At 28.7% G+C, this 288,358-nt stretch overlaps 20 protein-coding genes and 1 long non-coding RNA gene across 36 annotated transcripts in view; 10 read left to right on the forward strand and 11 right to left on the reverse strand.

Annotated features, from left to right (window-relative positions):
- Window positions 1-28,942: 28,942 nt before the first annotated feature.
- On the forward strand, window positions 28,943-45,009 carry LOC132946987 (homeobox protein koza-like). 2 transcript variants are annotated; one of them, XM_061017145.1, is made up of 4 exons: window positions 28,943-29,412; window positions 29,499-29,565; window positions 38,627-38,939; window positions 41,587-45,009. In XM_061017145.1, exons 3-4 carry the CDS (start codon window positions 38,629-38,631, stop codon window positions 41,975-41,977), a joined length of 702 nt encoding a protein of 233 aa, XP_060873128.1. In that variant the 5' UTR covers window positions 28,943-29,412; window positions 29,499-29,565; window positions 38,627-38,628; the 3' UTR covers window positions 41,978-45,009. The 2 variants fall into 2 exon arrangements, with proteins under 2 accessions (XP_060873128.1, XP_060873127.1); XM_061017144.1 differs by having other exon boundaries at window positions 28,943-29,565.
- Window positions 45,010-45,047: 38 nt separating this feature from the next.
- Window positions 45,048-47,664, reverse strand: LOC132946986 (THO complex subunit 6). The gene is made up of 6 exons (XM_061017143.1): window positions 47,373-47,664; window positions 47,021-47,275; window positions 46,643-46,810; window positions 46,408-46,570; window positions 46,108-46,347; window positions 45,048-45,342 (listed from the first exon to the last, which is right to left on the reverse strand). Exons 1-6 carry the CDS (start codon window positions 47,474-47,476, stop codon window positions 45,262-45,264), a joined length of 1,011 nt encoding a protein of 336 aa, XP_060873126.1. The 5' UTR covers window positions 47,477-47,664; the 3' UTR covers window positions 45,048-45,261.
- Window positions 47,665-52,054: 4,390 nt separating this feature from the next.
- Window positions 52,055-57,059, reverse strand: LOC132947300 (nucleolar complex protein 2 homolog). The gene is made up of 13 exons (XM_061017553.1): window positions 56,547-57,059; window positions 56,221-56,483; window positions 56,009-56,118; window positions 55,804-55,919; window positions 55,578-55,741; window positions 55,174-55,401; window positions 54,931-55,119; window positions 54,737-54,856; window positions 54,534-54,665; window positions 54,245-54,460; window positions 53,908-54,165; window positions 53,734-53,843; window positions 52,055-52,267 (listed from the first exon to the last, which is right to left on the reverse strand). Exons 1-13 carry the CDS (start codon window positions 56,695-56,697, stop codon window positions 52,189-52,191), a joined length of 2,136 nt encoding a protein of 711 aa, XP_060873536.1. The 5' UTR covers window positions 56,698-57,059; the 3' UTR covers window positions 52,055-52,188.
- Window positions 57,060-57,840: 781 nt separating this feature from the next.
- On the forward strand, window positions 57,841-66,260 carry LOC132947299 (chromatin-remodeling complex ATPase chain Iswi). Its single transcript, XM_061017552.1, has 21 exons — window positions 57,841-58,109; window positions 58,188-58,344; window positions 59,171-59,242; window positions 59,314-59,492; window positions 61,046-61,285; window positions 61,376-61,517; window positions 61,800-62,087; window positions 62,149-62,217; window positions 62,294-62,403; window positions 62,481-62,646; window positions 62,715-62,855; window positions 62,992-63,186; window positions 63,243-63,524; window positions 63,766-63,878; window positions 63,952-64,078; window positions 64,190-64,303; window positions 64,498-64,623; window positions 64,681-64,780; window positions 64,867-65,018; window positions 65,089-65,249; window positions 65,757-66,260. The coding sequence occupies exons 2-21, from the start codon at window positions 58,237-58,239 to the stop codon at window positions 66,016-66,018; spliced, it is 3,147 nt and encodes a 1,048-aa protein (XP_060873535.1). The 5' UTR covers window positions 57,841-58,109; window positions 58,188-58,236; the 3' UTR covers window positions 66,019-66,260.
- A 435-nt stretch (window positions 66,261-66,695) lies between these two features.
- On the reverse strand, window positions 66,696-70,880 carry LOC132947303 (DNA replication complex GINS protein SLD5). Its single transcript, XM_061017559.1, has 2 exons — window positions 70,743-70,880; window positions 66,696-67,668 (listed from the first exon to the last, which is right to left on the reverse strand). The coding sequence occupies exon 2, from the start codon at window positions 67,659-67,661 to the stop codon at window positions 67,002-67,004; it is 660 nt and encodes a 219-aa protein (XP_060873542.1). The 5' UTR covers window positions 67,662-67,668; window positions 70,743-70,880; the 3' UTR covers window positions 66,696-67,001.
- Window positions 67,745-70,882, reverse strand: LOC132947302 (eukaryotic translation initiation factor 6). The gene is made up of 2 exons (XM_061017558.1): window positions 70,743-70,882; window positions 67,745-68,645 (listed from the first exon to the last, which is right to left on the reverse strand). The coding sequence occupies exon 2, from the start codon at window positions 68,613-68,615 to the stop codon at window positions 67,875-67,877; it is 741 nt and encodes a 246-aa protein (XP_060873541.1). The 5' UTR covers window positions 68,616-68,645; window positions 70,743-70,882; the 3' UTR covers window positions 67,745-67,874.
- A 229-nt stretch (window positions 70,883-71,111) lies between these two features.
- Window positions 71,112-73,880, forward strand: LOC132947301 (solute carrier family 35 member E2A-like). 4 transcript variants are annotated; one of them, XR_009664886.1, is made up of 9 exons: window positions 71,128-71,534; window positions 71,604-71,742; window positions 71,810-71,925; window positions 72,231-72,363; window positions 72,434-72,487; window positions 72,547-72,750; window positions 72,823-72,985; window positions 73,075-73,163; window positions 73,493-73,635. XR_009664886.1 is itself a non-coding variant. In XM_061017556.1 (8 exons), the coding sequence occupies exons 1-7, from the start codon at window positions 71,366-71,368 to the stop codon at window positions 73,148-73,150; spliced, it is 1,143 nt and encodes a 380-aa protein (XP_060873539.1). In that variant the 5' UTR covers window positions 71,112-71,365; the 3' UTR covers window positions 73,151-73,163; window positions 73,493-73,880. The 4 variants fall into 4 exon arrangements, 3 of the variants coding, with proteins under 3 accessions (XP_060873539.1, XP_060873538.1, XP_060873540.1); XM_061017556.1 differs by having other exon boundaries at window positions 71,112-71,534; window positions 72,823-73,163; window positions 73,493-73,880; XM_061017557.1 differs by lacking the exon at window positions 73,075-73,163 and having other exon boundaries at window positions 73,493-73,880.
- Window positions 73,881-80,885: 7,005 nt separating this feature from the next.
- Window positions 80,886-108,231, forward strand: LOC132946134 (eukaryotic translation initiation factor 4 gamma 3-like). Of its 3 annotated transcripts, none has more exons than XM_061015974.1 (31): window positions 80,886-81,430; window positions 89,641-89,775; window positions 89,847-89,893; window positions 91,734-91,796; window positions 92,669-92,743; window positions 93,007-93,061; window positions 93,896-94,206; window positions 94,353-94,454; window positions 94,693-95,092; window positions 98,907-99,046; window positions 100,206-100,413; window positions 100,477-100,637; window positions 100,716-100,820; window positions 100,895-101,095; window positions 101,814-101,951; window positions 102,947-103,150; window positions 103,218-103,294; window positions 103,359-103,503; window positions 103,637-103,931; window positions 104,222-104,316; window positions 104,389-104,522; window positions 104,585-104,652; window positions 104,716-104,897; window positions 104,987-105,171; window positions 105,232-105,311; window positions 105,381-105,529; window positions 107,159-107,266; window positions 107,330-107,425; window positions 107,528-107,606; window positions 107,677-107,838; window positions 107,899-108,231. In XM_061015974.1, exons 1-31 carry the CDS (start codon window positions 81,373-81,375, stop codon window positions 108,099-108,101), a joined length of 4,461 nt encoding a protein of 1,486 aa, XP_060871957.1. In that variant the 5' UTR covers window positions 80,886-81,372; the 3' UTR covers window positions 108,102-108,231. The 3 variants fall into 3 exon arrangements, with proteins under 3 accessions (XP_060871957.1, XP_060871959.1, XP_060871958.1); XM_061015975.1 differs by lacking the exon at window positions 80,886-81,430 and adding an exon at window positions 89,268-89,289; XM_061015976.1 differs by lacking the exon at window positions 91,734-91,796 and having other exon boundaries at window positions 80,887-81,430.
- Window positions 108,232-116,443: 8,212 nt separating this feature from the next.
- On the reverse strand, window positions 116,444-119,856 carry LOC132946847 (uncharacterized). Its single transcript, XM_061016945.1, has 6 exons — window positions 119,710-119,856; window positions 119,407-119,636; window positions 119,039-119,224; window positions 118,796-118,932; window positions 118,450-118,659; window positions 116,444-118,048 (listed from the first exon to the last, which is right to left on the reverse strand). The coding sequence occupies exons 2-6, from the start codon at window positions 119,546-119,548 to the stop codon at window positions 118,007-118,009; spliced, it is 717 nt and encodes a 238-aa protein (XP_060872928.1). The 5' UTR covers window positions 119,549-119,636; window positions 119,710-119,856; the 3' UTR covers window positions 116,444-118,006.
- Window positions 119,857-121,822: 1,966 nt separating this feature from the next.
- On the forward strand, window positions 121,823-132,194 carry LOC132946418 (eukaryotic translation initiation factor 4 gamma 3-like). Its single transcript, XM_061016412.1, has 18 exons — window positions 121,823-122,030; window positions 123,835-124,064; window positions 126,046-126,186; window positions 126,552-126,755; window positions 126,823-126,899; window positions 126,962-127,106; window positions 127,633-127,872; window positions 127,945-128,078; window positions 128,141-128,208; window positions 128,272-128,453; window positions 128,543-128,727; window positions 128,787-128,866; window positions 128,936-129,084; window positions 131,080-131,187; window positions 131,268-131,363; window positions 131,460-131,538; window positions 131,609-131,770; window positions 131,832-132,194. Exons 2-18 carry the CDS (start codon window positions 123,915-123,917, stop codon window positions 131,933-131,935), a joined length of 2,304 nt encoding a protein of 767 aa, XP_060872395.1. The 5' UTR covers window positions 121,823-122,030; window positions 123,835-123,914; the 3' UTR covers window positions 131,936-132,194.
- A 7,657-nt stretch (window positions 132,195-139,851) lies between these two features.
- Window positions 139,852-148,464, forward strand: LOC132946727 (uncharacterized). The gene is made up of 2 exons (XM_061016787.1): window positions 139,852-139,934; window positions 143,734-148,464. Exon 2 carries the CDS (start codon window positions 143,749-143,751, stop codon window positions 145,918-145,920), a length of 2,172 nt encoding a protein of 723 aa, XP_060872770.1. The 5' UTR covers window positions 139,852-139,934; window positions 143,734-143,748; the 3' UTR covers window positions 145,921-148,464.
- A 1,532-nt stretch (window positions 148,465-149,996) lies between these two features.
- LOC132947016 (tax1-binding protein 3 homolog) lies at window positions 149,997-151,439 on the forward strand. Its single transcript, XM_061017194.1, has 4 exons — window positions 149,997-150,437; window positions 150,545-150,673; window positions 150,747-150,824; window positions 150,901-151,439. Exons 1-4 carry the CDS (start codon window positions 150,381-150,383, stop codon window positions 151,009-151,011), a joined length of 375 nt encoding a protein of 124 aa, XP_060873177.1. The 5' UTR covers window positions 149,997-150,380; the 3' UTR covers window positions 151,012-151,439.
- A 436-nt stretch (window positions 151,440-151,875) lies between these two features.
- LOC132946598 (mutS protein homolog 5-like) lies at window positions 151,876-165,942 on the reverse strand. The gene is made up of 16 exons (XM_061016646.1): window positions 165,923-165,942; window positions 164,764-164,890; window positions 164,616-164,687; window positions 164,430-164,509; window positions 164,128-164,282; window positions 160,998-161,521; window positions 160,711-160,773; window positions 160,538-160,609; window positions 160,270-160,399; window positions 159,992-160,188; window positions 159,810-159,855; window positions 158,471-158,612; window positions 158,125-158,347; window positions 157,890-158,039; window positions 157,547-157,777; window positions 151,876-157,457 (listed from the first exon to the last, which is right to left on the reverse strand). The coding sequence occupies exons 1-16, from the start codon at window positions 165,940-165,942 to the stop codon at window positions 157,302-157,304; spliced, it is 2,388 nt and encodes a 795-aa protein (XP_060872629.1). The 3' UTR covers window positions 151,876-157,301.
- A 4,575-nt stretch (window positions 165,943-170,517) lies between these two features.
- On the forward strand, window positions 170,518-179,637 carry LOC132947268 (zinc finger protein 254-like). Of its 3 annotated transcripts, none has more exons than XM_061017527.1 (3): window positions 170,518-171,032; window positions 175,955-176,105; window positions 178,467-179,637. In XM_061017527.1, the coding sequence occupies exons 2-3, from the start codon at window positions 175,984-175,986 to the stop codon at window positions 179,404-179,406; spliced, it is 1,062 nt and encodes a 353-aa protein (XP_060873510.1). In that variant the 5' UTR covers window positions 170,518-171,032; window positions 175,955-175,983; the 3' UTR covers window positions 179,407-179,637. The 3 variants fall into 3 exon arrangements, with proteins under 3 accessions (XP_060873510.1, XP_060873508.1, XP_060873509.1); XM_061017525.1 differs by lacking the exon at window positions 170,518-171,032 and adding an exon at window positions 171,457-172,812; XM_061017526.1 differs by lacking the exon at window positions 170,518-171,032 and adding an exon at window positions 173,063-173,587.
- A 6,880-nt stretch (window positions 179,638-186,517) lies between these two features.
- On the reverse strand, window positions 186,518-188,580 carry LOC132947017 (zinc finger protein 706-like). The gene is made up of 3 exons (XM_061017195.1): window positions 188,159-188,580; window positions 187,905-188,054; window positions 186,518-186,791 (listed from the first exon to the last, which is right to left on the reverse strand). The coding sequence occupies exons 2-3, from the start codon at window positions 188,046-188,048 to the stop codon at window positions 186,699-186,701; spliced, it is 237 nt and encodes a 78-aa protein (XP_060873178.1). The 5' UTR covers window positions 188,049-188,054; window positions 188,159-188,580; the 3' UTR covers window positions 186,518-186,698.
- Window positions 188,581-190,566: 1,986 nt separating this feature from the next.
- LOC132947018 (uncharacterized) lies at window positions 190,567-193,481 on the forward strand. Its single transcript, XR_009664813.1, has 3 exons — window positions 190,567-190,967; window positions 192,901-193,120; window positions 193,214-193,481. It is a non-coding gene; the product is annotated as an uncharacterized LOC132947018 (long non-coding RNA).
- Window positions 193,482-195,109: 1,628 nt separating this feature from the next.
- Window positions 195,110-215,967, reverse strand: LOC132947015 (phospholipid-transporting ATPase ABCA3-like). Of its 3 annotated transcripts, XM_061017191.1 has the most exons (23): window positions 215,487-215,967; window positions 210,201-211,843; window positions 209,952-210,106; window positions 209,725-209,880; window positions 209,568-209,639; window positions 207,961-208,099; window positions 207,646-207,895; window positions 206,517-206,831; window positions 206,378-206,437; window positions 205,939-206,003; window positions 204,516-204,628; window positions 202,013-202,247; window positions 201,374-201,597; window positions 201,035-201,317; window positions 200,382-200,507; window positions 200,088-200,303; window positions 199,751-200,017; window positions 199,447-199,688; window positions 199,240-199,387; window positions 197,588-197,798; window positions 197,299-197,515; window positions 195,770-195,955; window positions 195,110-195,689 (listed from the first exon to the last, which is right to left on the reverse strand). In XM_061017191.1, exons 2-22 carry the CDS (start codon window positions 211,828-211,830, stop codon window positions 195,776-195,778), a joined length of 5,304 nt encoding a protein of 1,767 aa, XP_060873174.1. In that variant the 5' UTR covers window positions 211,831-211,843; window positions 215,487-215,967; the 3' UTR covers window positions 195,110-195,689; window positions 195,770-195,775. The 3 variants fall into 3 exon arrangements, with proteins under 3 accessions (XP_060873174.1, XP_060873173.1, XP_060873175.1); XM_061017190.1 differs by having other exon boundaries at window positions 195,111-195,955; XM_061017192.1 differs by lacking the exon at window positions 206,378-206,437 and having other exon boundaries at window positions 195,112-195,955; window positions 215,487-215,966.
- Window positions 215,968-227,355: 11,388 nt separating this feature from the next.
- Window positions 227,356-236,726, reverse strand: LOC132946902 (sterol regulatory element-binding protein cleavage-activating protein). Of its 3 annotated transcripts, none has more exons than XM_061017018.1 (22): window positions 236,411-236,726; window positions 235,853-236,044; window positions 235,617-235,776; window positions 235,173-235,296; window positions 234,957-235,081; window positions 234,730-234,895; window positions 234,522-234,667; window positions 234,121-234,328; window positions 233,944-234,054; window positions 233,672-233,875; window positions 233,044-233,610; window positions 232,677-232,965; window positions 232,357-232,604; window positions 232,133-232,287; window positions 230,417-230,560; window positions 230,097-230,352; window positions 229,865-230,036; window positions 229,592-229,761; window positions 228,140-228,287; window positions 227,887-228,032; window positions 227,760-227,822; window positions 227,356-227,690 (listed from the first exon to the last, which is right to left on the reverse strand). In XM_061017018.1, exons 3-22 carry the CDS (start codon window positions 235,760-235,762, stop codon window positions 227,514-227,516), a joined length of 3,765 nt encoding a protein of 1,254 aa, XP_060873001.1. In that variant the 5' UTR covers window positions 235,763-235,776; window positions 235,853-236,044; window positions 236,411-236,726; the 3' UTR covers window positions 227,356-227,513. The 3 variants fall into 3 exon arrangements, with proteins under 3 accessions (XP_060873001.1, XP_060873000.1, XP_060873002.1); XM_061017017.1 differs by lacking the exon at window positions 236,411-236,726 and adding an exon at window positions 236,267-236,404; XM_061017019.1 differs by lacking the exons at window positions 235,853-236,044; window positions 236,411-236,726 and having other exon boundaries at window positions 235,190-235,296; window positions 235,617-235,756.
- Window positions 236,727-239,527: 2,801 nt separating this feature from the next.
- Window positions 239,528-244,141, forward strand: LOC132946304 (rho GDP-dissociation inhibitor 1). Its single transcript, XM_061016226.1, has 5 exons — window positions 239,528-239,804; window positions 239,906-240,103; window positions 241,098-241,207; window positions 241,296-241,410; window positions 243,362-244,141. The coding sequence occupies exons 2-5, from the start codon at window positions 239,908-239,910 to the stop codon at window positions 243,562-243,564; spliced, it is 624 nt and encodes a 207-aa protein (XP_060872209.1). The 5' UTR covers window positions 239,528-239,804; window positions 239,906-239,907; the 3' UTR covers window positions 243,565-244,141.
- On the reverse strand, window positions 244,125-250,290 carry LOC132946303 (putative RNA-binding protein Luc7-like 1). 4 transcript variants are annotated; one of them, XM_061016223.1, is made up of 8 exons: window positions 249,985-250,017; window positions 249,818-249,912; window positions 245,802-245,890; window positions 245,351-245,449; window positions 245,051-245,269; window positions 244,777-244,989; window positions 244,587-244,711; window positions 244,125-244,524 (listed from the first exon to the last, which is right to left on the reverse strand). In XM_061016223.1, exons 3-8 carry the CDS (start codon window positions 245,835-245,837, stop codon window positions 244,428-244,430), a joined length of 789 nt encoding a protein of 262 aa, XP_060872206.1. In that variant the 5' UTR covers window positions 245,838-245,890; window positions 249,818-249,912; window positions 249,985-250,017; the 3' UTR covers window positions 244,125-244,427. The 4 variants fall into 4 exon arrangements, with proteins under 4 accessions (XP_060872206.1, XP_060872208.1, XP_060872205.1 ...); XM_061016225.1 differs by having other exon boundaries at window positions 245,773-245,890; window positions 249,985-250,016; XM_061016222.1 differs by lacking the exon at window positions 245,802-245,890 and having other exon boundaries at window positions 249,985-250,290.
- Window positions 250,291-257,743: 7,453 nt separating this feature from the next.
- Window positions 257,744-288,358, reverse strand: part of LOC132946223 (putative mediator of RNA polymerase II transcription subunit 26) — a 51,323-nt gene continuing 20,708 nt past the window's right edge. Inside the window, exons 2-18 of the mRNA XM_061016105.1 lie at window positions 268,096-268,246; window positions 266,559-266,919; window positions 266,404-266,459; window positions 266,239-266,295; window positions 264,722-266,077; window positions 264,308-264,468; window positions 264,011-264,210; window positions 263,727-263,776; window positions 262,510-263,178; window positions 260,892-260,966; window positions 260,707-260,793; window positions 260,533-260,639; window positions 260,106-260,461; window positions 259,867-260,029; window positions 259,656-259,800; window positions 258,907-259,105; window positions 257,744-258,397 (exon numbers count right to left, since the gene is read on the reverse strand). Of these exons, the coding sequence (XP_060872088.1) occupies window positions 258,242-258,397; window positions 258,907-259,105; window positions 259,656-259,800; window positions 259,867-260,029; window positions 260,106-260,461; window positions 260,533-260,639; window positions 260,707-260,793; window positions 260,892-260,966; window positions 262,510-263,178; window positions 263,727-263,776; window positions 264,011-264,210; window positions 264,308-264,468; window positions 264,722-266,077; window positions 266,239-266,295; window positions 266,404-266,459; window positions 266,559-266,919; window positions 268,096-268,246 (4,349 nt within the window). The 3' untranslated portion in view covers window positions 257,744-258,241. The remainder of the gene's footprint in view (window positions 258,398-258,906; window positions 259,106-259,655; window positions 259,801-259,866; window positions 260,030-260,105; window positions 260,462-260,532; window positions 260,640-260,706; window positions 260,794-260,891; window positions 260,967-262,509; window positions 263,179-263,726; window positions 263,777-264,010; window positions 264,211-264,307; window positions 264,469-264,721; window positions 266,078-266,238; window positions 266,296-266,403; window positions 266,460-266,558; window positions 266,920-268,095; window positions 268,247-288,358) is intronic.

Below are 288,358 nucleotides of genomic sequence, written 5' to 3' on the forward strand. Positions count from 1 at the left end.
TAAATGTATAATAACAACAGTCAAAGTAATTTAATATAATAATTAATAATACCTATAGTTTAAATGAAATATTCATAATTTATTGATAAATGTAAAATATAGTTTATATCAAATTGTGTTTGATCGTCAAAATAATTAAAAATAGTTCTAATAATATATGAATACGATGTGTTTTTTAAATTTTTTTGTCATCACCGTCAGGGGCAGTAATATTGCTTCGATTTTCTTTAACAGTATCTTGTTCGATGGGAAAGTGAATCTAGTTGGTGCATTTGGGAGGTCAACATTTAAAGCGCAGGGAAATATAAAACAAAAATTAAGGAAAAATATTAATTTTTACTCAAAATCGGTTTTCAGCAAAATCGATTTTGGGTTTTGGTGTAATTCTATAACAAATAAGCGTAGATACATGCAATTTTCACTTTAGATTGCAGGACGCAATTCATCATTCATGTGGAGCCCAGAGACAGGGGATGATCTATTTTTTAAATTATGGCTGCGTAGGAAAAATACCTATATTTTTAGATACGTTTACCTAGAAGTTCATTACGGGCAAGGATTATATGGATGACAGAATATAACACCATAATATTCCACAATAGAACGAAACAAAGATTAGAAAAAGATTGCTGGAGCGGGAAGAGAAATTGAAGGTTTTACGACCAAGGAATCCAAGGTCTAAACACGATAAATTGAATATAATTTATGACCGTATTATTAGGCACGTAATATTATCTATATTGCAGTGTACGAGTTTTATCTGATTTTTATATTTTTGTTTTTTCCTCGTGTCAACACTCGAACGGGAACTGCGGAGCTATACGGAGCGGCAGGAATATACGCGATGTAATCCGATGTATAGTGTATTATATACGTTAAAGTCGCGGCTCGTTAACGCTAAATTGAAACGGAAAAAGAGGCGGTGGTAAAAGGGATGGATATATTATAATCGGGCACTATATATGTGTATAATATTTGCAGCCGGGAATGTGCGTACAGGAAATATGTTTATATACATGCTGCGATTTGCGGTTGAATGCCGGCGGCGGGGTGTAAATGAAAAGCGAAATTAGCCAGACAAACGATCTTTGATTGGCGGGACGTTACTACTAGGATTGTACAGTATAAGTATATATCTATATAAAGATACAGAATACGTATTATTATATTATGTATATACGAATGCCATATTATTATATATATGACTATATAGTACATCTGCACGAATTGAGTTTCGAACAAGCCCTCTCAACCGACCACCGTCGACTATATTAATATATTATCTATATATATATACACACACACACACACACACGCTATACAGGGTGATTCGCCTGCTCAGTAATCAACCCCATTTTTTTCCTTTAATATAAGTAATGAACTAATTCAAATTCCAAATTGATCAGTTTTTGAGTATTCCGCTTACTTCAAACACTTAGATTTTTATACTATATACAGTTTAAGTAGTGCCTTGCAACTTCGTTTTTTAAAATCATACTTTTTGCAATAATAGTTAGTACGTAGATATATATGGTTTTTTGAAAATGTTTGTGTATCTAAATCGAAATTTGAACGAGCAGATTTTGAGTTGGCTATTTAACTTTGTGTGCTAAGTTCTAACGGATAAGGATATTTTTGGAAGATATAAAGGCAATGGTGATTTGAAAATTATAGTTATTAATATTAAAGTATATCAATATTTTATAATTTGTATCTAAAAATTGTCGAAGTATATATTTTAAATATATTATATTCTATTATTTTGTAATAATATTTTTGATGCCTATTATCATTACTATATTAATTAGTATATATACATTTTGATTACTCAGGAACTAACTGATCAAATTTTGACTTAGATACATGAACGTTTTCAAAAATTTATTTGTTTAACAATTTACAATAAAAAAGGTTGCTACTCATTTGAAAAAAAGAAGTGAAATAATATCAAAAAATATATTTCTTATTTATATGTAATTTGTATACTACCTTCCTATATATGTATGTAGACATATACACATTACACATACGGATTTTATATTATAATAAATTATCTCACCCTAATTCAACAGTAGACTTGTATGTTATAATATTTTATGAATGAAGGAAGAAGAGTTAATAGGTTTGATGTTGATTTATTTATAACTTAATATAAGACACAACACATATAATATAAATTCCAAACAGAATATATTTATATTATTTAAAACTATGATACATTTTAGAATTATAAGTATATAAGACGTAAGTATAGTCATCTACAGTCATAGATGCAGGGAAACTGCTGGTGACAACATAATATGTACAATAAATATTATGATAATAGTCGCTCTTATAGTCTTGATAGTTGTTAGTCATAAATAATTATAAAGATTTAAGAGGGACTATAACTATAACTATCATTATAGAAGTTCATATCATTACTATAGTCATTCCTTATATATATATATGGTATAAAACAATCTAAATAATTGAAAATATTATATTAGGTATACCTACTTATAATTCAAAAAAAACATATTTAAATAAATCCATTATTAGGTAAATTAAAAAAAGAGGTAAACATGCTTGGCGAGTCCCTCTGTATATAATATTGTATATTATATATAACGTGCTTGAGGTGGCGGATCGCAGTACGCCGTCCTGCCAACTTCATTATATTTTCCTCTCTCCTATGTATAACATGCCCTCGTAATATAATATAATTATGTGAGTAAACTATTAAGATATAAACCTAATTATTATAGTAGCTATTGCATATTGCTATATAATATAATATTATGATGAAATACAGTCAGCTTTCTGGAATATTACTTTAAACAACTGCAAGTGATATTTTCGCCATGTGCCTATACTACAATAAGATATTTAGTATTTTTTTTTCAATTTATTTATCACACATATTATTATATTACCTAGTATTTACCTATGTAAATTATTTTATTGAAACGTATATACTATTTACCATGCATTACAATAATAGTTATTAAGTCATAATTCAAAAAATATTAATAATCCTTGATAATTGTACCGATTTTTCTGTTATTATAAGCTTATTTTAAATTATAAAATAATACAACTGTGGAAAAATATGTATTTTAATTTATTACTTTATTATTTTCTCGTTCAAAATTAAATTAATTTTCGTAAAATATGTAATGATATAGTAATGTTACTATAGTTCTATTTTTAAATGTATAAATATGTAGGCATAATGATTCTTTAGGTGACTTTTTATAATAGATAAAACATACTGATGCTTTTATATTATCGAGAATATCTCATAATTCTACCATACTTAATACTTATAGGTAGGCATAGTGAGAATTAAGTGAAATTAAGTGAGAACTATTCGTTCTTAACGTTATTCTAAGTACCTTGCAAATTTTTTTATTAACAATTTAAGACCCTTTTATATTAATGCAAATTATTGAAAATATGGTTTTATTTTGGTTCATTATTCATTCTTAATTTTTTTTCTTATTTACATATACAAACAAATATACAAAATAGGTACTTTTATGCGGTCCATCTAATTTTAAAATGAATATTGTATCAATAATTTAATTTTGTTGGATTCATTTTCAACATAAATTTAAATAAACCCTTCAATGGGCTGATTCTTAAGTTCGAGTAAATGAGGGACTTTATAGTTTATGCGCTCAATTACTATGTAAATTGAATACTCTGCATGATATTTGTGATTGCCACGACTTATGAAAATGAGGCATTTTGCCATGAACAATAAAGGCTGTATAAATTATTCAGATTTCAACACCATGTATCTAAGTGTATGCGAAATGCCCGCTGTTCAATTTAATGAACAATTTACATTTTTATAAACCACCACAGCCAGATCGAATATTATAAGGTGTTTGAAAATTAACCAGGCGGCAAAAGAAAACTTAATAGCCAAACAATCAAGTAAATAAATCCTTCCAAAGTTATGATAATGTTTTTATTATTTGTATACATTATTTGAAGGTACTCGTTGTTTTGTTGAGTACCTTTACGTATATTAAGGCAACATATATAAATCAACGAAAAATATAATCACCCGCGACTGTTTGATATAGGTATATACCATTCAACTGTTGTTTATTAAGTTTTTATTAATATTGAAGATTTATTAAATAATAGGTATATGCATATAAAGTAAGTAGTATAAGTTATCGTTTACAAGAAAGTAAGAAATAGTCTATAGTAATTTTAGTAAAGTAATAATTTAATAAGTAATAACAGTAAAAAATAAAAATATATTATTATTAATTAGTATATGTACATCAGTGTGTGGTACTTACTCTTTAGTTTTTATTAAGTGATAATAATTAATAATAATTATATTCGTATTTTGTACACTCATATTTATAATATATCATCAGACATCCTTTTGCTTATACTAATTGGGTTTGATATTTACAAGTGTACCTAACATAAAATTATTGAAACGTTTGTTTATAAAGGCTAATTGTGGGTAGGTACTTTTATTTATAATTAATTTACTTCATTTCCTATAAATAATACATCAATAGTGGTTTAAATTTGAGCTGTGTATACACTCGAATAAATTTGGTTCGTTTCATATTTGTGTCAATTAAAATTTAAAAGTATAAAATGTTTTACTAGTATTGTACTATACCCATAATAGTTTAATGTAGGTATACAATTTAATATTTACGTTCTTGTGTATTATTTTTTTTAACCCTTATTATCTTTTACCCGGATAAGTTTAGATTGGCACATTAGATAACATTATTTATGAAATGTTTGCTTTTTGCAAACACAAATGAACTATAGAACTCGTACAAATGTATTAACAATAGCATGTGAGTTTTAATTACATAATATCAAACCAGAGTACCAGACTAAAGGATGGATGGTGGTGTGGAGGTGCAGGATGGATCCACAAATTATTAAATAATAAAACTCATTGGGCTGAGAAATATTACCATCGCAATGAATGAGAAAAGTTCAAAAGTGTAATTAGATTCATATATATACTGATTTGTAATTCTATATTATTATTATAACAACTAACAAGTATAGATATAGTAAAGTTTTTAATAAATTGGTCAAAATAACGTATAAATGTGCTTAACGAGACTTTATATTATGCTGATCTAAAATTAGTGTTGATTAATCTCTATGTACATAATTTTATAATATCAGGTATAGCTTTTTTTATATGAGTTAATAGGGCATGAAACTTTTGTATAGACTATAATATATTATAGTGATTAATTAAAATCAACATTAAATAAGTTTATTATACTTATAATTACACTCAGTTAAAAAAAAAAAAACGTTGGAAAAAACCCTCAGTGATCTCTGCAGGATGATATTATTACCGCTAAACAAGAAACACCTACCCGGCTACCCCCATGTATAGTACTCCTGTAAAATACGTTATTTAGTAGAGATACACACTTCCATATATGAAACTCAACTGGCGGAGGGGATTAATTTTTTAGTACGACTCTTGATACGGATAGGCACCCCCAACCCCCGCACTACATTAATTAACTTCTTGAATATTATTTTAAACAGCAATATTCACATTTTATTTTATTTGATGCTAATTACTGACGATTTTGAAAAAAGAAGCAGATTTGGGGGGGGGGGGGTGATTCACACGCCACTGATATATATATATTAATATATTATGTATACTGTGAGTGAAATAAGACCACATCATTCTATCGTGATAAATAGTAATCGTATAATACATATATAATATATATATATATACACATTATATACTATGCAGTTAAGTGATTAGGCCATAATAGGCCTACAAGTGGCGACGGACGGCGGCCCGCGCGGTTCATTCATCGGCAACAGTTTCGTATACATACAATTTGGCTACTATTATATTCAGCGGTGTGCGCGTGGCTTTGTGGCTCGGTTGATTTTCCGGGGTATACGCGCGTGTGTGGTTATTATATTGTATATATACACCGGAATTAATCATGTGCATAAAGTGTCCCGGGCGGAAGAATACCCGGTAATATTGTATGTATGTATGTATGCGTGTATGTGCGTGTGTGGGTGGGTGTGGGTGGGTGCGCGTACGTGTACAGTTGATGTCCCTGTTGAAGGGGCTTATTATTGTGTGCGCTACACAATAACACTCTTAATAGCCGCTCGCCCACTGACCGCGTAGGTACTTATATACATTATACATACTATATATATGTATACTGCAATATATAGTATTTATATGTGGTAGTTCCGCCCCCGGTGTGGCATCAGGATTATGTGAACCATTACATATAATACATGTGTTATTGATGCGTGTTGTGTGTGTATGAAAAAAAAATGCACAATATATGCATGATAATATTATATAACTATAGCTGTCCTGACCGACGTTGTCCGGGCCAAAGATTTGTATTTTTAATAAATATATTTGTAAAAAATGTATATAACATATTTCTTTTAATTTATTATGATATAGCTGAATAATGAACCACTCAAACACACACAAAAAATGTCATCAAAATCGGTTCAGCCGTTTAGGAATGCATAAAAGACATACAGACAAATATTCATTTTTATATATAATATATAGATATTATTTTATTATTTTTGACCACCAAATTAATTTTTCCAAAACAAATTATACATTAAAACCTTTCCCGTGACACGACCGATCTATTAATGAAAACCGTATTAGTTTGTATCTGTTGAGTACTTTTCGAGATATGCGCGTACATACAAAAAAAGGGCTGATTGATAGGTACATACAAAAAAGGGACATTATTGAACTTTTAGTAAGGATCCCTAATTTTTTAAGTTATAAATAAACCTATGTTACTCAGGGATAATGTAGCATTCTAAATTCTAATGGTGAAAAAATTTTTGAAATCAGTCCAGTAATTTTTGAGTTAATTTGTTACAAACATACAAATCTTTCCTCTTTGTAATATTAGTATAGATATATACTATAAGACATTTCCTAGTCATTAAATCCGTCGAGAATTACAGCCGACCCAACTACCCATAAGTACCTACCTATATAATATATACCTATGTACCTATGTAAAATATCATAAACTCAATATTAAATATAATATGCTAACATTGTACTATATAGGCTATAGGTATTTCATTATAAATCATTTTATTTTATTTTCAATAATAAAAAAAACAACCTCTCATCGAGTTTATCTAATATAATAATCAAATCAAGCATGCAGTAATCGGAACCCATCAAATTGCAAGTCACACCCCCGGACGTTATGGCATAATCACAAACGACTAATAAACCGACTACTTATTATTCATATGATTTATAAATCTATAATATATAATACTATCAAGATTCAAGGATGCAGCGCAGGAAGCTACAGTAGTTGGAATGTTGGGACTTTTTGATTCTCGAGATTAGGTTATTTTAATTTTTAATAAATATTATGTAATTAAAGTAAAAGTTATATAACATGTATTTTTTATTAATCACAAACGACTAATAAACCGACTACTTATTATTCATTTGATTTATAAATCTATAATATATACTATCAAGATTCAAGGATACAGCGCAGGAAGCTACAGTAGTTGGAATGTTGGTACTTTTTGATTCTCGAGATAAGGTTATTTTAATTTTTAATAAATATTATATAATCAAAGTAAAAGTTATGTAACATGTATTTTTTATAACTTGTATCTATATTACAGTGGCTAATATTTGAGTTTTTTATAATAGGGGTGTCAAATTTTAAGCAGGCTAATTTATTTACGTCGTCAGACCATTTTTTCTTCAATAATTTTTTCTATCAGCATCTATATTATATACTGATGAAAATTTCATTAAAAGTCTCCTGGACAGTATGTTTTTTATGTAAATACTAGATTCGATTCTTGGTATTTTTTAAAACGTAGGTACCTATAATTTACCTCTACTCGAAATGTTTTAACTTTTTATATCTTGCGATATATTATATACTCGAAGGACGGTGGTTCCCGGTGTCAAATTTCCGAACGATAGAAATAATAGTTAATAACATTATAGTCATTATGTAGACGCGTAGGACGTGCAATATGCCTTACACATTTTATATCCGATTTTACGTCCCCATATAGTGCATATTATCGAATGTTATTGGATAAAATTATAAACCGTGATCACGCGACAACTGACAAGGAGACATTTTGATCTTTTAACTTACATAAAATTACATAATATTTACTGTGAATCCGGTTGGTATACATATATTATTTTTATATTGTATAATATACAAACAAGAAATAATATTTTATCTTTTTCTACCTATAAGAGACTAGCTTTGGCCTTTTTTAAAATAAAGGGCGGGGCTACTGGATAAAATCATACCCCCCTACTCCAAGATAAAAACCTAAATATACCACTGCGCCACAGTGATGGAACGGACCAGGTAACCACGGCGAAACACCGATCGTTATGGAATAGGACAAAGAAATTAGCCCGGCGTATGATTTGCTGCGCTTAATATAGTCCGTAACATAAAATATATAGACTATAGAGTTTATAAAGTTAGAACCATGAGTTTAAATAAAAAAGTTAAACCTTTAAATAATGTAAGATAGTTACTGCAAATCCTACTGGTTTACACAAATAAACGGGTATTTAAAGTTATTTAATTGGTTTTTATTTAATTAATATTAATTAAAATTATTTATAAATTAATCTATACGCTAGTAAATTTAATTTATGCGGCTTGTAAAAATCATGACTATATTGCAGTAGAGGTACTATTTCGGTTGTTGTGTATAACCAGTGTAAAAAAATCACGAGGAACCATGTATTGAATTGTTAAGCTTTTTAACCCAGGAACAAAAAATGTTATCAACATAATTACATCGAAAAAAACTAAAAATACTGCTATATAAATATAAAATATAATATAATATGTAACATAGATCTCCGTGGATTAGGTTTCATACTTCGTAATTGCTCAGAGTTTGATATTCATAATCTACAAATGCGTTCGATATGAAAACTGTTAAATTTCAATCCGTAAAATTGTTAGGTCAACTAATTATACGTCAGCTATATGCCTATATAGATATATATTATATATTTATATAACAACCATAAGATCGTGTCCGATCAATGATGTCATTATAATATTGTTATTTGTAAGATAATTTAAAACCACGGTCGTACAGGTCCTCGGGATCGATTTTAGCAAGTCTAATACAGCTTCAATCATCAATCTTTCAATAAACATTTCTATATTTTCTTATTAATGTGTCACAGAAACGAACATTGTATATATTGCCGTTTATTGTCATGTTTTGTTTACGCATAAAAAAATATTATTGTTTGGTGTTCCGTGATCTTAAACAGTTTAAGAAACACTGGGTTATAGTGCATACTAGCATACTAATAAAATAATGTAAACTACATATTTCCATACATGTATACTCGCATTATGGTTTTCATAATATATTTTAACCTTTATTCTGTTGGCTGTTGGAGCATTTGTATACTTGATAGCACACAAATAAGACGCCGCACAAACAATCATTATTATATAGAAAATATGTTATCGTGTACCAATATACATATACATGGCCACACGGGGTTCAAACCTCCCAGGAAATGTTTTCAAACAGTATTATTTTTCGACATGCTGCAGCTAAATGTAAAATACTAAAATATAACTTTGAATTTCTTTTAAATATTATTTTGTATAAACTATATTCAACAATTCGATTATATTGACGTTCGCACGTTCTATACAATACATATTATTATTTAATATTTACCATCCTTGCACAATGTACAGTTTGTATTGTACCTATCCTAGCCATATCCTGCACCGGTGTTATTTTATGATTTATTAATTATGTAACAGTTTCCGTCGTGTATAGTGTTTGAAGGCTTAAACACAGACTATATGAAAATAGTGAATAAATATGATTTCATATAGTCTGCAGTTTAAATATTTCTTGGAACATAATATAAATATAGGTACCTATAATATTCGTTTAACGTTTATCTGCATGTCTATAGTCTTTGTTCATTATACTCGACTTCATTATAAACGACCAACGAGTCTTTTGTTAAAAATATATGTTTTAACGATTTTTTTTCGTTAAATCTGTAAAAATTGATTTATACACTGAACAATATAAAAATAATAGCAAACAATAATTTTTTGTGCTCACAAAAATATTTATAATTAAACATTATTATAATATAATAGCATTATTAAAATTAAACAAAAACAAATCAAAACAATTTTGAAAATAAAGGAAGAATTAATATTCTAACGAAAAAAAGGGGGGGGGGGGGAGACAAAGAATTTAGTATACAAAATAACAAAGTAACATTTTGTGAAAAATTTAACAGTTAAAAATATAAAGTAAAAAAAAATACGACGGACAGGAGACAAAATAAGCTAGGATGGGAGGATACGAGATGGCGAATAGGGGCGACACGTCGTCGTCTAGGTGATTTTTGAATTTATCGGCGTCTGTGTTGAAGATTTAGCTCATTAACAAATCTCAATTCAACCGACGTTATACATATTTCCACAGAAATATTTCCTCATCAAAATAATGGCTGTTACCAGTATTAACAACAACCCCGACGAATTGAATGCCATATTGTTCGAGAATCTAGAAGGAATAGTGGCGAGCGTCATAAACGGCGATTATGCATATTATGAGGATGGCGACGATCGTGTTATTACAATACTCGTGGAACCACTAGTATTTGTCTTGGCCAAGATTACATCATCATTGTTTAGCGGCGAACCGCTGACCATCACAGAGATATAACCGCGAAGACCATACAATGTGTGTTTTAGTTTATTGTTGTGACTGTGTACACGATAAGTAGTCGAAATAATGCTTCGATTTTTAACTTCAGTATCTTGATCAAAAAAGTCAAAATTAAAAATTCTCAGTAGTTTTCAAAAGCGCCGGGAAAAACAAAGAAAAATTAAGGAAAAACGGAAATTCTTACGCTCGTTTTTCGTGTACAATGATTTTATATTATTTAATTCCAATTTAACACATCCATTATACAGTGAAACGCACTATACCAAATGACTAATGTACATTAGAGCGGTACCCATGGGTATTCATTCAGGCGTATTCTCCACACGGTAAAATACCAACTTAAAAATAACCTCCACCCTATGGACTAATATGTTGCCACGGGTTAATGAATAAAAAAAAATTCACCTTAAAACCTTTACTTAGTAGTTGGTGTTAAGAGTTAAGAACGTTGACCACGAAAAAGCATATTCGGTATGCACTATAATATATATGCGTATTGAGTTTTTTCAAGATAATTTGAACATTATATTCTATGCGTTTAACACATCTGTCTACACACATTATATAGCATGTAGTATGTACTTCTACTTCAAGTATATGATAACGGCTTCATATATTTTACATTTAAAGAAGAATATTATATCGTTTGCACCGAACTCCTCATAAATTAGATTTATCGTGATACATATTAATATGCGTACGATAATACTAATTACTAAACATAATAAATCATAATAATATGACCTATAAACTAATGGACAGCGCATTCCACGCCACCCTGCCCTCAATGCACGGGAATCATATAAGAGAAAGAAAGAAGAAAGAACGAAGAGAGAAAAGATAGAGAAAGAACATAAAGTGGAGTAATCATAGACCTATGAAACTAATACTGTATTTCCCCCACGTTCTCTTTTCTTTTTTACTCTATATTTCATCCCTGACCTCTCTCTCTAAGCGCTGTCCGTTAGTTTATAGGTCTATGAATATGACCATCATTGGTCATTTATGTTAATTCAATGATGTTGCATTTCATCTGAATTCAAAATAAGTAAGACACAAATTTGATTCAACACATTGAAAAAATACGAAATTATTTGCATATATTTTTAGACGTTAATGCATAGTTGTTTTTCTTCATAATTTTTATTGCATGTTTAGCGAAATAAATATGGGTTTATTGTAACTTGTTTCATATAGGTACTAATATTATAACGATTATATTGTATTTAAAATTGTATTCGATCAAACAATTTTTTTTATTATATAGATAGATGGTAGGTATATGAATGTAGGTTAGGAATGTATACCAATATATTTTTGATATTATTTTACACATATTATTTATTATAATTATTATATAAAAATAGTTGAACATAATCGTGAATTTATTTTGCGTATTGTGTTCGCATATCTTGGAATGTTTGGTGCATAATTTTTATTTTTGAGTTCATTAAATTCACAGTCCCGTGGAAAATCGCCATTTAAACCTTCGCTTGCGTCCAACTTATACTATTGCAGTTAAATAGAGGCAATCAAACTCATTAATAGTGGTAATTACTTTTGATATACAATTATAATTGTCTTACATTGGTCTGCGGGACTAGCATAATCAAAATGGTAAGCAGAATGTCTATCAATATGATATTGGGACAACTTTTGCTTGTTTCCGTCAACAAAACTATTGAACTTAATATTTAAAACGTTCGAGTTTCGACGTTTGCGTATCATTCTCTCAACCGTAGATTCAGTTTGCCGGTCGCGGGGCAGCACCTTCGCGTATATTGAAGACAATCACACTTTAGTGTTGGGCATGCGAGAGTTGGCGCCCTATGGCCCTATGGCGAATCTGCTATGTCTGACTTCAAACGAAGCTCACGAGGCTTTGAACAAGATGCCGACTTCGTCTGCGAAAAAAGATCGTTCCGTGGGTTCCAAAAATTCACTGTTCACCTTTCCCGCCCAGTCCAACTTTGCTGGTACGAAATATCCTTTGGAATGGATCGAAACGTCCCAGGGAGGCGCGCTCGACCAATACACTGGCAATCATGTTAAGTCCAGGTAACCAAAATTGGTATAAATATAATATTATAAATATATTAATACCTATGTTTCTTCTATTATTTTGTATTGGTGTATTACCATTTACCGGTGGATATAAGTCGACATAGTAAAAATTAAAATATATCATTAATTGTGACGGTTTACTCAAATACTATAATATTATGCATGCGTATTATTATTATTATATTATACATAAATATTATTTGGTTGAAAACATTTTATTTCTTCCTTTCACTTAATACCAACATTATTCTCCATAAAAAGCAATTATAGTCTATGACTGTACATAATTTATTATAATATCAAATAATCACTTAAACACTTAAACATAGGTACTATATAATATAATTAAGATATAAAAGTGAAAAAACGTATAGGAAATTAAACATGTTTTCACTAGTTGCTGAGCATATGCACAAGCCAGTGAAAGTTCAAAGCCTCCAGTACATCATTAAGACATTAACCTAATCTATCGCTAAAAATACTCAAAACTCTGCCTTTAGGACCATCACCATTTATTGTTGCCTTAAAATATGGTACCTATAACTTGAATTAATATTAAGCACCTTGACGTGTTATTTGTAATGTATATTATATGTGTAGGTATAATAAGTAATGACTTAACTTTATGTTAACACATTTCGTAAAATTACAGTATCACACCCAATGGCTGTGCCGTATTATAATATTATAATTGATGTGTAAAAATAAAAATAAATTAACTTTAGAATTTTAATTGGGAATTCAGTGGTTAAAAAAGAGCATTATTGGGATATTAAAATTCTAAATACTAAGATGTATAATAAGTAGTGTGATAAATATATACCATACCTTTGTTCATATTTTTAAAGTTTTGTTCAATTATCATTTTTGTTATAATAGCCACTGGAAAAATAATTATGTGTTATTATTTCATTTAAATATCAGGACTTAGTATATAGCGGATTACTTTTCAAAATGTTTAACAGGTTTAATTCAAATAATTATTTATGATAAAGAAAAATAATTTTTAAAAAGTTTATCGAAATATATCTAAGAACTAAGATATCTATGTTGTTTTTATTCTATGCCTGTTAATTATTCAACTCATTAACAATGACTTAATTCTTATAAATTATAATCTTACTATATATCTACTTTAAAAAAACCTTTTTATTATTTATCATTTATTAAATTTAAAGTAGAGAACTTGAAATTTCAGAATAAGAACAATGAACTTGGTTTTTAATTATTACTTATTAGCTTACAATATCGTTTTTACATTTATACCTAATTAATTGTTTAATATTTTGAACTTCGAAGAACATTTTGTGTATAATAACAATAATATACCTAATTGTTTTACAGTCAAGTACGAGCTTAAAGTATTTTTGCCGATTATCAATTGTGTACAATGCATATTTGAATTAAAAAATATCTACTTCCGGAAATTATGATTAAATTGTTTAAAGAAAATGTTATCACTAAGTATTTGTCATAATATATCCCCACTAATAGGTACATAATGAAGTATGAAAACTTTTTTTTCTTAGGTTCAGTGTTTCTAAATTAAATTTGAAGAACTCAGAAAATGACGTTATAATAATAATATGTGTATATATATATATAATTATATACCTATCCTACTAGAATATAGTTTATCTTTTATTATTATACGAATACCTATATTTAATAAACTCACCTTATGAATTTAAATTGAAAACATTATTTGATCTTAATATTATATTTTTTCCATCAAATTATTGAAGATGAATATATTTTAATGTTCTAAGATTTATGGAAATTTTGTTAGTTGTTATATAATGTTTCATGACTTGCAACTTGAATTTGATTTTCTAGTTATTTTAAAAAACAAAATATAGTAAAAACGAAAATTGTTACATATATTTTTATTTCTTAATACAATAATACCGAACAATTACCTAGCAGCTAGCTATGACCTATGGATATCGCATACCTAATTCAAAAATTCTCAATATTATATTTAAAAAGTACATTATAGACATTTTGTTGACTACGCGTTTTATCTTCCTAGTCATGTATGATATTACATTATTACCTATGTATGCGATTTTTATATTTTAAACAACTCAACGGGATAACGTCATAGTTATACGTCCTTTGACCGTCTAATATTTTTTTTTAAATTTTAGACGTAGGTATAATGATTAATTCCCGTTAAAATAATGGGATTTTCGCTGCCACAAATATAGGTACTGAGCATATTATATTATTATAAACTCTTCGGTGTTTTTTTTTTATCATTTTATTGTTAACGTCTACAAAAGCGCGTTTACAGACTCATACAGATACACATAGTCATAACATTATACAGAAATGAAACGTGGTGTATACCTACTGTATACATGTAAAAATGTATTATATATAAATTCGAATAGGTATAAATTATATACACGTAAAGTGGTTTTGTTGCAAACGGCGATGGCGGTGGTGGCGATAATAACCATATAACAAATTACACAAACACACACACACACACACACACACCCAACGAAGAATATAATAATAATGATATAAGCGGCAGCGATTCGCACAACACAAAGCGGCCTGGAGTGGTCATTATTTTATTTGCCGGTTCCAAAACGGGATCCCCGTGGCGGCGAGTGGCGTACCGTTGCCCCTCGGCATCGCGCGTTTTGTACATAATACACACATTATTTTTACGTATACATGTATTTTAATAATTACGTGATACAACAATAATATAAAGACAAACCCCCAGCGGAGACGTCATCCCCGTCACCGCCCTCCCCACCGTGGTCAGCATCCACTTGTCGACGAAAACTCTGCACCCTCAATGATATTATATACATATATATAGTATATAATATACGTATTATATACACGTTCCCGCGCGCTTTTTATTTTTATTTTCCCCTTTTTACTACCCCCGTTGTGTTGCTTAACTTTTCACTGATGCCGGTTTCGAAAATAAAAAAGTCAAGTGACTCGTATACATTATAAATGTACACATTGCACTCGTACATAATATGACGTCCGGTAATGTATTCATACAGTGTCACCGTTAAAAGTACATGGCGGATAATATATGATAATAATAATGGATGTATATATAATAAATATATATACTTAAGCGTGTAGTGCTTGGCAACAAAATAGCGTGTAATGCGCAATGTCCAATTAACGAATAAAGATTATATGTTATAATAATATTATGGTATAAACACCAAATGTTAATATCTTTACAGTAATTATAAATTATTCCTCTAATATAGTAAAATAAATTAGTAATAACTAATAAGTAATAAGTATACATATATAACTATATTATACATCTTAAGAATAAAAAATAAATGCTCCTATAATAAGAGGAAGCACGGCCAAGCCATTACAATTCATATTTTTTTGTACATAGCCCAACTACATTTCTTGTAAATATTTATCTATCAAAGAGCCGAATGTCGTTAATTCCTAAAATATATAAAATAAACAAATAACAGTCTTGGTAATGTATATTGTATGTACAAAATCACAAATACTGTATAATCATTATTTTTATTTTATATTCATTATAAACAATAATTACTGTTAAATAAAATAAAATATACATACAACTATGTTTCAAATAATAGAGAGTTTCAAGTATTTAATTAAAAATAATTAATATCAATTTGGTTTCCATGGGGATGAAAATTATATTTTCTGGAAGATCAAATCTTTATTATATACATATTACATATATAATATATAAAACAAGAAGTTTTGACTGATTCATAATCAATACAAAGCCTAAACTATATGATAGCTATAGTGACTTGAAATTTGAAATAGTGGTTCCTCTAAAACTCTAGATGCGCAATAAGACAGGATTTTCCAAAATTCACATTTTAAAGTGATGCTCAAACAGTAATTTTAAGATTCACAATGGAAATTTAAACTTTTTATTTTGTTTATAAATGGTTGCCATTGGTGGCAGATTATGATACCTAGTAATAGAAGAAATTAGTATTATTTTTAAAATATTTCGTATTATCTAAAACTATATTTGATTTATATATAAATAAACAAATGTAATTTGTTAGATGGGATACAAGAGTCTAATAAAGCGGAAGTGAACCCTACGACTTAAGTTAAAATTTAATGATTATGGCCCGGAACGACAATTATGTTAGTTTATTACGTAATATTATCACCAGAATATTATAATATTATTATAATTATAATATATAATTATTATAAATTATAATATCGCCGACCGATCCACGTGGTTCCACCTCACGACCCAGATATCTCATATGCTATTTGAATTGTGAATTATTTTTGTATACAATTTTGTGTGTGTTAATTATTATATATTTTTATTTAAGCAATCGATCGCAAACCCGTGTGATTCGATCAAAATTTTAGTAGGCGCTAATCGCCGAGTTCCTTTCTTTTATAGTATAATATTTATTTATTCGTGTGGCGCCCATCGCCGCGGTGTTTTTATTATTATCTTGTATATGATTCGTGTGCACCTGTTTCCCTTGTGTTTTATATTATATAATTTACTGTCACATCTCGTATAGCCACATTGGTGTTGTACAATTAATAATTATTATATTTTTGTGAACGCCAATCGCCGTAATATCATTTGTAATAGTCATTATAATATATTTGTGGTATATTTACTATTATATTACATTGAGTAATTATATACATATATGCGCTAATCGCAACTGTTTTTCCAATATTATATATTATCTACAATTATGAATTGTATATTATATATGCCGCATTATAATTTAAATCTATTGTGAATACTTACTTATTATCATATTAATTATTATTTGTTGAGCCAGTAGGGCTACCCCAACCTATTACTATTATTTGTACATTTTTTTTTTTTTATTGATCTTAAATACATCGACATCTGGGTCATTAGTACAAAGGTGTTAAGTTAGGTGATATTTACATTATGTTACATTTTTTTTTAAAATTATATTATACAATTCTGATTTTTTTAGGAATAAAATTAAGTTGTTTGTGTCCTGTGAGTTTGGTCCCAAGGCTTGGCAGATTTGTTCGGAGATATGGAATTGATCGCGGTACTGGTTGTATTTGTAGCATTCAGTGATTATGTGTTTTACCGATAGAAGGACGCTGCATGTGTCGCATAATGGAGGTTCGTCATTACTCATCAAGTAGCTGTGCGTTAGGTTTGTATGTCCTATTCGAAGTCGGTTGATTATGGTTTCTTCTTTTCTATTAGTCGAGGGTTTTTCCATAGGTTGGTATTGTTTTTAATTTGGTTGAGTTTAGTGTTTAGTTTTCGCCAGTGGGAGTGGCATTTATTATTTATGTAGGCGTTAATTTCGATCTTAGCGTCAGCGAATGTGATGGAATTTATATTTGTGGTTGATGCTGAGTCGATAGCGTTGTGAGCTTCTTGATCAGCTATTTCGTTTCCCGGTATGCCAATATGCTTAGGGATCCATACAAATTGAATTCGTTTCCCTTTTTTTCATTTTTATGTCAATAATAAACATAAAGTGACGACTCGTATTTAATTGCCATTAATACTGAAATTGCCCTTGTCAAATAGCTATAAGTCCTTACCTACACAATAGCATTCATAGAATTTTCTCGGCGAACCTGGCCACCTAGTGCTGAATGTTAGAACATAATATTATTATTATATACCTACACACAATCTACACAAGTAGGTCGATATGTGATATTATTTTGGTGACTGGGTCCGCACAATATGATTTACGCTTAAAAAGGCATTGCATCCACAGCAAGTTACGCCTAAAAGGAGATGAGAATCACAATTTTTCTCGGGCACCGGCGTGACCGGTATATTATTATATAGATAGTACCTATACTATAAAACTTTATTTTAATAAAACTGAGATATTATATTAATATAATAATATACAATAAGGAAGTTTGAATAATATTTAATAGATACTACTAAACAAGTTGGGTACTAAAATAGATAGTAAATACATTCTACACTATACTTCTATTTTCTATATAGCTATATAGACTATACTCTGTGTAGAGAAAAATGTAAATACCTACATGGCTACAAAAAACATCGTTCAGCATATTATGTCTATACATAATATTATTATATATAACTAAAAATGTTTGTATTAATAATTAATAGGTAAATTACCCATATACCTACTGATATACAATAAGCACTAGGCACTAGGTAGTAAGTACCAATTATATTTTATAATGTTCAATATTCATTTAAATATAGATTCGTATAATACACATAGCTTATCTTTATACACTATCTATATAGGTATATATAAGTATATTTTAATATAATGTTTTGACGTATTGTTATTCAAAAAGATGCACAAAATACGATGACAATAATTACTATAATAAAATCCATTGATAAACGTAATATAATATTATTAGATTACGAGTAGGTATATAAGATATATTATCATCATGTATAATTACAAACTACAATAATTTAATAATACAAACGGTTTTCATGTTTAAAAAATGTTATTTTATTTGTACTTTTATATGTTTATGTATTAGGTAGTTACATATAATTATATGTATGAATGTTTTATTTAAGACTGTACCTAACTATTATTGTTATATATAAGTTATGTTTATTATTTTTTGATGTACCTATTGTAATGGGAGGCTTCTTCAGTCTGTGAATCATGTATTTTTGTCTCTGTTATTATATTATCATCTCATTTACTTACCTTTTGTTCGATATAATATTATTGTGCAATAAAACAATTAAAAATTTAAAACTAAATATTCTATTTTTTTTTTATATGTATAGTTATATAATTATATTATTATAACTTTCATCATGTGTTAATCAATTGTACTGATTTTTTATCTGTTAAAACAAATTTAAAAAAAATGGTTTTAACTTCTCCCATACTTACATTTTCTCTATAGTTAATGCCATTTTATTCTTCATATTGGTTTTATAATTGAAAAATATATGCGTTAAACTTTACCAATCTGAAATCTTTTTTTTAATGGTTGAAATATACCTATAGTGATTTTTGTTAGCATTTCTTCAAAAAAAAAAATACTATAACGTTATGTATTTACGAATATACCACTTCCAACATTGCATTGGTAGACGGTATTCGTACATTTTGAAAATACTAAGTATTTTAATTCTGACTTCCAATTAAATTTTGTTTAAATATATTTTTTTCTCACAACCATATAAGTATAGAGTAAGCATGAATACTGTTTCATTTATATATACCTTAATATTAACAAAAATTATTTAAAATTTAATAAACTGATATTTTGTAGTGAATGATAAAAGCACCGAGATTTCCCAAGCGTATAAAGCACTTGGCAAAAGAATTGCGCGTTTGCTGAATGATCTTTGGATTGAGTGAATAACGCCGTAAAAAATAACGAGCATCAAAATAATATTTCACCGGATGAATCGCATTATATAATAGCACCGATTTTATGAAAATACAAAAAAATGAAAAAAATAAAAACCCTGCGGTAAATCTTGACTCTACGGATACTTTATATTATTTGCATCCCCTTCTCATTTATTTATACCTCTTTTTCCTTTCATTTTTTTTTTGTATACTCTGACCTATAATTTATTTTTCCATACAAGTTATAGCATTTTGCCAGATGATCAAATATAACGAGCTGTCTACTTTTGTGTTCAATTTCGTTAATTAAATTTCAATTAATGTCAGCTTTTCTCTGTGATTTATTATCAACAATTATAAAAATGTATTTTTAATGTAAATTGAAAATTAAATACGTACATATATGATCCATATTATATAGGTGGTATATTTGTATAATATACAAAACAATTTCTGGTAAAAAAATTAATATCAGCTATAAACATATTCATTTTTTTAAATTAAAACAATTTTGTACCTAGTTTAAAATAATAGCAAATCAATTAATATATTAATATTAACTAAAATTAAACTGTTGAAAATGCAATATATTTTGTTGCCAAAGTTAAATCGTCTATATAGCATGAACAACCTTCGTTAGCAACTACGTTAATATTATATACAAACGTCAAAATATAATAATAGCTAACGGTAACAAATGAATAATATAATAAAACTGTAGATTAAACCAAAAAGAATTATATTTAATTGTTTAGTAGTTAATTCATATTCTTTACACCTAACCAATGCGTTAGATTTTTGTAACTGCAGAAAAAATAAAAATAAGCCTAATATTTACCTCCTGTAAATTATAATAGACAATGAATAATTATAAATAGTATATAACGATTATGACGTAGTATAACATTTTTTTATAATTAAGTATTAAATAGTAATAACTATTACTGTATATATATATATATATATATATATATGTGTTCAATGTTTATAATTACATTCATACAATTTTTAAAAAATGTCTGTAATATTTATAATTATAATGAAAATGGTCCACGAAGATGAATATAAAATGAACATTTATAGTTTAAAATAATGAAAAAGATTAATTAATTTGGTAATATTTCTTACTACTTATTCCATTTTACATTTCGTTACAATTCATTTATATTTTATTCGTCCTGAAACATAACCAATGTAGGAAAACCACTTGCAGATAAACGTAAATAAAATAAATTTATTATCTGAACAATTTTTTAAACTTACCTATATTATAGTTATTATTAATTATTATTTCAATTTGTCATATTATAATAATATATAATAACAGTTTAAGTTAAAACTTAAAACTTACCCTAAGTTAGAGGGTATCCACACTGGTGGGCCTCCCTCCTCACGCCATTTCATGTTGTGTACTTTATATTAGTTATCAAATTTACTTATTGTATTGTATTTAAATATTACAGATTGTAAATACTCTATTTTTTGTATAATAAAAAAAAAAAGTTAAAACTATGATTGAACTATTGCATAAATCTAATTATTTCAAACTCTAAGCTCATATAGGTATTGTGGTATATTGTATTTGGTATAGCGTAATAAATATATAAATATATCTCGCCATCTCGGAAATATATGCAATATGTATATGTATATTATAGGTACATAAAGTGCATTTACCTATCTGAATGTTGTTGATATAAAAATTTAATATATGTAGAATGGTATACATATTAAACATTTTAACAAGTTAAGTATTTTGTATTTTATTCGTATACTCGTGGAATTTACATATTTGTTCGGAAATTTTATTCAATTCAAATTGGTTCAGAAACGTCTAGATTTAAAATTTAAAAATGTTTACTGTATATCTTAGGTTTTTTTCTTTAAATGTATATATTATAATATTTTAAATATTTTAAATGACTTATAAACAAAAATTAAATGCTTAAACAAAATTAAACAAACTAACAATATATTCTATATTTTAATATAAAAATCAAAATGAGGTTCAATAATTTTCAACATTATTACATTTTTTTAAATGTAAAAGTATATTTAATTAAAGAATACGGCTGCATCCGAATTGGTTTCCATAGCTGAAAATCGACATCCTAATTGGTTCCCGACAATCCAGGCAACACACATCCGAATAGGTTCCCGGTATTCTAGATAGGCGGTATACATCGGAATTGGTTCCTAATAAACACTTTCGAAAAAGTCAAAATACAATCTCATAATATTATTTAACATATTTCCCATCTTTATAAGTACGGCTATATAAAATGGACTAAATTGTCATTTAGATAGAAACTGTGATAAAACTGATGTTATATTATTGATATGGACGGATATCGACTCGTTATACTTGTTAGTCGGTATCAACGGCATTCAGTAATCCACCGCAATAACCGCAGAGTATACGTGTAGTGATTGTATTTTCGTTTTTATTTGTGTTAATATTTTATTGTTATATTACATTTTATATTTTGAATTGAAAAAAATCATTATTTTTATTATTATAATATTATTCATTTTTCTACCATGACTATTTAAAAATTAAAAGATATTTGATCAAAAATAAAAGTAACTTTATTACAAAAAGCATAATTTTTAACCATACCTGCATAATATTAATATGTGGACAGTCCCAAGTCTGTATAAAATTGGAAGGAAAATTAAAAATGGTCTAACCCTATGGAACTTGGAACCAACTCGTATATACGACCCTTAGTAACAACCCGGGAACCAATTCGGATACACCTTTTGTAACAAACCGGGAACCAATTCGGACGTTTCGGAACCAATTCGGATACACCGAAGAATACAAGTACCATTATAAGGAGCTAGGTAAATTGGGTCCGCGATAATTTGAGTTCGTTTTGAAAGCGGTAAGTTGAGTCCCGGGTATAAAAAGGTAATAGGTAAGTTGGGTCCCGGCTATAAATCATTAGCGCAATTAGGTCTAAAATATTAAAAACTTAAAACTTAAATATTTCATACTTATGTAATTTATCATTTAGCGTATTAACATTTTTTTCCGGTACACAATTTTTAATTATTTATACCATATTATATTGTAAAATTTTACGTACTATAATATTATTTAGCGTATTGAAATTTTTTTCCCGGTACACAATTTTTTAATCATTTATACCATACATTATTTATTTAGAACATAATATTATAAAAACCACATATATTTTAATTTATATATTTTTTTCCGGGACTCAACTTACGTACAACCTTATTTTATCCGGGACTCAACTTACCTACTACCTTTTTTTTCCGGGACCCAATTTACCGAGATAAGATCATATGGGACCCAATTTACCAATCCCGCATTATAGTACATAGGTACCTATTTCTTTAAATGTTGACAAAAAAAAATGTTTATTGCTTATATCTACTTAACTAGAAAATATTTTAGTAGCTATACACAACTGTAACATTCATAGACGCGGATAAAGATTTGTTATGACTGTCGCCTACTCGCCTATATGACATAATATTACGACCAATACAAAATTGCAAATGCTATTAACATTTTGTAGATGCTAATATTAAATTCGGGGGTTGCACAATCACCACTAAATTGAGTATATACCTACTCAAGTCTCAAGATATAGACAATAATATATATAGATATATAGATGGATCGCCGATCTTATCGTCACTTTAAGCTGGGTCCAAACGGTAATTTAATAAAAACCGATATAGGAATAGGTATGTGCTGAAAAAGTAATAAACGAATGGGCGAAAAAGAAAAAATTGGGTTCAATAATTTGGTTATTCAGGTATAACCATTTTGAAATTAACTCTGTTAAATATTATGTATGCGTGGATTCCATGTGGATTTTATTACAATTTAAATAGGTAAATGGTACTGGTATATGTATAGTGTATATAATATATATAATATATATTATACATAACTTCATTAACTTAGTCGTAAATTATTTATTTATGAGCATTACATATAACTTATATTTTGTTCATATAGATATAGGTTCAGCTTAGGTATGTTTCTCTGGTCATGACAATACAGTACAAAAATACTTAAACGACACAGGCGTAAGGCGTTACTAATAAGCCTTTAAGTTAGGGAATGGGCACTTAACTCCTGACATTTTTTTCATAGCAAAATAAGGGGAAGCGTATGGATTGCAGAGTCGCAGACTTCCTCAGTTATAACTAATAATAGCTTATAAATTATAATACCATTAATTTATTTTAATTACCTCAATTAAAACATAACGAGAAAAGTTTTAACATTTTTAAATTTGTTCAATGCGTAATACGTACTATACCTGCATATAAAAAATACATATGGTCTATAACCTAAATTGTATCAATAATTAATATTCAATATTAAAAAAGATAGCCAAGTGGGTGTCGCTCTACTGTGCAAGTGGGTTACTGCAATGGATAGTGTTAAATTTGAATTCAATGATACCTATTATATATATCATTATATACGAAAAACGATTCTGAGCGAAGACTGTCAAGTGTCAGTCATCAGCAGGGCCGTATTTAAGAGAGGCAATGGGGACATTTGCCCTGGGCGGCCAATTTTTGACACATTTAGGGGCGGCCATGCGCTGGTGCATATTATATAAATAACATTTTTTTAAGAATTTGGGTGGTGGATGGTCGTACAAATATTGTTGACCCAGGGTGCCCTGGTCATCAGCCTATGATATTACTGAGTAGGTATATTTGATAATATTATTTTGAATAAAGTAATTTATTTACCTATTATTTACATTTTCAATCCTTAGCTACAAAAGTTGAACGTTTTATACATTTTAACTACCTTTACAGAATCATTTTTATATTTTTAATTTGATGAATTTTGTTAAAATTCAAACTTTAATAAATACTTATAAACAAAAATTGTAACTGTGTTTTCAAAATCGTTCAACTGCCATTATAACAATATATTAGGAGCCTAATTGTATTACAATTTCAAGCTTTTGACCCAAAGAATAAAATTTTATTATCATTCATAGAAAAAACATAAAAAGGTGGGTGAAGAGTGTACATTGTATAGAGGTGAGATCTGTTTACTTCCTTGTACAAAATGTAATGCGTGTTCCCACATCCCACAATTACACGTGTAATTGCCAAGACCATTCAATAAAAAATAATATATGCATTGTGCAAGCATATTCACGCCGTTGCAATGAACCTCCTTAGCCAAAAAACCGACAGCAAATATAGACAAACAACAAAACCAAAAAGCACACACCGACGACAGACGTAGTATACAGACAAATATAACATGTAAAGATGATGAACCGATGGAAATAACACTTAAAGACGAGGAAAATCAATTACACCATGCGATGATGGTAATAATAAGAAAGAATGGAAAGAAATTAAAGGTGGGTAAGTGGATGTTGATCTGCAGTACAGTAGATTACAAGTGGGTCACAATGGATGGTGTTAAATTTGAATTCAATGATATAATATCATTGTATAAGAAAAACGATTATGAGCGAAAACAGTCAGTCAGCCTATGATATTACCAAGTATATTTGTTGATATTATTGTGAATAAAGTAATTTATATATAACCTGTTTACGTGGAGCCTTGTTTTAAATTTTCAATCCTTATCTATAAAAGTTGAATATTTTATAAATTTTTAACTACAAAATAATTATTAAATTTTAAATTTGATACATTTTGTCAAAATTTGAACTTTAAAAGCTTATAAAAAAAATTGTGCCCATATATTTTTAATACTTTTCAACTGTTATTGTAGCAATATATCAGGAGCCTTGCATTAAATTGTCACGCTTTTTTAGCCAACAAATAAAATTTTATTGATATTTATAGAAAAAAAAAAAGAAAAAATTGAAAACTGACAATGTCCGTAAACAGCTTAAAAAGAGTCAAATTATTTTATACATTTTATCGTGTATAGAAAATATTAATGTAAACATTCAGTGAAATTTTCAAGTATCTACAGTCATACATTTTTTAATTAAAACAAAATAAGAAAATCGTTACATGAGAAATCGAGTGAATATCAAATGTTGAAAAAATATGAATTTCAAACGCTCATAAAAATTTAATTTGACTTTCTTCATTCTTGTAGACATTTTTTTTTGATAAAGGTATACAAACTTATGGATAATCTTATTGTATTACATTTTAAAATCTTAGATTGAAAAAAAAAAATTTTTATGAATTCTCAACTCAAAATAATTTGCTAATTTTCGTGATTTTTTCGTATTTTGTCAAGATTTGAACTTTAAATGCTTATAAATAAAAACTGTGACTAAAGATTTTTAATATTTTTCAAATATAATTGTAACAATATAGTAGGAGCCTTGTATTAAATGTTCAAGATTTTTTACCCTATACAAATAAAGTTTTATTGACATCCATAGAAAAAAAATACTAATAAAATTGGAAACTGAAAATATCCGTAAACAGATCAAAATATTTGGAAAATGTTATGGTATATAGAAAATTCTAATATAAACATTCAGTCAAAATTTCATGTACCTACGGTAATTTGTTTTAGAGTTTCATCAATTTTGTGTAATACCCGTTTTACCTTAATTTTTTTTTGTTTTCCCCGTGCTTTTGAAAACTATTAGGAGTTTGTACCTCCCTATAATGCACCAACTAGATTCATTTTCCCATTAAACAAGATACTGAAGTTGAAAATTGAAGCATTACTTCTACTACTTATCGTGTCCACAGACACAAATGATAAATAACACACATCATTGTATAATCAATTTATTCATCGCTCCGCTCAGAATCTAAAATATTATACAAAAATCAAACCTAAATCATAAACTAACCTATAGACTAAGTTATATGGACATAAATAATCAAATCAAGACACATATCATAATACTATATAATATATTCAAATGGCAAACCAAGTACCAACTGCAGGCATCAAAATAAATCAAAACTAAGCAAAAATCAAAACACAGCATACGTCTGAAAAAAAAACTTAATTAAAAAGAAAACTTAAAGAATACTTAATTATATACTAAGAACTGGTAAGAAGTCGTCATAACAGAATAACACATGTAGAAGGAAAATTCGCCTACATGCGAAATCTATACGGAGTGCGGAGTCACACTAACGGTTATTATACTGATGGAATGTCATAAATAATAAATATAAACAAGATCTCTTGAATATTATAGAATACCCAATTATGAAAAATATCCAAACATATACCATTAAACTTAAGAAAAATTAAACTACACAGTGCAATAAAAATAATAAAACTAGTTTTAGTTAGGTAAAAAAAGTGTATATAACAAATGGCATATGCAGCCAACGTTTTAAATATTAAGTGCATCAGCAATCTGCCTACAAAGTCTAATAGGTAATATAGGTATAATTACCTATTAGACTACATATAAGTATATATGATATATAATGAATAAAAAACTGTAGTTAAAACACTAACTATATTTATATTTTAATTAGAAATATAATTTAAAATAAGTTACATTTATTAAACAGGATTCTTTAAATAGTTTTAAATGTATAGTTCTAAAGTATAATTAAAAATTCCAAAAATCAGAATTTAATGAAATTTAATATTAAAGGAAAAATTGGTGGTGAACGCATGCTTCGTGCGAATCACTATGTAAATATTTCAAAAAACAATCAGTAGGTATATTATTGTGCTCTAATGATCTATGCAACTAATGTCATAAGTGATCTACCAACCGTATTTGCTGTGGTATATATAGGTAAAAAATGTTTGCTGTGAATAATCAAAATGTTATCGTGTCCTATACCTATTCCAATCTATATAAAGTTCAAATTTTAGTTGATTTCACCATAAATCTCATAAATCTTGTGAAAATTAATTTTTGTATAAAATAATTAATACATTTTCAGAAGATGCAGTACAGTATAGGTAACCTCATAGACCTATAAACTAATGGACAATGCTTAGAGAGAGAAGTCAGGGGTACAATATAGAGTGAGCGAGAAAAGAAACAAAGGAGTAAGATGTTTACAGTTCCTTATGCGGGCTTTATGCGGTCCTCCTTCACTACTTTATGTTCTTTCTCTCTCAGTTATACGGTTATATTATGATCGCCTAGCATTGAAGGCATGTCGAAGTGGAATGGAATGCGCTCGTCATTAGTTTTAGGTCTATTGTATACCTACATAATAATAGATTATAATTTATAGAGTTCATAATTGTTCAGAGGGATACTAAATGTACCAATAACTTTCAATTATCCTAGTAACGATATGGTTTTTTGTTCTCCTGAAAAATTGGGAAAGCTGCGGAGATTGGCAGTGCTGCAGATATTATAGCTCTTATAGGCGACGAAATTATTATTATAATACGGTCGATTAAGAAGAGCGCCGCCGCTCGTATTTGCGTTTTTAACGGGGACGGCGGTCCGACGGAGGGCCGGGCTCCGGAAAACGCGGACCGGCCAACCGCAGGCGCGCGTAAACGACTACCCCTCCCCCTCCCCTATGGCGCGCCGGTGTACCACTTGATGGCGTGGTGAGAGGGTGGACCGCCGGCCTTTGCGCAAATTATGCTTCACAGCGTAGTAATACGCGCACACTCGCGCACAATATATCGACGTGTGCGTGTGTATAGTGTATACCATAGTATACATATAATTTTATAATAATATAAACATGAGCGGGAAAATACTCTCGTCCGGCGGCGGCGTTTTTCTATACATATATACATACACTGACGTATACATTTATCACGTAGGTGCGTGTGCGCGTGTACGTGCGTGAACCGCGCGATGTGTCACCCCGACAGGCTCCTCCTGACGAATCCTCGCCGTGAATGCGTTTAATCAACCGCGCACGGGCCGAGCGCCTCCACACCGCCAACAGCTTTTCGTCGAACGTTTCCAAGGACGCTGCAGTCGACGACGACGCGCAGTACATACCGGTACATTATTATATCATAATATATTGTACGCAGCACAACACTATTACCTACCCTTATAAATCTCATCACAATTTTACAATATCGCATTACTATACCTATACAGCACGTTATATCGCGGTAAAAACCACGAATACATGCCTGGTGCAGAACGATCATCTACCGCGGCAAAGCCTACAATATTGCATCATATAATTAATACGTCCCGCGAGTACAATATTATTCTTGAACCCTGCTGCGTCCTTTCTGCAAGCGATATCAATTATAATATTCGCGTATGCGCTTTAAATATAGGTAATTCTATACACTTAAATATATATTTATGATAAACGAAACTATATCATAAATACACCTGCCCAATATACACTGCTATCATGGAGTGCCCGAAACCTTCGTTTCTCATCAGGGACTTGATCGGAGACGTCTTACAAACTTCAAAATCTTCAGGTAAGCTAGTTTTTATTATTGTTATTATTCTCACGTGTCACGTGATGCGTCATGCCTATAATATAATTATAATATATAACAATGTATTTAATAAGTTATGAAAATCAGTGAAATTCTTCTTCTTGATACAGCCTACACGTTGATAAAAAATTATAAATCCCGTCCAAGATGCATTGAATTGGGAGTTTACAGTTAAGTCCCTGCTGCAGATATGGAATTATATTTATAGCTGAATTTCGTCCAATAATGCGTTTAATTTACTCCTTTAAAACATCTACAGAGTACAGACTTGATATTGGATTTTCCTACTGTTGTAATATTATCTACGTAATTATTATCACTAACGAGTAACGACATGAAATAAGTACAACGTGTCAACGTAGGATTATATGACTATTTTCATACAAATATAAATCTATGGTATAGTCGATTGTCGGTACTTGGTAAAGATATTTGTTAATTATAATAATAACAATAAACTATAGGCAGGTAGACTATGGCAAATATTGAAATATCCCACCCTGAGAACAACGTCAATTAATTATTTATACGCTAAAAATATAGTTGGTAGGTACGGAACTACGGAATATAAGAACAGACATAATATTTTTTAATGTAAGTAACTTAAACTCTCATCAAAATATAAAACATGAAATTGCAAAGTTCGAAAAAGTTGTCCAACCAATTGGAATACATTTTGACCTACGCGTGACCAAATCTATTATTTGAAAAAATAAATACACCTCCGTGGGAATCAAACTTCATATGTAAGAACCTACTAAAAACAATATGGATTCCAGTTTTAGGGTAGTCTGAAAAAGTCGAATATTAATAAAATTCAAACCTTAATATTTCCCACAAAAATTTAACAAATGCCCCTTCTCTACGCGTTAAACTATACACCTACACTATTTTAAGTATTTAAAAATAAAACCAATTATCAATGGAGCTAAATGCTTTTATAAAATATTTCACAAAATCACAACCGTGAAATCACAAACAAATTCTTTTATCCAAAATCTGACCGCTGGTGACTGACAAAATACCAGTTGCAGGTCATCCCCCATATGATAGGTACTTGAAGTGCAATGGAATCTCAAGAGGATATCTGATCGTTCGCTACTTTTACAAATAGGTATTACAAAACAAGTTTTCCATGTTTTTGATAAATTCCTGAGTTGAGTGAGGATTTAAACAATACAAAATCGGATAAACTATATAACGAATAACGGCAATTTTTCCAAAAAATAGCAGCGGATATCTAATCCGGACCTACAAAGCTAAGTCAACTCCGATCTGGCGATCTGTCTCATATACATAAAAAATATCTACCAATGAAAAATTAGTCCAAGAAATAAAATTATCATTATTGGGAACCATATTATTACTATTACTAATCTGGTAATAAAGTGATACGAATAAAGTATTAACCGAAGTCAAATATTTATTATATAAATTATCAATTATTGATAATGAATCATTGGTAATTTTCAAGATTCATTGAAAAAGTCAATTCATTATACATTTTTTGGCTTTTAATAAACGTAGCACTTGAATGAGTTCTAAGTGATTTTTGTAGCAAGCTCTGGTTTCCCTTTTGCATTGAGCTCTTAAATTATAACACAATAATATTATTGGCGATCTGGCTATGTGAGCTAAATTTGTGTTTCTAATCATCTTACATAATTTCGCATTAAACCAAGTACGATAGCGAAAATTCTCTATTCTACATTTTAGATTCTAAGCGAAGCGATGTTGATTTTACAATGATGTGTGTTTTTATTTTTATTTTTGTACATGAATATTGATAATATTATTAACATTTTCATAGAAACTATTTACAGCGTTATCAATATATTTGTGTTAAAACAAGTGATTCCAATCAATTGTACATTTAATGATCTACAATTTACAAATTAAATCATATAATTATTTTTTTTTAAATTTTTAAAAACACTTTCCTTCTTATCATATTATGTAGATATACTACAGACTACAGAGCCTTTTAATACACTTGAAATATTTAATACTGAACGGGTAATCATCCATGGGCACTAGACTTGTTGTACCTATTTAAATTATTTAAAATAATTTTATTTTTAACTATAATTAGAAAAAACTAAATCCAGTTGAGAGCCATATATACATATGTATTATAGTATATCATATTAGGTATGTTGGTATAAAGCGAAAAACGAAAAGAAGTTTAATGACACATCGTCACATCATGATGCACCTTGGTCGGAGTCTGAGTGAATACCACCGTATACAAGACCATGATTATCATATTTATTATACTAGAAATAAAAACATTCAGGAGATTTTAGGTAATCACGTAATAATATTAAACGAGTGTAACCAAACGTTATCGATAGCATGTGCATTGTGCATAGTGCATGCCCTTCATAGATACCTACTCGTGGAGAGGATAGTGGTACCTATATTAATCACATATGTCGCTGTTACAAACTCATCAGTCGTCAATCACATTTATTTTCACTCGATAAAATATCTATTCAATGGAGTCCATAGGTAAAATTATACTCGATAAATAATATAAAAAAATATTATCTTTGTACACATAGTTACACTATCACTATTTTTATATAGACTATTGTTTTCGAGTTTCTATCAAGTCGATATACATTAAAGTTGTAGGGTCTCAGTTAATTATCATTTACATAAGTAACCATAAAATAATCGTAATCCAAATCATGTATATTATACGGTTATTCTTTAGAGTACTTAATGTTGATCCAAGTCCGTTAACATTTTGGTAATAAACTAATTAATATTAACAACATTGTTTAAGTTATGGTTTTTACTTTTTATTAAATTTATGATATTTTAAGTTTTTTACAACCAACATATTTAAATAACTTATAAGAGGACGCTACACGGATATTTGATGTATCCGTATTACAAAGTGCGTAACATTGCAAATTTACACTCAGCAGATCACGTTAAACTCCGTTTAACTCCGTTAGTTTAAAAATTAGGGTGAATCGACCAATTATGAAACTTGATGGTAAGAATATAATCTGTGTTTGTATGTGGGTGTTTTTACGACGATTCAATTTTTAGGTGAGTTATAACTTTATGAGCATTTTTAATTTACGCTATATTATAATATATTAGCTATATATTATCGTAGAAAACCCAAAACTCATAAACACAGATAATCTTCTTACCATCAAGTTTCATAATATATCGATTCACTCTAATTTTTAAGCCAACGGAGCTAAACGCCTAAACGTGATATTATTCTGAGCGTATAAATTTGCACGTTATATGAACTTAGTTGTAAGACGGGTTGTCTAGATGTGTAGCGTCCTCTTAAAGACAACAGTTACTAATTAAAAAAAAATTTTATGATTATTCGAGTTTCGTGGAGCTAGTTTTTTGGAACAATATTTGGAATACCTTTAATATAGCTTATTATTAAATTTGACGCTCCATGTAGCTGCACGTTTTTGGTTTAGTACTTTCCGTAAACCTTTCATGGTTTGCGTTGATTGTAAGTTAAGTCGGAATTAACACAGGCATTCTTCCATTTGTCAACTTGGTGCGAAGTTTTGATTTACCTAGGTCCTAGATGGCTAGATATCAATATTGTAAGAACATCATGAAAATGTTCAAGTTAAATTAGTAGTAGTATTAATAGTAACTAGTTGCAGACTTACCGCGGTTTACCGTGTCTTACCAATACGTAAGGAATTTTTGTTGATTAGATAAAATAAAACAATAGGTATAGACATGTATTTTTTTTCATTATGTTAGCTAATTAAAATTAAATTAATAAATTATTAATGGATAAAAATTGTTTGTATGCTCAATATATTATATGCAGTGGCATCATTTGGGTCATAACTCATATTTAATCAAAATATTATTGATTATTATATTTTAAATACTATTTTAATTCATAGGCATAAATAACTTATTTTTTTGAGAGACAGCAATGACTAAATAAATACATATGTAGAGGGATACCTAAATTACCTATACTAATTATTAGCTATACTATATTATGGTCTATATGAAGACTTATTTTGAGGGGAATTTTACCTCAATTTATGTCCTATTTCCGCCAAATATGTATGGAGAGTATAAATGTCATAAATCATGTTTGTGGCCGTGTGGCCCAAAACTAGCCCCCCCCCCACCTTGCCATAAGCGTACCACTGCCGGCCCATGGGCTAGTTTTGGGCCACACGGCCACAAACATTATTCATGGCATTTACACTCTATATACATATTTGGCGGAAATAGGAAATAAATTAAGTTAAATTTTCCCTCAAAATAAGTCTTCATATAGTAGCTAATATAGATAATATAATATTTAGGTATCCCTCTACATAAATATTGATTTAGTCATTGTTGTCTCTCAAAAAAATGGGTTATTTATGCCTATGAATTCAAATAGAATTTAAAATATAATCAATAATATTTTGATTAAATATTTTATTTAAATACATAATATTATATTCTATATTCCTATAGGCTATATTGTATATGTTTATGTTCAGCAGATTTAATAACTTATGCTGATACTAAATAATAAATACTATATTATAAACTTTAACTAAATTATTAAACTATATAATGATAGTACCTATAGTAAAATTCTATGATAATCTTCACATTTTATCTTTGATTGTGAATAATAGTTCTTAATTTTTAAATACTGATATTAATTTACCCTTTTTTATATACTTAAACGAAGAAATGTTTAATGTAAAATGTATAACATAAATATAGATATTATTGTGTTAGAAAACTATATATGCCATCATAAAAAATTTACACACTTTATTCATCTCTTATATTTTTATAGAACCCTATACAAAATATTTTTGTACTATTTCACATTAATATTATACGCCATCCGTATATGTACATTCAAATTATAAACAGTTACCACTTTAGTCTATACTCTATAGGTACTATATCGCAGATATCTATAATTTTACTTTCCCTTCTGCCATATTTTAGTAGATACACAAGTCTGGTTTTCAATTTAATAGTCACAATCCTTTTAAAATGTATATTAATTGTGATGTTATTTTATTTATTATTATTATTTATTTAAGGTGATGTATAGTAATTCTGTATTTCTGTATTAATTTTGTAAATTAGTTTGTTTTTAATAAAAACAACTAAAAAAAATATATACATGTATATATATATATATCAAATTGTGTTCTCAGTACTTAAAATACTATATACTTTACTTTTAAAAGGTAAAATAAGCTTTTAATAATTTAATATAAAAGCTATAGCTTTAAGTGTACTTGAGACTTAACGACAGAATCTGCATAATCTGAATATTTTATTGATTTCTTGACATTAAAGTAAAGTAGAACTGTAGAAGCTCGTACCTACTTATAACCATTACATATATTACCTACATATTATATTATATATATATATATATTACTCAAGATAAAGGAGCTATAAATAATAACAAGTATTTCTAGTACCTATACTTAAGATTTAAAATATTAATATTTCTCAACAGTTAAATGTTCAGTAGTTCATCCATTGTTAATATACCTGCGACCTACATGTATATTACCTACTTGGCTACTCCATTGAAACATAAAGACAATTTAAATAACACCTACCTGGCCACCTATATCTATACTAATAAAAATAAAGGTATAAAATATAAACATATAAAGAATCTTGTATTACATTTTAAAATCTGAAATTTAAAAAGAAAAATTTTTAGGAATTTCTAACTCAAAATAATTTGCACATTTTCGTGATTTTTTACGCTGTTCGTCAATATTTGAAATTTAAATGCTCATTAAAAAAATTGTGGCTATTTTTAATTTTTTTCATCTGTCATTGGAAAAATATATTAGGAGCCTTGTATTAATTTTTCAAACATTTTGCCTCAACGGGCAACGAATAAAATGTTATTTATGTTTATGGAAAAAAAATTGGAAACTGAATATGTCCCGCAACAGCTCAAAACAAGTCAAAATATTTTGAAAATGTATTGGTCCATTATAGAAAATGTTAATATAAACATTCAGTGACAATTTCATGTATTTACGGACATTTGTTTTAGAGTTACACCAAAACGGCAAAATCGATTTTGTCAAAAGCCAATTTTACGTAAAAATTCCCGTTTTCCTTCATTTTTTTTTTATTTTCAATCGCTTTTGAAAACTACTGGGAATTTTAAATTTTGACTTCCCGAATGCCCCAAACGGTGATGACAGACATCAACAATTTAAATTAAAAAATTTTTTAAAAAAAACTCATCATTGTAAAATCAATACATTTATTGCTCCTCACAATTAACTAAACATAATTCTCAGAATTTATTACAAACTAGGAATTCGGAATTTCTTATAAAATGAATCGAGCATTATATTGCCTATAAGTATATCGTAATATAATTTAAATATACTTTAAATATTAAATTTATTCAGTTTGAGCAATTTGATTACACAATTAATTGTCACTAAAAAATATAATGACATTTTTATTACTTTTGTAATGGACAATTGTTAGTGTTTTATTCAAACAAGTATAATTAAGCTACATTATATTATATAAGTTTACGGTATAAAGAAGTTATATTTAGTAAAAGTTCATCGTTTTAAAAATTACGTTAACTTTGAATGTAAACAAATGGTCAACAATTCTCAATTATAAAAATAATATAAGTTTCGAACCAAGTTTATAACTTGATATACTTTTTTTTTAATTGGGCTCTAAATATAACGCTTAGGGTACTATACAACATATAGGTACTATACGGTTGTTAGATTAAAATTGTCTGGTGGTCGTGTTAGAGAAAGTCTGATATACACCCGTACACCCCCGTGTAAGTATACGAGTGGTTTTGGAGAATCGGACGTGCTCAAGAGGGTCGCCACATGCGACGGACCATTGAATTATCGCGACAGTAATTGCGTCCTTTTATCTGCGAATACCTCATGCTGGGCAGTATGAAAAGACTTAAAACAACTCCCCTGCACGTTTGATTTGGTCGTGTTTTTTTTCTCATTGATAATAATTTGAAATGCGTTTCACTAAATAGGACAAGGGTACTACGTATAAATATTCGCAATTATACATAAATAGAAGTTTACCCCAAAAATCATGACAAATACGATAATAGACTTAAACTACTGGTCCACATATATGTATAGAGGGATATAGGGTAGCCTGGTTAACATTTATTTGTTTTTAAGTATACGATTGCCAATGTTTTTCTAATCCTACAAAAATACAAAATTAGTTGCTAATACGTAGGGTCATAGGTCTCTTTAGTATATTACTATACCTACTTTATTATAATTTTATATAATTGAACAGTCGTCAGTCAGACACTTATTGTATTTTGTAACATTTACTTATAGAATTAACATATATTACGACATAATACGTTATTGACTACAGTCTACTCTATTATAGACTATAATCTATTATACCACTGTAATGTGTACAGTGTACTATATAAAATATTGCTACATAATATACTATAATTAATTTTTCCATCAGAATAAATATTAGTAAAATAAAAATGATTTAACTTTCTATTTTGGCTGAAAACTAATTAACTTGAATTAAATATCTATTATTACTATACCGTGAGTTATAGATTTATAAATTTTCTTTTTTTCGGTGTATTTAATCGTTTCAAAATATTTAAATATAATAATAGATATTTATTAAATAAATAAATAAATATAGAAAACCACAATTTATAACTCCTACAACAGCTAATGGCCATAGTCACCGGGGTTAAGTTAAATTAAAAATAATATATAACATCCCATAAAGAGTAAGAGTACGAGTACAGTAAGTGAAAAACAAAATTATCGTTAAAATAACATTTAAAGAGAATAACTGAATACGTCATATCGAATACAAATTATACATCAAATATTTAAATTTTAACTACAAGTTTTTAGCTTAGAACAGGAGTAGAAAAAAAATAAAATTATCAATTTGATCACACAATATTGATGGTGGACATACCGGACTTTCTATTAAGTAATTATTTTTAGAGTGATGTTAACAAAATGTGAATTATTTTTGGAGTTAAAAGAGCGTACTTATTAAGGCCAATTTTTCGTAACAATTCAGGGCAGTCAATAACACCATTCAAGATTTAATACATAAAAGTTACATCATATATTATACTAACCATTTAGATTTTAGTGACTTTAAACCCACAAAGTTAGAAATGTCCTCAATATTATGATAAGGATATTTAGTTTTATAAGCATAAAAACGTAAAAATATTTGTTGGATATTCTCTAATTTTTTTAATAACCCTGATTTATTAGGATTCCATAATACCGTATACCATATTCATGATCTTATTAGAAAATTGATCCAAATCATGTTGCAGGGAAGTCATATCGTTGGTAGAATGGATTGGCATGAATATTTTTACATCGCAAATAGTTTTAAAACATTTATTTAGGTCGCATTTATAAACAAAATAAAAAGTAATGGGGATAAACTATGGCATTGCGGAACACTTGCCACGACCTTGATAGTATTGGAAAATGAATTATTGAATGGTTTAGAACGATGACTTAAATATGAAGAAAACCATGATAATAATGGATCCCTTACACCTAATTATTAATTCCATTAAAATTTGTCACCATTTGGGCAGGCGTGGAACGTGGGACGCGGGACGCCAATGGCTCTTATTATAAGGTGTAAAAAAAAATATTTAAAATTTCTAGAATAATATTCATCATACAGTATAGGTATAGTTGTATAAACACATATAATAATATTATATCTTAATAAATAATAGGTACAATGATTTTTATACAATATGATAAATAATATAATTGTGTAAATGCACTAAAAATTAAAAATATGTCTCTTATATAGGTATAATAATATGTTTAATGATTATTCAGCTAAAGGCGACCTACCAAATTTCCATGTTCCTGTTTAGTCGTTAAACACTTAGACCACCAGGCATCAAAACGTACCTACCTAGTACCTTAGTAATAAATTATATTGCCAAAAACACCTAAGTATAAAAAAGCATTTTGTTGCCTATTGTAAGATATGTCCAGCGACGAGGGCACCACCGACATGGATGACCGTACACTGGCGGTCAGCAATTTTTCCGCGCTCCCATTGTTGGTGCCAAAACACCACCACCATCATCACTACCAACAACACCAAGACATGATCACCGGGAAGTCATGCGGCCGGAAGGTCAGACGCAGGAGGACAGCGTTCACGCACGCTCAACTGGCTTATCTCGAACGCAAGTTTCGTTCCCAGAAGTATTTGTCTGTAGCCGATCGGAGCGACGTGGCCGAGGCGTTGAACTTGTCGGAAACTCAAGTCAAAACGTGGTACCAAAATAGAAGGTTTGTAAATCGTTAAATATAATATTATGTTTATACACAGTCTCTTGTCTCTATATCAGGGGTAGCCAACCTTTTTCTATATTGTGCCAAATAATAAATACAAAATTGAGAATGTGCTTTAAAAAATATTTATTTTTTCCCATAAGATATAAATTTAAATTTATAGATTTTTTTCATAGGTACTATTTTTATGACGGTTAAATGTTGAATTTGTTTGATGAATATTATCTCTTCGTAATTTGGTTGAAGTTTAGTTTAAGATATAAGCATTACATTTTTTAAATGAGAATTTATTGTTAGTTTGGTTCTGCACTTATTTTTGATAAAAGTCATCCGAGAAAAACTTTTTTCACATATTTATGTAGAGCCGAATCTACAAACCAATTTCAATGCTAGACTATGTAGTTCTGGAAAATCTTCCTCTGATACGCATTTTCAAAATTCTATAACCTCAGACAGCTCTTTATATTTGCATTTTAAAACTGCTGAACTTTGAAGTTTAATAATTTCCAAATGCATGTTGGGATTATAATTTTGGAGATCGTGTGTCGATACGATAAATGGATTAATAAATAAGTTATTTAAATCTTCCTAAATCTACTGAATCTTTCTTGAAAACTATCATATAGTGATGAAATATGATTTTTAAAAATCGTCAAAGGAATATCTGTCGGTAGATAAATAGATTTTAATTGAACAAAATGATCTAAATTTCCCATTCCTAAATTACTTTCGAACTTTTTTTTAATGATTTTGCCATCAGAATAAGGTTTTCCGCACTTAGCTAGCAAAAATGCTATATAATATATAGAGTCTATGTATCATATTGACGCAATTTGAACGTTATGTAATTTTTACACACTTGTAAATTGAATGATCAACAGAGGCCTTTACGGCTATAGGTACCTACCCTGCAATGGCGCATTTGGCGTGTATGGTATACAAGTTGTTTCCCCGGGGGTTGGGTTATATTTTTAACACTTTTCTTAAGTTTGGTTTCACGTCTGTCTGTGATCAAATCTTGCGCGCTCGATTTGAGGCACTTTTTGAAGATGAAAAATTCTGAAAATTGGTATAGACCTTGGTCTTGGATGACAATACAATAATCCGTTGTCATTTTGGGACATGGACCAAAAAAAAAAAAAAGGATTGTCCCCACGACGTCGCCGTAATATCTCTCGCAGATATTGAACTTTCTCTCTTCCCCAAAAAAAAACCGCAACCTCTTACGAAGCAAGTATAGGCGTGTCCTATCCATTATTATAATATCTATGGTAACAACGGTAATTATTACCAAATAACATTATACCGGTATTCTGATATAGGTACCGAAAACACCGGATACCGATATTCTTTAAACACTACAGTCAGCAGTGAAAATAAGAGCAACAGACTGTTCGTAACTTCATGTTCTTAATTATTTACTTTCAACTAAAAAGTAGAAAATAAAAAATAAAAAAAAAAATTTTAAAAACACACTTTTCCATAAAAACATTTAAAAAAAAATTTTAAAAATTGCACTAAAAAGACAAAAATAATTCTCTGTACTTAAAAATAATGAAAAATTTATTGATGAAAAATTTAAAAGTGTGTGGTGCATCATACAAAACATTAAAAGCCGAGCTAAGTCTCACATACACTTCTTTGTTCAATCCTGTTTATAAGATAGTGACTGGCAGTATATGTCAAGTATAAGAGCAAAATAATGAAAAATTTACTGATGAAAAATTTAAAAGCCAAGGAAAGTCTCACATACACTTCTTTGTTCAATCATGTTTATAAGATAGTGACTGGGAATATATGTCAAGTGTATGAGCACCACACACTTTTAAATTTTTCATCAATAAATTTTTCATTATTTTTAAGTACAGAGAATTATTTTTGTCTTTTTAGTGCAATTTTTAAAATTTTTTTTAAATGTTTTTATGGAAAAGTGTGTTTTTAAAATTTTTTTTTTTATTTATAACTCATGAATGTAAAATCGCTCAAAACTTAAGAATCTATATTTATAAGTTATAATTAGTAATTACAATGAAATGGTAATATTGTAGCTAACATATTATTATCAATATATAATATATATTCGAAAATTCGAGACTATATTTCCACAGGTTTAGGTTTCCACAGACCCAAGGCCCGGTGAAATAAAATAAAAATGACAAAAAAAATAAACATTTTGTGCACAAAATGATTTTTATAAAAAGATGTATTATCTATGTAGTGTAAGAACAGTAATAAATAAATAAATAATAGGTACGGCGGTACCTAATAAACTAATAAATAATAATACCTATTTTTATATTAACATCATCATTTTATTAGGTTTTATCGTAAATCGTATTATAATAAATTAGTAGAATAGGTATAGGTATATATTTATTTTAGATTCTGAGGGCTACTCCTCGCGTTATTTAATTGATATTACGCGATTTACAAGAGATTTCATAGTAGGTACGCCCCCCCCCAAAAAAAAAAAAAAAATTCCTGCTATTTGCGCATAATTTGACAGGGTAAAAGCCTGCAGTTTGCGCATATGGCACATACAACTGCACGCGTAACCCACCTTTATTCACCTAAAATAACAATTTTTAACATATTTTATACGACGTCGTGTTCTGTCGGACCCGTCGTGTGTGTGTTGGTATAGAACGAAGTGGAAGCGTCAGAACCAGTTGCGCCTCGATCAGCTGCGCCAACAGTCGGTTGAGCCGCAGTCGGAAACGTCCGCAGGCGCCGCCGAGTACGGACAGCACCACAAACAACAGCACCAGCATCACAGGCTGCACTCGGCGGAACCGCACCACGGCCGACAGACCGAGCACAGAGTGTACGTACCGTCGTCGGCGGACTCGGACATGCAGGCGGCCGCCGAGGCGTCGGCCGCCGCACCGTTGACGTCGTCGACGGCAGCAGCGGCTGCAGCAGCGTTCATCGGCGCGCCGTACCCGGGGGTGGCCAACGGTGCGCGGTGGAACTTTCTGACCACGGCCGCGGCCATCGTGCGAAACGTGTCGTATGTGCATGGGTGTCACATGTGAGCAATAAAATAATAATCATTATACAGTATAATGACATAATGTTATTACTTATTGTAATACGATTCAGTTCATTTATTTTGTCATTCGCATCGGCACGGATTGTATACAGGGTGGTCGTACGAACGATATTATAATATTATATACTATAGCAAAGCTTTAAATAGGTAAATATATTATAATATAATTATTTTCAGACAATAAATCTACACGCACAATATATGAGACCTGCTAGTTCCACAAAGCTTTTTAAAATTACGTCTAAATAGTACATGTTTTAACATCCGTCTCTAGATCAATTTTTTTTTTTGGGGGGGGGAAGTACAAAAAGGCTAAACACAGGGAAACTACGGTGATTGTGAGGGGAATGTTACCTTTGCCCCTCCCCTGGACCCGCCACTGTTTAACTTTTTAAAGAGGACATATTATATATTATAATACTAACAACATTTAAAAAAAGCTATATAGGTATGTACTAAGGTACCTATTCCTTCCTGCGGCCTGCCTCTTTGAAGATAGGTACCACTTTAGGGAGTCGAGTATATTCACCGACTTCCCACTAGGTATCAGTGGAAACTTGCTTCACCCATAAATTCAATTTGAATATCACCATGGTCATGAACTATTAAATTGAAAATATAAAAATTACCTAGTAGATAAAATTTTAGTTGCACTCTATTCAGTATATCACTATTGATCGCAAAGAAGGGAATATAAGTATAGAAATATAGACACTTGGTATTTAATTGTGTCACAAAATTAAAAATCAGGACAATTAATAATTTAGGGGGCATCGATCCATAAGTTCCCGCCTAATGTGCTCTTAGTAGTTGGTGTAGAGGAAAGAGATAATGGTAAACAAGTTTGATTGGATTCCACTGCCATGAAAGTCTGGTCACGCCTAAATTTAGAATATTATTATGATACTGAGTCGGTACTTGGTTAAAATCATTTCAAAACATTAGGCAAATACAATAATAGCGGTTTCCTTTCAATTTATTAATTTACATACTTTATCTGTATATTTAGTTTCTATAATTACATCCTTGTGGAATTTCATAAGGATTATAAGGACACAAGAAACATCATAAGAACATTATTAATCAGATGTTTATTTGCATAAAGTAATACCTGCTTAGTAAGTAAATAAAGTAATACCAACATACCACAGATTATAACAATACCTATGATCATAGGCGCAATTTGGGTTAAATTTGTGTCGACTAAAGTGATCAGTGGTGAAGCTTTGCCCCCAACACCCCCCTCCATTCATACACATTAGTTATATACACCTTGCATTAATATTAATATAAACAATTACCTTTAAGGGTCCCGGTGCCAGCTTTTCAAATTTTCCACAATTCTATAAAATTTGAAATTTTAGTTGCCACCTCAATATTGTAAGACTTTTCTACTAATCTACTACCCGATACTTGTTTAGGGAGGGTTAATAGTGTGTATTAAATCGAAAAAATGACTTTACGGGAATAACTCCCAAGCTTTGTAGAATCGTTGGATTTTGATGACTATTTTTTTATCTGAAAGAAGACTTCCTACAGCCCGCATTGATCTCTGATTTTGTATTTTATTTCAAATAATTGTATTAAAAAATTTGTAAAAAAAATGCTTTTTATCTTGTATTTTTTTAGGCATATTATAAAGCTTGAAAATAAAATATTGAAAAACAGAGATCGATGCCGGTTGTAAAATATTTTCTTTTAGCAATTAAAAAAAAAATTATAAAATTTGGTTGATTATACAAGGCGGTATTGTTATTTTGAGGACAAAATGGCATTGGCACCAGGCGTCTTAACAATAAATAACAGAGGTAATACCAAGGTGGATTTATAAATCCACCTTAGGTAATACATATTATTATCTATATTATTATTCTGATAGGAACCTATGTATTATTATTATGAAAATGATAACGTCTCAGAAATAAATGTATCCAAATACTTATGGCATAATATTATAGTCAATCAAAATTCGATGATGCTATCAACAATTTGGGGGTGCTAATTACCCCCAAGTACCCCCTAAAATGTGCCTATGACTATGATACTGGTAATTGCACAATACCTATGATTTTTTGAAAAACATTACATAATATACATTTTTAATCATTATTATTATCTAATGAATTACTCATCATTGTCATTTGTCCTGTCCATTGAATAGCAAATAATGTAAATTAATTAAATATTAACAAAAACCTACATTTTAAATATTGTAAATATTAGTTTTTGAAAGAATTGCATTTTATTTTTTAATATTTACAGTATAGAATACATATGTTAATGTAGTATGTAATTAGACAAATAAGATTAGGATAAGCTATTTATAATACAATTTGTTTAAATATAATCCAAGCCTCTAAACTCTAAACTTTAGAACAAATGTGCCGCAGTTTGGCCACCCCTGCTTTAAAGCATCAATAATATTCTAATATTATGTAAAAATTATGAAAGTAATTAAGTTATATGGATTTTTATCAATTATAATGTGATGAATTAAACATTTTTATCTTAATTAGGTCTCTTTTTTACTATAAGTCCAAAGATATCATTATTTTTGGATTAAGTTAAAATATGATCACAAATTGTTCTGCTTTATCATTATTGTCTTTTAGAATATTTGAATTTTTATGATATTTAATATTGTTATATTGTATCATTGAATATTTTTATAATTTTAAGTAATGCGATTATGTATATAACTAATATGTATAAAATAAAATATATAAAATGTACTTAACACATTTCAAATTAAATAGTTTAAAATAATTAGTAACTCATTTGGTAATTGGTAATATAGGGTTTAGGTATCTATTTCGTTTGTATATCATAAATGTTTAATCAGAATTTTTTAATTTATGTGCAATATTTAGTAGAGGAATATAATATAATATAATAATTATGTAAAAATATTATATTACCTATACACAATTTATAATTAATTACCTATCTAATACTGTTACAATAAATACATTAAATTAATTGTTGATTTTTTTGATGAAAAAAGTAATATTGAAATAATAAAACAAATACATTCTTATGTACTATGGCATACATATTATATACAAATTAATATATTCACAAAAATGGACATATACCAAGGATATTATATATTTTATCCATTTTTACTTAAATATATTGAATAAGTAGATACACACAAATGTGCAAACAGTAAGTACCTACTAACTATTATAATTGTTAAAATTTTGAAAAAAATCTTTAAATATTTTTCCAGAATTTAGTAGTTCAGAAATAAACATAATTTTTAACCTAGATTCCAAGTGTAGTCATTTTGTAATTTAAATTGGTACAAATGTCTATTTTATAGCTTGAACCTGCAAGACATGTTACCTGAAACAATAAACAAAAATACAAGTTTTAATATAAAAGTAGATTAATAATAAAACATGAATACATTTAGGAATGTTAGTACATTTTTAGAATTTAATTAGTACCTATAGTATTATATATTTTTTAAAGTATAAATTGAATATTTATCTATAGTGTATTGAATTTTACATTTGGTTTGAATATGCAACATCTTTAACTCCGATAGTTTGATATAAAAATAATATTTGTTAAATGATTTATTTATTATCAATAACAGCATAACATTTCATAATTTCAATATGTATGAACTTCTTAACATTTGACTTTTGGTTAGGTTATTATTCTTGTTATTTTTCTTCTTTAAAATATTATACTAAATAATGATAGATCTATAAATGTACTAAAATATTAACTTGTAAGTTGTAGCAATAACTATAAATACTAGTATTTAGTATTCTATACTCCAGTCCACAAGAGGACATTACCGTTTCGAGCACGTAGACTGACGGCAGTGACAGGTCCGAGGTACAATTTCCCCCACTTTGTGCCTTGATGGTATATTTTATATATATATATAAATTAGAGCATTGAGTGTTGCCAAACGTATCAAATATTAATGAACCATTGTTGTTGATTGGGGGATGCGCGGAATCAGATGTGTTTTGGTCGGGACATGGTAATGTTCTCTTGTGGGCTGGAGTATAGTATTTATAATCCGTAGTTGTAGGCGCTCTCAATTGTATTGTTTTAAGTCATAACAAAATAATAATCATTTAAAAAACTCACTTTGAACGGATTTTCTTGGTTAACACAACTGAAAACAGTGACTGGACTAGTTTCAATTTTACACAAAATTTCATCAGTAAATGATAACTGATAAAAATATTTTGAGCATCCTCCGGCATATAATGTTTCATCCATAAGTTTAGTAACATGTATTCCGGAATCTTCAACACAATTGTACACTGTCATGGGAGCAGCCATAGAACGATTCCATAATGACAGTTTTGTTCCACCACCACATAACTAATTAAATACAAATAAAGTTATAATAAAATAAAAAATATATAAATATTGATATTTTACCATCCAATCTTTAGTGATTGTAACAGATCCAACCCAATTTCCAAAATTGGGTCGTTTGATTTCTGGATTACTGCTGGGAATGATTTTTGATGAATAATCTTTAGAACGAACATCCCAAAACAATACAGATCCATCTTCACTAGCTGAGACAATTGTATCATCTCTAGAGTTATAGATTATAAATATATATTACATACATAAAATAAAATAATAATAATATGATCATTTGTATTACAATTTATCAATGGAATGAATAAAATCACTATGTCCTTCAAATTTCTGCACAACATCACCACATTCTAAATTAAAGGCATAAACAGTATTGTCGCCACAACCTGCATATAAGACATTATCCTCTTTGTTTAATATTAAACAATTTACATCTATAGTTAACATTGAATCCCTAAAAGTTTACAAACAATAATTCAATTTAATATATTTAAAAAGTGAAATTTAAAGCTAATGTATGGTGGGATACTAGTATTTATAATCAATGTAGATACCAAAATAGTTAGAACAGTTCTAAAATGTTTATAGCATAAGCTACAACATAGAACACATTCTATGGCTATGATCTAAAAAGAACTAAATCTTATTTATCTGTTATCTTTACTTGGGTGATGGAATATTAATACTCCAACTAATACTGATGGGTTCGACTTTTGAGTTTTCGCTAAAATTATTGTCAATAATGGTATCCCAATCGACTCCTACAATGAGTCCAACACCACCAATTATTAAAAATTTTTCGCCAGATTCCATGCTGTTTATTTGCATTTTACGTATCATCTCGAATTCATAAGATCGACCGTCAACTGACTTATTTTGATCTTTGAAGTCGTTTCCAGACTGCAATTCATTTTTTAGACTAAAAGTGTAAAATAAAAATATTAATAAAAACCAGTTTTGACATTTAATTCAGAAGTGTTATTTTTTATCATTTAGTAATTAGTTGTATAACTTACTTGTAGACTGTTAAAATTCCATAATTATTACCGGTAATCAAATAGTTCCCACAAGGAGAAAACGTTTGAGATAAAATCGTAGTATAATATTTGATATCAACCATTTTTTTAAATTGTATTACAATTATGTTAATTTATATGAATTGTTATATAGTTTAGAGAATATTTTGTTTTGGAACATAAAGTATAAGAACTTTATATTAAACTTATAAGTTATAACTTTATCTTATTAGCCAGTTTACCAGTACAACACTATATGCACAGAATAAAACTATATGTCAACATTATCAAATCTACGTTATCCACCGGTATCCGTCGTATCAGCACAGAATTTTATTTACTATATTCTGTGGGGATACCAACTGTTACACCAACAAGTAACTTGGTTAAAAGCACAGATTATATAAAATCTTTTGAAAAATACCGGGAAGTTTTTACTTTTGACCTCCCAAAGTACCAACTAGATTCACTTTCAGAAAAGATAATTTTGAACAAAATGTAAGCACTTTTACTGTGCTAAAAGGTGATGACACACAAAAAAAAAAACATCATTGTAAAATCAATACATTCATCGCTCCGCTCAGAATCTAAAAACTGTGTGAACAAGGGCGGACGCACATAGGCGTGCGCGGACTTTTGGTTCCGGAGGTGCACACTAAAAATTAGGGCCCACAATAATTTTGAGAACAATTATAGATACAGACAAATGTTTTAAAGATATCGAATGCACTAAAAATATTTATTTTATTTTATTATTCATTCTAATAAATATAAAATATTACATTACAATATATATGTAGATATACAATCTTATAATGATAATCGACGTTTAGAAGTAACAACATTTTTGAATTCGTCAATATTTTCATTAATTTAATTTACACTTAATTAATAATTGGGGCCCTTGTCGTTTTTGGTGAAGGCACCCCACGTGCTCACGCCTATGCGTCCGCAAGGGGGGCGGGAGTAGGGGCAGTTGCCCCTCCCTTTGCTTTTTCTGGATTGATTATCATATGTTGCTATTGATGATTTTAATGTTCTAAAAAACTAAAAAATGCTCTAACAATTCTAAATAGTGCACTAAATTATTTTTATTTTTAATATTAAAGATATAAATTCTAATATAGATACATTTTAAACTTTTAAATCATTGTAGAAGCGTTTTACAGACAGAACTTATCATTTAGACTACTTATTTAATCTGAAAATTAACTATTTTTTTTTTCTGTACCTATAGGTATAGACCTAAGATCATATATTTGTTATAAAAATCATATAAAAACATGTGCAAATTTAAAAATAAAATATTAAATTTAAATTTAGAAAAAACTGGCTCTAAAAATCTTTAAATGCAAAAAATGACCTTAAATTTAAAATCGTCAAAAAATTCAATGTAGGTATATGTTATAAAACAATAGTATCACGTAGAAAAAAATGTGCATTATATAATCCCAACCTCAATCATTACCGTTGTAATATAAAATATCGCAAAATAAACTTTTTTAAATTAAAAATAAAAACATTTTCTTTTTGTTACGGAGTGATTTTTTTTACACTCGATTATGAACGTCAGAACTTAGAACGTTGCTTTTATAGATTATGAGATGTAGTGGTGGGACCAAATTAGTGCAATACTGCGATGTCAACCGAGTTTTTACTTTTTTGGTAAAAAAATTAAATGTTCATACACGGCATACCTACAATATAGCTACAACTTTTTAAGTTTTTTGTATCAATGACTGAATAAGCTAGAAATATTAAATTGTATAAATTACCAAAAAATTATAAAACCAACGGTAACATTTTATCTATTAAAAATAATGTATTTAATAGTTTAAAATTACATAATAAATTAATTAAAATTAATGCTGTAAGATTAAGTTTTAACTAACTATATGTACGTGTAATTCATAAATATTTTTACATTCCTTGTCTATATGAAAGAACATATATTTTTACAAAATCTGTTTTCGAGAAAATCGATTTTGGTTTTTGGTGCAACATTTAAACAAATTACTGTAGGTACATGAAATGTTGACTGAATGTTTATATTAGCATTTTCTATACACCATAACATTCTCAAAATATTACGACTTATTTTCTGCTGTTTACGGAAATATCAATAAAATTTTGTTTGTTGGTTATAAAAGCTTGGAAATTTAATAGAAGACTCCTATTATACATATAGTTTCAAAGGCAGATGATAAAAATGAAAAATCCAGTCACAATTTTTTTTTATAAACATTCAAAGTTTAATAATTATTTTGTAGTTAAAAATGTATAAAATGTTCAACTTTTATAGCTAAGGATTGAAAATGTAAAACAAGGTTCTATGTAAATAGGTAAATATATAAATTACTTTATTCACAATAATATCATCAATTAATATACTTACTTTTTTTGTAGTAACAGGAACTACTACACAGTAGTTCGTTCTTAGTAATATGATAATATCATAGGCTGACTGACCATTTTCGCTTAGAATCGTTTTCTTATACAATATTATATCATTGAAATATTGAATTCAAATTTAACACCATCCATTACAGTGACCCACTTGTAACCTACTGTACAGCAGAGCGACGCACACCTGCCCACCTTTTTTTATTTTATTTGAGTTAAGTATACCAAAAAAATTACCAATTATAGCTGATTGATTTTCCTATCAGCAAAAAGATGCTGTAGTAAAAAATTGGATACCTACATTGTTTTGCTCCGCTCAGAATCTAAAAAAATAACCTTAATAAGAAAACAATCTAGAAAGTAGAAGCTATTAATGAATATGCGTCATTAACATCAAACGTTTTATATTTGTATAAATAATTAGTGTTAAGTAAATAATAAACATAATTTAATTTAATCTAATTTTTATATGTTTCATAAAATATTGGGTGGGTGGGTAGACTAAAATTTTTGCTCCTTATTGTGTAAAAACTGAAAATAGTCCGCCACGTCACTGCGGCTACAAGTATAGGTTATATCCAGTGTTTGGAAAGAACGTCGTTCGCGTTCATTTTTAGTGAACGTCACTAATTTTTTTCAAATAGAACGTGAACGTGAACGACGTTTATATATTTAATCAATTTGAACGATTTTTTAGACGTTTAAATTTATTTATTATCTAATAAATATTGATTGATAATATATATTTCGAATTATAAAAATAAAATACATGAAATTCCAGTGGGCACGCCTGGATATACAACAACAATAATATTATGATTTCCACGATTTTGTAATCGTATTTAAATAAAATAAATTAAATTAAATGAACACATTCATAGTTTCAAAAAACGTGAACGTGTTTAATTGAAAAAAATATGAATTTGAACGTGAATTAATTTCTTTTTTAAGCCATGAACGTGAACAAATTAATTTTTTTAGTGAACGTTCGGAACACTGGTTATATCTACTAGTAGCCAAGTAGGTTATAGCTATAAGTATATTCCTATTAACTTATTTCGATTTTAATCGAAACTATAAAAATGTATCTTTTTTTTCTATATTATAATATTAATATGCACTATAATATGAAGTAAGCAATTTAAATCGTAAAATACTCTTAAAAAAAAAAAAAAACGAGTTAATGTCAAAATATGCAATATATAAAACATATACTATAAAATGTTGAATCGTTATGTTAAAACCAATTTGGACTGTCAAAAAAACTTTTAAAATTCACCAATAAAAATAATATTGATTTGAAAATTTTGAAAACCAATTTGCAATTATTCGCAAAATATTGGTATAATACATTTTCAAATCGATCGGACAAAGTCAAGGGGCTGCGTGAAATTAGCTCCCCGTAATGATTTTTAGACTATAATATTTTAATGAGTTATTTGCAAATTCTGAAAATCAATTTGCATATTGAATTCCAATCTTTAAAAATAACATTTCGAATATAAAAATTAAGAATTACTAATTAATATTAAATAGCAAAAGAACAATTTGTGTTTATTGTTATGCACTACATTGTGTCTGAAGTTACACAAAAAACTCTGCTTTTTAACTTATCAATATTACTTCCTGAATTTTTTTCAATTAACTAGTATTTTATACTCATTGATAGTGTACAAAATTACAATTTCATTGGAAAAACTACACTTCAATAACATTAAAACAAATTGTTTGACTGACTATTATCAGTTTTGAATTAAATAAAAAAATAAATAGTTTTTGAATATAAATTGTTTACTTTGATAGTATCAATTCAGAGGCAGATAAATCAATCAATGTAGTTTTTTTCGTTTAAAATATCTACTTATAATATTTTCAACAATGTTCTCAATTTTTTTATTAGAAGGATCCAATATACATAAAAAATTATTTTGTCCGAATTCACCACAGGGGTCCAGAGTTACCCCATTTTACAGTAATGATGTTCAATAGTGTATGGATCTTAGTCAATTTTAAGCTTTAAAATCTTGTCAATCTGATAAAATTATGTACAGATTATTATTATAGTCTTGCATACATTTTTTATTGAAATTACTATACCAAATTATTGTCCCTAGTTGTGCCTTGGCGATGTCTTCAACACTCCTTGTAAAAATGTCGAATTTGAAGGGGTTGGGAAAAGGTAATTTCTTAAGGTCTTTTTTTAAAAAAAAAAAACTTATTGACATTAATCATTATTATTGAATTATAAAACAAAATATTTTAAAAGAAGAGTAAACTAATTAAAATATGTAACTGAAAGGTTTTTTTTTTTATATTACGAATAATAAAGGACAACATTTAAATTACTAGATAATTAACTTTAAAAGCACAATACAAATAAAAAGTAAATCGTCCAATGTATAAAAATTATCAATTAATTGTCGTCATCGTCTTCATCCTCATCTTCATCTTCATCTTCTACATCATCATCATCTTTTTCATCCTCTGAAGACCTAGATCCAGATAATAACATTATTTATTTTAGAATCTAAATTTATGTATAGATTCCCTACTGGTAGGTATAGCAATTTGACATACAATAATAATGGTTGTATAGAATGTTTTAAAAAAATTTTTAAAGTACTAAACCTTTTTATTAATAATTATTTTTATTTTTAAAATATGAACATTTTAACTAATAATGTAAACTTTTTTTTTTTTTTTTATTTTTACAAGATATTTACAATCTATTCATAGAATAAGCAAATTCGATAAGAGTAATAAAAAAACATGAGTAATATGACGGAAGAAGCCACCCATTGATGACACTACCTATTTTGTTTAGTTTATTAGGGGAAATTTGATCTAGGAATCAAGCATTTAGCAGGTCACACCAATTACGTTTGAGACGTCTGAAGGGGTTACCCGGGATCGAAGAGACTGCTAGATTTTTTATAAGAGGGTTAGGATGATTCAGTAACCTACTGTGAAACCGCTTATAGTAGAGTTTTGCTTCATCTTTGACGGAGTTCATCCTGAGATCTTGCTGAATGGAAAGGTTGGAGACATAAGGAGGAGCATTAAGTAGTTTCCTTAGCGCGTAAATAAACTAATAATAAAGTTAGTGTTTATTATAGAAAAATTACTTTGTTCAAAATTCATTAATGAATAGCTATAATATTTAAAGGACAGTACATAATCTTTTTTTTTTAAATTTTAGGTTTATTTGTGTATTATTGTAGTCAAAATTATGAACAACTTTTGGGTAAAAATCCGAAGTTAAAAAAATGATTATTGAAAATGAGATGATGAGAATTGATAAATAGCCTCGGGACGTTAATGAGCCGACAAATCAGCAGCCACCCATGTTTTATGTGTAAAAGTGGTTTGATTTACGCAATAATTGTAAACAAACGATAGTATTTCAAAATATTTTTTTTATAATCAAGTATATTTATGTGCTTAACATAATAGTATGATTTAAAATGTAATATATCTTGTTACTGTATACATATTATAAATTATAATTATGTAAAATTATTGAGTTTGCAACTTGCGTTGTATTGCCGTATAAGGCATATTTTAAGAATTTACTGTAATAGTTAGACTTGAAAGTATATCAAAATTATAATCACAATAAATACTTAAGGTTACATAAAAAAAATTATCTTTTTTAACGATTGATACTGTTATACTAATCTAGACTCTTTTACACGTATAATATACGATACCATTCCGACTTCGGCTCTATGACGTCACATGCATATTTTCAAACACATTCATTAAATATTTAGTGTTAAAGTGTTAGACCCATACCGTATTTCCTAAATAATGACATACTTTAAATCCAAGCAAACTTGGTTTTAGTGTTGTGATGTCCTTTAAGAAGGTTTTTCATCATTATAGTTCAATCTTATTTTTCATTTTGACGGGTATGATATAAAGGTTAATATGAATTTATCTACTAAGAATGTCTTACCCAAATTTAGGCTCATATTCTTCATCGTCAGAGGGAAATAGTTCAGCTGGTCCACCATCATTTTCTTTTGGCTTATGTTTCTTTAAGGTAGGAATATTGAATTCTCCAAGCTAATAAATGCAAAATTATAAAGTCAATCACAAATAATTTTGTATCATGAATCAATTAACTTACTGCAATGTTGTTTGTTATTTTTCTAGCAACTTGTTGCTGATTTATTTTAAACCAACTATCATAATATTGGGACATAGGAGTACCAGCTAATTTAATATCAGATTCCCATGCCTCAATACCTTTTAAGTCATGAAGTAAAAGACCACTTTTTCCACGTTTTTCACTTAAAATAGTTGACGTTTCTTTCACTTTGTCTAGCAAAGTACGTAACTTCCGAGTATAATTAATATTTTTACAATTTTTAAGAAACTCTTTCATCTAAATAAATAAGTGATATTATTAGAATACTGTAGGTTTAAACCAAACCATATATTTAAGAAGTACAAATAAAACATACTTTGATGATAAATGGTACTACTACATCAGGAAAACTGATTGTATGTGCTTCAATTACTATATATTCCATAAAAGCACTATGTACATTTTCAATAACTGCGTCTTTAAATACATTTTCCTGTAATTGTGATTTTGACAGACGCAATATACAAGTAAAGTCCATTGGTCTCATTGATGTTTTTGAATGTTTCTTTTGAAAATCTACTATAGTAAGTACCTTAAAAAAAATATTTTTTTTTATACAAGTACAAAAAAACCCCTGTGGGTTTTAAAACCAAATCTATAAATACCTCTAAAATATGTGGTAAAATAGGTATAAATTTCCCAGTTTCCTTACTCAGCTTAGTTAACATTGAAATACAATGAAATCTCAATGGCAGATATTGTACTGTTGGTATAAGTTTAGCACACCCAACAATAATCTAAAATGTATAATAATTGTTATTTTATATTCAATTAACATTTTTTTTTTATCTAAGTGTAATGAACCTACTTGAATAAGAGGGTAAACCAAAGTTTGCAATTGTTTTTTATTTAATGTAGCACACAAAACATCTGTCCATAATTTAAGTGAATATATGTACTGCCAATTGTAAACCGATTGTATATTTTCCTTAAAAATTAAAAAAAAAATGATTTTATAACAATACAATTTTTATAAATTAAAAAAATTATTTAGGTCACTACCTTTTTTTTTAAAGTTACAGCTGATCGAAGATGAATGGCTAATTGTCTGATATATAAAAATGCATGATTATAAGATACTGATTCACTTATAGTAAACATTTCTGACAATGATTGTCTCATGAAGTTAATCCCAGGTAAGGCATTTGGAGTAACAAATTTGCTATTAGAAATATATCCCACATACATAGCCTAAAAACAACATTATTTAATACAAAAATATTTGCAGGTAAATAATTTAATTACCTTAAGAATCATTTCTAGATAAGATGATAGGTCACTATTGGCTAACTTTAAAATACACAAGAAAGATACAACTTTAACTGTTTCACTTGCATTAGCACTCCATAGTGCTACAAACCTTTTCAAAACTGGTTTTACAATTGTTGGAAGACATGATAAAAATGGTATCATTTGGTGATAATGTTTTAATAGTACACAAGTAATGTCTTCACTAGAAACAGTTGACAACAGCTGCAAATATTTAAATTTAATTCTTTGTAATTATGGACAAATTGGAAATTAATTTTACTTTTTTTTTAAAAAATTAAGATCAGTAATATGTTAAGTACATAATATATAGATATCAATGAAGATATTATATCAAATTTTCCAATTACTAAAACATTAAAAACAAAAATTGTAATTACTCTAGTTAGATCTGTTAAATATGAACGCAGGGTCATTTTCACTTTCTTCCAATGCTTTGATTTTGAAATCATGTTTTTTGATGATGTACCAGGGGGAAGTTTCAAAAATTTCAAAAGGGCAGGTTGTAAATCAAACATACACATTTGAAGTACTGCATTAAATACTGAAAATACATGACATATTTAAAATAAACTTATTCAATTTAAATCAAATATGTATAACTACCTGAACTTCCTTCAACTTTATAACATGTAGGTTTATTGATTTCATTTGCTGTTATACGTTGAAGTGCTGCTGTCATTGCCTTAGATACTGTAGTGATGTATTTGAGTTTTTGTTTTCTAAAATTATAATTTATTTTTAGTTTTTTATATACATATTTAATTGCAATATTATCAAATAGTTTTTTTTTATATATCAATTGACTTACGAATTTTGAAGTTTTTGTCTCCATGTCTCTATCATTGACAATGTAATAACAGTTAAATCTCCACCAGTATTACTTGGTTCATCATCAAAGTCACTTTCATCGCTACCAATCTAAAATATTCACAATTCCAATTTATTATTAGTTTAATAATGGTTTTTTTTTATTAAATTTTATTTACTTCAACATTTACAAATTATACATTAAGTACTTACTTCTAAATTAGTAGGAGGTTTATGTAATTTTTCAGATTTTATTCCTTCAACATCATCTTCATCATAATCATCATCATCATCATTAAAACTTTCATCACCATTTTGTTCAGGCAAACTGGCAAGTTTTTTGTCACATTCCTTTAAATATTTATAGAATTCTGGGTCAGAGGTTTTCAGTTTTTCTAAATCTTCGTCCAAATCATCGCTGTCATAAACATTACCATCATCATCCTCACTTAAACTTGCATCGTGATCAGATTCACCTGAAACAAGAGGGGCAATAACAACTATTTAAGACAATGCTATCAAACAAATAATTTACTCACTGTTAAATTCAATTGCATCTAACGATCCATCATCGGAATCATCGTTACCATCGCTCATCACTTCGACTTGTTTAGAAACCACTTTTGAAGCTTTTTTTGTAGGCTTCTTGTTTTTCATTAGTTTTTTCTTCATGATACTTTTCGGAGCCATATTAAATGATGAATCGATGCCTATGATGGCGCTTTCTTGAATAAAATATTGGACGACAGTCTACACTAGTGAAAACTCAAAACACACGTGTTTGGGTTTCAGGCATGACAAAATCAAGAGCGTGATGCATTATCATGCGTGCGGCGTGCCGCGTCTACGCATTATCAATTATCATCGGTCGAGTGTTGATAACAGTAAAAAAAAAACAGTGGTAATCACGACATAAAGTTAGTAAAGATATATAGGTTGCCAATCGGCATCTGATAAGGCGTGAATGAGATGACTAAAAAAATTAACCAGTAGTGTTCCAAGCGGCAGTATTACAATCACAGACTGCTATACCATGAATTAAGATATAATTAAGATATTATATATGATGGACTGGAAACGTCATGGTCGGCGGAGATCGGGGTCGGCCACGAAAAGGTGTCACATAGCTGATAAGAACACTGTTCTTGAAGTTTTCAGCGCTACCGGTGGTTTTATTTGGCTACACATTTTGTATCTTAGTCCGTGTCAAATGCAGAGGGCGCTGTGAACTCCAGGAGGCAGGAACACATAGTGACCCCCCGCACTTTGTCTCTTGAACATACATTCGTGGCCGTGATGAGCTCGTTTCCAGTCCATTATATCTTAGTCCGTGTACACTATATAGAAATCTGTGATTACAACTAACCATATATAGAAGATATTAATGACTTGGGTGTAAAATTAGTTCTAAATGTCGACATCAAGCGCCGGGTCCACTTTTGACCGTGTGGTTACAATTATGTGCGGAAAAGTGATAAAATAATATAATCATGAACAGATTGGATGGTGTCCTCTAATGTTCATGAATATAATATTATGTTAACACTAGCTACAATATTCATATCATTGATATTGCATTTTGGTATAAGCTTAGTCCGTGGTATAAACATAAAAATACGAAACCACACGACACGACGAGGACGTGTGAAACTGTGAAGGTGAACCCATCTTCAGCCTCATAGAAATGAACTGCAGCTGCTGCTACCGCCTACTACTATAATTGTTCTATGCTACCATCCAAGTGATGGCAACACTGCAATGGAACGTTGATTGTTGATGGAGGGGCTAAGTTTATTGTATTACCATAGTACTACATACTTGACTACCGCGGTCTACGGTAGTTATCGACTTACTCGTGTCACGACTGTTACGACTTTACGAATAATTATTATGCTTTGCCGTTGGTGTGTAGCAGTGACTACTTTTTCTTTTTTTTGTCTCACCTCCATTTTCGCGGTTTAATTCTGTGGTGTAAGACTGTGTACAAGTACTTTTTTACAAATAGTGTTGTTTGTTGTTACTTGTTGGTGGTTTTTCTGTTGTCAATAATCTTTATTGATATATTTTAATAAATAATACATATTAGTTGTATACCGAATAGGGTAAGTAATTTAATACTGTATACGAATTTGTTTAAACTATTTAAACGATCGTAATTCTAATGGTAAATTGGTGTGTAGTGTGATTGTAGCATTACACCGGTAACAAAGTGTCTACCTACTAATTGAAATGGACAGCCCTGACATGGAAATTGATGATGATAACTACGAGCCATCTAAAAACTCAAAATCACCTGCAAAAAAAGATAACTTGGATAACTCAAAAACGGATAATACTGTTAGTATTAAACCATATTTTATTTTATATGTACCTATAGGTACAATTATTGATTTCATGAGATACAACATTTTGCATAATGAAATATCATATCATAAGAAACTATTTTTTCTATATTATGTCTCACACATATAAAGAACCAAATTTCTTAGGTATGTGCTTTTAACTTTTATTATTTTTTAATTGAAGTAAATTGATCGGTTATTAAACTTCAAAACATAAGTATTGACTTTAATATCTCTGATTTTTTATTTTATATTTAAATTTTAAATTGAGTTGTATTTTAAATATATAAAATTTAATTATCTACAGTAGAAATTGCTTTCAACGAGTTTTTCTTACTGTATGCAGTTATACACATTCATATATAAACAATAAAAGATAATGGCTTGCTCATAGTAAACCGTATTAGATCTAAATATGTAGCAGATATCTTACACTAACTAATAACTATCCTTAATTGTGTATTTTAATTTTGAATTTACAATTTTATGGATTTGTGCCAGGGCAATTTTGTTTGTTCTAACTGATGCTCGATCTAGTGGTTTTTAATGTATATATTAAGGAAGTAGAACATTTAATTAACATTTTATACTTTTGAACATCTGAGGTCTCTTTTATGAAAACATGAGAAAATGAAAAATTAACTTTTTTAAATATTACATATTTGTTTAACATACTTAACTTATAAAAATTGCATCATTGCAAACTCAATATAAACTAAATACTCTACTTCGGCCAAGTTCTTGTTAGACCAATAGCTAGAAATTACATTCACTGATCTCATTGTAATTTAAATGTAATTAACTTAAAATCATTTTTTTAGAATAATTCTGGATCTGAAGATGAGGCATCTCCATCCAAAGAAAAAGAAGGAAAAGTTTTTGGTCACAAAGTTGTAATGATAATTTTTTATTAATAAATAAATAAATAAAAATTTTTATTGACAACATTTTATTTATTCTGTAGGAAACTGACCGAGGAAAGAGGTTTGATTATCTTCTCAAACAAACAGAAATCTTTGCTCATTTTATGACAGCTAATCAAAAAAAAGATGGATCAAGCACTGCTAGTGCTACTGGAAACACACCAAAAAAAGCTAAGGGTAGACCTCGTAAACCTAAAGCTGAAACTGGAGATTCTGCCGAGTAAGTATTTTTAGATTATTTTTTTTTAGATATAATGGAATATTTTACTTAGCAAATAGTACTTTTAATTATTTTAACTAGGTAAAGGTATTTGTAAAGTATACAAAAAGTAAATTGATTGGTAGTAACGAGTAGCGCATCCAGAATTATTTTTATCAGGGTTTAACCGCACATATGTTTAATAATTGATGGTAGGGAAAAAGTCAAGGTTTTGTTGAGAGGACATTACACCCGCATGTGCTGTCTCCGTCTTACACATGTATGATATAGACCAAACGCGTTTATGCAGTCTGAGTAGAGCTTGCTCAATTTTGGTGTTGGAATAAAAACACTTATTACAAAATTAAAAGCTGACAATATTTTAGAGAGAAAGACGTTGATTTTATTTTAAATAAAATTAAATATTTGCTATTTGATATAATGAACGTTTTATTGGGTATAATAGAAAAAACTCAATGACTTGCCCTCAGAAATATTGTCACAATTCAATTGTATAATAGGTATTTTTACTCTAGAACCAAAATTGAGCTATTTATACTCAGACTGCGTAAACGCGTTTTGTCTTTATTGTACGTGTGTAAGACGGAGATAACACATGCGGGTGTGACGTCTTCTTAATAAAAAGGCCTATAGATGAGAAAAAAGTTAATTAATGTTGTTATCAGTTATCACAGTATAAAATATTGTTATCATCCAATTAAAATGTAGTTAAAAATAGCTAATAATAAATAGCAATAAAAATATGTTCTATGGTATTTATTTTATGTATATTATATAATAATTAATAATTATTGTTTGTAGTTGTATCAAAATATTTCTAAATGCCTAAAGCTTTTAAAAACTCTTCAAGTTCTATTTTCTTTTCTCTAAAAAGGTATCATAAGGCATTTCATTGAGTTTTTACCTTTTATTGATTGTTCACCCATTTTATTTATGCTAATTTTGGGCAGTCTGCAGCTATTACATTCTCTATCTTAGGTCAAGTTTCCAAAGTGTGGGATTATTTTGTATTACTATTAAATTACATGTAATAGTTGTTTTATGATAGTTAGACAGTTGTATACGTTTTAATGTTTATTTATTTTAAATGTTCCAATTTATAGACTTTTTCTCCAAAATTATATATTTGAGACTTTTAGTTCCCCGTAATAATTGTGATTATACAAATTATTTTATATTTATATTTATATTTCTATTAGATCTAGTCAAATTAATAAATATAAATATGAAAATGTATAAGATAACAATTATTAATTATCAACTAATATTGATAACTAATAAATTTTGGGTAAAGAAAGATGTCATATCTCCAAAACATGCATTGAGATTTACCAAATAATTTTTTTGTCTATATTTACTTCTATGTAAATATTATTACTTATTTTTAGTGGGGACGGTGTTGACCGCTAGATACTGATTTTATTTGAACAGAGTATAGTCTTCCTTATGGTTTAAACTATTGAAATAATGAAATGTATTATGTCAAATATTTAACGTTGTCTCTTAAGTTTAAAGTAAATATCATTAATAATACATTTTATGGTCTCATATAGTCTTCGTCATCGCCAGACTGAACAAGAAGAAGATGAAGAGCTATTAAAAGAGTCATTGGCAGCAGATAAGTTTATCACACAGTTTGATGAATCTCCGTATTATATACAGAATGGTGAATTACGTGATTACCAAGTACGTGGTTTGAATTGGATGATATCATTATACGAAAATGGAATTAATGGTATTCTGGCTGATGAAATGGGTCTTGGTAAAACTTTACAAACAATATCACTTTTAGGGTAAGTGATTACATTTGAGTCTGTATTTCAACCACATTTTTCAATTTTACAACTTTTTTTCATAATATATATATATGTATCTGTATTCAGATATATGAAGCATTACAGAAATATACCTGGACCTCACATGGTTATTGTTCCTAAATCAACATTACAAAATTGGGTTAATGAATTTAAAAAATGGTGTCCCACAATTCGAACAGTTTGCATGATTGGAGATAGAGACACGCGGGTGAGTTTATGTCAATAACTTGTGATGGGCGCTAATGAATATACAATACCATAAACATTAAAATATTGTCCATCTTAATTGTATAATATTTTATAATAATCAAATAATTAATTTGAATGTTCCAAATAGTATCGAATAGTTTGAATGTGTCTGACTGTCTGAAATAATTCTATATTACTATTGATATAATAATTATGTTTTATTCTATGTTATTATAACCCAACAAACTTTAAAAAAATAAGAACCTTAAATTTAATCTGTAGTGTGCATATTATATTTTAGGTCAAATTTATACGCGAGACGTTTATTCCTGGAGACTGGGATGTTTGTATTACATCTTACGAAATGATTATTCGCGAAAGAGCTGTATTACGTAAAATTCAATGGAGATATTTAGTAATTGATGAAGCTCATAGAATAAAAAATGAAAAAAGTAAACTTTCTGAAATAATTAGGGAGTTTGAAACTACTAATCGATTATTGTTAACTGGTACACCATTGCAAAATAATTTGCATGAATTGTGGGCACTGTTGAACTTTTTACTGCCAGATGTATTCAATTCATCAGATGTAAGTCATGACTTGATTGAAAATATTTTATTTAAACAATAATTTCACTTTTTATTAACAGGATTTTGATCAGTGGTTCAATACAAACAATTGCTTTGGGGATAATGCCTTAATTGAGCGACTTCATGCTGTAAGTTTTTTTTAATACAACTATTTTAAACTAGACAAAATATAATTTGTTTAAATATGTTTTAATGTTTGTGTAGGTATTAAGACCATTTCTTTTAAGAAGATTAAAAGCTGAAGTGGAAAAACGTCTAAAACCCAAAAAAGAAGTCAAAGTTTATGTTGGCCTTAGTAAATTACAAAGAGAATGGTAGATGTATAAAATATATATGGATATAATACTATAACTGTGTTGAACAACTTGTGTTAACAGTTTGTCTATTAAAGGTATACCAAAGTTTTAATGAAAGATATAGATGTAGTCAATGGTGCTGGAAAAGTAGAGAAAATGAGACTCCAAAATATTCTTATGCAGCTGCGAAAGTGCAGTAATCATCCATATCTTTTTGATGGTGCAGAACCAGGTCCTCCTTATACTACCGATGAACATATTGTATACATAATTTTATAACTAATCAAATAAAAAATAACTATTGATGATTTAACAATACGATGTTTTAGGTTTTTAACTGTGGAAAAATGGTTGTATTTGATAAGTTATTAAAAGCTTTAAAAGAACAGGATTCTCGTGTACTAGTGTTTAGTCAAATGACACGTATGATGGATATTTTAGAAGATTACATGCACTGGAAAGGATATAATGTATGTTTTTAATATAATTTACTCTATTAAGGTTAATTTGATATTCTTCACTTTTAAAATTATTGGATATGTCATAAAATGTTTAATATTTAGTATTTAAATGAAATTTGTTCATATTTCTGAAAACTGTTTATAGTATTGTCGTTTGGATGGTCAAACCCCTCATGAAGATCGCCAACGCCAAATTAATGAGTACAACGAACCGAATAGTAAAAAGTTTGTTTTTATACTTTCTACGCGAGCCGGTGGTTTAGGTATTAACTTAGCTACTGCAGATGTTGTTATTATATATGACTCTGATTGGAATCCTCAAATGGATTTACAAGCAATGGTTGGTGTATTTATTCTTTTAAAACTAAACAAACAATTAATTATATTTTTTAACAGGACCGAGCTCATAGAATTGGACAAAAAAAACAAGTTAGAGTATTTCGTCTTATTACTGAAAATACTGTTGAAGAAAAAATTGTTGAAAGAGCTGAAGTTAAACTTAGGTTGGATAAATTAGTTATTCAACAAGGCCGATTGATGGATAATCAGAAAAATACTCTTAATAAAGATGAAATGTTGAACATGATCAGACATGGTGCAAATCATGTTTTCCAATCTAAAGATTCTGAAATTACTGATGAAGATATTGATACTATTTTACGGAAAGGCGAAGAAAAGGTATTGAATTTAACAATTATTTTAATATTTTAAGTTATGAAGATATATTTTTGAAACAAACATGTGATGTTAAGTTTAATTTGAAAAACAACCCATCAGATTTTATGATGAATGATGATGAAAGTAAAATAAAATTTTTGTTACGATGCATTTTTTAGAATTTTAAAGTTTTTATAGGGATTTGATTGTGATATAACTTATTAGTAACTATAGTTTAAAGTATGAATTTATGTTTATTAAGACAGAAGAAATGAAGCAAAAGTTAGAGTCTCTAGGAGAATCATCTTTGAGAAATTTTACATTAGATGCTCAAACAGAATCATCCTTGTACACGTTTGAAGGAGAAGACTATAGGTATATTATAATGATAATTTTGTGACACAAGTGTTACATACATCTATGATTTAATTTGACTTATTATATACAGAGAAAAACAAAAGTTAACTGGTCTTGGAAATTGGATAGAACCACCTAAACGTGAACGCAAAGCTAATTACGCTGTAGATGCCTACTTCCGTGAAGCTCTCAGAACATCTGAACCCAAACAACCTAAGGTAATAAATAATAGCAATATAATATATTTATACATGAGTTATATAAGGTGATTTCATTTATGTGTACAACTTTTTATTAACTATAAAATGTATATTTAAAAATGTTTGTAGGCACCTCGACCACCCAAACAACCATTGGTTCAAGATTTCCAGTTTTTCCCTACTCGTTTATTTGATTTACTTGATCAAGAAATTTATTATTACAGACAAACTGTTGGATACAAAGTAAGTTAAGATTTATAATTATATTAAAGAGAAATGGGATTAACTAAATATCTTAAACATTGAATATATATATTAACATATAATAATCATTGTGTGTCTATTTTATTTAAGTTGGTAATGTCATATGTATAACATATAAAACTAGGTTAATAATGAACTGAAACTAAATACAAGATTTGGTTTGATTTAAACAGGTACCAAAAAATTCAGAATTAGGTGCTGATGCAACTAAAATACAGAAAGAAGAACAAAAAAAAATTGATGAATCTCAACCACTTTCTGAAGAAGAACAAGCAGAAAAAGAAATTTTATTAACAAAAGTAAATAATATTCTGTTTTTAATGTTTATATAATTTTGACTAACTTTCTTGCTTTAGGGTTTTACAAATTGGAATAAACGTGATTTTAATCAATTTATTAAAGCTAATGAAAAATATGGCAGAGATGATATTGATAACATATCAAAAGAAGTAGAAGGTATTTATGAGTTAATTGTTCAAGTTCTATTGATGCTGATTCTTCAGTGATCCTGTAGCTAAAAAAAATATGTACATATTTTTTAGGTAAAACTGCAGAAGAAGTAAGAGAATACAGTGCTGTATTTTGGGAAAGATGCAATGAGTTCCAAGATATTGATAGAATTATGGGACAAATCGAAAGAGGAGAATCCAAAATACAACGCCGAGCTAGCATTAAAAGAGCTTTGGATGCTAAAGTAATGTATTTTTATATATTCATTAAAAAGATTTGTATAGTATATTTTTCAATGTATAATGTTCAAATAGATGACAAGGTATAGGGCCCCATTTCATCAATTGCGTATTTCATATGGCGCAAACAAGGGCAAAAATTATACTGAAGAAGAAGATAGATTTTTGGTTTGCATGCTCCACAAACTTGGATTTGATAAAGAAAATGTGTATGAAGAATTGAGGGCGGCTATAAGGTAAAGTTAGGGATATAGAAAATAAGAGAAGTTACTAAACTCCTTTTCAAAAGAGAATATACAGCTTTCGCGCATGTCAAATGATTTTAGTGGTGCGTCAAAAACCACGTGATCACGCTAACAATGGGAAATTGGTGGGGAATGTGCGCCGTCAGACATAAATTGGTCGCCAACCGGTATATTCTCTTTTGAAAAGAAGTATAGTACCACTGATGTTGTCAATATTGTTAAATATTAAATATTATCAGTAGCATGTCAGAAAATATTATAAAAATTCAAAAACATTTAATGTTTTTGATGATTATTTGTTCTCCGTTTCCTAAAAAAAAGTAGTTCAAGTCTTTCAACATGGAATTCCAGTTAAATTATTAATAAATATTCAAAATTATTACAAAACCATAACTATCAGCTATTTTTAAGAAATATTGTTAGTAAGGAAAGTTTAACATTGAAGAAGAATTATATACATTTTGTATATTGGTTATTAATATTTGATATCTGTTTTAGGTGTGCTCCTCAATTTAGATTTGATTGGTTTATTAAAAGCCGTACTGCAAATGAATTGCAAAGGCGGTGTAACACTTTAATTACGCTAATAGAGAGAGAAAATCAAGAGTTAGAAGAAAAAGAAAGGGAACAGAAAAAACTGCTTAAAAAGAATTTGAAGCCAGCGCCATCACCTGCGCCGGTTAAAAAAAAAGCTGACAAGGTTGATAAAGCTGATGCTGGAGATCCCAAATCACCAGTTCCAAAAAAAAAGAAGAAGTAAAAGACCTACATGTTTTTTAGTTTAGACATGATTGTATTTTTCTTTTATAAACATTTTATGAACATTTTGCATACTATGTATTTAAATTTAAAAAAAAGTTCAACTATATTATTTTGTGTATATATAGTAACATTTGACATTTCTTTTGTTGTAATATAATTTGTATTCTTATTCCATATTTATTTTCATCACTTTTATATAAATATTATTTTAAAATTATAAATGTATACTTTTTATATACATTGTGCTGGTTTTCACTTCAACAAGTATTTCTTATTAGAATATTTTCACTTTATTTTAAGTATGGTAGCTGTAATATAATATTATACTAAATTACTTCATAATAAACACTTATCATTATTATAAATTGAATATTGCACAACTATATTGAAATAATGCAGTTTAGCATATTACATTATACAGATAACCAAATTTTTTTTTGGCGAGTTGTGTGTAATTGTTTCAATCCCCACACAAACATGGCCAAATTATGCCACTGGTTTACAGTATGTTTTATTTAAAAATAAAAATGTCAAATATATTCGCCAGGTTTATATGAAAGTTTTTAGAATTAACTTTTATTGTACCTTAGAAAGTAGAAATAATATATAATTGTTTATCTTTAAAATTTTTTTTTTGTGCTAATTATCAGTCGTATTCAGAAAAAACAACGAATATATAGTAAAAGCTTAGAATAAATATTTTTATTAGACCAAAAATTTACTTGTAAGGAATAATTTAATTTGATATATATCGCATACAACTATAGAGAAATATATCTTAATACTGAATGGAATAATAGAATATTATACTTTTGAATGTTTTGATATCTGTTTATTTCAAGCGTATATTACATTTACATAATTTTAATATATCAAATCATTATGGGTGGCATATTCAATGTATTTTTGAATTGATAATTTAACATGAATTATTAGTATTAAATAGGATGAAGAGTGAATGTTTAATTTTTATCAAATAGTTTAGATCAATTGAACAGTACCCTTTTTCACAAATTCAGCAACTGAACTATAAGGCATCAAATGCTGAGAACCATCTTCTAATACAATTTCTTCTTCCTGGCCTTCTAATGTGTTTTTTATAATAACACTATCTATGTGCTTGTTACATTTTAAAAACACAAAACTATTTAAATTGGGCTCGATAATTTTTTTATTTCTATCCAATTTGTTGTATAGATGAGGCATATGCCGGAGTATGGTGTCAAAATGATTGTCGGCATTCAGAGCAAATTCTTTAGCAAATTTAAGCTCCGCAGGTGATAAATACGCATCCTCTTCAGAACGAGTGGCCTCTTCTTCAAGCACACTCACACAAAAACTTTCTATTTTCTTCAACCTAGTTCGCAAGTAGCTAGTTATAACAAATTTAATGCGTTCTAGTTCAAGTTTGTGCAAGTCCACTTTTGGATCAGTTTTAGATAATTTGGCAAGATTTCCTTCCATTCCCTTGATTTGTTCTAGCAAACAATCAACATAATCTGTCTGATGTGGCAGTATTTCTGGACTAAATTTTTCATTAAGCCAAGCCCGTTCAACAATTTGTAATACCTTCTGGGCAGTCATTTCTTCTTGATTATCATCATCTTCTTCGTCTATCAAATCACGGATATCAATGTCCATAATAGTTCTAAAATAAAAATGGATATAGATCACTGGGTGAAAAACACTTAATGAATATAAACAAGTAATAACTAATAATAATATGCTGTTTAATATTTTGTGTATTTATTATAGTAGATTAAAACAAAGACAACATTTTTTTTTTATAATTATTAAAGTACATTGACAATATAAATAGTATAAACATAGAGTGTATTTTATAATTATTAATAATTATGAAGCTTTGATACTATCGATAAGTGGACCTTTAAGTTTTTTCATTTTGTGTACACCGTCTGGATCTAATTTAAATATACTATCAATGACAGAAATTTCTGTTGATGTAGTATCTGTACCACAAACAGCACACCAATCATTCACAACCATACCAGCTCCCACGACGTCTGAACCACGGTTTACTGTTCCAGCTACAAGTGGAACTTGAATCAGACCAGACAATTCGTCAAGGTCTTCCACCGTGGTTTTAGGATGTACTAATCCTCCTTGATTAGATATAGCACAGTATGAACCTACTAGGCAGTTGGACGCCACGGTTTGTCTGTATACTTCAACATTTAAAGTATCTGAAAGTATCTCTTCTGTATCCTTATCTAAATCAGGATGAACTAGTGCTACATAATCATTGCACACCATTACATTTCCAAGAGCAGATAAACGTTCTTCCACACGCTGTACCTTGACATTGTCGGGCAACGAATTGCGTATGTGTTGCAATTCAGTGTCTGTAGTAGAATTGGGTAATAGTAACCCATTTTTGTTGCCTACCGTCATACGGCCAACAATGCGACATCCAGCAACAGATGCATGGATAACAGGTATGATATCAGATAATTCTGATTCAAATACACTGTAAAATGTTTCCGAAGCACCAATTCCAACCAAACAATAGGAATTTGTCAGCTTGCTGAATACCCCTATTTCGTTGTTGTTTTCAAACTGTGCTCGGACTGCCATTATTGTATTATAATATATTCCCAACTAATCCTGTATACAAAAATTGGAATGTATCACAAATAGGAACAAACATAATAATATTTTTTCACATGTAAGTATCAATATAGATAATAATATTATGTAACATTTTCTTTTTAACACGTGAAGTGCCATGCAGCCTCCGGTTGTTACACGATTATGCATCATCTGTACGCCAAGTATATTTTTCAGTGTCATTCCAAATTTGTATAGTAAACTATTTATTTAAAAAGTTTAAAAATATAAAAAAATTGGACCTTTTCCGTTAATTCACTACCACTGTTTTTTTTTTTGGTTTTTCCGTAGTGAATAATAATCGGTAGGTAGGTATCCCACTGTTTATTATTCCATGATTTTATTTTGCTCCAAGATCTCTCAATGGTATTATTAAAGTTATGGAAGTTCAAAGTTGCTGCCGTGATTACACGTGTATCGGCACTCGTCGCTCCGCTCTGCAAATCGAAAATATCCCCCGACTTGCTGTGCAGCTCCACCTCAAGTTGGTCACAGGGTAACCGTCGTATATCCACTCTTAATACGTATTATACATATACCACTATTTAAATTGAATAGTCGTTGTAAAATGAAGGTATAGTTATTAAGAGTGGATATACGGTGGTCAACCTGTGACCAACTTGAGGTGGTGTTGCATAGCAAGTCGGGGGATATTTTCGATTTGCGGAGCGGAGCGACGAGTGCCGATACACGCGTAATCACTGCAACTTTGAGAAACCGAAAAAAGTGGTGGTAGTGAATTAACGGAAAAGCTCCAAAATTTTTTTAAAAATATATTTATTACATTAAAATAAATTTTAATGATTCGCGCTACGCCACGGCGCTTTTTTGATGCATTATTGTAGCACCATAGAAAAGTTAATAATATAAAACCATATTCATTTACGGCCACCGATGGTCATGTGACGTGGTAGTAATGATCAATTGTGGCTGCCAACGGTCACAAAAGCAAAAAATTTGAGATTTACAAATGACCGCCGGCGGCCGCATGGCATTTAACGTGTTAATCCTATCATATGGCTTACAGAATTTTTTCATGTGAATCTGACATAATTTTGATAAAATTGCATTATTACATAATTGATAAACATTTAGATTTTAGACTAATTCACATGAAAAACATTACTCTGTTTAAGTATTACATAAAAATCTATGATAATTCAAATTATATGATACCTAATCACCTTTAGTTACAGTTTATACTTAAAAACTACTTTAATTTAACATACAATCACAAAATATGTACCTAACATTTTATGGCATTTTACTAAAGATTAACAAATTCATTTATCACATAATTTTTATATTACATAAAATAATACATGGCAATTATACATAATATTGATTGTTGTAATGAGATAATAATCTTGAAAAATATAAATATACCACAATAAATCAAATAAGTCATTAACTGTATCAAGAACTAAATTATGATTAACTTATTGTACATTTTAGTCAAGACTTTATAACAATTTTAAATACTTAAAATTTAATATGTTCACCATTTATCATTAAGAAATTAGGATACAATAGTTAGTCTTAGAATAGTCAATACAATATTAAATAAATATTTTAATCTGAAAGTTAATAAATTAGAGGGGAAATTGTATAAAAAAAAAAACTATAAACACATTATTAACTAAGGGCTGTTCTTACAATTTACGGTTAAAGTTAACTGACACTTAACTGGTCAAATTCTACCGGTAATAAAATCTGTTATCGGTCGGTTAGCGTTAACCAACACTATACTGGACATTGTAAGAATGGCCCTTAGAGTGTCAATGAAAATTGTTTGTATTCGACTATTCAGTGGTATTAACATTTACATAAACTTTACACTGACTCGCCAAAATTAGGGAAGCGAGAACTTGCTGTCAATAATTGGCGTCATCTCCGGCTTTTTATTATAAACTAGTTTAAATTTATTCTTAAAACCATATTCAATGAGCATAACCGCTTGTCACATGCATTTGCGTTTACATGAACTCATCACAACTTACTCTAGTGCAAACAGCACGGTAGCACACGTATTTCAAGATATCAAAAAAGTAACTTTACAATATATTATATACTTAAATAGTTAAATATACTTACTTGTTTACTTATACTTTTTTCAAAAACAAATGAATTTGTTGCCTGTTAGCCTGCCTGTAACTTGGCTTTGAACTCGCTAGTCGCTACTTTGTTCTACTTGTTACTTGTTAGTTGTTGTTTTGTAGAGTTCCTACTTACTTTTAACCTAAAAACCACGGTTATGTATAAATTGTTTACATTCCAATTGATACTAACCACGATGTAGAGAAGATAAACCTCTGATACTAACGCATATACCATGGTTTAACATGTTTTACTGTTGAAGCATATAACAAGATATACCATCATTAATCCGTGGCGCATACATAACTCTTGGTCCGGTACCTATTTAGTATTTACGGTTCTATGTTCTGATTTGTATACAAAACGATATGGTATCGTTAGGAATGATAAGATAAGATTCAAAGAGATGAGCTAAAAACATTTTTTGAAATAGGTATCGTTTATTTGTGACGTGTCTAATATACGATAAAAAAAAAACTTCTTGAATACATTTTACTCATTGACATTTTCCTTACCAACTAATAGTTACCGACATATTTTCTTACCATGTAGTTACTAGTTTTAGATAGTTTGTTTTAATTTTATTGTTGTTGTATTAATGTGATACAAAACTGACATTTATGACTCAGCTGCCCAAATCTGTCACCGTTGCTGAAAAACGAATGGAAGATGGTTTACACTCGTTCAGGGCCATCGCATTCTTGGTCTTGTGGTATTTCTTCAGTGGATGTACATTATTTTTGAACAAGTACATCCTTTCCTATCTAAATGGAGATCCTACAGTACTGGGTAAATATAATTATCATGCACGACATTGAGTGTAATAAATGTTCAATTTTTGATTTTTATGTGATTCAGGAGCATCTCAAATGATCATGACAACTATATGTGGCTTTGTTCAACTGTATTTACCATGTGGAATGTACAAACAACCAACACATCGATCCAAAAGACCACCAAACTTTTACATCCATATGTGCTTAGTTGGTTGTACACGGTAATTTTATTTGTACATATGTAAATATATTTCCATGAATCATAACGGTTGATTTTTTTTCTTACAGATTTATTACAGTACTTTTAGGACTTATTTCATTAAATTATGTAGCAGTAAGTTTTACAGAAACAATTAAAAGTTCAGCTCCAATATTTACTGTATTTATTTCAAAATTATTATTAGGTAAGGTGAAAATGGTATTAATATACATAGTATAATGTTAAGGAAAGTGCAAAACAGTATCAATTATCTTTGTTTTACATGTTATATAGATATAGTGTTTATTTATAAATATTAAATGTAACAAGCATTTTATCTGGTACTTAGAAATAATAAGTCACCAATAAAATAATTAAAAATTGTACGATGAGTAAAAAAATATATAATCCTCATAGTAAAAATTATACAAAAAAATACTCTTAAAAATTAGAACGTTTTTTTTAGCTACAAATATGATTGATTAAATTGATAAATTATTTTTATTTTAGGAGAACAAACTAGTATTTTGGTAAGTCTATCTTTAGTTCCTATAATGGTTGGCCTGGCATTATGTTCTTCAAATGAAATTTCATTTAACCTACCAGGGTTTATAGCTGCTCTTGCAACCAACTTTACTGAGTGGTAATGATATTTTTAATGTTTTTTTTTTATTCAAATATTCTTAATACTATATGATTACATTTTTCTTTAGCTTACAAAATGTTTACTCAAAAATGTTGATTAGTGGTGATAAATTCAAATATACGTAAGTATAAAATAATTTAAAATTCAAATACATTATAATTAAATGTTTTTATATTTAAGACCGGCTGAATTACAATATTATACAAGTTTAGCTTCAATTATTATTCAAATTCCTGTGTCATTAGTATTGGTTGACATCAAATATGCAGTTTCTAATACTAGTTTATATCTTTTACTGATGTTTATATTAAATGGAGTGTTTTTCCATTTTCAAAGTATTACAGCATATGTTCTTATGGATTATATAAGTCCAGTAACTTATAGGTAATAAGTAATTTAATTTTCAGTCTTATATTTTAGATTCAAAATTTAAATTTCATATTTAATACAATTTAGTGTGGCCAATACTGTCAAACGGGCATTTCTCATATGGATGTCAATTATTTTATTTGGAAATTCTATTACCCTTTTGAGTGGGCTTGGTACTGCCATAGTTATTGCAGGAGTTGTAATATATAATAAAGTAAAACAGTATGATATTATTCGCCAGTCAAACATTGTGAGTAATAAACAATATTTATTACATATTACTTATTATGAATTGACAATTAGATTATTACCATCATTTTTTTTCCTTTTATTATTAAGAGTACGTGATATCCGCATGCGTTGTCTCCATCTTACAAATGTACAACATAGCAAAAAACTGTTTTGCGCGGGATAGAACCACTCCCTCGGTATTTATAGTAGAATTACCAAAATTCCACAACGCATAGGGAACCACTTTATCTGTGTCGTAGCGTTTTTATTATTTGGATAACATAAATAAAATTAAAGTTATCAGTCTCAGAAGATTAGGATTCTTTTTGATTTAATTATTAAAAGCTTTTGGTATATGATATAAAAAAAAATAAAATTGCTTCTACACAGATAAAGTTGTTATTTATCTTCTATTATGAATTAAAATAAATGTATTGATTAAACTTTTTAATTTTGTAGACTTGTATGTGATTAGTTAATTTGTATATTATATTTGTATTTATTTTAATACCATTTTCATTTTCAGGAATTTGATAAAACACTATTAACCTCTCCATTCAAAATTCGTACAATTTAGTATAAACAATATTATTATACTATAACATTTCTATATTATATATTTTATATTGTTATTAAGATAAATATAGCAAAGTTTTCTATAATATCAAACATATTTATTCATTTGTTTTACTCAAACCAAAAAATTATTTTATCTTAAGGTATGGCCTAATCATGTCAAACACAGGAAATAATACAAAAATTATAATACAAAAACAAAAAATATGTTGAATATGCCATCTGCCAAGGAAATCATACCTTAAAAAAACATATTTTAAAAAAGGTATATAATTATTATTTGTGGTATATTTAATATTTTAAAATGACTTAATAAACAAACCCATTTAAAATTTAAATTGTATTTTTTTTAACAATTATTAAGATATGGTAATTAGTGAATAACAGTTGTGAATTCAGAGTGGCCCTTAATGTATTATAGTATATTCATATGTGCCTTCCTCCCCTTTGAAATTTCTAGATATATGCCAATGGTGAATAAATATTTTAGATTCCGAGCGAAGTATATTAATTTTGCAATGTTCTTGTGTGTTATTTAATATTTTGTGTGTATACACGAAAAGTAATCAAAAGTTGCTTTGATTTTCTAATTTGAGGATGGTTTCTGATAGAAAATTTAACCTAGTTGGTACTTTTAAGTTGTTAAAATTTAAAATTCCAAATAGATTTTAAAATAGGTAATCGGGAAAAACAAAAAAAAATTAAACAAAAACTGGAATTACTACGCAAAACCAGGTAGTACACGCTTACGAACTAGTATACGACACAACTGGTCTGAGTTACGTGGAATAGTACTATATAAATTTAGGTATGTTTTTAATATATAAAAATAGATTTTCCTTGGTTTTACTTGACAATAATTTGGACTTTAGCAGGTGTGACGTGGCAAAGTAGCATCCATTTGACATTTCCTAATTTCAAGTGGAGCTTAATTTCGTTATGCATGCAGTTCCTGTTTTTATATTGAGCCCATTACCCCGAGGTATTTAAAAACCTGTACTTGTTGAAAATATATTCAATCAACTCCTATAAGTCTGACTCATCCTCATAATTTAGTATGTTTCTAGTAATATTCATATATACTTCATTTTTTCCTCGTTTATCGACAATCCTAATCAAAGTGGGACTCAGCAGCAACCCCCAAGCCCATATTGTCAAAAAATGTATTGTTAAAAACAAAATTACAAAAAAAAACTTATTATAATATCAGTAGTTTACTGAAAATTATAACTTAGACCCGGGCACCAACCATGTCTCTGGAGCCGCTCCTGATCCCACATATCTGCCTACTCTCATTAATGTAGACATACTATCTATAATAAAGTATGACTTCCGTTTACTACCATTATCCGTTGTTAAATTAAAAAGAACAGGCGATAAAGTATCATCCTGCAGTCTTAGTCCTTTATTAGTTTCAGAAGAATTTGAATGCTCATAACCCTTCCAAGAGCATCCGCAGGAATTTGTCAAGGGGAGGGCAAAATATTTTCCTTTTTATATTTTTTGTCTCACTATCCTATTATAAATTATAGTTATAAAGTATTTTTGTGACATGTTTTCTTTCATATAGACAAGGAATGTAAAAATATTTATGAATTACCTATATAGCTATACGTAGATAGTTTGTTAAAACTTAGTTAATTTGAATTAATTGTTATGTAATTTTATATTATCAAATACATTTTTTTTTTAATAAATAAACCGATGAATTTATAATTTTAGGTAATTTATAAAATTAAATATTTCTAACTTATTCAGTCATTGAATAACATACAAACTTTAAAATTTGAACCTATTGTAGGTACCTATGCCATCAATGAACATTTAATTTTTTTATCAAAAAAGTAAAAACTTGATTGACATTCCCACCATTACATCTCATAATCTATAAAAGCAATGTTCTTAGTTCTGACGTTCATAATCGAGTGTAATAAAAATCACTATAAAAAAAAGGTGGATAAGTGGATGTCGCTCTGCTGTACAGTAGGTTACAAGTGGGTCACTGTAATGGGTGGTGTTAAATTTGAATTCAATGATATAATATCATTGTATAAGAAAAACGATTCTGAGCGAAAACGGTCAGTCAGCCTATGATTTTACCAAGTATATTTGATGATATTATTGTGAATAAAGTAATTTATATATAACATATTTACTCGGAGCCTTATTTTAAATTTTCAATCTTTAGCCAAAAAGTTAAACATTATATACATTTTTAACCACAAAATAATTAATAAATTATAAATTTGATAAATGTTGTCAAAATTTGAACTTTAAATGCTTATAAAAAAAAATTGTGCCTATGTATTTTTAATATTTTTCAACTGCTATTAGAACGATATATCAGGAGCCTTATATTAAATTTTCACGATTTTTTACCCAACAAATAAAAATTTATTGATATTTATAGAAAAAAAAACTAAAAAAATTGAAAACTGACAATGTCCGTAAACAGCTCAAAAAGAGTCAAAATATTTTCAACATTTTATGGTGTATAGAAAATGCTAATATAAACATTCAGTGAAATTTTCAAGTATCTACAGTCATTCGTTTTTTAATTACAATAAAATAAGAAAATTGTTACATGAGAAATCGAGTAAATATCAAATGTTGTAAAAAAATAAATTTCAGACGCTCATAAAAATTTAATTTAAGTTTCATCTAGACATTTCTTTTTTTGATAAAGGTAGCCAAACTTATGAGTAATCTTATATTACATTTTCAAATCTTAGATTTAAAAAGAAAAATTTTTATGAATTCTCAACTCAAAATAATTTGCTATTTTTCGTGATTTTTCCGTATTTTGTCAAAATTTGAACTTTAAATGCTTATAATTAAAAACTGACTAAGGATTTTTAATTTTTTTCATCTGCCTTTGATACAATAACCTAGGAGCCTTCTATTAAATTTTCAAGCTTTTTTAATCAACAGATAAAATTTTATTGATATTTATAGAAACAAAAAACTAAAAAAATTGAAAACTGACAATGGCCGTAAACAGCTCAAAATAAGTCAAAATAAAGTAAATATTTTCAAAATTTTATGGTGTATAGAAAATGCTAATATAAACATTCAGTCAAAATTTCATGTCCCTACGGTCATTTAAAACAAATGTTTTAGAGTTACACCAAAAACCAAAATCGATTTTCTCGAAAACAGATTTTGCGTAAAAATTCCCGTTTTTCCTTAATTTTTCTTTTGTTTTTCACGTCGCTTGTGAAAACTACTGTGACTGAAATTTTTACTTTTGACCCCCCAAAGTACCAACTAGATTCACTTTCCTATCAGAAAAGTTACTATTGAAGAAAATCCAAGCACTTTTACTGTCCTAAAAGGTGATGACAGACACAAAAATAAAAAAAAAAATAAAAAAAATAAAAAAACAAAAAAAAACACACATCATTGTAGAATCAATACATTCATCGCTTCGCTCAGAATCTAAAAGTTTATTTTGAAATATTTTATATTAGATCAGTAATGATTGAGCTTGGGAAAACTATATTCATTTTGCATTGTTTTCCAAATCTAGCTACGTGGTGATACCTATTTTATAACATACCTACATTGAATTTTTTGATGATTTTAAATTTTAATGTTTTTTTTTTGCATTTTTAAGTTTTTTCTAAATTTAAATTTTAAAATTTGCACATGTATGTACATCATTTTTATAATAAATATATGATCTAAAGTCAAAAGCCTTTAGGGATAGAAAAAATTGTTAATTTTCACATTAAATAAGTTGTCCAAATGAAAAGTTCTGTCTGTAAAACAGACAGACTATTTTGAGTTGAGAATTCATAAAAATTTTTCTTTTTAAATCTAAGATTTAAATCAAAATTTTATGGTGTATAGAAAATGCTAATATAAACATTCAGTCAAAATTTCATGTCCCTACGGTCATTTAAAACAAATGTTTTAGAGTTACACCAAAAACCAAAATCGATTTTCTCGAAAACAGATTTTGCGTAAAAATTCCCGTTTTTCCTTAATTTTTCTTTTGTTTTTCACGTCGCTTGTGAAAACTACTGTGACTGAAATTTTTACTTTTGACCCCCCAAAGTACCAACTAGATTCACTTTCCTATCAGAAAAGTTACTATTGAAGAAAATCCAAGCACTTTTACTGTCCTAAAAGGTGATGACAGACACAAAAATAAAAAAAAAAATAAAAAAAATAAAAAAACAAAAAAAAACACACATCATTGTAGAATCAATACATTCATCGCTTCGCTCAGAATCTAAAAGTTTATTTTGAAATATTTTATATTAGATCAGTAATGATTGAGCTTGGGAAAACTATATTCATTTTGCATTGTTTTCCAAATCTAGCTACGTGGTGATACCTATTTTATAACATACCTACATTGAATTTTTTGATGATTTTAAATTTTAATGTTTTTTTTTGCATTTTTAAGTTTTTTCTAAATTTAAATTTTAAAATTTGCACATGTATGTACATCATTTTTATAATAAATATATGATCTAAAGTCAAAAGCCTTTAGGGATAGAAAAAATTGTTAATTTTCACATTAAATAAGTTGTCCAAATGAAAAGTTCTGTCTGTAAAACAGACAGACTATTTTGAGTTGAGAATTCATAAAAATTTTTCTTTTTAAATCTAAGATTTGAAAATGTAATATAAGATTACTCATAAGTTTGGCTACCTTTATCAAAAAAAGAAATGTCTAGATGAAACTTAAATTAAATTTTTATGAGCGTCTGAAATTTATTTTTTTACAACATTTGATATTTACTCGATTTCTCATGTAACAATTTTCTTATTTTATTGTAATTAAAAAACGAATGACTGTAGATACTTGAAAATTTCACTGAATGTTTATATTAGCATTTTCTATACACCATAAAATGTTGAAAATATTTTGACTCTTTTTGAGCTGTTTACGGACATTGTCAGTTTTCAATTTTTTTAGTTTTTTTTTCTATAAATATCAATAAATTTTTATTTGTTGGGTAAAAAATCGTGAAAATTTAATATAAGGCTCCTGATATATCGTTCTAATAGCAGTTGAAAAATATTAAATTACATAGGCACAATTTTTTTTTATAAGCATTTGAAGTTCAAATTTTGACAACATTTATCAAGTTTATAATTTATTAATTATTTTGTGGTTAAAAATGTATAAAATGTTTAACTTTTATGGCTAAAGATTGAAAATTTAAAACAAGGCTCCGAGTAAATAGGTTATATTTAAATTACTTTATTCACAATAATATCATCAAATATACTTGGTAAAATCATAGGCTGACTGACCGTTTTCGCTCAGAATCGTTTTTCTTATACAATGATATTATATCATTGAATTCAAATTTAACACCATCCATTACAGTGACCCACTTGTAACCTACTGTACAGCAGAGCGACATCCACTTATCCACCTTTTAAAATTTATATCTTTAATATTAAAAATAAAAATAATTTAGTGCACTATTTAGAATTGTTGGGGAATTTTTAAGTTTTTTTAGAACATTCAAATTATCAATAATAGTTATGATAATCAATCCAATAAAAGCCAATGGGTGGGGGGGGGGGGGGGGCAACTGGGAATATAATACTAAATGGTAATAACTAATGGTATTTGATTCTTGTTATAATAATATTGGAAATAAAATTAGGCATACTTACTATAACATACCTATATTGAGATTGACTATTTATTTAAATATCTTGCAAATAGTTTATTTTAAATCACGATTGTTAAATAATTCTTAAAGAATTTAAACTGCTAACTTCATACTTTGCATGCGATACCTACTAATATAGGTTACTTATGGTTTAAATTTCAAGTTACTAAAGTTAGTTATAAGAAAAAATTATTTAGCTCTTGTAAATTAAACCTGGCACGACTGCGTACTTAAAAATTTTGAAACTGTTATAAAAAATTGCCTGTTAAAAATAAAGAAACAAGTCTTTTTTCGTTTTAACGAAATTCTGTCATCGATCCATAATTGTTAAAAACCCCCGCGTACAATGACATAAGATACACATTGTATAAATTGTGCGTGTATCCTGAGCCATTCTTCCAATTTCACTCCGATTGTCATACTTTAAATAGGTACCTATATTAATTTTAATTTGCTAGTTTCTCGAAATACCATTTTAAATTGTTATGCATCGTAATACTCAAACACAAGGCCTAAAATTAAGATATTTTGCTATTGCACACCTAATTCCATACCAAAATATTTTAAAATAATGAACATAGAGACCTAGTAGTGCACATGCCACACATAACTTCCTTGCATAATTTATTGATTTTGCTATTTATAAATACAATCTAAGACAATCTTCTATACAATTCCTGATATCTATATGGCTATATCACTATATGAACTATAATCTATATGACTATAGGTATTTTAAAATTAAAAAACTATACCTATCTAACGATAAAAAATGTAAAAACATTTTTAACGAAAACAAATATTTTCAAAACCATTAATAGTTAACATTAACATGTTTTTTTTCATTATCGTTTAAGAAAAAACAATTGTCTTACGTTAAATCGACGACTTGTGTAATTGTAAATTTGTATAATTGTATGTATACAAATATTTAATACAAAATTATACAAAAAAAAACGTTTGGGATTTACAATAAATTGTAATCATTAACAACCTACTGGCTAATATAGTTTGTACTCGGATTTAGAAAAAATACAAATAATAATAAACAATGTTTTCGTTGTTAGTACAACAAAATATATTATAATATAAATAATAATATGTACCTATGTTATTTTTGTATTTCCATATTTATCTATCTTGTATTTTTTACTAATTTAACTAGTTTCTGACATTACTGTTCAGCAGCCGATTTAAAGTAAAGTAAATTAAAGATAATATAGAGAGATCTTAAATCGTTGTTTAATATATTAATATTATATATTATTCAATAATCATCGATCCGGATAATCCGGGTCCACACTCCACCGAGTCCTGTGGATAGTGACTGCGCGTGTACGTGACGCTATCACTTATCAGTCATTTTCAAAGTTCCACAAACATAGCAGTTTTCAGTGGTTCTCAACTACATGTCTACATGTTCGGCGTGTGAAGTCGAGAAATAATCGAAAAGAAATAATCGGGTAAATAAATCTACTCATAATTTTTTTGTTTTCGATAATCATTCATTATCAATACATTTTAGTCTTATGCATTTTTAATTTTAACTCGACGACAATAAAATTTCGATACAAACGATACATTTTTATACGAATTCGAAAACATCAAATTTAATCGAGTTAGTCGATAGTTACCACTTTACCACCATAGAGGTTGGCCGGTCTGGTGGCACCGATTTTCCCCCCGTTCACATGACAAACAAGCTTGCAGTGGCCAGTGACTGCATCGTGCGTATTGTTAAAAATTTCGTATGCAATATGGCTGTGTAAAACGTCAAATATTATAACCCATTTTATATCAATTTTTTTTATTAAAAACACGAATTGTTTCTTTTTTTATTATTACCAACGTTGTGTGTTATCGTCTGTATAGTTTTAGTATTAGTTCTCGTCGTGTTTTTCAAAGTAGTTAATTTTTTACAGCAATTTCGTATATTTTATATACATAATTCGTGCCCAACCCAATTTGGCACTGGCTGCCAACCGTATATTATATTCATTTTTTGATTTTTTATCCATCCTGATCGCGTTCCGTGCGCTTCGTGTATATTTGTGATGATTATTTTCCGATCGGTTCGTCCATCGACGAATCACGACTGATACGATATGTTAGCCAGGTTAATATCGTCAACTACCGGAATACCGAGGTTCGGCGCTAACGTAGCATCTCACAAACGATCGCAGTGAGCATGAACAATCGAGGCCAAAACCAGAGTCATCAAAGAAAATTCGAAGGGATGTTTCCAAGTTAGTAATGTTTATCTTCGATTATTAGTTTTCCGATGTCCTCGACCTATAATAATAACGCCAAGTAATAACTTATTGAGCTCGAATTAAATTGTAGATATTAAAATTTATGAAGTGAAGGTAGGACCCAACTTTAATGTTATCACAATATCAATCTTCCACATTAAATAAATATGTTCATATGGATTGACTTCAAGTGTTGTTATATTGTGAAAACATTGATTTATTGGTAAATTAATTTACTTACCATGTTATATTAGTAGGTATAGATTAAATTCCAGTAAAATACATTTAATTTAAAATTTTCTGCAACGGTAGAATGCCAGATCAAGTTGTTAGCATTTTTGTACATTGTTAATTAGGTGCCAAAGGTTATCTTAGAACTCCACGGATAGTGTTAATGATAGTACATACCTATCGAGCATTTAAATGTATCTCAATTGGCTCCCCCGATCTATTGTGATGCAGTTTTAATCAATGTTTTCTAGTGAACAGTGATTATCATTTAATAGTTTTAACCATAGAAACCATACTTTAACTTACCTTATCTTATTAAAATTGCATACCTAGGTAGGTGGGAACCTACTTTTTTATTCATGAATAATGGAATGCAAATTATTGGATTTTAAAATGAAATGGGTACTTAAATGATGATTCATATTTTCAATAGCAGATTTTAAAATGTATTACCAAGTTATTGTTATATACATTTTTCAAGAGTACAACATAATTACTTAGATATTATAAGTGAGGTATTAGCTGTTCATCTGTCTGTTAGTATTATGCTATATTTCAGTACTAACTTAATTATAAGTAGGTAGGTAATTTGAAAATACTCTGTATTTGTTGTAATTTAACATTGAATTTCTAATAGCTTGGATTTATTTTATGTAAGGATAGATGCCTAATAGTTAAATCTTAATATTTAGGTAGTTCGGTAGTTCTTATTATGTATGATATTAACCACTCCCTATACAATATAAAATTATATTATTATGGTAAATAGAACGATTACGTTTAACCATTTGGGTTGACCCATTACCACAATATACTGAATAGTTTAAAATATTCAACTACTTCATCTTGTGTTTGATGGTTATTTAAATGTGATTTGACTAGTGAAATAATTTTACCTTAACAGTATTTTTTAATTTGGTTAATAACAAGAAAATTCTGAACACAGACCACACAGTTATTCGGAATTTGATGACAATATAATAATACCTTCATGGCCATTTGCAAGGTGGGGGAGAGGTTGGGTTTAATATGGAAAGTATGTAACATTTAAAACTATTCCTATTTTAAAGTTTCTTTTATTTTTAATACAGTGAATATTGAAGTTTAAGAATATTAAATTCCTGTCTTTGAGTCAGTACCTTCATAGCATTATTAGGTTAATATTGTTATCAATGCTTAGGTAAATAATTGTTAATACATTTCAAATACCTATAGGCAATAAACCTATTAAATTAGGGTTTTTAATTAGAAAGTACTTCGGAAAGTACTGAATCTAGAATTAAATAAAAAAAAATGATTTTGCAAAGGTACATAATTTTATTTCTACAATAGTTAATAGTTAAGTGCAAATAAAAATTATTTCCTAGTTTATGTTATAAGGTCATTAAGAACAATGTTATTTTTATTGTGATTCTAGTTCCACTAAGTAAATTTACATCTCATTAAAAAGAATCTTATTTTATTATTTTGGCTATTAGTATCAATGTAATTAATACTATAATTAAAATAAATAAATATATACAGTACTGTTCACTATTTAAGATCATTCATGGTAACCAACCAAGTAGTTAATTTAAGTAAGTATTGTGTGTAATACGCCCATTGTATCGAATATACACTTGATATTTAAATGAATATAATTTTTACTGCGTATTTTAGTGGAAAGGGTTCAACATTTGTAAGTGTATTCCATCCAACATAATCCACCTGAGAAATTGAGTGTTCCCAAATCAGTGAACACGATATAGTTTAACAAAATATGACTTAATTAGTACAATTATTGGAAGACATATTCTGTATAAATATATGATACATAAATAATATAATAAAACAAATACTCGTATAGATAGGGTAATGTAAATAACTTATGAAACTACCAAAATAACAATGACAATAGCTATAATCATGTAAGGTAATTGCGAGGTAATTGCCAATCTAGTACTTTTTTCCCACCCTTATGTCTTCTTCTATTCCTCCACCAAAAGTTAGTTAATGTTTATTATTTCATCCCTCTTATATGTATTACATCTTCTGTTATGCTTGTATTATTTTGTATCAACCACGTAGGAGTAGATGTCTGGATTTCTTTATTTTGTTTGGTGCATTATATAGTTAAATTATCATAAATATGTAAGACTGGGCGAATTATTGTTTTTCTGAATCATTTGTACTATTGATGTGGACCATCTATGGACTTCTGGTGTGGCAATGTTCATAAGTACAGGAAGTCACTGTAAAGAGATAATATGAACTCGAAACGACATAGTTGGTAGGTGTTGGAGGTCCGGTCTGATTTTCGTACATATCTTGTGTTAAAGAGGAAATTGACAGATCGACCTGAACCACTGGGTGAATCATTCACCCAGGTGTATATTCTTAAAATTATATAACATCATTTTAATAGATTAAATAGGTATAATATATATTATATATAACTGAATTAGGTGTCAGGATGAAAAAAGTTACCTAGATGGCACTGTAGCCTCAAAATTTCCCCTTTTACAGAATCTCCATATTATCTTAGTATTGTAATACAATGATTATGATTAAAATTAAATTATTATACATCACGATTTAAGAAAGTATCTTAAATCGTATTATACATTTATAAAAATATATGTCAACATTTTTATGATAACAGTATGTATCTAATACAGTAATACCAAAATACATATACAAATGCATTACTGAAATACTATACATCCCACAAAAGCTAAAATAATACACATTTTTATGTTAAAATTGTAACCTTATGGGCCAATAAATATTCCTCAGTAAAACGCTGGTCTGGTGACCTACAAAGCCATGCCAGGTGATGTCTGCAAGGACAAATCTATAGAACTTGCAGCTTTGGTTTATATAATACTATAAAAAAAAATTGCTGTATAAGTTAAAAAAAGTGAAAAAATATTGTTTTAATAATATTAAAACTTTACATTTTAAGTGTCAAAATTTGGTTATGTTTTAAACTAATAAAATGTTATTAATATGACAATACCTATTTAACACATGTTAAGTAAGCTACAGATACTGCGACTGCAGTGCAGCTTGTGAAATTAAGTCATCCTAAATATTTAGGGGCGAGTCACTGTATGTGCTTGATATCCTTGTTCTAATCTCCGCGCTATTGTAATTAAATTTGTCAATAATAAAAAAACCAAAATTATAATTAGATGAAAAACAAAGCCCACGTTTACCATACATGAGGTAGTTGATGCAAGATTTAATACCCCGTTTAATATTTAAGCTATAATATGCATTTTTTAATGGACTAAACCCTTTCAAGTTCCATCCAAATAGTGCCTAGAGTTAATATCTTAATATGTTTTTACTTTATTTTTTTTATATTATTAAGATAAGAAACAATATTTAAGTGGTAGGAGTATTGATTATTTAGATTAATAACAATATAAAATAATCACGCCATATGGTCTCTTTTTATCTGTAGCCTATCATTTTTTAATACCTATTGCTGCTATATTAATTTGTAAACTGTTCATTAATGTTAAGTAAAGTTTCTTTCCTCCTACATTTTGTGAATAATTTTCAACATTGGTCAGGCGTTTAGTGAGTAAAACAAACATAATAATAAGTATATAAATATACTATAGTATAGTATAGCATATAAATATTTTTATGTCTACAACAAATCGATTTTTTAATAGGTAATTTTTGTAGTTTATTATGTAGGTACCCAAAGCCTGGAATTAAAATATTAGAAGTATTTGTTATAGTTAAATTTATAATTAAATTTCCATATTTCATTTAAAAAAAAATACCTCCCATTTTTCATGATTATGCATTTATGGTTAATAATAACAGTATGATAGTGAGTAGGTATATCCTTATTTTCTGCTATTCATTTTTATAAGTCATTCCCTCGGTTATTCCTAGTCTGGGCCTATAGAGATACATTTGAAAATAATATAGTAGATATTTGTAGTTGTGGCAATTATTGTTTTTATTTTTATCTTTTATAAAGATTTAAGATATCCTATTATTTTTCTTACAATGATTTGTTACTCTTACACAACTTAAATAATAATATAGATAAAAACTAGGAATAACGCTCAGAAAAACGCGTTTAGCTCCGTTAGTTTTAAAATTAGAGTGAGTCGACCTTTTATGAAACTTGATGGTAAGTACATTATCTGTGTTCATAAATCATAATACTTCATATGTGAGTTTTTTACAATAGTTCAATTTTTTAGTAAATTAAAAATGTTCATAACTCACTTCAAAACTGAATTATCGTAAAAAAAATAAAATTCAAACACAGATAATGTTTTTACCATCAAGTTTCATAATAGGCCGATTCACTTTTAATTTTTAAACTAACTGAGATTAACGCGATCTGCTGAGCGTAAATTTTCAATGTTATGCACTTGTAAGATGGAGACAACAAATATTTTTTTTTTCTTTTTTCCCCGTGTTATCAAGAACCGGGGGAGGGACTGGTTTTGGCATTGCTTCTCCCCCGGTCACCATCGTTTATTGTGCAAAAAAAAAAAACAAAAGTTATTTCACAGCAATAGACATTCTGGGATGCACCCCGCTCCGCTACCAGTGTGTCCGCCTGGGTGAGGTGGGCTTACAATTAAACTATATATATATATGGCTTAGGGCATTGCCCTATGCAATTGGTTTCGCGGGCCGACCGGAGTCCACCACCCTGGAATCTCGTGTTGTCGTCCTTCGCGTTCTTCTTCAGTCCGCGGATTGTAGTATTGACCTGGTGGGGAGGGAGAGTGGTCTCGGGAGTTCCTTTCACCTACTCTCGGCAGCTTGTCACCTCATCCTCCTTAATCGTCATTAAGTCCTCGACCATCTTATAAAGAGTTACAAAGGTCACCTCGGCGACCCGTAGAATTGTTTCCCAGTGCTCCGGGTCGACGGGAAGATTCTTAAATGCCGGTTCGCAGACTATGTCCGGCAGATCCGCGAAACTCGGGCGGCGGCCAAGGCGGACCTCTAGATCCTCCCTGTGTCCAGACCAGTGCGGGTACTCAAACAGGGTATGATTGACCGTGTCGGACTCTCCATCGCATTGGTAGCAGCGTGGGCTGACGGCCCTGCCCATGCAGTACAGATAGTGCTGGAAGCAACGGAGGCCCGTAAATGCCTGGGTCATATGGTATGTCAGGCACTTTTGGCACGGTCCTCCCAAGCCACCTGCCTACGTCCGGGATTACAAGTCGCGTCCACGACGCCTTGGATGAGGCGTACTATCTTCCTTGCCACAGGGTGATTGTAACTTTTCGCTCCTCGGTTTTCACCTGGTTTTTAGAAGGGAGTGGTGCCCTCTAAGGGAGATATTCCTGTTGGCCAGTCGGGCCCTAATCAAGCCAAGTTCTATTTTTTTTTTTAAAGTTACCTACTATTAAATGCCATAAGTCAAACTAAATAATGCCAAATATATTTCAGATATAATCTAGAAAAAAAATATTTCTAATATTTCAAATGTCTATCAATAAGAGCCAACATATTTTGAAATTAAAAAAAAAAAAAAAAACATATTTTGAAATTATATTTAGTTAAGAGGACGCCACACCCGCATGTGTTGTCACCGTTTTACAAACGCGTAACATACCAAATTTACGCTCAGAAATTCAAGTCTTATGCCATTAGCTTAAAAATTACAGTGATTCGACCTATTATGAAACTTGATGGTAAGAACTTTATCTGAGTTTTGTTAGAAATTTTTTTACGATAATTTAGTTTTTAAGTGAGTTATAGCGTGTACAATAAATGTAAATTAAAAATGCTCATAAAACTTGAATTTCTGAGCGCGAATTTGGTATGTTACGCGTTTGTAAGACGGAGACAACACATGCGGGTGTTGCGTCCTCTTAATGTTCATCGTGTTTGAATTACACCAAACACATAAAATCGATTTTGATAAAACTGGTGTTTTGTAAATACTACTTTTTTCAATTTTTCCCGATTATTTTGAACAGTACTAGGAAGGTGCATATTCATTATAAACAGATAATACTATTGGCCACGGTTTAAGACCTTGTTTAAGATATACCTTTAAGTATATCTTAAACCGTGCAATTGGCGATTGAAAGCTTATCAATTATCAGTCCAGCGGGGGTGGTTCTGTAACGGGGAACATGAAAAATAACATATAAATGATACACAGCGTCCCCGTTACATCTTATCAATTTCAATCGCCAATAGGTAATTATGATTTATATTGCATTATTACATTTATATTTTATAATAATAGGTAAAGTGTACCTAAACACACATTATTCTATTTTTGGCCAAGTATAGATCCAATTTGCAACAGAATGCAAACTATGGAGCTATGCAACTATGGAGACCCCCTTCAATGTTGAAGATAAAGCATTATTAGTTATTACCAAAGGTGATATCAGACATAATAAATCTTATTCTTAAACCAATACATTCATCCGTCATGCTCTGTGTTCTGATTTTAAAATTTAACTTTCATAGCCTTCAAATGAAATATTTTTAATGTAAAAAAATTTGTCACCTATCATTAAATTTGAAAATTTTAACGATTCATTTTAAGCTTTACCTATATTATAATTATTATAAATAATATAACTACGATCTATAAATAAATATTATGTCTCTAATTAGGTATATAATGTATATTTTTCTGTTTCTGATTAGGTACAACATTTTATTTAGGTATATTGTTTTGTCTGGAGTACCAACAATTTATTTATTTATTAATATTTGTCTTCTCATTCGGTTAGTTCTGGAAAAACCTAACCTGAAAATAGAAATTAATATTTTACGTATTTTAAAGTTTTCTGTCATGTTGTTTGTAGTCATTCAAAATTTAAAAATAAAAATTAATACATACCTAATAATCTAAAATCTAACTAACATATTAGTTATAGAGTATTTTTTTTAAACCATTGTATATTTCCTGGGTTGTAAACTATTAAACTAAGTAACTATCTAAAATATTTTATCAATCAAAATAATTTTCTAGTTATAAACTATCAATACAAATAGCACATAATAAGGTAATAAAGTTGTAACAATAGCAAGAATAATCGTGACTAAATCGGTAATTTACAAAATTCGAATGATTCTATTAACCAACATATAATTTGTATTACATAAATGTGGTTACACTGCTATAATTATACTATAATATTATTAAACAAATCAATTAAAAACATTATGTCACACAATCATATAGATTAATAGATAAAATAAGTACGTGTTTTTTTTAATTTTACATACCACCTACCTACTATTAAGATAATTTAAATAAAATATTTTAATTTTAATAGTAAATAATAATCTTTATACAATAATAATTAAAAGTTTTATAATATCATGGTTTAAGAAGCCCTGTTCCGCTGTCGTAATACTATAAAGAGGGGGGGAACAGCTGTTGCTTCATGTGCATAGGTAGTGTCTGAAGGTAGTAGTGGTTATGCCAGCCTGGCTGCCACGTTTGTTTAGCTATTTTAAACAATTAGACGTGAAATATTTCTAACTTGTTTTATATACCATAATAATTATTAATTTAATTATTTGTACATCCGATCTCGATCTTCTATGGTATACCATAACATATTTACATATGTACATGTTTTTTTAGTTTTTATTAATACATTATATCATGAATGGTACGATAGTATTTATTTTAAGAAATACTTATATTATATATTTATTTGATACACTGTATAACAATGAATCTATTTAATTGTATAAAATATTAATGTGGTGTATTTTATTATTATAAAATATCAAAATATTAATTATCAATACTTATTAAATTGTATTACTATGTATGATAATTATTGATTTAATTTAAATGCTGCTAACTTCTGATAAACTGACAAATCTTTGTCAAAATACATTTTATGTACCTAATATATTTTTCAAATATCTTTTTGGTTTTTTCTATGAACAAATTTTAAATTTAAAATACAAATTGCTATAATAAATCTTTAATTTTATATGTATATTTTTTTCAGACCCTAATCAGTTTCCTCAGGTCCAAAATCCGGGGTATATAATTAGTGGACCGCGTAATCCAAGACATTATGTAAATACAGGTGCACATAACGTTAGTGATATGAAAAATAATCATATGACTAATATGGCACACAGTAAGTAAAATATAATATATTTAAACAATCAAAAATAGTATTATTAAATTTAAATTTAACAATTATTTTAGGTCAAATCCAAATGGTGCCTGCACATATTTCTCAAAGACAGCAAACTGTAAGTATATTTATGCAATTAAATATATAGTACTTTTTAAACAATTTTATTAAATAATAATTATAGGTTTTGCATTATTGTATTAGTAAATTAATAGTTTTTATTTTATAAATTTACATTTATAATTATAATCATGAAACAATGTCTACAAAATGGGATATAGGTAGTTGAACAATATTAAATTACAGAAAGTAATTAAATATCATGAAAAAGTTATACATGAATAATGTAATAAAATAATAAAATATATGTTACTTATGAGGAAATCACACCAGCATGAGTTGCCTTAGTCTTACAAACATACAATAAAAGAAAATTTGTCTTCAGCAGAACAAACTATGTGTTGTTTGCTTTAATATTATAATGCATTTATTATCAAACTGAATGATAAAAACTTTATCTCTGTGTGTGTTTAAATCTGTTTTTGGATTCTAAGCGGAGTAATAAATGTATTAGTTTTGTGATGATGCATTTTTTTGCTTTTTTAAGACTAAATAAATGCTTCTATCATCAACTTCTAGCCAAGCTTCAGGTAGCAAATTGTAATAGTTCTTTCCGGTGCAAGGGGGAGAAAAATCAGACATTTCACAGTAATTTTAATGATAAAACATGTATTAAAAATTGAATTTCTATCGCCTTTATTACTAATATGATTTATCTTTAGTAGAAATATAATTATGTGATGCTGGCAGACATTTTTGCGATTTGAAAATAATAAATCGCTTGATAAATTATATTATAATAATTATTATGTTATTTCACATAATATTACTAGTTGTTATTTAACTTATATAAGTCAATTCCAATGTATCTTAAAATGTTGTGAATAGGTTTTGTAATATTAATACCTTTCAATTCAGTTTTTTGAAAATTTAATTTTGTATATTAAATAATAATAATGTAGATACATAAAGTATTATAAAGATATTTAAGTTGGAGAAAAAATATATTTTTACTGCTCAAGACTGTGATGATTGACAAAAAAAAACATGATTGTAAAATTAATACATTCAATTCTACGCTCAAATTCTAAAACTGGTTCAACTGAATGAAAATACTGTTGTATGTTTTAAGACACAGAAACATAGAAACGTCTCTTAATAATAAATGAAAAGAGATTTTGATGTGTAACTTTTAATTATTTAAATCTTTAAGTGCATGAAATAATACAAGTTTTTAATTAAAAATATATATTTAAGTTTTATTGACAGTAAGTAACTAGCAGAAGAGTATTTTTTCTTTATTGTTCAATTAACATGACTGGGAATATGATGTGTTTGAATATGGAATATTCCTGTTTAACATTGGTGTTATGCTAAATAGCTTTTTTGTGGTATTTTATGGTGTTAGAAAATTCACTGACCTAACAGCCTGTTCCCTTTAAATATCCATCATTCAAACAATAATTAAGCCCTTTGCACTATTTCTTAATAATTTATTTACCCATCAAAAAATTTAGTTATGTGCTTCAATAATATAAATTAAATGTATCATATGATTGCATTACATTTATTTTTATCTGAGTGTATCAATTATAATTTTTATAATATTAATAAATTGGGCTAGTAATTGTCTGAATATGGTAATTAATAGTAATGAGATAATTAAAGTATTTGTTTTACCTTGTATTAACAATTTTTCACTCAAATTATTTGTATTCTAATTAAATTTATACAAATAAATTCTAATTTCATTGATATTTAAAAAAAAAAAATAATTGATCTCATTACTATTTTTGCAGAAGTTAATACAAAACATTATTTGTGTTAGTGTATATGATGTCTAACTTTTTCCAAACTAATTTTTGTTATGTATATTAATGCTTGCTTTTTGTGCTCAGCTACCCCACCATATAAGATCAAATGCACCACGTAATATACCAAGAGGACCCTTCCAGTATCAGGTAATTTTCGATGTAAATTACTGATTTGGTAAAAAAAAGTTATTTTTAATCTTAATATTTTCCTTTTATTTAGTAAAATTGTTTGACTTACATAAGTCCTTAGCTTAAACAGTTCGATAAACCATTTATATTATGTATAATATATTTTTTAATATCTTACGATAGAAAATAGTTAAATAAATATGTATTTAAAAGGTATTATATAATACATTCCATCAACTAAAATATCTAAATATATATATTGGAAAATAATAAATCCACTTTAATTAACTCTACTGTGTTTAATTTGATTTTAAGTCTCAAATCTGAGTTTGGAGGCATAAGTATTTGGTGCTACCAATAGTACATTTTATGTTTTTTGTTTGAACACAAATTAAATTAAATGTTTTTGAAACAAATAAGGTACTTAATGAATTTATGATAAAATCCAGATTTTGTATTTAATTTAATGTTTAATATTTTATTGTGATTAATGTTATTCCCTAGCTTTATAGCTATTAACGTTTAAAATAATTTTACTTAACATGCTTTATTAATAATTTAGTTGTATTATACTTGATAATGATACTGATAGTTTATTATACTAACATAAATTAAAAAAAGGTATTATTTTTGTAGTTGTTTTGAACTAAATTTGCATTTATCTTGGTGTTGGAATTAAATAATATATATTTATTAATCCCTGTTAAATATTGATTATAATGTTAGACAATAATAATAAAAATAATAATCATAATTTAGTTTGTATACAATTATTTTTTGGTCAGAATTATGTTCAAGCAATACATCAGTTGGAATTATTAACTTAATAATTAGGATGACTCAAAATTTGGTTGAATGTAAATAATATTAATTTTGAGACATTTTTATAGGTATATTTGCCTGGCAATATGGCTTACCAAGGAACCAGTAACCACCCAGGTTATTATCCATTTAGTCCACCGCAGGTATTTATTTTCCAGTGTAAATCGTGTAAAAATTAATTATTTTGTCATATATTTTTTTTATAGTCTATTAAAATCTGCTAATATTATTAATAAATACAAACTATTTGGTTATTGTTGTATTCAATAAAATGTATTTACAATATTTAATATTGACAAATTTATGGATCACAAAAAGCATGATTTCTTTTGTTGATATTAATGATTCAATTATATTTTACTATATGTTTGTTATGATATTAAAATATTATTTTCTTTTCTTTTAGGCTTCACAGACAGCTGTATTAATGCCATATGTAAACTACTCTACCAATCAACAAGGTAGTTACAATCTAGTTATTCTATTTCCAATTACTTAGATATTATTTTAATACTTATAATATTATTTCTATTAAAATATTTATTTAATTGGTTTAGATAAAATTAGTTTACTAATTATTATAACTTTAATATTGTTGGAAGTATTCCTAAAAAAATATAGTGTTTTATTCGTGAAATAATTCAAGCAACTTATTGTTGCATACATATTTTTTTTATTAATCAAACATTTTGATCTTTTTACTATTAGTTGCATGTGATATGAATTGTATTTTAACTTAAGTCAGAAATATTAAGTCAGCAGTCTGCTGTATAGTAGGTTTCTAATGTACCTCTAGTAACTATAATAGATACATTGAATTTGAAGCTTAGCTTATAATATAAACAGTTCTGAGTGGAGACTGTCTGTCATTCTATATTCCCAAGGATATTTATTTTATATTTATGTTACTATTAGCAATGATTATGAATACTAGTTCACTCACTATTGTATGAAATACGCTTCTCTAAATTTACTAGGGATATTTGTGTTATTATTCAGAGCTGACTGGGTGGCCTGGTATAATATACATACCCCAGTCAATTATGGATAAGTACATCAGGATATTAGTAAATTTAGTATAGCGTATTTTGTACCGCAGAGAGCAATCTATAGTATTCATAATCAATGTTTATAGTAATTAAAGGTTGACATGCTGTCCCTATTTGTACGGATATTTATGAATCAACCAATATATTCATAGCTGCACTCAGACTCTAAAATACAAATACTAATTGTAGTTGTGATACTGTTAAATTTTGAATTTCTATAATTTTATTTGGTGTCTCGACTTTCAGGCATGTTTTATTCCCAGTCTACAAGACCAATACAGATGACTAATCTACCACAGGGGCCACAGAATCCTCCTGTAGCTAATATGAGTAATGCTCAAAATTCCCATGGACAATCTCTCATTGTGCAGTCTCAACCAATGGATATGGCCCCTAATACACAACCTTTGCAACAAGTATCACAGCAACCATCAACTACTCCGATGCAAATCACTGAAGCTTCTTCTCGACCTGTTCGGAAAAAAGTTCTTATTAAAATAATTGATCCTAATACAGGCCGTGAAATTGACTTGAATAATTCATTACAAGGACCACCAGTAAGATAATTATTCGTCTTAAATATAATTTTAAATGTATAAATTGTTAACATTTTTTTAAAAATACACATCTACAATTAGATATTTCTAGTAGATGAATAAACATTTTTAATTTCATTAAATGTGTATACTTGGTTTATTATTAGAGTGCTGATGAATTGGAAAAGATGAAAGTTCAAAGCCAATTCCAAAGTCAAGTACAAAGTGCTGTCAAAAAAGATGACACTAAATTATCTGATAATAGTCCGGTAATCTTTTTAATGTATATTATCAACAATTTGAGTTGCTTGGTCTTGTTATTTTTTTTTTACCTTTTGGTTCATGGTTTAATGTTTGGTTATGTGTCCCATGATTATTCATTTTAATTTCTTCTTGCCTTGTTGGTTAATTTATTGATGTTTTTCTAATCTAACAACATAATTATTGACACAAATAAATTTAAATAGTATATTTCGTATTTACAAACATTTTATATATTTATTTCAGAATAATGAAGGAGGAGAAAAAGTTCGAAATGAATTCCAAACACAAGTCAAAAAATTGGCAAGTGAAAGCACTTTACCCCCAAAAGCCATAGAAGTTGACACTCAGGTTTCTGAAGAAGTTATTAGTGAAATTGAAGAAATAAGTATTGATTCTACTAACATAGAAGATGTGTCTGTTGCAATAAGTGATCCAATTGATATTGATATTGGTGGGTTGACTATTAACACTGAAGATACCAGTTTAGATGTTAATGAGGTTGAGATAGAAACGATACCTACAAATATATTACCAAGTTCTACTACACCTCCTGAAGTAGAGATACAAAATGCTGATGTCACCAATATTTCAGAGGATCCTATTCCTTTAAAAAAGAATACAGATGAAGAATCTGTTAAATCAGGTAATAAATTAATATTTGTTCATTAAAACTTTGTTGGTAGACCTAAGGAATTACAACTCATTTACTTACAACTTAAATAGCTATAATTTTGAAACTTAAGTTTGACCTCCAAATTTAACCAACATTTTTGGTCCCCTCAAAAAATGACGAAAAAAAAGTGTTCCAGAGAAAAGAAAAGTTCTAGCCTAGGATTGACATCACTTATTTGTCTTTGTACTCCAAGCTCGGGAGGTTGTTCTTTTGTTTTAAATCTATGTGGCTTCCAACTTCTTTTAATCATTAGATATTTTTACCTTGTAAATTATGTTTATTGTTATTATTATGTCATACTTATTTGGGTTGAAAATGTCATGTACACTTTTAAATAATACATGCTAACCAAATTTCTATAATATTAATAATAATGGTAATTCAAATAGTTAAATAAAACGGGCCAAAGCCCAGTGGTACATCGTGGTTAAAATTACACTACCACTAATGTATAGTAAAATAATAATTTATACCTATATATAAAAATGGAGCGTGAAAAATATACGTTACCTCATCAATCAAGAACGTCTGGTCCGATTTGGCTCAAATTTTTTTTTAAGATGTACGTAATTGTTAGGAGAAGATTTTTACGAAAGAGAATTTTAGGAAAAGAAGGAAATCTGGATGTAAAAAGTAAAACAGTGGCGCACCAGTGTATATATTGGTTGCTATAGGTTAATCAGCATGTTTGTTGATTTGTATTATTATGTTTTGTCTATATATATATAAAAATGAATGTTTTTGTGTAGATTAGACCTCTGGTAAGAAGACGGCCTAATTTAAAAATGGTTAAATTTGGTGTTTTTTTATTTATCTGATATTTTGTTCTGTTAGGTTAGGTTAGGGTTTTGTATTAATTGATTTTATTAATCCACCAGAACTTTGTGTCTCGTACATGTTAAATGTTGTGTTTTTACATGATTAAGAAAAACAAATTTTATCATAAGATACGAAGGATTTTGTAAATTTCAAAGCCTCGGTTATCAACATTTTCAATTAATATCGTGATTTTTTTTTGTTATGAGTATTGTACCGAAAATGGTTCAAAAATACCGAGATTATTTTTTAATTCAAATATTTTGTAGTTTTGAACATTGCCATTATCTACTAGAGAAATCTTTTTCAACCTTAAAATTCTCAAACCTTTAGGAAATATTTTTATAAAAGTTTTAAGTTATAACATAACTATATTAGATTCTGAGTGGAGCGATGAAGCTAGTGGTTTTGTGTTTATTTTATTTATTTTTTATCCTGTGTACAAAATGTTTACCTGAAGAAGTGCTTTGATTTCAATACAATTGATTCTCTTAGCAAATTGGATCAAGATGGTACTTTAGGGATTTTTTGATTTTCTCAATAGTTTTTTAATGCCACGGGAAAATCCACCTAAAAATGGGATTTTAATTTCTAACGCTTAGTTTATCACCAAAGAAATTAATAAAAAAAAAAATAATATTTCTATATTAATTCAACTCACAGATTATAATAATAACAATATAAAATATGCAGACTGACAAACCGTCTCCGCTCAGAATCGTTTTTTCTCATTCAATAATATTATATCATTGAATTCAAGTTTAATACAATTCATTATACATTGACCTATTTGTAACCTACTGTACATCAGAGCAACATCCACTTACCCGCTTTTTTTTAATTTGTTTTGTACATATTATTTAATAATTAAAAACTCAAACATTTTATATTGTCTTATAAATATGTGGTATATTTATTTAATAAAGAGTAATTGGGTGGTATGGTGGGATTTGCCCCCGTGGCTCTGTTTTCTGAAAATTATTTGGATTCTCCCCATGACATTCCTAAATATGCCACTGCTTTGAACGTGTTTCTTACAAACACTGCATTTATTAATATTGGTTCTTTTAAAATTTTCAATATTTCCTTTTTTAATAATGTAACTTTTAAGGAATTCAAATTGAGTTCTTTCGAAATAGATTATGTATTAAATATTAATTATCACTCGTATAGTGGTATCCAGCCAAACCTCAATATGAGCTGGTAACTACACTTACATAATATTGATAAGTACGTCAAACGATTACTAAATTGTCCTGTACTAATATTGCCTAATTGGAAATCTCGATTCTTAAATGATCAGCAATTATAGAATGTATGTATGACTATATAATGTAAATTATTATGTATAGTAGTTTGTCTACGCTGAAGTGGTTAGATGTATTTATACATTCTTACAACGTTTTTCGTAATAATTTGACAAAAGATAGGTTTATAGATTTAATATTACCAATTTTATTATTATAATAATACAAGATATACTAATTAATTTTACATAATAGTTGAATATAGTTCATTTTTATATTTATTAAATTCGATACGATATTATTTATTTTACAATGGCTACACTGATGTATCATACGTTTAATTTTTTTTTACGAATTGTAAGCAGTTGGTATTACTGATCGGTATCAACTGTTTGCGAATGCAGAGGTCGTTTGTTGCCTTTCAAAATGTTATATTATTTTTCATACCACTCAATGCGCACGTGTTTTTATTTTCTTAAAACTTCATTTTTATAAAAGGGTTTATATACTTCAGAATATTAATATCAATTGGAAGAATGTCATATTAGGAATTAATATGAAGGGACCTATTAGTGAGTACTTATCGATTTTTATTTCAAAAATCTTGATTGTTTCCCAAAAATCAAGTATACATTATTATATTAATTTTTAATAATTGTCTATATTTTAAAATCGAATTTAAATACAAATCGTTGATTTAAATATTATTATTTAAGTTAAAATCTTGACATTTCTTTTTCATAGTCTAGAAAATGTCATCTAAAAGTTTGAATTCAATTTTCAATATCCCATTGTTTTTAATTTGTGTGTATTATATACAGTAATTTTTTTAATTAACTTCCTTATTATTTACAAAATATGTCATGAACTTGGACAATTTGTTATATATGATTGGAGATTCGTTAACTTGTTAGCCCTTAAATATATAGTCAATATACTTATATGAATTATAAATATATCCAATGTGCCAAATATAAGTGTTTGCAGTTAATTAAACCTACCTATACCCTATGGATATTATATTATTTAACTATCTTGTCTTCTATTTATAAAATATGTATATGAAAAGATAAAGTATTATATCCATCATTCAATTAATTGTATGTAAAATAAAAATATTTGCTAAAGCCTTATTTTTTTACATCAAAATTCAAGACAATTTATGTATTGAATGATAAATTAATATTATTGGCTTAGCTGGACAAATTGTAATTTTTGGGACATAATCAGGGACTCCCAGTTTTTTTTTTTTTTTTTGAAACATTTGAAATGATCTACATTTGGTAAGTTGATTTACAAAAAGTATGAGTGATCGTTATAGAACTATACAAAAAAGGATATTTCAAAGAAACCCATCAATTTTTCTCTTAAATTAGTCCTTACCAGTCTTTTATTTATTTAAATAAATAATGTTGTATTATTTTGAAAGCTGATTTATGTGTAGTATGGTATATATTTTTGATCTAAGACTATAATTTATTTCAAATTTTTGATAATAAAATATTTGTAGAGGCTGACACATGATCCAGTCATAAATAAATGTATACCTTGTTACCTATTTTTAGTATTTGCATCATTGGGCTATTTCAGACTATTCTGGCAGCCTGTATAGTTTGTGGGCAAAACATCTGCTATGATGTTATTTAAAATGTTATCATCATATTACCTTCTTAAAAATAAATTATTAACTTTATGTAATTGATTTTAATTATATTTTATAGCTAAACCAAAAAAGACTAAAATCAAGAAGAAGAATAATCAGCAGAAGAATTTGGTTAAATTAGATGCCAATGATGGAATAAAAGTAGATACTACAATTGAAACTACTACTATTGAGCCTGTTATTGAATCAAAAACTACTGTGAGTGTAAAACTGAATTTTTTAAAATACCTGCTTTACCGGTCTGTTATAACCCTGTCATGGGTTGTTAAAACTTACTCACCTAGCCAAGTAGAAACCATAATATAGTAAAATAATGTGATCATTAAATACACTATTTAGTAATCATACTTTTTTATTGAATTAAAAATTTAATATAATATTTGATATAAAAAAAAAATTATCATTAAACTTATTTATTGAAGTTTTACACTCCGCTATAACTGTTAAAATGTAATATATAATACGTTTTAATTTTCAAAATCAAGTATTATAAATAAGTATTAGTACTTGTTTTGTGATTGTTAGAGAAATATCCATGTTTGGCAAGTTCCTTATGATAAGGAATTCCTTCCTTTGGAAAATTAATAAGTTCCTTTTTTAGTTCCAAATAAAATAAAAATTCTTATTTAATCATTCATGTTTTTTTCATATGCAAACTTCTTTAATTTTTAATTATAATATATAACTTCAAGTAGGTACATATTTTATAATTCTATTTTGAAATATTCATCAAAATTAAATTTTTAACCAACGTATGTCGACTGTCTTATGTCGATACTTAATAACGATCACTAATTAGCAATAAACATTATACACATTAAAAAAAAAAAATCTTAATTTCAAATTATTGAAACTAGAAAGGGACGAATAATTTTGTTATTTTTCCTTGAAAAAAGAACTAGTTCATTTTCTTGTTCTTTTTTTATAAAAAGGAATTCGTTTATCGTGCCGATCTTTAACACGTTCACTGCGGATCATATTTTTGTATACTTGTTGTGACGCTGAAAAATTCTAGTTTTAAAAAAAAATTAAAATATCAGTGTACGGTTTGCACTTGATTATGAAACAATGCTTATAGAATACGCTGACAAAAAACGGAAAGTTTAATCGTAACGCTGACCAAATTATAGTCCATTAAATAACAAGGTACATGACGCCAATTAGCGTCATTTGCAGTGAACGTGTTAAAAAGCAATCCATTCCGTCCGAACACTGAGAAATACTAACTTTAAGTCCTGTGGCTGATAGAATACAGTTCAGCACCCTTAATATACATGTTAATTAACCCTTCACAAACTTGAAGTCTTTGTAATTCTTACTCTGATATAATAAATATAAAACGTAACATATATGATAGGATATTTTAAAACAACAAGAAAACAAGGAGAATGAGAATAATAATCATAACTCTAAAAATGAAGAAGAAGAGAGTATTGTTCCAAAACCGGAAGAGTTATTACAACAACCGGAAGAAACCCAAAACAATGGAATTCAACACAAAACCGTTGTTGAAGATGCAGCTCCAAAGATGCCTAGTTATTTAGATAATTTACCCTATGCTGAAGGTTGGTTTTTTTTATTTTGTCATGTTTACACAAGTACCATGGTTTTATTTGATATTTATGTAGGACAATGGAGTGTTATAAACCCAACTGGAAAAAAAATGTATTCTAAATTATTTTTGATGCAACTTGGTAGTGAAGCCGTCTGTCAAAAGAAACCTGATGTATTAAGAAACTGGAGTAATTTAACAAAATTATCTAGTACACCACAATATAATTCCTTAGGTGTAAGTTGTTAAATAAATATTCATGCTTTAAATATTTAAACTAATTGATTGTGTATTTTATAATTTAAAATTTGTTAGGGGATATCTAATTTACCAAGGTCTCAAAGTGCTAGTGCAACTGGATTTATGCCTTCCTATTTTAAAGCTGGTAATAGTCAACGAGGTAGTGGTATGCCTATTACGGTAAGCAAATAGTTTAATAGAATTAATAAATTCTTTAAAAACCAATTTAAAAATGTTGTGTTTATGATTATTAGCAACCAGGTGCCAAACGCAATAGTAGTCAAGGAAAAACTGCAAGTAAAACGGCAAAACCTAACACTATTCATATGTCTCTTTCTTTAAGAGAAGAAGTTAAATTAAATCAGACTGAAAACGCTTGGGTCCCAACTGCTGCTAAAAAAGCTACCAAGTCTGAAGTTGTTAAAACAAAAAATGAAGAGGAACAAAAAAATGACGTAGGAATCAAAATTAAATTACACTTTTCAATATTTACAAACTATGTATATATATATGCTTTTTCAATGATATCAATATTGGTGTTGCAAATTATTTTTTGGAAATTAGATATTGATATTTGTAATATATCGTGCAATATTGAATATATTGCAATCTAAATTAATTTTTAATTACTGGCACCCAGCCATTGGTTAATAAGGTTACCTGAAACTGACTGATTTTAATATTAAAGAACTTGTATAATATATTTTAAAAATAATTTCTTCGAGTTATCGATGCTTAATTTTTATTTTCAATATCGCCCAAAACAATATTGATATTCTATAATATATTGTTGAAGAAACCTGTATATCATTCATTAATTAAACTTAGGACTATAATTTATCGTAAATATACTCTAAATTATGGTGTGATGTAGTCATTATAGTCTGGTACACAAGCTGGCTGCTGATTTTAGAGCCCCAGTGGTAGGTTTTTTTTTTGTTATTGTAGTTAGATAACATACCAATAAAAATGCCATAGCAGCCAGTTTTTGTGTCCAAGACTGGTTTTTCTATGTAAGTCCAAACATTATAATAAATGTTATCATACAATGATAAATAATAGTAAGAAACAAATATTTTTTAGTTGATAATAATTTATGTTTTTAACATTCATTAAGTGCATACAATTTCAATATTATTGTTAATTTAATCTGTATTAATGGAAATTTTACAGGAAGTAAACAAAAGCGTTCGATCAATTTTGAATAAAATAACTCCTGATAACATGCCTTCACTAACTGAGCGATTTAAGGCATTGCCTATTGACACTATTGAACGTCTTGAGAAAACTATTGATTTAGTTTTTGAAAAGGTAAATAAATATAAATTATATATATACTTCCATCTTATTGGGAGTGTAATACAATTGTTTTATAACTAGAGCCCAGATTTATATGCATTTAAAAAGTGTCGAATATGATGCAAATATGCAAGGAAAATGTGGCTAAGTGTGCAATTACTTAATATGCATAATGTTTAACTTTATAAAATGTGATTTTTACACGAAGGAAAGTAGTTACTAGATATTCTATCAGAAACAAAAAGAAAAATTATTTGATTTATTAAAATGTTAATACTTAAAAAATCAAAATGCAATATTTTATAATCTTAATTTGTAATCTGTAAATATTATAGATATAAAGTTGTAAAATTGAGTTTCTTCCTTATACGTTCCGCACATCGAAGTAACCACATAGTATGCCGTAATGCGGGTGTATGTGGTTTATTATTATGAATATCTTATCTATACATGCTCCAATCTCATTAAGTATTGAAATATGACAGTATTTTAACAATATTTTTCTATAGACACTGACGAGTTTTGTCTCCTTTAAAATTACTAAAATGTGTTTATCTTAAATTAAAATAGTTAATTCAATAAAAACCCAATGAATATGCATTTATGAAGAAATATGCAATATAAAATGTGGTGTTTCATACGGTGAAATATGAACCGTGGACATTTTCAAACCCCCTAGACAAGCATACACATAGTACAAACATGGAAATGCATACAATTCCAGGCTCTACTTATAAGTTATAACTACTTTATTCAATTGGTAGATCATTTATTTTATAATGTATACTTTATATTATGACTTTTTTTAAACAATAATTGAAACTGTTTAAAATTTTCATGTTGATTTTATTTTTGTAATCCTGATGTATATTTTGGTGAATAGTTTTTTTAAATTTGAGTATTACTAATACAATTACGCTCCCAAAAACTATTTAGTTAATCTTCACTAGTATTGAATTTCAAGTTAATCAAATTAATGAACGTAAATCTTTTTTTTTTAATTTCAGGCAATAGAAGAACAATCTTTTGCACCTCTTTATTCATCTTTATGTTCGGCTATGCAATCTGTACAAGTTAATTCTAAAGATGGTAAAACAGCATCTTTTAAGAAATTAATAATAAGTAAATGCCAAAGCTTATTCGAACTAGACAAAGCCCAAGAAATGGATTCTGCTAAGAAACTCACTGAAATCAATTCTTGCAAAGATCCAGTAATTTTGATGACTTACATTCAAGGTAGTGGAATGGTTGTTAATTTATTATGATTATAATTTTTAGGAAAAGAAGAAAGAACTTCAACTTGAATTTGAAGAAAATGAAAGAAGATTACGCAAACGTTCTGTAGGAAATTGCCGGTAATTAAAAAATAAACATTAAATAAAGGTCAAGTTTCTATATATTTTTATTGTATGTTATTAGATTTATTGGTGAATTATTTAAACAAAAAATTCTTACCCCAAATATTATGTTGTATTGCATCGTGAATTTAGTCACTAAACATGTCGAAGAACCACTTGAGTGTTTATGCAATTTATTAAAGACTGTTGGCAAAGAATTGGAACAAGTAAATTTACACCTTATTATAAGATTAAGCTTGATAATATGTCTTTAAATTTAATTGATTGTAAATAATCAAGTTACATAAAAACGGTTCTTACTACTTAGATTAACTAACAATATATATTTTATTGTTCCAGTCGTATGATTTAAATGATACTTTTGATAAACTGAAAGCATTAACATCCAGAGATATGAAATCGAAGATTCCATCTAGAATAAAGTTCATGATACAGGATGTCATTGATTTACGTAGGGATAAATGGATACCTAGGCGTACTGATAGTAAACCCAAGATGATAAACGAAATAGAAAACGATGTCAAAAATGAAGCATTTGAACAACAATCAATAACTCAGGCTTATAATCGACCTGAAAAACGAGATCATCATCGTGGTGATGACAAGTTCAGGGGTGGTGAAAATAAAAATCGCCGTAAGTACCTAAAAATTTTTTTAAATAAATAACCAGAATTTTATTATACTAATATATTTAAAAATTAATGTTAATTTTTAGTGTTTTTTTTTTTTTTTTACGTGTTTTTAAATGATTATTTTGTCTAATCTTCTCACTGAAAATATAAAATGTTGATAAATTACTCTATGATAAAAACACACTTCATACACAAATCATGCAAATTTTGTTTTTAATATCTTTTAACTTGTGATATTTAATTACATTATTGGCGAAAATAATAGTTAACCTTGAATTAATATTCTTTTTAGGTCAAAATGACAATGAGTGGAATGTTGTTCAAAATAATACAAAGTATAGGCAACCAAATTACCAAATTGACCAGTCCAAACTACAAGGTTTTAAGGTAATATAAATATTATATTAAATACTTAGGTTACAACTTGGCGTTGATATTAAATACAATTAATTTCCTCAGGACAACCCATCTGTTTTAACATTAGGCCCACCTAAATGGTCATTTACCACGGGTAAAAACATGACATTTACTAGCAATAACACATACGCAGTTCTTAATGATGATAAAAAGTCATCAAATTCTCCACAGATTATGTAAATATATAAATTTTTTAAGTTTATAATTTTTTATTATTGATTTCCTAAATTTTTTTTAGGTCAAATAAGAACACATCGAGGAAGCCTGTTATATCAGAAAGTGAAGAAAGACAAAGAATGATGTCTGGTATGGCATTTAGTAAACTGACCTATTTTTAAAAAATAATGTTTATTTATTTTATTTTATCAGGTGTAGCGAGTATGATGCCTCAATTTGCTCAATCCACGCCTTCAATAAATTCTTCTAATTCATCACAGCCAAAAGAAACAGTTGAAGAACCAGTGTCGGAATTGGACTCAAATATAGCAAATAAAATTAATATGAAATGTAAAAACATTCTTCTTGAATATGAGCAAATGCAAAATTTTGATGTATGTATTTAAGATAATAATATTTATCATACGCAATTAAAGTATATAATTTGAATTATAATCATAAATGTTATTTTTCTATCTTATAGGATATAATTTATTCATTATCGGAAGATGAAACTTCGGTGATCCGCACAAGGCATGAAGAATTTGTAACATCAATGTCACTTATAACTTTAGATAGTAGTCCAATTACCCGAACAACGGTAACAGGAAAAATTTTTGCAGAACTTTTATCTAAGAAAATTCTTTCTATGGATGCCATAACTCGAGGGTAATTATTTATTCATAGTACTTAACATTCTAATTCGTATGTTTTTTTTTTTTTTTTAAGAATTGATGCTGTCCTTAAAGATTGGAATGATTATTTGATGGACTACCCTCAATTTTTCTCCTATATTGCTGCCATAATTGGTAAAACTTATATTTATGCAAGTATTTGAAATATACAAACATACTTACTTTATATGTTTTTTTTTATAGCTCCATTATTATTATCACAGGATGCTTCCTTTGATTTTAATAATTTAAAAGATTCTTGTACATCAATACGACCTGACAATTCTAGTAAATTTTTCACAGAAGTATTAAATAAAATTCTTAGTTCCAAGGAAACACAAAACATTAAAGAAGTAAGCTATAGTATTTTGTTTTATTAGATTGATTTTGAGGGGATTACAATTATATGATTATTTTATAATTTTATATTATTTTGTGAGCTGTAAAAATGTTTCAATATTTAAATTTATATGTTGTTTTTTGGTAGAATATCTTATTTAGTTTTTTTGTGGGTTATGAAATTTTAAATTTATCAGAAAAAAATAAAAGATTGTACTAATTATGTATCCCTGTATAAAAGAAAATTCTGGTATTCATTAAATTATAGTTTTTACGGTATGCAATTTGCAAGAAATATTTATCATACAATTTTCTTGATATGAATTCAAAATATTTTGAGTTTTTCAGAGCTATATATAAAAAAAATTGTATGCATCATGTGATATTTGTTTTTAAAAACCTTGCACATTCATTTCAATGGTCTCCATAGACCACTTATAGGATTCTTAACCTATTAATAAAATTTACAGTTAAATGAAAAATAACTATTTTAATAATATCATATATTAAAATCTATAGATGTTCCTGCTAATGCAATCGTTTATTGCTCATTATTTAACTTTGATTTGACTAACTACAGATTTGCGTCATTTTTGTCAAGAGGTGGGGGGAAAGTAAGCATCTACTTGTCTCCTTTTGTCATGCATACTTATGAGACAAGTTTAAACAAAAATAAAGAGCAATAACTTATTGCATTGGCATTACTATGTCTTATCATGTTTTGTAATATATGCTAATATGAATTAATTACACCATTATCAAACACTCATCATTTCATATAACACCTGTTATGTAATCTATTGATATTAAACTATATAATAATTAAATAATGTATTATTCCCAGAACCTATTTAAATTATCATTGTTGAACAATTAATTTACCAAAAAGGTTACTTAATTTTTTTTTTTCTTAATTCTTAATATTCTACATTCTATTAAATGACATAATATTAATAATCTTAGTATATTTTTTATTGGATATTTTCTTGATGTTATTAAATTTGATATATGGTTCGGCTTTTATTTAATTACATTAAATATAGGGAACAATGCAATAATTTATTGCTATGTATTTTAATTTAGATTTGACTCAGTGGCACATGGTGGCAGATAACGAGTAGATACTTATTCCCACCTCTTGTCAATGATGTGCAACTTCTGAGTTAAATCTCAATTAATATAGTAAGCATTAAATGATGGCATTGATGTTACTTATTTGTAGTAGTATTTAATCAATGATATTGGGTAACATATATTTGTTAGTTATTTAGGTCATTTAATCCATTCACAGACTAAGATATAATGGACTGGAAACGAGCAGCTTTTATCTGTGGCATCGAAAGTATGTACAAGAGGCAAATGCGGGGGGGGGTTCGCAATCATAATTGAAAGTTTACAGCGCCATCTGTATAAGACATGACTGATATACAAAATGTGACGCTAAATTTAACTGGTAGTGCTGAAAACATTCAATAATGAGTGTTGATGATAACAGAGGAACCTTTTGCGGGCTGTCACCCGCCCACCTTGTCGTTCCCAGTCCATTATATCTTAGTCCGTGATTCCATTATACCTTGGAAGCTTATAAATGTTATGGTGCCCGGTTTGCCTGATCTGTACTATAACTATTTTCGTTATTTCAGAAACTAGGTGGTATATTGTGGATTTACAACAAGTGGAGGACGTCAGAATATGTTCCTCTTGATATATTTATGCCTAATAACCAAATAAATAAATATTTTAAAAATGATGTAAGTTTTTAAACTTTTTGTAAGTATTTTTTATTCAATTGTATTTAATATATTTAATTTTAGCGAATTGGAGTATTCCTTTTATCTATTGCCATGTATGATAAAATGAAGATGACTGATAGTAAACCTCTGTACGATGTATTGCACAGTTGGATAAGCGTGAGTAAAATAATTAACCAGCCTATTTAAATTATCACATTGCATTATGTATTAAGCATGTTGATAATAATCATCAATGTTAAATCATATTTTTCTTTTTAGACTAATATCAGTGCTGAAATAATAAAATGCCCTCAGTTTGTGCGAGCATTAACTATAGCTATTGTCATTGTATGCTCTAGTAAGTCACTTCTTTTGCATTTATAGTAAAATAATTACTCAATTATTAAATATTAATTTTTAACCTATAGAACCGAATCATTCATATGAAGATTTCTTTGATCATGTTCATGTGAAATTGTTGACCTGTTATATTCGGTCTGAACCACTTCCGGAACCTGAAATCCAAGCAAGGGAAGTACAATGTCTATATGGCATTCAAATTATGTCTGCTGCACTTGAACATCCTGGAGGTTAGTTACCAGCTATTTAATTTTTAGATTTATTATTAATATAATTTTTTTTCTCAAAAGGAATGGTATTAAGACTGTTCCATAAGCTCTATCAGGATAGTGTTATAAGTAAAGAATCGTTTGAAATGTGGAAAAAAGAAGACGAATTCAAAGCTGGATTTGATGAAGACCTAGAAACAAAAACTATGGCTCTTGTAGTTTTAAATTCATTCTTCCTTTCACTTGCAGCAAATGATTCTGATGAGGAAGAAACAGCTGAGTAGTGTTACAGCACTAACTATGGCTGCGTGTATTCAATATTCATCAATCGACACAAATTCTTCTATTTTTTTTATTTTATTGTAGATACCATGTTATAAAAAAATTATATAAATAAGAAAAAAATTCTAAATATTTAGCCATTTTCATTTATTTCCTTTGGAATTCAATTATTTATAAATTTGCAAATATTTGTATACAGTGTTTTTTTTGTTAAGGGTTTTATTTTAATTTATTTATCTTTTGTACATCTGGTTTTACTTTATACTAAAGCTAGTCTCCTTAACAAAATAAAAATAAATGACCCAAAACGTTGCCCCCTTCTCTTTTTGACAATGGGATTATGACAAATTAATTTTGTTAGTATATTAATATGAATTATAATATATAATTGATAATTGTGTGTTTATTAACTACATTAGTTTTTTAAACACGTTTCAGTAAATATGGAGACTATGCTATTTCAAAATTAAATTTCATTTATGAAATTGTAATGTGTCTTGATAAAACAAGTTATTATAAAAAATTCGAATTTACAAAATAATAATTGTTATGAAGATGATTCATTGGAGAAAATAACTATATTTTTCTATATACGTTGATACCATTGTCGGACTATTGTGTACAGTTATATATAAATTAATAATGTGTAAAGTTGCGGTTAATGTTATTTCTAAAATATTAAAAATAAAAAAACTAAAAATTGTAAAAAATTGGCTTCAAATATTTTATTTTTAAACATGCTCTTCTTAACATCTGTATATATATCAACATATATTAAGGGAACAGTCCCCCTGAAAAATCAACGCGCTACCATACCACTGGATGGATTTTGCTAAAGTGTTTAGGATGGATTAATATTATTTCACCTTGCCATGATTACTATATTGGTTGTAGGAGAAATAATTAGTAGAAATTAATATTTATTTATTATTGGTTAATCGAGCAAATCAGGTACAAGCTTACACCAAATCAAATTTTCAAACATTCCCTATCAAGGTAGCCTAGTTGAAGAATCATTTATTTTTTAAGATTTGTTATTTCTTACGGGCAATGAAGTGTGCTGGATCAACTAGTCTGTTTATATTTTGAATATAAATGTATACCCCACCATAAAATAATTAATAGTTATTAACATATTTTTTATGGCTATCTATATAGCGGCTGTTTTTTTTCATTAAATCATATAATAAATGGTTCGTGGAAATAATTCATTATAATAATTTAGGAAAAATGGTTTACATTAATATTCAAAATTAAACTGGTAAACAATATAAAAATAATTTTGTACCGTCACATTTTCTATTGTATGTGTATTTATAATATCAGACATATTAACCATAACAAGTAAAAATTACGTTTTAATATACACGTATAAGGTATAACAACATAAATATGTTGAGAACAAAATGCTTATGATTAAACGATAAATAGTCGAAATTCAATTATTAATTTCTGACTTCAGTATCTTGTTTGATGGAAAAGTGAATCTCTCTGATGCATCGGGAAAGTCTAAATTTAAAATTCCTATTAGTTTTCAAAAGCGCCGGGGTAAAAATAAAATTAATATTTAATTTCCAAATATTTTGAGCAGTTCACGAACATTTTTAGTTTCCATTTTTTTAGTTTTTTTGTTTATAAAATTGTATTTGTTGGTTAAAAAAGCTTGAACATTTAGTAGAAGGCTCCTATGTTATTGTTTCAAAGGCAGATGAAGAAAAATTAAAAATCCTTAGTCACAGTTTTTATTTATAAGCATTTAAAGTTCAAATCTTGACAAAATACCGAAAAATCACGAAAATTAGCAATTTTTTAGATTCTGAGCGAAGCGATGAATGTATTGATTTTACAATGATGTGTGTTTTCTTTTTAATTTTTAATTATTATTTTTATTTTTGTGTCTGTCATCACCTTTTAGGACAGTAAAAGTGTTTGGATTTTCTTCAACAGTAACTTTTCTGATAGGAAAGTGAATCTAGTTGGTACTTTGGGGGGTTAAAAGTAAAAATTTCCCAGTAGTTTTCAAAAGCGATGTGAAAAACAAAAGAAAAATTAAGGAAAAAACGGAAATTTTTACGCAAAATCTGTTTTTGAGAAAATTGATTTTGGTTTTTGGTGTAACTCTAAAAATGACCAAATGTAGGAACATGAAATTTTGACTGAATGTTTATAATTGCATTTCCTATACACCATAACATTTTCCAAATATTTTGACTTATTTTGAACTGTTTACGGACATTGTCAATTTCCATTTTTTTTAGTTTTTTTTGCTATAAATATCAATACATTTTTATCTGTTGAGTAAAAAAGCTTGAAAATTTAATAGAAGGCTCCTAGGTTATTTTTTCAAAGGCAGATGAAAAAAATTAAAAATCCTTAGTTACAGTTTTTATTTATAAGCATTTAAAGTTCAAATCTTGACAAAATACGTAAAAATCACGAAAACTAGCAAATGATTTTGAGTTGAGAATTCATAAAAATTTTTCTTTTTAAATCTAAGATTTGAAAATGTAATATAAAATTACTCATAAGTTTGTCTACCTTTATCAAAAAAAAAAATGTCTTACTTAAAATAAACTTAAATTAAATTTTTATGAGCGTCTGAAATTCATATTTTTACAACATTTGATATTCACTCGATTTCTCGTTTAATGATTTTCTTATTTTATTGTAATTATAAAATGAATTACTGTAGATACTTAAAAATTTCACTGATTGTTTATATTAGCATTTTCTATACACCTTAACATTTTCCAAATATTTTGACTTATTTTGAGCTGTTTACGGACATTGTCAATTTCCATTTTTTTTATTTTTTTTCTATAAATATCAATAATATTTTATTTGTTGGATAAAAAAGCGTAAAAATTTAATGCAAGGCTCTTGATATATTGTTTCAATAGCAGTTGAAAAATATTAAAAATACATAGGCACAAATTTTTTTATAAGCATTTAAAGCTCAAATTTTGACAAAATTTATCAAATTTATAATTTAATAATTATTTTATAGTTAAAAATTTATAAAATGTTCAACTTTTGTAGCTAAGGATTGAAAATTTATAACAAGGTTCCACATAAACAGGTTAGGTTATATATAAATTACTTTATTCACAATAATATCATCAAATATACTTGGTAATATCATACGCTGACTTACCGTTTTCGCTCAGAATCGTTTTTCTTATACTATGATATTATATCATTGAATTCAAATTTAATACCATCCATGACAGTGACGCACTTGTAACCTACTGTACAGCAGAGCGACATCCACTTATCCACCTTTCTTGAGTTGAGAATTCATAAAAAATTTTCTTTTTAAATCTAGGATTTGAAAATGTAATTCAAGTTTATCTACCTTTATCAAAAAAAAAAGTGGATGTCGCTCTGCTGTACAGTAGGTTACAAGTGGGTCACTGTAATGGATGGTGTTAAATTTGAATTCAATGATATAATATCATTGTATAAGAAAAACGATTCTGAGCGAAAACGGTCAGTCAGCCTATGATTTTACCAAGTATATTTGATGATATTATTGTGAATAAAGTAATTTATATATAACCTATTTACTCGGAGCCTTGTTTTAAATTTTCAATCTTTAGCCATAAAAGTTAAACATTTTATACATTTTTAACCAGAAAATAATTAATAAATTATAAATTTGATAAATGTTGTCAAAATTTGAACTTTAAATGCTTATAAAAAAAAATTGTGCATATGTATTTTTAATATTTTTAAACTGCTATTAGAACGATATATCAGGAGCCTTATATTAAATTTTCACGCTTTTTTACCCAACAAATAAAAATTTATTGATATTTATAGAAAAAAAAACTAAAAAAATTGAAAACTGACAATGTCCGTAGACAGCTCAAAAAGAGTCAAAATATTTTCAACATTTTATGGTGTATAGAAAATGCTAATATAAACATTCAGTGAAATTTTCAAGTATCTACAGTCATTCGTTTTTTAATTACAATAAAATAAGAAAATTGTTACATGAGAAATCGAGTAAATATCAAATGTTGTAAAAATATAAATTTCAGACGCTCATAAAAATTTAAATTAAGTTTCTTCTAGACATTTTTTTTTTGATAAAGGTAGACAAACTTATGAGTAATCTTATATTACATTTTCAAATCTTAGATTTAAAAAGAAAAATTTTTATGAATTCTCATCAAAATAATTTGCTATTTTTTGTGATTTTTCCGTATTTTGTCAAAATTTGAACTTTAAACATGTATAAAAAAAAACTGTGACTAAGGATTTTTAATTTTTTTCATCTGCCTTTGAAACAATAACCTAGGAGCCTTCTATTAAATTTTCAAGCTTTTTTACCCAACAAATAAAATTTTATTGATATTTATAGAAAAAAAATTTAAAAAAACTGAAAACTGACAATGTCCGTAAACAGTTCAAAAAAAGTCAAATTATTTTCAAAATTGTATTGTGTATAGAAAATGCAAATATAAACAACCAGTGAAAATTTCATGCATCTACGGTCATTTGTTTTAGAGTTACACCAATAACCAAAATCGATTTTGCGTAAAAATTCCCGTTTTTCCTTAATTTTTCTTTTGTTTTTCACATCGCTTTTGAAAACTACTGGGAAATTAAAATTTTGACCTCCCCAATGCACCAACGATATTCACTTTCCCATCGAACAAGATACTGAAGTCGAAAATCGAAGCATTATTTCGACTACTTATCGTGTACACAGACACAAAAATAAAAAAATAAAAAAAAAATAAAAAAAAAAATAAAAAAAAATAAAAAAAAAAACACACATCATTGTAAAATCAATACATTCATCGTTTCACTCAGAATCTAAAATGTCTACAAGAAAGTCAAATTAAATTTTTATGAGCGTTTGAAACTCATATTTTTACATTTGATATTCACTCGATTTCTCATGTAACGATTTTGCTATTTTGTTGTTATTCAAAAACGAATAACTGTAAATACATGAACATTTTACTGAATGTTTGTATTTTCATTTTCTATACACCATACAATTTTGAAAATATTTCGACTCTTTTTGAGCTGTTTACGGACGGACATAGTCAATTTTTTTTTTTTAGTTTTTTTTTGTATAAATATCAATGCAATTTTATTTGTTGGATAAAAGAGCGTGAAAATTTAATCCAAGGCTCCTGATATATTGTTACAATAGCAGTTGAAAAGTATTAAAAATACATTGGCACAATTTTTTTTTATAAGCATTTATAGTTCAAATGTTGACAAAATTTATCAAATTTAAAATTTAATAATTATTTTGTAGTTAAAAATGTATAAAATTCAACTTTTATAGCTAAGGATTGAAAATTTAAAACAAGGCCCCACGTAAATAGGTTATATATAAATTACTTCATTCACAATAATATCATAGGCTGATTTACCGTTTTCGCGTTTTTCTCATACAATGATAAATAATATTAATTAAAATAACTTGTAGAAATATAAAGATGCCAGGGAATTTAAGTAAGTATGCGTGTAACGTGCGATGTAGGAATTAAGTACCTACAAATAGGTACGTAGGAATGTGATTAGTTAACATGCGTTTAGTTTAGTGGGGCGGGCCGGTGATATTGAATTGAGTCCATGCTACTTTTATGTGTTTGAATTGAGTCCAGGGTATTATCTTAATATCTTTGAATTGAGTCCGTATAGATAAAATGTCATAACTACTTGTTGACCATGTGATGACGAAAAAATTGATAGTTTTACAGATTACATTTTAAATAACTACGTTGACAATGATGTTGCACAGTTTCCCCCCAAAGTTTGGAGTGATTTTTCAGCAACCACTAATCGGACCACTAACAGTTGTGAAAGTTTTCATGCAAAATTAAATGCCTTTTTTCATTCGGGACATCCAAATATTTTTATTCTTGTGGACACTCTTCTGGGAATACAGTCCGATACATATATAAAACTAAGAAGCAAAGCAAAAAGACCATGTAAAAAAACATTAGAAAAAGAAAATTTTTTACGAGAGCAGACAAACAAATACATAAATATGCAAATTGGCAGATTTGACTTTTTAAAATCTGTATCATTTAAATTTTTACCAGCAACTATTTAATTATAAACATTATTACATTACACATAAATATTATTATTTTTAATTGACTCATTATACCTACTTATTATTATTTATTATATGATTAAAAAAAACAGTGTACCTATGCAATCATACATAATAATTATTATTTTTAATATTTTTTAATTAATTAACTCTATACTTATTATTATTATGATTAAAAAATACAAAAATCACACACATTTTTTGGGAGACTACTCAGCCAACCTCAACGTGGTGTCTCCTGGGTAACGCTAATAGGCTGAAGGGACTCAACTCGAACAACCTAAAAATATTGGTCGGACTCAACTCCGATAACCCAAAAGTATTTGCGGGACTCAATTCAATATTTGGGACTCAATTCAATGTTATCCGGGCGGGCGTCACTGTTTTCGCCTTTCGACCAAAATGTACCCTTCCCTTTTCGGCCAAAACATACTGTTCCTTTTACAATTATAACAACTGAACTTAACAATTTTTATATTTAATTAAATATGGTTGTATCTAAAAATGTGATTTTTTGATAACCATTTTTACCTACAACTGAGTGACAAAATAATAAAATTAAACAATTGGCAATAAAATGGTCTAACATATTATTAGCTTATAGTCAAATAAACTAACAATTAATTTTTGTTTGAAAAATTAAACTATTTTTATTATATACCTTTACTCTTCAATGTATGTTTAAATTCGTTCAAAGTTGGTTATATTTTACTATCATAATTATTATTATATACCTTCTTATACCTTCTATATTACCTATATGTATATGACTATATTAATTTTTATTCGATTAATGTAAGTAATAACATTGATTATAAATACTAATATAATATAATCAGTTTTAATAATAATATGTTATAACAATTTATTGCCAATTGTTTTATTTTTTCAGTTTTTTTTACAGTTGTAGGTAACAATGTTTAAAAAAAATCACATTTTTGGAAATAATCATATTTAATTAAATATAAAAATTGTTAAGTTCAATTGTTATAATTGTAAATTTTAAAGAAAACTGTAGGTGCTGGCCGAAAAGGGGGCCGCCTAGTGGAACAGTGGGGCGGGTGTCTATGTATTTGAAAGCAATGATAAATTATTAGGCGTATTGCATTCGAAAAACGATTTTGAGAAGATCTGTTAACTGTTAGCACGATCATGAATTATCGATGTCTGATTACAAACTACAAGCATTTATTTTAATTTCATTTTTGTTCGCATTTTTCTGTAGGTAAAATAGGTGGGTCGGTAGGTACCTATAGGTACTTGAATTACCTAGGTACTTCAAAGAGGAATTACCCGTTAGCGCCAAAAAAAATTAATTCGTTTTGGGTACAGTCTATTTGTGTCAAAATAAAAAAGGTATGTTTTTCGAAACAGCCTATTTGTGCCAAATTTACCTGTATAAACATTTTACATTAACGACTTGGTTTTATTATTATATTTTAAAGACACATTATAACACTTGTAAGTTGTAACTCATAATAAAGTTATTTGTATAAGCCTATAGATTTAAAAGTTTTGTATAATAATATGTCTCAATGAATGATTATACTTAATATCACACAATCATACTATTATTATTATTATTATTGACACTTCGCGTAGACGCTATATTCATATTATTATCATGTATTTATGTTATATACGTGCTACAGAAATTTATTACATTTTCCACTATCGATAAAGGTCGAACCACCCATTTTTTTTAGTTATGCCTATAATATTATATATTATTGTACAACTGTCAAAAAGTGATTTCCTTGTACAATTTGTACAAAAGATAGGTACCAAGTTTTGTTCGGATTAGGATATTATAACTCGAGTCAATAATTATGTAGAAAATATGGTATCGGTAGGTACATGCGCGTATACACGGGGATTTAATTGTTCAAATCTAAACTGAAACGTTTTCAAACAATATTATTTTTCGACATGCAACCATAATATCATATGAAAATTATATTATTATTTTACGTATGTAAAATACAATTTTGAATTTTTTTTAAATATTATTTTGTATTAACTATTCGACTATATTGACGTTCGCACGTTCTACACAATGCATATTACCTATATTATTATCATTTACAATTCTTGTATGGTTAATATATAACTGTCTATATATATGTTTATACTGCAGGTCTACTCTGTATAATTGACTAACGAGTTTTTTTTATTTAAAATATATATTTTAACGATTTTTTATTCGTTAAATCTGTAACAATTGATTATACACTGGACAAAATAAAAAAAAAGAAACAATATTTTTTTGTTCACATCAAAATATGTTTATTAATTATAAACCAAAAATAATACGAAAATGTATAAACAATAATTTTCAAAAAAATTAGCACATTGGCTATAAATATAATATTTTACATAATAATTATGTTCATGATAATAAAAGAAAAAAAAATCGAAATTTACAATAATATGTGAACTATTTAACAATTTGAGATAATTTAATGAAATTTAAAGAAAAAAATATATACCTACGACGGACAAGAGACACAATAAACAAGGGGGGAGGATGCGAGATGGCGAATTGGTGCGGAAATGCAATGTTGCTGGCCACTGGTCACCTCTGCACATTCTCCGACCTGTCCCGCGGTTTGACAAGTGTCACTGGCGCGTTTGCTCGGACGCTTGACGACCTTGCCCAGCTGGCGAGGCCAGACCGAGACGGCCACGGAAGCGACCACGGTTGACGGCGACGGACGGCGGCTAGTGCGCGTCGACTGTCGACGACGCGACGACTCGGCTGACAGACGGCGAAGACCAAGACGCGGAGCGAGCGAAGTGAGATTTTGTGCTGCAGAACCGGTGGGGACGAGCGAAGAGACCGATGTGGGATTACCGCTGGGCGAAAAGGCGAGAGTCAGCGGACCACAGCGCGATCCTTGACCCTCGGTAATTTTCGCCCTGGCGTTGTCCCTTCGGCCGCATCTTCGTTCCGCCGCCGCGGTGAAGTCTCACCCTGTGAAACAGTTAAGTTTCCGCGAGTCCGGCATCGCTGACGTCCCCGTGTTCCTGCACGCAAATCTCCATACCACTCACCCCGTGCCGAAGTCTCCACCGCTGCCGTCGTACCGAGTCGCCATCGCCGTTGTACCGTCGGGGCGGAATCGTTGCCCACGCCGGTACCTCTACTTTATAGCCGCCGTGTCGTCGCCGTTTTCCGTCACCGCCCTCCGCGTGACCGTAACTGCAGCCGGGCGCTCGCCGAGCCGCCAGAGGGTCTCGCGCGTCAACTGCAACGACCGAGCGCGCTACGTCAGCGGAACCCGTCGCGCCACGGGTGGTCGGAGAACGTGCACGGGTGACTTACCGCCGCGCACCGTCCGTGCTCTTTCTCGTATCCTCCCCTCCATTCCGTCGTTCTCATCCAAAATTCGTCGAGCGGTCCACCCTCGGGAGTCGGAGTGGAATCGACAGGCCCCGACTCCCGAGGACGGCGCGTCCCCACACGACGACGTACAACTGGTCGCCAGCAAAACGGAATGGTCCTCTTCTGCTTCCGAAATGTTCGAATTGTCGTCTTCCTGGACCGTGTTGTTGTTGCCGAGCGGTGCTGTCTCTGGGATCGGAGTAAGCTCCGACTCTGCTACAGATGACAGCGCATCGCCGCTCGGCAATCCATCACTGTACAAGGAGACAGACTCCTCGACATTTTCGTTTAACTCTTTTCTATCTGCGCCTCCAAGAATCGGATTTTGTCCTTCAGGTTCCGACTCCGGGGTCTGATCGTCACCACTTGCAGTAGTTGCGCCCGTATCAATGGTAGACAGAAGAGTAACTAGACGCACGAGGTATTCGTCGTTCTCGTCAGCGTAAGTGCTTTCCAATTTGTTGACTACAATGCAGAGGCTAAAATATATATTTTTTCGTACTACACACTTTATATTAAACTTCAAGCTACCGTGGGGGCTCTGCCCCCCCCCACACCCCCCAAAAGTGTATCTAATCCATACACATAGATGATAAATCCAACATAGGGTAGTCAATTCTATTTTTATTTATGTACAGAAATACAAAATACAGATTACATCACATCATTTATAAATTTAAAAGTGTATGAGTTTTGAGTTGATTATAGTTTCATCAACCGTTGAAATAGTAGATTTTCCTGATGCCTCTGGAAAAACTCCCCCAAACCATTTTTGTTTGGTTGCATAAGTATGAACCAGAAAATTGTAATAAATAAAATTGATATTTTTTGATTTTTTTACTTATATTTTATTTCATCAGTGATATTATTATATAGGTACCTTATTATGCCTTTTTTTTGCCTTTAGCCATTCTAGTACTGCATTATGAGGGTTGAATTCACTCAATGTTGGCATATTTAATTTAATGTAGAGACTATCTTTTATTGTGTCTGGAGATAATTGTGACCGGTCTACAGTTTTAATAATATTATAATAACTGATTAAGCGCTCAACATCTGCACTGTGAGGTTTCATTGAAAGAACACGGGTCTAAAAATTACAATAACCCAAATTAAAACTAAAAATAAAAATTAAGTAAATTCTTACTATAATATATTAATCTTAATATACAGTCTTATATTGACTAATCTTATATATTATTTTGTAATTTTCTTATGGTACATACTATTGAAACAGTTAATGATTCCCAACTAGCACAATTTATCAATATCTTGAGAAGGCTAGTTGAAATGAGCTTATCTTTAATCTGAGAATGTCCAGAAGCTTCTTTATATGAAGTCACAAAATCAACTAAAGTAAAATCTGGACATATTAATGAATGACATTAAATTTAAATTGATATTATTGTTATTATAATCCTTAAATACAATTTGCAATAAATGACTTTCATAGTATATTAATTTCTTACCTTTGGTATGAGCAACTTTTTCAAAACAAGCATTATTTATCATATTACTCTCAACATCAGGCTCTTCAGGCATATCAGAATTATTTAACAAATCGTTTACAGAATTTAATTTATTTGCCACATAAGAAGCTCCATTTTCATCACCATTGTTTTCATTATTACTTATAATTTTTAAATTAACATCATCTAAACAATATAACGCATCTAATCAAATTCAAGATACATTACCTACTAATACTGAATTAATAATAAATTATTTTAAAAAATTAAGTAATGAAAATATCAACTATTTAAATTGATATTATTATTATTATAATCCTTAAATACAATTTGCAATAAATGACTTTCATAGTATATTAATTTCTTACCTTTAGTCTGAGTAACTTTTTCAAAACAAACATTAACACCAGGCTCTTCAGGCATATCATTATTAGTATGCTCATTTTGAGCTGTAATGGTAGATATAGCAGGGTCGATTGTTTTCTCTTTTTTTATCAGCCACTTATGCATTATTAATATTAAAAAATTTAATACTTAAATAGTTAAATTTTCAAACCAACATTGAATAAAGTAGATTAAATAATAACTAAAATAAAACCTGGAATCATAGATCGTAGTTGATTGATTGATATTAATATTTAATCTTATCATAGATTAGAAGTATATTACACTATACATAAAACTGTAGGTACTGTAAAATATGTCTTAAATCTTAATCAATGGTTTTATAATATAATAATAATTCTAAATATAGCAATAGCCATAGCTGATAATATCACAGAATAGATTAAATAGTATTTATAATCAATGGTATTATAATCGCCCGCCTCAACCGTCGCCGCATGCTTGGATCATAATTCATAATATACAATGGATATACTATGGATGTAGCTAAAGCGTATGATTTTGTTGCCTATACAGCGACGAGTCACTGAATTAGGTGATCGATTTGCGCAAGCGCAATACTACTCCTCACATAATTATCCATAGGTATCTGTAGATAACCGTGCCTACTTGTAACCTACTGTACACGAAAGCGACATCCACTTACCCACTTTTTCAATTTTAGATTCCCAGCGAAGCGATGCATGTATTAATTTTACAATGATCTGTTTTTTTATTTTTTTTATTTGTGTGTGTAGTGTGTACACAATAAGTAGTCAAAATATTGCTTAGGTTTTCAACTTAAGTAGCTTGTTTGATGGGAAAGTGAATCTTGTTGGTGCATTTAGGTAGGTCAACATTTAAAATTCCCAGTAATTTTCAAAAGCGCCGGGAAAAACATTAAAATATTTTGATTTGTTCATGGGCGTAGTTTGGTATAATTATTTGTGGGGGCTATATGGGGCAGGAAAATTATAAAAACATTTAAAACTATAATTTCGGATAAAATTTAAAAATGAAAGTAAACACCATGATGGGGGTAGAAAAGTTTCCGTGGGGGCTGTAGCCCCTATCCCCCATGCATACTACACCCATGGATTTGTTTTATAAAGTTTTAAAGCTAAATAAGTTAAATAATAATACAAGAATCAATCACAGTAATGTAATGTTCTCGACAGCTTGGTACCTACTATCGTAGTTCTAATAGTAGATAAGTGGCTGCCGAGATATTATAGTTGCGGGTCGCAGACAATTTGTTTGATGTTGTAGTCGTGGTTGATAATAAATAAAAGACAGTTGTTGTTTTATTGTGAATTTTATTATATTGTTGATAATTTTTCTAAGTCCAAAATATGCTCGTACAGAGTGGCGTGAAGGTGCTTGCACTAATGGGTGGTAGTACACGTCTGAAAACAGGCCGATTCGGGCTCCCTTATATATGAAGTTCCCCGTACCCCCTGCCTATAGATACTGTATCTCGGCTCACGGATGTGATGTGTGTGACCAGCGTTCCGGCCCACGCATTTTATGACTTCCTTATATTTCTACGTATTGCTAAAAATGCTAATCTATGATTCAATTGAATAATCATTCTACTCTTTTATATTTCTATATTGAACTTCGTCACGTACCGCGTTGTAATTAAATTAACCATTATTTTATATTTTTATATTTGAATATTGTCGTACACAGGACTCCCCGAGTAATTATATTATTCAGTGAGCCTGTCTTCTCATACTAAACAGTAGGAAATCCTATTTCCGTTTCTAATATCCGATTTATGCCGAATTACAGTATAGCTAATCTATAGTATAGTATAATATTACTATTATATTACAATGGTGTTGTTAAGTAGTAACTGGCTTACTACAGTAACATCAACTAATATAATAAACAATTTATAATATGATCTAAGAACATCAATAACTAGAACACGATCTTATCTTAAATCTTATCTTCTATTTCCGTGAACTAGAATCTCTAATTTTCGTGGAAACGATACAGACTGTTACGCTAACGTGAAAATGATAAGTGATAACATATGATATTGATACTGCAGCAGTGCAGCCTATAACAAATTAATTTGTCAATTCTCAATAATTGTCATGCTGCAGGGCAAATAATGAGTTTAAATAAATGTTTTAATAAACTTTTTTTATCAAATTGATGACACTAAAATTCAATATGACGTGTCATCCACACAGATGATTTCTATACTATAATATATTTATATTTCAATAAATTACATTATTCCTACTTACTATATAGTACCACAGAATATATGAAATAAGTAAGAGGTAAATTTAAGATTTTTTTTAAGGCAACACCGACGTATGCATTCAATATCGGCGCCCGGCGGACCTTCTTATCAGCTTCCCATAAGAATAATGTAATTTTTTGAGATGTGTCCATTCTGATTTTCATATAATCTGTGCTAGTACTAACTGTCGCGTAATATAGAAGTCTGTGATCGACAATAATAAACAAATTACTTCATATCCCGGTTGTTGTTATAGCTCACATAATATATCTAAAACCGTGCTCAATACTTATGACCTGTCGCAATTCAGTGAATTCACCTGCCAGTTGCAACTCAACCCATATTACGGTACACATACACATTGTATTTTTATTTTTTAACACTTTTCTTAAGTTCGCTTTCACGTCCGTCTGTAATCAAATCTTGCGCGCTCGATTTGAGGCACTTTTTGAAGATGAAAAATTCTGAAAATTGGTATAGACCTTGGTCTTGGATGACAATACAATAATCCGTTGTCATTTTGGGACATGGACCTCCAGGTTGGCATCTCCGTGGAAGTAAAGGTACGAAGGGTTTCCCTGGGCCAAGGCGGGTTAACCTAACCATTACTCGCCGAAAAAAAAATCAGCGTTGCAGAGGAACTCCCGGCATCCCCCTACACGGATTCTGCAGTGGTACAGCAGAATAGGAATGTACAGCTCAAGCTGCAGATCCCCGTATAGCAAAGGATTGTCCCCACGACGTCGCCGTAAAAACCCCGTTTCCACTCTGTGCTTCTGCAGTGATACAGCTTACGACTGTATTGTTGAAGCCAAAGAACCTCACACAGTAGCGAACGGTCGTCCGCATTTACGCCGCCGAGTATCATCGCCGGTGCCCGGTACGCACAGTATTATGCTACCAAATCGCCGCTGATCGTCAAGTTCGCTGCCATCGCCGCCGTTGTCCGCGCTCCCGTCGCGAAACCTCCCGCCGCACGATATCAATATATTAATAATTATCGCACGCCGGGCACGTAGTATATCTCGTCACATAACTTTTTGTTTTTTTTAAGCAATTGTAAATGACGGACAATAAATTATAAGTACTGTCAAATAACAAAATATGTAATACACATAATGGTCTCATAATGAAATTGTTATTATAAAAAAATTTCAATTGGTTGTGGCAAACAAAATAAATGTCTTGTCATTTCACGACCACATAAACTTATTTATTTATAAATAAATCATAATCACCAGTAGTTTGATTCTTTTTGTTTCACCAACATATTTCTTAAACGTTTAATAAAAATATTTACTTTCAACTAAAAAGTAGAAAATAAAAAATAAAAAAAAAATTTTAAAAACACACTTCCATAAAAACATTTAAAAAAAAATATTTTAAAAATTGCACTAAAAAGACAAAAATAATTTTCTGTACTTAAAAATAATGAAAAATTTATTGATGAAAAATTTAAGTGTGTGGTGCATCATACAAAACATTAAAAGCCGAGCTAAGTCTCACATACACTTCTTTGTTCAATCCTGTTTATAAGATAGTGACTGGCAGTATATGTCAAGTGTAAGGGCAAAATAATGAAAAATTTAAAAGCCAAGGAAAGTCTCACATACACTTCTTTGTTCAATCATGTTTATAAGATAGTGACTGGGAATATATGTCAAGTGTAAGAGCACCACACACTTAAATTTTTCATTATTTTTAAGTACAGAAAAATATTTTTGTCTTTTTAGTGCAATTTTTAAAATATTTTTTTTAAAATGTTTTTATGGAAAAGTGTGTTTTTTTTATTTTTTTTAGTTATGTACTTAGTCATTGAGACGGTTACTGTAATAGATGCATTGAACAAGACACTGTCTGTCAGCCGCTATATTTCCAAGGATATTTAAATATTTTATTACATATTTATATTTCAATAAGTAATTAGAGGCTGCCTCTATTATTTAGGATATTTTATTAATTAACAAATATATTCATGGTTTCAGTTAGACTCTAAAATACAAATACAATCTTAAGTAGGTACCTATTAAATTGTTTAAATAATTTTATTTTTAATATTACAATTATTTACTTGTTTTTGCCAATTGTAATATTATTGTGATATTGTTGAATTTTCAATTTCTATAATTTTGTTTGGTATCTCAACTTTCAGGTATGTTTTATACCCAACCTACAAGACTAATACAAAAGACTAATCTACCACAAGGGCCATAGAATCCTCCTGTAACTATTATGAGTAATACTCACAATTCCTATGGGCAATCTCCCATCATGCAGTCTCAACCATTGGATATTGCCCCTAATACACAACGTTTCCAACAAGTATCCCAGCAACCATCAACTACTCCAATGAAAATCACTGAAGCATCACAAGGGCCACCAGTAAGATAAATATTTATCTAGGTTATAATTTTGAATTTATTATTGAATACATTTTATTAAAATACACATATAAACTTGTATTAATAATATCTTATATTTCCATAACAATTTATAATTATACCAAGATGAGTGTATATAATTGTATAATCAGAGATACGTCATGTTAGGTTTACCATATATATTATAATTTGTAATTAATTGTATTATTATAATATTATAATAATTTATTAATAAATATATTGTAATTAATGTTATTCCCTAGCTTTATAGCTATTAACGTATAAGAGGATGTACACAGTATTAGTTTTCTCTCAGACCATCGCACAACATGGATAAAACACTTTCACATTAAAATTGTTTTTTGCAATTTACTATACTATACTTAGGGTACAACTTGACTAAAATATTAAATACAATCAATTTCCTCAGGAAAACGCACCTGTTGCGACCTAGGCCCACCTAATTGAGTGTCAATAAAATTGTATTTGTTGGGTTAAAAAACGTGAAAATTTAATACAAGGCTCCTGATATATTGTTACAGTAGTAGTTGAAAAATATTAAAAATACATAGGCATAATTTTTTTTATAGTTATTTTATGTTTAAATTTGGACGTAATTACATATTAAATAACCAAAAATAACAATTTTAGTTATTTTGTTGTAATTGTATAATATTAATTATAATATTACTGGCTTCCGTATTAATAATAACTAATAAGTAATTACAATATAAATAATAAATACAATATATAAGATATCCACACTGACATACTGTCTCCGCTCAGAATCTTTTTTTCATATACAATGCTATATATCATTGATTTCAAATTTAATATCACCACTTGCCACCTTTTTTTTTTTAATACCATTAAAAGAAATATTGTATTAGGTTTTCATACCTAAGATAGGTATGTTGAAAAATTTTAATTTTATGAATTTAATTTTATTGATTTTTAATTAAGTAAGTATGATAAATGAAAAAAAAAAGTCTGAATTTTGAAAACTTCAAGAATTTGTGTTAAATAGGAATGAAATAAATGAAATATAAATGTAACTCAGTAATGATGAGTAGGAGGGTAATTTAGCTAGCTTTAATATAGAATATTGATGAGAGAGATTTGATATCACACCCAAGCGGTATAACCACTTGAATCCATAAAAACGTCGGTGTCAACAGTCCCAAAATTTATATTTTTTAACTTTTCTCCTAAATTATGGTAGCTAGAAAGTTGATAACTCATTAAAAAAAGATAATCAAGTAGATACTAAATATGGAATTAAAATTTTTTTAAAAAATTATTTAATTTTTTTCAGATAAAAAATATTATTTTTTGCTAGATTTTCATTTAGTGAGGTAGATTTCTGAAACTGGAGAACGGATTTTGTTATTTCGGTTTTGTTAGATTCACATTGGCTAGGAGAAGTGCAGTGAAGATTTTCAGAAATTTATCTCCAATCATTAATTCACTACAAAGCTGTAAAGCTGAGAAACATCAAAAAAAGCCCAATAAAATTGGTTTTATTTTTTTTTTAATGTTCTGTAATGAATTAACTATTAAAGATAAAGTTCTGAAAATATTGACTGCACTTCTCCTAACCAATGTGAATCTTAAAAAAACCCCAAAGAACAAAATCTGCTCTCCGGTTACGGATATCTATCTCACTAAATGAAAATGATAATGATTTTTTGTGGGGCTGTTCCCACCGACATTTTTCTGGATTCAAATTATTATACCGCTTAGGTGTGATATCAGTTAATAAATTTCTAAAAATTAAAAATCAAGAAAGTTTAGGTGCCGATCCCTGACTTGGCAAGCGTTTTTATTACAAAATATGTTTTCAACATTTTTTTTATGTTGAACTGTGCCTATAACCATAAGACTTTATCCATACAAATTTAACAACAATGATGACATTTTTTTAACTAAAACAATATCGTCATTTGTTCTGTATACATGTAAATTATTTTATTTTTTTACAGGATTTAATCATATTAAAAGTTCAATCTATTTTGAATGAAATAACTCCTGATAATATACCTTCAATAACTGAGCGTTTTAAGGCATTGCCAATTGACACTATAGAGCGTCTAGAGAAAACTATTGATTTAGTTTTTGAAAAGGTAATACAAACATTTTACACTTCTTTGGTTGTATGGTTCTATTTCATTGGAAGTATAATACAATCGTCTTATAACTATATTCAATTAATGGATAATTTATTTTATTCCAAAAATAACTTTTTTCTATAAAAATACCAAAACTATGTTAAATGTTTGTTCATTGAATTAATTTTTGTAACAATGATTGATCTATGTTCTATATATTGGTATTTTAGTTTTTTAAATTTCTTTAGTATTAAATACATAATTACAGTCTCAAAGAATATTTTCGTTCATAGATCATTATTATTATTATGTTTTTCATAAGTATTACATTTTTAAGTTAGTCACATTAATAAATATAATTATTTTTTATTAAATTTCAGGCAATAGAAGAACAATCTTTTGCACCTCTTTATTCATCTTTATGTTTGGCTATGCAATATGTACAAGTTAGTTCTAAAGATGGTAAAACAGCATCTTTTAAGAAATTAATAATAAGTAAATGCCAAAGCTTATTCGAACTAGACAAAGCCCAAAAAATGGATTCTGCTAAGAAACTCACTGAAATCAATTCTTGCGAAGACCCAGTAATTTTGATGACTTACATTCAAGGTAATGGAATGGTTGTTAATTTGTTATGATTATAATATTTAGGAAAAGAAAAAAGAACTTAAACTAAAATTTGAAGAAAATAAAAGAAGAATACACAAACGTTCTATAGGCAATTGCCGGTAATTAATAATAAACAGTAAATGAAGATCAAGTATCTATATTTTTTATTTTATTTTATCAGATTTATGGGTGAACTATTTAAACGAAAAATTCTTACTCCAAATGTTATGTTGTATTGCATCGTGAATTTAAACACTAAATATGATGAAGAAGCACTAGAGTGTTTATGCATTTTATTAAAGACAGTTGGAAAAGAATTAGAACAAGTAAATTTACAGTTTATTTGTTTAACTAAGTTAATTAGAAATTAAAGTTTTAATTTTTTTTTTTTTCATTTAATCTATATTATTTATCAATAATAATATAAAATAAATGTAAACCAAAAACATTTCTAAAAATGCATTTATTAGGTTGATTATCCATTCAAGATCATTTAATATTGTTACATTTTGATTAAGCCTAACAATAAAGAATACTTTTAATATTTAAATTTATCACTTGCATTGATAGTAATTTCAAGAAACAAAACTTTTAAAGTAGAAGCATAATGGGAGTTTGGTCTTCATGATGTCCAGGCAACCAATATTAAGTTAGCTTTAATATTAGAATTATTTCCCCATTGCAAAATATGAAGGTAAAAACCTCATATTGGTTTTTTATACTATTTTAATGTTTAAGCAAGTTGAGAATATAGAGTATTATAATTTGAAAACTAAATTATTGTAAATAACCAAATTACATAAATGTTCTTGCTTCTAAGATTAACTTACTATATATATTTTATTATTTCAGTCTTACGATTTAAATGATACTTTTGACAAACTAACGGCATTAACATTCAGCGACAGGAAATCCAAGATTTCATCTAGAATACAATTCATGATACACAATGTCATCGATTTACATAGGCACAAATGGATAAATAAAAAACAAAATCGTCAAAATGACAATGAGTGGAATGTTGTTCAAAATAATACAAAGTATAGGCAACCAAATTACCAAATTGACCAGTCCAAACTACAAGGTTTTAAGGTAATATAAATATTATATTAAATACTTAGGTTACAACTTGGCGTTGATATTAAATACAATTAATTTCCTCAGGACAACCCATCTGTTTTAACATTAGGCCCACCTAAATGGTCATTTACCACGGGTAAAAACATGACATTTACTAGCAATAACACATACGCAGTTCTTAATGATGATAAAAAGTCATCAAATTCTCCACAGATTATGTAAATATATAAATTTTTTAAGTTTATAATTTTTTATTATTGATTTCCTAAATTTTTTTTAGGTCAAATAAGAACACATCGAGGAAGCCTGTTATATCAGAAAGTGAAGAAAGACAAAGAATGATGTCTGGTATGGCATTTAGTAAACTGACCTATTTTTAAAAAATAATGTTTATTTATTTTATTTTATCAGGTGTAGCGAGTATGATGCCTCAATTTGCTCAATCCACGCCTTCAATAAATTCTTCTAATTCATCACAGCCAAAAGAAACAGTTGAAGAACCAGTGTCGGAATTGGACTCAAATATAGCAAATAAAATTAATATGAAATGTAAAAACATTCTTCTTGAATATGAGCAAATGCAAAATTTTGATGTATGTATTTAAGATAATAATATTTATCATACGCAATTAAAGTATATAATTTGAATTATAATCATAAATGTTATTTTTCTATCTTATAGGATATAATTTATTCATTATCGGAAGATGAAACTTCGGTGATCCGCACAAGGCATGAAGAATTTGTAACATCAATGTCACTTATAACTTTAGATAGTAGTCCAATTACCCGAACAACGGTAACAGGAAAAATTTTTGCAGAACTTTTATCTAAGAAAATTCTTTCTATGGATGCCATAACTCGAGGGTAATTATTTATTCATAGTACTTAACATTCTAATTCGTATGTTTTTTTTTTTTTTTAAGAATTGATGCTGTCCTTAAAGATTGGAATGATTATTTGATGGACTACCCTCAATTTTTCTCCTATATTGCTGCCATAATTGGTAAAACTTATATTTATGCAAGTATTTGAAATATACAAACATACTTACTTTATATGTTTTTTTTTATAGCTCCATTATTATTATCACAGGATGCTTCCTTTGATTTTAATAATTTAAAAGATTCTTGTACATCAATACGACCTGACAATTCTAGTAAATTTTTCACAGAAGTATTAAATAAAATTCTTAGTTCCAAGGAAACACAAAACATTAAAGAAGTAAGTTATAGTATTTATTAAAGTAATTTGTTCTATTAGATTTTGAGTGGATTTCAACTATATGATTTTTTTATAATTTTATATTATTTTGTGAGCTGTGAAAATGTTTCAATATAAATTTATGTGTTGGTTTTTGGTAGCAAATCTTATTTAGTTATTTTGTGGATGGTGATATTTTAAATTTATCAGAAAAAACTATAAGATAGTACTGATTTCTAAATAGCAGTTAAAAAAGAAAATGCTGTTATTCATTAACGCTTATAATTTTATTTTTTCTTGATTAACCCGCGGCAACTTAGGCTATTGGGTGGTTTTTCAACTGTGTGGGATGGTACAGTAGGTTTGGTAAACACGTGTGGTTTTTTTTCGGTTTTTGGCTAAATTTTGAGTGGGCATCCGTATGTTTCTGCTATTCTCGGTTGGAGGCTGGCGGCCTCTTTCTAGACAGGTGTCTACCCCGAGAGAAGTGTCCTGCCCGTGACCAAGATTTGAACCGGCCACGGTGCGCGTAGCAACCCACGCCTTTGTCCGCTCAGCCACTCCGTCCTCATATAATTTATTTGGTATGAAATTTGTAAGAAACATTTATTGCACAATTTTCTTGATATGAATCCAAAATATTTTGGGTTTTTTAGAGCTATTCATAAATAAAAAGTGGGTAAGTGTTTGTCGCTCTGCTGTACAGTAGGTTCTAAGTGAGTCAATGTATAATGGATTGTATTAAACTTGAATTCAATGATATAATATCATTGTATATGAATAACGATTCTGAGCGGAGACGGTTTATCAGTCTTATTATATCAGTTTTAATATTATTATAGCCTTTAAGTTAAATTAATATTATAATATTATAATTTTTTATTCATTGCTACGGTGATAAACAGTTGAGTTAGAAATTAAAATCCCATTTTAAGTGGTTTATCGTAATTTGTCAGTAGTTTTTCCCATGGCATTAAAATATTAAATAACAATTGAGAAAATCGAAAAATTACCTCTCTAAAGTACCATCTTGATCCAATTTGCTAAAAGATAAGGTATTATATGTTTAAATCAAAGCACTCCTTCTGGTAAAAATTTTGTATACAGAATATAAAAAAAAAATAAAACTACTAGGTTCCTCGCTCCGCTCAGAATCTAAAATGTAGGCTATATGTGATATTCGTTTTTGAAAACCTTGAACATTCATTGCAAAGGTCTCCATAGACCTCTTATAGGATTCTAAAACTATTATTAAATAGTGATAATGTAGTTATTTATTTAATTTTCCTATTATTTATAAATATTTAAAAAAAAGGGTAAGTGAATGTCGCTCTGCTGTACAGTAGGTTACAAGTGAATCACTGTAGATGGTATTAAATTTGAATTTAATGATATACAATATCATTGTATACGAAAAACGATTCTGAGCGGAGACAGTTTGTCAGTGTGGATATTTTATATTATATTAATTATATTGTTATTACTTATTATTTATACAATAGCCGATAAGTTGAATCAATATTATAAAAACACAACAAAATAACTAAAATTGTTACAATTTTAAAATTTTGACAAATTACGTAGTTTCATGATGACGGACACATAAAAAAATTTTTAAAAAAACATATTTTAAAATTAATACGTTCATCTCACCCCTCAGAAATCATTTTTTTTATCTAATTGTAGCTTTTCACTGTAGCTTAAACCAATCTTTTATTTTTCCTGCTAATTTTGGTATAGATTTTTTCTTCTTGTTACTTTAATTTAATTGAGATATATTACTATGCTTTACATGGAGAGTACACATTTTATTCTTCAGAAACCATTGGAATTCACTAATGTTATGGGTGTTACAATAATGTCACCTTTTAAAGAATTTTTAGAGTACCGCTATTGCAGATATAGGTATTCAAAAATGTTAAATGTTGATCGATGAACAAGGTTATTGGTTTAACAGTAAAATTGGCTTGACTCTCCACAGACGTGTTAGTAATTTTATTATTTTTGTAATTTTAGCAACTAGGTGGTATATTGTGGATTTACAATAAGTGGAATGCGTCAGAAAATGTTACTCTTGACGTATTTATGCCTAATAACCATATAAATAAATATTTAAACAAAGACGTAAGTATGTTTTTAACCATAATAAATTCATGTATTTTTTTAAAATTAAATTTATAATATAATATTCATAAAATTTTTAGCAAATCGGAATATTGATTTTATCTATTGCCATTTATGATAAAATGAAGCTGACTAATAATAAACTACTGTACAATATATTGCAAAGCTGGATATGTGTAAGTAAAATAATTAAGCAATTAACTTAATTTATTGCATTGAATTTTTTATCATATATGTTGATAATAAATATTGTTAAATATTTTTAAATTTAGACTAATATCAGTGAAGAAATAATAGAAAACCCTTTTTTTGTGAAATTATTAACTATAGCTATTCTTATTGTATGTTTGAGTAAGTTACCACTTCTAAACCTATAATAAAATAGTTAGTCAATTATTTAACATTAATTTTTAATTTATAGAGTTAAATCATTCATATGAGGATTTCTTTGATCCTGTTCACGTGAAATTGTTGAGCCATTTTATTGAATTTGAACCACTCCCAGTACATGATATCCAGGCACGAGAAGTACAATGTATGTACGGCATTCAAATAATGTCTGCTACTCTTAAACATCCTGGAGGTCAGTTGTTAACTATTTCATTTTTAGTTTCATTAATAATGTGATATTGTCTTTCCATTAGGAATGGTATTAAAACTGTTCAATAAGCTCTATCATCATAGAGTTATAAGTAAAGAATCATTTGAACTATTCATACAAGAATATGAAGAAATAACTGAAAAATAGACTGTGGATTTTCATCAATCAATAAAAAATAACTGTTTTCTAAATTACATTTTTTTATTAATGAATTTTTATTTTGTATTGTTGGTTTTATTTAATAGTTTATATTAAAGCTGTCTCCATAATAAGAAAATAATATGATCTACATTTTATATTTGTTGGCCTTCTACTATTTTTAATGACACAATTGTTACTAATTAATTATGGTTTATGATATTATAATATGGTATAAATATAGAAATTATGTTATTTCAAAATTAAATTTTGGCTGTGAAATCATTATGTGACCCAACAAAACAAATGTATTCAAAATTATATTTTTATTTAACACCCAAATCAACTCCCCCCTGTATGTACCTGTATGTAACACTACCATCTAAATATTAGGAACTTTATTGTTTTAATTTTCAACCAGCTTTTTAAAATTATAAATTATAAAATTGTAAAACAAAAGTACATTTTTTATGAGCAGACTGAAATTCAAATTTTGATGACTGGATATTCCGACGTTAATAACAATTTCTGATATTTTGTTGTAATTTTAATAATAATAGTTTTTGTTGAAATTTGAAACATTCTAACATTATCTCGTTGTTTTGTCGCTGTCTTCTAATATTCTTGTATTTGACTGTGCACACAATATCGGCTATTCGGATACATCATACTATTCATACATGTATTATTCATGGCTACATGGCTACACGGGAAGAGTTAAAATTATTATTTATGAGATATGACAAATTTTTATTACACTGCAGTAATGTACCTGTTTTGCCTATACAATACGCCGTGCAACACTTAGTTTTTGTTGACAGGAATTTATATTACTCATTAGGTATATACCTCATTTTTATCAGTACTTACGACAAATATTAACGTAGTCTATACCAGGGGTAGCTCCAGAGACATGGTTAGAGGGAGGGGAACTGGGAAAGTCATAATTTTCTGGCAATTTCGATGATATTTTTTGTAATTTTGTTTTTAACAGTATACAATTTGTTTAGAAATACAGCTTGGGGGGGGGGGGGCTAGGACCCCCGCGTCTATACTCTATAACCTAGATAGATATTACAGTTTTATATGTTTGATTATATTTTAATATAATTTGTTTCTTTATAGTCGATCACCTAATTGTTTGATTCAATTTTTTTATCGAACCTCTTATATTACTAACCAAAATATATTTTTAGTACTTTTCGGTACGTTTCCTTTTACGGAATTATGGTAGAATGAGTTTGGTAGGATCTCTCCGCGTTCTTCGCGTATCACAGTAAGTATAATATATATAATATACCTATAATAGGTACATAATAATAATATAAATATTATTATAATACATTTTAAAATTCACAACGTTATAAATTATACCTTATAATAATATAAAACTTTAATTTAAAAAGCATATATTTCAAAAAATTAAACCTTTAACGTTTAACCTGACTTTTTATAATATAAACTAACAATTGAGATTCGGGCAATAATATATGTATTTACGCTATTTCTGTGAACCTAATATCAATAATATAATATGTTTATACAATAACCATTATTTACTAATGTGTTTCTTCGTTATTATATAATCTCAACTCACATGTCCAGTCCTCGCTAACTTTCCGAAACCAGTAATAAATCAATGGAATTCTTTTAATATCAATAATAAATAATAAACATCGTAAGCGTAATATTGGTTTATTATATTATTAACTGTCGTTTGATTACAATATCGTACATATGAACAATCATATCGCGGATAATGTTTTTTTTTTTATTAAAATCGAGTGTCTACTGCATAAAAGTATTTCAATTTTATTTCTATTTTAATCGAGCATTATTAAACCATAGTCCATAATATTAACCAACACAATATTTATTGAGTCGGTAGATGGTTTACGGTAAGTACCTAATACCTATATGGCTGCGCAGCGTGTTTATAGCATATATTATATTATATAACTGTTCATAAGTTCGTATGGTGCTGCCGGGCTTAAGGTGCTGCCGGGTGACGGATGATGCGCGGCGTAGATCACTCGAGCTTGTTGAGGAACGGTGCCACGGAATCGATGTTCTCGCAGTCCGGTATCATCTTGCCCTTGAACTTGACGCATGCGTCAGCGCACAGTGGCCCCTCGAAGTAGGCGCCCAACATCTTCTTGCATTGCGCGCAGTTCCTGATGCACATGCCCACGTCCTCCATGTCCGCCACCGCTTGACCGACAATCGCGATCAATACCACCACCGCGGTGACCAGGAGGACGATTTTCTTGGGTGTGCTGCAGGTGTTCATCTTTTAAGTTTTCCTGTAAATTGCACCAAGGACTTAATATGTATAGAATAATATCATCGACAACACTAAACGTATAGGATATCTGAAACCAGTTCATAGGTAAATCTCATAACATACTTTTGCGGTAGCTGTACAACTTCTTCCTGTCGTGGACCCTTTGGACGATCGGTCGACACAATACGCACTGGCCAAAACGTCAACGGTCTCGTTGGTTTTATGTACCGATGCTAATAAAAAATTAATCGACTTTGTCGTATACAATATAGTCATCGACGGCGTATCCATTATATTAAACTAAATTATAATAGGTATCTACGCGTTATATTGGCGCAGCGGGCGCAAACTTCCCACCGACACGGGTACGTGGTTATATAATATAATTTTATATTCGTCGTCGTTCGGCATGCGAGCAGAGATACAGAGTGTATATACGAAACAATTGTAGATTTTATCGAAAAACAATAATGTAGAAAACAAATTTGGTTATAGTGATAATCACATTATAATTATATAGATAAACATAATATACTAGATGTTCCGCCAGACGTTACCGCCGCGTTCCCAAAGTTTTGTTTTTTTTTATAAATATATTTTTAAAAAAATGTATATGCCATAGTTGATATTTCTACTAATTATTATAATAGTAATAATATAATATGTAAACAATAGTATCTATTTAAATAAACAAAAAAATAATATTCTTTTGTCGTGAGCTGAAAAAAAATGTCATGTGTGAGTAACCCTTTAGCTACCAATAGGGGTTAAAAAATAAGCTGTAAGCACCCTCCTAGTCTCAAGAAATCTATTGTTATAACTTTTATTAAAAAAGGTTCAAACTATAGGTACTCTCTATAAACTTTACTCTAAACTACTCTAAAAAAAACTACTTACAGTTATTTTTTTAACAAGTCCAGCAAATTAAATCCAAAATTCTCGACCTATATAATATATATATATATATTATGTTATTATATTATCCTTAGATCATATACTATGGGGTTTCATAGATGGACCTATGTGCCAATAATTTAAGCACATATCGCTAACAAGTCTCTGTATTAGACGAATAAACTGCGCACGCTCGAAAAGAAATGTCGCATATTTGAATTGATACATCTAATATAATGACTCGTCAGTCGTCGCGTATATGTGGCAATGTGCATAAAATTGTTTACATGGTTTGAATGGGCTAAACTATCCATAGTGTTATATGATCTAAAGGTCTGGAGTTTCTACAAGTTCTCAGTACAATTATTAATATTTTAATAAAAAAAGCATATTTTTTGCGTATTTTATTAAATACGTTTTTATATGAGAGAAAATTGGAAGAATATTTTCAACTTTTTAAGAGAATATTAGCATCTTATTTTGGCTATTTTAAAAGAATATAATTCCGGCCCCTACCTATAACCATTAGCAACCATTTATAAACAAACATTTCCATCATAAAACTCAAAATCCTTATTTGAGCACCTCCCCGGGCTCCTATTGGTCGCAGCGAGCCCGGATTAAGGATCAATTGGGCCCCGGGACACCATACACTTAGTGGGCCTCCTTTCAATGTTAACTTTAAAATAATTGTATCATTACATATTGATGACTTTATATTATTGTATAATTTTGAACATAATATGTCGTTGTACACGGAGTTTTTAACAGTTATGGATCGATGATATGGAATTTCGTTAAAACAAAAAAAGACGTGTTTCTTTATTTCTTTATTAAAAAAAAGTATAATTTTTATAATAATTATACCTATAAATATCTAGATATTATCTTTGTGGTTACTCATTAATGGTTAGATACATATTTATATTGTAATTTACATGCAACACAATCCTGCCATTCTGGTATATGCTTCGATAACAGGACAATTAAAATAGTCGTCAATACATATTTTGTTATACTTATAACTTATAAGTTATAATATATTTAATATTTATAATAGGTAGTCACTACTCACTAGCCACCTATAGCCTATAGGTATCTAAACTATAATACTTTTATCTATTACTCATGCTAATCCAAGGTGAAATTTTTTTTGAAATGTTGTTAAGTTTATTTATTTGTATGGCCAAAGTATTTTTAGTTTACACACACATATAATGACGTAATGGTACCTACATAATTGTATTAGTTTTAGATTCTGAGCGAAGCGATGAATGTATTGATTTTATAATGATGTGTGTTTTTTTTAAATTTTTTTTTTTGTGTCTGTCATCACCTTTTAGGACAGTAAAAATGCTTGGATTTTCTTCAACAGTAACTTTTCTGATAGGAAAGTGAATCTAGTTGGTGCTCTGGAGGGTCAAAAGTAAACATTTCCCAGAAGTTTTCAAAAGCGACGTGAAAAACAAAAGAAAAATTAAGGAAAACGGGAATTTTTACGCAAAATCTGTTGTCTGAGAAAATCGCTTTTGGTTTTTGGTGCAACTCTAAAACAAATGACCGCAGGTACATAAAATTTTGACTAAATGTTTATATTAGCATTTTCTATACACCATAACATTTTCCAAATATTTTGAGGTGTTTACGGATATTTTCAGTTTCCATTTTTTTTAGTTTTTTTTTTCTTTATCAATAAAATTTTATTTGTTGGTTAAAAAAGCTTGAAAATTTAATAGAAGGCTCCTAGGTTATTGTTTCAAAGGCAGATGAAAAGAATTAAAAATCTTTAGTCACAATTTTTTTTTTATAATCATTTAAAGTTCAAATATTGACAAAATACGTAAATATGACGAAAATTTTCAAATTATTTTAAGTTTGAAATTCATAAAAATTTTTCTTTTTAAATTTAAGATTTGAATATGTAATTCAAGATTCTTTATAAATTTGTCTACCTTTATCAAAAAAAAATGTCTACAAGAAAATCAAATTAAATTTTTATGAGCGTTTGAAATTCATATTTTTACAACATTTGATATTCACTCGATTTCTCATGTATTGATTTTCTTATTTTGTTGTAATTAAAAAACGAATGACTGTAGATACTTGGAAATTTCACTGAATGTGTATATTAACATTTTCTATACACAATAAAATTTATAAAATAATTTGACTCTTTTTGAGCTGTTACGGACACACTAGTAAGTTTCAATTATTTTAGTTTTTTTTTCTATAAATATCAATAAAATGTTATTTATTGGGTAAAAAAGCGTGAAAATTTTTGTGTATAATATCATAATATTATTAGGAACATAATATGTAAGAGGACTATCGGAGCACTTAAAATCGAGCGCTTAAAAATACGGTCAATGAGGGGGTGCTCCCCCTATGAGTACGCCCATGTGTGTAGTATTAATGCATTGTTTTATTCTAGTTTATTATCAATATACCTTAAGAATCTGGTTAGTGGATTTATGGATGTATTGTCTGTTGAATAGCTCTTCGTAGTTGTATTATGTATAGCTACATATATTATATAGGATACATATCATACCTATCGCATAGTGTCATTAGGTAGGTACCCATAAGACATAACTAAACATAATTAATCGATTATATTATATTGTTGTAAATAGTTATTACTCACTTTCAAGTCTGTAGTGCTTCAGCGAAATAGATGAAAACATCTAATTTTTAAATTATATTGTCCAAATGAGTTTCAGACATTTTTCGGAAAAATAGTTACAAACTGATCTTAATCTATTATCTATTACAGGTACGTTATTAATTATTATGCAATAATTTATTAAAATATGTATCAAATTAAATTTTTTATTTTCGAAATATGGACGTCAATCATAGATATAATTGTAAATGTATACAAGAGTTGTGTGGATAGTGGATAGTGGATACGGTGATCATCTCCAGTGGCGGATAGGCCCACCGGGAATTCGGTATTTTCCTGGTAGGCCCTATCCTGGGTTGATGTATGGGGGCCCTAGGACCATTTATCAAGTACTGGACCTTGTGTGATGAAGATTGAAAATAATTTTAATAAAGATGCAAATTGACTAATTTAATATTTTTAACCACTCTACAAGAAAAATACCATAATCATTTAGCTATAAACAATATTTATTTTTGTTCCACGTATCGGCCGTATCATTGGGAATATTGAGATTTATTTTTAGATTAGAGTTATAGAAAATCGTATTTAATATCGGTAGATTATAGCTGTACTATTATATTATATATATAATGTACCAATGCGGTGGTTATACGCTTTTATAGTTTTTAAATTTTTTTTATCAAAATATGTGGTTTTTAACGTTGATTTCGAAAGTGTTTGAATTTTTTTGCGGAAAACATTATTTTGGAAGTTATAGTCATCCAAAGTTTGCGATTTTACGTTTATACGCATGTGCGCAACACTACTTTAATGCTGTGCGGAGGAACTTGTGTTTAGTGTTTTTTCGATTTTTTTGTCCGAGCGCAGCGCAGTTAGCTAGTGGCAACGTTAGCCGATTATATTCTTTTTAACAGACATGTTTAATTCCGAGGCCTACCCAGGGTGGTTTTACACAGCAAATCGGGGGATATTTTCGATTTTTTGTCCGAACGATATTCAATCCTAAGTATATTTTTTTTTTAAATGCGCGTTACGAACAAATTTTAGTTTTTGAAGTTTTTCATCAATAACTTCAAAACGAAGTTTGTCCGGGCTTATTTTTTACATTCTTAAAAAGTGCCCTTAAATATACATTTTGAAAAAAAAAAATTTTTAAAATCGAAAAGTTGCTAAACCAGTTGCTAATCGTTCCCAAATCTGTACTAATGAGTACCTATATTACTTATTATTTAGTTTTGTATTGTATCAGTGGCGTAGCCAGGGGGGCTAAGGGGGCTATATCGAGTATAACCCCCTCCCAATTGACTGTGTTGACCTTAGAATTTTATCAAGATTAATAAAAAATAAAAACTGTAAATAAAAGACATATTGTATTTGTATACTTAGCCCCCCCCCCCCATACAAAATTCCTGGCTACGCCACTGTATTGTAGTATTGTTATATCAAATTAAAATTTCGCTCGCGTCTTATTTTTTGGGGGGCCTTATTCAAATTATTTCCCGGTACAAAAATATAAGCCTATCCGCCACTGCTGACTATTATTATACCACAAAAGGGGACGAGGTGGCCGAGCGGTCTAACGCGACGGATTCGGCACAGCCGGTCCGAGTTCGATCCTCGACCACCGGGTGGCATTTTTCTCCGTGCAAGTCGCGGTGTCCGGAGAACAAGTGCCGCCATCCCCCACCCGGGCATGGCAGATACCTACGGGTGCCCAATCAAAAATTCTGCCAAACCAAACACATACGTGTTCCTCCCCCTACCAACTTAGCATTAAAGTAGTGTTGCACACATGCGTATAAACGTAAAATCGCAAACTTTGGACACATATTCGCAAACATTAAATAATTACGGATATTGTATTCTTTTCAAATTGCCATATCGCAAAAAATATTTAAAAAATATATACCAAACAATTCAAATTATACATTTATACATTATATCATATTATAAGTAGTTATGTACACAGTATAATAATTTACTTAATAATAGGTTCATATACAAATTTTCATAACAGTTCTATTGAATTTTAATCAAGAATTTAAAAAAAACAATATTGATTCCTAAAAAGAACTGTAATTGTTTCTTTTTAAAGGTTCACAACACGCATTTAAAACAACATGGCAGGTTATAGAAGTTCAAGAAAAAATGAATATAATTGGGACTCTTTTTCAACTAAAGACATTTTACTTGTAATTGCAATAGTAAGTATAAATATATTATGTATTTTTAATTATTTTTTATTCTTCTAGAAGATTTATGGGGTATAGGCCCCACTGAACATATTCCTGTGGGGGCCCATATCACCCGTAAGCAAATGACATTCATTTATCTAATTACATTTGTTATACTTATTATTATTAATATAATATATATATATATAGAATAATAATTTATAAATATTTGTTATACATTTTTTTAAGCGCGATCTATTTTCAAATGTGTACATTTTACTATTTTAGTTTTGAGCAGAGCGATAATAAGAGTTAAATGTAATAGAAACAATAATTCGTTAACGAAAATTGATTTTCGTTATTTCTTTGTCTACCTTCTAAAAACGGGACATTTCAGTGTCCCGAAGATTCTTCTGGGGACAATGGGACTCTCCCGTATGATCATTGATCACCTTAAATCCGTAAATGAATAGTAATATCGGTGGAGGCCGGTGGCTGTGATAATTGCCTTAGATAAATGATAAACCTAGCAGTCTATTATAGTATCACGTAGAATAAGCTAATGAGCCCTCCCGTCGTGCTTTTCAAATATGACTATATTAAAGTTTATAACTTATGCTTACTACACAAAATATGTACACAATTTATAATAATAGGTAGGTCGTAGGTAATAGTTATTGTATAGTTTATTATGTTACTGTTGTTTAACAAATTATGGTGACAGGGAGACAGCAATGTGAATCCATATTTCCCTCCTTGCATACAATTCCAAACTGAAAAAAAAAGGTAATAATAAAAAACATACATGTTGTGTATTTGTGTCGTTATAAATCGGTAAAAAATTTTAACAAAATAAAATACACAGTTATAATATATTATAAATCAATCAATAAATAACTATAACTCCTAAAAGTGAATAATTATTTTTAAAAATCATAAAGGATAGGTATGTGAAATTTTATTTATGGAAAAAAAAATTTTCAATTACAAGAATATTGTGTAATGACAGTTTGTGGTAAATAAATATTATGTATTAAATAAATCTAAATTTTTAATTGAATTACCTGCAGACATAAGTATATTTGAAGAGGTATATAGTATATAGTTTGAAGAGGTAAAGGAAAGATAAAAAGTAGAATTATTTCTAGAATTAGATTGGTTTACTCTAAAATTTAAACGTTCAATTATTTCGGGACAATCTATAATTTTATGTAATAATTTGTATACAAATTTACAGTTTAAGATATTAAATCTCTTATTTAGGGGCATTATTCTAAAGATATTACAAATAGTATCATACCCAGAATGAGAAGTTCTTTTATAATGATATTTATGATATGATAGGTATCTTAAGAAGTTATTCTGCAGGACAGTAGATAGACTATGGTTTTGGATAATATTATTAGTACGCCAAATTAAAGAGGCATAGTCAAAGTAAGAGCGAACTAGCGGAAAGTACAGTATAAGTACAAAATGACGATTTCTTTGGGTTAATTTTAACTGAGTTTTGAGTGTTATTAATATATAATTTATAATCACGATATCTGATATTTTTACATTGAATTCAAAGATTAGAAAAATTGATGTACGAATCGGGTAAGTTTAAAGTTTTATAAGCAAAATGAGCAATTTGTTTTTGTTTGATTAAGATTTTTAATTCTTTACTAAACCATATAGGATAAAGTAATTTATGCCTACGTTGTTTTTGGATAAAATGATTAATCGCAGTATTAATATGTAAATATAAAAAGGAAATATCATCACTAATATTTGAATTAGAATTAAAACAATTAAACCAATTTATAGAGCCTAGATAATTTATGATACCTAAGTAATTGCCTCAATTCCAATTAAAAACATAATCAATAAATTGTAAGTCAGAAGAAAATAAATAATTATAAGTTATAGTTATTGGAGGATTGAGGGGATCAACAGGAATAAAAGGAAAATTATTTTTTTCAACATTTATGAACAATGAATTAGATATTAACATAATCAAGTATTACATTTTAGATTCTGAGTGAAACGATGAATGTATTGATTTTACAATGATGTGTGTTTTTTTTTTTATTTTTTTTTTATTTTTTTATTTTTGTGTCTGTGTACACGATAAGTAGTCGAAATAATGCTTCGATTTTTGACTTCAGTATCTTGTTCGATGGGAAAGTGAATATCGTTGGTGCATTGGGGAGGTCAAAATTTTAATTTCCCAGTAGTTTTCAAAAGCGATGTGAAAAACAAAAGAAAAATTAAGGAAAAACGGGAATTTTTACGCAAAATCGATTTTTAACAAAATCGATTTTGGTTATTGGTGTAACTCTAAAACAAATGACCGTAGATGCATGAAATTTTCACTGGTTGTTTATATTTGCATTTTCTATACACAATACAATTTTGAAAATAATTTGACTTTTTTTGAACTGTTTACGGACATTGTCAGTTTTCAGTTTTTTTAAATTTTTTTTCTATAAATATCAATAAAATTTTATTTGTTGGGTAAAAAAGCTTGAAAATTTAATAGAAGGCTCCTAGGTTATTGTTTCAAAGGCAGATGAAAAAAATTAAAAATCCTTAGTCACAGTTTTTTTTTATACACGTTTAAAGTTCAAATCTTGAAAAAATACGGAAAAATCACGAAAATTTGCAAATTATTTTGAGTTAGAAATTCATAAAAAGTTTTCTTTTTAAATCTAAGATTTTAAAATCTAATACAAGATTCCTCATAAGTTTGTCTAACTTTATCAAAAAAAAAATTTCTACAAGAAAGTCAAATTAAATTTTTATGAGCGTTTTAAATTCATATTTTTACAACATTAGATATTCACTCGATTTCTCATGTACCGATTTCCTTATTTTCTTGTAATTCAAAAACGAATAACTGTAGATACATGAAAATTTCACTGAATGTTTATATTAACATTTCCTATACACCATACAATTTTGAAAATATTTTGACACTTTTTGAGCTGTTTACGGGCATTTTCAGTTTTCAATTTTTTTAGTTTTTTTTTCTATAAATATCAATAAAGTTTTATCTGTTGGGCCAAAAAGTGTAAAAATTTAATACAAGACTCCTGATATATTTTTACAATAGCAGTTGAAAAATATTGAAAATACATAGGCACAGTTTTTTTTTATAAGCATTTAAAGATCAAATTTGGACAGAATTTATCAAAATCTCGAAAATTATCAACCATTGTAATTAATAAATTATAAAATGTTCAGTTTTTATAGCTAAGGATTGAAAATTTAAAACAAGATTCCATGTAAATAGATAATTCGGTTACCAAAAAATCTAAAAAATACACAAGCACAGTTTATTTGTATAGTCATTTTAAGTTCAAATTTGGACGAAATTACATAAAAACCTAGAATAACTATTTTAGTTATTTTGTTGTGATTGTATAATATTATTCGTGGGCACTTGAAACTTCTAATTTGTAATATTTTCATCGATATATTATGATGATAGTATCACGGTTTGTTGTTGATGTATAACGCGTTATATGTACCTAATGGATATTGTGATATGATTAATTTGGAATTTATTATAGGTCAATTTTTTTTTTAATACCATAGATAAGTGTATAATATGTCTTATACCTAGACTGACATATCGTCTCCACTCAGAATCGTTTTTCTTATACAATGATATATCATTGAATTCAAATTTAATACCATCCATTATACAGTGACCCACTTGTAACCTACAGTACAGCAGAGCGACATCCACTTACCCATTTTTATTTATTTATAAAAATATTATTTAAATATTATAGAAAGGTCGTAAGTAATTTAATAACCGTTCTTATTTTTGATGCATTTGCAGGTATTTACGTTCATTATGTTGCACTCAAATTCATTAGTAGTCGATTCCATCACTGAAATCGATTGCTCGGAATCCAATACATGCATGAAATGTATGAACAAATCTTTGTGCAGCTGGTCCATCGAACTGCAGTCATGCTTTAACACAAAACTGCTGCAAGCACCGCGTGGAAATCTAACAGTCCATAACGAAAAGCACTGTCCACGGTTCACGGTGGTCAACAAATCGTCCGTAGTCGGCGTGTCTTTTAAATACACGATCAGGATATCGAACGACGTGAAGGGTGCGGTCACGTCATTCCTCAACAGCAGTATGATCACATGTTGTATCGAGTCTTGCGATTTCCGGGGATTGGTGGTCGACGACTCAATCGTGTGTGCGGCGATACGCACACCATGGTCGTACTTTGCAGACGGCTCAAGAGCCATGATCTCATACATCTACGTCATGTTCGGCGACAAAAAACTGCAATTCGACAATGACGCCGACCACTATTACACCATTTACGACCGCGACTGCGCGGCGTCTGCGGCCACTGCTGCTGACGACTGTGCGACGTGTCTCTGGAATGACAGATTCTACAAGCATTACTTGAAATGGTGTCCGACTGGCAACCCGTGTACGGGGTCGTATCAGATCTACGATAAGCGGGACTTGGACGGTGACAAGAAATTTCTGTTCACCGACGACGACGTGGTGCGCGTACGCTGCGCCGAAATCAGCATCTTGTCGGTGCGGCCGCTGTACGCGCCGCGGATAGGCGGTGGCACCACCACAATGACGATAACCGTCCGGAACCACCGGATGTTGGCAGAGAACAGAACTGTGACGGTGGCTGTGGCCGGACGACGCTGCGAAGACCCGGTGACATACGATAACCAGACAATAACTTGCTCCTTGCTGCTGCAGTCGTCGGTCTCCAGCGCTGCAGCCGCCGCCGGTCCGGTCGAAGTTGTGTATGCGTCTTCGTTGTCTTCGGCCCAGCCGTCGCAGAATAAGAGGTTCACGCTCACATCGTTGGAAACGGTCGGTTTCGTCGATCCAGAGACGACGAGCGTTCGTCCGACCTGTGGGTCCATTTCTGGCGGCATCGCGTTGACAGTGCATGGCCGTTTCCTGGACACCGGTAACGCCGTACGCGTGTCAGTCGTAGCAAACATCAGTAAAACAGAAGTCGGAGAAACGGTCCTCATGACATGTAACACTGTGTCACGCGACCGGCACACAATCGTCTGCCGGACCACCGCGGCCGTCCGCCACGACAATTATAACGCGACCGTCGCATCGTCGGCCCGGGTGAAAGTTCAGTTCGACGGTGGTCCGATCAAGTACGTCCAGAATCCCGCCTCGTGGTCGTTGTGTGCGATCGGCGAATCGGCGTTGGACGCGGGACAGACGTTCGGTGGCACCGTTTCGGGCGGCACTTCGGTGCCGGTCCGCGGTGTCCGTTTTTCTTGTGTTTCGGACGCCCAGTTTTACGTGAACGATAGGGACGGTGTCAGATACCAGCACGCTACCGGTTGCCGGATAGTGAACGACACGTACATGGAGTGCCGGTCACCAGACATGCGGCGCGCGTCGTCTGCCGTCAACGTAGCCACAGCCGCAGTGTTTCCGGATTTCGGTGTCCGGGCGCGGGATTGTGGTGAGGGTCGTGTGTCCGACTTGCCGGTGCTGCAGTCACATCAGCAACGGTTGTCCGCAACCGCCGTCCGCAGTCCGTTTTCCGTGTATGCCGATCCCGTTTACGTTGATTTCGAAATCCGCGACGGTGCCGTCATCATTAGCAGCGACCATCCGTCCTCGTTGGGCCAGGGCTACGTGGCCGGCGACGTGGCCGTCCGGTTCCAAAACTCAACGGGTGGTTGCCACGTCACTTCCTTGTCATGGAACGAGATCATATGCGTGCCAAACTCCACTACCACGCCCACCGTTCTCGATCAGCTTCGACGTATCGTGGTGACCGTGGGTGGCGACGGCGGGTATGAGTGTGATGTGCAGAAAAAGTCAATCAACGCCTGGGACGACGGTAACCGCGGTAGTCGGTCGCTGCTATTCACTAGCGTCACTTTCTCCTGTTGCAGTGGAGTTGCTATCGTTTCGGGAGCGGTGTTACTATTCGCTGTTGGTGTCCTATTATTCCGTGTCATTACAAAAAATCGGTACGTAATAAGCGCGGACACCTGATAAGATGATTATGATCAAATTTATCTTATAGATCTAGTTATTATTTACACTATATAATTGTATAAGATTCTGAGCGGAGCTATCGGCTATGTGTGTTTTTTTTTAAAAATGTACCTATTCAAGTCTGACTCTTTTTCACCCTTTGAAGCAATAAATAATATGATCGAGGGGTAGTATTTTGTAGAAAATTGGATCTAGTGGGTACATTAAGCAAGATTCAAAAGTAAAGAATTACCTGCAGTACTTTTAAAAATAAACAGAAAAAAACAAAAAACATTTAGACAAAACTGGAATTTTCACTGAAAACCAGTAATGGTATATAGACAGTGGCGGATCTAGGATTATTTTATGGGGGGTGCTTAAGTTAAGGTCTCGTATTCAGGTATTCCAGAATGAGATATACTGATGGCGAGACTTTTTTTAGTCCTTAAAATGAATATGCCTAATATTTCAACTTTAAAAACAATACTATTTAATATGGCATAAATTCACTTTAGCTACGCCCTACATTTTTTTTTTTTTGAAACATACGTATTTTAACGAGTTAAGAGCGATAGTGCAAAAATAAATTGTGGAAATCATTATTTTGGAAGTTATATTCTTCCAAAGTTTGGGATTTTACGTATTTACTCGCATACGCACAACGCCATACTTTACTGTCGCGCCCAGCGCCTAAAAAAGAATTTTGAATTTTTTTTACGTATTTTAACAAGTTAAAAATGATGGTGAAATCAGTAGTATATTTATATGTTTTACCGAACATCCTTTTTTCAATTTGTTTGATTTAACATATGTATTTGGGCATTCTTAAAACGATAGTGAAGTCAGAATTTTTCGGTCAAACTTAGTTCTGAAATTTTAGCTATTTTAAGTCATTCATGGTGGTCTCACATAATAGGTCGAGGGATATTTTCGATTTTAATTATCCGAGTGACCACAGCGAGCGAGTAACCACGCCAGGTGTATATGAAAATACTATACATTTAAATTAAGTATAACTAAGTCTGACCGCCAAATTCTGACTTCACCATCGTTTTCGCATGCTTAACGACGAGGGTCATTTTGGCGGAAAACGGAAACCCCCGTAAATATGTAATTTTAATTATTAATTGTATGTATTATTACCTAACCTGTACCAAAAAAAAATGTCGGCTAATAACCTTTGAAGTTGAAGCCTGTAAACTTTTAAATAAAAAAAAAAAACTCTAGCAGGTCTAACGAAACAACATTTTTTGAAGCGTAAAGGTGTACAATGGCTTGAATGGTGAACACTGAACAGTGCTTACTGAACACGCAGTATATTATTATAATATTATGTACATTGAATAGTGTATTATACAGTATATAGTACATACTACATACCTTACATTAGTTCATTCTCGCCAGAATATTTACAAGTTTATTATGAACTTTTCTTATTACAAAACAACTTTTTTTTATCACGCATTCACCGAAAGTATGGTTTTCGATAGCGGTTGAAGCGTTGGAAAGCGTCCACTTTCCGTCCAGCGGGCGGTAAAGTGGGAATCCCTAATAGTGCCGGGCGGCAAAATGGAAATCCCCAAAAATGCTGCGCACACATTTCACGCGCGTATGACACATGAATTCTATAACGCGGTCCTTAAATAACAAACTTTTGGTTACATCAGACATATTCTAATCATATTGTACCCTCCATGCGTGCAGACAGTTAAAATAAATAAAACCAAATCGTTTCTTTCATGAAATATTGTTGTTGTAGAAAATTATAGTCTATAGTCTAGATACTCTGTCCCACACTCTCCCACGAGAGAACATGCCGGTTCTGCGCAGCCTCCTACGTCACCCTGCTGTCGAAACTGGTTCCCCTAATACAGGGTGTGACGTGAGGGAACCAGTTTTGGTCGGTGTGCAGCATAATCTCTCGTGGGACAGAGTATAGTAACTTTTTTTTTTAGTTTTAACTCTTTTTTAAAATTATTGTCGGTAAAATTTTTTTTCATTCTGTAAAAAACCTTGAAAATTTAATGCAAGAATCCTCATAAGTTGTTTTGATAAATGATAGCAGTTCAAAAATGTTGAAGATCATATAGGTAGAATAGTATTTATACGCATTTAAAGTAAAAATTCACTAAAATCCCAAACATTTTCAATTTATTTCTCAGTTATAATTTCGTAAAAATGTCGATTTTCATGCATAGCTAATTCCACATACATTTTTCTATCTTTAACAAAAAAAAAATTTCCTGGGTATAACGCTGCTATTATAACGCTATTTATAGCCACGAGATCTTTTCGATTTTTAATAATTTTTTTTTTTTATTATTTATACAAGTAACACTTCATCTCCGCTCAGAATCATTTTTCGTATGGTAATGATTAACCATTGAATTCAAATCCAACACATCCATTATAATTACATACTTACTACCAACTCACTTGAATACCTTTTTTATTTATATTTATTTTTATTATTATTACACTTCTTAATGTAGGTATTATATTTTAACTATATAGCTTAAGTTATAAATTGTTTAATACCTATTTTGTAAATTAATTAATGTAAAAAAGACCATTATTATTATATAATTTAACTATAACATTTCTATTAAAAAAATACTTGGTTAATGTTAAACTTAATGATACGATTTCGTATGATCAACTTTTAGTTTTATTAAACAAGCTATTTAATTTTATTTATTTAAACACATTTTAAATTACATATTAGTCAATAGTTTATTTTCTTTCATTAATTTATGAAATCTTTTTTTTAAAATTAATACAGCGTTAGAAATTTTCATTCGAATTATTATAAAATATTTAATTTTATTTAATGAATAAAATGAATGAGCACTAATACATATCTATAGCTTGGGTTTTTTATCCTGCATTTCGCCGTAAGCAAATTCATCAACGATCTCATATTTTCTAATTTCTCTTAATAGGTAGTTCTGACTCTATTAATGACAGTGCTAGAGATGATCATTTTCCTCGACTGATAATATAGACCTTTGCCAATTTTTAATTCTTTTTAACACAGAAAATGACCGTTTACCTTCTCAAGAAGATCCAAATATCGCTTAATAAATATTACTTTATATGGATTTAGGTTAATCACAAACATTCAACAATTTGTATATTAAGAGGACGTGATACCCGTATGTGTAAATGTGTTGTCTCCGTCTTACAAGTGCGCAACATGACAAAATTTACCCTCAGCGGAACACGTGAGCTCCGTTAATTTAAAAATGAATCTGAATTGACCTCTTTTGAAATTTAAAGGCAAGATTATTATCTAGGCAACCTCATGGGCTTTTTATTATATTTTAATTTTAAAGCGAGTTATGACAAATTACAATTTTAAAATACTCATAACTCGCTTTAAAATTAAAATATAATAAAAAGCCCATGAGGTTGCCTAGAAAATAATCTTACCTTTGGATTTTATAAGAGGCAAATTCACTCTAATTTTTAAACTAACCGAGCTACACGTGTTTTGCTGAGCGTGAAATTTGGTATTTTATGCATTTATGAGACAACACACGTGAATATCACGTTCTCTTAACATAAAAATTCGAAAATGGAGTTGTTGAAACAAAAATTGTACACCGTGAACTGGGCAGGGTTGGCAAAAACCCGGACTTTATAGAAAAAACCTAACCCGGTTTACGTTTACAGTATACTACTCCAACCATTCTTTTAGGTTCGGTTCCAGTCCCTGAACTTTAAATGCCATTGCTCATTTTATTAAAAAATAGTGTAATCTGCGACTTACGTAGGTAATTGTATTATTTAACATTTTAACTTATATTTTATATTATATTATTTGACTATAACGAAAATACGAAATTGTATAATGTTTGTAGTCGTTATTTTATAAAAACGTTTTTAAAATTTGGATATTATGACCGATTACACCACAGATATAATATTATAATTTATAATATCATTAGTGTTCTACAGCAGTTCAGCTGCCTGATGCAGCAGCCGACGGCCTTGTCCAAACTATCCAAAATATAATAATATAATGTTATTATCAATGAATTTAACAAACGTTTGATTAGTGATAAGATTTAGCAATCAAATGACGTCACCGTGATATATTGAACAATAACATCATAGTCACAATGACACACCGTTGTGAGAAGCTGAATAGCTGATAGTCTATTACTCTATTTTTTTATATAATAGTACATTCTACAATCTTCACTTTACAGTAAAATTAATAATAAATATAATATAGAGGATTTGATAGTTTGATACTACATTACTACCACACAGATTTCTATTTTCTATAATTCTAATTTCTATTCAGCATTCAATATTGAATATGTTACTTAATAACTAACGTCTTAATCACTTATATTGTATTATTGTGACAACTGACAACGATATTTGTGTTTGAAGTTATAACTCAGATATCTGAAAAGTTTTGTCCCTCTGTTTTCCCATCGAGCACTGTTAATCAAAAACTATACACAATGTGTGCTAAAATGGCATTCACTCATCAACCTGGCACCGCCATGGAATGCCTTAGTGTAAGTACCTATAATATGATACATTTATTACAGTGAAATAGCTTTAAAGTATACACAACAATTTAGTGTAATAAACTTTTAAGTATACTTATTACCTATCATTTTAGATACCTATTACTTTAACGAAAGAATCTGCAATTGATACTGATGGTCGTGAATTATTAAAATGTGGGTTCAAAATTGGTGGAGGCATTGATCAAGATTTTAGGAAAAGTCCTCAAGGATATACAGATAATGTGAGAACTGAGATTTTTTGAGTATTTAATATAATATATATAGTTTAACCATATTGCAATTTTAACTTTTAAGGGTATTTATGTAACAGAAGTACATGATGGAAGTCCCGCATCTAGGTCTGGATTACGAATACATGATAAAATATTACAAGTACCTGCATATAGTATAGAACAATAATAGTTTAGTATTAATAATTTAATTTTATTTTTCTGAAATTTTCTTTTAGTGTAATGGATATGATTTTACAATGGTAACCCATAAAAAAGCTGTGGATTATATTAAGAAGCATAAAATACTAAATTTATTAGTTGCTCGAAGAGGTGTTACATCGACATAAAATATTGAAAACTTGAAAAAAGTCATCTGTTATTACTACATACAACCAAAGGTTTATTAATTAATTAAATTATTTATCCTATTTACCATAAACGGTAATACGTTTTTTTTTTACTAGGTACCTATTTTAAAATAAATAATTGTATTTATAAATGTAGTGTATTTCTATTTGAATGAAGTAATGTTATTATTATTTTTTTAACATGGTCATGTTTAAACCAAAAACTCTTAATGTGCATTTACCCCAATGGGATCAATTTTTACTATTATTTTCCAAATTTATCATATATCAACACTTATTAGTTATTATTATACATTTTTTTTCTTTCGTTTGAGATTGGATATTTTAAAATAATGAGTGATCTTTAATTTATACCTATTTATTTTAATTATTAAGATAAAGTGTACTACGTCTTTAATTATAATTGAAAAAGTTAAAAATTACTTATACACTTTTATTTAACTATAATAAAATATATGCAATGTATAAAGTTCCAATTTTAAATCAATTTTTCGTTTGAAATCAAAAATCTTCTTTTAGTTAATACTTATCTGTATTATATAAATTCTAGAATTATTCCAAATGTCCAATTATTCCAAGTTTATTTGTTGTTATAACTTATAATATTAATTTTACATTAATCTTCAGATGTTTCAGTATATTACAATATACATATATTACAGTTTATTTATTAAGTATAAATATAATCATCTTTCTATATTTTGATAAGTTACCCAGTATACATTTTAATGAAAATAATTGATATACTTATATTTTTCTTTGTAGTATAAACAATTTTTTATTAAATGTATGAATACAAGTTTATAACTTAAAATTATTAGTACCCAATATTTAAATATTATGTTAAGATATATTAAACTAGTAAAAAAATCTTATACTATTAACATTCCCGTCCAATGTTCTATGTAATAAATATAATATATAGTTACTAAAAATTAGAATAGATATAAGCTTGAATTATAATGCATATGTTAATATTCCAATTGTTTTTACATTTTATAATGATATAATTTACGTTGTTAAAGTTTGAATGAAGAAAATATAACAAAATGATTAAGCTTAATTTTATTATTTTTACGGATACCTTATATTTTCCATGTCATCTACTAAGTCTTTAAAAATACCTTCTGTAATATTGTCTTGCATTAGATCGAGTACTTTTTCAATAAAATGTTTCCTCCTAATTAAACAGAAAAAGTTGCTAATTTAAATTTATATTGGATTAAGTCAGTAATAAATTGTCTCAAAACTAAATTAAGTCTCCACCTCATTCACATATTATCTAGAAATTCTGTTTGTAGACATTTATCATAAATGTGCTTTAGTGAAACCCTTATCATCCTAAATTTAACCTAATAATGTTTACTCTTGTATGTATGATGGTAATGGATCCTGGTAAAATGTTAAACCAGTGACACTGCTTACAATTATTGGTCATAACACTCATAACTCATAAGTTATGACTAGGGATAGAATAGTATAGGATTTTGCATTTATTTGTATGACATACAGGATATTGCTTTTCCAAGCATGTGTTTTGTTCATCTATGAGTTCAAATAAATGGTTTTTTATTTTGCATTTTTTGCACTTTTTTTCCTTTTTAGAATTTTGGGTCATTTTATTTACTTTATTGAAATCTATGTAATATTTATATTTATTTTCATTTAAATTCATAACAGAAATAATATTGTAATTCAATATCGTCATTTTTATATAAATTCTATCGATGCTATCTATAATAAAACTAATTATATAGGTAATATATATAATAACAATAATCTTTGATGCTGTGAGTTATTTTAATCATTAAATTAGATGATACTTGTGATTACATGAACTTTTTTGACGCAGCCAATGTATTCTGCGTTTGGAAATTCTAATTTTAATCTTGATTTGTGCAGAGCATTTCTAAATTCAAATATACCATTAAATAAATTAATTCATCCGATTTTAGGAATTTTTTTTGAAAATTATACAAAAAAAACGATTCCGGACTCGTCTACATTAAGAAAAAATTACGTTAATAAATGTTACGATGAAACTATGAATAAAATAAGAACAAATGTTTCGGAAAAAAAAAAATTGGAATTCAATAGATGAAATTTCAGATGCAGCTGGTCGATATGTTTCTAATGCAATAATTGGGACATTGGAAATTGATAATCCACATAAAACCCGACATACCCTTACGGCCTTACCGCCTAACTCTGTGGTTACTATGTGGGGAACATGGATAAACGCGTCTCTATATTATTGAGAATACTTGAGTTTAATCAAAAATGTTTTAATAAAATAATGTTTGAATAGAGAAGAAACAACTGCCACAGCTAAAATCAAAAATGTAATTAAATTTACATAAACTTAATTTTAGGTCACTGCCTGAGATTCAAGCGTTTAAAAAAAATAGTGGTAGTTTTACAACAGAAAATTCAACAGTCAAAAAGTGAAACTAATAAACCTATATCTATAAAACAAATTAAAAATGTTGTTGGAGAAAAATACTGGATTTGAAATGTTAAAATATAAAATATCAACAAGTGGGGTGTAGCCTATGATATATTGATATTACTAAGTACCTATATTTAATGATATTATTATGAATAAAGTAATTTATATATAACATATTTACGGGGAACCATGTTTAAAATTTTCAATCCTTAGATATAAAAGTTGAACATTTTATAAATTTAACTACAAAATCATTTTTTAATTTTAAATTTGATAAATTTTGTCAAAATTCGAACTTCAAATGTTTATAAAAAAAAATTGTGCTTATGCATTTTTTAATATTTTGCAACTGCTACTGTAACAATATATCAGGAGCCTTGTATTAAATGTTCACGCATTTTTACCTAACAAATAAAATATCGATAAATATAGAAAAAAACTAAAAAAATTGAAAACTGACAATGTCCGTAAAAAGCTAAAAATATTTTCAAAATTGTTTGGTGTAAAAAAAATGAAAATATAAACATTCAGTGAAATATTAAATTATCTACATTTATTCATTTTTGAATTACAACAAAATAACAAAATCGCTGAATGAGAAATCGTGTGAATATCCACTATGGTGTAAAAATTTAACTTAAAACGCTCGAAGTTCTATCAAAATTCGAACTCTAAAACTAAAAAATGTTGGTTAGTGGTTGTCGCTCTGCTGCACAGTATTTTACGAATGGATCACTGTATAATGGTTGATATTAAATTTGAATTCAATGATATACTATCATTGTCTACAAAAACGATTCTGAGCGGAGACGGTTTGTGAGTGTGGTGTTTCACATTTCAATTTATATTCATATTTTTATTATTTATTAGTCATTATTAGGGTTCGGATTTAAAGGCAATATAATCAATAAAAAAAGGCAAATAAAGGCATTTAATTTATATAAAAAGGCAATTCATAAATATACTACAAAATAAAAAAAGTGAACATTTTTTAAACACTTTCAATTGCACACATTTTGAGAAAAATACAAATTAAAAATTAAAACTGCATGCAAAATAAACTAGTTGGTATTAAAAAAAAAATTGACTACCATGTACTTTGATAGGCTGTCTTCAGTAAATACCAAATACTCGATAAGACGATATCGATAAATATTGCGAATAATAAAACCCATTTGTAGCGATATACGCAAGCTGTGTAAAAAATTATAAATCAACTGAAAAATTAAACACAAAATAGGCATTTATAAGTACAAAAGGTAAAAAAAAGGCAAAAAGGCATTTATAAGTAAAAAGGCAAAAAAAAAAAGGTTCCATCGTCTAATAAATTAAATGAAACACATTTTTGTATAAAAATTATTTTTCTATTATGATTAATAAAAGAAAGGCATTTGCCTTCAAATCCGAACCCTAGTCATTATTAATACGGTACCTAGTCGGTAAATTGAATAAATATTATAAAATTACAACAAAATGACTATAAAAAAGGTGGACAAGTGGGTGTTGCTCTGCTGTACAGAAGGTTACAAGTGAGTCTCTGTAATAGATGGTGTTAAATTTGAATTCAATGATATAATATCATTGTATGAGAAAAACGATTCTGAGCGAAAACGGTTTGATGATGTTATTGTGAATAAAGTAATTTATATACAACCTATTCACGTGGAACCTTGTTTTAATTTTTAATCCTTCGCTATAAAAGTTAAACATTTTATACATTTTTGCGTAAAACTTCCCGTTTTTCCTTTATTTTTAATTTTCGTTTTCTCCGGCGCTTTTGAAAACTATTAAGAATTTTAATCTCCCCAATGACTAGATTCACTTTTCAACGAACAAGATACTGAAGTTGAAAATTGAAGCTTTTTTACTGCCCAAAAAGTAGATTACAGACACAAAAAAAAAAGGTGGGTAAGTGGATGTCGCTCTGCTGTACAGTATGTTACAAGTGGGTCACTGTAATGGATGGTGTTAAATTTGAATTCAATGATATGATATCATTGTATAAGAAAAACGATTCTGAGCGAAAACGGTCAGTCAGCCTATGATATTACCAAGTATATTTGATGATATTATTGTGAATAAAGTCATTTATATATAACCTATTTACGTGGAAACTTGTTTTAAATTTTTAATCCTTAGCTACAAAAGTTGAACATTTTATAAATTTTTAACTAGGTACAAAATAATTATTACATTTTAAATTTGATAAATTTTGTCAAAATTTGAACTTTAAATACTTATAAAAAAAAACTGTGCCTATATTTTCAATATTTTTCAACTGCTATTGTAACAATATATCAGGAGCCTTGCATTAAATTGTCACGCTTTTCTACCCAACAAATAAAATTTTAATGATATTTATAGAAAAAAAAACTAAAAAAATGTAAAACAGACAATGTCCGTTAACAGCTCAAAAAGTTTCAAATTATTTTCAAAATGTTATCGTGTATAGAAAATGCTAATACAAACATTGTCCATAAAGAGCTCAAAATAAGTCAAAATATTTGGATACATTTTGTCAAAATTTGAACTTTAAAAAAATTGTGCCTCTATATTTTCAATATTTTCAACTGCTATTGTAACAATATATCAGGAGCCTTTCATTAAATTTTCACGCTTTTCTACCCAACAAATACAATTTTAATGATATTTATAGAAAAAAAAAACTAAAATATTGAAAACAGACAATGTCCGTAAACAGCTCAAAATAAGTCAAAATATTTGGAAAATGTTATGGTGTATAGGAAATGCAATTATAAACATTCAGTCAAAATTTCATGTCCCTACGGTCATTTGTTTTAGAGTTACACCAAAAACCAAAATCGATTTTCTCAAAAACAGATTTTGCGTAAAAATTCTCGTTTTTCCCTAAAAAGTGATGACAGGCACAAAAATAAAATTTAAAAAAAAACACACACATCATTGTAAAATCAATACATTCATCGCTTCGCTCAGATTTAAAAATTAAAAAAAAACAAGTTCAAAACAAGTCAAATTATTTTGAATATTTCATGGTGTATAGCGAATGCTAATATAAAGTTCAGTAAAAATTGCATGTATCATGAAAAACCATCAAAAATTCCCATTTTTCTTAATTTTTTTTTTGTTTTACTCGGCGATTTTAAAACTGTTTTAATTTTTGACTTGTGTAACAATCACATTTAAAGGCAATTTCTTGAATAAATAGAAATCTTTTTATTTTATTAATTTCAGACCATCTCAAACATTCAACAGCAGTTACCTATTAAAATCATAAAAATCCTTCATTTAAATATATTTAAATTTTTTGATTATTTCATAATATTATAATTTAAATAATTCAGTACAAAATAGTAATTAATATTAACTATACATTTTTTATAATATTTTAAGCTCATTTTAATTTTTTTAGATAATTTTTATGTTATTTTAGGGTCATTTTTTAGGTTAATTTAAGGTCAGTTTTTTTTTAGATTTTTTAGGTCATTAAAATCCTAGCCCTAGTTAGTATTACTTAGTATTACAAAAATAAAATTGGAAAAAAACCTGTCCATTTTACATATTAATACATTTTATAAAGTTTTTAATATATAATATATTAAATAATATATTTTATAAACAGGTAAAATAGGTAAAATAGGTATTTAAATACTTATTATTTAACTAAAAATTATTTAGAATAAAACTAATTTTATAACAATACCTAGAAAATAATTTATATCTGAGATTTTCTATCATTGGGCTGACACATTCATCGAGTTGAATTGATTGAAGAACCTTATAAATAGTTTAATTTATATTTCAATAATTAATAATAATTTATCAGTTCATAAACGTTATTTTATACTTTAGTAGCTCTTTCAACGATACATGTTGGTAAACCATTTTGTGCTGCTATACTGTGAGCCATACTCATATTTTGGTTTTTTATATTATCTACTACTCTATATAAGCATACTATTTTTGAGTGTTGTATTGTGTGGCTCATGCTTAGGTACTAGATAGAAGACATTTATTTAAGAAACTAGTTATAATAATTCCTATTATTTATGATATTTTTCAAACAGTAACCCATATTGTACTTACTTTTATATTGGCATTTAAAATATCTTTATTTATTATCTGTTGAAGAAGATTTGGTAAAGAATGAAAATGAGTTGAAACAATGATGTGAGGCAATAAATGTAATGGTCTATGCACAAAATGGCTGATACTTGCTAGTAGTAAAGCTAATCCATTTATTTCAGATGTACCTTTTCCAAATTCATCTAATATTACGAGAGAGTTACATGTTGATTCATTTAACGCAACTGACATCTATTTATTATAAATAAATCAAATTAATAAATAATTTTCTTTTTTGATTATATGAACCGAGGTTTGTAGGTATTTATTGTTCATACATAATGTTTAAAATGCAGGTACTAACTTGTTTTAGATCGACCATAAAAGCTGACATTAAAGAACTTACAGATTCAGTTGATTGAATTCTAGTATGAATATGATCTAATATACTTATTTCTGTGTACTCGGCTGGTACATAACATCCAATATGGCATAGATATGATATTAATGCTACCTATTAATATTTACAAATATGAAATAACCAGCTGATTAGGAAAAAATAAATTCATAAAATTACAAAAATTACAAAAATGTTGGACCTGCTTTAAGTAAATACTTTTTCCGCTTGAATTAAATCCTGTAATAATATTAATATGTTGATTTATTTTTGAAGAATGATAACTGTTAGGTACAAATTTATCCACATATTTTTCTTGTAAAATATGGCGACCATTAATTATGTTTATTATACAGTGTTCTTTAGGAAGTATGTTTGGTTTTATTAATTTTAAATCTTTAGCAACATCAGCAAAACCTATTAAACTAATAATTATTTGACTGTTAAATAAAATATTATTATAAAGTGTATTATAAAAAAAAGCTTAAATCTATGCAGATATAATATCATTTGAGTATTAGACTCTATAGTATTTGTATCAAACATACCAATCTAATTCAGCAATTAATTTTAAAATTAAATGTAGATCGCTTATCCAGTGCTGTATAATAAACTCTGACAGTTTTGTCATAATTTGAATTTCTTCTTGAATAATACTTGATTCAACTTCACCAAAATATTTATCAAGTTCTAAAAACATTATTGATATAAAATTGGATAAGTTTACTATATAATAATTAATTACAAATTTTAAAATATAATCTTAGAAGTATAGACTTTATTTGAGACACGTGCCTCAGCTTAAAGGGTGGGGGGTGTCTTGGAGACTAGGGGCATTTCACATATAGTAAATAATTTATTAAATACACACTAAGACTAAGCCAATCATTCTCAGTTACCATTTAAGTAAATACGTAATTATTTATATATAACTATATAAGTATTTATAATTACTAATATAAATTATTGTGCCTCATAAGTTAATGAAGTTCGTCATGCCACTGTAATCAAGCTATGTAGTAGGTATGTAATAATTGCCCGTTTACATAACTATGAGAGGAGCCAAGTATCCACCAGGATCCCCTGTAAACACTTGCTTCCCATAAATACAATATGAATATTTCCATATTTATAAATTATTAAATTTAATCTAGTAAAAATACTTGAAAATAATTAGTACATAAAACGTGTGCTTGTACTCTATATTATCATGTGTCCACAGAAACAAGGAACACGGTATGCTTTATAACTCAGTACGACAGTACCTACATATTTTTAAATTTTGTTTGGAAACTAGACTATTGGTTATTGAAGCATAAATACCTATGCAAATATACCAATGCACTATACATTTTGGTTATTTAATCAACATTCAAGATCGTTGTGAATTGTATTTTGTACTTGGGTACTTAGCATACAGTTATACAATATGAGATTAACCAGAAATAATATGCAAATGCATGTAGGTACAAGTCTTTATATATTATAGTTATTACTCATCAGTCATCACTAATCACAGTATCACACATTCACACATATACACTGTATACTAAAGTATTTTGTCACAAAATATGTATAATGATTGTTGCTTATGGGTTATCGATTAACTAAATTGACTTATACCAAATTGCATATGACTGTACAGCATACTTGAATCTTTAGGTATATTACATTTATTTATAACAAAATTAGTGCTAAAATCAGGAAATTAATAATTTTAGGTGCATGGATTCATCAGTCCCCTATTGTGCTTGTGATAGGGAAAAAGGAAAAGGGATAAGAAAATGTTGATTGGCTTTACCTGCCATAGTCACGCCTGTATACTTTAGGTATATAAGCTATATAAGTACTATTAAACTAAACTAACACATCATGCAGTATACTAACCATAACACCTGGACGATTTGTAATATACATTATCTGTCAGATGAAACTAAAATCAATACAAAGATATTCTGTATTTTAAACAATTCACTGAAGTAGGTAATAAATAATAATATATTAGGTACTTCATTTATTTTATAAAGTTACTGTACCTACATTTTAAATTAAACAAATAATAAATATACCTTAAATTCCAAATTTGGAATTTTATAATCATTTTCAGTCATCACATTAGAAGGTTTCCACAATGGAAGACACAATAAAAATCCAATTTCTGGCATTTTACGTATTGAACACTCATTAATGTATGAAGGTAATTCCTGTAGTTCTTTTAATGTTATTTCATCTAATAGTTCAGACATGTTTTCAATCTTCAATTTTTCTATAAAATAATTAGTCTATCAATAAACAATGCCTAACCAATTTTTACATTATACAGGTTATTATAAAAATGTTACTGTACTATTATCAAGTTCTGGTATGAATCCAGGTTTCACTACAAATCTGTCTAGTATAGTTGATTTTTCAAAGTCAATTATACAGGACATAGAATTAACCATAGTATAAAGACTATCTTTTAATGTTTCTTTAATCTATAATTATATTATACTCTGCTACAGTTTTAAGTATGAAATACCTTATTACAATATTTAGGTAAGTAGGTACACTGTACAATATTTAAATAATAATGATTAAGTACCTAATTTATGGCTGCCTATGTAAAAACATACCTTTGTAAAAAACATAATTTGTTCTGAATATCTTTCACAAATTTCTCCAATTGTTACAGCATTTATAACTGTCTGAAATTTAATTAGATTGGTTTGGTTGGTAAAAAAAGGTATAAATTATATTTATTTATTATATAAGATTTAGTTTAAATGTTAACAGTATACATATTTACTTGATATAATAATTTCCATTGGTACATTGAAGCATTACCACCATTAATTTTTACTACAGTAGACTAAAATTATTATATTAAAAACATAAAATGTCATTTTATTTATGTTTGATATAATCTTAATTTTAAAATAATACTTGTATTTAAATTTAATGTATTATAATTATAATATACAATATTTTAAACTTGTTCTATTTTATACTTTATACATTATACACTAAATTGTATAACCGGTACAATTATATCCAAGCAATAAATTTAAAATATTAAAGAAATTAAGTACTTACTAACACACAACGGCAATGTTTGATACAGTTAATCAATGAGAGTATTACACTTGCATTGCAAGGTTTTATACAAAACTCTATAAATTCATGTCTATAATTTATAACATCAATGTTTTTGGTAGGTTGGGCTAAAATATTTTTTAAAAACTTTGAACCTAAAACTGAGTTACACCGATTCAATAAACTAAAAACACTTGGGCCTTCTTTAATTGAATTTTTGGTCCAATTGTATGCAGATGGGTGTTCATGTACAGAAAATATTTGTAATGACTCATATGTACTAATACCGAGCCAAACTAGATTATCCATGTTAAGAATCCTTAATGACATTATTGAGAAGTTGGTTGGTAAATTTAATTTTACCAATGGAGTATCCAAAAAATGTAGTAATGCACCTAATGCACATACAGCTAACTCTTGAGTAAAATCTACTAAACTACGTATATAAATTTGACGAGACTTTTCATTTTTTGGAGCAGACGCCAATGACATGGATAAAATTAACTGCTCACATGTTTTAAAATCTAAAAAAAAATGGTGTACTTCGTTAATACATATATTAGTTAGTTACCTATACAAAATAAATTCTATCTTTAATAGATACCTCTTATAGACGATATCTTTATATATAATATTATGTACAGTTATTTTATTAATTATAATACAATAAATACCTATGCCTTACTATAGCTAGGCCGCCCGCAGGGGGGGGGGGTCACGGCCCCCCGCTTATTTAGATAATACCTCATTTGTATAGCATTTTATTGCATTTATTTGCATTTTATATAGCAGATTTTTTTTACGATGTGATACAAAAAACAGAATTTATGGTAAGTGAGTACTGAGTAGTATACATTTGTATGTTCACAGTACGTTTTCTTTTTCACCGCGGTAATTTCATAACATTCAAGGGAGGATATCCCGCTTGAACACAGTGATCTTACCATAACAAAAATCATGGGGAGACTTCAAGCTCGTTGTCCACCTATTTGCCTCTCACACAAAAATATTTACAGTATAACATTTTACAGGAAGATTTGACATTTTTTGTCCACGAATTCTCCACTTATTTTTCGTCTATAAACCTTTACGAAGACTCAGAAATAGCTTTATGTTTGCAGACATTTAATTCATTCCTGAATATCAACAAAGATAATAATAAATTTGCTATACAAGTAATTGACCATAATAATAATAATAATAATAATAATCGTATATGGTACCACACGTGTTATACTAAACTGCAAGAGGGATGTTATGAAATTAAAGATATTAAGCATTGAGTTATGGAACAAATAAATATCTATAATAAAAATTCAAAACCCGGTTAACATTTGACATTTTGGTTGATCTTAACGATTTCAGATCGTATATAAAATGTAATGGAATACTACACTTTGAAATTTTACATAGCATCCCTCTTGGCAATAAAAAAAATCTATTATTTCGTAATTTGTGTTCTGTACTTGAAATAATTATTTCAGTTTTATAATAAGATTTGTTGGGGAAAAAAAATTTGGTGTGTGCACAGTAAATATTTTTGAGTAAGGGACAAAACCAATTTTGTGCAAACTCCCTGTAATTTTAAAATACGGTAAATATTTTGTGTAAGTTGAGAATTCTTGGACAACGAGTGTGAAATCTCCCTGTGATTTTTGTTACGGTAAAATCATTGTGTTCAAGGGGGACATCCTCACTTGAACGTTGTGAAATTACTGCGGTGAAAAAAAAACGTACTGTGAACATACAAATGTATACTACTTAAGTGTATTATTTTTTTGATGCCCCCCCCCCCCCACCGAGAAAAATTTCTGCGGGCGTCCTTGTACTATAGTATTTAATTTGCGGAAAAACTTTAAAAATTTTTTTTTTTTTTTTATTGGGTAACCCGCGGCCACAGGCCATTGGGTGTGGGGAGGGCACTGTAGGTTTTTTTATATTGTATATTGGGTAGGTTGGTACACGTATGTGTTGTGTTTGGCAGAATTTCTAATGGGGCACCCGTAGGTTTCTGCCGTGCCCCGGGGTGGGGGGATGGCGGCACTTGTTCTCCGGACACCGTGACTTGCACGGAGAAAAATGCCGCCCAGTGGTCGAGGATCGAACTCGGACCGGCTGTGCCGAATCCGTCGCGTTAGACCGCTCAGCCACCTCGTCCCCCCTTTAAAAACTTTAAAAATATATTTATGTGTAAAAATGTAATAAATCTATTACAAAGATTGGCTAATAGTTGATTTAGTTGTAGATAACTATATTGTATACCTATAATATTAACCTACTATATTATAGCTGTTTCATTCAACTTTGGCAAGGTAGCTAAATGGTTTTTATAAAAATATGTTGTGGAATTATGTTTCACCTTTCATAATTAGAATTAATGCATAGTAAATGTTTATAATTTTCATATAAGTTCAATGTAATTATTTTTAATTTAATTCATTTAACATATCATTTTTATGTATTATGCTAGTATCCAAATATCACTAATATAAAAAATTACCTCATATGGATTTAGGTTAATCACAAACATTCAACAATTTGTATATTAAGAGGACGTGATACCCACATGTGTTATCTCCATCTTACAAGTGCGTAACATAACAAATTTTACGCTCAGCGTAACACGTGTAGCTCCGTTAATTAAAAAATTAATGTGAATTGACCACTTTTGAAATTTAAAGGCAAGATTATTATCTAGGCACCCTCATGGCTCATGGGCTTTTTATTATATTTTAATTTTAAAGCGAGTTATGAGGTTTTTGATATTTATAAATTATAATAAAATATTTTAGGGGGACAGAGTGGCCGAGCGGACTAGGGCGTCGGTTGTGACCACACCGACTTTGGTTCAAACCTCGGTTCAAATTCGGGTGGCATTTTTCTTCGGGCAAGTCACGGTGTCCGGAGAGAAGTGCCGCCATCCCCCACCCGGGCATGGCAGATACGCACGGGTGCCCACTAAAAAATCTGCCAAAACTACACACACGTGTTACACTTACAGTTCCCTCCCCTACAAACAAAAACAAACAGCTAATGGCCATAGTTGCTGGGCTTCACGACCAATAAAAAAAAAATAAAAAAATATTTTATGTTGTATTTTACAAAAGTAATAAATTATATAAATACTTACTGAAACGTTGTTTGGGTAATATATGCACTTTCTCATCCGATTTATAATCATCAGTATTAGTTGGACTAGAATACATATTTATTTTGCCATTATGTGCTAATTGCTTAATAGTTTTTAAAAAATGTCCATCTTGTAAACTACATACTACAATATTTCTATAATATAAATATTAAAATTAAAATTGTGTTGGTATAGGCACTTTTAATAATAATAATATTGTTTATTACGAAAAAAAATTCTAATTACATTTTAAGTATAATAATATATTACTTTAAAAAATTAATAAAGAAATTCTAACTTACGCAGGTCTAACTTGCATAAATAAAGCATTCAACATTTTAAAGTCTAAATTACTTTCTATGACGTCGTGCAAAATTTGTATCTACATACAGTTTTCAAATATATATATATATATTAGTTATCTAGGTGCCTATTATAAATACTAAATATAGCTATGGATAACAAATATATTATTTATTTTTCATTACTTCAGATATTTGGCTATTATAAGATGCAGCTCCCAACATACCATTTTTCCAATAGATCGAGAGAAATATATCCTAATATTCAAAAATTTAAATTTAACTAAGAATAAGTTTATTAACTCTATTAAATATCAACTTTAAATAATATTACCGTGTCATCAACGTTTAATGTAATATCATTATCAGATTTGTTAATATTACTTGCGTCATTATAGTTTGAATAATCAACTGACGAAAAATCAATAAAACTTGAACAGGTTGCACTTCTACTTAGATCCCTAATAATATGAAATAGTAAATTATTTTATAAAATTTAAGATATACCTACCTAGTAGCTGGAGTTAAGTGAACCAAACCACTGAAGCAGGTATTTTTAAATTTTAAAACAACAATTTTAAGCACTTACTGCACTAAAACTTTGGTATAATTTCAGTTTGGTGCCTAACTCCAGGTCAGCAGAGTATAAATAATGCATATGAACTTAATAAAATTCTACCAGAAAATTAACGTCTATGATTGTAAGTTTTAACATTTTTATCAAAGATCAGTTATTTTTTCTTCTAATTCAACACAGTGCCGTATTATTCAATACAGTGCTGTAGACAGGAATTTAATATGATGGGGATTTATCACAATAATTAATTAATTCATATAATAAATATATTTATATACTTTCTATGTTGTACAGGGGGGGGGGGGTTAACCCCGTGTTTACGGTCCTGTTCAAATATATTTAGGTTAAATCGACGTACTATTTTGTCCCCGTCGAATAATTGAGTTAACAGACATTTTGTCTCCGGCAAATATTAATATAGAACAGATTTTGATGGGAGATATTATAGCCATAGCCCATAGGACGTTTGGTATTCAGTTTAAATCATTATTTTTATTAATTTCTTAAAAATAATAATATAAAATGTGGAAAAAATGCATTTTGGAAAATAGGTACCATTCTGCTGTACAGTATAGGGCGGTGTCGAGTGGATCACTGTAATAGACATGTTAAATTTGAATTCAATGAGTTGAATTCAATTATAATTCAGAGCGGTGATGGTCTGTCAGCCTATGGAAATACGTTAAGTATTGGTATCTACCTATTTCATGATATTATGTTTTTTGATATTACCTCTATGCCATTAAACTCAATTAAAGTAACTTATTTATAGGTATCGATATTACGAAAGGTTGATTTAATTTTTGCCAAAAGTACCTACCTATTACATTTATTATATTAATTAATATTTAATTATTTTAATGGTCCATAATATTTAATGAGCGTCATTCATTTGGGTGAATAACCCAAAATTTACCTGAGTAAAGCATATATCATTTTGGCGAGAAATTAACCGATCGTTTAGGCGAATTTATATAAATTATTGAATAATAGGGAAGTAACATACATATACGTAGGTTTACAATTTTATCATCCACGTCCTAATATTTATCAAGTAATTAATTTTTTAAAAGAAATTCAAACAGAAACCTTACTAAGAAATTAATTCTATCATCAAACAAAAAATCAATATATTACGTTAAAATACTAAAGAAAAACAAGAATATACATTAAAATCATGGGAAGAATATCAAACTATACATGCCACTATAACATAACCATGCTAATGAAAAAAAATTAGTTGAGATAATAAATATAATATAATAAGTATATGACAATATAAATATATAATACATTTTTAACCATACCAGTTAGAGTCAACTAAGAGTCCTAAGTCTCTAAAAATAGGAAGGAAAGCGTAAGTACTAGGTATTAGTCTATATAAATTTAGATAAATATATATTTATAGCTCTCCCAAACGACGTATTAGATAAATTAGGGGTCCGTGTAAATTTGCCCAAATGATATGTATAAATTCGCTCAAACGATGTGTTATTTTGGGTCATTCGCCCAAATGAAAGCCCCCTATTTAATATTTCTAATATATTATATATTTATATTACGCAATGTATACGTATTTTTGAGTCACTACTATACCTTACCGTACAGTTTCAACAGTGTGAATAAGTTTAAATCGTTTATGGTATAAATCGGTAATATCTTAAAATTAATCTTAATATTTTGAAAATGTCATTACATGTAGTAATATTTATAATTTTGTAAATCGCCACAGATAATGTGTTTGAATTACAACAAAATAACTAACATAATAATCTTCTTCGAAATATCTAATTTTGTCGAAATTTTAACTTAGAATGTCTATATAACTACAACATAATTTGCAAATTGTTGTGATTTTGATGAATTTTGTCAAAATGAACTTTAAATGCTTATAAAAAAAAATTGCGCATATTTTTCTTTAATATTTTTGAACTGAAATTATAAAAACTTAGAAGGAACTTAGTATCGAATTTTAAAGGTTTTTGACCCAGTGAAAAATGTTTATCAATATTTATAGAGAAAAAAAATTAAAATGGAAAATTATGTCGATAAATGGCTAAAAAAAAAAGTCAAAATATTTTTTTTAATTATACCATGTATACATCATAATAATAAATAAACTAAAATGTTATAGAATAATAAATAACGACCAGACTGTCGTTCGTAGAAATCGGCCATCCCGGATCCCCAATAAAACCATTGTCACCGACAAAAAAGTACAATATGTATTATACGATCACGAAATCGGTACGTACTGTTACGACCGTATAGAGCGTAGGTCGTGCGGCTTTCTTATATGCTGTTAGAGAAAAGGAATGGTATGGTATAGCCGTATAGGAAAGAAATGGTACTAAAATATCTTTGCACCAAAGAGAAATCTAGTTCCAGGATGCACAAAAACCTTTGATAAAACCACCTACCACTAGTCCCTGGTCAGCATATCCGTGTCGTACTGTCGTCCTTTAAATCAGTGCATGAGCACCAGCCACCTGAGTAAAAACCTTCCAATAGTCAATACCTAATCCTACGAGCGACAACTGGACTCCTTGTGACGAGCAATAATCAGTGTGTTCATTATTACGATTTGTATATTTTGAAGTATTACTTTGTATCATTTAAGACTGCTACAGCCTACTGCCTACAGCATAACCCACAGACAGCTGCGAGTAGGGTAATATAACAGGCATTTAATATAACATTATATATCGATTGCGGATATTACCTATTTATACCTAGACCGCACATTTTTACTAGAATACCTTTGGTAGGTATATATGTTTTAATATTTATTAGATTAAGTAATATTGAATTATTATACTTACATTTTAAATTTAAATGAAGATGGTTACAATTTTACATTAATATATTTTTTTTTTAAACATGAAATAACTTAGTAGTTCGTATGAGCAGATTGTAAGTCTGACTATCTGAGTAGCTATATGGTAACAGCTGGTAGCCACTTACAGACTACAGTAGGTTAAAGGTATAAACCACGGAGCGCACAATAAAAGAAAAAATGTATTAGTCTACTTGTCTATATATCACTTTCTCTGACTTTGTGTAACGTTCCCTGGACCCTGAATACAACACTGATCATAGGGTTTTATTTTATTTTGACGACTACCAATATTATAATATTCATGTATAAAATCTTCAAACATATATCAGTGCCTGCTATTTTAAGCACAAAAAATATCTTGAAAACTTTACCATGATATTTAAAAAAATATCAAGTAAATTTTATCATTACAACTTTAGTACTACTGAAGTACCGAATATAGAATAAATTAAGATCAAAATATATAAAAATACATAATATATTATTATTAGTTATTACTTATTCGTTAATTGATTTAGTTGAGAGATTAGGGTATTAATTTTTACAATGATATTATGCAGCGTTTGTCATTACTTTTTGGTCGATATTTGTATAGATTTCTTAATTTGTTGTATAGGTACTTAATTCTAAACGAATAATACTGGATAAATGAAACTTTCTCCAAATTTGTATATATTTTTTTGTTTTTTTTTTCAAATGTTTTGTGGCTATATTATTTAAACGACCCAAAGGTCTTTATAAATATGTTTAACAATTATATATATTTTACATATTAGATATAAATTATATATACCTATTAAATTTTAGATTCTGAGTGGAACGATGAATGTATTGATTTTACAATGTGTGTTTTTTCGTCACCTTGTAGGACAGTAAAAATGCTTGGATTTTCTTCAACAGTATCTTATCTGATAGGAAAGTGAATCTAGTTGGTACTTTGGGGGGTCAAAAGTAAGAATTTCTCAGTAGTTTTCAAAAGCGCCGTGAAAAACAAAAGAAAAATTAAGGAAAAACGGGAATTTTTACGCAAAATCTGTTTTTGAGAAAATCGGTTTTGGTTTTTGGTGTAACTCTAAAACAAATGAACGTATATACATAAAATTTTCATTGGTTGTTTATATTTGCATTTTCTATACACAATAAAATTTTAAAAATATTTTGGTTTGTTTTGAACTGTTTAGGAACATTTTCAATTTCCAGTTTTATTAGTATTTTTTCTATGGATGTCGATAAAACTTTATTTGTTGGGTAACAAAGTTTGGAAATTTAATACAAGGCTCCCACTATATTGTTACAATGATATTTGAAAAATATTAAAAATCCTTAGTCACAGTATTTATTTATAAGCATTTAAAGTTCAAATCTTGACAAAATACGGAAAAATCATGAAAATTAGCAAATTATTTTAAGTTGAGAAATCATAAAATTTTTTCTTTTTAAATCTAAGATTATGTACTAGATTATCCATAAGTTTTTTTTATGAGCGTTTGAAATTCATATTTTTACAACATTTGATATTCGCTCGATTTCTCATGTAACGATTTTCTTATTTTGTTGTAATTAAAAACGTATGGCAGTAGATACTTGAAAATTTCACTGAATGTTTATATTGTTTTTATATTTTTTATTAGCATTTTCTATACATGATAAAATTTAACTATTTTAGTTTTGTGTTGTAATTCAAAAATATGTAGGTATTATTCGTGGGTTACTCGAAACTTCTAAAGAAGGCAGTGGCGAAGCTTAGGTTCGGGATTAGGGTAGACAAATTTAAAATAATATTTTTTAGAAAGAAACTTTTAAAATTTCACTAATTATATCTGAACACTCCATATTAATAAATCCGATGTCGCGGCGACGTCGATAATAATTAATAAGTATTGACTATTGAGGTAATTACGAACGGCGAGACGCGTCTCATAGCGTACATAGTAAACACTAAACTCTGATTAACATTCCTCCTGTACCCGCGCGCCAATATTTGGAATGACCCGTATCGCCAGCTCGTACGCACGGCCGTATCTCGCGCTTCTAATCTATTTCACGAATTCTATAATAATATTGTACAACACTAGGTACAACGAAAAACCGATTCTAACAAATACAGTAAAATACTGAAACATACATCATATTATATATTTTATAATATAAAAAAAAATTCACATTTTTAAATATCTTATAAAACAAAATAATAATTATTTATTTGTCCCGTGTTCTAATTTCTAAGTGGGGAGACGTTGTCTCTTTGTCTCCTATGACGCTTCGCCACTGAAAGAAGGTATATTAATTTTTTTCCGAATATCGTTTGGACCATATCATTTAAATGGTTCATTATCCATTAATCCCGGTGCAGGATTATGTGGGATGAATTTTAACCGGTCTAGTTTGGCAAATTTCTAGTAATTTTCAACAAATTCGCTGGGCTAAACCGGTGTGAAAAATAATGCACCGGGATGTTTGATATCATTTACATTGTTCATTTTCCCGGTGTGGGAATTGTGGGATAATGTGGGATAATTGATAATTTTTAACCGGTCTATAATCCGAGTCCAGAGAACACTACTTGGGCACTCGGCCGAGCATGGCACAGCCAAAATATCCAAATGAACGCGCCTCGCCGCCTCTGACGCTCCACCGTCTCGAGGTATAATTTGTCGCGCCAAACCCCCGTGAACCATCGCACATCGTCGTAACTTCGTAAGCCATTTGTAATGATATGCTCACACACCATTATAATAAACTAAAATTTTACAGAATAATAAACAATAACGGCCAGACTGTCGCTTGTAGAAATCGGTCGCATCAAATAAAACCATTAACAACGACAACTATAAGATATCGACACGCACTCATAACAATATTACGTAGGATGTGTGTGACCTTATTTTATGCTGACGCCAAAAAATAATCTAGTTCCCAGGCCCACGATAATTTAGTGACAAAGCCACCCACCACTCACTGGTCAGCATCCTCGCGTCCGTCCCTTAAATCAGTGCATGAGCACCAACCACCAGAGTAACAACCTCTCAAGTACTAAAGAAACCGATTTCAACGAGCGACAACTGGACTTCTTATGCAAGCAATAATCAGTGCGTTCGTTAATTCAATTTGTGTATTTGAAGTATTACTTTGTTTTATCTAAAACCTAAAACTCCTACAATATTGTCTACAAACAACTGCGAATCAGGTAAGGTATATAATATAATATTTTATGTTGATTGCAGTTAATACATTCTATGTGCTTTTTTCCATAAAATTATATTGTACGGACGGTGTATTTGATCTAATTCTCGAATACACGATCTCGAGAGCCCTCCGAACACCTGGAGGAAGGTAATAGCGTAATAATTTTACTACTCTAACTTTTACTATTTTAATATAACTATCGACAGGAGTCGTATTTATATTTAGATTTTATTTTATCTTAATTTTACGTTATTACACATCGCTTGATGAGTGGACCATATCTTAGTATTCTGTCCGTGGTTTAGGTGAATCCCTAGATTAGATCATATACAATGATCTAAGATCCCTATAGGTTGTTAATTGATAATATTTGATAAAGATAAACCATAAACGTGTGCACACAGCACAGTGCACATTAGACACAGTATAGTAGACAATTATTATAATAATTTATAGTTAGTACTGTAATGATATCTACATCATTGCGCCTACACATCTTATTATCTTAATGATTCAATATCATCATAATAATATAAAATATGTCATTACCAGAAAACCACAATAAATATCTGTATTCTGTACCCATGTACCCATTATATTACCCAAAATTGTACACAACAACAACAGTCATACTCATTATAAAATCAAATTACAAAACAATATCTAATAAACACTATCAAAACATAGTAAATATCTATACCCATGTACCCTGATATTAATCAAAATGTACAAAAAACTATTAATAAGTAATAACCATATATATATATTTATACATGTACAAATGTCACTAATCTTACAAAAACATATTTTGATTATACCCATGTACCTATGCAAAATAAACAACAACTATTTAATATGGAACAACAAAGTATCAAAAGGTCAATACTATAGTATAAGTAGAACCCCCATTTCGATATTCAGATCAGTCTGTTCACATTATCCAATACTGTCTCATACAGTTTCATACGCACTGTTTTATTTCGCTACCATGAAGACTAGAATAAGGATACCAAACTCGTACAGCCGTCTGCATTAAAAGACGTACGACACGTACCGAAATGAGTCGAACGTTTAAATGGCAACAAGCCACAATCCGTTCACTAGGGTTGCTACTTTAACCCGTCTAGTATAGGAATTATTAATGTTTTTGCGTTTTTTGGAAATTATATGCATTATTTTGAATCATGACCCTTTTTAGATTTTATAGCTTGTACGATTACGCATTTATACATGTTCATATGTGTATAGGTATTTCATAAATATTTTTTTATTATTGTGTAAATAATTAAATTATAAAATAGTGAGCCCGATACTATTTGATACCTAGTACCTACATCATACACAAATGTCTTTTTTCGAACGATCGTTTTATAGTTTATACCGATATATGTATAATGTATCGTTGCACTAAAATTTGTTTTTTCAAGAATGTCGAATGTTTATGAAATATACACATATACACATCCGCACATGTATAAATGCGTAATCGTACAAGCTATAATATCAATAAATGGTCGTGGTTCAAAAAAATTCATATATTTTCCAAAAAACGTGAACCCCTTATGTACGCAGCGTAACCTGTGGCTGTGTGGCCGTTTAATCGTGCGACTCATTTCGGATCTGGGGACATTTTTGTCATGCGGTTAATGCGTTATCACTTATGACTTATTAGAAGCCATTGAACTATATTATGATATATATAATATGTTATCATTGTTATCATATAGTTCAATGTCAGAAGCGGACTACGGAGTTCGGACTTCAGGTTTAATCGTTTAATGGTTAGTACATAACAATTTAGTAGTTATAGTAGGTACTTAAATCAAGTACACATCATATTATCATAATACGTCATAGTACTTATGCTTATTGACAATTGTACTCATAGACAAATTAAATTAAGAGGACGTGATACCCGCATGTGTTGTCTCTGTCTTACAAGTGCGTAACATAGCAAATTTACATATACAATGTTATGCACTTGTAAGACGGAGACAACACATGTGGGTATCACGTCCTCTTAATACTTAGATATTACTATTTTTATCATTGTTAATATTAAAACATCTTTCTTTCTGACTTCTGACCATGATTCAAGATACTCTCCTAAACTGTGGTTCTGACTCATGACTACGCTGTGACCTGAGACATTATTATTAATTTATTATATATATGACATTATTCTGACTTTTATTGTAGGTAGTCTTAATGAGGTCTGATACTTTGATAGTTGTTTTTGTAAGTTACCAAATTGTGTACATTATGAACAATAGTAGAAGGATAGCATTAGTGTGCAGGCTAATGCTAATGGTCAGAGATACCTACTGTAAAAGGAGAACTAATTGTTTGCTTAAAACTCTGTGCAATTTTGTGATTATCAATAACATAGGTTATTAAGCCACTGAATCAATTATATGCATACCTACCTTATTGGATCTTTCTAAAATATTATACCTACAAACTAACTAACTACCTATTGCTATTGATGAAAACTGATTTAAACTTTTTAAAATTCTTCCATCTACCGAAGTACCAGGCGCAGAGTTTCAGATTAAGGTTTGTAAAGTTTTCATGCTAAGTTTTACAAAAAAAGAATTTGAATTAGAATATTGAATGTCTTGAATTAGTTTTATTACTTGAATTATATAAATTTTCCACCATACTATATACAAATATATAAACATATTTTATGCTTGATCAGTTCTTGTCAGTTGTCTCAACTCACAATAGTTCTAGTTCTATTGTGTTGGTCTTTTCTTTTCTTTTTTATATTTTGAAGAAAATAGGTAGTATTAAAATAAAATTGATAATAATATGTAATTTGAATATACCTAATACAAGTTTTTTTTCCCTAATAGTTGAAATTATATGTTATTTTTATTTACTGTTAAATTCATGTTGAATAACATTTTTAATCGATTAGAAACTTGGGCATGTTATGATATTAGTTCTTGCATTTGAATTGCATGTATCTTGCTATTATTAATTTTTCAAATGTCATAAAAGAATTAAACATTAAAAGAAAATATTAAGATGACTATGGGATTAGCTCTAATATTTATCAGTATGTATATTGTATTTATAGAAAAAAAGTATGTAAATTAAGAATGCCAATCCGTGTGATTGTATCAAGTTTGTTGATTATAGAATTTAAAAAAAAAAGTCTGCTAGTAGGTGTCGCTCTGCTGTACAGTAGGTTACAAGAAGGTCACTGTTATGGGTGGTGTTAAATTTGAACTCAATGATATAATATCATTGTATAAGAAAAACGATTCTGAGCGAAAACGGTCAGTCAGCCTATGATATTACTAAGCATATTTGATGATATTATTGTGAATAATATAATTTATAAATAACCTATTTACCTAGAACCATGTTTTAAATTTTCATTCCTTAGCGATAAAAGTTGAACATTTTATAACTTTTTAATTACAAAATTATTATTAAATTTTAAATTTGATAAATTTTGTTAAAATTCAAACTTTTAATGCTTATAAAAAAAAATTGTGATTATGGATTTTTATTTTTTTTCATCTGCCTTTGAAACAATATACTAAAAGTGTTCTATTCAATTTTCAAGCTTTTTTAACCAACAAATAAAATTTTATTGATAGATATTTTTTTAAATTTTTATAAGAAAATTTACAATCTGTACAATTTGCACAATAAGTAAATATGATACAAGAAGATTATTTATAACAGTGAAGAATTTGAGGAGAGCAGCCACCCATTAGTGACTTTCATTTTGAAGTAGAATTAATTGATATATTATAAAGAAACAAAAAATGGAAACTTAAAATGTCTGTATAAACAGCTCAAAATATTTGGAAAATGTTATGGTGTATAGAAAATGCTAATATAAACATTCAGTCAAAATTTCATGTACATTCGCTCATTTGTTTTAGAGTTGCACCAAAAACCAATATCGATTTTCTCAAAAACAGATTTTGCGTAAAAATTCCTGTTTTTCCTTAATTTTTCTTTTGTTTTTCACGGTGCTTTTAAAACTACTGAGAAAAGATTCTATTAAAGAAATTCTAAGCATTTTTACTTTCCTAAAAGGCGATGACACAAAAAAAAAAAAAATTGAAAAAAAAAAAACACTATTGTTAAATCAATTCATTCATCGCTCTGCTCCTGCAGAGCGATGAATGAATTGATAGACGTGTGGCGTCCGTGTCCTGCATGTGCTCTCTCTGTCTTATGATCATACCACATGTCAAATTTGTGTTTAGCAGTACCAATTTTGTGCAATAACATTTAATAATAGAGATATTTATATTTATAATTGACCTATTGTTAAACTTTAAAATGTGAGCATTATCTTATCTCATTCTCTTAAAACGTTTAAGCAAGTTTTAAGAATATAAATTATTATAATCTAAAAATGCTCATAACTTGCTTAAAAATGTAAATATTATAAAAAACCCACAACAAAAGAGCACATAATGTTTTTATCTTTAAGTTTAATAATAATTAATTTCACTCTATTACTACACAAAGTAACCCACTAACCACAAAATTGGAACTACTGAACACAAATTTGGTACATTGTGCGTTTTTTAGACAGTAACAACACTACCGGGTTATAGTTCTGTTAGGTTAGTGGGTTACTAAATTTAATTTTAATGAAAAAATGGATTTTTATTAAATTTTATGAAAATAGCTATGTACATAGGTATTGACTACTTTACATCTTATTATTATCCTCCTCATAAAAAAATTATAATTTTACTGATTTTTCTAAATTTCTGTCAAATATTTTCTTTATATGCTGATCCAGCCACATCACTCTGGCATCAAAACATTCAACCATATTACACACCAAAGTTTATCAAAGCTACTTATTTACATAAACATTTTTATTATATACTTCTATCTCCCAATGTTGTTGTTAATGTGTATTTTTATATTTTTGTTTAGATTTGTTCAAATAGTTTAAAAGGTCTAAAATGTTTAGCAAAATGTCAGCTATCAAATGTGAGCCACAAAATATATACATTAAACAAGAAGATAATATTGATGAATCAACTGAATATAATGATAGCAATGATGGTGAATTCACTTTTCAATGGTAAGTATTTTATTACAACATTATGGAGGATCTTACAATAGACATATAATAGAATTCTATTATATGTCTATGGATCTTACACTTCTACCTGATAGTCTTGTATTTGTCAATTGCTATTTTATATTAATTTTGTGTATTCAATATTTAATAGCATATTTTTTTAATCTCATTAGCTACAACAATATTGTGCTTTCTAATTGCATACATTAAACTATTTACATGTTTTTGCGAAAAAATTGCATTTATTTTTCAAATAAAAAAGGAATGCCATAAATACAACAAGATAAGATACCACTTGTGTAATAAAATATTATATGCTCAAAAGTTAGGTAAAAAGGTGGGCAAGTGGGTGTTGCTCTGCTGTTCAGTAGGTTACAAATGGGTCACTGTAATGGATTGTGTTAAATTTTAATTCAATGATATAGGTAAAATCATTGTATAAGAAATATGATTCTGAGCGAAGATGGTCAGTCAGCCTATGATATGACTAAGTATATTCGATAATATTATTGTAAATAAAGTAATTAATATATTATAACATATTTACATGAGACACTGTTTTAAATTTTTGAATCCTTAGCTATTAAAGTTGAACATTTTATAAATGTTTTAATTAGTGAATAATTAGTGAATTTTCAATATGATAAATTTTGTCAAAACTTTAAACGTTCATAAAAATTTAATTTGACTTTCTCGTAGACATTTTTTTTTTAAGGTAGACAAAATTATGACGAATCTTGTATTACATAATTTTTTATGAATTTCAAACTGAAAATATTTTGCCAATTTTCGTGATTTTTACGTATTTTGTCAAGATTTAAACTTAAATTTTTAAATATTGTTGTTACAATATATTAGGAGCTTTGTATTTTCAAGCTTATTCACTAAGAAAATACATTTTTTTTTGACATTCATAGACATTCAAATCTAGTTCCCATATTCCCATTAGTGTTCAAAAGCGCAGAGAAAAAAACCAGGAATTTGTACGCTAAATCTGATATCAACAAAATCGATTTTGGTTTTTGGTGCAACACTAAAACAAATGACTGAAGATACTTGAAATTTTCACCGGTAGTTTATATAGCATTTTCTATAAGCGATACAATTTTCAAAAAACATTGTTTTGTTTAGAACTGTTTACGGACATTTTCAGTTTCAAAGTTTTTTTTTCTATGAATGTCAATAAATATTTATTTCTTTGGTGAAAAAGCTTGAAAATTTAATACAAGGCTCCTAATGTATTGTTACAATGACATTTGATAAATATTAAAATCCATTCACAATTTTTTTATTAGCTTCTAAAGTTCAAATGTTGACAAAACACGTAAAAATCACGAAAATGTGCAAATTATTTTGAGTTGGAAATTCGTAAATAAATTTTTTTTTAAATCTAAAATTTGATAATGTTACACAATATTCCAAATAATTTTGTCTACCTTTATCAAAAATAAAAAAATGTCTACAAGAATGTCAAATTAAATTATTATGTAGCGTTTGAAGTTCATATTTTTATAACATTGGATATTCACTTAATTTCTCATGTAGCGATTTCTTTATTTTGTTGTTATTCAAAAACGAATAACCGTAGATACATAAAAATTTCACTGAACGTTTATATTCTATACATATATTTTCTATACACCATAAAAGCTGTGCAGGCCACCCACCAATTTCTATTTTCTTCAACAGACGACACTGGCTCTTCCTGGCCCGTGTCGCATCTGTTTAGTCCTCGGCCCTAGCTCTCCCTTTTTTACTTCCCAAGGAGAAACACCAAGATTATAGATTTTGTTAAATTTATTACTGTTTTTTATCAACTTTGGATGAGTTACAATCAACCCTGGTGTTGTCCGTGGGAAGAATAATAATGTGGGGGACCTACAATTCTCTGGTGGCTTAATAATAATATTATATTGTATAATACAATGTATGTATTGTTATGTAATTATAATTTTTTAATTGGCCGATACTAAACACACAAATTTTTGTTATTATATTATCCGGTAACTGCCTAGGAGATTATTTTGTAAGAGTTAACGTTAAGATTAACTAGAGTATATTGATACAAAGTTTATATAACTTAATGTAATTTAGCGTTACCTACTTCACACATTTAGATTCTGGGGAGCAGAGATTTATTTATATGAATGTATGATTTTACAACAATGTTTTTTTTGTCTGTTGTCACCTTTTAAAGTGACTCTCTAGACACCTAATGTACAACAGAGCGTTACCCACTTACCCTGTTTTTTTTATTATTCATATACTACACATTTTAATCATCTTAACTTAAATTGTTCGTTTTTAATGTCATATTTTAAATTTAAATTATATAATTCAAAGAAATATTTTAAATTATAGTTACAGGTCGGTGCAAGATTCTAAATATACTACAGAAAATGTTGAAGCACAAATAAAAACTGAAGTGGATATAATTGACGACCTTATATATGAAAGTTTTTTTAAGAAAGAGAATTACAATTATGATCCATCAATCAGTATGTGCTATACGCCTACAACATATTACATAAAAAGCAAGTCTACAAATTGCAATCTGAATACTAAAGCCTCAACCATAAATTTAACACCTAAACACAAGACGGCATTATATAAAAAAAAACAATACTTTTCTCAAATTGAAATCAAATCCGAAAAACCATATAAATGTGGTATTTGTAATAAATCATTTTCACTGAAAGGAACCTTAAAAACTCACATTTGGATTCATAAAAAAAATAAACCTTACAAATGTTTTATTTGCAACAAATCTTTTTCTCAGGCATCAACTTTAATTACTCACAAAGTAATTCATAATGCTGAGAAACCATTTAATTGTGATATTTGCAGAAAGTCGTTCGCACAGAAAGTAAATATGAAAACTCACATGATGCTTCATATGGGTGAAAAATCTAATAATAAAACTTGTTATAAAACAATTTCACTAAAAGAATTTTATACGAAAACTATTACTGATGAAAATCCTTACAAATCTGTCATCTGTAATAAATTATTGTCTCAAGGAACAACTTCAAGTATTAAACAACAATTTAAATGCCATATTTGTAGTAAATTATTTTCATATAAAGGAACCTTGAAAACTCACTTAATAATTCATACTAAAGAAAAACCATATAAATGCCATATTTGTAGTAAATCATATTCTTATAAAGGAACCTTGAAAACTCACTTAATAATTCATACTAAAGAAAAACCATATAAATGCCATATTTGTAGTAAATCATATTCACAGAAAGGATACATGAAAATTCACACAAGAATTCATACGAGAGAAAACCCATAATATAAATGAAATATTTGAAGAAAAAAAACATTTTCTCAGACCTCAACTTTAAATATAAACCACATTATTCATAAGGTCCATTAAATAGTTAACTGTGCTCTCTGTAAACTATTTTGCTCAAAAAGTACTTATAATTAAGTCACTTAAAAATGCATAAAATATACTAGCTGCCCTGCCCAATGTTGTCTATCACTAGATTTGTATTTTTAATAAATATTTTATACAAAGTTATATACCATATTTATTCTATTTATAATATTGATATAATATGTGACCAATTGCAACCATTTAAACAAAAAATGTGTTCTTTTTTCTTAAGCTAAAAAAAATTATGTGCGAGCTACCATTTATCTATCTGTAGCCTGACGCGATACTGCGTTTTACTGTGAGAGGAGTTTGGGTGACCGTAGTACAAATCAGAGGTTTGTATATTATATCAAAAACGTCACGATTAATATATTACTAATTAACTAGTTTATTAACAACGTTACACAATGTATATGAATATATGATATATGAGGAAAAGAGTTCGATACTCTATGACGCGAACTCGAAAACCTCCGTCCGATCGCAGGTCGCGATACAGGTCGTAGCCGGTGTCTCCGCCTGCGGTCCGACTGGCCTCTACTCGGGTACACGACTTGACGACTTAGCGACCGGCCGATCAGAGAGCGCGTCGCGGTCACGAACGTCTGATAGGTAATGACCGTGACAAGCCTATAGGAGTTGAAAAATCAAGATATAAATACTCTCCAAATTTCAAGTAATCTATTGATATAACTTTTATTGAAAACGACGGTCTTAGAAGATAATATCTAAGATATCTAATATCTTTTAAGACCGTGTTGAAAACGGTCCAGTCGTTTTTTGGGGCTATTGCAGACTTCAGATAAACCAAAATCAATTTTAGTTATATAAACCAATATCGCCCGTGAAAAAATACAAAATGTAGATATAAGTCCTAAGTGTATCTTGGTTTTGGTGTATCTCCATACCTCAGTTCAAAGGAAAATTTGAGTAGCTATTTGAGAACTAAATCGACCACATTGGACAATTAATATATGGTGGATTGTATATGGCACTTGGTATTAATCGAACATGGTTCAAACAACTCTTTAAACTATCCTGATATCTCAAAGATAAATTTTAAATTTTCACAAAATTGGTTAAGTAGTTTTTGAGAACCTAAATTTTAATAGCTACAATTATACATTAAACTCTCATATTTGTTCCCGGTGCCAGTTTTTAAATTGCCCACGATTCTATGAAATTGGAAAATTAAATTTTATATTTTAGTTGGCACTACTTGATAACTATTTAGGGAGGGTTGATAGGGTGTATTATATCGAAAAAAAAATGACTACGGGAATAACTCTGAAGCTTTGTAGAATCGTCGGATTTTGATGACTATTTTTTTATCTGGAAGAAGAAGACTTCTTACAGCCCGCATTCATCTCTGATTTTGTATTGTATTTCAAATAATTGTATTAAAACATTTGTAAAAAAATGCTTTTTATCTTGTATTTTTTTAGACATATTATAAAGTTTGAAAATAAAATATTGAAAAACAGAGATCGATGCTGGCTGTAGAATATTTCTCTCTAGCAATTAAAAAAAAAATATGAAATTTGGTTGATTCTACAAGGCGGTATCGTTATTCCCGCTGGGTGTATTTTTGAGGACAAAATGGCACCGGCACCTTAAGATATAATTTCGAAACCATAAACTTGACGATTTGAGTAAATAATATAACAATTAAAACTGTATGTTGTCTATAGTTGTAACTTTTAAGGTAAGTAATACATAAATTACTGAGAGTAGTATTGTTGGTCATTCATACTCGTTGCTTATTATCAACTTATATATAAATATAAAATGTTCAATAAATATTTATATTAGAATTTTCTTAGGGATCGTAGTTTTCAAAATTGTTTGGGTCTTTTTAAGCTTTTTATATATGCATGCCCAATTACAAACATTGCTCTGTGGTGTCATTTACCCTTGAGGGCTATATTATATATTTTATGCAATTGGCTCTACAGTCAAGTTTGGGCTAGGTACTCAGTAGTTCAAAAATATTAATATAACACAAGTCCTAAGATGCAATATTATAAATCTCCAAACACATACAGTGTTCAGAATTCAGCTACAACAATATCATTATAGCTGATTAAGAAGATCAAGATTAATTTAAGATTCTGAGCGGAGCGATGAATGTATTACTTTACAATGTGTTTTTTTTTTCTGTCTGTCATCACTTTTTAGGACAGTAAATGTGCTTTAATTTTCTTCAACAGTCTTCTGATAGGAAAGTGAAACTAGTTAGTACTATGGGGCCTGTTTAGGGGGCCAAAGTAAAAATTTTTCAGTAGTTTTCAAAAGCGCTGTAAAAAACAAAAGAAAAATTAAGGAAAAACGGAAATATTTACTCAAAATTGATTTTCGACAGAATCGATTTAGATTTTTGGCGTAACTCTAAAACAAATTACCGTAAATACATGGAGTTTTGACTGAATGTTTATATTAGCATTTTCTAAACACCATAACATTCTCAAAATATTATGACTTATTTTGAGCTGTTTACGGACATTTTCAGTTTCCAATTTTTTAGTTTTTTATTCTATAAATATCAAAACAATTTTATTTGTTTGGTAAAAAGCTTAAAAATTTAATAGAAGGTTCCTACTACTTGTGTAATAAAATATTATATGCTCAAAAGTTAGGTAAAAAGGTGGGTAAGTGGATTTCGCTCTGCTGTACAGTATGTTACGAGTGGGTCACTGCAGTAATGGATGGTGTTAAATTTGAATTCAATGATATAATATCATTGTATAAGAAAAACGATTCTGAGCAAAAACGGTCAGTCAGACTAAGATATTATACTAAGTATATTTAATGATATTATTGTGAATAAAGTAATTTATATATTTACTTATTTACGTGGAACCTTGTTTTAAATTTTCAATCCTTAGCTACAAAAGTTGAACAATTTATAAATTTTTAACTTTATTTTTTAACTTTAAAAAAAACAAAAAAAAATGGAAACTGAAAATGTCCGAATAAGTCAAAATATTTGGAAAATGTTTTGGTGTATAGAAAATGCTAATATAAACATTCAGTAAAAATTTCATGTAGGTACCTACGGTCATTTGTTTTAGAGTTGCACCAAAAACCAAAATCGATTTTCTCAAAAACAGATTTTGCGTAAAAATTCCCGTTTTCCCTTTTTTTTTAGATTTTTACGTCGCGTTTGAAAACTACTGGGAAATGTTTACATTTGACCCCCCAAAGTACCAACTAGATTCACTTTCCTATCAGAAAAGTTACTGTTGAAGAATATCCAAGCACTTTTACTATCCTTCGCTTGGCTCAGAATCTAAAATCCAGTCAAATTTTTTTATAAGCATTAAAAGTTCGTATTTTAACAAAATTCATCAAATTTAAAATTTAATAATAATTTTGTAATTAAAAAATTATGAAATGTTCAACTTTTATCGCCAAGGAATGAAAATTTAAAACAAGTTCCAAGTAAATAGGTTATTATTTTATAAATTACAATATTCACAATAATATCATCAAATATACTTAGTAATATCATTGAGTATACTCAATAGTAGTATCATAGTCTGACTGACCGTTTTCGCTCAGAATCGTTTTTCAAATTTATTAATTAAATTCAAATTTAACACCATCCATTACAGTGACCCATTTGTAACCTACTGTACAGTAGAGCGACATACACTTGCCCTCTTTTTTTTGTATTTGAAGATTATTTCAAATACTTCTATAGTTCTATTTATAGTATTTGGGTGGTATTTTAAAACTATTTGAGTAATTACTTAAATACTTTTTAAAAGTATTTTTACAACACTTGGCGACACCTCCCTGCCCACCTTTTTTTAGTTTTTTTTCTATGAACGTCAATAAAATCTTATTTGATGGGTAACAAAGTTTGAAAATTTAATACAAGGCTCCTAATATATTGTTACAATGACATTTGAAAAATAATAAAAATCCATCGTCACAATTTTTATTTATAAGCATTTAAAGTTCAAATATTGACAAAATACGTAAAAATCACGAAAATGTGCAAATTATTTTGAGTTAGAAATTCATAAAAATTGTATTTTTTGAATCTAAGATTTGAAAATGTAATATAAGATTCCTCGTAAGTTTGTCTACCTTTATAAAAAAAAATGTCTACAAGAAAGTCAAATTATACATTTATGGGAGCTTGAAGTTCATATTTTTACAACTTTGGATACTCACTTGATTTCTCAAGTAGTAATTTTCTCATTTTGTTATAATTCTAAAACGAAAAACTTTAAATTCATGAAAATTTCAATGAATGTTTATACTTTAATTTACACTATAAAATTGTGAAAATATTTGGACTAGTTTTGAGCTGTTAACAGACATTTTCAATTTTCAATAAAATGTTATTCGTTGTGTTAAAAATCTTGAAAATGCAATAAAAGGCTTCTGATATATTGTTGCAACATTTATTTAAATAATACAGTCACGTCTTTTTTATAACCATTTAAAGTTTGAATGTTTACGAATTTTATCAAACTGGAAACTTACAAATTATTTAGTAGTTCAATATTTATAAAATGTTTAACTTTTATAGCTAAGGATTGAAAATTTAAAACAAGGTTCCTTAAGGCAAGTACTTAATTCTGTAACCAGTCTTTTTTATAGTTATTTTAAGTTCAAATTTGGACGAAATTCATATTAAATAACCAAGAATAACGATTTTAGTTATTTTTTTGTTATTTTATAATATTAATTCAACTTACCGGCAACCATATAAATAATAAGTAAGAACAATATATTAAATATAAAATATCCCAGACTGACAAACAGTCTCTGCTCAGAAATATTTTTCGTATAGGTATAATAAATTATAGTATATAATTGATTTCAAATTGAATACCATCCATTATACAGTGACCCACCTGTAACTTACTACTTAGCAGAGTGACATCCACTTTTTAATTATATATATATTTACATTTTATAGAATTAATTGTAATAATACTGACACAATAAAAACTATAACATCAGATTCTTGTATTTGTTCTGTTAATTATTTTTTTCTGCCACCTCATTTAACTATAAAATCAGTTCAAGATATTATATTTAGAAAATTCTTATAAGAATGGAAAAACTATACATATAATTTAAATAAATTAGGTAAGTACCTACCTACTTACTTTTATGTATTGTCATATCATAATATTATGAATTAATCAATTTAGATTTATTGTTAGTTATTGGATATTACTAGATATTACTAAATATGCAATTATATGCCATATGTTATGCATTATAAAATGTGATTTTTACACATTTTTACCATTAAATATGTTTGTTATATGCATTTATGAACAAATATGCAATAATCCTCTAAATATGCAAAATATGCAATATAAAATTTGATGTTTAAATTCGGTGTGAAATGAACCGTAGACATTATAAAACCCCCTAGACGTGCATTTAGTACAAATATGCAAATGCATATAATTCCAGGCTACAGATATTACTTATGTTTGATATTGTAACTATAAAACATTCAAAAATCAATAAAATTCTAAGAAAATAGCTGAAAGTCCTAAATAAATGCAATAATAATTAACTCATTATTATTTGACGCACTAATTTGGTAATATTTATTTCATAATTAATAGGTAATTATGTTACGTCTGTGAGTCATATTGTATGATTCATGACTATTTTTCAATATACTGCAGTTAGATAAACTTAAAATCCATAAAAAAATATATAACCTGACGACAGTTGTTATCCACCAGAAGAACTAAATTTGAATATTTTTCATTTTTTCAACCAACAAATTACACAATAACCAAACACTTGAAACTCTAATAGTGTGGCTATATAATTTTATTTTAAAATTATGCTAATATTCTCTAAAAAAAAAGATTATAAATATTGTACTTATATTCTCCTGAAAATTAGAAAAATATTCAAAAATAATCTATTAACTTTTTTTTACAGTATTGCTTAAATAATTAAGTGATGTACCTATATTCAGTGAAACCTCCCTTAACAGATACTTCTAAATAGCAGGTGTTTTCTGGGAACACTACAAGAAGCAGACAAAATTTTGGTAACTGGGAGTGTCCGGTATTTAGAGATTTCACTGTACTTGCATAATGGAAAAATATCACTATAATTATAGGTAAAATAGTGTCTTTAGTATTGTTATTGTAATTGTTTACTTGAAGAAAACAAGTAAGCCTCCTGAATCAACAATATTTTTATTTTTATTTTTTTATTATTATTTTAATATTGAAGGGCGGAAGCCCATTTAAAATAATAGAACAGTTATAATGGTATTTACAATTAACAATAATACAAGTAAAATGTATCAATAATAACAAGATAAGAAATAAAAACAAATCTGAAATATGATGAAACAACATATTCAACTAGAGTAGGCAAATTATGTTTACCTGAAGGAAATGTGTAAACTCTCCTGGGTTAACATTTTGTTTACTTAAGGGAAATAAGTAAACTCTTCCTAGTAATTATTATGAAGTTTATTTAAACTAAAATTATTTTTTTCTATAATTTAAATAATTTACTTTTTTAAAATGAAATTTAAATGTATATTAAACCTTTCAAGTAGACTGGGGAGAGTTTATAATCGCTTTAGTAATACCTAACAATGGCAACTTAATAGTACTATCACTGCATATTTTTTTTTTTATTAAAAATTGATAGTTGGTAATCTTTAAAAAATATTTTTTCCGGTTAAAATTAAAATAATCATGTACTTTTTCTCACAATCATCTAATTAAGTTATATATTCCTTAACAGCCTAACCCATGCAATATTCTCAAATTAATTTTTCTTTCAACTCTGAGTTGTCCACATTTTTACTCTCATAAGACTAGATATTATAGTCAGTAATGACATGTAAAAACATATTAATCCACACTATACTCTTAACACAATGACATGGTAGACAACAAAGACTACTGTGATACTATTTCTAAAATGTTACCTAAAGAAGTCAAAACATGTAATTGCTTATTGAAATTTGGTGTTTGGAATTTAAAAAGAAGGAATAGAAGTATAGGACCACTGTAAGTCTTAAGTACAATAAGTACTATTGATTTAATTACCTGACGGTAAAGAAAAAATTGTTACATTCAGACACTATAAAATAAAACTATTATATCAATTGTTAAAAAACTTTAATATTACTTAGTTTAGGTATTTGTTTTTACACGTGATTAAATACAATTTAATCAATCACCATAGATTCATGAAACAGCTTTCAATTCTTCAGGCATATCATTTTTAGGGTGTTTGTTTTCAAAGTGTTGCTTATATGTTTTAGGATCTGGCATCTGTGCCTAAAAATTAAAATGTTTGCTCATAATTATTAAGGTATTACAAAATACATTGAACTAAATACATACTTAGTATTATTTATTGCAATAAATATAAAAAACTAAATAAGTAATAATAATTAATAGTATAAAATGTATATATGTATCTATATTCAACCACTATTCCTCCCGAAAATTAATAGTTGTTTAAGGTATATATATATAGATTATGAACAACCCCCCAAAATCTACTATTAACCTCCCATCCCATGATTTTTTTATTGTACGTGTCTGTTTATTGTCTATCTTACACACACTTAACATATTCAATCTAAGTACAGAATTTCTAATACAGTTTTGTTGTTTTAAATATTACATTAAAATATAAATTTATTACTTAATACCAAGCTAAAAAGAAAATTTATTAATGCTCTCTCATCGAGTTTTTAAATATTTTAATTTCAAAGCAAGATAAAAATTGATAAAATATAAAACAATTTAAAAATAATTATAACTCACTTTAAAATTAAAATACCAAAATCAATGTGAAACTTTGTTTAAAATTTACTTAATATTAAAAACAACAGGATTTTATAAGCTATAAGCACATACTTTTTTACAATAAATGTATATAATATGTGTACACTGAATGTTTATTAAAAATTGTATATTCCTCCCCTCCACCAATAAAAAAATCCTAGTAATGCACGGAGCCTCTACTAATTTGAACACAACTTTTTAGCTGTTATAACTTATATGTAATATATTTATATTTAAACTGATTAGTAACATAATTAAAAAAAAATGTTATAGGTATACAAGACAGTTCAGTATTTGTGGACCTTACAATGTTTAACAATAAAAAACTAAAAATCTGATTACTAAGGTTAGATTAAGATTAATATTAAAAGTTATACTTAAATAGGTTAACAAATAAAAATTATACATTTACACCGATTACTTAGTTTATTAATTTTAATGTTTCACTATTAGGTATTTTATTGAATAATAGCCAAGATGTATACAGAAATAAAGATTTATTCATCGTTTACAAATTGTATAGCTACTAATAATAATGCATACTTACTTAGCTACTTTTTATGATATGTACAAACGATAAGGTGAAAAGAAACTTACTTTACAAACAGTGCAGACGTGAATTAACGCCTTTTGAGCAGCCTTCTTCTGTTCATTGGCGCTATGACCCTGTTGCTTCTTCATTTTAGCTTGTTTTTCCGCGGCCTTGGCCTGCGACTGCGCTTTCTGTTGTCCCCGGGCCATGACAAACTAATGATAAAAATTAAATTAGTAAACTAAAACACACACGGTCGCTGCTTGTCGGATACGTTAAGGTAGGTAGGTAATTTATTAGGCTGGCTAAATACACTTACCGACTTTCAAAAAAATTGCCGATGCGTTTTACCCTTTATTTCAATATCAACCACAGTATCCAATGATGACCGGATCGACAGCCGCTGGTTGAGCTGTCCACGACGTTCGAAAACAGGATTCTAACACTTCTCTTGGAAAATAGTAATAAAATCGTACGATCGAATCGCCCGTCACTGTGAATTGTGATTCGTTACTGATTCCGGTAGGTCGTGGCTACTGGCCGCAGTAAAGATCGAGGGACCGCGGGTGAACGGAAGGAAATAGGTATGAAACTACAAAACACGATACGGCGTTTAAGAACGGCGATCTCTCCGGCCTCCGCGCGTCACGCTCACGAGTCACGAGTAGTCCGACACTCCGAGTCACCGACGTACGCGCGGTTATCACCATTCACCATTCACAACGTCCTCGAACGAGAACTGCCACCAGTCGCACAATATTGTTATATTCCTAATAGTGATAATGCCGGTACGCCCATTTATTTTATTACCTAAAGACCATAAGGTAAACTAGTTAAAAATTAATCAAATGTTCAAATCATAATTTGTTCTGTGATTTACATCTTTTTTTTTGTAACCCACGAAGATTTTATTTTGTTTTTCACCATGTTTATTATTTGAGAACTTGAGATGTGTATAGTAATTGTCCATAGTAGTAGATAAATAGAACATATATTATGCTACAACTGTCGTGCAATGTTTAGAGGTTGTGTCGCCATATTTTGCCTAAACGGCAATGTTTATATTTTATCATATTCATCATTGTTATCATATAAAAGTGTAAACATTGCCGTTTAGTCATAGAGAGGACGGGATGGGGACGCGGCTTCAATAACAAATTGTAGTCGGCTATAATTATGTTAGTTGTAGTATATAGTCTGTTGATCTATATTATGAATTATGATTATAACATTATTATTTATTACCTTAAAACAATATAGAAGCGACACTCCATTGGTATTACGGTTGCGGAGCCACTGTTGTTTCATGCATTTATTCGAAACCTACGTCGGTGATAAGATAAAATTCAAATAATTACCGCGTGAATTTAAATATTATAATTTATAATCATTATTATTAGTACAAGTAAATAATAAAATGATAATTCTAACATGTCCTACAAAAAAAAAATAATAATAAAAATTTATTAAACTTTATCTATCAATCTATATGTACATTAATTGTATATGAATTCCCGTGTTGTATATAATTGTATCATTAATAATTTAATATAAATGATCTTTATTACAATCAAGTGTCACTTCGAAAATGAGTCTTGCTATTATTATTACAACCTTATATCGACCGACACAATGTGTATTACTGTTCAACACATAAACAGAATTAACGATGTTATTAATTCGGACTTTCCACGACAAATGTTAACTTAAAAAACAGTTATTAAAGATAAAAACTAAAAATAATAAAATGTTTGGATACCTTTAGTATAAATAACGATTTATTGAGTACCTACATAGTTTTCCAAACGTTTTAAGAGCTTGCATAATTTTTCTTATAATGCCAGCAATCACTGTAGCAGGAGCAGAACAATCTTTTTCCAAAATAAAACTAATAAAAAATTACCTAAAAAACGCATGTGGACGAGTGCATTTATCTAGTATAGAAATTTCAAACATACAAAAAGAACGAATTAAAAATCTAAATATCGAGAAAATAACTGACAATTTTTCCAAAGCAAAATAGAGAAAAGATATTTCTTATAATAGAATATCTTAGATATTTATGTAATAATTATGTTAAATAAATTATTTATTATTTAAGATTACTCTTAAGTATTATAATACTTATATGTTAAAATATGATTATAAATTTATAATGCAATTTGATTTGTAGTAAAAATATAATGCTAATACTGTAAATTGTTATTCAAGGGGGCCCCTAAATTTTCTTTTGCACCAGGACCCTCAGAGTTCAAGATCCGGCACTGAGTATGGTTATCAATTCATTAAACCAGCGTTTCTCAAACTGTGGGTCGCGACCCATTGGTGGGTCGTCAGTAAACTTTTGGTGGGTCGTCAGTAAACTTTTGGTGGGTCGTGAAAAATTGTTTGAATTATATGTATAGATTCCAAGAAATTTATATATAATTAATATTAAATATACTTATATTATTATAGTAATATAGTACCAAATATTACGTGGGTAATAAATAATAATTTCTCGTATATATATTTATTACGACGGGTATTAATACGCCTCATTATTATAAGTAGATTATTTTGTAAAAATATATTGATTATAAACCTATAAAATAATAAATACCTAATAAAAGTAATAAACAAATTTTGTTTTTATAACTACTTTTTGAAAAGTTAAACCACGTGGGTCGTGAAAGATTTTTCGGGGGAAATTTGGGTCGAGGAACAAAAAAGATTGAGAACCACTGCATTAGACTATAAATCTTGGTATGTAATCGTTCACTGCTGAAAAAATTATGTAGAATTGTACTTAAAAGAGATTAGAGAAGTAAAAAAGTGTACATTGTATAGAGGTGAGATATGTTTAATTCCTAGCACAAAATGTAATATGTGTTCCCACATCCCACGATTACACGTGTAATTGCCAAAACCATTCAATTAAAAATAACATTTGCAAGCATATTCACGCCGTTGCAATGAACCTCCTTAGCCAAAATACCGACAACAAAACCAAAAAGCACACATAGACGACAGACGTAGTATACAGACAAATATAACATGTAAAGATGATGAACCGATGGAGACAACACTTAAAGACGAGGAAAATCAATAACACCATGATGATGGTAATAAGAACTAATAAAAAAAAGGTGTGTAAGTGTATGTCGCTCTGCTGTACAGTAGGTTACAAGTGGGTCACTGTAATGGATGGCAGTGGCGTATACATAACTTTTGTATGGGGGGGGATCAGTTGCAAACAAATTATTATGGAACAAAAATACCTAAACCTAGGTATGTGAACATTTAAATACCTAATAAATGATAAAACATATATATATTCAATACATTTTATTTTAAATTCTACAAGTAGTTATAAAACTGTTCAGAGATTGTTGTTTCCTCATTATATTTTATTTTTCGCACAATTAACTCAATTCGGCAATCGGCATTGGTACTATTACATCTGTTATGACTTGTTCGTACAACTGACATAATATTTGTTGTTGATTTTTGTTTTAGATAATAATATTTATTATTTAAGCTATTTTTAGCTATTTTTATATTTCTTTTTCTAATGTATAGGAAAATGTATTATTATACGCACGGACATGCGGGCGTCGTCTCCGCCGCGTTGATATCGGTGACGGTGGCGACTGGCGACGGCCCGTGGCTGGTCTGCCACATATTATTATCTTATAATAATTTATTATACTTGTATATATAATATACATATTATCAAATATCACATAATACGATTATATGAATATGAAATAAATATATGATTACTGATTAATAATAAGTAAATTATTTTTAATTAATTGTTGAATGTGTTAAAATAAAAATTTACAAAAAATCCTTGCCATTTTTTTTCCTTGTAATTTCCTTACATTAAGTCATTAAGAACACTATTTTAGAAAATTTAAAAAAAGGCCTATTGGGGGGGGGGGGGGGGGGGATCTGACCCCCACATCCCCCCCTTGTATACGCCCCTGATGGATGGTGTTAAATTTGAATTCAATGATATATCATTATATAAGAAAAACGATTCTTAGCGAAAACGGTCAGTCAGCCTTTGATATTACCAAGTACATTTGATGATATTAAATGTGAATAAATTAATTTATAAATAACCTATTTACGTAGCCTTATTTTCAATTTTCAATCCGTAGCTATAAAAATTGAACATTTTATATATTTTTAACTACAAAATAATTATTAAATTTTAAAATGTCCGTAAACAGCTCAAAAATAGTCAAATTATTTTCAAAATGATGTGGTGTATAGAAGATGCTATTATAAACATTTAGTGAAATTTTCAAGTATCTACAGTCATTCGTTTTTTAATTACAATAAAATAAGAAAATCGTTACATGAGAAATCGAGTGAGTATCAAATGTTGTAAAAATATGAATTTCAAACGCTCATAAAAATTTAATTTGACTTTCTTGTAGACATTTTTTTTTTGATAAAGATGGACAAACTTATGGATATTCTTGTATTACATTTTCAAATCTTAAATTTAAAAAGAAAAATTTTTATGAATTCTCAACTCAAAATAATATGCTAATTTTAGTGATTTTTATTTTGTCAAGATTTGAACTTTAAATGCTTATAAATAAAAACTGTGACTAAGGATTTATGGAAAAATACTAAGGAAAAATGGAAACTGAAAATGTACGTAAATAGCTCAAAATATTTGGAAAATGTTATAGTGTATAGAAAATACAAATATAAACATTCAGTCAAAATTTCATGTACCTAGTCATTTGTTTTAGAGTTAAACCAAAAACCAAAATCGATTTTGTGTAAAAATCCCCGTTTTTCCTTAATTTATCTTTTGTTTTTCACGGCGCATTTGAAAACTACTAGAAAAATTTTACTTTTGACCCCTCAAAGTACCAACTAGATTCACTTTCCTATCAGAAAAGATAATCCAGGCACTTTTACTGTCCTAAAAGGTGATGACGGACACAAAAAAAAAATTTAAAAAAACACACATCATTGCAAAATCAATACATTGTTCCACAATCCACTCAAAATCTAAAATATTTATTTAATATCAATTTTTCAATTTTTTTTCAGATATTTTATTACATAGCTTAAGGCACAAAATATTACAAGAAATTGAGCAATCGTTACAGCAGATAAAAACACGAGAACAACTTACTACAACAGTTAAATAAAAAGTGGTTGCACACATCCATGTTTCTCCATAGCTGCTTCAAAATTGAAACTGTGCTTAATGAAACAAAAAAATAAGTTGCTAAGGGGTAAAATGAAAACACAAAAGAGAATCTTTTACGTAGGTCTACATTGAATTTTCATTCCAATACATTAAATTTGGTACTATCACTACTAGTTTATTAGTTATTGTTTTTTTTTTTTTGTATCACAGGTGCCAAAAAACAAGGAAAATAAAGAAATCTAAATTTTCTTAATTTCAGAATTTTTTAATAATAGCATTAATTATATATTAATAATATAAATTTGAATTATTAATTATTATGTACTTTATGTTCCGGGTATGTACAGTAAAAAACAGTGATAAACAATATTTTATTATAACTAATTATATTATTTTTTTTAACGTAGTTAATATTGCTTATTCAATATATAATTGATTAAGTTTAATGATTATTATTATTTTTGTAAGACGTGTGTTAGAATTATCATTCTTACTTTCTTTTTGTATTTCAAGTGCCAAATAATTTAGATTTCAGTTATAAAAATTTCAATACTCAATTTTATTGTTTACTTATATCAATAATAATGATTATAATATTTAAATTCTTGTGTTAATTATTTGAATGTTAACTTATCACCGACGTAATAATCGAATAAATGCACGAAACACAGACTTCTATACTACACTACTATGTAGAAATCGGTGGCATGAAACAACAGTGGCTCCGCCACCGGATTTATATCATTTGTAGGCTCATCATCTCAACTGGATGCTCTGTTTATGATTAAGATCTATCTTAAATCGTGATATGAGTCTATATGGACTATATGAGTATATCTTAGTCCGTGGTACAGTATATATTGTGTACGTTAAATCAACGAAAAATTAAATGCTATTAGATATCTTAAACTTTTGGATGCAGCATTCGGAACCAACCATTCAAGTTTACCAACCTAATGATTTTTTTTTAGAAATCATATATTTTTGAATAATTATTACCTAATTAAATTTATATTTCGAGTATCTTCAGAAACATCCACTTCTGCACTAAGTGTGAACATTGGTACTCTTCCCAATCCTCGGGGTGGTTTTGGAATGTTGGTTCTGTTTGTGAAAATCTTGCAGTGGTCCAGAACATTTTGGGACAAATCTGAAAATCTGTGGTCAGTAGTTCTGAAAATGGTTTCTACTACATACGTCCACGTGTTGTGCATAAAAATAATTTTCTGCGGTTGGTTGGGATACATGGTAAGCGTACCAGTGTTTATACGTTCTTCCCACACAATTAACCATGATACCATGAAGTTGGATCTATGGACCTAGTCCAACCACAGCTGTTTATTCTGGGGTTCAACTATTTCATCTTCTTGTACACGGCTCTATATTGAATATAATATAATCACAGAACAATAAGGTAACTAATATGTTACCAATCCATCTGACCCATGTGGCGATGTTAACCGATGGGAAACGTTTTGGAGATCGTTCATAGCGAACAGATCTGGTCAATAAATGCACTTACACGTGAACGTATTATAGTGGGAAGTGGAAACCCAATGGTCAACCAGATATTCAGAACCACCATTCAAATACTTTGGACGATTCTGAAATTCTTTGGACAGTTATGGAAAGCTGTTATTGTCATTTGTCTGTATTATAGACATATTAATAAAATATAATATAACTTATAATATTTAATGTTTATGATCAGTGTCAACTATCGTTACTGTACTGTTGAAGCTATGATAAGTCATCAAAACTTTTAAAAATATGCTTGTTCTACTTTGCTATACCAGCTCTAAACACATTTATCTAAAGAATATTAAGTCATTCATATTCAATTATGAATGCACAATGGACTGATGATAGAAATAGGTTTTCACCCATTTATGTAAAACACAATTGTTGATGAAACAACATAATTGTTTTCATCACAATTTAATTTTGTCTGAATGGTTTGCTTTCGTGATAGAAGAAATTTTAATTTCTCAGTAAAATAACAAAGACAAATAGTTAAACTAGTAAGCAATTGACATCTTACATAAAATATATATATATGAATTTAGTTAAAGAAAAAAAAAATTGTATCTATAAAAATATTTATTGATAGCTAATATAATATAAGTTTTTTTAATAGCTTGAATATCACATAGTGCAAAATTAAAAATATAGACAAATAACAATTTAACTTTACTTTATCGTGATGGATAAAGAGTTCATCAATTTTTAATGCTTAAAAATAAAAATTAGACATCTTGAATAAAATATTCAAGCTACCACATTGAATTTGGTAACAAAAAATGTGCAAAGCATAAAAACAATTAAAACAATTTTTTATGTAATATTTTTTTAAGATTATTATAAATATAATTTGAAACTTAAGTAAATAGTAAAATATACTAAAAATGTATAAGTTAGCAGGATAAAGGTTAAATAAAAAGCTTTAGTAGGTAATGAAAATAATTTTTGAATCACTATTACTCACATTTGATAACATGATTATTGATCATATAATGTAGTTTATCACTAGCCTCTTAGAATGTTCAATTAATTTGGTTACAATAAACAAGTATTGTTAAGCTAATTTAAATACTTTAATAATAATAGTAAAAATAACAATTTTAAGATTTAAATTCAAGTTTTAAATCAGGTTTTTTTTTAATAGTTGAGGAACTGTGTGTAAATACTAAAAAAAATTAAATTAATAAGATAGTCACACAAAGTAAATTTCTAAGTAAAAAATATGTAAAAGTAATAAATAATTACAATATTTTAAGCTGTTGTATTTAAAACAGCCTGTTTTTTTGCAAATGCAATGAAGACTTGTTCAAGAGTTGTATCACTAACAGTATAGTCTTCAATTATAGTATAATTTTCTTTAATTGCTTTCATCTGACCAAATATCTCAGACAATGGTATATTTGGATTCGTAATGTGATAATGCAATAAACCCTGCAATATAAATAACAATTTAAATCAATAAAAATTTTTCTTCAATAATTATGGTTTAATTTATCTACTACACGAGATACAAATACTGCTTGTCCATATAATATTTTTATTCATTATACAAAAATCTACTATCTATAATTATGTTTCATTCCGATATTGTTTAGAAAGGTGTCATAATAAACTAGAACTAAGGTTCCAAACTTTTAAGCCAGTGGTGTTAACGCTACGAGGAATATAAATAAAAACAGAGTTCTCATTGATAACCAATTTAAAGCTTGTTAAAATTGTAAAATTTTTTACAAGATTTGTTTATTATCTCAATTTTTATTTAAACAACATAATTAAGAACTTAAGTTCAATGCGTCCTGTAGAAATATAAAAAAATAAGTTGTAATTTAAATGAAATCCGACCATTCTACAAGATGTGAGACTACAGGCACATAGCCAGACATTATTCCATAAGGGGGCCAAAATTTTTTTGCCCCTCTCGGCTTTTTGTACCCCCTACAACAATTATAAAGAATTATAAAATCTTTAAAATAAACCATATTTTAACAATGTACCTATAGTCAATATTGGTTAAGATGAGGACGCTACACCTGCATAAATAACCTGATTAAATAGTGTTTTCTAGATTTCAATCTATTATTAGACATGTTATTGAGTTATCTCAAATTGACAAATATTTATAAAATAAATCTTGGAATTTAATTTCAATTTAGGATTGTTAGTACCTATAATATACATCCGGGATTCAGGACAATTAAACACAATAATATATAAAATAATTTAAAAATAAAATTGAGGGGGCCAGTTTGGGGCTACTAACTTTTCTCAGGGGGCCTGATCCCTAAGGCCCCCTCCCTTGGTGACTTGCCGCGAGAGAGTAAAACGTGTTTTAAGCAAAAAATCACGTTTTTCGTTTTTGGTCGGTGATGTTATTGACATGTGCGTGAATGCAGTGAGTTCTTAGATAGCCCAGTACCCACCAATATACAATCAGTGGCGAATTTACAGGGGGGTCTAAAGGGTAGACCCCCTTCCCCCAGACACTATAAATATTTATGTTATATTATATTATATACTAGTATTACCTATTTCAAATATACTGAAATAATATATATTGTTTAAGATTTATTTTTCAAATTTTTAATTTTTCAACAATTGTACATTTATAAAAATATCCCCCCCCCCCTAGAAAAATGTTAAAAATCCACCACTGATACAATCACACTCACACCGGCTTCAGAACCATTGCTCTAAGACACTGCAGTTTACAGTTTATGAACTGCTAGACTAGAATGTAGTTACTTTAATTAAATAAAAAAATAGCTTAATCTCACCTTATGTTCGTCTTTTAAATTAATGTCTGGAGAAAACTGACGTTCTATATCAGATTTTAGTTCAGTAACATTGGAATTTTCAATATAACGTAGTTTTACCATTATGGTAAACCCTTGTCCATAGCGATTTTTTAAATATTGTATATTACCAATACATTTCATAACACCGTCCACCATTATTGTTAAACGGTTGCAAAGTGCTTCACATTCATCCATACTAAGTATTTAAGCAAATCAAATAATTATAACTCAATATAAATATTGTATATACATTACACATTGTTTTTACCTATGTGATGTAAGTACAACGGCTTGTCCACCTCTTTGACTAGCAGCTAATAATTGCCATAAATTACGTCTTGCCACAGGGTCTACTCCACTAGTGGGTTCATCCAAAAACACAACTGGAGGATCTCCAATCAATGCCATTGCAGTATTTAATTTTCTCTTATTACCACCACTATATTTTCCGCAGACTCGATCTTTATATTCTTCAAGACCTATAACAATCATGATAATAATGAAAATGCAGACATTTTGAAGTCTTAAAGATAAATAGTTTATTATTTGGTATGATCTTTTAGAAAAAAAAATTTGATTTATTATTAATATTTCATGTTTGCAAGCACAAATAATAAAATATAAGTAACATTGCTTCTAAAAATGTAATGTCTTGCACATCAAGTGTGAACAAGGGTAACACACTAGAATGTACAGACCTCCTAACTATTAATTTTTATCTTTAAAAAGGTTCACTTAAAACTAACAGAATTATAATATATAAAAAAAATAATAAATCATTCAATAAAAGGCTGTCATATAGTATGCAGTCTACCGGCAAACGCGTTCTAACAGCCGCTGTAAGATAAGGTCTACCTGCGACCGGCCAGTTTTTACACAGGCCTAAGTTTATCTTTAACAGATACAGTTTAATCTTTTTCTTCGGTGAATACTTTATCTTTATGGCACAGATATCAATACTTCAACATTTTGTAAAAGTATGGGCTCAATAGCTCAGTATGTTACTTATTGCGCGACGCCACAATTTATAACTGGTGTTCTACTGGACTCAAGGTTTATCCAATAAAACACAGCATGTGACTAGATGAATTTGTGTCGGGATATACCAGTAAAAATGATTAAAAAACGTAATAAATTTGGAGGACCTGATATTATCATACAAGTCGACAAATGTTTGTTAAGAGGATCCAGAAAAAATCATATTATACACTATGATGGGTGGCGAACGTATAATGGGATCGCTCAATATGGTTGATCCACTTACACAGATCGAAAGTTTATAGAGACCATTACGCTTAAAAGTAGTTTGCGCTACAAGTCCTTCCAAGGTAAAATTATTATAAGTTATGTATAATAAATTTAACGTAATAAAAATGATACAATAATACATATTGCATCAGATATCTGATGGAAACATGGAGGCGAGGAATAAATAAATCGGATTAATTTAATGCATTTTTGAGAGATATGGTAAAAGTTTTTGTAATTCAAACACATTCAAAACAACACAATATTCATCATTCTTGACAATAATTATACTATAATATTATGACATAATTTTTAATTTATTTATGTGCATTAGACCGCATACTACTCTTAAATTCACTGGTAGACCACATACTATATGACAGCCCAATAAAAATCAATATGTAAGGAAATGGAAATTAATGAAAATTACAATGTAGATATTTTTTTATGGCCAATTATAGCATACAATTATACAATATATTTATCCATTTAATTTTATATTTTTTTTTAAATAGTATCTTATTTATTATTGATATTAGATTTGATAAGTCTATTGAGTATTATTATTATATAAATACAGTTTTTAATTTTAATAAATAAACATTACAATTTATAGGTAACTGTTGACAAATATATTTTCTAAAAATTTCTCCACTACTTTATTTTACATACCTAAAAGTTTAATCCACTTATCAACATGTTTTTTGGTGTTTGTTGGCGATATTCCTCTCAAAATTGCCATTAGTCTTAAAGTTTCTCTTCCAGTGAGTTGATCATTTATTGCATCAAATTGAGGACAATAACCAATCAAAGAAACATACTATAAAATTAATTTATATAAATATTTTTTAATAATTGTATTCTATTTTTTTTATTAACCTCATTTATATTAGAGCTGAGTTTGTACAACTTATCCGTCAGAATAGAAGCGTCACCTTTTGAAGGAAATGTATCACCAGTTAAAATTCGGAATGTAGTTGTTTTACCTGCGCCATTTACACCAAGTAAGCCAAAACATTCACCAGGGGAAACGGCAAAACTTATACCCCTAACCCCGGTGAATTTAAAACTAAACTTTTTAACCAAGTCATCAACCAGCAATAATGGCGATGATGCAGTATCTAAAATATAAACATGTACAGTTAAATATATTAGTGATTTGTTTATAAACATTTTTAATTACTTGAACAAGTTTTAGCTGCATCAACTTTGTCTCTTTCACCGCCAACATCTGGATCTTCATTCATATCTTTATAACTAACACCAGTGCCAATGATTTTGTTAAAAACAAACTGATGTAACCGATGAAATATTTTATAATCAAAAAATAATATAATAGATATATACAGTATGCTACTAAATAATAAAAATAAAGTTTCTTCTAGTATGCCATTTGGATTTTTATCGGATTTGAAAACAAAATAACTTTTTCGTTCAGAGAAAATAGCACCTAAAATGTTAAAGTATAGGATTAAAAATGATGACAGTTGACATAAAATAAAAAAAATATAAATACTTACTTTTACACATTTCATTCATTAAAGGTGATTTACATACTTTGCACATGTTGTTTTCCCACGTTATTTGCAGAAATCCTGATATACATGATGAATATGAAAAATGTGGAATAATTAAAACTATTAACCTTATTAAATTAAACGTGTTAAAGGAACTAGTTTTATTATGGTCTCTTATTATGTCTTTCAAAATATACAAGCCAGTATTTATAAAAATTCCTGTAAAAAATAAGCACGAAATTATCAATAACTGTAACGGATATAACTGCTGAACCTAAGAAACTGTATATAAAATACCTATTATAAAATTAACTGCAATGAACAATAACATGGAACTGACGAGGGTATTTTTTAAATAGCTATAAACATATGCATAGAGTATGGCACTCCATCCATAAATAAGTATTAATGTTAATAGAGCACCTGTAAAAATCATATTTAAATTATACATTAAATGAACTTAATTTTAACTTAACATTATATTATTATTAAGGGCGTTGGATGCGATGATTTTCTATCTTTGTCTGACACACGTGGAACATAGTAATAACGACCTAAGCGACTGACAGATATTAAGGTACTTCAAGTTGTTTGATTTAAAAAATGTAAAGATGTTTGAATTAGTATACATGTTTACTTTGCATCGGTCGAAGCATATTTTTAATATTTTTTTAATACATTTAATATTAAGAATTGACAAATATATATAATTTAAAATATTTATTCTTATCAAAATATTGCTACAGTTGATAAAGTACTTGGACCGATACAAAGTAAACTTGTATACCAATTCAAACATCTTTTCATTTTTTAAATTAAACAACTAGAAGTACCTTAATTTTTGTCAGTTGCTTAGGTTGTTATTCCTATGTTCAACGTGTGTTAGAAAAAGACAGAAAATCACCGCATCTAACACCTTTAAATTTAAACTTAATAGTAGATTAACTTACCAACTTCATTAGAACCAGTAAATATGTCGTTTTTATCCAATAAATACATACCGGCCAATGTTAATAAAGCAACAATTATATAACAAAAATAGTCCCAAATGAAACACGTAACCCAATACATGATTGGTGAAAGTTTAGTCATCATTTGTAAGTGTTTAATACCACTAACTCTTTCATGTAATGGTAACGCTATAAAATATCCTATTAAATACAGTAATCCAGGCGTGAAAGTAGTTATCCAGAGAAATACAAGTGCTATCCCAAGTCTTTCATCACAAACATTCTAAAAAAAAAAAAAATGAATCTCAACTGTATATTTTATTGATATAAATACCTTACTACACTATCTAAATGAATTGGTTCATTAACAGTTGAAATATGTGATTCATTATTTCCTGACAACTTTTGTAGTAGAGCATTGGAATACAGGTTTACTGCAATTGCTGGAGTATGAATAGCTATATTATTGTATAAAACAGTTGATTTTGTTTGGTTAAAGTCGCCAGCAATCATAAGATTTGTTCTGTAATTGAATACATTATCTTTGCACATTTTTAATAGATCTATAAAAAAAAATATTTTATTATTAAACACATTTTTAATTTAACAATAAAATTATGAACAATTAATTCAAATTTTGTAACTAAAATATGTTAAGGCTTTCAAGTTTTTTTTACCATAGTATGGACTTAAATATTAAAAAAAAGTCAGAAAATGATAATAGAAAAAGTGATTGAGAACTGTCAACTGGCATATGTTATAAAATAATGATCATATTTTAAATATAACTTTAATTGTAATTATGATATAGCTGCAACTAAATTAAGTTATAATAAGTTTATAATAAGCTAAATTTACATAAAAAAAAGTTGTAAATATTTTATTTTATATGTATAGATAATGTGCTGAAGAATTAAAATTGTTTATGAAATAAATCCGATAACAAAGATTTTTAAGTCTTATTATTATTAAACTTACCATTAATTATATTGTTTTCTGACGATGTTTCTTTGACGGTAGCTTTATTTGTTTTAGAAATAGCTACAAATGTCGGTTCCAAATTTTCAAGAGAATTATCTCCAGCACGGTAATATACACTGCTATCCTTGTAGGTGCTTAATGATAAATTTAATTCATGGGAAACCACTGTTTGATTGATTAAATAATTGGTTGATTTCATAATTAACAAGCCCAACAGAATTGGTCCAATTCCCTGGAAAGAATAAGAATACAATTGCTTATTATACATTTGGTGTATTAACACATTGACTGTGCACGTCTTTTTGCAGTTTTTACCCAGTGTGTATGATAAAAGTAAAAACAAGTCTTCAAAAAAAAAAAATAAAGAAACTGCTCTTAACGTATACTTATTTAAAAACATGTGTTTCACATTATCCACGCTAAATGTAAAATAACAAAATAACATTCAGCCATGTGTAGGGAATAAGACCATTTACTTTAAATGCATATTGGATGCCAAATGGTGTCAGTACGCATTCAAACCGTCAAGTTATGGTACTTATTACCTTAACACCAAACACCTTAGTAAGGATTTTTATAGAAATTGTTTTGTGTTTATTAAGTTATATTATGAAATATAAATTTTTAACTGTACTTCAATTAATCAAACAATAGTTTATCATGGATTTTAGATTAGACCGAGCAATGAATAATTTTTTTTTTTGTTTTTGTCCAGATAATGAATCAATCTTCAACTTCAACAGAGATTCAGATAGGAAATTAGATCTAGTTGGTGCTTTAGGAGGTTCAAAGTTTAAAATTTGTCCATACCTACTTTTCTAAATATTTGGTGAAAACAAGAATAATATATAGGTAACATTAAAATTAGACAAAATTAATTTTGTTATTTTGTTGTGATTCAAAAACAAATAACCATAGATACTTGAAATGCTCACTAAATATTTATATAAGAATTTTGTAGACAGAGTATAATTTTGTTAAGCTCTTTATGAACGTTCGGAATATGAACGTGCTGGATCAAAAGTTTGGACATTTAATACAAGAGCCTGTATAAACTGTTCATGTAGCAATTTAAGAAATACCAAAAATACAAAAAGCGAGAAAATTTTGAAAAAAATCTCCAAAATTTGAACATTATTTTCTATTTAAAAATGTATTAAAATTTTCATTTTAATAACTAGGGCTTATAAACTGAATACAAAATTTCTCATTTAGTATAACATTTTTATGAAACTTCATATTTAAATGAAAATAGTATGTACTGTAGTCTGTAACTTATGTAAATAATAAGTACCTAATAATTTTAGTTAATTTGTTGTTTTTTTTTTTTTTATTATTATTTTAGTAGAATATATACAATCTGTAAATTAGATTTTTTACAATAAGAATATGAGCTATAAGTAATAATAAGTTGACATGAGTTGCTTGATAAAAGGAGTAACCCAGCGGCTACACTTTACATGTTGTAATTTAACATATTATTTGTAAGGACTTAATCAATGGTGGCTTGTGAGGTTCACATAAGATGGTGCATAAATAATTTTATAAGAAGTAGGCTGGTAAAAAAAATAAAATAATATTTAAATAAGATACATACCCAAATTAATAAACGTTAAGTATTATAAAATCAATGTTTATCAACATTTAATTTTTTAAGCTCTCTACCATGGAAAAATAAAAAAAAATTAACTTAACATCATGATCACAAAATAACATATTTTATTCTGTTTTAATATACTATTTATAGAAGTTAACTTGAGGGATATGAGAACACAGTGGCTGCAGTAAGGACCAATAGATGATAGTGCATTATCATTTTAACAATCAACATGACAATGCAGCATAATACAAATAGGTCTGGTGCACAAATTGAATGTGCTCCAAAAGTTGTTAGAGTACCATGCTAATGTGTTGAAGCATGTAGCTAATATTTGTACAAATGCACAGAGTACGATGAATTTATGAATCTGAGTTATTAAATCTGTAATAGACACACTTGTCAAGATTAAAAGCAGCAAAAACTTTTTTCTTTTTTAATAAATAATTTTTTTTTTTTTAATTGATCATTAATCCCGGAAACTATGGCCATTAGCTGTTTGTTTGTTTATTTGTAGAAGAGGATACTGTTAGTTGGTAAACACGTGTGTGCAGATTTTCAAGTGGACACCCGTAGGTATTTGCCATGCACGGGTAGGAGATGGCGACACTTGTTCTCCGGACACCGTGACTTGCACGAAGAAAAATGCCACCCGTGAACAGAGGTTTGAACCAGCGCCGGTGTGCGTCACAACCGACGCCTTAGTCCGCTCAGCCACTCCGTCCCCCCTTACATCATTTTTATCTTGTATGCTATGGGCATAATAACTAACTATAATTTAATATAGAAATCTATTCATGTTTTGGGGTATTCAAGTACTCATGTGAACCATAACACAAGCCGCCACTGGTGATACCTATTAAGTTTTTTTTAGAGCACATAAAGAACATAAAAATAACTTACAAAAAATAACGACAAAAGCCATCTTCTATATGTAAAAATGATTTTTTTTTCCAACAATACTTTAAACTGATTTTTCATTAAAATTATTCCACTTGTATACTTTGGCATCAATGCTAAAAAAATATGATAGTCAATGATTAGTATTAAGTAATATCAACTAACAAGATATAACAATATTATAAAATATAAATTATATATTGTATAATGAAGAAATTAAATATAATGCAAATATAAAAGTTAAAATTTGAAATAATACAACAGTTTTATAATCATCACTCTTTTATATTTTTGTGGGTTTGTCTGCTTGGAATTGTATTTTTAGAATAAACTACAATTAATGTATTTCATAAATTTTTTTTTTTTAATATTACCTTATAGTTTTAAAGAATATATAATGTTCTAAATCAACTATCAATACTTATTAGTATATGAAGAAAATATATTTTAAAAATTACGTTACAAAGTATAATACTAACAGGACGTATCTTGTATAGAAATAAATTTCTTGCGATTGAGTAACAAGTTATTGTAGGTTTTAAAAGTGTTTGAAATACCTATACTAAATAGTTAAATAATTAAACAAAATGATTATTACTAAAATTATATGATATATTCACTATACGTATGGAAAACTGATTAGTAATCAGTGATTACAATATATTATCATGTTTGTGTAAACACCTAACGTGGATATGTCCAACTATGAATCGAGAATGAGGAAATATCATACAGGGATTAGTCCATGAATCAAACTATTGTAATAGATAGTTGACTCAATGTTTTATCTAAAACTATCAATACAATATAATTATCATATAATATACAGTGACTCGCCAAGCATGCTTGACCCTTTTTTCTTCAATAATGTAATTATTCAAAATCTGTTTTGTTGAATTATTAAATATAGGTATATAAATACCATACTTTTTAATTCTAGAGATATTTTGTATTACTTGAGGAGATATCATGTGAAGATGAAAATATTTTTAAGAACAACTATCTATATTATAAACATTTTAATAACTGAGAAATTAGGTATATCAACATAATCAATAAAAGTGTACTAAATAATTTACAATAAATAAGGAAGGTTCTCATTTGAAAAAAAAGTTTGTAACACGACTGGAAACTCCTTAAAAAGTAAAAATCTCAACAATTTGAAAAAATGGTCTTCGAATATACTTTAAATTCCAAAAATCAGAATTTGAATAAATTAATTGTTGAAGGTTAAAATGGGGGTGGTGAGCATACTCGGTGAATCATAATGTATAAATAAAATATTAGTGGACTACAGAATTTAACAATTTTTTTAATTTGAAGAAGTTTAAAGAGTGAAATTAAAGGATAAGCTTTTATTTACTTACCAACCATATGCTTAATTTTGTTATAGAATTTTATAAAAATAATAAATTAAAATATTTACTTTGTGTGACGTCATTATTAGATGGTTGTTTTGGTTCATCTCCATAATCTCCAGCTGTGATTGAACTAAAATTTAAAATAATTATATGTATAAAATAGATATATTTCTTAATAATTATAAACATCTCATGTGATATATATAAATACAATATCTACAGTAAATTTATGTATGAAAATATTTATAAACATGTGTAGATGATATGTACAATGACAATGATTTAAATTTTTATTACAGATTAACAAAAACTAAAACACCACAAATTATTGTGAAAAATTGTGAAAAATTGCTTAAATTTACTAAACAAAATTGAACCGTTTAATACAATAAATATTAACACGTGATTTATGAACAAGAACAACCAACAGCCACAGTTAACACAATAATGCAATAAAGGACAAATGACAGGTTAGGAAATTACAAGCATGTATGAACTTCTCACCGTTGGTTATTGTTGTAACTAAAACCATTATTCAATGTTGAGTTCTTTTTATTGTCTATCCTACATTAAAGTTTATATATTTGATAGGAATATAAATTAATATGAAGTTTTATGTGATAAAATAAATAAAAAAAATTACTTTGGATAGATGTCGCCTGTAGTTGGATTAGTTATTTTAACACTTTTTAGGTGAAAATTTTGTTTTTGAAATTCGAGGGCAGAATATAGGGCACCAAATTGATTTCTTTTTCTAGCTGGTAGATTAAATATAATTTGCGCTTCCATATCTCCCATCAAAATACATTCAGGTACATACTGTTGAATTACATTGGTCACTTGATTAATATTACAATCATCTTCCTTGGTTATGATCAACTGATAACTACCAGAATCTACTGGTGTGTTTATAGATGCAACATCATCATTATCATCATCTGATATTTTTTTTTCAGCTCTAAAGTAAATGAAAATTTTTTTTAAAAAAAATAGGAAGTCAAAAAGTATAACTTCTTAATTAATTCTTATTCCTGTCACAAACTATATTAAATTATATTTCTTTAAGTGCATTTCTTACACAATTTTTATTTTATGTAAAACTAGCTGTCCCGCTGGAAATTCTTGTGCCAAAGATTTACTTTTTTTTTATTATAAATTTATTAGAAAAAAATTGACATTATGCTGAGTTAACCTTAGGTATTTTGTTGAGTTTGAAAGTCAAACCTATACTCTATCCAGAATAAGAATGCACCGGGCGGCGAATGAAATGTTAGGTTTGAGTTCGACATCACACTCAATTTTTCGGATCAACATATAGTTAAAAAGTTTGATTCAAGACCATATTTTTGATTTAGACTCACGTATACTTTCATACTTTAAATTATCAATAAGCATGGAATAAATTTGTATTCAATGTTTCAATAATATTAAAAACTCGTAGGTATAAATTCAAATTCAAATAAAAATGAAAATATTAATATTGAACATCAATGGTCTGGAAAATTAGAAATAGATATAAACCAAATACCAAATGATAATCCGAAAATAAAATAATTTAAATAATCACTAAACATCAAGTAAACTGTTATAATGTACTAATGTAGAATGAATGTCCAGAGAACAATGATACAGTGGAAAAGGTATCATACAATTCAAAACCTATAACTAAATTAATACATATGATTGATTAACTGTAGTTTTCATTCAATCTAGAATAATATTAATATTTACAAAAGTAAAATGCACAATTTGTCTAATAAAAAAAAGATTACTTCAGAAAAACTTCTTCCATTGTTGTACAAGATATACCCATTCCTTTTATAGAGAATTTTTCTCTATTAAGTTCTAGTATTCTAAATACATCTGGAAATTGATCAGTGTTTTCATTTGGTAAATTAATAACAACTTGAGCGGTTAATGAGCTTTGAACTTCTGCTCCTGGTATAATTTGTTTAATTGCTTCTATAATTCTAGACTCATCACATGGTTCTTCTTTTACAATAGTCAAATTATAACCAGTTCCTGTTAATTTTTATGAAATATATGATTATTTTGTAATGTTCAAATTGATTCATTTATTTTCTTACCATAAGCTTTTTTTAAAAATAATGAAGAGCCATAACATATAACTTTTCCATGGTCCATGATAGCAATTCTATCACCAAGGACATCAGCTTCTTCCATAAAATGTGTCGTTATCAAAATAGTTCTTGTTCCTCTAAAAGACTAGTAAAAATAGAAAAACATTGATGTTAAAAATATATTTTAAATAAAATTTGTTATGGAATAATAATAGTTTGAATTTACAAAGTTCAGACATCTTGAAAATATGCATAAATACAAAATTAAAATGATGAACAATAAAAATAAAGAGATACATTTAAAATAAATAGTTATGTTTGGGGATGAGGATTTAAAGCTCTAAACAAATCATAAAATATGTAATTAAAAACCTTGCACTAAATAATAGGTACTTTTTTAAAAGTTATTATAAGCATTGTTTACCTTTGAAAAAATTTGCCACAAGTCGTTTCTTGTTTGTCATAGAATGAAAATAAATATAGAATAATACACCCTTGTATGCTACCAGCCTGCAGCTTAATAGTGTATAAAATAAAACTTAATATCATTGCAAATTATTCAGAAAAACAAATATTTTTCTTTTAAATTTTTTTTTAGAAATAGAAAGTTTATTCAAAAATTAATAGATAGGACTAATTTTTAGAATTTGGTTAAGAAAAACTGGTATTGAATGCAGATAAGTAATGACTTATACTGGTGAAATTGGGATGAATAGCAATCTTATACTCTAGTAATGTTAAATTTAAAGAAAATTTTAACATTGTTTAACCCATTCACTGTTCAAGACGCACTATTATGTCCAAAACATTTAAAACATTCACTGATCCGGACGTACCTACTCCATTACATTCCTTTATTTTATAATATTATTTGTGTTAACCGTACAATTTTAGGAAACTCTGGCTCCCATTATTTTAAGCTAAAATAATTAGATCATTTAGATCTCAAAATTAAAATTTGATAAATATATATTATATAGGTATTAAAAATGAAATGTAATTAAAAATATTTTATTTTATGTAGCATAGATAGGTTGCAGAACATAATAGTGTAGCAGTGAAAAGGTCAATTAAAATTATCTTGAAGGATAATATTTGTCAACATTTATTTTTACATTATCCAGGGGTATTTATATTGAACAATACAAACAATAACACAGGCAAAAAAACATAAAATCAGATGATAAAGATCATGTTAAACATGAAAAAGTTGCAGTAAAAAAATTTTTTATTCCTTTTTATTATTAAATAAAAGTACCTGTTTGAAAATTAAATTAATTAATTTTAATCAAAGTTTAATTTTGTATAAAACTTTGAACTATTGGTAAATTTCAAATTTTCTATCAAGAGCAGTTATTTATATATTAATGCAATTTTTTACTTTATCAAATGAAAAAATAGTTTTATATTCGTTTGGTTATTTTTTAAGAACAAATTATATATTCTAAGGCAGAATTAAAAGTTAAAAAAAATTGTTTAATGTCCTAGTTCTAGACTTTGTTACGAGTGTGTAACATTTACTCATATAAACTGTGTGATATTTAGTTAATATAATTTTTATGTAGGTAATTACATTTACTGCTGAAATTAAAAGCTGATTAAATTATACATACCAAGAGTAAATCCCACATTTCTCTTCGGGATTCAGGATCCATTCCAGAAGTTGGTTCATCTAATATTAGTATCTGAAAAACAAAGAATGAATGTTATTTTTAGGGATTTGTAAATTAAAAATATAACATAGTAAAACTATTGAAATTAAAAGCTTACTTGAGGATTCCCAACTAACGCAATTGCAAGAGACAACTTACGTTTCATTCCTCCAGAAAGATTGCTTACTAGTTCATCTTTCTTTTGCAATATATTTAAAAGTTTAAGTAAATGTAAACCTTCTGATTTTGCATTTCTCATTGGCAAACCTTTCAGCTTAATTAAATTATAAAAATATTATTATATCCTTCAAATATTATAAAGTAAACTTAATAGTTAATACATACCATTCCAAAAAATATTAAATGATCCAGAGTAGTCAAATAAGAGAAAAGTAAATTATGTTGAGGACATAAACCGAGATTTTGTCTAAAATCATCAATGTTACTAAATACATTCTTTCCATTAACATTTATGGTACCATATGTTGGAGAAAATAATCCTTTAATAAAACAATTCAATTAATATATTTATAATTATAATATAATGTATAAATAATATAATTTATAATAATATCTATAAAATATAAAAACTACCTGTTATAATTGACATTGTAGTTGTTTTTCCAGCACCATTATGACCTAAAAGAGCAGTAATTTGCCCTTTATATAGGTCCAAATTTACTCCATTAACTGCATAAAAATTTCCAAAACGTTTATGTAAATTTTGTACACTAATTCCAACTTCATAATTATTTGGAGGTTTTTCAAAAAGCCTACTACTGCTTTTACTGATTGGAACCATAACATTATTTTCAGTCTTATTTTTTGACCATTTACACAAGAAATTTAATGGTTTTGCAACACCAAATTGTCCGGGCATGACCGAGTCAATGTACCAAGCAAAAAATCCATATAAGAAACAATCAACAACAAACATCAGTAAAATAAAACCAACAGAAAAACTGTTACCGCCTTTTCCAGCAGTAAATAGAGTGGAGAATTGAAGACCTTTTCCTTGAGTTTCAAGTGACGATATAGCTACATAAGCTCTTGATACTGCAAAGTTAGGAAATAATGTGAATAGTGTTTGAACTAGAATGCTTGTAGAAGGTTTCACAAAATTTTTGGGTAAAGTGTAAGAGAGACACCAAACACTACTACCAACAATTAATGCAACTAATGGTCGATTGAATAAACTACTAATTGCAAAGCAAAAAAAAACTCCAGCGATCATATACATCATTAAAAAAATCCATAAAAGTAATGGATTTGTGTAATTTAACAACTTTGGTTGACCAGTAGATACTTCAAAACAAGTAATATAAGTAATAACTGTGATTGATATGGCATATACAAAAAAGTTGTGTAATATCCATCCTGTCCATATCATCCATCGTTTAAGACCCATAATTGTCATTAATTCTTTTACACCAGAATCTTTTTCTTCAACGACTCTCTTAATTGTATTGGAACACATTAACAAAAAACTTAAAATAGTGAATAACGGCAAGAATAAATCAAATAATGTTTGAAATGATGAATCCTTTAAGTAATTTGCATAAGGGTACGACTGAATTTCTAAATTATAATCATTTATATTAAGACTACTTTTATTATTGGTACTCAACAAAATAAAAGCTTTGTCTAAGGTTAACTGTAATGCTAAAAATCCCATATTTAGGTATTCATCACCATAATCCATAGGTCCTGGTATTTCATATGGAGGAAACAAATGATCTGTTAGCCATAATTCATTTGTGCTTCTTAACTTGTACTTTAAAACTTGAGATTTTATAGTTTCTTCAAAAACAATTCCAAATCCCATAATACCACCAATTTCACTGTCATTGAATTTGATTTTAAATTTGTTTATCATTTCTTCTTCATTAATAGCAGTTTCAATGTTATCAGGAAAAATTTCCAATTTATTTTGTACAATACTCATAATTTGTTCAGTTTCAACGGTTTGTGGAGTATATATAAAAAATCCTGATGATTGATGTCTCATAAAGTTTTTATATAAAAGATCTTCAGAAATAGGGCTTGGTATAGTTTGGTTTATAATTGTTGGTTCAGATGTTTTATCATTTCCAAATTGTGACTTTAAATAATTGATAAAAAAAAATAACAAACACGGTACTATTATTTCAATTATAGTACTCAACCAATGTCTTTTTCGTAGTTGTAAGCTTTTCCACAAAAGTACTTTTATTTTTAACCACATCTTGACTTATTTTCTGAAAAAAAAATATATATATACAATATTATATACCTAGATATATGGGAAGAATCAATAAATAATTTAATTTATTGTCAAAAATTATATAATACAAAAATTTAATACGAGATTTTTTTACCATAGATTAATTGTTCTCTTTAAAAGGATGTTTTACCCACACAGAGATATGAGACACACGGAATATTACAATTAAATATATTTGATATACATTTTTAAAGTATTTTGTATTTTAAAAATATTGATAATACAAAATAAATAATAACAAATAAAACAATTCTCACAATTAAATTTTGGTCAGTTTTAAATTATAATGAGCTTTACTTTTCTTATATAATAATATAATATACTATAGTAGGTAATAGGTACTATACTGTCAGGCACTTATTTAGGGGGAGGCAAGTGTACCCTGTTGCCCGGGACGAACATTTTTTAATCCATTTAAAGGAAGAGGAATGTAAATTTATGTTTACATATTATTATTGTTTTAATTATATCAAAAAAAAATTAATATTTTTTGATTATTATTATAATTTATAACCTTCTGAAGCAATCAAAAATAAAAATGTACAATATATTGGTTTCATCAATTAGATGGAAAATAATATTAATAAGCACAAAAGTATTTAAGGTCAACTATGAACCAAGAAAAGTGTTTAGAGTTTGCATTATTGACAATTGAATCAGAAATGACAAGTAAGTAAATCAGATTTTGAAGAAATGATCACTTTATCTTCAAATTTCCAAGGAGAAACTTATAAATGTATTTAGAATTGGGTATTATTTATATAATAAAAATTAAAGCTTAAGCTGTTTGTTGGTAAGAGCATCAATCAAGAATGGCTGGACCAATTTGGCCAATTTTTTTTTTTAAATGTTCATAATTCCAAATGATGTTTTCAACAGGTTAACCACTATGTGTACCATTTTTGGTACATGGTTGATTTGCCATTCAATGTGACCCAAAAAGTAGCGAACATGCCTTATTTGCTACGGATTTATAAATGGTAGCCAGGTTACACATAATATAATTGTAAATGTGATTGGATATTTGGATATAATAATTGTAATTTATAATTTTGATATTTAGGTAGTTTGACATTTGTTATTGTTAACACAGTGCTTGAATTGAGGGGGTACATGAGGAGATAATTCTTCTTTTAAAAAACATATTGCATACGAGTCTGCAATGAAGTACCACATTTTATGTCTTTGTTGTCCTTGCTATCATATGTAGCGCATATGACATTTTCGCGACATTTACAATATGCTCAAATGGTCGAAGTATCAAACACATCGAGCGTCGGTGCAGTTGCACCTAACTATCGCGTGATAAGCGCGTATATCGAGTTCAAATCTGGTATGAGAAAAATGATATTTTGCAATTTTTTTTCGTAACGTAACGTTTTTCGATTTCGAATCTATGTGCCAAAGCAAAGACATAATTTGTCAAAAATATTATAAGTACTCCTTGCCCTTCTAATGATATCTCAATCAATAAGTTATTTAAATATTCAGGTAGGTACATACATTTTCTTTACCCTTTTGCATCTGTCTTCTAAATTTTTCCGTATTCAAGCACTGCGTAAACTTCCTATCAAACTTTAAATTAAAAGGTATTTTATTTTTTGCAGTATTTTTAAAATACATAATTTGTATTTTCAGTGCCCAATTGCTATGTATTTTGTATTTTGAATTTGAAATACAAGAAGTAATGTATTTTGTCCATCCCTGTGGCCTGTAATCACATGAGTTACGCATAGCATACAAATAAATATGTACTTTCAACAGTTCAAATTTGATGTTTTTAGCTTAATATTATGATGAAATGACCTATTAACAAATGACAAACTTAGGTAATTATTATATACTTTCAAGTGGTATGTTAAAATTTTTGAAATTTTTAGGTGCACTGGGATATAAAAAGATTGAAAACCACTGAACTATAACCGATTTGCTACCAGAAACCACATACAGAATTGAAAATGAAGTATATTTCTGCACCAAAACTATGATAATTGGTAAAATGGTATTTTTTCATTTTTTTAAATAATTATTGTAAAACTAATACATTCATACTCAAAATCTATAATTCCGCATAGAATTTAATATTTGTATCCTAATTTAAAATTTGAATAATTTCTGACTATGATATTATGGTATTTATTCATATTTGGCTTAAGAATAAGATTTGTTTTTTATTTGAAAAGGCGGGTACTTATTAATAAAGGTACCTAATAAATGAATGGATAGGACATAACGTACTATACTAAATACATATGAGAGTATAGTCTATGATCATAATGATGGTACATTACCGAGGTGATTCTATCTACACTACTATAATATTATGCTGTGAAAACTTGCTTCTTAAAATGTAAGCACAAAAAAAGGGTGACAAATGGGTACCGCCTGCTCTGCTGTATAGTAATTGTTGAGCATATCTTTGAAATAGATGTGTTATATTTGAATTCAATAATAAATCATTGTATACAAAAAACTGAGCAGAGACATTGTGACATCCTAGCATACTTGTATTAATTATCAAATTTAATAATTAAAAAAAAAAAAAAATAAAAATTGAAAATATCTTATGAGATTAAATAGCTAAAAACAACTTGTTGGGAATCTATCTTCTATTAACATTTCATACACTTCTATTAACAGTTCCAGCATTAGTTGTGGAAAGAAAAACTTTTATGAACAGCTAACTGAAAAATAGTTTACAAAATTAGAAAAATGTCTCATGGCTATAAATAGCATACAAAGAGTCAAAATAGTTTGAACATTTTACCATGAATGGATAATGCTTACATAAATGCTTAGTGAAAATGTCAAGTGTCTACGGTTATTAATTTTTGAATTACAACGCAATATCAAAAAGTGATAGTTACTCTGCTGTACAGGGTACTAAGTAGGTATATAAGTATATTTGATGATATTATTGTTACATTTTTAAAATCCTTATAACTCGCTTCAAAATTATAACATAAAAAATTAGAATGAGTAGTTTTTCAGTTATTATAATGTTTATATTAAGCAATAAGGATAAAAATCCTTAAAAATGATTTTAAAATAGATATAAGTACGTAATAGGTATTGGATTTATTGTTTATCATAGGTTACTTGGACCATTTATACAAACTATCAATGTTAATGGATTAATTTAAACACTTAACATTTTCAAATCACCATAGCTCTTAATCTTCCAAACCCATTATCATGAAGCTATACATAAGCTTAGTACATAAAATTAAATAACTCAAATACTACTTGTTCAGATTTTATTTTGGTACGTCAACATTTTTAATATAATTATCTGTTTAATAATTTACAGAAAAAAAGAGAGTTCTCATTAGAAAAATAGAAATTTGTATCTCCACAGGATATCTCCTTAAGTAGTACAAAAAATATCAAGAATTTGAAATTGTAGTCTTTCAGTATATTTAAAAATTCAAAAACTCAGATTTTGAATAATTGCAATAATTATTGAAGAAAAAAGGAGGTGAGCATGATTGGTGAATCATCCTCTATATTATTTAAGTGTGTAGCAACTAGAAGTAATGTGTATAAATATATAATATTTAATGGTTAATTAGTAATTAATCAATAAGCTTAAATGTTAAAACGCATTAAGTACTTACCCGATGCTGAATAACGTTGACAACAATAAAGGTCTGGTGACTACTGACTATATATATTATATTTAATTTAGTTAGGTAAGTAACTTTAATTACACACAGAAGTACAGAACCGTCCAATAGTACGAATGAAACAACTATAAACTATGAAGTATGAACATAGAAACGAATATTAGTAGTAATAACTATTAACTAATAATAATTGTCGATTTACATTTTACACAGCTGCATAGTATAAATAAATAATGTATTTATAAACATATTATGAAAATCACTGAATAAAAAACTGGACGCTAGAAACCCAGAACACTACACTATTATAAGTAACAACTAAACATATTCTAATCTCGACGACAACAGTCGTCACTCACTGTCTAGTGTCTACTCGGTAGTTGTATTCGAGTCATTATATAGATAAGTATATTATCAAAAATTCGAGTAGTTGAGTCATGACCTTAGATCATATACAATGGATGGAGCTACAGCGTATGATTTTGTTGCCGACCGAATTAGGCGATCAATGTGTGCACTGCGCACGCGCAATACAACTCCTCGCATAATTATCCATAGGTACAATAGGTATCAGTAGATAAATATGCGAGAAGTCGCGTCGCGCATGCTTATATCGACCACCTAATTTGGTGACTCGTCGCTATATCGGCAACGTTTTTTGTATTGATTTAATACGCTGTGGCTCCATCCGTAGGATATGATCTAAGGTCATGACAAAATAGATAGGTATGCTCACGATTAAATATACCATATTTATACCGTATCAACTTTGTGATACGCAACACACTGGTTCTCCCACCAAAAAAATGACGTCATCCGTTCTCCGATATTAAATATTATTATTACTACTATTTCTGCTGGTGAGAACGGCTTACGTCACAACTCACAATGTTATTGTCGAAGTGCGGAAGAAGTATGCGTTCTCGACCAATGTACCTGATTGACAAACAACGGAACAATTAATTTTCCAACAAACTCAAGTCAACTCTCAAGAAGCATAAAAAAACCGGCCAAGTGCGAGTCGGACTCGCGCACGAAGGGTTCCGTACCGTACCATCATCTATAGACATGTTAGCAACACTGCTTATATTGTATATTCTAGGATTTTTAGTATTTAACCGAGTAGTGGACCACGTTGCTACATATCTCGAAACAAAAAAATATTGCTCAGGACTTTTCCTCGACATAGCTCAAGTCTTCAACACCGTCTGGCACGATGGCTTAAAAAAATCTTCTCGGCACCATATTATTTACTTCTAAAATTATACATAAATAACAGAACATTCAGAGTCAAATTAAAAACCTAATTTTCCAGCATACATGACATGATAGTCGTGTTCCTGGTCTATATATAGGAGGCCAGGGAGTAGGGGGACTCATCAAAGTATTTAACAAATGATTTAACTGTATGTAATATTAAGGCACAATTTTTCTTTACAGGGCCCAAGGTCGTTAATTATGAGGCCCCTCTAAAAAACTGATTCACAAAGACAGTGAAGATGAGGAGAGTTAAGTAAAAATTTAGTACTACGGCCGGGTACCGGGTAAGAGCTGAAGTCTTAAAAATGATATCATGTAATTGCCGGGTAACTGGATTCTGGAATATCTCTAGTATTCTCTAGTATAGTGCTCAATAGTTTTCATGTTTATAAACGATGATAAGGAAGCGTAATTTAACTACCAAACATTAATGGATTCAGACTTTCAGAGCATATATTATAAATACTGATACTTATAATCGTTTTGGTATTTGTTTCTACATACTATAGCATGATGAATGATAATTATTGAAAATAATTAACGACGTGACATAGTTGTAGAACTAATATAAGTCGATAAATATAATTTATTGTATCCACACGATTATAACGAATTCCAAAGACCTTATACTTATATTAAGGTCTATGATGAATTCCCAAAGTGCTATCACACCATGACAAAACAAATGTATTTATTAATTTATTTATTTTGTCATGGCTATCGCCATTTTTATTTAAATATCTATGGAATATTTAACCAGCGGTACTTAACATGTTTAGATTCCTATGTTAATGTTATGCAATCTTATGTGTATGTCCTATAGAAATTACCTACTTTATTGGCATATTATTAATTGTTATAGACAATGACTTATAGACTATAGTCATAAGAACTCATAACTCATGAATTATTAAACAAATATAATGAGCTCCATGCATAGACACAATATAGTATGTCTATGGCTCTATGCCTCCATCCATGATAAAATTATGCCTACTTATATTTTTAGAGGAAATTCTGCATTTTCATGTTCCTACATGAGCACTTGGCTACATATAAGCGTGTAATAAATAATATGTATTATTATTATGTATGTAAGTTATATTTAAACAAATTGAAATATAATTGTCTTTATGATATATTTTTTTTTAAATTATAAAGTTTTAACTTAAAATAAATTGTACATAGTTTATATTATGAGAATGTTTAAGAGGACGCCACACCCGCAATATAACATAGCAAAGTCATGGGGAACAGATGAAGTTTATATTAGTATAGAGATATTCGTTAAATAGAATAAATCACATACCTAAAGTTTTTAATTTAATTATTACCTATACATACATATAGGTAAATTACGGACATTTTAATTAAACTTATTTTATTGATTTTTAATCTTATATTAAAAATTTTAATCGAAATTATCTGTTAGTTTCATTTGCATATTATTTTGGAAATTGTAGTTTTTTTTATATAAAAGAAGGTATTTTCGATACCTATCTTGAATACGTCGTGTTTTCAATAATTTAGATTTTTCCGCTATCATAAGTCTAGAATGATACAATTTTAATATTATTGAGAATGATTTATTGATATAATATAGTGTATTATATAACATTATATATGTTCCTATTTAGCCATTTAAGTACATCGTACTATAATAAGAAACGTTGTGCTTTTTTTTGTTTATTTTTAATTTCGTGTAATTTAAGACTTACATATCAATAATCTATTATAAGTTATAACTCATTAACTATAATGACTCAATAATTTAAAAAATATAACAGTATTTTGATAAACACACAAGCTATAATGTAAAAATGTAATAATATTATAAAAAATAACCAATAAAATAAAATAAAAATAAGAGTCAAAATAAAATATGATCAACTGTATTATTGAAAAAGAAAAACGTGTGAACATGATGCTTGCAGCTTGCCGCTTGGTGAATAACACTGTATGTTATACCTATATATTTATGAAAACTGTGAAGATTTTATAAAATTTATAATATATATTCTTATATACGGTATTATTGGTTAGTATGGTAAAAAAATATATTTTCTTTAATTTTTAGTTGTTTCACAATATTTGTTTGACCATGATAGGGTATATCACATGCATAGGGCTCGCGGTATTTTCATTAAACCAGCAATTACTGGTATATTAATTAAAAATATTTGAAAAATGCCGGTACCTATCCGGTGCTTTTGGTATTTTAGAATACTGGTATTCATGATTCGGTAATTACCGTTGTTACCTAAAATACCGTATACATATATATATAACTTAAAATGTATACAATCATAATTTATAAATTATAATATTTAAAATAGATGTAATACATATTCTTAGGTTGAAAAACAATAGTCAATAAGTATGTAAATTGACGGAAACAGGAAACAATCCTTTTTTAATATTGGCGGAAACAGGCGCGTTGGCGGAAATAGGTAGGTATTCAGGTATTCTACAATTTGGCAGTAACGGGTGATTACCAAAAAATAAACCGAAGACCAGAAAGACATCGAAGTATATATCTATTATTATAGTATTACCTATAACTATTAGGTACTAGCTAGCATTACTGTAGGTGGTGACTACTAAAATTCAAAAATTGTATAGGTTTAAGTTTAAATAAACTATACCTAATAAGTAATAGCTGCGCAAAGTTTAGTTTGCTAATAAATTAGGTATGACTAATATATTTGGTATTACGGTGTATGAATGTATGATGTTGAGTATAATATGCGATAATATTATATAGCTTATAGACTTATGTGATATTGTGATATTGGCCTATTTCTTATACGAACAAATAATTATAATAATTGAATAATTGTACAGTGTACACATCCCAATTGCAAATTATGATAAGTTTAATTTGTAATCATACAAATTAATTATAATACATCGGTACGATTAAATATTAATGCTATTAAGAGGACGCCACACGTCCATAAATAACTGGTTATTATTTATAACACTACTAATAAGTATATTTCACACGAGCAACTGGCTATAATGCTATATAGGTACGCTCCTATAGTTCAAAAACCAAATGTTCACTATAAAAAGACATGAACTATGACCAATATACAATAAGGCATGAGACCATTTTTTTTGAAAAATAATGTGTTTTGACTGTAATATTAATCATAGAATTAGAATAACAAATATTACAAAAAAAGTACGTGCGGATAAAGTGAAACTTTTTTACAGAAGGTACGAAAAAAAACCGTCACGACACACGTTTCTATGGTTTGTCTGTATAAAATGAATAAATATATCGAAAAAAATTCAACAAATTTGGTTTCCTCGATCGGAATCAGACCCGCAGCCGTCATCGGCGTAACTGCCACGCCCTTTTTTTGTATACCCTCCGTAAAGAAGTTTCACTTCAAAAATTCAAATTTAAAAAATTACAACTTACAAGTAGATATACAAATAATCATATGTTATAACTTATAATATATTTAATAAAAATTGCGGTTCAGTTTGTAAAAATCAAAAAAACAAATTAAAATTTTAAATATAAACAATTTTGAATTAAAATAAATAATTGTGTACTTACCATAGGCGTAGGGTGGTCAACATTTTTGGGGGCTTTAGCCCTCCCAGGGGCAGACATGTAGCGACTCGTGGGGGGCTAAGCCCCCTCCCCCTAACTACGCCTATCGTACCTATCCAATGTTATTTATCGTATAATCGATCTGATCATTCGGATACTAACGTCTATACGTTATATTATATAGAAAATAGAAATATAGAATGTTAAATACCTATATAAATTAATTTATAATCTTATTGAATCACCACTAATCCAAATATAGTTCCATTGAGAAAACCCATATTAGTGAATATTATCTGAACAATATCGATTTACAATATATTATAGGTATACCTACTTATATTTATATACCTACTATAAGATACGTAATGTGCACGTTGGTAAAAACCGAACGTCAGTTGAATATTAATTAGTTCTAACTTTAACGCACATTAAATTATAATCTTATTGAATTACCATTTACTAATCTAGTTCCAATTATAGTTCTATTGAGAAAACCTAAATTAGTGAATAATATCGATTTACTATCTATTATATAGGTATACCAGATACCTACTTATATTTATATACTATAAAGATCGGGAGCGTTTCTTTTCCGAATATATGACTTAGTCAAGTTAGTCTTTTATAAGGATTAAAATTTTAAACACATATTTTAGTGTGGCCTAGAGATGGGACAAACTTCTTGTCTTATATTTTTATAGGGTGAAAGTCGTATGAATGGATATCGTGCGGTATTTTACTAATCGTTTTGCGTACTCATTCAGAAAGTAAATTTAAATGAAATTGTACATTTTTTGAGGCAATTAATGGAATATGGATAATTATATATTGATATTTGATAGTACCTATAACAACTTTAACTTTGTCATCGGCATATAGGTACTCAGCAGTCAGCGACAATAATGACAATAGTATTTTGAGTAGAACAGTAGACCAGATACATAAATATTGAACAATAAAGGCGAATGATATTCACAAGTCATACGACTACAGCGTAAATGATTCTACTGTATATTATAGTACTATTCAAATAGTACTATTCAACGCACAAACAAATTCCTAAAATATAGGCTTTACAATTTGTTCCGGGGGGAAGTGACCGACTGAAAGTATACCAAAAATGATGAAAAATACCCTTTAATGAGTGGATCTAACTTTTTATTTTTAAAGTTATAGGCAATTATCGTTTTTTTATCAAAACTAAACCTACTAAGCATTTGTTTATTTATCTTCAAAACTTTTCAACATTTTGACGAAATTTATATTTATTTTAAAGCTATTTAATTGTCCTATCAACCAACATACGCAATTAAACCAGAAATCGGCAAATTATTTTTATTACATTAAAAAGTAAACATTTTTTATAAAAATAATTATTTTTAAAATTACTAGGTACTCTTAGGTAATTTAGTATTTACTATACGGGTCAATTTTTTAATGTTTACTTTTTTTAATTTAATAAAAATAATTTGCATATTTCTGATTTAATTGCGTATGTTTGTTGATAAGACACTAAATAGCTTAAAAAAAAATTACGTCAAAATGTTGAAAAGTTTTGAAGATACATAAACAAATGCGTGAGAGGTTTAGTTTTGATAAAAAAAAGTGAATTACCCATAACTTAAAAAATAAAAAAGTTAGATCAACTCTTTAAAGAGTGTTTTTTCATCATTTATGGTAGGTATGCTTTCGTATTATGACTTCCCCCAGGAATCATTGTATAATAGAATATATTTACAATTATATTATATACCAAAAAAGTTTTTTAAATATAAAATTATACTTAGAGTTTAGACCATATTATAACTAATAAACTCATAACATGTACCTTATTATTTATTAGGTAGTGATTTGCTCAATAAGTTATGATTATAGGTATACAATATATAACTAATATATAAATAATAATAATATAAATAATATATAATGAAAATAATATCTGCTAATAACACACAATTGGATGTAAATGTTGAAGTACTAGTTCCTTCAATATGGGTTGTATCGTCTTGAAGTCATCTAGGTTCAATGCAGTGACCCCTCTAGATCAAATTTATTTTCTCAAAAAAGCCGTAACTCGATCTTAAGTTTGAGAAATAAGCAAAAAAAAATTTCCCGCCAATTTTTTTTGTTGAAAAATTTAAGTTTTGAACACATAATTTACGTCTAATTGAGATAAAAAAAACTTATAGATTTAAATAATAATTTAACTATAGATACTGTGTTCCAGAATACAGAATATAATATAGTGTATATATCGATAAGGTTATGTACTTATGTTACACTTATAAGTTAAATATATTTACTAGACTTATATTTATTCATTTATTGTTTTTGTTTATTATAGTTAACAAATAAGACCTTTTGGATAAATTAGGTGTTCACAGAGTTAATTTGAAATTATGTATATAAATCCCAACCATTATTATTACTTGTTTTCAAAATTTACATTAACAGTAATAATATATAAAATAAAACTGTCAAATTTGTACTCTATTGTTAATGTAGTCGTTTAAAGTCTGTGTTAAAATATTTCTTTATTTACATGAAAAAAACATTACATAGCCATATAGGTAGTATTATTTAAACATTGTTAATTAATCAAAAGTTCATATATTATACTATATCCATTTAGAACTTAGAATATAAAAATTATTTTTTTTTTATTAATTCGAAATTCGAAGGGATGGTCGGAAATTTGGTCTGGCGGCGAAACGGTGGCGGCGAAATGTCCGGCGGCGAAACGTCCGACGGCGAATCGATGGCGGCGAAACGTCCGGCGGCGAATCGGTGGCGGCGAAATGTCCGGCGTTGGAATGCCGGGTCCCGCTATCAGCGATCGATAATGATTATTATACCTAATAACAGTTCAAATTTGTTGTGATTATGTCAATAGACATCAGTTATTTTATAATAATACGGGCAATACGGCGTATTTTGCTATCGGCGTGCTATTTTACAACACAATTATTACTTATTACTCAATACTTATTATAGGTACCTACTAGATAGTTATAACTGTTATAAGTCAACAAACTTTAGCGTTTCGATCCACAGTATTTGTGAATGATGCCAATGTGATAAACGATTATATATCTATTATTTCTGTTAGTTGTCACTATTCAGCGCTGTTGAATGTTGATTATTTATTTATTATTATATTTGTTTTATACTTTTATATTATTTTAATTATGGCCGGAAAAAAAACTAAGTGGTAGTCAAAATCGTAAAAAAACTTTGTTAAAACACGAAAAACAACTTAATGTTGTAAACAAATACAAAAAAAAATTCAAAACTTGTTTGGTGAAAAAACCTCAATAGTTGAAAGTAAATATAGTTACACGTCTTATGTTTATACAACATAAATTATACTTACAAGTTGCAATATAAGTTATAACTACCTAGCTATGTATTAATCAGAGTTAACCTAACCTAATCAAAATGTGCAAAAATAAAAAGTTTAAAATATGTAAAACATTAATTTTCATAGTTTTATATAATTGTATTTTATTTATTCATGAAGTACCCATGGCCGGCGGCAATCCCCCTTTAAATTTTTCGTAACTATCAGTCGGCATTTTCTTAATAACAGAGAGCTATCAGAAATTATACGAGATACGACTTGTTAAAAACTGTTTTCCTAGATTTTCTTAGGTTGTAATTTTAATAATAAAAACGAGAACGAGTCCTCGGCAGTCAGCAGTATATATTGATTTCTAAATCGGTAATTACAGAGGATGACACTAGCTATTAATAGTTTACTATGTTATAAACAATTTTAAATATAAGTGGATATTTATTATTTAATCAATGACAATTGCAGAGTATTGACTCCACAATAGTGTTAGTATACAAATAACAATTTAAGAGTTTACTGATTTAGAAATTATAATAGGGTGTATGATAAACAAGTATAACAATTAGTAGTATGATAACAGACTATATATGCATAGAACTATTCAAAATGTTTTAGTTCAATTTTTTTATAATGTTTTAGATTCTGAGCGAAGCGATGAATGTATTGATTTTACAATATTGTTTTTTGTAAATTTTTTAATTTTTTTTTGTGTCTGCAGTTATGTCATCACCTTTTAGGATAGTAAAAGTGTTTGGATTTTCTTCAACGGTAACTTTTCTGATAGGAAAGTGAATCTATAGATTATAATCTATAGCTGGTACTTTGGGGGGTCAAAAGTTTCCCAGTAGCTTTCAAAAGCGACGTGAAAAACAAAAGAAAAATTAAGGATAAACGGGAATTTTTACGCAAAATCTGTTTTTGAGAAAATCGATTATGGTTTTTGGTGCTACTCTAAAACAAACCACCGTAGGTACATGACATTTTGACTGAATGTTTATATTAGCATTTTCTATAGACCATAACATTTTCCAAATATTTTGAGCTGTTTACGGACATTTTTTGTTTCCAATTTTGTTTAGTTTTTTTTCTATAAATATCAATAACATTTTATTTGTTGGGTAAAAAAGCTTGAACATTTAATAGAAGGCTTCTAGGTTATTGTTTCAAAGGCAAATGAAAAAAATTAAAAATCCTTAGTCACAGTTTTTATTTATAAGCATTTAAAGTTCAAATCTTGGCAAAATACGGAAAATTCACGAAAATTAGCAAATTATTTTGAGTTGAGAATTCATAAAAATTTTTCTTTTTTAAACTAAGATTCAAAAATGTAATACAAGATTATCCATAAGTTTGTCTACCTTTATCAAAAAAAAAATATCTACAAGAAAAACAAATTAAATTTTTATGAGCGTTTGAAATTTATATTTTTACAACATTTGATATTCACTCGATTTCTCGTGGAACGATTTTCTTATTTTGTTGTAATTAAAAAACGTATGACTGTAGATACTTTAAAATGTCACTGAATGTTTATATTAGCATTTTCTATACACGATAAATTTTTGAAAATAATTTGATTGTTTTTGAGTTGTTTACGGACATTGTCAGTTTTCAATTTTTTTAGTTTTTTTTTTATAAATTTCAATAAAATTGTATTTGTTGGGTAAAAAAGGGTGAAAATTAATAATTAATATAAGGCTCCTGATACATCGTTCTTATAGCAGTTAAAAAATATTAAAAATACATAGGCACAATTTTTTTTTATAAGCATTTAAAGTTCAAATGTTGACAAAATTTATCAAACTTATAATTTAATAATTATTTTGTAGTTAAAAATTTATAAAATGTTCAACTTTTATAGCTAAGGATTGAAAATTGAAAACTAGGGTCCACGTAAATAGGTTATATATGAAGTACTTTATTCACAATAATATCATCAAATATACTTGGTGATATCATAGGCTGACTGACCCGTTTTCGCTGAGAATCGTATTTCTTATACAAGAATATTATCATATTATATCATTGAATTCAAATTTAACACCATCCATTACAGTGACCTAATCTGCAAAAGTACAAAAAGTTCCAAAATTGCTATAACACAGTGTTAAACAAGGGAAAATTACGGTGGTTGTGGGGAGAGGGGAAAATGCCCCCTTTGCCACACCCTGACTATAACTGGCAAGTTAGTGTTAGTTTAGGTGTCAAATACTGTGAAATAATAAATTTTATTAAAACAAAATATTTATAACAATAATACAACTTGAAATGGCATAATAATGTTCATGTTCTATAAGTATTTAGTAGGTATAGGTAGGTTGTAGGTACATTAAACCAGTGCAGTTTTTAGTTTTGTATCTTATTGAAATTGTAGTGATCCCTCACTATCGTTTATTAAATTGAGTTCGACGTCGGCAGATGGTTCGTATGGGTGACGTTGATCAGGTAGATACGAAGGAGAGGTTTAACTAAGTCAAGAGTGACACTTAGACACAGTTTTGAAATAATATAAAGTAATTTATGTTTATTATGTTTAAAGTTAGATACATTTGTGGACAGAGCGAAAACACTCAGCTCAAGAAATTAGTAACACTATTTAATAATACTGGGAATGGACTTAGGCTGGCGGCGATGTGGAGGTCTTGCTCCACGACCAACTAAGTCCTACAAGTGTGTGAGTTAGACTAATTCTAATTTAGCTATGGACAGAGTCCCGTATATATACAGAATCTCCCCTAGCTTATAGATATACACGGGCACACGGTAAAGACTAGGAGGTGGATCAAAAGGGCACCGACGCAGGTGTTGATGTTGCCATCCCGTCCTTGAGTTTTATTAGTAGCTGTTTGGCCAATATGCACTTATTTAAATGTCATACTCGTTTTTGGTATTTCTTGATTCTTGGAATTGACGAAAGTAGAAAAAACAGGCACGGCTAAGTGCTGTTGATTGCTTAAATGCAAATTTGTACTGTATAATATCATAATGTCAAAATATATCATATTATATTTTTTATAATATAGTAAAACGCTCTGTCGGGTTAAACGAGATTAGATTATTTCCCTTTATTTTATTTTTATTATTTTTCGTTATAAATAACATTTTGAAGCCCTGCTCTTAACACGACAAATACTAAGATATAGATGACATGATATCGATATACGACGATGATAAACAATTTCTATTCTGAGTTGACCAGATTTTCGCTATAGTTTATATTTTTGTTCATACCTAGCTAGTCTAATAATAAGATAGTTAATTATGCAACCAAAATTATAATTTAAAATTTTTATCTTGTAGTAATACCAATGCCAGTTGTATGACAACTACGCAAGTAGATTTAAACTACATAAGTAGGGTGCAATTATTGAGAAAGCTATTATCACGTATGATTCAGAGACAACTGAACCGATCCAGCCTATATCTAAACCAACCCATACATGATACCTACGTCCTACATTATACTACAATTGTATGCAATAATAAAAACAACATGCACTATATATAATACTATAGTATGGTTATTGGCCATCCTATACAAATTTAAACAAGCATAATGTTCCGACCCGTATCTTGATACAAGTCGGTACATAAAAAGACATTACACTTTGATTTATATAGATTTTTTTTCTTCAAAATCTTGGATATTATACACTAACAAAGAATGTAGTATATAAAAAAATTCTTATAAGTTATAACAATATTCATTTTTTTTTATTCAATATAATTTTTGAGATCAACAACACATTATAAAAATATAATTATTTTTGAAGAAAAAAAAAATTGGAAACTAAATTAATATTCATGTCTTTCTCTTTGTCATTGATATAATTTAATCTTCTTTGGTAGCTACCATTGGAAATCGTACGACACGTAACTCTGTGCCATAATCACATACAATACTGTCCGATAGTGTTAACAATTGAGTAACAACATTACAATCAGAGTCTCCTAAGCTAAACACTTTTACTGGTTCTCCAGTTTGCACATCCATAATAACTATAGAACCCTGAAATCATAAAGACAATGTTATTTGCATAAAATGGTCAACTTTTTAAAAATCACATTAAAAAACTACCTGTTTAGAAGTAATAAGCAAATTATGTGTTAACATCGCCAAATTATAGCAGTAGACATTGCTCTATATATAAAAAAAGAATGATGAAAATAAAACTCAATGCATTGTCAAAAATAAAATATCTCACAATTTGAATACTATTAAGTTGGTGACCATGAAACCTATCCCACACACAAATTTTATCATCTTGACCAATGCTAATAACATAACTAGCTGAACATGTTATACCTAAAACTCCTCCATCATGACTTTGAACTGTATACATGCATGTACCTAGAAATTAAATATACTAATTAGTAATTACTAATAATTCAAAATACATATCAATTATATTATTAAATATTATTTAATTTGTATGATAAAAAGTATTATTTACAAACCAGTAACTAAATCCCATACACATAACATTCCATCTTGACTACCAGATGCAGCCATGTGAGGATTTACTTGATCAATAAATAAACACGTTATTGGCCCATAATGGCCATGTAAGGTGTATAGTAATTGTCTATCTTCAATTCTAAATACCTACAACACGTAAATAATTAACATAAAATATTAATTAGTTGTTGATAAGTTCGGGGACGAACTGGGAAAACATTTTAGATTGGGAATCTACATTTCTTCAACCAAAAATATCTGGAAATCCAAGTAGTCCAATGTTCATCTGAGTTTTATTCAAATTTTTTAAAAAACAATTTAAGATTTTCAGTATTTATAGTTATTATCATATAACAATTATTATCATAATTCATCAATATCTAGAGAATGAGTAGTATTTGGTACTTTTAGCTATATTGGTATTAACATTAGGTACACATGTGAGATGTACAATAATTAATAACACAAATTTTATAACCTTATTTGGAATATTGTTACTATACTGGACGGATTTTTTTTTCAACTTTTGTAGTTTTGTATTGTGAAAAGATTGCAAAATCAGTGTTTTTTTGTCTGATTTAGTTCATTTGAAGATTGTCGTTTTTATGGTGCTTATTGGTAAACTACCTCAATATCTTTGTTTTTATCAAGAACAAATTGTTATGGTTCAATGGGAATGATCGCAAACCGATAAAATCTAGTGCATAGTTCAAAAATTATATGAATTCGACTCTTCTTTGCTAAATTTATAAAAATTATATACTGTTTAAGATATAAAGGCATTAAGCATCTACAACTTGAGAAGTTGTATACAGGACTATATATTTTTCTTATGACAAATATTAAAGTTAGTCCCTTTTAAGTTTTAAGAACTGAACATTGAGCGTAAGTCAATTATTAAAAATCCACTATATTACGGCAGAAAAAATATAAATAGTAACTGTCAATGAGGGGTTATTTTATATCATTAATGATTAATCATTGAACAGAAACCTAAAATCAATACTAAAAGATAATAACTGGTTGTACCATGTTGTGTTGCAACAAGTGACTACAGCAGTTACGGAGGCATACGTAACAAAAACTTTTATAAGATTATAAATATTTCAAAAAAAACTTTTTAGAAAAATTCTGGTTCCACCAATTTCTTTAGTGCATAGACACATCAAATATGTACAGCAAAAATTAGAAAATATACTTATAACTTAAAAGGTAAGTAAATTATTGTGTCAAGCGAGCAAATTTTACACATATAAGATTACAGTCGTTATGACGTCACTCATCTTTTTTTCAATTCTCTATTGCTTAATGAATAATGCAAGTATAAAAGTTATGTAGACGTTAAAACGATTCTTAGATTAAATTGAAAAAACTTATTTTTTGTGTTCTGTGCGCCTTTAACATAAATAAATAATAACATATTTTAACATCTTATCATGGGTTATACCAACCTTAAGCATGTGATCTTGGCTACCAGTAACAATGTAAGCGCCATTAGTTTCAAGAACAGTAACTGGTTGATTATGTGCCTTTAAAGCTTCTATATGAAGACAACGTACAGTATCGTTAGATGATTTTAAAGTGTGAAGAGATGAACCTATACTCCTTGTTCGTACATGTTCTACAGTAATAAATAAATATTGTTTAATTATAATAAATTCATTTAAAACAAACAAAATTATTTATTCTGATATATTTATATATTATACATATATTATATTTACTTCTAAGCGAGAAATTAGTTTTAGGTTTTTCTATAGATTCTCTCAAGGTTGATTCACTAAAAATATCAAGCTTGAAGAATTCTAGAGACCCATTCAACCTTACAGCAACTACATATTTATTGATCAGTTTAATTGCTGTAAATCCATCATTTATGTCTCCTTGCCACATACACTAAAGTTATTATTTTTAAATAAAAAAATTTATTCAATAATTTTACATTTAATGTCATACTTTAAGTATCCCTTTGTACATATCCCAAAATTGCAATGAACCATCAGCACACCCCAGAACAACAACATTTTCATTACAATCAACACACCATATCTGGGAATTGACACAGATCTCATTTTCAGAAATCTTTTTGGATCGATTTTCCCGTTCATTTTGGTCTGAATTAATAGTACGTTTTGCTTTGTTCTTATCTTGGCTTGGCATATCATAATTAGTGTTTTCAATAGAAATCACATTTTTACACCTTGCACATAACCTAAAGACAGTTTGTTAGATATGTATTATAATTCATTTTACTAAAAAAAAAAATGAAGTCTTACTGTTCCATATTTTTAAAAGACTCTAAAAAACCATAATTAGACATAGAATTAGAATCAGAAATAGAGTTCTTAAAATCATTTGAGAAGTCTTCAGACAAATTTAATTCTTCTGTATCTTCATCACTAGCATTGTTCAGATTAGACCTTAAACAAAAATAAACTAATATGAAAATATATTTGTCTCGTTTTAACAGTAAATAATATCATAGTTAAAATGTATACTTTAAAACAGAGGTTATCAAATGGCGGCTCCCAGGCGGTATGCGACTCATGGACAAATTTTATTTAGCCCGCAAACAACAAATTTATTCCTTAATTTATTATTTTTTATGTTAACTAAATTAGGTTTTCATTTTATTTTTTGATTTTGAATTAACTTTGTTTTGTTAAATATGTACATTTCCTTCGAAATTCTTAATGTGAACCGCCAAAGGTATTAATTGGTGACCCTTGCATTAAAGTGTTACAATAACCAGTTCAAAAATTTCAGATTTAATCCAGAGCCAGATTTAGGGAATAATATATTATGGAGGAGCCCCAAATAAATAATCTGGTTATCATAACTTTTGATAATTAAATAAGATTTATTATTGTCTGTATAGTGTAGTACGCAGCTACGTGTTTACGGGGGAGGATCAATCCCTCCTTAGGTTGTATATAATATGCAAAAGTTTTTGTAGTCCCAACTTAAGGTTTCCAACTTTTAAGGTGGGGCTACTGGACTTACCCCCCAAGATAAAAACCTAAATACGCTACTGTTGGTATGTACTAGCTACTTACTAATTTTAGTATTTTACTAAATAAATTATAAATCAATCAAATTGGGTAAGTAATATCATACTTGTGGAAAATGATTACCTTATTCCCTTAATAATAAGCAGCAACTATAGTCTATACTAAAACTTGTATATTTTGTACGTTTAATAGTAAACAAATCTAAGTTTTTCGTTGACCATTAAGTTACAATTTTGAAATATAATTCCCGATCCATAAATGTTTACTTAGAAACACATTCGGTAATAGTATTACGATTGACGATGGAGGTCGCAAAACCTTGTTTTATACCTACTTAAACCCCAGTGCATCACTCATTATTTTATTTTTATTTAACAGATATTACGTACTATGTGTAATACAAAAGTAACTATTACTATTATTTGTTTGTTAAAAATGTAAATTGAAATGAAAAAATAAACTTCCATATTACTACTTTTTTTTTTAAATTTAATAAAAGGATATTTATATTATTAGCTAATACGGCTCCATAATCAAATAAGACAATGGTTTAATATGTATAAATATAAATTAAATACATTTTTTTGTATTTTACAGTTAAATAATTAGTATTACAAAACTCTAGGACCCCTGGGCAGCACTTCCAGCACCCCTCTCCCTAAATCCAGCCCTGGTTTAATAATTTTGTTTTAAGGCATTTTATAATACATTTAATAACTAATTATTCCTTTACGTATTATATTTTTAAAGAATGTTATGACTTATGAGAATTAATGAATAAGTTTATGTCTTAAGTTCAAATGATTTTAGTTCAATATCAGTGTTCCTATCCTACCAATAAAATATTTCATGTCAATTTATACTTCTGAATTTTCTATAAAAATCAATGAGTTGACTTAGTTAGTTTTCATTAAAATAAAATCAAAAAATATTAGTATAAAAAAAAAGATAAAATTGCCTAGCTGTTTTTACGAAATTTACCTATCAATGGTACTAATCAATTCACCAGTTAATGCATTCCAAACATTAATACAACCAGCAAGGCATGTACTAACAATAATATTTCCATAGGTAGCAATACATTCAATTGATTGTGTGTGCCCTTTAAATTCAATTGGAACTGCTTCTAATATAACCTGAATAAGAATTTAAATCTACAAAACTTAAATAATGTGAAATTAAACTATATTATAAACTATACATACTTGTATACCAGAGTCATGCTGTATATAACTCACATCATGGCTCCATCCAGCTCTCCATTCAGCATAGTTACGACTACAGACACATCGATACAACATTATCAATGTATAGACTAGCACTAATATGCTAATTAAACATAGAACGGCAATTAATATTAATTCTGACGGTGAAGTAGGTATAAAAGGTTCAGATGATTTATCAATAACATTGATGTCTTTTCTACTTTCTAGTGGCGCTACTATATGAGTATCTAAAATAAATTATAATGTATATTTAGCAACAACTATTTTTAATCTAAACAGTTGTAATATTATGAACATACCAACAAAATCAAAAGGGTCAAGAGCAGCAGCAAATGACTTCCAATGGGATGGAAATGATTTATCCGCATCGTTTAGAGATCCACGCAATGACATTGCTTCCTCTGGTTTCACAGAATGAGCGACATGTATAGGTTGTAATACAGACACATAGGATCCAGCAATACTCATGTTATACATGCCTAATAAAAATTGCCAGTTATACCAAGAGAGTCTAGGCCAATGAGGCCATTTTTCTGCATTTAGAAGTTGCACATAGTATGGTAAATCATTTTCTTGAGATTGATTAGCCTTACATAAAAATCATAAAATTAGTTATAAGACATATTACCTAATGTAATGATCATTATTTATTAATTAATAAAACACCTTTTTGTTAGACTGATGTTCTTGTTTTACAGTAAATCTAGCTTTGTTTTCAATTATAACAGCTCGCCGACCCTCTTCCCATGCAAGAGGAAAATGTATATTAGATCGTTCTTGAATATATGGTTCCTCAATAGTTACAGATTTTCTTAGATCAAAAAACTCTTGCACAGTTTCTGTATTATATATAATACCAGATATCCAAAATACCATAACCATCATTAATACTCGCTGAACAATTCTTGTAGCTGCCCAAAGATATAGGAATCTCAAACGTTTAGATATTGGTCTGCGTCTGGGATCTTCTAAAGAAGCCATTATCTGCAAACCATTCAAGCGTGGATGAGAAGCAGATTTTAACATCACACCACTACGACTTGAATGTTTTAATGCTGGAGGATTAGACTTTTGCATTTTATTGGCCAAATTAGCAAATGAAAACGGATAATATGTTTTTTGATAAGTAGAATCTTCTACTGATTTCATATTTAATGATATGAGTGCAAGAAAAAAGAACATTTGAAAAAAGTAGTCACATAACAATCCCACTATGGCAAATATACAAAATTCCTAAAAATTTGATTCAAAATTAGATATAAAATGAAAATGTTTAAATATAAAATCACATTACTTGAATTGATGAAACAAAAGTCAATAATCCACCAGTTAAAATAGTAACTTCAATTAAAAGATTTTGAGTTATGGCCCATCCTTCATTACTTAAACCTTGGGCCATTCTTATTTTTACATCTAAATTTGGTGCTGTCGAACCCACTGATTTTATTATGATCAACATATTTTCTAGACCAACCACAATCACTAAATAAGGAAATACCTAAATAGTCATATAAAATTAATATTGTAAAGAAAATAATATAAATATAAAAATATAAATAAAATTACCATTTGACTTTGAATATTTATAGTAAAATCTAATCCAAATAAAAAACAAAGCCCCATAGTTGTTAAAAGAGTAGATACAACCGTGAAAACAGCTCCAAAACTAATTCCAACCTAGAATATAAAAATAGTTTGATTTAAATTATATAATATAAAATGTAAAATAAATAAATATTATACCTTAGAGACAAATATGTCCATTTTTTTAATAGAGTAATAAATGTATCCAAATAATAGCATATAACACGAGAGTAAAAAAAATATTGTTTCATAATTTATTTCTCCAGGATAGTAAATATGTAAAGTTGACGTGTCTGAAAGAATTTGATTTGATTTAACATGCACAGGATAAATTTGTTTCAAATGAGTTTTCAATCCTTCTATGTACCTATGTTTAAAACATGTTTGTGTTATTACTTATTAGGTACTACATATAGAAATCATAATAATTTTTTATTAAAATTGTAATAATAAAAATAAAAAAATTATCTTTCAATTCAATTTATAAGGTTATGCCTTAAGTATACCTATTAATAACTAGTTTTAATATTAATTAATATTTTATTAAAATAGTGATTTACGGTGGTATAAGTTGTTTCATAAATATTGTAATAGCAAATTGGACAACTCTTTGTCGAGGATGTACAGAATATCTTCTAATTCCGGTTTCTTTAAGTGGCATACCAAATAATAATTCCGGAATACTAATTTTTATATGAGATGGGCTCTGAAAAACAAAAGGTGCTATAATAAAATAAGTTATACAATATACTATGAGTTAATACATACCTGATAAGTAAAAATAGTTTTTTCAATGCTACTATCAGTACGGAACTCTTCTAAATCTTGATGCCATAGATTAGTTGGTGATACAACTAAACAACTGAACTCTGGCAATGTCTTTATATCAGAATTAATGTTTTCTATGTGTAGACAGACATCATTCAAAGAAATTCTAATGGATAAAACATATTTTAATTTACAAATAATAATCGAGATTTTTTTCAAATAAGTACTTGTTATCTAATTGATAGTTTCTAATGATCTCAACTAATTTAAATGATTCAGCTAAAGGGCCTCTGAAGGCGTCTGACAAAACTAAATCATCCAACCATGGGGTTACCATTGATCTCATAACTATCTATAGAGAACCACAAAATAATATAATTTAAAAGTAAAGATTTTAAATTTAAATAGCAGTATATGAGACTAGGTTATTTAAAATGGGTTACTTGTTGAATATACACACTGGGTTGTCCATTAAACAATCGATTTGTTACATTATCTGGCTTATAAGAAGGTGTTATGGTTGATTGTACTACATTGCTAAACAATGGCAATCCAAACAGTGATAAGCTAAAACAATATAATTTATTACTTATATGAAATACCTAGGTATTGTTTAAAATTTTAATAAATTAAGTGTAACATTAAAAATGTAACAAAAAGCAACATCTGTTGGAAATATGTTAGCTTTCTTTTTTAATAAAAATATTGTCCAAGTTTAACTTATTTCATAAATAAAAATGATTAATACGTGATATACACAATATGATTAATAATTATACAATAAATTAAATAAATAAGTACTTATGAAATTACAAATTATTTTAACTTGTTATTACTGTGAATAAAGAATGATTAAACAGTTGAAAAAAGAAATGTAGATCAATTACCTGCATAAAACAACAATTACAGTAGAAATTGTTAATGAAATGATGGGATGAGAAGCACAGAACAGGCCATAGGAGTAATACAACTGCGACACTTTATCTGGGAGACGTCTGGGCACAGCCGAATTCGTCCAATTCGGGTCACCCATTTTTTGTAAGGAATCTGCAACATGTGTTTTGGTGATTAAGTGAACAATCAAAAAGTTTACAATTTAAAAAAAAAACAAATAATGCTTTACAATGTTCACGTGCACATCTTATAGATGGTTAAGTCAAACAATGACTAAGCCCAGCGCATAGTTAGTAGCAGCACTGATTGTTTATTTAACAGTTTGTAGAAAAAAACCCGTTATATTGAGTTCGATCCTGATCATCTCGTACAAGCTGTAGCAATTGGTCACGTTACTTGTCATACGTTATCAAACTAGGTACTGTAATACAGAAAATATATCAAATACGAACATTAATACACCGAGGATAAAAATGAAAACGTAGATATTAAACGAATATAAGCCTAACGTGCCCGTACGTTATTTGTAAAAAAACAAGTAATAATTATAGAGGAAAAACAATAAAACTTCAAATTACGGTCTTTAGAGTTTAGACTCTACCACACTGTTGTAATTCATAGTCCTGCTGAAACTTATTATTACCTTACGTGTTATGTCTAACGACTAGCAACATTGTAACAATAATTAATTAATCTTTTTGGTGTGCTTATATCATACAACTATACAAGTTACAACTGTACTAGGTATATGAACTGAATTTAATAATATAATAATAACCAATATTACCATAGGGCATTAAGGAACATGCCGTCACCGTCACCAACCATTACTCATTAGGACGACGACGTGATACTGATAACAGTGATAACAGACAACAATATTATTCTGTGATTATAGTCCCCAGACCCCAGTTGTAGATACTGGATTGTGAACTTGTTGCTTGCAGACTGCAGCAGTTACGAGTTCGCAAAATGATGACTGTTGACGAGGAGATGATCGCCAGTTGGTAGTTACAAGTACACGGGGTGTGCAACTTGGTGATTGGTCTACTGGGGTAGTGGAGTATGCTGTTGCTACTTGCTAGTTGCTGTAGTGCCGTTGTGACTACGCATTACGCACTACGCAAATCACGGTCAGGCAGTTGTAGCGTATCTAGGATTTTTTCAAGGGGGGATATCCAATTTTTAATAGACATTCAGTGTACACATGTTATATTCATATTATTATATACATGTTGTATTGTGTACAAAATTTGGTCTCCGGGGGGATATAAGTGATATGACCCCATATGCCCCCCGTATAGATACGCTACTATGTACGAGCATATATATAATATGTAATATACTACCATGGATAAAAGTATCTATTATAGCAGGCAGAGGTCTAATTAGTATGCTATACTAATGCTATAGAAATTAGATTCTATGGTTTAAAATATAAATCCACTTTGTCTATGGTCACTATAATTGCCAATTGCGCTGCCTATTGTTCCAAACTATATTTATTCCAAATTGCATTTGTACCATTGGATTTTTATAACACAATATATTTTTCAAATTTAAAACAAATGTTTATTTGAACAACTGTAATTTGAAATACATTGGTTAGAACTTTAGAAGTGCTTATGGGCGTTTTAACGGGGGGTGGGGGGGGGGGGGGTAAAACATTTTTTTTAGTACTAAATTTCCTCCCCACCACAGCCAACACAACATAAATGTTATAATTATATCACCGACTATATGATAAATTGAAAAGACTAGTTTCATAAAGTAATAATTATGTAGTATATTAGCCCACATTGACGCAATGGCAGATAGTCTCTGATATTCTGATATCTGGAGAAGAGTAGTCTCCGAAAACATCAAATGCCTAGCCTTCTATACAGTACTTTAAGTCTCTATACAAATACAATGTGTCCTGTGGGAAGTAAGTGGCTGACGTCATAATAGAAGTATAACTTATAACAGTATACGCCTACCTTAAGTACTTAAATTATGAAAAAACCCATTAAAGAGTGGTCTAACTTTTTCAATTTCATCATACATTTTTTTTTAAATGGAAAGGTATTTTATTGTGGTATCCACTAACATACACAATAAAACTAGAATTATAATATACAAATAGTTTTTATTAAATCAAAAAAATTGATAACAATTAGCATTTTTGAAAGGAAATTGCGTATAAGTGAATAAAACGTAATAACATCGTATTTATTTTAAACTACAGTTTTTATTTTTGTTTTAGTATTCTACAGATTAATATCTATAATACCTTAAAAATGTTGTTTTCGGATTTTTTATAATTTCCGAATGTATTACTCTGAAGTGTGATGTAAACCTTACACGGCTTTCGTGATATAGTAGTTATTGTCAATACTCAATGCACAACCAATGGACAACCCGACAACGCGTTTAGATGAGGCATGTACTCATGATGAAGTAACATTTTAAAACAAAATTTTTAGTAATTATTTTTTTGTTTTTGTCTTTATTGAAATATGAAAAATATAAGTTTAGAGCTAGATGCAAAAATACAGATAAATAATATATATAATAGCAATATCAAAATACATTAAATCGTAATATTATGTAAATAAATAAATAAATTACCAAAAATTATAAAAACATAATTTTTTTTTAATAGATATTTTGAGTTTAATTTTGGACAAAATTAGATATTTAAACGGAAAAAAATGATTTTAGTAATTTATTTTTTCTATTTTTCTTGAAAAATATTATTAATATAGGCCGACAGACGGTCCTCGGTATTATTATTACATATTTTCCATTTGGTACAAACTACAATCAATGCAATATAAAATAAACTAACATTAGAATAAATAGTTTGGAACAATGTGCCTTGAACAAAAAAAATTTGAAGTTTAACTGGAAATCTTTTTGCACGAAACTTCATGAAATTAAAAAGACGTATTCATACTTATGGCCATTTTCCACAGACCTTTCTAGAAAGTTCGAAGTTTGACTCTAACAAGGATAACCCACACGCAAATCGCTCACGGCCACCTAATTCGTAAAAATGACCCCCCCCCCCTCCCCCAATATGTTCATCATGCGGCACCCTTCTCTCGATTAAACACATAATGACGGAATGTTGTACATACACCTAATTTAGAACATCTATCAGAATCTCTTGGACAAGAGCACACAACATATCCTCACTTGTAGCCACCATCGATTTCATCAAAACAGCGAATCTACAAAACAAACTGTAAATTATAAAAATGTACACACATTTGTATAACATATCTAGGTACTTATAATTTCTAATAATATTGTAAACTAGGCAATATTTATACTTCTCGAATTATCGATCATTAGAATTAAGTCTACTATGAGTACTATGCAAGATAACTTTATTCCCAATGGCCTACGCCGCCGCGGTTTCATGATGCCTATAGGCGCCATGGTGGACATTTTTTTTTTGGGGGTGGGGTGGTTGGAATGTTGGATACATTATGGTAATCATTAGTTATCAATAACATAAAACAAAAATTAAAATAATTAGTCACATAATAATTTATTATAATATATTAATAATAAAAAAAAAATTTGGAAGGGCTAGTCGCAAGTGGATTCGTAGATTGTGGAACAATTGGTCGTTGGAATATATATTTCTTAGGACAAATGTACATTTTAATATTAATTAAATTTGAACAAATTGACTTCAGAACAACAACTATTTTTTGGAAGGTATAATTGGTAGTGCCTAATGAATTTAGCATAGAATATAGTGAATAATGATCCGATTCCATTAAGAAGATCATGAAGAAGATCTTCTCTACATCGTGCATTAGGCCATTCGTAGTATTCGTACAATCGTACCCATAACCTATTATCACCACCAGTAATCTAAGACCGTGATCACTAGACCACTCATCGACTCGTATTATAGTACTAATCGTATAATAGTCGTATTATTCATTATTATTATTATTATTATTGCCGAAGTAATATTAAGGTATTTAGAGTTACTGAAAAAAAAATAAAATAAATAATAATAATAATAATAATAATAATAATTTTCCTTACGGTTGCCAAAACCTATTAGTCTTAGTTATTGTGCGATATTTCTGTGTTCTGTCGACAAACAATAGAATTCGGTGACGTGATTTCATTTTTGTAACCCAATCGTTTTTCAATTTGTATTCGGAAATAATTAGGTGGGTACATTTTATTCTTTGTGATTTCATTTAACGAACATTACACAGATGAATCAATTCACGGGGCGTAACACTAACCTTAACATACAATTTTTGTTCAGGAATGTCCGACGGGGACGTGATCAAAGACAGCGTGGATAAGTTGGCGATTCACGATGACGACGAAATCGATTCCAACTACAAGCCGCCGCCGGAAAAAACTATTGAAGAGCTCCTAAATGCTGACAAAGAAGACGCGAGCTTGCAAAAATACAAGGAAAAATTACTGGGTGATGCTAACAGTGGGAAAATAATTTTTGGTAATTATAATTAACCAAAATTATTGGGAAGTGCATTGTGCCCAGTGGCGCAACTAGGGGGGAGGCTGTGGGGCTTAGCCCCCCTGACCTAAGATTTAGCACCTCAAAAATATCCCTTCTTTATTTAGATATAAGTATATAACCCCCTGTGGGTTATTTTAAATAAATAGTTTTGTTAGGTGGGCTGTACGAATTTTAACCTTAGTTGCGCCTATGATTGTGTCTAGGTAATTGATAATGCATTATTACACATTTTATATTGAAAGTTTTTAAAAAAAATATACAGTAATACTATTTTGCTATGATTACTTTTATAGCCGTTCATATTTGAATAGCTTTTTGTAATCTAGGTTATTCCATTTAAAAATAAGTTTATACATATTTCAATGTCTATGTTTTCTTTAAAATAAATTAAATTATTGACAAATACCTTATACTTATTGGACCTTATTGCAATCTATATTGGAAACTTCAATAGGTACCTACAATATTAAATATATTTTTTTACTAAATTATATTAATCGTTAAACTTACTATAGTTTGAAAAATGTTAACTTATTATAAAATATTTTTTTTTCTCCAATATTTTTTCATAATAATCAGTTTAATTACTTAAGAATAAGACACCTATAAGATAATTTGAATTTAAAACTCCCTAGCTTAAATTTGAATTATAAGAATGTCGTAAATAGGTTCAGTTTAATTTAATTACTCCAACAGTTTTTATAATACAATTTATATTTACATTTTAAATGACTAGAGTAATAGCAGTTATTTAACTTGTATTTAATACCAATCTAACCCTGTGCTAGTTGTGTGGTTATTTATTACATGATAGGTTGCAGTAATCCTATTATTTAATAGTTGTATTATAGAATTTACCATTTAATTTACAAAATTCTGGGATACATATTATATTATCGTGTAACTCGAGCAACTAATGAAGGGTTAATAGATTTGAATATTCTAAATGAATTATATTATTTTTTTCTAGATGAAGATAATCCAAATAAAGTGATTGTCAAGAAATTAGCATTATGTGTTACTGATAGACCAGACATGGAACTTGATTTGTCAGGAGATCTGACAAATTTAAAAAAACAGGTTAATATTTTGTTTTTAATTTTAAATCCTTTTTGTTTTAAATTTTAAACCCTTTTTGTAGCATATTAAATATATAATTACATTTTAGGTGTTCATAATAAAAGAAGGAATATCATATAAGATTAGAATAGATTTTATAGTACAACGAGAAATTGTTCATGGTCTCAAATATGTTCAAAAGACTTATCGTCTTGGTGTACCAGGTAATATTTTTAAATAGACTTAATATAATAGTACTTAAAATACCACGAATCACCAATAAATATTTTTGGAGAGGCACTTTAGAAATCCAGGAAGATTTCGGATTGTATGCTTATGTTTTTTCCAAGAAAGTTAAGGCAAAATTATTAAAAACCTCATTTAATGCACCATTAGAATAAAAAAATGTCTTCATTGCGGGACAAATAAGTCATGCACAGGCCGCATGTTAACTACATGCCACCATTGGGTAATCTCTTTGATATTCCAAAAATTGATAATTTGAATTCATAGTTTATGAATGTATGTTAAAATGTTCATTTTAAATAATTATATAATGACTCATTGTTAATTAAAAATATATAATTTTTTTACATTTTTAATTTAAATACCTATTGTGCATTGTAAAATGTATCCGAATAATTAAGAGTATACAAATAGAATTTAAAGGACTATAAAATATCTGATTAAATAAATGTTAAAAAAAACTTATCATTGATGTAGTTAGTAAAAAATAATCAAATTGCATTTGTTATGAAAATCCATGAATTCAGTCCATGTCTTAATAATTATCAATATTATAACTAGCAGTTTAGATATGCCAACACTACTGAAGTACATGACATATATTATCTAATTATTTTAATATTGTTTAATTATAATATTCTAATAAACTATCAAAATGTATTATGATATTGCTTTAAATGTACCTATCTTAAATTAATATAGTAATATTACATCATTTTTTTATTTCATTTTATTTCACTAAAATTATTTTTATATCGTGTAGGTGTTGGATCTTGCACAATATAGATATATCCCTAAGTTTTATTAATTATCATACATTTGAAATATTTTGAATGTATAAAAAAATATTCTCAATTTTGTTTTAATTTTAAATGTTTCTTATTTATTATATTATTATTCTTTTTTGAAATCAGCACATTAGTCATTTGAAAGGGGGTTATAACTATTATACATATATTTTTTAATAGTAACAACAAAAATTAATTTAGCAATGTCTTTTATAAAAAAAAATTAGAGGTCATTTAAACATGTCATAGATGGTAAAAAAATGTATTTTTTAAATCATAATCATGACCCAGAGCTTAGAAAAAATTTAAGCAACTCTGTATTTTATTTTTTATAATTTATAGTTATTTTATATTTATGTAAGTATCAAAATTATTATTTTAACACATCAGTTTTATTATTTTTATTGTTATTTATTAAGATTACAAGCATACAGAACCATAATCAATATTTTAAATTATTGATCAGTTATTAATGTATTAAATTGTAAATTTATTTATATTTCTTAGTTAGTTAATTCGGTACTAACGAGTTGTACTGATTATCTGATTGAAAAATAATCAATACCCCTTTGTTTTTGTTCCAAAATTTAGTGGATACTGATATCCGTTCTACATTCTGAGTATGAGTACCGTAGTTCTAGCCTTATAGGTTCAACAAAATGGTTTGTTCACCATTAGGTTTGACTGTACCCAGAGTTTTAAAATAATTGTTGACCAAAGTACAATTTTGCTTCATGATTGGATCCACTTATAAACTTATAAACTTGAGTATTATGTAAAATATCATGTTCTCGTTTGTCACAACATCTTTTTTGTTGTATTGTTAATCTCAGATCTGTATAGTAAACATTGAATAGAAAATTTGGAATATAGTTCATTTTAAATCATAGGTAGCCACAGTGAGTCAGAAACTAACAAGTTCCATTTATTCTTTAATTACTAAAAGTCGCATCTTATTATTGGGAAACTATTATAATATGTATTTATTGTGATGAATTCTGCTGAGAAATTCATTATTTAAAAATATAGTATTTATTTATGGTTAATTTTTATTTGTTTTGCTGCAAAATAGTTTGAGGTAAACTAATCAATATTTTCAATATTAATTCATGCAATTTGTAATATGGTAATTTTTTTTTAGTGGACAAAATGACTCACATGGTTGGATCGTATCCACCAAAGATGGAGATACAGAGTTATACAACACCAGCTGAAGATGCTCCGAGTGGCATGATGGCACGTGGTTCATACACGGTTCATTCTTTGTTTACGGATGATGACAAAAAGGAACATTTAAAATGGGAATGGGTATTCGAGATTAAAAAAGACTGGAAGGATAACTAATTTACAGGGAATTTGAAATATCAGTTATAAATTAAAATCATAAATTTGTAACAATTCAATTACATAAACAAATGCTTTAATAAGATTATTTTCATTCATATTTTTCTTAGATATAGAGATAATTTTAATTTAATAAGTCAATTCAATTTTTATTCGTATTATTACTATTATTATTTTTGTAATTTTCAATAATTGAACATTTCATGGTTATTTATGAATATTTATATATGTATGTATAAATACTATTTTATTTAGACTACGTCTGATTATGGTGCCAAAGTTTTAATTCGATCAAATTCTTTCTATCTACTCAGGTCTCTAATAAGTTTTTCAAAAAGTTATGTTTACTTATTATATTTGGGGACCGTGGGATTTTAATCGAACAATATAATTAGATTTTATTATTTTAACATCACTTAAAAATTTTCTATTGTATTTTCGTGAAAGGAAAATAAATTTTTTATTGTAATTTTTTTTATACCTCATCGTACATAATTGTATTCATATTCAATTACATTCATAAGTTTCTAAGTGTATGTAATAGATCAAATAATAAATCATTATTCAAATATAAATATTTTTTTATTGTTTTCAAATTGCAAGCTAATACTAGTTATAAATTATATAAATAATAATTGTGATTACATTGTTTCTGAAAACAGATTAAATTGTAGATAGAAAAATGTAATTTCTAAAGACATAATAATTTTTTAATGAAGCGGCATTAATGTTTTAAATTTCTTCTACTTTAAATATAAATTAATATAACTGGTTTTATTTTCATCTTATTATTAAAATAGTCAAAATTAATGTTATAAAAAAAATATTTATGTATCATTGAAATGAAACAGTTTCATTTATTATTAGTAGCGACGTCTATCTCTATCTCTTCTGTCATGTTTGTGGGTTCGACTGCGACTACGACTACGTGAACGATGTCTACTGTGGCGGCTACGTGACCTGTTGATGCGTAAACACAAAACATACATTATACATAATTTCATAATATAAAAAAAAATTACCTAGACCGTCGGTGACGTTCATTTCGATCTCCACTTCTAGACCGGTGACTTCTTTTATCATCTCGTTTATAACGCTCTTGCTCATCAAATTTACGCCGAGCTTCATGTCTTTCTTCATAATTTTTCTATAATACAGAATTAAATAATTTTTTTTGTTTGAATTTTTTGAATTGTTAATAACTAGTCTTACTTCAAGTTCTGATAATTTTTCTCTTATTTTAATAAATCCTAAATGTAATTTTCCTCCAAAATGGTCAGCTAATCTTCGATCATTATCATGAATACCTAAATAAGCTGAACATACATCACACACCCTTAATTTTTGCTGTTGATAACTGCTTACAGGCATAGAATTTCTATAAGTATCTTCTGCTTCTGATTTTTTTTTACGCAGATCTTCAATCTTTTATCAAATAAATATGTATAAATATTTTATATAAAAAAATATGTAATATTCAACATACTTCTCCCATCAACTTGAGACTATCATCCACTAAACCTTGGGCACCCAATTCTTCAGCTTTGGCCAATGTTTGACCTATCTTCTCAGCTAACTCATGAACAGCATTGGCTTTTTCAGCAACTTCAGCAGTAAGTTCTTCCTGAGTTTCTAATAGTCGTTTTCGAGCTGCTTCAGTCCTCCGGTCACAATCACTAATAAATGCTTGTAAATGTTCAGTAGCCTAGAGAAAAATAATAGATGATTGGTTATTCTTAATTAATATACGTTTATTTAAAAATTATCAATTATTTCATCAACTTACATCAACATCATAATAGTGATCAAACTTTTGTTGAGCTTTTTCAAAATCTGCTCTTAATGCATTATCATGTATTTTTGGACACTCACCAATGTCCATGCGCTGAAATAATATAAAAGTTTAATAATATAATACATCAAACTAACTAAAACGGAAATTAAGGATTTACATGGAATAATATCAGGTTGACCTGGAAACACGAAAATATACACAATATAGGGAAAATAGCATTATATCAATTAATGACTTACGTATCGAGTACTTAACAACCTCAAAACTTACACTTGCTCACTCTTAGAAGATACATGGCCTGAATGAATTATGTTAAATAAATACAAATAATATAACATAACATTAAGCAACAAAATATAATTTATGTATTGTAACAGATAGCTCTGTCGTTGTCTCAAAATTGTTTGACTTACAGACAGACGACCATTTACAATTTGCTCACCGACATTGAAGCATTGATGGCGAGCATCTTCCCCATCTTTGTATCATTGTCTTGAAACGAATCAAAACACAATTCGTTTTTGACTATTCCTAGAGAGGGTGACAATAATCAGGATTAAGAGTAAAACATTCGCATTCAAATAGACGTAATTAACTGAGTTGATGTACGTACTGTCTTCGATGAAACTACATTTTCAGAATAATTTTGGTAGATAATACCGATTTGTAACTTAGAGATAATTATTAACTACTCACAAAAGATTTGTTGATATCATGGTAGGCTTTGTAGATAAGTTCTTTTTAAGAGTAGTGAACAATATAGAAGTCAAAGAAAATTTACCCTACAACTAATTGTAAAAAAAAAATTACATTAAGGTAATGGATTCCATAAGTTTATTTTTTATATTTTTTACAAATGCAAAATTACTGTTGAAATAAATCTATGTAATATATTATAGAATGTCTAATAGAAATTTAAATATTTTACTGGTAAATATATTATATTTATGAAGAAAAAATAGTTTGGTATTTTTATTTATTGTTTATTTGGTACTAGGAAGCAGATTTGTTGAACTATAAAATATAAAATATGCAACTAAAAATTATTTAAGTATGTAAGTACTTCTGCAATATATATTTTTTTTAAATACAATTTTTATTTTAAATTCTAGTTTAATACTCGAACATACCTGACAGTATTTGAGTAAATTTAATAGTCATAATAAAATTGCAATAATGGATATACAATTACATTTACAAAATTAATGATAAAATTCTTTTTCGATTTATTGTCAAAAAAATGTCTATCCATAAACAAAATAAAATAACTATTTTTAGAAATATAGTAAAAACATTTTATTTATGTCATAACACAAGTATCAGAATTTTCAGCTTGAGTTAATAGACTTCGAAAAAATGAATTTTAAAACTATAATTAACTTTTAGCTAAGATTTTAAGATTTATCATTAGGATTAGAGCATGGATTCATAAAATTATAAATGCTTAAATAAATGATAATATGCACGCGAAAATTATATAAAAAAAATGTATTTCTTCATAAACATATTTTAATAATAAATATAATATCAATGGTCCAAGATCTGAATTGATATTTTCTTATCTTAGTATGTACTGATAGCTAAAGACCATTTAAGATATGGTAACTGCTGGACGTATCCAGGAAATCCGCATTAGTCTATATCAATTTATTATAAAATTCTTTGAAAATGTATAGAAAACACCTTTAATTTCACTAAATTATAAAAAATGCAGTTAAAATCGTAAAATAAAAACCTTAAATATCCAAAGTTTGCACTAAAAAGCTTCATATTTTAAATTTGCATGCCAAGTTTTGTGCATACTTAGCATATATATCATTTAATTAATCAAAGTAAAAATATGCACTTGCATACAAATCCGCGCTTTGTTTATCATTTCATATAAAATATTAAAAACTTAGTTTTAGGATATGACGTATCTGCTTCCTAATTATTACATTTAATTAATTTTAATTTAACAACTAAAAATAAAAAATTCTCATAGAGAATATAAATCAAATATGTTGTTTAAGTCTAATTTTAACATTTTAAAATATGTTTTGATTAGTATAACCTATATATTAACTTAGAAATTAGTACCATTGATACATAATAATAATATCCTTAGCCATTATAAATAGTTTGAGTTTGAGTTTATTCGGTTCTTTATTGGATTATTAACAAGAAAATATAAACTAATAATATCTTGTATCCCATAAAATAAAGAAATAAATTAAACATTTTTGTCCTTAATTATGTCTAAAAATTAATATTCAATTAACTCAACGGTAATTTTTTATAAACTTAAAACCCCTAAATGTACATAATATTAATATATTATTGAGGAAAATTAGAAATGATAGATTTTAGTCAGCAATATTCTATATAATATAACTGTATGAATATTTAAACAATCTTTATATGTTTTTTTCTCCCTAATGAAGAAAAAGTAAACATAATTAAAACCCAATAATTGTTTACTCACGTTTTTCTGGAAGTATTGCGTTAATTTATTATGACAAACTTAATTATTTTTATATAATAAATACTATAAGCTTTTACGTAAAAGCACATGTTAATTATAAGCTAATGAATATAATACAAATTAACCAACATAGATAGAAATACTCACAAAAATATGATGATTTTTTCAAGACTTTGATAATACTACCTACTTGTTAGTTATGTATTATTTATGTTGAATAAAATAAATATTAATAAAATTGGCTGTTACCAATATGTTTAATCTGATAAAGGGTAGTGAATAATAATATTACAAATTACCTATCAAATTAAATCCGAGAAACAAATAATGAAAATTGTTTTAAGTGTACCTAAACCAATTTATTTAACAACATGCCGATTTTACATAAGCATTATATTTATTTTAATAATATTTTATATTTAATTTAAGACACAAAATCATGATTTATTAATTCATTAGGAACCTAATACATTGTTTTTTTTTAAATTAAACCTGACAAGTATAAACTAAAACACAATACATTATCAATATGCTTGGTTAAATAAGATTGTTTGGATTGCATAGTTAGTAATTTTATCATTTAACATTAGTACTATATGCAAAAATATATAAATATGATATTTGTAACAAACTAAAGATATAGATAGACACATTATGAATATTACTAAAAATGTAAACAAAGTTAATAAGGTTAAACTATAGAAGATGATTTAGATAAGATTTACTTAGTTCAAACTCATGCTTAGATATTTCAGCATAGATAAGTTTCAATGGTAATTAAAAGAAAATATTATGTTTTATCCTAGAATCAAAGTATTTAAAGAAACAAATATGTTTCATAGAATATCACAATATTATTTAAGTAACATAATAAGATAGCAACCATTTTTTTTTAGTTTATAAAATGTTTAATAAAAAAAACTTTAAAAGAAAAGATAGAACAAAAATGTTTAGTCTTCAGACTGATCAATACTAACAAAAATATTTATGTACGTTCCTAAAAAATTATGCATATTCAATAAAATTATCAGCTTAAAATAACATTTTATAAAAAATATGTAGCATTTAATTTTATTATTATTAAGTTAATACTAGTAAAAAGTAATAACTAGAATGATTAATTTAATAAAAATATATTGAAACTGGATATAGTTTTGTGGATATGAGCAAATTTACCATCCCTAATTAACAATAATACATTACAAAATAACAATAATAATAATAAAATAACTGGACAGACATGCAATAATTAGTTTTTATTTTACAAACGTGTATTTATTACGTATTAAATGTGTCATTTATTTATGTTTTTATATAGAAATTTGGCATAAGATTTAATTAGAGTACTGTAGGTACATAAGATGATTTTAGGATATTTTATCTATGTATATAATATTACACATGTAACATTTAAATATAAATACAATACCTTATTTAAAAAAAAATATTATTATGAAATCATTGACGAAAAGTAATTATAATTGAAAGTTACAATACTGCACATAGTATACACTAAATAAAAATGAAAAAAAATTTCCTTTTACCAGAAATAACAATATAATAATCACGTAATTGTAATAAAATATTGTTTGTGTATCAACAAATACTGTACCGCAAAGGTTTAACTATCGTAAGTTACTATGAGTAACAATTTTATTGAGAGAAAAAAATATTGCTATGAAAACAAATTATTGTTATCGGTGCAATTTTTAAACGTATGTACAATGTAGGTACCTAAGATCATGTTTTTTAATTTAAACTGTTTTAGACTAATGTTTGAATACCCTTATAAATATCATATTAATATTACAATTTATTTTTGACCAAAATGGACTTTTGTTACGCTTCTTCTGTATTACAAAATGCATTTCATATATCCTGATAGGTAATATTTATATTTTTATTTAAAATTGGAGAAAACAATATTAACAGCTCAAAAATATCAATTGTTTAATTCGAATTGGTAGAATTTATAATAGTAGGTCTATACTTACGGTAGATGCCAATATGTCATGAGGACAGCAATACAATAAGAAACTTTTACAGACTTTTGGATCATTGAACTGCACTTGGTATCTACTTGTTTCCCCTGTAATCATTAATATTAAGAATAGAAAGATTCAAATAATATAATAACAATGATTTGACGTTTAGAAGTTACCGTTTCTGCCAGTGCCCATGAGCTGGTCCAACATGGCTCTCATTTGGTCGTGCGCGGACATAGTTGACGGGACGCCGTACCAGAGCTCTAGATTAGTATTTCAAATGGACAAAAAATAATTAACAGATATGTACCGGATACAGCCTTAGTAGGTGAATTAAATTGATGGTGTTAATTAAGTGAGGATTTTGAATTTGTAGTTTGTACTGACGAGTACAACAAGGTAGAAACAAGTAACAACGATAATAATGGGAATTTAACGTGTTAACACACTTTAATAATTTAGTTGGCGATTTTGTGATGGTAAATATTACTAAATAATCATCAGAGGAAATTACACGAATGTTAAAATGTTTGACTTGCAGTGTGACCAACGAATCGATAGCGTACTACAATGTTATACAGTGGTTACCAAAACTAAAAAAGAGCGGGAGTTCAAAATATTTTAACGAATACGACTACATATATATTATACGTAATGATAAATGAAGCGATCAAGAATTATACCAGATTGCGGATTACCAATGTAGAACCATCTTCCTCTTCTTCATAACACATAGTTATTATCTTGTACATTTTCTTATTTGTTATTGGTTAATTATTTAGGACAAAAAGTCTATATACGTTATACAGGATGATTCACCAAGTAAGATTTTTTCCTTTTTGTTCTTCAAAGAAGGCAATTATTCAAAATCTGATTTTTGGAATATTTAAATATGTATACTTAAAGACCATATTTTCAAATTGTTGAGAATTTTTGTATTACTTAAAGAGTGTCCTATGGAAATATAAAACTTCTGTTTTTAAAATGAGAATATCCCTTATTTTCAACTATAAATAAATTATAGGTACGGTGAATAATTTTTCTAAAATATTTGACTATGTGTTCTAAGGATAAAAGGTCCATGGTAATAGGTTCATAGGATATGGCCATATGAGGGCTATGGTGATTTGAAAATTGTAAAACACTAGATATAGTTTTACGGCATGGGCGCCCGCAGAGAGGGGCCAGTGGGTGCCATTGCACCCACTGTGATTTTTTTAATGAACAAAAAAATTAATGTATAATAATGTAAATATGTGACTACCTATGTATGTATAACATAAATTTAATTTAGCACCCACTGAGCTGATTTTCTGCGGGCGCCCCGGTTTTACGTCTATTTTATATTCATGTACCTAAACCATTTTTAAGGACTATATCCTTAAATCTTAATACAAACATTTTAATAACTAAGAAATTACTCATTCGAATTTTTAGAATTTCTAGCATAGTACGGTAACGTTTGATTAAAGGTATAGCTACTGTATGGTACTATGGTGTAATAATTCTGAACTACAATCAATTTGATTTTAAGGGGGCTGGAGCGTGATTCATTTTTGGTCGAAAACATAGCTCACGACTTTAATCACTGCGCCCAATACAATGGTCTGTTGTAAATTTTGAAAGCTGATTTGAATTGTTCACTTAATTATCTATGCTTTAATAATTTTATTTTTCTGATTTTAGATTCTGAGCGGAGCGAGGAAGCTAGTGGTTTTACAATGGTGTTTATTTATTTTATTTGTTATACCCTGTATACAAAATTTCTACCAGAAGGAGTGCTTCGATTTCAACATATAGCACCCTATATTAATTTAACTTAAAGGCTATAATAAATAATAAAAATTAAAAAAATCCAGACTGATAAACCGTCTCCGCTCAGAATCGTTTTTCTTATACAATGATATTATATCATTGAATTCAAGTTTAATACAATCCATTATACACTGACTCACTTGTAACCTACTGTACAGCAGAGCGACATCCACTTACCCGCTTTTTATTTGTATACGGTTTTAGCTGTATACGGATTTTTTTTTATTATTATTTAATACTATTCGTTTCAACAAAAAATACTTTATTAGCGTATTGCGTATAGAAATATTTATTTTTTTTTAATTACAATTTTATTTCTTTAAATGTTAAATTTTATCGTCTTCATCGACACAAATACACAAGTGACAGCGTGACAGTCAGACTCTTATGGATCGCATACCTATACTTACTTGTACGTAAACACAATGACGAATGTGGGGTTCATAGAACAATAGTTATAATTATTATTATTTTAGATTCTGAGCCGAGCTACGAATGTATTGATTTTAAAATGATGTGTGCGTGTTTTTTTAATTCCCTTTTCTGTCTGTTCTCACATTTTGGGGCAGAAAAAATGTCACCACACCGGTTAAACATAATATACTTGCACGTGGCTAAAACCTTCAACATATTATTTTATTGAGATTTTGTATACGTAAAAAAAAAAATTGTTTGTTAATGTTTTTAATGGGCCCCAGTGGTGCAGAGAGCACGTGAACATAATCATGTTCAGTGGGGCCATTATTATGTTGAAATAAATAAAATCGTACTCTTTAATGCGAAAAACAAAAAACAATATTTTACTGTGTTAAACAGAATAATTTTATATTAGATCATAATTTGATGAACATTTTTTAAACAATTTTGATAATAATTATGCCAAAAAAATGAGATACAATACAACTTAAGTTGTAAACAACAATAAATATAATTACTTTAAAGAAAAAAAAGGCATCGGACAAGACGAGGTGATGTGGGGGAGGGTACGTGATGGCGAGTGGGTGGTGATGCAGATAATGATGGCCACTGGTCACCTCTACACTGTTCTCACGGCCGGTCCTGCGGGGCGGACGAGAGTCGCGGACTCGTTTACTCTGGACGCGAAGACGACCATAGAAGCGGGCGAAGCCCGGCCACGACGGCTGCGAGAGCGATGACGACAATTAGCGACGAGCGGCTAGTGCGCGATGTAGTGCGCTTGACGGTACTGCAGGCGCAGAAGACGATTATTGTGCCGGTGACGACGGTGACCAAAGCTCGGAGCGAGCGACAAAGACTACAATATCGACCGACAGGATCAGACCACTGCACTGGACGAAAAAGGGAGAGAATCTGCAGACAGCATCGCAACGCGCCGCTGTCCTGATACTCTCCGTGGTTTTCGCCCTGGCGCACCGCCAAACTCTGAAACGTTTCGTTTCCTCAAGCCCGGCGCTGCTGACGTCCGTGTTCCTGGCCACCCTGTAATTATAGTCATCTGTCACTCCCCCCCGTGAGCTCTGTGGTCTCCGTTGCCGCCGCCACGAGTCGTCTTCGTGCAGCACTGCAGCAGTCGTCATTGGTACCGTCGGGACGGCGTCGATGTCCGCGCCGGTACCGCTAGCCTCCGTCGTCGTGTCGTCGTCGCTCTCGGACCGAAGCAGCCGGGCGTCCGCCGCGCCGCCAGAGGGTCTCGCGTGTCGGCGACCTCGAGCGCACGACGTCCGCGATCTCGTCACGCTACCGCCGGTGCAGGCTGGAGAACGTGTATCGGTGACTTACCGCCGAACACCCCAAAAGTGCACTGTCACGTACCTAAATCTCGACCCCACGTCATCGCCTTGCCTTGTCCGCTGCCCTCAGCCAGGGGGGAACTTTCGGACGGTTTCACTTCGGGGAACAACAGCAGAAAACGCGTACGGCCTTGGTGATACCTGTCCACGCAGCGGACGCGATTCTCGCCGCCGCCCGTCTGCGTGGAACTGCGCGTTTTGCTAGCGTTGCCCCCGGGTCCAGCCAGCCGATCAAGTCTCCAAAGCTGTTCTTGACCTCAGCTCCCCTGGCCGGTGTGACGAACTCCGCCTCGTCACTGGGCGCTTCCACAGGCGCCTGAATCACTGGCACAGCGTCCACGTCTTCTTTGATCCATTCAACCGGTCCAGTACTGGAATCGTCGTCCGGTTGAAGGGTTTCCGACGAGTCACCGCCCGTGAACTGGGTCGCATAATACAACAGGCCCGCCAAATCCGCAACCGTAGGCTCTTCTTGGAAGTTGTCAAATACGCTAAGTTGTGTTTCCATTATATCATACTCGATGTTGTTGATGATATTCTTTATGACGTCTTCTACGGTTTTCTCGATTTCTTGGGTGGTTGTTTCGATATTATGTGATTCAGCCATTTTGACAGGTAAATTTTTCGCGTGTAGGTATAGTCAGAATAAATTGTAAGTGAGCCGATTCCGAATTTCGTCTTAGGCCGTCGCCGATAATTTAAAACAAACATGTTTATTAGTAGCCAGCTATACTAACGACATAATATTATTATTAATCGACCGGCAGCATCGGTTGGATTTCGGGCCCGTTTATTTTTCTGAACACCATTATTATTATTATTATTATTGATACACCAATACTGTACCTACGTTATAACGCAGAGGTATACTATAATTGCATTACAATATTTTAACGATGATTTATTTATCGATCTGCATTATGTACGGTTGTACTCGTCTTATACTTTTATAGGTAAAGTCTTTTAAATTCTGATCGTAGCGATTAATGCGTATTGAGATTTTAAAATTATGTGTGTTTTATGGTAGAAAAAATGCTTTGTTCTTCAACATATTGGTGATAATTTATGATTGCAAATTGGATCTAGTTGGTACCTACCTTTGAAGGGTGACATTAAAAGTTATTTTCTTGAAAGTTGGGAAAAACTTTTTATTAGCATCTTCTTTAAATTGTTTGGTATACATTTCAATTCATTTCTTATTATAAATTTTTAAATATTACATTTATTTTTCCTTAGAATTAAGATAAATAATTTTTCACCAAATGTGACACATCTAGTGTGGTTTGTTACATTCAGGGGGTCTTAAGCCCCCCCCCCCCCAATATCCGCCTATGGTTAACCCCTAAGAAACTTTATTGACTAGTAAACTGTAGTCGGTCACTAAGCCTACTAGCTCTGATCACCAAACTTGAGGTCCTATGGCCTATGGACCTCTCGTAAAGTCGTATACTCGTAAGATTGCCAGTTAAAGTATCGCAAGTATAGTGGCTCTCTTTGACTGCCAGATCCGGTCTTCTAGTGTCTTTAATACACACTGAAAATGTATACATTCGTTATCAAATAATTCATACCGGTCTTCATCATACATTTTACGTACCTAACTTCTTAGCAGCTTTTCTAATTTCAGATGGTGTGCATTCTCATATAGTTTTAAAATAAATATACATATTTCGATCGACTTGTTTGACGCACTAGTATTTATCGTTGATCAAAATACAGAACAATTAAATATTAGGTTCCTACATACGAAAAAGTTGAGTAAAAATTCAGGGCTTGAAACCGGTTACCGATTTTTACCGGAAACCGGTAATTTCCCGGAATTTTGAGGAACCTATATAATCGGTTACCGTTATTATAAATCTATTTGTACTCCCGGTTATCGGTTACCTTGACAATTTTTCAGCTAACATAAAACGTTATAATAACGTAATGTTTTAACCGGTTAAGAACCGATTATCGGTATTTATAAATACTGACTACCGTTACGTATGAACAGTGGTCGAAATGGCTCAAGATAAGTGGAGGGATGCCTTACAGTTTAGATTTCCTGATATCATTATAACATTCTTCGCACCTTGTATAATATTTTTTTTTATAGTTCACGTTTTGTTTATGCATCAAAACACTACAATCTTTTTTTATCATAAATAATCTTTAAAATTAAACAAATAAATACATTTTTTCAAATTTTAGTCAAAACTGATTTTTATTTCTAATATTTTTCTGTATAGATTTAAGTTTATATAGTTAAATTTGTAATTAATACTAAAAATATGATTTGTAATATAACAAAATCTATTAATATTCAAGTAAAACATTTTTTTCTACTTAATTTAGCATCACTTTTTCTTAATTAAGACGGCTGCACAGTAAATTAAATACGCGCGGCAAACCTGCCCTAACTCGGTACAAACGCTAGACATGGCGGACGTAAACGAATTCAGACGGTTTGTCCGGGTGCCGGCGAAAACGACAATAGCTTCCAGTCGGATACAAAATGTGCAACATTTACTTAGGACAAACGAGCATTATGGCGGACGTAAACGAATTCAGACTTTTGTCCGGCGTCCGATGAACACAACAGGTGTTGGCCGGATACAAAAGTGAAAAGGTCCGACGTTTACTTACTTATTACTACAAAAAAGTGCGGAACGAACTCGGTACGAACGCGGACGACTCGAGCGCTTTAATGATGGGGGGAGGGGAGGGGACGTCTAAAATCCGGTGCCCAAATAATCGTAATAAAACCATATAAACTCATCTAATTGTCGCGTGGTCAATCGCACCACAACAGAACATCTGCCTGAGGAATTTCTTGGTCCGGCTCCCCAGTGAACAGCGCGAACGTCTAGGTGTCAATGCCGGGTCCGTCCTCTCCACTACGGCCATCGCGGGTTACTATATCCGTTACCACAATCCGCACGCCGTCTCGATCCCGCTATCTCCTAGAGCGGCAGCTAGTGGCAATAGACGATCCGGTACACGGTGAATCGGTGGTAACACACAAATTATAATTATTCCAAGTTGGCTGAACACAAAAAAGAAACTCATACGAATTCACTGTCCAAAAATTTCATAAGGGGGGGGGGGGGCAGTTGTAAAGTTTAATGTAAATAAATACAAACTAGTAACGACCCACCACCACATTACTACATAAAACATTAATGTGAAAAAATTGTCTCACAATAATCTTCCCACGCCGTCACTGCAGCTGTATAGTGTCTAAATGTGTAGGTAATATTATTATTATTATTGTATAATAGACACTGATCGGAATATTTGGCCATTAGTTTATTAGTTATTTTATCTATACATATAGACATATAGTTAAATATTAATGGAACCGGCACATTAAGGGTGCCAAATTATGAAATGTTAGATGTACAACTATACTGTACAAGTGTACAACTTTTAATATAGACCATCACGGACTAAGAACTAAATATATAAATATATAATATAATATTAGTCTGTGGCCTGTGCTATAGACATAATTTTAATAATACTAGGTATACCAACATAATTATAATATTTTAGTATAATATTGCTAAAATATTTATATTAAATTAACATTAGGTAAATGCATTTGTCTGGTATACGTGTTATATTAAATAATATAGTTTTCTTTATTTTCTCTACGTCTTGTTTGTCTTTGATATAAATGTATTCTAAGGAGATGTCGAGATCCTAAACATATCTTAAACGTTCGTCCCACTGTAGCGTTCAACCGTGTAGTTCGTGAAGATACAAACATATTTTTGTACTAACCATTGGCGCAACTAGGGGGGGCTTAGCCCCCCACAAATATCTCTTATTGATTTAGATATAAGTCCCAGATATAGTTATTTAGATATAATACTAACTATTAACCAACCTTAACCTTATATACTACTCAAATATGGTGTTTAATTCTTTAATTCAAATATATTTACTTAATTACTCATATACCAATGAACAATTTAAACTAGCTTTGGATGTGTAGTATGTAAATAATAATAAAGTCGTTATTTTAAAATATATATTTATGTACAATTTTTTTTAGATTAAAATATATATAAATTCAAATTAGTACGTACCTACGACATTTTCTAAGTATATATAATTTATTATTATATACCTACATAATATGTATTACATATACATATATATGTTTATAAGTTAATATTGCATTATGTACTTTTCCTATAAAAAAACCCTAATATTATGCCTAATGAGTACTACTGAGTAGGTAACTGTTAAAATATCATACAATTAATCATACATTAATAATATTATTTGATACTTCCCACATATATTTTTTTATAGACGACATTTTTGACTTAGGAGTTTTATAAATAATTACAAAATATAGCTATACAAAATGAATTTTTATTATAATATATACATATACATAATATATATAATATATGTATTTAAATTTATACTTATTGTATAAAACTTATATTTATAAATTATAAGTAAAAACAATAATACAAATACCTATAATAGGTCACATATAATATTTATTCGATTGTTTGAGAATTGAGAATTATAATTTCTATGAAGACTATTATACTTTAAACCAAATTTGTAAAAAAAAATTGTAATAAATTATAATTTTTTAAAGCAGTTGATATACTGTCGTATTGAGCGTATGTTGCATGTTGTACATGTAATCAGTTTTTCAACGTCGTGCCAAAATGCGATGTGAAAAAGTGGTCACATGTTTATAATTTTTCATAATATTCATATTGACAATAGTAGTAATAAAAATAAAAATAATAATAATAATAATAATAATAATAATAATAATAATAATAATAATAATAATAATTCTAAATCGTTTTGGCCTATTGATGATGATGGTTTATTCGCTACCGTCGTCAATCCGACTACTCCTGATTCCAGACTTTCCCGTCCATGGATATATTTCTGGACATGGCTGACATGTGCGCATATACCTGACGCCTGACTTGTGCCACAGGTTGCACACTTTGGGATTGTTGCACTTCTTTGGCCTCTCCTTTGAGATAATAAAAATAAAAGTTATATGAATATACAATCTATAGATAATTTTATAATTTATAGTAGATATTATAATGTATAAATTGACTTCCCATAATACACAAGCAATGGTACCTACATAAGTCATGTAAAGGTAGAAGATACATACACGTATTATATTTTGATTTATAACTAATACTATATACGACAATACGGTAAATTTGTTCGATGATACTGTGGTCTATGACGATCAATTTCACTAGTGGTTGTCTACTTATGGCGTATTTTGTATAGGCAGCCACTTGTAAAATTATCGTTATGTCGCCAGCCATTAACATTATGTTTCCCGTATTGTCGTAGACTTATTGTATAGTATTTGTTTGTAGCCTACAGATATACTGAATGGCGAATAGTTAGTTATGTAATCGTTTTTCCCCATTCATAGAATACACGTTGAATTTAGAATTTAATCAAGTGTTCTATTAAGTAGAATGTAGATGATTTATCAAATAAGTGTTTCACGCTTACCGATAAGTCACAGTGGAACGGTGTGAACGACTGTAATCTTGAGATTGATGTGGGATCCCTCACCCATTGGATGGCTTGCCAATTGGTGACGATCCAAACTTCAGGCATGCTCACGATGTTGTCTAAAAATTTGATGAAGCCCTCTTTGTGGTGAGGTTGCGTAAACCAAGCCGCATGGTAAAACAGTCCAAATGGAGCCCTATAACACGAAACTAGTGATGTAATCATGTATATTTAAATTATAATATTATGTTGGCGAATAAATATTATGGTTTAATTTATTCTAAATTTATAAATCTTAGTAGTTTTTATAATGTATAAGATATTTATTTTGTGGATTGGTGTGACGCGGTGATTGCATTCAGTCACAAAACGTGTTCTGAGTGCAAGCACCGGCCAGTACAAGTGACCGCACTTACGGCTAAAAACACTCCGTACGAAAAATAATAATTAGAATATAAGGAGTGTTCCTCTTTTGCGCCAAAATGACGTGATTGTTCCGAACAACACCAAAACGAAAAATGTATAATTTTTTTTATGCAATTATTTAGCACGTAATTAGCACGTATTAGCATGACCAAACCCATCCCGGAGCAAAATATTTATATTTCTCACATTTTTCCTGCGCTATTATTTAAGAATACGAACTTGGTTGTATTAAAATAAACGGAATTTTTTCAAAATGGTTTTCAAATTTTAGTGAAACATTGTGACGTTTATTTAAATCCAAGCTTTTAAGATAACTTTACCTGTTACTAGTGAAATGTCTGTCAAAGTTCTTCATTAACATTTTTTGTACTCCATCGGCATCTGATGGATTACTACAAGCGTCTCCCATGGAACATCTGCCTCCGTTCAAGTCTTGCCACATAACCATAGGGACTTCCCATACTCCTATAACATGATGTTGTTTGTTGTTTAATCATCATTTTTACTCTATAAATTATAATTTTGTTTTACCTGGGTACGATCTGGTTGGACATGGTGGTATCATACAGTCATGGAATAATTTATAATCAAGTGTATATGGCCAGCTAGGAGGTTTGTTTTCGTAAATTGGCATAGAAGAATCATAAGTAAAGTTGCTGTCATACAACATTTTGAACATTTTATTGCCTCCCACCTATAATTCAATTTCAATATGTTAAACGTCCATTTATGTAATTATAACGTAAAAAAATAATTTTGTTTCGACATACAGCTAAAAATGGTGCTCTCATTCCTCGTATGTCTTCTTGTCTGACTCCACCGTAAGCGGACAATATTTCTCTTTGCCCGACAATTTCTTTTGTCCATTTCTTTTGTGAAAATTGTTCACCAAAACTATGCGAAACTGAATGCGAGGCAATCTCGTGACCACCAGCATATAAATTTTGTACTTGACTATAATCTGTCCACTCGTGCGATACGTAAAAAGTAGCACTTATCGGGCAGCCATTGGGATTTACTCTGCCTTTTTCAAATAAATCGGTGTAAAGTCCTTTGTTTAGATCGTTAACCGAATCATCAAAAGTTAATAAAACAATTTGCGGAGTTTCTTCTGGTGTCATATCGCCTAGTAAATATTTTATACCGTAAATAGTGTAATTTTTACATAGGCAATCATTTCCAAGTGTGATATCTTACCCGGTATTTCTTTGCCACCACAGCTACAGTCTGGTAGTTGACAAACGTCCTTTCTACATTTCGCAGCAGTCTTATCGGGTTGTGGCGTCGGATAAATTGGATCAGGCCTAAAATTACATTTCAAAATGTAAATATTAAATTTTTATCGATAATTTGTATCAAATATAATATTACCTCGTTGGTGCGTATTTGTATACATCTACATATTCTGAAACCTTACTGACAATGGATGTAGATGGCTTTAATGTCGGTCTTGTTCTCCTGTTAAGATTATATTTGTTAAATAACAATTAACAAGTGAATAATATAAAGTGTATTAAGTTAATAGTTAAGACAAATAACAATCAAGTTTAACATACCCAACTGCAGGAGTTCCTCTATCGATATCATTAGTGCTTGCTGTCGTATATGTGGCACCTCCGCGCACTCTGCCTCTGTTGAATACATACACATGTACATAAAATTACCAAAGGCCTTTAAGTTGAATTACAATTAGTGGCCATATATGTGGCGTTATTTTTGTAATTTTAGTAGTGACTGTTTTTACAGTTTAATGCACCAAAGCTCATGAATGCAAACATTTTTTAAAACACTTTTATCAAAAAGCAATTATAGAGTGCAGGGTTATTTTATTAGGTATTGCAAAAATATGGAGTGCAACAAAAAACCACAATAAATAGGAAATTCAGAAAAAAACTTAAAAAGCTGAAAAGCTTATAATTCCCTCCACCATTCAAAACTCGCTATTGCAATTTGCAAGTTTTGACATTTTATACATTTATTATTTAAAGTCAACACGAGTCATTGCATATCAGTAAATTTATCAACTTGATTTAAAATTTAGTTATTTACATTAAAATAATAATTTTATGAGCATTTAAAATTGGTGCCAGTATTGCCGAAACTAAAACTATAATTAATATGACACATAACTATAATATAATAAATATTAATTACCTTAATTTATTGAATTCTTAAATTAATTTACTATTTAGATATTAGATTATCATAATGGATTTGTAAATTATATAAAACTACATTAAATTTTGGTAGGTTCACCAAAAATTAAAAACAAAAAGGATAATCAGACCCCTTGTCCATGTTTACGCCCCTGCATACCAAATTTTTAGTACGAACAGCTTTTTAACTTGATATTTTTAAAAAATCGTTTATGTAACTAGTTGTTCGATAGCGGGTTTGAAAAGTAAGAGATAGTATAGTATCGCCATATAAAACTTTTGTTGAAACGTTAAAATCAATATTATAATAAATTACCTAAGATGTTTACAGTGTGTAGGTATGCTGAATTACAGTTATTACTTATTTAAAAATTTATTATCACTATTAAATCCTTTTTAATTTTTATTCACTATCTCATTTCAATATTATTTTATGTTAAAATTGTAGCCTTGTAGGTTAGGTTAAAAAAATTGAAAAAATAATATAATTTATTTAAAATTTAAAAATTTAAATATATTTTATTTATACAATAGTAATAGTGTACGTAATAATTAATTTTGATATTTTCTTTTAGTTTTTAATTGATATTGAAAAAAGAATCATTATTGTTAGTTACTATGTTATATAAGAAACGAACGAGTTACCTCATTCATTTAATCTACTAGCTGAATACATATCATATTTTCAAGAGTCGCGAGTTAAGTGGCAATAAATTCATAAATTAATAACTCTGTTGTTACGAATAAGAGAACAGTTTACAATAAAACAATAAAATAAATCATTGCTTTTACTCAAAATGACATTTACCAGTAATGTTTTTTAATTGTGCCTAATAATGTTATAGGTACATATTTTATATACATATTTTTATACATATAATTATGCATTGATATTTGTTTGAGGATATAAAAACATATTTTTGGCATTTTTATAGTAGCTAGCAAAGATAAATATTAGAATTTATGAGTTATTTCTGATAAAATCTGATATGAATTGACCCTCAATAATCCTCCATACCTTGATGGTTTTTCGTTGCACTCTCGGCATTCTGTTACTGTTTTGCTTGTGGGTGCTGGTACCGTGACTGGCTGAATACTCGGACCGCTCTTGACTCTTGAATAATCATTAGTATTTTTTAATTCTGACGACCTTAGCGGGGCTTTAGTAGTTGAGGACGTTGTACTAGTTTTTTCTACTGAATTATCATCAATATAACCTGTCCCCTCATCTTCAACTACAACATCGTACTCTTGATCGAAATCCACCGATCGAGTAGTAGTTGTCGATGTTGTTGTAGTTGTACTGGGTGTGGTGGAGGTGGTAGTTGGAGCTTGGGTGGTTCTGACTTTGAACGGTGTAGTCTTAACAGTACCACGATGTGTGGTTACATCATATTGTGTGGTGTTGTAAGGATCTACGATTATTCTAAAGTCTGGAGGCGTAGGTTTTGATTTTTGGGTGGTGGACATGGTTGTCCAGAAATAGCTGCCTTGAGGCGACGGGGGTCTTAAAAACAATGAAGGAGTTGATGGGTAAGAGAGCATTGTTGAAAGAGTAGTAGAAGGTAATGTGGATGGTATGGGTGTTGTTGTAGGAAATGTGAACCTAGTGGGGGTAGAAGTCTGCACGGGGAACTTAAACTTTGAGCGGTCCGGTACGAAGGGACTTACACCGACGACTGTTGACCTAATTAAAATTATATGTACAATATTAAGAGTAAGTATGTACAAAAAAAATTAGAAGTAAAGTTGGTAAGTTTAGTCATTGTATGTTATGTAAATAAGGCAGTGAAAGAGTATATAATTTTAATAAATAATTTTGTTATTAGATAGTTTAATAGTTATAATGAATCTGCATTCAAAGATCATTAGGTCAATATCATTGAAGATTAGACTTGTTTTAGAAAATATAAAATCCATTCCAATTTAAAACCGCATTATCATATTATGTACAATTTTTTTAGTTATTACATTAACATTATTTTTACATTTAATTTGCATAAACACTATATAGTACAAACAAATCATACGCCCACTAACTTATACATCGTATATATTATTTTAATAATAATAAATCCACACGGCCTTATTTACATGTCGTTGCAGTTCTGTGGTTATATATGTATATATATATATATCATAAAATAATAATAATTTGTTTAGCCACTTATCTAACCAAAAATATAATTACCTAACCATAAGCGAAATTAAAATGAAAAAAAAATGGTTTCTCACCTGTAGGTTGCTTTGGTCTGTTGCTCTCGTTGAGCTTCTTCTTCAGTGATCTGTAAACAATTCAATCGGTCGTAACATTAACATAAATAATAATTATTTTGAAATATTGAAGTCTGATTAAGTTCATTGTAGCAGGTATAAATGTATAACGTTAATTTACTTGTGGTTATTAATTTTTTAATAACGTACCATAACGTCATATTATACAACAGTACTTCAATAGTTAAATGTTCCATTTATAAAATATCAACCTAAGAATATATATAATACTAATTAATACTAGCCTTAAGGTTATACTCGGGTACATATGTATTTGCTTGGTATCTTTGTGTGGGTTGTTGCAAAGGTGCCGCGACTCTATAGGTATCTTGTTGAGGTTGAGACTGAAGCTGAAGTTGTGGCTGAGATTGAAGCTGCGGTTGATGCTGAGGTTTTATTCTATTATTATTGTTGTTTACTGATGATAAGGTAAACTGACCATAATCTATAAATAATTTTTTTTAAAATAGTGATGATTATAATAGAACCTAAAAAATCAATTTATCAAATATATAATCTATGAGAAACATTAACTAACTCACCAACATCTTTGTAGATTTCAGAATCGTCATCATAAATACTATAGAAAGCTGGATCATATTGTGTTCCATTACGGTTACTAGTGGAAGTAATGGTTTTAGCAGTGGTCATTGGTTGTACAGTCTGTTCAATAGCATAGGACGGAACAGAAATCTGTTGGGGTCTACAATTCATATTAAAATTAGTTTATATAGCATGCCTTCTATTATAAGGGTCATATGTTCAAATTTTATTAAATCTACTACAATAATTTAAAAAAATTGAAGTTTTAGTAAAGTTATACGTTGAATTAGGCGTCCTTTATAAGTAAAACTTGTTTAAAAATATTTTACCTTTGAATTTGTCTACTTACGTGATACATTTTTATTAAAGAACGCCTAAAATGTGTTCATGTTAAGTCATAGTAAAAGTCTCACCTTTTTAAAATGTTTGGTCGGATAGTTGGTCTTGGCTTATATTTAGCCGATACCGTTGTTGTGTCAGTCTTAGTTGGCAATTTGTATTTATTATTATTTTGTTTGTCGACTAAATTTAAAGCAACTGTAGTTTCATGAATAGCCATTTGCATAACTTGTTGGTCTTGAGGTTTATTTTTGTCTTTTATCCGAGTGTAAGCTTCTGCGGCTGAATCATAAGGTTTTGGTCTATGTGATATTTGAGTCGATTCCAAATGATGTGGCTTATGTAAATCATTAGTTTTTAAAACATTTTTTAGTACAGTATTTTTAGATATACTTTCTGAAGGTTCGTCTCCTTCTCCTTTGAATTTCATATCATCTATATTAGTTAATTTTTGAGGTATTTTGGGTTTCTTTGGTGTTTGATCATATTCTTCTTCGTCATCATAGTAATATTCATCATCTTGTAAGTCATCTCCTTCATTATATTCTTCTACATCTTCAAGTCTACTTTCTTGACTATTTTCTTCATTTTCTTCTTCTTCTTCTTCTTCGGCATTGTCTTTATTTTTGTTTATGTCTGTTCCATCATTATTTTTATTTTTAATCTTTGTGAAATTTGCCGGTTGGTAATTATGAACTACTGTTAAAGGATGATGAAGGTTGGGATTAATTCCTTTAGGTTTGGGAATAGGTTTTGGCTTAGGTTTTGGTTTAGGTAAAGGCTTTTGCTCTTCTTCTTTAGAATCAGGAGATTCTTCTTGACTTTCTTCTTCTTCATTTACATTTTCATTTTCATTTTCATTTACATTTTCATTTTCATTTTCATTTACATTTTCATTTTCATATTCATTTTCTAGACTTGCATTTTCTCCATTTTCTTCATTTTCTTCATTTTTGTACTTACTATTATTGCTCTGAGTACATTTTTTACCCTTACATCTCACTCTAGTTACTAACTGTTCAAATTGCTCATCAGCATTTAGTGGTTGTGGGTTTTCTTCTTCGTATTCATCTTGGTTTTGATTCTCACGGTTATCATGATTCTCTGGATAATCCCCTTTATCTTCAATTTCTTCATTGGTCCCCGGGTTTTCGTCATCTACCTGATCATAAACTTCATCATTTTCTTGATAACGTTGGCGATAAGGAGGCATTCGATATCGCGAAGTAGGACATGGGATCATAAGTCCCGGGTATATTTTGGATTCGTATAGGCATCGCTTACGTTGTCTCGAGTTGTCTGTGTTTGTTATAGGTACATATGATGAAGGTCTAGGGGTAATCCGGTAGTCTCTTGGTAATTTTCGCAAAGCATAATTTGTTGTTGACATCGTCATCTCAGTTGGTCTTGGTCTTGTCATTCCGCTGTAGCTAATGTTTAATAAAAACAACGGTGTCATCATACAAATTACACAGTATCAAGTTGTTCCCTTTACCATTACTACCAATATTCAATATGATTGTATGTAATATTGATGGTAATTGGTATTAACAGTGCTTAAGTTGGTTCTACAAAGTGTGATAGTTGTTACCTCTGTCGGGTCTGTCGTTTAAGACGTTGTCTACCATTGTTTTTGCTCGTATCGTTTCTGTTGCAACATGCGTATATATTATGTACAAACAAAATGTTAAGTATTAAAAGTTCTGTAGGTGTTCATTAGTTGTAAGTTCATATAATATATTTAAAAAGCACTAACCTGTAATTTTGATTTGGGATTTGAAATTGTTTATTTTTTTCTACACCTGAAAATTGCTAGAATATAAAAATACATGTATAGTTATTAACCATATCTTTAAATCTGTAAAATATAATTAAAAGATTAATAAGTGGTGATTTATTTTAATTTGTTACCGGTATAATATTTCTATGTTTAGAAATTCCATCTCTGTCTCTAGCTACTTGACCCAATGTGGAAGGTTGACCTCTATATACTCTTTGTTGTCTATCACTGTCATCTTCAATTGCTCTGAAATCTTCTTCTTCATATAATTGTTGTTGTTTTACAAGTTGTTCATTGACTTGTTGGTCTTGAACTTGATGGCGTTGGTTAAATATAGATGGAGTAGCTCTCTGAGGTTGCGCTGATGGATGCCTTTGACGATCAGACGATCGAGCCAAAGCTAGTGCGTTTTCTTGGTTATCGGATTGGGTAGCTGTAGCCTCAGCTCCACATCCTACATTACGAGGCCAATCGCATGTTTGTAGCTCGTGACTATAATCATTTTCAAGAGTTTTATATTTGATCACTATTGTTAACGATTTATTGAATTTGTTTCAAGAATATGATTATACAAAACAAACTAATTTTTAATATTCCACCTGATGATTATTCATTATTTTTTGTTTTATTTCATTTACAGTTGGGGATATTATGTTGGCGTTATAAAATAGCTTATAAAATACACATCATTTAAATTAGGTCACCCTATACACATTCTGTAAGAGTATCTAAAATAATTTCAATCAAAAGATCATTCAATATAAAATGATTACCTACTTATTTGTCTTTATAATTTAATAGGTACATTTAGTAATAAACAATTGTATTGGTAAACTTTACAGACGTTTGTAGATTCCGAAAAACGTTTAACTCTATATTATAGTAGTACCCAAATGACCACATTTTAGTATTACATTACATGTTGTATAGAATATAATTGTATGAAAATAAATGAAAAGAAACAAAATATATAATACATATTATATAGACATATACATATGTCACAGATGACGTGATTTTTCAAAAGAAGCAGGATGAAGTGATAGAAATAATACAATAACAAAAATTCATTATTATGCAATTTTTAACGTAATATCCTATGTATAATGAAATATTATACAGAAGTCTAATAACTTTTGAATTATTACGGGTCGTTAAATTTTATTTATTTTTAATTGAAATCTATAATCCGATCATAAACGAGAGCAGCAACATAATCACGTCATAACTCATAACATTCATGTAAAATACGCGCAACCGTTGTCGTGTGTCGTGTGTCCTATATAGTACCCCTATTGCCGAGGCCAGGTGTTGTTAATTGAAAAGAACTTCACACACACACACACACACACACACACACACACACACACACACACACACACACATACACAATCTGATATAATTTTTTTTATAATATCGAGTTTGGTTAATGAACAAATGGTATTTAAAAATAAAAACATTGCGTCATATAATATTGTATGCCTGATGTGTGATGTGTGAAAGTGGTATATCACATTTATACATTCGTATCTAATACAATATAAGACATGTTACGAAATGGTAAATATAATTTTTTGGATTCCGGAACCTAGGATTGTTAATAGAATATCTATATATTATATATGAATTTACAGCTGCAGGATCGTTGTATTACAATTAAAAGCTTACCTGTACATCAAACCTCCAGTACATGACTCTAAAAGAGCACCTCCAAATACGCAAACATAATACTGGGAACAATCATTTGGATGTGGATAGTATCCGAATTCTTCTGGGCATTTGAATCCTTCACCGTGTTGCTTTTGTTCTTGGCATAATCCTAGAAAAACAATTTGATTAAGTAAACAAGATCTGTTTGTAAAAATAAAAAAATATTTTTAATTTAATTAAATTGTGAAAAACATATCTTTAACTATTGGGACATTGGGTCTCAAAGGACTTGACAATTTTAAAACATCTCCAACCAATAATATTATAATTTATCAGCATTAGTTCAAGCAAGGTAAGTCCACGCGTGAATGATATTTTAATACTCATTGTTTATTTATTGTTTCTCAACATCCGTATAATATATATTTTTAAATAGTCAAAAACAATAGCATTAATATTATTCCAGTTTGAGTGTTTGAGGTAAGGGTTATGAATGATAATTTAAAGCAATTCATTATGATATTTGTTATTATGGATATTTAATCTTGTGTAACGCATTTTTTAGTGTAGCAATCACTTAAAAATAACTTTGTTTCATTCATTTATTTTAGATCTTGATGACTTGATGATCTAAAAAACGCATTACTTATAAATTTTTATTAAGAACAGAAGTAACTTTTTTTAAATAAATACCTAGGTATTAAATGCTAATTTATTACTTTTCATATACCTAGGTAATTTATATATTTATACAGTTAAATTATTAGATTATCTAATTTTGTAATAAAAATGTATTTAATGTTAGTTAATTTGTTTAAAGTATCACCCGATAGCGGATAGGTTCACGGTTAGATATTAGCATTGATTATAAATAATATAGATCGCTCACTTTACTTATACAAAAAGTTGAAATAAAATTTACCTATACTTTGACAATTTCCCATGTAGATATAGGTATTGAATTTAAAAAAATCATAATAATAATGAGTTTGTTAAAAATTATAATATTATATTTCATGTAAACTAAATACTGATTTATACCATAATTTTTATAATATGTAAAATGTGAAACTTGATAGGTACCTACTATATTAATGATTTTTTTAAACACAGTTTATGATTATAAACGGTTTAGTTATAACTTATTACTTAATGGTATAACTAATTAAAGTATTCAACACTGCACGCCCAATTGTGTAGAGTTATATTGTTTAAATTTATGAATTATTAAAACGAGGTTAATGTGGTTTATGAGCCATATTCTGATATATTTATTTTGGACGTCTACAAAAACATATTTACTGTGGATCTACATGAAATAATCAACATTTCCCTCCAAAAAATATAAAAATATATTAAGACTCACAAGTATATTTTAGATTATATATTGAATATTTGATAATATTAACTGTGACGAGTTGTGTGTAAATTGAATCATAAAATAACCGTCTTTATACGATCGATATACGAACGATTTCGTGACTCGTGAGACACTGAGACGACCAGGTATTGTTATAATTTGTAAAAGGCAAGGTGGGCATCCATCGTGTGTGTGAGTCTGTGTGTAAAAGAGTTTTTCGTAGATGATTATAGAGTGTAGACCGAACGCCGTAGAAAACAGTCACTGTACATAGTCTACAATACATTATTATGATAATAAAATAACTGTGGTTGACGTATTATGCAGTTGTGCTCTAGCAGCAGTGGAACGCGATTAAATCAGTTACAAAACTAGGTACCATATACCTAGCCGAAAACAGCGATTTATCGTCGTCTGGTGCAGTCGAGTATTAGCCACACGGTGTTTAGCATATTATACGCGTGTTGTGTCGCCTGTGGGAGTAGACAACGTAAAACATAATAATATAACGTTTATATACATCGTGCGTTATCATTGTTGTGTGTAGCCGTGTAGGAACAGTGTAGGTATGTTATATATTTATATCTAAACGCACGTGTGTGTGTGTTAGTGTTGTACGACGTGTGCCGTACAAAATGTCATGTATATATGTATGTTTATATATTACATTATGTATGTGTATGATGTATTTATGTATATATACTATTATAATATGCGATAAAACTATAAAAGTACCATACGCCGCCAGTACGAAAAAAAAAACTGGTCCAGAGAACTATAATGTCAAAACTCGAAGGCGAGGTCGCTATAGAGTATAGACATAGGTATGTATATAATATTGTATTATACACAAGCGGGTGTGGTCGGCCTGGATTATCTTACGTCACACGCGCGCGCGATATATTCTGATATTCACGCGAACCGCGATCCATTATTAATATATAGCCGAGAAAAACACTAGCTTATAGCAATATTATAATATTAGCGTTTGAACACTTTATAGTTCATAGTTTTATCGTTTTATTTAAAAGTCTATGAATTTGGGGATGGTCATTTATGATCATTTTTATAATTTTTTTCCCCACTAGTTTCAAATGTTTCAATACAGTATGAGCTGATTGCTAATTAACCCATATGAAACTGCGATATCAACGAGAAAGACAACGAAAAATCGTAACGATAAATGATAATGTCGGAGATAGTTTGTCCTCGACAAAATTCTTTTAACAGCGGAAAAGGTTGTGATTTTTTATAGGGCTCATGAACCCAGGTCAATATTTCTCCACTGTTGTGTTATAAAACGGATTCGATTATCTATCATGTGAATGGGAAACGTGTAATATGTTACAATTTTATAGGAGCTAATTTAAAATATATGTATTTTAATTAATTATGAAGGTCAAAACAGTAACTAAATAAAATATCCTTATTATTCTTTATGATGCCCTATGTCTTTGTATATAGTACATAGGGCATCTACCAAAGACTCTGTAATGAAATTAACCGTAGAATATTACAATTTCTTTGAAAAATTGAAACTAAATATTTCATAAAAAAAATAATGTATTGGATAAAAACGAATTTCATTTTATATATTATAATAATATGATATTATCAAACTTTACTATTATTATTATAGTAGTTGCTACTTGTTAATAGACGACGGGACACGGGTACCTATATATATGTTGACCTTGTAGAATTAAACTGAAATTTCAATTATTGTCTAAATTATACTTATGTATAGTCATTATTGTAGCAGAACCAGAAAAACAAGAAATGCTCATAACTCATGGAGTAATTGGAACAAATCATTATTTGCAAAACATACTAATATAAATTAATGATTCAATCGATTTAAAAAAAATGTTCTTATAAACATATTAATAATGTAGTTTTTTTAAATATTTATACGTACAATTAATAACCAATTTGATGTATTTTATTTTATATCGTGGCAATGGAATATTTTTAAATACTATCTTTACTAAAATCGGGTTTGTAAAAATGTTCTAGTTTTTATATCTAATAACACCTTTTCTTTATTTGAAAATAACTCAACAGGCTCCACGACTACCATAAGTATATGATATATTGATATATAGTGTAGTATAATTTATATAGGTATTGTGTCTGGCCCCGGGGGAATGGACGGCTTGGCACGTTCTTAAGGTACCCGGGTGGTCACCCATCCGTGAGTACCAGAAAAGTTTGGCGTGACTTAACAATGACGCAACGCGTCACTTTCATGATCAGCCGCGCCTCATCGGCCCTCAACTTTTACTTTTTCTATAATAAAATTCGACATTTATCGTACAATATTGGTTATTACCATTTATATTTATACGACGTTGGTACACGGTACAAAAAAACTATTACTATTACTATCACTACTTATTTATTTTATTTTTTACATAAAAAAAATGTATTTTATTCCCTAATAATTATTTTTACCATAATATGTAATATGTATTATATAATTATATACGATTATTCATCTTAAAATTCACACATATAATTGTAAATTATAATTAGTTTCGTTCTTCCCTATAGGAAACATATATGTTAATATTATTAATCAAGAAGTACCTACTACAGGTGTTAATAATTTGGAGAGTTAATACCTAATAAGTTACCAGCATTATGTAAATACTGTAGCCATATCTTAAAAGAAAATAATAACATAGTTGTATTAAATAATATGCAACAATTTTGTCCAGTTTTCCAATTCTAGTATTGTTCTATCATCACAGTTGATCGTTGGTTAAAATGTCAGTTATCATTAATAGAAATCGTTAGAGTTCAAAAAAAATGTACAAAAGCGATCAAGGTTTGCCTAGAATTTGCATGTAAATGTTATATTACGTAACATACTATAGCTGCTATTGTATATTACATAGTTTTTCATTATTTTCCAACGAAAACAACGGATCTTCATTGCATAGATCGTTACTATCGATATTATTTTTCAAGGATATATCCTTCGTCGGTCGTCCCTAAAATTAAAGTAGGATGTATACAATGTACAGACATATTATACATATATATGGCACCCGAAACGGCCGAAACCCGATAGATTCTTTGGGCGATGGTCATATAATGAGTAATAACATGCTATAAATTTTTACTTTCACTGAATTATATTTATTTGAGTTGGCTAGCGTCCACTGGGTTGTGAAATTGTGTTTACGTGCCGCGTAATATAGGGAGTTGCACATCACAGACGATATATTGCACTTTTTTTACATTAAAATATAAACAGTGAATAACTCAAACCATATCGACTTCGTTAAAATAAATAAATAAACATAGCAAGTACCTACACCTTGATTATGCAAAATTCAAAATCGATGCATGCATTAAAAATAAAATGTTGATAATGATATATTGAGATAATTATATCTGCTTAGGCACATTGTATACACTTAGTTGTAATATACACTTATATACCTATATATTTATGTATTTATATAAATTTGACGAGTGTAAATATCCTATGACAAAGCACTATCGTGATAGTATATTATAATAAAATTACTCTTTAATAAATTGATTTAAATATTAGGTAAGTACATTATCCAAGAATATAAATCTTGGAGAATCTTAACCGTGGCGTAACGAATAGCCGACACATTTAAATATTATAATGTGAGTTGTAACTATATTATAGTTAAAAATGAATTATAATTATTAGTTTAGTTATTACTTATTACTTACAATAAAAAAACTATAAATATTATAACATTAGTAAATTATTTGTGACGACAAACATCGTTTTAATCTTCTGTCATGCTTAATTTTTAAAGATTTCGACCTTTATTCTAATTTAAAATTCTGAGCACAGCGATAAATGTATTGATTTTATAATGGTGTGTGTTTTTAATTTATTTATTACATTTTATACAAGGTTCCTCATAAGTTGTTAACACTGGAATTAAAAAAAAAAACTGAGCGAGAATCCACAATAATATTTTATTTGTCAAAATCATTAAAATTTGTAAATTATTTTTTAGATGAAAATGCAGACTTAATGTTTAAACATGTAATACAAGGTTCCTCATAAGTCTATTTTAATGTAATTAAAACTGTTAGCGTAAAGCTATACATAGGTACATTTTTTATGAGTAATTTTAAATTCTGAAGACATGTATCAAAGTGATTTTTGGTTCTTGCTCTTACAGTACTATAGTGGTTCCACATATTTCACTTTATTTTAAACCTCAATATTTTAAATGCAATATTATAAAACAATGCAATGTTTAATAAGTACTAAGTACTAACTGACAAAAATATAATGTAGTTTGTATCAACATTTTGATTGTAGATTATAAATTGTCATATTTAAATGTACACATCAAAATTATATTTGTATTTTGTAAAATTATGATTTGTCAGCGAATTAGAACTTTTTCCATTATTACCAGAGACCGGTTTGCGCGTCGGTGAAACGAATATAGTCGGCTAATTGGGTGTCAGCGTATCGGGCCTTAACTATAGCCCTACTATTTAAATAGAAATTTTAAAAACAATTATAAAAATTCATTTTAAGATGGACATTATTTTTTGCACCGTGCAAAGTATAACTATTCGATAATTAGATATTACACAAGATAATATGCTCTTTTTTAAAATAATATTTTTTTGTTATCTAACCGAGTGCGTTAAGATTAAAAAATATTATATTTTATTTTTTGGTTGTACCAAATATTAGTTGTAAATTACCCGAGGTGTGTTATATATTGTAATTTACTCGTAGTAGAAATCTAGTTCTATATAGATTAGCATCAGGAAATTATTACTATAAACTTAGTAATTTAAACTAATAGCTTAGATAATCCCTAAAAATGTAATTGCGTCTGTGCATTATATAATAATTTATTATTAATTGCGTAGCGTAAAATGAATGAAAACAATTAGGTAGGTCGTAGGTACCTATAGCAATTGTATTTATCTTGGTTTTAACTCCGCGGAGTAATTTAATCGCATAATCGCATATAATTGTATACCAATTACCAGTTACCGAATAATATTATTGAATGCAAAACAGAAGCATATCGTGATGATATTATTGTTCGGCGGGACGTTCAAACGTGTTCAGGCTAGTCTGCGTTAAGCTAAAGTGGTTTTAAGCCACATGGAAGATGAAACAATATAATATTACGTGCTCGGTTCGAATCCGTGAACATTACATTATCTGCTTCATACTGAGGTCCCGACCTCGGCCGGTTATTTTTTCGCGGTAATTAAACACCTAGGTACAGCGTCAAGACTTGAGTAGGTACAATATGTTTTAAAAATGGGCTTTGAACGAATAGAAAAATATAATTATATAAAATATATTCACGATCACTACAACGTACTGAATGCTGAGCGTCGTGGTACGGGGAGGTAACTCCTTCGGTCCCGTATGATATTATAGTTATTGTAATATTGAATAAACATACACGTGTACAGTATTATAAAATATAAATCGTAGTTCGTAATAATAAATATTGCGCAACGGTCTGTCCGTGTCGTGTGGGTCGATCTACTTTTCATCGGACTAGCTTTTCGTATAGGTAAGGTACACATACATAATATCATAAGTACACGAATATAATACCTCGCTATCCACGGAGTATTCTGCGCAGACAACGCGTGTAATAATAATAATAATAATCTTATATATATATGTATAATGTTACGTTTTTTTTATTTTCATTATTATTTAATTTTTATTTCTCTTTTTGCTTTCTTTTCATTATCTATCTCTTCGGATCGTCGTGACTGTACCGCCACCGCCACCGCCACTTCTATTGTCTCGTAGGCGTGTGTCTAATGTGCAAACGACTCGGACGCGCGCGCCATACGCGATAATATATAATATAATATAAATATATTACTAAATTACCCCGCCCCAGCCTGCAAAACGCACGTAACGCCATCGCCATCAGGTACATATTATTATCATTATACATTTATACCTATCATAGCCGTATAAGTATATATATATAGTATAAATATAAGCGTGTAATGTCAATATGTCATACGTCAATATCTGTCACGAATCTCGCGGTTATTATAATATCGATCAAAATAATGCAGACAAATAGTCCGCCGCCGTTTACGACTAGTTTAAGATGCAATCGCGCATACTTGCATTACTTTATACAGGTACATTTCAATTTTTAATACAAAACTATAAACTATATCAATAGGTAACAACCATAGACATAATATATTAATAATTATTAATATGTCTACGGTAATAACTATAATACCTAGTAAGTAATACGCTTGTGCGCGCGATGGAAAGGAGAGTCCACGCCAATTAATTTAATATTTTCTACTGTGCAGTGCTATATGCGCTGCGTAGACCAGAGTTAAATGTAACGTTTTAATTACGTATTTGTTATTGCACTTTTATTCGTATTATTATATATTACCCCATCGGAGAAACACCGAAGGTTTTATTTTTTACTCGGATAATAATATAATATTGTGCAACTTACTAAATGGCGTTCGTAGACGCTAAACATAATATTCTTTACTACATAGTATACTTGTGGTGCATTACTGTGGACAATACACGCGAATTGGTTAACCTGTTAATATGCATACGATTTTCATAAATGTATTTTCCGAAAACCTTTCAAATTTTTAGCAATCATTTCGAAACATCTCTATTTACACTGTTATAGATTTAAATTATTGTTATATGCTGTTGAAACGATTATACGTCATTCTCTTTTAGTCGGCCATTGATATAGATTATAAGTACCTATTGTAAAATTCATAATTTAAATAATTCGATAATTTATAACATTGCTTTACGCACTGTAGTTAGAGTGCGGTATAAAAAGTTATAGAATTAGGTATTAATATATTATAATAATTTTGATCTTTGGAACCCATACAGTAATACCATATTGTCGGGTACTCAGAAACTCAGAGACAAAATCAAGATCCAATGGGTCCTTCATTATCCTAATGAGAATACTAAAAAAATCTTATTTTAAATGAGTAAATGAATAGGTTTTAATAAATTGTACTACCTTTAACCCATTAAGGTTCAATTGTTTTAATTCTATAACCAGTCGTAGTACATAACAATACAGTATACATCGTTATAATAATAAAACGTTTACAACAAAATTATTAAAATAATTAATATTTATTTAACATTTAGGTATTGGTTGTATAATTAGTTTCCAAACCATCAGATGAAGAATGTAGACATCTACTATAGGTTTCTCATTCAGCTCAGAATTACATACTTCGATAATTTAAATCTAAATAGTAAATGCATGTTACTTTAAGTAATAAATTAAAAAAATATAGGTGATACATTTTAAATGTTTATACGTTTTTAAATAAGCAGAATAGAAATAAATGAGCGATCCTTATCTAATTTAATAGGAACCTACCCGTTTAAATGTATTTTCTTTAGTAATTACTTATAATATATTAATATCCAATATTTTTTTATTGCATTTATAAATTAAAACTGGTTAATACATATTATGTTAAACACTAATGGTTTATGATTTATGTATTATGAATACGTCATGAAAGAATAATTACCTAATCTAATAATTTGTTTGTAATTTATAGACCTATAAATTATAATACAATTGTGTTTTGTATACTTTTCTAATCTGATTTAAATAGTGATTATAGTGATTACAATTATACCAAACATGAATGTAATATTATAGTCTTCAATAAGATCTAAAATTATACATCATGTAGGTAGGTATATAGGTACCATTAAAAAAATGATTTTAACGCCAATAAAATGATAAAAAGTAATCATATATACCTAATATAATGGATAATGCGTTTATTGGTTATTATATACTCATTTCATATTATATACTATAAGTAGTATTAAAAATTACTCTATAAAATGATTATGTAACAAATTTTCTAAAATAAAAAGAAACTGAACACAATATATTTGTCAAAAAAAAGTTGCGGATCTTAAGCTGTCAGCTGTCAAGATATTTTATATCGTCTTATACCTCTATAATAATCGTTTTGACACATTATTTTCGGAAGTAAATCGAAACAACAGAACCTAAAATGCACGATATTAGCATCGTATTATAGTAATATATACTAATATATGTATAAAGTATCCAACATCAAACAACGGCCTACCTATATAGTGAACATATTTTACTTCCGTCGTTCTGTCAGTATAATATAATATTATTATTTATAGACTTAAATAAAGTACCTACACATAATATTATATTCGTCCCGATTAACCGTCTGACCCGTAACGGTAGATCCGCGTTAAAAGAATAATATTATAATAATATATTCGTAGTTCGTCCATAGAAAGTGAAATGAATTATTCGCAGCCCGACAGATATTATAGACAGTAAATTTTAGCAGTAGTTGCAATGTGTGTTTAGAATGTGATTACTGATTTGTGATTACAATAAGAGCTGTGGCGACTGAACCGCAATGCCGCGACCTTGCAGGCACGTGCGCGGGAGAGACACAAACTGATCGACTGATTTCACGGTGGATGATTAATACGCTGTTATAATCTATACCCAAAGTAAATAGTATTATGAATCTATATAGTGTATACATTTATATTTATGTTATGTATATATATTATACGTCGATTTACTGTAATAAAAACGAGCGACGCGCTTAAGTAGAATTTGCGCTTTTAGAGCGTGTAACCTATTGTTATATATTCATATTCCGATATTCGTAACACTACTGCCGTTATTAACATTATGCACCGGATATTATATTTATATGTTTGGTTTCCTTGAGTCACTAAAATATTTCGTCAATATAAATATGTAATAGTTTATGTTCATAAGTCATAATATTGTACAAAACCTACGACTGTATAGGTACCTACCAGAGTTTTGCACCCAAAATTATCCGAAAACCCGTAACACCGTAAACATTCTTACAAATCTGAACACCCATATGACCATATGAACCGAAACCGATATATTGGGTTAATTTTATTCGAAACCTAATCCTTAAGATAGTTTTAAATTACATTTTTCATGGACAACTAGCATGGGCCTATATATTACCCCAATAGTTATTATATTGGTTATAAGCACCTGCACTTTTGTTTAAATTTTTATAAATTGCGACATTTGTACATCTGAATTCTGAATACATATAGCACCTGCAGCCGAATAAATAACATTTGGGTGAAATACTGTAATAATTGTAATAAATATTTATATATAATATAAGAACTATTATAATTATATAGTATTACACCAATATAATTAATGGTTATTGGAGTTTTGCAAGGTACATATAGGTATTACCTATTATTATCGCATACGACTATGTGACTATATGTGTAGATATTACATATAATGTATACCTAGATACTTGCCACTAGACAACGTTTGTTGGCACATTTGTTTTGCATACATCTAAAATCCAAGTACAATAATAACTTGTGTGAATAATATTGAATATACATGCGGCCATGCAGGTAACCGTTACCGTGGTATATATAATAATATATCCTGATAAATGATGCAGCAGACGTTTAAAGAAATATAGTTCTCGTTGATAATCCATTTGTAGGTTATTGGTTTTTTTGTTTTGTCACTCCATTTTTTCATTTATCACCTTTTATATACTATGTAAATCAATTATAATGCTACGTCGGTGTGGCTGTATAAGAATATACGAAAACCAGAATGGTGTGTGTATTTGAAACGATCGTCGGTGGATTACGCAACGTGCATTTTTAACATGAAATTCAGTTTGGTATAGGTATATATTATTATAATATATATATAAGTGTACTTAGCCTACATAATATATATCACGCCAAACTCATTAGACCCTGTCCGAATCTGACTTCCTGTACATGGAAACGTCTTCGTCGGTGTGTAAAATAAATGTTTTATGATGTTTATGCCTTATGATAGATGTATTATATATAATATATATTATATATTTCGGTTGGCAAAATATATGGAAAGGTATGACCACCAATCACCATCATTAGTCGTTATTACTGTAGTGATTTCGCTTGACATTTGGCCGATCATCATTCATATATATATATTATATTATATTATATAGGTACATATCGAGTCCGCTTTCAGGTACCTACTATACCTACTATTACTATTACTTCCGCACCTGCGAGATATATTATATTATTTGATTGATGAGATTAGATTGATGATGAGTACCTATAAATATATACCACTGTTGCAGATTTCTGAAGTATTTTATAATTATATTATATATGGCTAAACGAAAATATTAAATGTCCAATCAAATGTACCTATACTTATACAAGTGTACAGTATATACAATCCGATACGCAATATGCATAAAGATACGCGAGAGCATAATATAAAGAGAGTCAAGGGTACAAACTTTCTGGTTTTATTCTCAATTTAGAACTTATTATACAAGTTATTACAATAGTATAAATATTTTATATTAGGTATACGTATTTAAAATAGATTTTTTAATAAGTATTGTTTAGTTTATTGTTGTTATAATTAGTATTTGATATACGGAGTCATTTTTTAAGCATGCTCACCCCCTATTTATACCTTTACATTTTAATAAGTACTACACTTATACATATTCTGATTTTTAGAATTTTTAAGTATATATATATATTATATGTACTATATACTTAAAGATAGTGTTCTGCGTAGCCATATAAATTTTATTTTTCAAATGAGAACCGGGTTTTTACTACAAATTATTCAGTGGATGATTTTCTTGAAAATTCTGTTGTATCTAAATCAAAATTCTTATAAGTAATTTCTGAGTTATTAAAATGTTTATGCTAAGCAATTAATAATATAGGTAATATATGTATAATATATGTAATAGTGGATTTATTATATGTAGGTACATATTATTATTTATTATTGAATATTCCATCATAATTATCACAGTTTTCAATAAAACATAAGTATATGTAATGATTATATAGCAGGGTACCGACTAGGTTAGATATATTCATGAATGTACCTATATACTGTTGATTATAAAACTTTATGGCTTATACCTACCTTATATACGGATATACCTTAGGTACACATAATATGTATAATTAATAATATAGGTATCACAGTATCTTTTATTAAATACTATATTTATGAATTTTTATATAAGTATTAATAGAAATTATGAATTGTGATACTGCAGAAATATGATCACGTTAAAAATTAAAATGTGAAATAGAGTCGGACGCGAGCGTGCGTTAAAGTCTCAAGCTAATACTATATAATATTATATATTATAATATCGTACCTATTGTGTATATTATATAGTATACCACGCCGTATTGTTTACAAGCAAACACTCCTGTAGAAATTAATAATATACTTTGGTATTACAATATAATAATATTACATCATATTATATATTAATACATTTATACAGCGCGTATTGTACAGCGTGAAACGTAACTTTAACAGAAAATAATACAATTTGTATTAATCAGCGGCAGTAATAATTACTATATTATATATCTATTGTACTTATATATATATATATATATATATAGATATAAATGTATATCATGTACCTACCTATATAATATAGTGGTTATTATATAATTACGTATTATATTTATAAATGGTATATACGTCATATAGAAATAGAATAAAGTGTGGGTGGTTGAGAGTCAAATGATTGATCGCTCGATAAGTGAATTATACCAAGGTCGGAAGGAAAGTTGTATTATATAGTGAGACCAGTTGTACGTATATGGGTCAAATCAGTGTTGGCCGCAGGAAATAAACATAATATAATATAAGTGTACCTACAAGCCTATATAATATATTATATATATATATCTACTTGATTTAACTAGAAGCCGGCAAGAGACATTGCACGTATACCACTGTCGTTTTCATCGCTCAAATTAATATTTGTGTTTTTATTCGAATAATATATGCGGTAAATACGTAATATCCCAATCAGTATATGTGCCCGTAAGGGCCAGCCAACTGCTGGGTAGCCAATAAAGGCGCATTACTGCGCCCTTTGTGAGTGTCAGCGTAAAACATAAATTTCCGATTGGAATGGAATTTCATGTATATAATATAACTTATAAGTATGTATATTGTATAATATGTAAACTAATGTACTTATAATGTGTAAGCATGAATCTTGATTATTGATAGTTACAATACGCACGCTCGTGATAGCATGCAGATAATAATATTATATATATATATATAAGTAGTCTATACGCGTTTTGAACGGTTTTTGCAATCATTGCATAGGTATATGTATTATCAAAACGCAGAAAAAAGAATAGAATAGATACTGCTATTACTAAAATATTGAAATAATATTTTGCAACCAATATGATTCTTACATGCAATCACGTGTTTTTCTGCTCGATTAAGTTTGGACAAATACAACAGTGAAATTAACACACAAAGTATTTAAGTATGTATTATTTACCAAGGAACACCAGTATAGGTACCTATATATACGATATACCTAAGAATAATACATAAAACAATCCATGCGTTTATATAGGCTATACCTAAGCATAGGTACCTAGGTCCCTAAGCATATTCGTTTGATCGACTTATCGTAAAGTTGATGTAAATTATTTTAAAAAGCACTTATTTAACGGAGTAACTATGACATATGATATATTATATTCTATAAGACTTCTTTATATTATTATAACCCTTACTGCAACAAGTCCATATTATATGCGCAGTGATCAGTTTGATCGCTGATGGTCATCGATAATAATCGTGTTGAATATAGTTTACATATAATATAGGTATATTGTATATGTATTATGTAGTTTTTTTAGCTTAGTTTTTGGAACAAACACGTAAAATTAATGTAGGACACCTGAACTATATATTAAACATACGGTAATACAATACAATATAGGTATACCATATACATGCTGTTACTGCTGCAGCAGTGACCATCGCCGCGGGCGTTAATTATCTCGTAAAATAATAATGATATATATATTATTATAATATATGCATATATGGAGGAGGTCTGTCCGCTCCGCACGTTTGTCATTGTGGAAATCCACCTTTAAAAACAATGCAGCGGCAACACGTCGTCAAATATCGGTCGGGGCGACGACTCCGAAGGTCGTGTGCGACCTCGACGATTAACCCATTGTCGCGTGCGCTTTCGTCGTCGTCGTCGCAAGACCAATATCGCACCGATCTCACGCGGCCTAGTAGAATAATAATAATAATAATAATAATAATAATAATAACATGACAACCTATACCTACTGTTATTATTATTAAATACTACGTAATACCTAATAAGTATATTGAAAACGTTCGCGTCATAGCAGGTGGAGAACGCCGGATCAGGGTTATTCGAAGGGGTTGAGCGGGCACGCGCTCTCATAAATTATATATTGTTTGATTTTTTTCGTTTTTTTTTTTTTTTGTTTAGCGGCCGGTTCAAAACTACTAATTGATCACGTATCTGGGTCAGATTTAATAATAATATTAATAACGTTGTAAATATATATACTGCAATATAATGCTCCGCGAGGCAATATAGCGAGAGGTAGAGAGAGTCAGAGACAGAAATAATTCGTTCACGGCGCATCTTGCAGTATAGGTAACACCTATATGCAGTGCACGCGAGGTGCAATATAAGTAACGAATATTATATTATAAGACATCATGCATAATATAATATTATAATATACAGTATATGTATATACAGATTATACACACGCATACAGTGTCATAATAATATTATAAACATTTTATATGCGTGATGCATATTATAACAGGTACGATGATGGGTAATAAGCGCTGCATATGGTGCATATATACATATTTACGTCATATATTATACCCAGGCACAGGTAGGTATATAAGTGTTTAGCTATATATAATATTATTATACATTGGCAAGGTGAACCGCGTCTTGAGGGGCGGGTGTATACGTGTTCGCGTATTTTATAACATATTATTGGTACCTGCTTATTACCTATTACACTATATGAATCTGTATATACATACTCCTATATGCTCGTAATACGCGCGCGCGACCAGTACCCTATTTAGGTATACCGGTCGTCAGAACACGTATACACCCGACATAATAATAATAACGTGTGTTTTGTTATACACCTATATAATATTATGTTTGATTATATATGTAGGTACAATAATTTTAACACTATAATATATATATATGTATTATATATTATGTTGATCGATGATTACTATATGAGCGTGCGAGTTTGTGATCGGTATTCGACTCGGACGCGGGCCGCGGTCGCCTATTAAACTTGTTGCTGTAGTGCCTATATATAATTATTATTCGCTCGTGAGGTGTATAATGTGTTGTGAATAACATATTATAATATATTCAGAGCGATTATTTTAACAGTTTAACGTGCTACACTCAATGCAGTCCAACGGGCAACGAGATAACGCGCCGATTCTGCGCATCCCAATATGACACCCTGCCATAGTGGAACAGGTCTTGATGGCTGGGTGTCACGTAAGGATTGCGCAGAAACATCAATTTTATTCGGGCCACTGCGCGTTCTCTCGTTGGACAGTTATAGGTGTGTACTACAAAGTATGAAATTAAAATAAATTTTAAATAAGTCAAAAGATTGGTGAGAAGAACAAATCAATTTTTAATTAATTCATGGTTTTCATCATTATATCGCAGGTGGCGTGTTACTTGCGTAATATTAGTTACTTAATTCTTTGTTTAGATATAATATTTTTTGGATCGAGTGCTACGAGTAGGAATATGGAATTAAAAACGATTTAAGAATTCAGGACAGTCAATATTTCTGACAAAAATTGTATACCTACAGAAAGTATAAACTTGATTACAAACGACGTTATTGCAGTGATCGAAGTTTAGAACAGGTAAAAGTAGAGAGACGAATAATTCGGTCCCCTGAGTTGAAACATTTAAATGAGGAAGAATCGTAAGAATTTTTTCTAATTTTAATTTAAGACCGGATTTGGTATTGAGACCATATATAATTGAGCCATATTCACAAATAGAACGTACCAAAGAGTAATACTATATGATTAGGTTGATTATCGCTAAAGATAGCACAATTTAGTTGAGTGAAACCTATGAGGTTTTGTTTGATCCATTAAAAGTGTTGGTAATGCAACAGTAAAATTTAAATTTAAGATAAAAATAAATAAGGTTCTTAATAGGCCCCATAGTCCGATTTAGTATTACACCATGGATATAGTAATTACTAATTACATTTTGAAACCACTCAAGCTCTGGAAAATGTCATTAGTTGGCATTTATTAAGAATGAAATTGTTGTTAGTACACGAATCATAGAAAGTATTTAAATCAAATTGAAGTAAATCAGCTTGTTAACTTTGAATGAAGTAAAACTTTGATATCATTATAGCAAACATTATTTTAGTGCAATTTCGAAAAGTATAATGTCATTAATAAAGATAAGAAACAATATTGGTGCTAAATGGAATGCTTGAGATTTGAGAAACTCCCGACGTTTGTTAATTTTATTCCCAGGTCAAATTCTGGTATACAGCTATTATAGGTATATATACAGTACACACACAACATATATTTTTTAATGGTCGGCTGATCGGAGGATAACGTTATCGTAATTCGTATAATAATAATAATAACAACAACAACAACAACGGTTGAAACAATAACGATGTGGCAATATTATATTATATTATAGTACGTCTATATATAAACATATTGTACATAGGTCTTATACGTCTGCGTACAATACAATATGATATGTTGTAGGTATACCTAGGTATAATGCGTGGGCCACTGGCCACTACCGCGGTTCATTCCGCTGTCTGCGTGCAGTCGAGGTTAAACGATTAGCAGCATTCTTGAAATGCTCAGCCGAGTGTTATTTCCCATCGGTGCGACGGTGCGGCGGCGGTGGTGTCGCACGCGCGCGGTCGCTTATGGCCACGGTTTACTATGCTAACGCGCGCGGATTTCTTTGGTTTTCGACACGGTCGATTTACCAGCGTCAAACAACATCTCGTAATAATATTATAATATTATTATCTTAAACCCGACAGTCACTCCATCGATTCCGCAACGTTTCCCGCAGACCAATAATAATAATTACAGTTTTAAATTGTTATTATTAGGTATATATTGGGCTTATATCTGTATAATATGACTATAGGTATAATATTTAATGTCGTAGACGCCGCGGCGCGCCGTAGACTTTAATACCACTGATATTATTGCATCTAGCGGTCGCCGCGACTAAAATATGAGCAATGAGTAAAATATTAGATGTACCTATATATTAAACAAACAATGCACATTATAGATATTATAGATATATATGTGATATGTAGAACATCAGAGAAAAAAAAAGAAAATCCAAATAATCTGTATGAATCACTGGGATCCACCAGACAAACAACATATATCAAGCATCTTTAATTTCTTGAAACTTTAAAAATTGTAAAACTTTGTCAATCCAACCTACTACAGAATTCTAAATTTTTTTCCTCTTTTTAATCTATAGACTTAGCTTACTTAGCTATAAGCCAATAATCTTTGTATTTGTGACCTTACAATTAATAAAAAAACGAATAAATTTCTACCTATATAATACACCTAATGGAATTTTATTATAGTACCCGGGCATGTAAGAAATTTAGAAAAAATGTTTGGGAAAGTTATAAATAAATACTACTGAGTAATTAATAAGTAATATAGAAATGAGTTTCATGTTTTGGAAATAAAAAAAAAATTATTTGTATTTTGCATATTTTCTGCGTTATTATATAGGTAGGTGTACCTATATTTTAGCACTTTTGAATTTTATCTCCAAGGTATAATAATTTTGTTTTACTCATGCATTATGTTTATTTATTTTTTTATATTTACAAAAAATAATATATGCCTAATAAGTAGTGATTGTATGCAAGTAAATACAAGTTACAACATTTGATTTACTTGTGTAAAACCGTAAAGCCGTATTAATTGACAGTTAGACACTAGTACACTACTCCATGGTTTTAAGCTACGGAATTTGTATTTAGCATTGATAAAAACTAAAAGTGTTTTACTAAAGTATAATATTGTAGGTACTTATTGGATAGATATGTAGGTACTCAGTAGGTATTTAATAGTTTACATATTTAGAAAATAGAATTGCTTGAATTTGTATTGATTTTAAATAGACTAAACAATTTTGTCATTGAGTAAGTCACTAAATACACTACTAGAAAGTTTAAATGTTTACTTGATACATATATTATAATATATGTTATTGTGTTATCACTGCCTTGCGGGCAGTTATTGTTACTACATAAAATGTATTAGGTCAATATTGTTCATTTATCTGTTCAGAACGAATAATATTTAATTACCTATTCAGCCATGCTCGTAATTTTGAAAACAATAGTTGTGTACATATTTATTTAAGGTGACCAGAGGCAATTTAATTTTGTTTTTGTCCCCTTCAGAATATATTTGTTATGGACAACTTTATTCCAGATTGTTTTCACTCACCATGAGTCGTTTTAAAATGTTAAGTTTAAACGTCAAACGTTTAAAACAATCTAATTAGTAATTATAAATATATTTAATGTTTTACAAAAGAGGTGTGCGATAGAAATTAGACTAATTTCTGCTTCACTCTTGTAAGGTTTCAATCCTATATATTATACAGTACATAATATATTAATAATTTATTAACGCTGAATATTTACTAAAAAAAAGTTACATTTTCGCTATTGATTTTTCGATTGTTTATAATTACGAGTATGTAGATACATTAGAATATTAGATTGTGAGAAAATGTTATTATTTTATTAACAAGGGTAATCTTTGTAATCTAGGTGAAATTATATTTTAACCATAATATAATATCTAGTTTATACAATAATATACAAATATATACCTACTATTGTATTTTGGAATTTTTTTTTCGAGAACTTTGCTTAATATAAATAATTCTGATTTCTGATTAAATAACATTTGGGATATATTTGTTCAACCACGCATATGGAATTAAATATTAATACAAATTGCCGGCGATTAACTAATTTCTGTGTAAACGTCAGTTCTTCGTTATTGAAATAATAAATTGTGCACTACATCAGTGTGGACTGACTATAATTAAGTACACTGACAGTGCAAATTCCTCAGCGCTCGGGCCTCGAAGCCATTAGAAATAGAATCCTTGGAAATTAACTTTTAACACAATTATATATTGTACAGAAATATATAAATGTAATGCAGTACTTATTATTTGTGTACATTATGTTCAACAAATTACACTTATTATAACTTGTAACTCAAAGCACAAAGACCGCAGGGACTGTTTTGCAACTATACGCGTAGAGAACAAGTGGTCATAAACCATACGTTACACTATCTTACCTATAATATACTATCACGAAATATGTCTAAACGCTCCGGCGTGTCAATATTTACGGACTTTATGTATTATTTTCGTTTCACTCGAGGGTTCAATAATTGTGAAATTCTAAAATAAATAACGATGTATATAACGTGAATATAATATTATATTGTATAGATATGTAATTTAATTAAATTTCTTATTTTTATGAACAATTTGATTTACGAAGGTTTTCTGATCGTGTTCATTTGTTTCAAATGTGAGAACTCGTTTGACTAATAAAAATAGGTGGGTAACTACTTTTATTAAATACTTTTACCAATATTCAGAAAAAATAAATAAAAATCAAAATCGTTATATCGACAAATTTGAATCGGCTATTTAATAAAATACGGTATAAAACTACCGTTAGGTATAATACTAATAGATAGATATACTAGGCAACATTTTGAAAATTAAATCGATTTTCTCTTTGGCGAAGACATAGGTATATATAGCGATGGTAACATAGGTACCCTCCTATGTATATTATAATTGACCCAACGAAGCGTAATAATAATTAAAAATCGT

The sequence above is a fragment of the Metopolophium dirhodum genome, chromosome 6 (genome assembly GCF_019925205.1).
Source record: "Metopolophium dirhodum isolate CAU chromosome 6, ASM1992520v1, whole genome shotgun sequence".
In the NCBI taxonomy this organism is placed as follows: domain Eukaryota; kingdom Metazoa; phylum Arthropoda; class Insecta; order Hemiptera; family Aphididae; genus Metopolophium; species Metopolophium dirhodum.

Excerpts from the sequence above, each read along its gene's own strand:
- LOC132947016 (XM_061017194.1), top strand. The coding sequence starts at position 150,381 with ATGTGTGCTAAAATGGCATTCACTCATCAACCTGGCACCGCCATGGAA. Across the intron at positions 150,674-150,746 it reads CTCAAGGATATACAGATAAT|GGTATTTATGTAACAGAAGT; the intron begins GTGAGAACTGAG and ends TTAACTTTTAAG. Across the intron at positions 150,825-150,900 it reads TACATGATAAAATATTACAA|TGTAATGGATATGATTTTAC; the intron begins GTACCTGCATAT and ends ATTTTCTTTTAG.
- LOC132946418 (XM_061016412.1), top strand. The coding sequence starts at position 123,915 with ATGAGTAATACTCACAATTCCTATGGGCAATCTCCCATCATGCAGTCT. Across the intron at positions 127,873-127,944 it reads CCAAACTACAAGGTTTTAAG|GACAACCCATCTGTTTTAAC; the intron begins GTAATATAAATA and ends TAATTTCCTCAG. Across the intron at positions 131,188-131,267 it reads ATAAATATTTAAACAAAGAC|CAAATCGGAATATTGATTTT; the intron begins GTAAGTATGTTT and ends TAAAATTTTTAG.
- LOC132946304 (XM_061016226.1), top strand. The coding sequence starts at position 239,908 with ATGTCCGACGGGGACGTGATCAAAGACAGCGTGGATAAGTTGGCGATT. Across the intron at positions 240,104-241,097 it reads CAGTGGGAAAATAATTTTTG|ATGAAGATAATCCAAATAAA; the intron begins GTAATTATAATT and ends ATTTTTTTCTAG. Across the intron at positions 241,411-243,361 it reads TTATCGTCTTGGTGTACCAG|TGGACAAAATGACTCACATG; the intron begins GTAATATTTTTA and ends ATTTTTTTTTAG.
- LOC132946134 (XM_061015974.1), top strand. The coding sequence starts at position 81,373 with ATGAACAATCGAGGCCAAAACCAGAGTCATCAAAGAAAATTCGAAGGG. Across the intron at positions 101,096-101,813 it reads AAGAGGAACAAAAAAATGAC|GAAGTAAACAAAAGCGTTCG; the intron begins GTAGGAATCAAA and ends GAAATTTTACAG. Across the intron at positions 103,932-104,221 it reads TGGTGAAAATAAAAATCGCC|GTCAAAATGACAATGAGTGG; the intron begins GTAAGTACCTAA and ends TATTCTTTTTAG.
- LOC132947299 (XM_061017552.1), top strand. The coding sequence starts at position 58,237 with ATGGACAGCCCTGACATGGAAATTGATGATGATAACTACGAGCCATCT. Across the intron at positions 61,286-61,375 it reads CAAACAATATCACTTTTAGG|ATATATGAAGCATTACAGAA; the intron begins GTAAGTGATTAC and ends ATCTGTATTCAG. Across the intron at positions 65,250-65,756 it reads GAATTGAGGGCGGCTATAAG|GTGTGCTCCTCAATTTAGAT; the intron begins GTAAAGTTAGGG and ends TATCTGTTTTAG.
- LOC132946727 (XM_061016787.1), top strand. The coding sequence starts at position 143,749 with ATGTTGCACTCAAATTCATTAGTAGTCGATTCCATCACTGAAATCGAT.
- LOC132946902 (XM_061017018.1), bottom strand. The coding sequence starts at position 235,762 with ATGGGTGACCCGAATTGGACGAATTCGGCTGTGCCCAGACGTCTCCCA. Across the intron at positions 228,288-229,591 it reads GCCAAGATCACATGCTTAAG|GTATTTAGAATTGAAGATAG; the intron begins GTTGGTATAACC and ends TACGTGTTGTAG. Across the intron at positions 227,823-227,886 it reads AACTTAATAGTATTCAAATT|AGCAATGTCTACTGCTATAA; the intron begins GTGAGATATTTT and ends TTTTATATATAG.
- LOC132947301 (XM_061017556.1), top strand. The coding sequence starts at position 71,366 with ATGACTCAGCTGCCCAAATCTGTCACCGTTGCTGAAAAACGAATGGAA. Across the intron at positions 71,743-71,809 it reads TGCTTAGTTGGTTGTACACG|ATTTATTACAGTACTTTTAG; the intron begins GTAATTTTATTT and ends TTTTTCTTACAG. Across the intron at positions 72,751-72,822 it reads ATAAGTCCAGTAACTTATAG|TGTGGCCAATACTGTCAAAC; the intron begins GTAATAAGTAAT and ends AATACAATTTAG.
- LOC132946987 (XM_061017144.1), top strand. The coding sequence starts at position 29,493 with ATGGAGTGCCCGAAACCTTCGTTTCTCATCAGGGACTTGATCGGAGAC. Across the intron at positions 29,566-38,626 it reads ACAAACTTCAAAATCTTCAG|ATATGTCCAGCGACGAGGGC; the intron begins GTAAGCTAGTTT and ends GCCTATTGTAAG. Across the intron at positions 38,940-41,586 it reads ACGTGGTACCAAAATAGAAG|AACGAAGTGGAAGCGTCAGA; the intron begins GTTTGTAAATCG and ends GTGTTGGTATAG.
- LOC132946847 (XM_061016945.1), bottom strand. The coding sequence starts at position 119,548 with ATGCATAAGTGGCTGATAAAAAAAGAGAAAACAATCGACCCTGCTATA. Across the intron at positions 118,933-119,038 it reads AAAAGTTGCTCATACCAAAG|ATTTTACTTTAGTTGATTTT; the intron begins GTAAGAAATTAA and ends TAATATGTCCAG. Across the intron at positions 118,049-118,449 it reads CAAAAAAAAGGCATAATAAG|CCTCTGCATTGTAGTCAACA; the intron begins GTACCTATATAA and ends TATATATTTTAG.
- LOC132946986 (XM_061017143.1), bottom strand. The coding sequence starts at position 47,476 with ATGGTTGATATCAAATATTATACTACGATTTTATCTCAAACGTTTTCT. Across the intron at positions 47,276-47,372 it reads GGAATTTTAACAGTCTACAA|TCTAAAAAATGAATTGCAGT; the intron begins GTAAGTTATACA and ends TTACACTTTTAG. Across the intron at positions 45,343-46,107 it reads ACCAAGAAAATCCGTTCAAA|GTAACATGTCTTGCAGGTTC; the intron begins GTGAGTTTTTTA and ends TTATTGTTTCAG.
- LOC132947268 (XM_061017527.1), top strand. The coding sequence starts at position 175,984 with ATGTTTAGCAAAATGTCAGCTATCAAATGTGAGCCACAAAATATATAC. Across the intron at positions 176,106-178,466 it reads GGTGAATTCACTTTTCAATG|TTACAGGTCGGTGCAAGATT; the intron begins GTAAGTATTTTA and ends TTTAAATTATAG.
- LOC132946598 (XM_061016646.1), bottom strand. The coding sequence starts at position 165,942 with ATGATATATGCTTTACTCAG. Across the intron at positions 160,774-160,997 it reads AACATTGCCGTTGTGTGTTA|TCTACTGTAGTAAAAATTAA; the intron begins GTAAGTACTTAA and ends TAATAATTTTAG. Across the intron at positions 159,856-159,991 it reads TTCCAAATTTGGAATTTAAG|TTTCATCTGACAGATAATGT; the intron begins GTATATTTATTA and ends TATTGATTTTAG.
- LOC132947015 (XM_061017191.1), bottom strand. The coding sequence starts at position 211,830 with ATGTGGTTAAAAATAAAAGTACTTTTGTGGAAAAGCTTACAACTACGA. Across the intron at positions 204,629-205,938 it reads TAATAATGACGTCACACAAA|CATTGATGCCAAAGTATACA; the intron begins GTAAATATTTTA and ends ATATTTTTTTAG. Across the intron at positions 195,956-197,298 it reads ATTTAAAAGACGAACATAAG|GGTTTATTGCATTATCACAT; the intron begins GTGAGATTAAGC and ends TTTATATTGCAG.
- LOC132947300 (XM_061017553.1), bottom strand. The coding sequence starts at position 56,697 with ATGGCTCCGAAAAGTATCATGAAGAAAAAACTAATGAAAAACAAGAAG. Across the intron at positions 56,119-56,220 it reads AACCTCCTACTAATTTAGAA|ATTGGTAGCGATGAAAGTGA; the intron begins GTAAGTACTTAA and ends TGAATATTTTAG. Across the intron at positions 52,268-53,733 it reads GAATATGAGCCTAAATTTGG|GTCTTCAGAGGATGAAAAAG; the intron begins GTAAGACATTCT and ends ATCTGGATCTAG.
- LOC132947017 (XM_061017195.1), bottom strand. The coding sequence starts at position 188,048 with ATGGCCCGGGGACAACAGAAAGCGCAGTCGCAGGCCAAGGCCGCGGAA. Across the intron at positions 186,792-187,904 it reads ACGTCTGCACTGTTTGTAAA|GCACAGATGCCAGATCCTAA; the intron begins GTAAGTTTCTTT and ends TTTAATTTTTAG.
- LOC132946303 (XM_061016222.1), bottom strand. The coding sequence starts at position 250,045 with ATGTCCGCGCACGACCAAATGAGAGCCATGTTGGACCAGCTCATGGGC. Across the intron at positions 249,913-249,984 it reads CATGGGCACTGGCAGAAACG|GGGAAACAAGTAGATACCAA; the intron begins GTAACTTCTAAA and ends TAATGATTACAG. Across the intron at positions 244,990-245,050 it reads GTCTCAAGTTGATGGGAGAA|ATTGAAGATCTGCGTAAAAA; the intron begins GTATGTTGAATA and ends ATTTGATAAAAG.
- LOC132947302 (XM_061017558.1), bottom strand. The coding sequence starts at position 68,615 with ATGGCAGTCCGAGCACAGTTTGAAAACAACAACGAAATAGGGGTATTC.
- LOC132947303 (XM_061017559.1), bottom strand. The coding sequence starts at position 67,661 with ATGGACATTGATATCCGTGATTTGATAGACGAAGAAGATGATGATAAT.